This window comes from Microcebus murinus, chromosome 25, assembly GCF_040939455.1.
Source record: "Microcebus murinus isolate Inina chromosome 25, M.murinus_Inina_mat1.0, whole genome shotgun sequence".
NCBI lineage: Eukaryota > Metazoa > Chordata > Mammalia > Primates > Cheirogaleidae > Microcebus > Microcebus murinus.
In genome coordinates this window covers 1-231952 of record NC_134128.1, presented here as the reverse complement: position 1 = coordinate 231952, position 231952 = coordinate 1, and the positions used below count along the sequence as shown (strand labels likewise).

Genomic DNA, 231952 nt, shown 5'->3' with positions numbered 1-231952 from the left:
AGAATTTTCTGTCTTCTTTGGAGAATTTTCTGTTCATTTCCATTACCTATTTCTTGATGGGGTTGTTTGATTTTTTTTTCTTGTTAATTCTTTTGAGTTCTAGACCAACTCTTGTTATTAGACCTTTGTCAGAAGTGTAGAGAGCAAATATTGTCTCCCATTCTGTGGGTTGTCTATTTGCTCTAATGATGATTTCCTTGGCTGTTCAGAAGCTTTTCAATTTGATCAGATCCCATTTGTTTATTTTTGGTGCTGCGGTGATCACCTTGGGGGTCTTCCTCAAGAATTCTTTGCCTAAGCCAATGTCTGATAGGGTTTTCCCAACATCTTCTTCTAGGATTCTTAAGGTTTCATGCCTTAGATTTAAATCTGTTATCCATCTTGAGTGAATTTTTGTGAGAGGTGAGACATCGGGAATCCTGATTCATTCTTTTGTATGTAGCTATCCAGTTTTCCCAGCACCATTTATTGAAGAGAGATTCTTTTCCCCATTGCATATTTTTGTCTGCTTTATCAAAGATTAGGTTACCATATGCAGATGGTTTCATCTCTGGAATCTCAGTTCTATTCCAAATATCGATGCTTCTGTTCTTGTGCCAGTACCAGGCTGATTAACTCCGTGAGACTCTGTCTCAAAAAAAAAAAAAAAGAATGGACACAAACTTCTAAAAGGCTTATATGTGGCCCCTTTTATTGATTAACATTACAAGACCTTAATTATTTGTTCTCGAATCTGATATTCAAATTATCCTTGTGGCTAAAGCCTTTGCATAGTAGCTGATAGAAAAAGAAGAGTTTACCACCATAATAGATAAGAAGGAATGGGAGTACTGCTGAAATTCCAAGTAGCCCCTCTGATGAGTTCAAAGAATAGATCTAAATTTCTGACCCTATGACCCTAAAAGATATTATGTAAAAATAAAACTCCATCATGCTAGCACTTTGGGAAACATGGGTGAAAGGATTGCTTGAGGCCAGGAGTTTGATGTGGCAGTGAGCTATGATGATGCCACTGCCCTTTAGCCTGGGAAACAAAGTGAGAGCCTGTCAAAAAAAAAAAAAAAAAAAAAAAAAAAAAAAAAAAAAAAGAAGAAGAAGAAGAAAGAGAAAGGAAGGAAAAGAAAAGTCAATCTATCCATTGCATTTTCTACCCTTTAGGTGACTGGGCGTCATCAGGGTGATATGATTTGACAAAGTTCGTGTTGCTAACAAATAAAGCACTGGGGTTCAAGCTCTGAGTTTTCCAAATAAAGCATATCCCCATACCAACCATACTGTGCCACCTCTGAGAGTATATATATCCCACAGAGGAGAGCTGTGGAGGCCATTCTTGGATAGACAGAGTCAATGAGTGGAGATCATGGAGTCTCTGCTTTCCAGTCAGTCTAGAGGCATATGGAGCCATTAAAACTGCTGTGAGGAAAATATCATGTCATAGGGAAACAGAAATGTCTGCTATAGACAGATAAAATTTAGGAAAAGAAATGAAACCTCTCTTCCTCTTACAGTGCTTTCTGGTAAGATACTGATCTCATTGATTCACAGATTAAGATACATCCTTTAATGTAAGCATCATCAAGAAGTCACTCTTTGGAACTTTCCAAAATTTTTAGGATATATCATACTTAGGAAGATGATCACTAATGTGAAGACACCAGCCCTACAGAATAACAAACACAAAACAGAAACCCACTTGTCTCCATTGTGGAAATCAAAATCAACTTTTATGAAATCCACTAAATTCACACAAGAAGTAAAATATAACCATACTGATATATGCAATTTTAATCTTATTTTTAATATTGTTTTAAAATTTTTTATTTTAGCATATTATGGGGGTACAAGTGTTTAGGTTACATATATTGCCCATACCCCCTCCCCACTCAAGTAAGAGCTTCAAGCATGTCCATCCCCCAAATGTTGCACAACTTACTCATTGTGGTTGTATATACCCATCCCCTCTTCCCCCCTCCCACCCTCACAACACCCGATAAATGTTACTCCTATAAGTCCACTTAGGTGTTGATCTGTTAATACCAATTTGCTGGTGAGTACATGTGGTGCTGGTTTTTCCATTCTTGAGATACTTCCCATAGTAGAATGGATTCCAGCTGTATCCAGGAATAGACAAGAGGTGCTATATCACCATTGTTTCTTAAGGCTGAGTAGTATTCCATAGTATACAGATACCACATTTTATTAATCCACTCATGAATTGATGGGCACTTGGGTTGTTTCCACAGCTTTGCAATTGTGAATTGTGCTGCTATAAACATTCAAGTGCAGGTGTCTTTTTCATAAAGTGACTTTTGATCTCTTGGGTAGATGCCCACTAGTGGAATTGCTGGATCAAATGGTAGATCTACATGTATCACTTTAAGGTATCTCCATATTGCTTTCCACAGTGGTTGAACTAGTTTGCAGTCCCACCAGCACTGTAGGAGTGTTCCTCTCTCTCCGCATCCACGCCAGCATTTGTTGTTTGGGGACTTTTTGATAAAGGCCATTCTCACTGGAGTTAAGTGATATCTCATTGTGGTTTTTATTTCCATTTCTCTGATGATTAGAGATGTTGAACATTTTTCATATGTTTACTGGCCATTATTCTGTCTTCCTTTGAAAAGTTTCTGTTTATGTTCTTTGCCCATTTTTTGATAGGGTTGTTTGATTTTTATCTTGCTAATTTCCTGAGTTCCAAATAGATTCTAGTTATCAGCCCATTATCGGATGTGTAGCTTGCAAAAATTTTTCCCATTCTGTAGGTTGTCTGTGTGCTCTCTTGACAGTTTCTTTGGCTGTGCAGAAGCTTTTTTATTTGATCGGGTCCCGTTTGTTTATTTTTGTTGCTGTTTTGATTGCCTTTGGGGTCTTCCTTATAAATTTTTTGCCTAAGCCAATGTCAAGAAGAGTATTTCCAACATTTTCCTCTAGAATTCTAATAGTTTCACAATTAAGGTTCAAGTCTGTTACCCAGTGTGAGTTGATTTTTGTGAGAGGTGAAAGGTGTGGGTCTTTTTCCAGTCTTCTACATGTGGCTATCCAGTTTTCCCAGCACAATTTGTTGAATAAGGATTCTTTTCCCCAGTGTATGTCTTTGTCTGCTTTGTAGAAGATTAGTTGGCTATATGAGTATGGTTTAATATCTGGGTTCTCTGTTCTGTTCCACTGGTCAATGTCCCTGTTCTTGTGCCAATTCAAAGCTGTTTTAATTACTATAGCCTTGTAGTATAGTTTGAAGTCTGATAAATTGATACTTCCTATTTTGTTTTTGTTGCCTAGGATTGATTTTGCTATACGGGGTCTTCTCTGGTTCCATACGAAGCGTAAAATTATTTTTTCTATATCTGTGAAAAATGATGATGGTTTTGATATGGATTGCGTTGACTCTGTATGTCACTTTGGGTAGTATAGACATTTTAACAATGTTGATTCTGCCGACCCACGAGCATGGTATATTCTTCAATCTGTTTACGTCCTCTGCTATATCCTTCTTCAGTGTTTCATAATTCTCCCTGTAGAGGTCTTTTACCTCCTTAGTTAAATATATTCCAAGGTACTTTATTTTCTTTGTTGCTATTTTGAAGGGAATTGAGTCTTTAATTTGGATCTCACTTTTACTATTGTTGGCGTATATGAATGCCTCTGATTTCTGTGTATTGATTTTGTATCCTGAGACTTTACCAAATTCATTTATCAGATCAAGGAGTCTCGTGGTTGAATTCTTGGGGTGTTCTAGGTATAATATCATGTCATCAGCAAAGAGTGAGAGTTTGATCTCTTCTGCTCCCTTTTGGATGCCTTTAATTCTTCTGATTGCTGTAGCAAAGACTTCCAGCACTCTGTTGAACAGAAGTGGAGATAGTGGGCAACTTTGCCTTGTTCCAGTTCTAAGTGGGAATGCTTTAAAATTTTCCCCATTCAGTATGATATTGGCTGTGGATTTGTCATGTATGACTTGTATTATTTTTAGGTAAGCCCCATCTATGCCTATTTTGTTGAGCGTTCTTATCATAAAAGGGTGTTGAATTTTGTCAAATGCTTTCTCTGCATCTATTGAGAGGATCATATGGTCTTTGTTTTAGCTACTGTTTATATGGTGAATTACATTTATAGATTTGCATATGTTGAACCATCCCTGAATCCCTGGGATGAATCCCACTTGGTTGTGATTAATTATTTTCTTGACAAGCACCTGGATTCGATTGGCTAGGATTTTGTTCAGAATTTTTGCATCTATATTCATAAGGGATATTGGCCTGTAGTTTTCTTTTTTTGTTGCATCCTCTCCTGGTTTTGGTATCAGGGTTATGTTCGCTTCATAAAATGTGTTGGGGAAGTTTCCATCCTTCTCGATGTTTTGGAATAATTTCTGAAGCATAGGCACCAGTTCTTCTTTGTAGGTGTGGTAAAATTCAGGGGCGAAACCATCTGGTCCAGGACATTTCTTTTTAGGAATGTTTTTTATTGCTGTTTCAATTTCAGTATTTGATTTTGGTCTGTTCAGGAATTCTATTTCTTCCTGGTTGAGCCTAGGAAGGCTGTGTGTTTCTAAGAAATTGTCTGTTTCCTCCACATTTTCCAGTTTGTGTGCATAGAGGTTTTTGTAGTATTCATGAATTATATCTTGTATCTCCATGGCATCAGTTGTCACTTCTTCTTTATTGTTCCTGATGGAGCTTATTAGAGATTTTTCTTTTCTGCTTTTCGTTAGTCTAGCCAATGGTGTGTCAATTTTGTTTATTTTGTCAAAAAACCTACTTTTTGTTTTATTAATCTTCCATATAGTTTCCTTGTTGTCAATTTCTTTTAGTTCTGATTTTATCTTAATGATTGCACTTCTTCTTCTGGGTTTGGGGTTGGTCTGTTCTTCTTTTTCCAGCTCTTTGAGGTGATTCATTAGGTTGTCTATTTGTGATCTTTTCAACTTTTGGATATGGGCATTTATGGAAATAAACTTTCCTCTCAGGACTGCTTTAGCTGAGTCCCACAGGTTTTGGTAACTTGCGTCACCTTTGTCATTTAGTTCAAAGAATCTTCTGATTTCCATCTTGATTTCCTCGTTTATGAAGTGATCATTCAGCAGAAGGTTGTTTACTTTCGATGACTTTGTGTGGAAGTGAGGACTCCTGTTAGGATCGATTTCTATGTTTATTCCATTGTGGTCTGAAAAGATACATGGTATAATTTCTATTTTTTTAATTGTTTGAGACGTGCTTTGTGTCCTAGAATATGGTCAATCTTGGAGAATGACCCATGAGCTGATGAGAAGAACATATATTCAGTGGTTTGGGGGTATAATGTCCTGTAGATGTCAGTCAGGCCCATTTGTTCTAGGGTTCTGTTTAAGTCCATTATTTCTTTGTTGATTTTCTGTTTGGAGGATCTGTCCTGTGCTGTCAGTGGGGTGTTGAATTCTCCAACCATTAAGGTATTGTTGTTTATCCATTTGTTTAGATCCAGTAGAGTTTGATTTATGAATCTGGGGGCACCAAGGTTGGGTGCATATATGTTTAGAATTGTTATCTCTTTTTGTTGAACTGTACCCTTCACCATTATATAGTGACCTTCTTTGTCTTTTATTACTTTTGTTGATTTAAAACTAAGTTATCTGTAATCAGCACCGCCACGCCAGCTTTCTTTCAGCTTCCGTTTGCTTGAAATATTGTTCCCCATCCCTTTACCTTTAGTCTAATTGCACCCTTGCAGGTTAGATGTGTTTCCTGAAGACAGCATATACTTGGCTTGTGTTTTTTTTATCCATTCATCCAGCCTATGTCCCCTGAGTGGGGAGTTCAAGCCATTCACATTTATTGAGATAAATGACAGGTGGGGAAGATTTCTGTTCATTATGTTGGGTTGAACTTTGTTGCTTTGTTTTCTCTCATGAGCCATTGTAGTATCTGGGCTTTGATCTTTAGCTTTGAGTAAATTTACATTCGTGAGTGTTTATTGTGATGATCCATGGGTAACACTGTTTTGAGTACTTCTTGAAGGGCTGGTCTTGTCTTGGTGAATTCCCTCAGTCTTTGCTTATCTGAGAATGTCTTGATTTCTCCTTCATATACAAAACTTAGTTTTGCAGGGAATAAGATTCTAGGCTGGGCATTGTTTTGTTTCAGGAGTGTGAGAGTGGGGCCCCAGTCTCTCCTTGCTTGTAGAGTCTCAGTAGAGAAGTCTGGTGTTATTTGAATTGGCTTTCCCTTGTATGTTACTTGCTTCTTTCATCTTACAGCCCTTAGAAGGGCCTCTTTAGTTGATATTTTTGTCAGTCTGATGACTGCATGCTGTGACGTCTTCCTGTTTATATTGAATTTCCCAGGGGTCCTCTGAGCTTCTTGAACTTGTATATCGAGATTTTTAGCAAGGCCTGGGAAATTTTTCTCTATTATATCTTCAAATAGCTTGTCCAACCGTTGAGTGTTGTCTTCTTCCCCTTCTGGTAACCCTATGACCCTCACATTAGGTTTCTTCACATAATCCCACATCTCTTGTAGGCTTTTCTCTTTTCTCTTGTTTCTCTGCTCTATCTCTGTCACTGATTTATTTAATTGGAGGGTGTTATCTTCAATCTCTGAGATTCTTTCTTTTGTTTGGTCTACCCTGTTCTTGAGGCTTTCCACTGTATTTTGGTAGTTCCCTGAATTGATTCTTCATTTCCAGGAGTTCGGTTAAACTTTTCTTCATTGTATCAATTTCTTTAGTGAATTTTTGTTCCAGGTCCTGGAGGCTTTTTGTGGTTTCTTTGTGTTGGTTATTGAGTTGTTCTTGCAGGTCATTGAATTTTCTTTTGATCCACATTCGAAATTCCTCTTCTGTCATTTTGGTTGCCTGATTTTGGTTGGTGTCCTATTCCAAAGGTATGGTGCTCCTCTTTCAGGATGTGGTTTCCGTTTGGTTCTTCATATTTTCAGAGGCCTTTGCTGATTTTTTCCCATGTCGATCAGTGTTTATTTTTTTCTTTAAGTTTTTGTTTGGGTATTCACACGCCTTGTTTAGTTTCTGAGACAGTAGGTGGTGTCTGTCGGTGAGATTCAACCACTCCCTCTATGGTGAGTCAGTGGGTGCTGTGAAAAGGGTGTGCAGAATGTCCTCCCTGTCACTAGGTGGCGCTTGCTTGGAGGAACAGGCTATGCTGTTGTTTTTGTGTCCTGTTATCAGCTCTTGTTCCTGTAGGGAGGCACTCTAGTGCCTCAGGTGGTGGGTGGGGCCCTAGGATTTCCAGGTGTGTCCTTTTCTCCCCCCAGTGAGGGCTGGTCTAGAGGTGAGTCTGGGCGGAGCTAGGTTGGGTAAGCCTGCCCTCAAGCACCACCAATGCTGTTAGCAGGGGTCAAAGTTCTGTTCTCTGATTTCCGGAAAAGCTGTCAGGGAGGGGCTTGAATGGACCCACTCAGTCAGAAAGTCTGCATGTGGGGGTGGGGCTGTCTGAGGCCCACAGTCTGGAGCAGGCCTCACTTCTCTCCACCTTCCCCAATTCTGTAGCTACTCCTTTGCCTCTGCCAGCAGGCTAGACCTCATGCCACTGGGCCTGCCCTGGCTGTAATGCCAGCCAGGAAGTTCCCTGCACAGGAACGCCGCCTGGGCTGGGCACACAGCCTCCCTTTGGGAGGAGGGTTGCCCTCTAGGATGTTGATCTACTCTTGAAGGCACACACATCTCAGTAGGCTGTTCGTGTATATCCTTTCTGTGCCCTGGGCAATGCAAGACCTGGGTGCTCGGGATCTGGTCTGCAGGTCTGACCTCTGGGCCCAGAGTTCAAACTATATCCCCACCAGGGAGAGGAGTGCCAGTCCCAATTTACCCATGGGGAGCCCAAGCTGGGTCTATGTCTCTCAGCCTCAGGGTCTGCCCCATTCTCCTGGGATCACTGTGCCAGTAGCACCTGGGGGGGCTGGGAGACAGGGAATTCACCATCTGAGTTCCCCTCAGTCAGCTGAAGGGCCCCAAAAGGGAAGGTCCCATTCCCTGGAGGTGCCTCTGGTTGGTGGCTATATTGTCTCTCTCAGCATCCAAGGATAGGGTTGGGGGAGGGGATAATGAGTCAATACGGCGCCTGCCACACAGCTCAGGTCTGTGCACAGGGAAGTGCCCTGCGGGAGTTGGGAGCCTGGTGCTGCATCTGTTACAGGCTTACTGCTCACTGGGGGTGGCCGTCTCTGGGCTGGCAGCTGCAGGTCTCTCCACCTGCTGGGGAGCCTACCAGCAGTCTGAGATGCAAGGGTGAGAAATTTAACCACTCCACCTACCCTTGCCACTGGTCTCCAGGTTGCTCTGGAGGTCTCTGCATCCAGTTCTCCTCCACAACCTCCTCTTGTGTAGTCTCCCGTGGTCTCAGGTACCCCTCTTTCCAACTCTCATCCAATGTATGCTTGTCTTCTTGCTTCTCTCTTCTAATTTCTGCTAGAAGCTGTCTTTTCTGCAGAGACACTTTGTCTGGTGTTTTCTCATCTGCCATCTTGATTCCATCTCCTGCAATTTTAATCTTAGAACAGAATGCATGATACTCCTTATCATCTTAGATACTGTCAACAGAAAGTATTTGGTGGATAAACAACCTCCATGAGTTTTTTTGCAGAAATGAACCAATGTGTGGGGGGATGATAAATAATGAGGATTGAGGATCTGATAAATGACTGAAAAAAAATACACTTCCTGGTTACTCAATACAAGCATTCATTTAAAGGGTATATTTGTATACCTAGGTGGAAAGTGGAAGCAGCTTTAAAAAAAATGCTGTGAGCCCTGGTTATGCCAACTTGGGATGTACAATGATAAGCATGAGCACCACCACTATCCAAAAATATGAATACCTAGCTAGAGATCTGGATCAGGCATAGTAGAAAAGAAAAACTTCCCACAGATACAAGAATGTGAACATGATTGGCTTGTCAATGGAAAAGAACCCCAAAACACTGCAAAATAATGTAAAGAGTCTTATTCTGAGCCCAATGTCTGTGACCATGGCCCAGAGAGCTACATCCAAGAAGCCTTGAGCAAGCGGTACCATTGTGGTGGGTCAGGTTATAGTTTGGCTTCATACATTTTAGGGAGACAGGAATTACATGTAAAACCAAAAATCAATACGCAGAAGGGGTACATTAGTCTGGCCTGAAAAGGCAGGACATCTGGAAGTGTTGGGGGGAGGGTGAGGTATACAGGTTTACATCTGGGTTTAAAGATTCTTTGATTTGCAGTTGATGAAAGAAATAAACTTCTGCCTAAAGTCTTGGAATGTTTTCAGTTAAGATAAGGATGTCTGCTAATCACAGACAAGCCTCTGAACATTTACCCAAAACTGAAGTGCTCTGTAGTGAAGTAAAGGGTCAGCCTGCAAGATATGGGTTAAGCTTTCTCTTGCCTGGCCTTAGGCCCATCAGCCATTTGGTATCTCATTGTTACAAAAACTGACTCCATCAGGGAGAGGTGTCTGACTTCCCCTGTCCTTGTGGTCAGAAGCTCAGGTTTAAAGTTTTTCTGGGGTCCCCTGTGCCAATTAGAGGATGGGGGTCCATTCAGTCAGCTGGCAGTGGGGGGTGGGGAGCGGCTTAAGATTTTATTTCAGGCTGGGTGAAGTGGCTCACACCTGTAATCCTAGCATACTGGGAGGCCTACACGGGAGGATCGCTCAAGGTCAGGTGTTCGAAACCAGCCTGAGCAATAACGAGACCCCATCTCTAAGTAAAAAAAAAAAAATAGAAATTAATTGGCCAAGTTAAAATATATAGAAAAAATTAGCCGAGCATGGTGGTGCATGCCTGTAGTCCCAGCTACTTGGGAGGCTGAGGCAGAAGGATTGCTTGAGCCTAGGAGTTTGAGGTTGCTGTGAGCTAAGCTGATGCCACAGCACTCTAGCCGGGCAACAGAGCGAGACTCAGTCTCAAAAAAAATCAAAATTTATTTCAGTTCGTAGACTCCAGAAATGGTGTTTACCCAGGAAACATATATGGAGTTCATGAAAAGCTTTCATTCAGTTGGTCCAGGCCCTGAAGTTGTCTTCCTACTCCCATTCCTCTCCTCCCCTGCCCTCCCCTGGATCCAGAGCCAGGGAAGAAAGGCCCAAGAGGAGAGGCACGTGGGGGAGGTACCTCTCCCAGAAAGAGGCTCACCAGGCCCCATGTAACCTTGCCACCACCACCAATTTTCCCAAGGAGGAGATGCCAAGGAAGTCTTGCTTCTGACCCTTGGGATTGCTTGCAGGCTGGGATGGGGTATGAGCTCCCAGCCCAGAGGATACCCCTAGCCTAGCCACCCAGATGGACATGCCCAGCTGGAGACCTTCCACCACCCCTCCTCTCCTCGCCTCCTTCACCCCCACAGGGCCCTGCCCCCCCAGCACACTGAATGAGCATGTGGGCTCACCCTTTGCCACCTGGGACTTCTCTCTCCCACAGAACCGGTTTCAACTGCGACCCCCACCCTGTGGGCTGCCACTTATAAGCCTGGGCCAGGGCTAGGGCACAGTGCATGGGGGAGGGGAGGGAGTGTAGGCCAGTCCCTTGGGATGTGAGTGATAGGGGGTGCTAAAAAATCAGTCCCCTCCATCTCCTACCTAAGGAAAACCCCCAAGCCCTTGGAGAACTGCCACCGCCGCTACCATGGGGGCTGGGATCTTACTTTGAGTCCTCTTCTGGCCCAGTCCAAGTGGGCAGGGCTACTAAACAGATCCCCTTGGGAGGGATGCAGGAAGGTCCTAGGCCTGGCCAAGGGTGGATTGGACCCCAACCACCCTGGGATGTGGACTTGTTAAAAATTATAATTAGATATTTGATTAGAGGTTAATTTAGGTAATTTCACTAATCAATGTACATTGAAGAGTTTCATAATACATTTGTGAGGGTAACAACTGAAAGAGAATTTTAAAGCTGACAAAATAGGAGAGGAAAGGTATAGGAAATTTCAAAACCCTGTAAGCAAGTCTTTCCTGAAATGGAAAAAAACAAGCAAACAAGCAAACAATAACTCTGGTACCCTGGATAAAAGTCTGCTAATTATAGAAAGTACCCTGAGAAGGTTCACCTGTGTGTGATGAGTGACATTCAGAAAAATGAGGCCTGAACTCTATGAAAGACACCTGCACTCGAATGTTTATAGCACCACAATTCACAATTGCAAAGGTGTGGAAACAACCTAACTGCCCATCAATACATGAGTGGATTAATAAAATGTGGTACATGTATGCCATGGAGTGTTGGGGACTGACATTATACTTTCTTGGTTTAAGAATTAAATTTAGTGAGTAATGTACATGCCCTGCACAGAACATTTAAGAGTAATGTGCTCCAGACAAGGTTGGTGCCTAGAGGCATAACAATAGGCCTGAGTTTCTGCATTGAGGCAAGAGCTGCCCAGCCCCAGGATAAGTCAAGGCCTGGAGGCCACACAATAAGCAAATTGTTCCTTTGATTGCTGCTTAGCCCCATAAGATGGCTGGTTAGTCAATGATGGATAAGATTCCTTAGGGAAGAACAACCCAAGACAGGTACAGCCACAGGGGATTGGCCTAAGAGGAACTAGGGATGAAAAATGCCCCCTGTGGCTGCCTTGCCAAACCTTGCTAATCTTGGTCTGTGATCTATGCCTGGTGCCTTGAGCAACTTCCTGGAAACCTTGAGTCAGGGGACATCTGTGCCCTTAAGCTACGTGTTCCAGAATGTATGGCCATTGCTGCAGTGCCTGGGTGGTCACATACAAGGAAGTAAGTTCAATTTTTTAGGGTATAAAAATAAAACTACTGGTGCGTTTGGCACTGCAGTCTTGTACCATCTGTGTGTGTGTGTGTGTGTGTGTGTGTGTGTGTGTGTGTGTGTGTGTGTCTTTTTTTGTTCTGTGTTCATCCCCCATCCTGAAAACAGGCCATGGCAAGTGGTACAGTGAGCAGGGTCTTGAACCCTGAATGGAGTCTGCATCATTTTGGGACAGGAAGACCAAGCAGGCGCCCCTTTGGCTATTGGTAAGTGGCATCCAACAGGGGACTCTCGGGGAAAAAAATGGGAGCCAAGAGGGCACCCCTTTGGCTAATGGTCACCTAACAGGGGACTCTTGGGAAAAATGGGAAATACCCCCGCTGCCACAGAGTAGGAATACAGAAAGTTAATTCAGGGTTGTAAAACTCTGTGGGGGCCTGGAATACTGATCTCCACCCTTTTATTTTTAGTCTATATGCATCCTTGCAGGTTAGATGTGTTTCCTGAAGACAGCATATACTTGGCTTGTATTTTCATATCCCTCAGCCAGCCTATGTGTCTTGAGTGGAGAGTTTAAGCCATTCACATTTATTGAGAGAACTGATAGGTAAGATAGGTTACTGTTCATTCTGTTGGGTTGGATGTTGTTGCTTTGATTTCTCTCTTCAGCCATTGTAATATCTGGCCTTTAATCTTTGTTTTTTGGTTGTTTTTATATTCATGAGTTTTTATTATGGTGTTCCATGCATAACACTGTTTTGAGTACTTCTTGTAGGGCTGGTCTTGTCTTGGTGAATTCTCTGAGACTTTGCTTATCTGAGAATGTCTTTATTTCTCCTTCATATACGAAGCTTAGTTTTGCAGGGAATAAGATTCTAGGCTGGGCTTGTTTTGTTTCAGAAGAGTGTGAATGGGGCTCTGGTCTCTCCTTGCTTATAAAGTCTCATTAGAGAAGTCTGGTGTTATTTGAATTGGCTTTCCCTTGTATGTTACTTGCTTCTCTCATCTTACAGCTCTTAGAAGGGCCTCTTTAGTTGATATTTTTGTCAGTCTGATGACTGCATGCTGTGACGTCTTCCTGTTTGTATTGAATCTCCCAGGGGTCCTCTGAGCTTCTTGAACTTGTATATCGAGATTTTTAGCAAGGCCTGGGAAGTTTTCCTCTATCATATCTTCAAATAGCTTGTCAAACCGTTGAGTGTTGTCTTCTTCCCCTTCTGGTAACCCTATAACCCTCACATTAGGTTTCTTTTTTTTTTTTTTTTAAAGTTTTTTTTTTTTTTTAAAGTTTTTTTTTTTTTTTTTATTTTGGCATATTATGGGAGTACAGATTTTAAGGTTTCAATAAATGCCCATTTCCCCCCTCCCCCCAAAAGTCTGAGTCTCCATCATGACCATCCCCCAGATGGTGCACATCTCACTCATTATGTATGTATATACCCGCCCCCCTCCCCCCTCCCCAATACCCTATTACTGTAGCACCTGTGTGCCCACTTAGGTGCTACTCAGTTAATACCAGTTTGCTGGAGAATATATCTGGTGCTTGTTTTTCCATTCTTGGGATACTTCACTTAGTAGTATGGGTTCCAGCTCTAACCAGGAAAATATAAGATGTGCTATATCACCGTTGTTTCTTAGAGCTGAATAGTACTCCATGGTATACATATACCACATTTTATTAATCCATTCTTGGATTGATGGGCACTTGGGCTGTTTCCACAGCCTTGCAATTATGAATTGTGCTGCTATAAACATTCGAGTGCAGGTGTCTTTTTTGTAGAGTGTCACTGGATCATTTGGGTAGATGCCCAGCAATGGGATTGCTGGATCAAATGGTATATTCACTTGTATCGCTTTAAGGTATCTCCATATTGCTTTCCACAGAGGTTGAACTAGTTTGCAGTTCCACCAGCAGTGTAGGAGTGTTCCTCTCTCTCCACAACCACGCCAGCATTTGTTATTTGGAGACTTTTTGATAAAGGCCATTCTCACTACATTAGGTTTCTTCACATAATCCCACATCTCTTGTAGGCTTTTCTCTTGTTTCTCTGCTCTATCTCTGTGAGTGATTTATTTAATTGGCGGGTGTTATCATCAATCTCTGATATTTTTTCTTCTGTTTGATCTACCCTGTTCTTGAGACTTTCCACTGTATTTTGTAGTTCCCTGAATTGATTCTTCAATCCAAGAGTTCGGTTAAACTTTTCTTCATTGTATCAATTTATTTATTTTTTATTTCAGGCTATGATGGGGGTACAGATTTTAAGGTTTCAATAAATGGCCTTTCCCCCCTTCCCCCCAACAATTCTGAGTCTCCAGCATTACCATTCCCCAGACGGTGCACATTTCACTCGTTATGTATGTATATGCCCACCCGCCGCCCCCTTGCTCAAAACCCTATTACTGTAGTGCTTATGGGTATACTTAGCTGCTGCTCAGTTAATACCAGTTTGCTGGTGAGTATATGTGGTTCTTGTTTTTCCATTCTTGGGATACTTCACTTTGTAGTATGGGTTCCAGCTCTAACCAGGAAAATATAAGATGTGCTATATCACCGTTGTTTCTTAGAGCTGAATAGTACTCCATGGTATACATATACCACATTTTATTAATCCATTCTTGGATTGATGGGCATTTGGGCTGCTTCCACAGTCTTGCAACTATGACTTGGGCTGCTATAAACATTAGAGTGCAGGTGTCTTTTTTGTACAATATCAAGAGGAAAATGTTGGAAATACTCTCCTAGACATCGGCCTAGGCAAAGAGTTTATGAAGAAGTCCCCAAAGGCAATCACAGCAGCAATAAAAATAAGTAAATGGGACATGATTACACTAAAAAGTTTCTGCACAGCCAAAGGAACAGTCATGAGCGTAAACAGACAACCTACAGAGTGGGAGAAAATTTTGGCATCCTACGCATCCAATAAGGGGTTGATAACTAGAATATACTTAGAAGTCACAAAAATCAGCAATAAAAAATCAAATAGCCCTTTTAAAAAAAATGGGCAAAGGACTTGAACAGAAACTTTTCTAAAGAAGAAGAATGGCCAACAAACATATGAAAAAATTCTCAACATCTCTAATCATCAGGGAAATGCAAATCAAACCACAAGATATCACTTAACTCCAGTGAGAATGGCCTTTATCAAAAAGAATCCGAACAACAAATGCTGGCGTGGATGCGGAGAGAGAGGAACACTCCTACACTGCTGGTGGGACTGCAAACTAGTTCAACCTCTGTGGAAAGCAATTTGGAGACACGTTAAAGCGATGCTTGTGAATCTACCATTGCATCAATTTCTTTAGTGAATTTTTGTTCCAGGTCCTGGAGGCTTTTTGTGGTTCTTTGTGTTGGTTATGGTGTTGTTCTTGCAGGTCATTGAATTTTCTTATGATCTACATTCGAAATTCCTCTTCAGTCATTTTTGTTGCCTTATTTTGGTTGCTGTCTACTTCCAAGGGTCTAGTGCTCCTCTTTGGGGCTGTGGTTTCCGTTTGGTTCTTCCTATTTCCAGAGTTCCTTTGCTGAAATCTTCTCATGTCAATCAATTGTTGCTTCTTTCCTTTAGAAGGAAAGGAATTGTTGCTTCTTTCCTTTCCTCTTTCCTTTTTTTTTTTTTTTGTTTGGGTATTCACAGGCCTTATATAGTTTCTGAGCCGGTAAGTGGTGTCTGTGGATGAGATTCAACCACTTCCTGTATGTTGAGTCAGTAGGTGCCATGAAAAGGGTGTGCAGAATGTCCTCCCTGTCAGTAGGTGGCGCTTGCTTGGAGGGACAGGCTACGCTGTTGTTTTTGTGTCCTGTAACCAGCTCTTGTTCCTCTAGAGAGGCACTCTAGTGCCTCAGGTGGTGGGTGGGGCCCTAGGACTTCCAAGTGTGTCCTTTTCTCCCCCTGCCCCGCCCATGAGGGCTCGTCTAGGAGTGAGTCTGGGCAGAGCTGGATTGGGCAATCCTGCCCTCAGGCACCACCAATGCTGTTAGCAGGGGTCAAAATTCTGTTCTCTGCTTTCCAGAAAAGCTGTCAGGGAGGGGCTGGAATGGCCTCTCTCAGTCAGAAAGTCTGCGTGTGGGGATGGGGCTGTCTAAGACCCGCAGTCTGGAGCAGGCCTCACTTCTTTCCACCCTCCTAATGCCACAGCTACTCCTGGGCCTCTGCCAGCAGGCCAGACTTTATGCCTTTCTTGGCTGTGATGCCAGCCGAGAGGTTCCCTTTGCAGGAACGCCACCTGGACTGGGCACACAGCCTTTCTTTGGGAGGAGGGTTGCTGTCTAGGATGCTGATCTGCCCCTGAGGGCACACACACCTCAGTAGGCTGTTTGAGTATATCCCTTCTGTGGTCCAGTCAATGGGATACCTGGGTGCTTGGGATTTGGTCAGCAGGTCTGACCTCTGGGCCCCAGAGTTCAACTATATCCCACCAGAGAGAGGAGTGCCAATTCCAATTCACCCACGTGGAGCCCAAGCTACGTCTATGTCTCTCTGCCTCGGGGTCTGCCCTGTTCTTCTGGGATCACCATGACAGCACACGTGGGAGAGCTGGCAGGGAGGTAGCTCACTGTATCAGATCCCCTCAGTCAGCTATAGGGCTCCAAAAGGGAAGTTCCCATTCCCTGGAGGTGCCTCCTGCTGGTGGCTATATTGTCTCTCTCGGCAGCAGTGGATAGGGTTGGGGCATGGGAGAAGGAGGAAATATGGTGCCTGCTGCAGGGCTTGGGTATGTGCACAGTAAGTGCCCTGCAGGAGTTGGGAGCCTGGTGCCTCATCCGCTATAGGCTTACTGCTCGCTGGTGGTGGCCATTTCTGGGTTGGTGTCCACAGATCTCTCCACCCTCTGGGGAGCCCACCAGCAGTCCTTGATGCAAGGGAGGGGGAGTTAAGGACTAGGCTACCCTTGCCGCTGGTCTCTGGGCCTCTCTCGAGGTCAGCTTCCAGTTGTGCTCCTCAACCTCCTCTTGTGGAGTCTCCTGTGGTCTCAGGTCTCAGGTCTCTTTCCAACCCTCATCTGATGTATGCTCATTTTCTTGCTTCTTCTAATTTCTGCTAGAATCTGTCTTTTCTGCAGAGACACTCTGGCGGTGTTTCACATCCGCCATCTGCTGTATCTTTATAAGCATTTGAAAATAAAGTCTGAAAATCCCTAATAAAATTGGTCATAATGAATATATAAACATATAAACAATATGAAAATTTATATTTGTTACACACAAATGTGTTCAATTTATTAATAAATTGATTATCATTTAAGAAGATATAACCATTCTTAACTCTTTCTTCAAAAGCAATTATATGGCTTAAAAATGTTTCAAAATTACAATTGATATACAATTATTATAAAACACACTTCACCAGTCCAAACTATATTCTAGCCCAAAATAACTAATTGTACAGGTCATAATGAGAAATATTAGCCTTATTCTTTATAAAAACTTATTAGTTACTTTCAAAATCTATATCATGTATGTAAATATTACATATTCAAATGGAATGGTGCCACTAAATTTTTTATGTCGATATAAAAACACAATATACAAAAGTAGCATCAAATTTTCTGAAGAAAGTAAAATATAACAATGGAAAACTGTTTTCTTGTCTTCTTTACTAATGTGTTACTCTACTTCCAAGTGCTCACTTGTAATTAAAAGTTTCTTAAAGATTTTTGACACCATTTTTATCTCTTTCCCTTGACTATCTCATATAATGCTTAGTCTTTTAAGAGGAGAAATAAAAATATATTTAGCTATGTATGCACAGATATATAGTCATATAAAATTTACTAAGAACATCTGTAATATAATGGAAAGTTAGGTAGGTGAGCATTGGAAGGGTTAGAGGAGTGATCAGTACCAACATTTGGAGGAGGTCTTTTTGAGAGATAATTTTGATTACATTTTATCTTTTTCTTATTTTTTATAAATTTTATTTACAAATATTTCAAGCTTAAAGAGAAGAGGAAGTAGTATAATGAACATCTAGATAGTTTTCATCTTTATTTACCAAAGCTTATATTCTGATATATACATACATATGCATATGTATACACATATATGGAAGTGCCTGTGCACGTGTGTGTGTGTGTGTATGTACAAACGCTGAATCAAAGGTGAGATATACGCAATTTTGACCATTTGGCCTTGTGATGAATGGAAGCCAATAGATACAGAATCTAAGAAAACAGAACTCTCTCCCTCTCTCTCTCTCTCTCTCTCACCATGAAAGATATAGTAAAAGCCTCTTTCCCACTCCTATCCTCCAGCTATCTAATTCTCGTTTCTCTATTCACAGGTATCCACTATTAGTAGGTCTTTTGTGTATCACATCCTTGCAAATCTCTCTAGATTCTGCATTGAGAAATTTCTTATCATCACCTCCCCACTTTTTGTGTGTGTGATGGGGGCCTTGCTGTGTCATCCAGAGTGCAACGACTATTCACAGGCACAAATCAGAGCTCAATACAGCCCTGAATGCCAGCCCTCAAGTGATCCTCCTGTCAGCTTCCCAAGTAGCTGGGATTCCCACACCCAGCTAACCATCCCAATTTTAAATTGCTGCATATTATTTCACAGTATAGATTCATGAGTGTTGGGAAGTGACATTATACCTTCCTGGTTTAAGAATTAAATTTAGTAATGTACAGGCTCTGCCCAGAGTGTTTGAGAGTAATGTGTTCCGGACAGGGTCCCTGTGACAAACAAGGTTGTTGCCAAGAGGCATAACAGATTACCTGAGCTGCAAGTAAGCAAGAGCTGCTCAGCCCCATGGCAGTGGGGTTCTGGAGGCCACACTATAAACACATTGTATCTGTGATTGTTGCTTAGCCCCATAAGATGGCTACTTAGCCAATGACGGGTAAGACCCCTCAAGAGAGGGGTGATGTAAGCCATGCACAGCCACAGGGGATCAGCCTAAGAGGAACTGGGGATGAAAAATACCCCCTGTGGCTGCCTTGCTCATCCTTGCTAATATTGGTCTGTGATCTATGCCTGGCACCTACAGCCTGGAAACCTTGAGTCAGGTGACATCTGTGTTCTTAAGGCTACGAGTTCTGGAATTTATGCCATTGCTGTAATGCCTGGGTGGTTAAGTACAGGGAATTAACTTTAATTTTTTAGAGTATAAAATAAAACTGACTGGTGCATTGGACACTTGAGTCATGTAATCATCTTTATGTGTGTCGGCATTTTTTTGTGTGTGTCCTGTGTTCATCCTCTGTCCTGTACGTGGGCCACAGCACGTGAAAACTAAAAATAAAATCCTAAGCCCCACAACTAACAATGGAAATCCTCTTTGCCAAGGGGACCTCAGGAAAACCTTAAAAACAACACTCTTGGCCATGATGAGATGAGAGGTCAGACATACTTTGGTATACCCCCAATTGGTGGTTTAGACAAAAGAACAGACCAGCATTAATGGTAAAAATAGGCATCATAAGAGTGACAGAATGGACTCTTGTGGCAATAAGATACCAAATTATAAACAAGATCTAAGGCCCTGCCAGACAAGGGTAAGGCGTGCACCCTTGCACGTAAAGCATAAACTGTGTTCTGCCACAAGGTTTTTCTTTTTCTCCAGCAGCTAAACAAAGGCTGGCCTCAAGATAAGCAATATTGAAACAACTGCAGCTCATCCACCACCGGATGGTAACTGAACCCACACCTCTGTTCCACAAGCCATAACTGCAGCTTTGCCTGTATTGAGAGTGATCTTAGCAACTTCTCCTGGTTAGGGTCCACTAACCACGGACTGGCTCTGGCTGGTTTGCAGAAGCTGCTCAATTGAGCACTTCTGTGTGCCTCCTTTACCTTTTGATGTGTAGGGCCTGGTTGGAATGCATTTAAATGTTAAGTCTTTACCCCAAAGTAAACATGGGCTGTATGTAACATATATATTTATCTAACCTGCACGTGTGTAACTCCACCTTGTGAATATTCATAGCTCCTCCTGTAACCTGTTGAATGTGGGTTTAGTCAACCTCTATTTGGCATAAAGCTCCTACCCTAATCCATCCTTTGAACTGCCTGCCTCTAGTTTTAGACAGAGACCCACTTCTCAGCCTGCAGGTTGTAAACTTTTATAAGAAATAAAGTCTCATGGCTTGAGGCACGCAGGGCCAGAGCAGCTCGGATGTGGTGAATAATAGCTTTTCAAGTCTCCAATAAAAAAGACCTCCAATAAAACTACATTGCAAAAAAACAGGAAAGAAACAGATTGGGAAGAGTGAAAAGGTTGAAGAGGCAGAGCCGGAATAATTTGTGATGGAAAAGTACTGAATTGATGTGTAGTAAATGGGAAAGTGGAGTTTTTCCTGCAGTGGAAAGGATTTGCAGACGCTAGCAATACTTGGGAACCTGAGGAAAATTCAAATTGTTCAGAGTTAATTGAGGCATTTCTTAATTCTCAAAAGGCTGGTAAAGAAAAAGGGTGGTACAAAAAGAAAATATTTTTCTGACAGTGAATGTGCTGATAGCAAATCAAAGAAGAAAAGAGATGCTGCTGACAAACCAAGAGGATTTGCCATATGTCTTGATCCTGAAAGAATGATCTGTGGCACAGACAGAGTGGAGGAGTCATGTTCCTCATGGAATGGAAAGATTCACGTGAGGCAGATTTGGTGCTGGGAAAAGAGGCAAATGTGAAGTGTCTTGAAGTTGTGATTGCTTTTTATGAAAAGAGACTAACTTGGCATTCTTGCCCAGATGATGAAGCTCAATTGTCATGGCCCAGTTATAGGATGGGGGATGACACAAAGAACACATACATAAGACACAGACAGAATTGGCTGCAGTCCCGGAAGAATAAAGGACACAGAGACAATATATGGTTTTGGACTGCAGCCAATTCTGTGTCTTATATATGTGTTCTATGTGTCATCCCCCATCCTATAACTGGACCATGACAAGGGCACAGCAAGCAGGGTGCAATCTACAAACTCTTGGTAAAAAGTAGGGCTATTTAGTATGCCTTGAGGAAGTATCCGCCACTGATATTTTTTAGTGGGCAGCCATTATTATATTTAAGTATAGTAAAAGCAAAACGTTTATAATTTGAGGGCTGTAGGAGGATAGTAAAGAAGCAATCTTTAAGATTTATAACGATTGAAGACTATCTAGCTGCAATTATGGAAGACAGGGGCAGACCAGGCTGTAAATGACCCATGGGTTGGATATATTTATTAATCTCTTGAAGATTTGTGATAAATTGCTATTTTTTTAGAATTTTAATAACAAAAACAGGAGAATTTTAAGGAAAAGTAGACGCTTTAATATGTCTAGCATTAAGTTGTTTAGCCACTAGTATTTTTAATGCCTTGAGCATTGTTTTTGTCAGAGGCAACTGCTCAACTCACACAGGTTTATCTGTGTTCCATCGGAGTGGAAGAGCTCGAGGGATTTTGAGAGTTTTGGCAATTAGTTTAAAGAAGTGAATTTTTTTGAAGGCTGATTAGGATTAAATCCCATCGTTAATATTATATTTTTAACATTAGGGGAAAGATGAGGACTAGTCATAATAGCTCTAAATTGATGTAGTAAATTTTGCCCCATAGCTTTATAGCAATGTCAGTGATATAAAACTGTAAAGAAGCTCTTTGGCCTTTTGGCCCCCCACAGTTAAAAGTATTATTGCTACGATAGACATATTGAGTTTTTCTTACTCCAGAAAGAACAATGGGGACTAAAACTTTTGGCCAGTTGGGAGGCCATTGAGCAAGACTGATAGTAGAAACATCTGCTACAGTATCTACTAGGTCATTAAAAGAATGGCTAGCAATAATAAGGTTAAGGACAGGGAGGGAGTCTTGAATAAGAGTTTTTTAAAACATTTTTGTTTTTGTGCTGTTAAAACCTCTTTTGTGGCTGGCATTTTTTTGTAGAAAAAGGAGCAAAGGGCAAACATAAAAGTTGAAATATATGAGTCTCAGTAAAAATTTGAGTTGTATGAGAGACAGAAACTATGATTTGAATTTTTTAGTATAATTAGGATCAATAACTCTCCAATGCATAAATATGCCTTTAAGTACACAGCTGCTCTTGCCAATTACTAATCTAACCTTCCCTTTGGTAAGAGGCCCATAAACTTGAGTAGATAATCTGTGAACTCTACTTGTGGGGTTAACCTGTAAGTTTTAATAACAGCGAGATCTGCTGCTGCATTCTCTGAGGTGGCAATAGCTCCAGCTAATAAGGTGGCATGATAAGCATCCCCGCCAGCACCTGAACAGGCTCTGACGTACTCGTCTAGTGAGGCGCTCCTAGCCTTTACAGGACGCCATAGCTTTTGGCAGTCTGGATTGGCATTTTTTACAGCTTAAGACTGGATAAAAAGAGAAGCCACCTCAGTAGAGCTGACTTTTTTGTACAGTACCCTTTAGACAAGACAGAAATCAGTATATGGCTCAGTGGGACCCTGCATAGTTTTTGTAAAAGAAGGCGACAAAGTAGCAGATGTTTTGATTTTTTCTAAGCCCTGAAAATATCAGTTTAGTTTGAGATAAGGCTGGATCTCCCACCACAGCCTGTGCTTTTAAGGTGGCATACTGGCCTGACCCCATGAGCTCATTCTCAGTGGCCCCAAGGGGCTTCTGCTGAGCATTGAGGTGTGATTGTATTTTTGCTCTCTCAACCCACTAACTTCACAATTACAGCCATTGTGGACTTTTTAAGACCATTGTTTCTAAATGCTCAGTCTAACGGGAATAAGACATTTCCACTAGAAAAAAGCATCAATCACCCCAAAAACAGGAGACTGTGGGCAATGTGCCTGAATGGCTCATTTTAACTCTTTTAAAAATTTTTACTGCAAAGCTTGGTAAGCAACATTCACTTCGCCCTGGAGATAATTAGGATCCTGGCTGGGGCCAAACTCTTGTCGAGTAATGGAGAAAACCAAAGGTTGAGGAAAAGTGAAAGTGGTGCTGGTTTTAGGAACCAGTGGGAGATTGTCAGTAAATTCAGGAGGGGGCAGAAAATCATCACTGGGCCTCTGGGTAATTATATGAAACTCAAATGAATGCCCTGCCAGCAGCGCCAAGGTTTGAGCTAGGTAAGCCTCAAGGGGGTTGGGCAGTGGCTGATCTGCCGCTGCTGCCAAATTATTTTTTTTTTGGAAGAGAGATAAATTCCTGACTGCAGAGGTGATTTAAGGGAATCTTCTGGAGGCTCTTCATCTGGTAGTTCCTCCTCCATGTCTCTAGGTATTAAAAGAGATGAGGAATGTGGGGGCGGGTTCTTCCTCTGCATTTTCATCTGAATCAGATTTATCTGAACTAGTTATCTCTGAATCTCTCTGTAAAAGGCATAAAGTTTGGGTAATTGCACTACAAACAGTCTAGATTTTAACTTTGATAGTGTCTCTACGCTGATGAGCAAGATGAAAAGCTTCAAGCACATGTTGTCAGCTATGAAAATTTAACTCTACTTGAAGCTGACACTGAAACTAGCAACAGTGCTGTTGCACTAAAGTAAATAATTGTTTTAATGTATTTTCTTTTATTTTAACCCCCACTGAATTTAATAATCCTTGAATTAACTTCCTGTAATCCTGCTCTGTGGCAGAGGGTGTATTTCCCATTTTTCCCAAGTTCAGGGTATAAGACCCTGCTCAGTATGGGGTTTAAGATCTCTGCCCCAGGTTCAAGACCCTGCTTGTTGTGCCACTTTTAGTGGCCCAGTTATAGAATGGGGGATGACACACAGAACACATACATAAGACACAGACAGAATTGGCTGCCGTCTAAAACCGTCTCTTGTCTCTGTGTCCTTTATTATTATGGGACTGCAGTCAATTCTGTCTGTCTGTGTCTTATGTATATGTTCTGTGTGTCATCCCCCATCCTATAACTGGGCCATGACACTCAATAATTGTTTGCATTGCTTTACATGTATGTTTTCTCAGGCATCAGTTGTGCTTCTTGGTGAACATCTCGGTGGGTGTCAGGGCTCTCAGAGATGCCAGCAGCAGAGTATGTTGGCTTTGGGCCTCCCTGGATTCTCAAGAGGGGCGAAACTGGTTAAACGAGTTTGACTGACAAAGGAAATGTGACTAAAAATAGTACATTTTCAGTTTCAGTGAAAGGTGAAACTGACAATTTTAATTTTCTTAACAATGGCTAAACCATCAACTCTATGTTTGTGGTGTTCTTTCTGTGTAAAAGAGAAGCATTGAGGCAAAGACTCAAAATATTGACTGTGGGAGGGAAGTTGGCTTCTTTCACTTTAACAAACCTCATTCTCTTATTCTTTCAAGTGTCCAAAGTATTTTGGGGATGTTAAAAGTTTATTAAGGTGTCATATGTCAGCAGGTTATAGGTCACCAGTTAATGCATTTTCTACAATAAATAAATTAATGACACTAATAGTTCTATATAGATTACTTTAAACTGTTATAAAAAATGGAGTAAATTTAAAAGAGCATTATATCTAGATACACTTTAAGTACTCGGCATGAACTTTGATATTATTAAATTGTACTCATTTACATTTTTCTTTTACATTTAGCATGTTTCTAAGACTTTCTTTTAACTTGCAATTACTCCCCTAGAGTGGTGGCGATACCCAACTGTCCCCAGTGTCAGGCTCCTTTCCCACGCTGTGTGCCTAAGAAGGAAGCTGCCCTCTACCCAGGGATAAAAATTCTCTCCATCTCCCTCTGTGCCCCTGGCACCTGCAGCAGTGTTGGGTCGCAGTCGCCACTCCATAAACATCTGCTGAGTCAGTGACGGTTCACCTGCTGTTTTATAAATGACCTGAAAGATCCCTCCAAACAGCATGTCATGCTGACCTGGTATGACCCCATTTCATAAACTAGCATTAACCAGTCTCTGAGAAATCAAGGCATTTTTTTAAGCCACATCCCCTCTTGTGTTGCCAGTTTCCTTCCCTGGAAAGAAGAGCTGTAATCCTTCAGTGGCTTAGATTGTTACAACTACAACAAGATGAATTATTGAGTGTTTAATGTGACAGTGTGACACTGACAAATGTAACATCTCTTGTTTTCTTGGCTATGGGACATCCAGAAGGGGTGAAAAGGGTGCAGTTGGCTGGTTCCCAGAGACTGTTATAAAACATTGCATCAGAAGTTTATGGTCACTACAACCAAAACATTATTTGAAATACCCTAAACCAAAGGACTTATTACAAGATACCTTCTTATGTGTCTATTGAATTAATGTGTAAACAAATTGATTCTTTTGAACCCACTGAATGAAACATCTGAGCAGGGAAAATGAGAACAGACACCTGTGAAATTGTATAGTGGTGAGCTCATGGATCAACACAAATGAAGATAAACTTTATGAACCTGCAACACAAGTCAAATGAGAAAGGACGGGGTCCCGGTGCCCTGCACGAGCCAGGACACTGCAAATGGACAAGGACCAGAAGGTGCCACACTGCGACACATATGGGAGAAGCGGTGCTAACATCACACATGCTCAAGAACAGCCCGACGACTGTGTATGCACCAAATGGGGCATGACAGCCCCACATGCGCCCAAATGGCCGCCATAGGTGCTGCCCATGCTCGAAAATTGTTGTCCACTGCTGCACATGGGTGAAAATGGCCCCCGCTAGCGCCATACATGCGAAAAAGGGACACTGCTGCCATGCATGCATCAAAATGGCAAACACCAGCACCATGTATGCCCTAAAATTGCCATCCACCTGCACGCATGCTCGAAAATGGCTGCCGCCAGCAACAAAAATGGCTCCTGCCAATGCACATGCACCAAAATGGCCAGTGCGGCTGTGAAAATGGCGCCTGCTGCTGCGCATGCGCAAAATGGTCACCACCAGCTCTGCCCATGTGCGAAAAATGGTCACCCACTAACATGCATGCATCAAAACGGCCGCCACAAGCAAGGCGCACGCCCTAAAATGGCCGTCCACCTCTGCACATGCTCCAAAATGGGCGCCACCTGTGCCACACATATGAGAAAAGGGACACTGCTGCTGCGATGCGCCAAAATGGCCACCTACTGACACATATGCCATTTTGTTTGCTCCACCACCAGCAAAGCAAATGGCTCCCACCCATGCGCATGTGCCATAATAGCTGCTGCGGCAGCGAAAATGGACCCCACCACCGCACATGTGCAAAATGGCAGCCGCCAGTGCCATGCATGCGAAAAAAGGGAGCACTGCTGCCACGCATGCACCAAAATGTCCACTCATGGCCACACATGCATGAAAATAGCTGTTGCCAGCAACAAAAATGGCTCTCACCAATGCGCATGCACAAAATGGCCATGCAAGGGACACGGTGGCACTTAAATGTCCTACACCAGCACTGCACATGCTCTAAAATGGCCACCCACTGTGGTGCATGCGCCAAGGTGGCCACTGCCAGCATCACACATGCAAAAAAGTGGGACACCACTGCCACACATGCGTCAAAATGGCCTCCCATGGCTACACATGCACGAAAATGGCCACTGCCAGCAAAAAATGGCCCCTGCTGATGCGCATGCACAAAATGGCTGCACAAGCATCCACCTGCTCCAAAATCGCTGCAGCCAGCACTGCCCGTGTGTGAAAAATGGTCACCCACTGCCACGCATACGTCAAAATGGCAGCCACCAGTACTGCGCATGCCCTAAAATAGACGCTCACTTCTGCTCATGATCCAAAGTGGCCACTGCCAGAGCAATGCATGTAAGTACTGGGACACTGCTTCCACGCATGCACCAAAATGGCCATGGCCAGCAATGTATGCTCCAAAATGGTCGCCCACAGCTGTGCATGGGCCAAAATGGCCACCACCAGCGCTGCACATGCAAAAAGAGGGACATCAATGCCGCACATGTGCCAAAATGGCAGCCCACTGCCACACATGCGTGAAAATGGCCACTGCCAGCACCAAAAAAGCCTCCTGCTGCTGCACATGTGCCAAAATAGCCACTGCAGCTGCCAAAATGACTGCCACAATGCCGAAAATGTCCCCCATGGCTGTACATGTGCCAAAATAGTCACTTCAGCTGCGAAAATAACCCCTACCTCAGCAATGATTCAAAATGGCAGCCACCGCACATGCACAAAAACGGTCATCAGAGTCCAGCAAATGGCCTCTGGAACACTGAAAATGGCTCCCACTGCCTCCCATGGGCCAAAAGGGTCACTGCAGCTGCCAAAATGGCTGCTAAGCATCCAAAAGAGGCCCCCCTGCCGCACATGTTCCAAAATGGCCATTGCAGCCCTGAAAATGACTATTGTAAGTCCATAAATGAGCCCCAGCGCTACACATGCGCCAAAATGGCCACCAGAGGCACCAAAAGTGTTGCCACAACTCCAAAAATATTCCCCATGGCTATGCCTGTGCCAAAATGGCCATTCCAGCTGCCAAAATGGCTGCTGAAACTCTGAAAATAACTCCCATGTGCCAAAATGGCCTCCACAGCTCCGAAAATGGGCCCGTGGCCACGCATGCACCAAAATGGCCACCAGAACTCTGAAATTGTAACCCACGGCCGTACAATCACAGAAATAGCCAAAGCAGACACACATGCACCAAAATTGCCACTGAAACTGCCAAAATGTCCACTGCAACTCTGAAAATGTACCCCGCACCCACGCATGCATCAAAATGACCACCGCCAACACGCATGCACCAACATGCCCATAGTAGCTTCAAAAATGGCCCCTGATGCCGCACGTGCACAAAAATAGCAGTTGCAGCCCTATAAATTGCCGCTAGAGCAATGAAACAAGCGCCAGCCACCATGTATGCACCTAAATGGGCACCATAGCTCCGAAAATGGCCCCCATCACGGCCCATGAGCCAAAGGGCCACCGAATCTCCAAAAATCACCGCTGCTGCTGTGCATGTACCAAAATGGCTGCCTAAGAAGTGAAAATGGCCACCGCTGCTGCGCATGTGCCAAAATGATCATCACTGCCATGAAAATGGCTGCATCAGCTCCAAAAATGGCTCTGACCACCACGCATGCACAAAAATGGCTGCCCAATGTGTATAAGTCATCGTGGGGCCAAAGTGGGCTCTGTGAATTAGGCTGGTGCTGCTGGGGCCTCCCTGAAGTTTAGCGTTAAGGTTTGGTTGGGATTAGGGTTAGGGTAAAGGTCTGGGTCTGGATCTGGGTCAGGATCAGGAGTTGGGGATGGGGTCAGGGGTAGAGGTAAGGGTATGAGAAGGGTTAGGGTTAGGGTTTATGATTAGAGTAAGGGGTTGGGTTGGGGTTAAGGTTAGGCATTGGGGTTCGGGATAGAAGGGTTGGGGTATGGTTGGGGATGGGGTTGGGGTTGAGCTTGGGGCTCAGAGTTAGGGTTAGGGGTAGACATAGGGTTAGGGTTAGAGTTCAGCTTGAGATAGTGTTTGTGGTCAGTGTTACACTTAAGTTTAGGTTTAAAGCTAGGCTAGGGCTAGGGTTAGGACTTTGGTTAGGATTAGGGGTTAAGGTTAGCAATCTGTTAAGTAATAGGGGTAAAGGTTAGGGTTATGGTTAGTGTTAGGCTTAGGATTATGGCTAGGGCTAAGTAGGGGATTAGTGTTAGCGTTAAGAGTGAAGGTTAGTGTTAAGGGTAGGAATAGGTTTACAGTTTAAGTTTAGGGTTAGGATTAGGGTTAGGGTTCAGGTTTTGAGTTAAATTTAGGGTTTGAATTATGGATAGGGATATGGATATGTCTAAACTTAGTGTCAGGTTTAATGGGAAAGTTTGGGTTTGCATTAGATTTAGGGTTAGAGTTATGGTTAGTGTTATGCATAGAGGTAAGTTGTAGGGGTTGAAATTTGGGAACTAACAGGCTTAGGGTTTAGGCATAGGTTTCACGTTTAGGGTTCAGATTAGGTGTTTTGGATAGTGTGAACGCTGTGTTTTGGTTAGTTTTAGTGTAGCTTTTAGGTTTAGCATTACAGTTTGTTTTACTGTTACAGTTAGCATTTAGCATTTGGTTTAGGTTTAGGATAAGGTTTAGGGTTAAGTTTAGAGTTAAGGGTTATTGTTAGAGTTAAGGGTTATCTTTAGGCCTATGGTTTGGTGTTAGGTTTAGGGTAAATGTTAGGGTTAAGATTTAGTTTCTGGTTATTGTGAGTGTCTAGCATTAGCTTTAATTGTAGAGTTTATTGTTAGCGTTATGGTTAGGGTTATGGATGGTGTTAGCGTTCAGATTAGCATTAGATTGGGTTATGGTTATGGTTTAGGGTTGGGTTCGGGTTAGCGTCAGGGTCAGGGTCAGGGTCAGGGTTGCATAATGAACTTATTTGTAACGAACTATATGTTTGTTTTGCGAATTTGACTGGAAATTGTAAACACTCCTTAGGTTCTCAGAGATAAGGAAGTTTGTAATCAACACACATTGTCCCTTTCTTGTGTAACTCACTATAAGTATTTACTTTTGGAAGTTACTTATGAAATAACTTATTGTAAGTTATTCCTTTTTTCTAGGAAATTCTACCCACTGTTTCAGTTATTAGAGAAAAGCTACTTTGTTATCTATGCAATTTCACTCCTCTACATGTAGGTCACTGTAAATATTTTCATTTGGTACTTTTTTCTGAAAGTATATACTGTTACTTTTGTGCGATTCACAGGAATCTGGAAAAAATTTGGCTCTCAGCGAAAAGCTAGTGTATATTCAATGTACTTCCAGGATAGTGTTATGGTTAGGTTTAAAGTTTCAGCTTATGTTCAGTGTTATGGATTTGCACCAGGGTTAGGATTAGGGTTAGAGTTTCTGTTTAGGGTTATGGTTAGGATTTCTGACTAGATTTCGGGATAGGATTAGGGTAAGGGTTTGCATGAAGTGTTAGTGTTAGGGTTAGTGCTAAGTCTAGGGCTAGAGTTAAGGTTAGGCTTAGGGTTAGTTTTGGGTTAGGGTTTAGGTTAAGATTTTGTTTAGCAGTAGAGGTATGATTAGGCTTTGGGTTAGGGATAGGGTTAAGGTTAGGGTAAGGAGTATGGGTAGTGTTTGGCGTATGTGTAAGGTATAGCGGTTTGAATAGGGGTATTTGTAGGTGTAGAGTTTAGAGTTAGGGTAGGGTTTAATTCATGCATGTTAGTTGGTGACCATTTTTCGCACATGGGCAGAGCTGGTGGTGACCATTTTGCGCATGTGCAGCAGCAGGCCATTTTCACAGCCGCACTGGCCATTTTGGTGCATGTGCATTGGCAGGAGCCATTTTTGTTGCTGGCGGCAGCCATTTTCGAGCATGCGTGCAGGTGGATGGCAATTTTAGGGCATGCATGGTGCTGGTGTTTGCCATTTTGATGCATGCATGGCAGCAGTGTCCCTTTTTCGCATGTATGGCGCTAGCGGGGGCCATTTTCACCCATGTGCAGCAGTGGACAACAATTTTCGAGCATGGGCAGCACCTATGGCGGCCATTTGGGCGCATGTGGGGCGGTCACGCCCCTTTTGGTGCATACACAGTCGTTGGGCTGTTCTTGAGCATGTGTGATGTTAGCACCGCTTCTCCCATATGTGTCGTTAGCATTAAGGATAGAAATTACTGTTCGTTTAAGTTGCGGTTTAGGGTTAAGGTTTTGGTTAGGTTTAAGGTTAAGAGATAACGTCTGGTGTTGGGTTAGTGTTAGGATTAGGGTTAGTGTTCAGTGTTAGGGTTAGTGTTTCGGTTGTGGGTAAGGCAGAGAGGTAGGAATATGGGTTTTTGTAGGTGTAGGGTTTATTGTTAGTTTAAAGTTAGTGTTATGGTTAGGGTTAAGGGTAGGGTTTTCTTTCGGTTTAGTGTTAAGTTTAGGGTTAGGGTTGCATTGTGGCTGTGATTAGGGTTTGGGTTGCTATTGTGGTTGAGATACGAGAGGGTGTTAGGGTTTGGTTTAGATTAGGATAAGGGTTTCTGTAAAGATTAGTGTTAAGAATTAAGGTTTGGCATCGGGGTTATTGTCAGGATTAGGCATAGTATTTAGTTTTAGCGTTAGTGTCAGGGTCTGGGTCAGGAACATGGTGCGGGTTAGGCTTGCATATGGAACATATGTAGAGAGTACTTTATGTGTGTTTTGTGAATGTTCCTGTAAATTATATACATCGGTTCAGTTTTCACAAATAAGCATATTGTACATCAGCGCACATTTTCACTTCTTTTTGTAAGTCTTCTTGTATTTACTTTTGAAACTTAATTATGAAGTAACTTATTCATGTTTTCTTGGAAATTCTACCCACTGTTTCATTTATCAGAGAAAAACAAGTTTGTTCTCAATGCAAATTCCTGCTTCTTTTTGTTTATCATTGTAAATGTTTGCATTTGGGTTAGGGTTTTGTTTGGAATTAGGGTTTCGGGTTAGGATTAAGTTTAGGGTTTTGTCCTAGGGTTAGTGTTAGGGTTTGGTTTGCATATTGAACTTCTTTAGACAGTACTTTATGTGTGTTGTGAGTATTTTACTGGAAACTACAAACACTGCTTTAGAACTCATATAAAACAAGGTTATAATCAATGCACCTTGTCCCTTCCTTGTGTAAGTAACCACAAATATTTTTCTTTGGAATATGATTAAACAACTTATGGTATCTCATGCGTGTTCTCTAGGTAACTCTACATACTGCTGCAGTTCTCAGAGAAAACTTATTCTGTAATCAAGGCACTTTCTTGCTTCTTTGGGTAAGTAACCTATATATTTACCTTAAGAAGTATTTTATGAAATAACTTTATATTTTATGTTTATTTTCTTGAAAACCCTACACACAACTTAGTTGCCAGAGTAAAGCAAGTTTGTTATAAATGCAGTTTCTCACTTCTTTGTTTATGTTACCCTAATGTTTGCATTTATAACATCTGTGAAAGTATATATTGTTACTTAAGTGTGATTCACAGGAAACTAGAAACACTGTTTCACTTTCAAAGAAAAGCAAACGTATACTCAATGTACTTCTAGGATAGTGTTAGGGTTACAGGTTGTTAGGTTTCCTCTTACGGCTAGATTCAGGATTTCACGCTAGGGTTAGGGTTTTCTGGTAAAGATTAGGGTTAGTGTTAGAATTTCTGGCTGCGGTTAGGGTTTTGAGATAGGATTACTATTAGGGTTAGGGTTGCATATGGAACTTCTTTAGAAAGAACTTTATGTTTGTTCTGCCTATCAGATTGTAAACTATAAACACTGTTTCCTTGCTCAGAGATAAGCAAGTTTGTAATAAATTCCCACTGTGTCGTATTCATCTAAGTCATTGTAAATATTTACATTTGTAGGTTATTGATTAAATAAATCCTTCGACATTATTCACGTTTTCTAGGAAATTCAACCGACTGCTTCATTTCTCAGAATAAAGCAACTCTGTTATCAATGCAATTTCTCACTTCTTTTGTAAGTCACCCTAAATATTTGCTTTTGTATCTTCTTTATGAAAGTATATACTGTTACTTATATGCGATTCACTTTCAGAAAAAATCAAGCATAGATTCAGTGTACTTCTAGGCTAGTGTTAGGGTTATAGTTAGGGTTTCAGCTTAGGGTTGGGGTTAGGTATTCTGTAAGTGTATATATAAGAAAAGGAAGTGTGTAATTAGAGCACTTTGTAACTTCTTTGTGTTAGTCACTGTAATTATTTACCTATGGAATTTTTTTTATATAATAACTTATTATACCTGATGCGGGTTTTCTATGAAACTGTACACACTCCTTCATTTCTCAGAGAAAGGCAACTGTGTTATCAATGTAATTTCTCACATCTTTGTGTATTTCACTGTAAATGTTGCATTTCGGTCTTCTTATGAAAGTATTTACTGTTACTTATGTGTGATTCACAGTAAACTAAAGAGACTGTTTAACTTTCAGAGATCAGCAAGCATATATTCAATGCTCTGTTATGATACAGTTAGCATTAGAGTTTCGGCTTTAGGTTAGGGTTAGCGTTTTGGGCTATGGTTAAGGTTAGAATTTCGTGTTAGGGTTAGAGTTAGGGTTAATGTTTCGGGCTAGTGATACGATTAGTGGTTTGCTTTAGGACAGGGCTAAGATTAGCTTTAAGGTTTTTGAGCTAGGGTTCGGGATCGGGTTAGTGTTAGTTAGGGTTGCTTATGGGACTTCTTTAGAAAATACATTAGTTTTGTTGTACGAATGTCACATGAAACCATGAACTGTTGCTCCGTTGTCAGGGATAAGCTAGTTTTTATTCAATGCACATTGTCACTTATTTTATAACTAACTCTATATAAGTATTTTTGGAATAGCTTCATGATCAAACTCTTTGTAACTCTGGCTTCTCTTTTAGGAAATTCTACACACTTCTTACGCTCTAAGAAAAAAGGAAGTGTGTCATTAACGCACATTCTAACTTCTTCATGTCAGTCATCTTTGAAGTTAATGTAATAACTTAATGTACGTTATGCTGATTTTCTATGAAACTGTACACATTGCCTCATTTCTCAGAGAAAAGCAACTGTGTTATCAACGCAATTTCTCACTCTTTGGGTAAGTCACTCTAAATGTTTGCTTTTGGAAATTCCTTTGCAGGTATACGCTGTTACTTCTGTGTGATTCACAGGAAGCTAGAAACACTGTTTTAGTTTCAGAGAAAAGGAAGCATATATTCCATGCACTTGACACCAGGTGAGTGTCGGCGCTAGGTTTTCATCTTGTTAGGGTTAGGGTTATGGTTAGTGTTAGGGGTTAGGGTTAGAGTTAGGGTTAGTGTTAGGGTTAGGGGTTAGGGTTCGGGTAAGGATTAGCGTTAGGGTTCGGGTTCTGGTTAGGGCTCGGGTTAGGGTTCGGGTTAGGGTTCGGGTTAGGGATATGGTTAGGGTTAGGGTTAAGGGTTAGGGTTAGGGTTAAGGGTTAGGGTTAAGGGTTAGGGTTAAGGTTAGGGTTTGGGTCAGGGTTAGGGTAATGGTTAGGGTTAGGGTCAGGGTCAGGGTCAGTCTCAGGGTCAGGGTCTTGATCTGGGTCAGGGTCAAGGTTAGGGTCAGAGTCAGGGTCATGTTCAGGTTCCGGGTCAGCATTTCAGTCAAGGTCAGGGTGAAGGTCAGGGTTAGGGTAGGGTCAGGGTCAGGGTTAGGGTCAGGGCGATTGCTATGTATTATTTTCCTTTTATAGTCAGTTCTCTTGGGTGAGTTCTTAGGACACTAATCAACAAGCTTCATTCTTGTAACATACCCAGAACATCCCGCTCATGGGATGGGCACAAGACACAGGCTGAGACTCTCTTACTATCTAGTCCCTCTGGACCCAGTTATTGGTCCAGACTGAGCGTGAGCCCTGAGTGGGGGCAGTCAGAGTCTTTCCCCAGGATTCCTTTAACTGCAATCAGCAGGGTAAGGGGATTTTTTCATCTCATTGGTTTTGAGCTGTGAGAACATGATAACAGAATTTCTGGCATCTGTTTTCCCCCCCTGTATGGTGCAAAATCCTGTTTTCTATTGGAGAGTTTGAAGCCATGCAGAGATTAGTGAAAATGAGAGATAGGTTGAGAAAGAGAGAGAGAGACAGAGAGCAAGAGAAGAAGAGAAGAGACTACAAGAGAGGCAAGGAGAGGGGAAGAGAGAAGAGTGTAGAGTAGAGGAGTACTTGGTGGCATCCAGATTCTGGTTTCAATATCCAAGATCCTGGAAACTGCATGAGTTATTATAGCTCCTTCATTCTGTGACAAAGCCAAATATCCTTCCTGTAAAATCTTTTTTTTAATGCTTAATTTAGTGTAAGTTTTTATTGCTTAGTTTAGTATAAGTTTTTATGCTTAATTTAGTATAAGTATAATCTAGCACTTGTGACCAAAGTGTTCTAATATACTCCCTCTTTTTCTTTGCTCTGGATCTGTGTAATATTATAAACATTCAATGTTTTCATTAATATCAAGAATCCCTGGTGTTTTTTTTTTTACATTACCATGCTTTAACAAGTATAATTAATTTTTTTCTTTATGTATGCATTGGAAATACCCAGGAAAAAAGAGTAAATCTCCAAGAGGTGGCTTTGAGTTCAGGTTTACATATTATCTTCACATGCAACAAAGAAAGAATGGGTGCTGTGGGGGGGTCAGTAGTGGGGAGAGAACCAGGAAAAGCAAGGTGAGCGAGGGTAACATTTGTTGTCCAGACTTAAGTGGTGCCTTGTCCATTGATAAGAATCTCTCATGATTTAGTCATCCTTCTCTTCCTGGTACGAGAGCGCGACACCTTTACAAATGGAGGTAGGTTTCCTTTATAGACGTAAATTTCCCTTACAAAAAGGTAACTTCGATCCTGTTTTGAGAGCTTCTCCTGTGTCTGTAGTTTCTTAAAATAATCAGCTCAAAATAATCGTTATGCTGGGTTGGGCATGGTGGCTCATGCTTGAAATCTCAACACTTTGGGAGGCCCAGACATTAGGCTCCCTTGAGGCCAGGAGTTCAAGACTAGCCTGGGCAATATAGCAAGAACCTGCCCGTACAATAAAAAAAATTATTTGGGTGTGGTGGTGCATGCCTGTAGTCCCAGCTACTTGGGAGGCTGAGGATCACTCCAGCCTGGGAGCTCAAGGTGGCAGTGAGTTGTGATCATGACAATGTACTCAGCCTGGGTGACTGTACAAGACCCTGTCTCAAAAAAGAGAGGTATATTTTGGGGTGGTCTATTGTGGTCTTCTACAGTCATATTTCGGGGTGGCATAGTCTGGTCTCCTACGTTGTCTTTGAAAGGGACTGTATCATTATGCACTCTACCAGCAACGGGTGAGAGCTCCTGTGTTTGCCTCCAGCAATGGCTTGTGATGTTTGTAGAGTTTAGCAGTTTTAAAAGGTGTGCCATGCTCATTGTTTTTGCAATGTGCTGTTCCCTAATGACATTTGAAGTTGGAAGTCCTTTTGCATGACCCTTGGCCATCTGTGTGTCTTCGTTGAGGTGTCTGTGCAGATCTGTACTGTTTTTTAATTGGTTTCTTTGTCTTCTTTTTGGCTTTTAAATGTTCTTAGTATATTTTTAATATAAATTCTTCTGTAGATATGTATTTTCCAAATATTTCCTATAAGCCTGATGCTCGTGCTTATACTTTCTGAACTTGGTCTTTCACAGAGTATACAGTTTTAATGCTATAACATCCATGAAATTATTTTTTTTACTGTGGATCAGCTTTTGGTATGTTAAAAGTCATCACCAATTCCAAGGTCATCTTGGATTTTCTCTAGAATCTTTATAGTTTTGCATTTTAAGTCTGAGGACTATTTGGAGTGAATTTTTTGTGGAAGCTGTAAACTTAATGTCTACACTTATTTCATCACATAGATTCCATTTAATTATTCCGTGCCTCCCCACATTTCTAAAAGACACAGGGTGACTAGCACCACCCACTTTGCAATTCCAGACACTGGTACTTCACCATCACCTGGGATGGGACTGGTTCCACAGCGTGGCCAGGAGGGGGCGCTCGAAGCCTGTGAGCGGAGGGCTGCCTCGAGGTGTAGAACTGGCTGTGTCCACACACCCACGGGAGACGCACAGGCAGGGCGCTGTGTGGAACTGGCTGTGTCCACACAGCCACGGCAGACAGGCAGGCAGGGCGCTGCGTGGAACTGGCTGTGTCCATGCACCCAGGGGAGAAGGGCAGGCAGGGAGGGGTGTGGAACTGGCTGTGTCCACGCACCCACGGTAGATGGGCAGGCAGGGCGCTGCGTGGAACTGGCTGTGTCCATGCACCCAGGGGAGAAGGGCAGGCAGGGAGGGGTGTGGAACTGGCTGTGTCCACGCACCCACGGTAGATGGGCAGGCAGGGAGCTGTGTGGAAATGGCTGTGTCCACAAACCCGCGGGAGACGGGCAGCCAGTTCCACACAGAGCCCTGCCTGCCCGTTTCCCGTGGGTGTGTGAACAGAGCCACATCCACGCAGCACCCTGCCTGCCCCTCTCCCTTGGGTGTGTGGACACAGCATGTTCCACACATCACCCTGTCTGTTCGTTTCCCGTTGGTGTGTGGACACAGCCAGTTCCTCACAGCACCGTGCCTGCCCATCTCCTGTGGTTGTGTGGACACAGCCAGTTCCACACAGTGCCCTGCCCATCTCCCGTGCGTTCGTGGACACAGCCAGTTCCACACAGCACCCATCCCGTCGCCCGTGAGTGTGTGGACAGAGCCAGTTCCACACAGTGCCCTGCCTGGCCATCTCCTGTGTGTGCTTGGACACAGCCAGTTCCACATAGCACCCTGCCTGCCCATCTCCCGTGGTTGTGTGGACACAGCCACTTCCAAACAGTGCCCAGCCTGTCTCCTGTGGGTGTGTGGACACAGCCTTTTCCACACAGCGACATGCCTGCCTGTCTCCCGTGGGTGTGTGGACACAGCCAGTTCCACACAGCGCCCTGCCTGCTCCTCTCCCGTGGGTGTGGACACAGCCAGTTCTACACAATGTCCAGCTGGAGCATCTCCTGTAGGTGTGTGGACAGAGCCAGTTCCACACAGCCCCCTGCCTGCCTGTCTCCCGTGGGTTGTGGACACAGCCAGTTCCACACAGCGCCCTTCCTTGCCCGTCTTCCATGGGTGTGTGGACGCAGCCAGTCCCACACAGCGGCCTGGCCAGTTCCTGTGGTGTGTGGACACAGCCAGTTCCACACAGCGCCCTCCCTGCCGGTCTCCCGTGGGACTTGGACAGAGCCAGTTCAACACAGCGCCCCACCAGCCCGTCTCCCGTGGGTGTGTGGACACAGTCAGTTCAACACAGCGCCCTGCCTGCCTGTCTCCCATGGAACTCGCTGTGTACACCCACCTACGGTATACCGGCAGACAGGACGCTATGTGGAACTGGCTGGGTCCACGCACCGACGGGAGACAGACAGGCAAGGCGCTGTGTGGAATTGGCTGTGTCCACTCACCCACGGGAGACAGGCAGCTTGCTGTGTGGAACTGGCTCTGTACACACACCGATGGAAGACGCCAGGGCGCTGTGTGGAATTGGCTGTGTCCACAAACCCACGGGAGATGGGCAGGCAGGATGCTGTGTGGAATTGGCTGTGTCCACACACCCACGGGAGATAGGCGTGGACAAGGTAGTCTGTGGACAAGCCAGTTCCACAAAGCACCCTGCCTGCCAGTCTCCCGTGGATGCGTGGACACAACCAGTTCCACACAGCGCCCTGCCCATCTCCCTTGAGTGTGTGGACACAGCCAGTTCCACACAGCATCTTGCCTGCTCGTCTCCCGTGGGTGTGTGGACACAGCCAGTTCCACACTGCGCCTTGCCTTCCTGTCTCCCGTAGTTGTGTGGTAACAGCCAGTTCCACACAGCGCCCTGCCTGCCCGTCTCCTGAGGGTGTGAGGACACGGCCAGTTCTGCACAGCGCCCTGCCTACCCGTCTCCAGTGGGCGTGTGGACACAGCCAGTGCCACACAGCACCCTGCGTGCCTGTATCAGGTGGGTGTGTGGACACAGCCAGTGCCACACAGCGTCCTGCCTGCCCAAAACTTGTGGGTGTGTGGAGTCAGCCAGTTCCACACAGCGCCCTGCCTGCCCATCTCCCTTGGGAGTGTGGACACAGGCATTATCATACAGTGCCGTGCCTATCTCCCGTGGTGTGTGGACACAGCCAGTTCCACAGAGCACCCTGCCTGACCCTCTCCCGTGGGTGCGTGGATACAGCCAGTTCCACACAACGTCCTGCGCGTGTCCCGTGTGTGCATGGAAACAGCCAGTTCCACACAGCGCCCATAATTCCCTTCTCCCATTGGTGCGTGGACACAGCCAGTTCCAGACAGCAGCCTGCCCTTCTCCCGTGGGTGCGTGGACACAGCCAGTTCCAGACAGCAGCCTGCCCTTCTCCCGTGGGTGCGTGGACACAGCCAGTTCCAGACAGCAGCCTGCCCTTCTCCCGTGGGTGCGTGGACACAGCCAGTTCCAGACAGCAGCCTGCCCTTCTCCCGTGGGTGCGTGGACACAGCCAGTTCCAGACAGCAGCCTGCCCTTCTCCCGTGGGTGCGTGGACACAGCCAGTTCCACCTAGCACACTGCCTGCCCGTATTCCGTGGGTGTGTGGAGACAGCCAGTTCCACACAGCACCCTGCCTGCCTGTCTCCCATGGGTGTGTGGACACTACCAGTTCCACAGAACGAAAAGCCTGCCCGTCTCGCGTGGATGTGTGGACACAGTCAGTTCCACACAACACCCTGCCTGCCTACCTCACGTGGGTGCTTGGACACAGCCAGTTCCACACAGCGCCCTGCCTGCCCATCTCCCATGGGTGTGTGGACTCTACCAGTTCCACACAGCGTCCTGCTCATCTCTCTTGGGTGTGAGGACACAGCCAGTTTCACACAGCACCCTGCCTGCCCGTCTCCCGTGAGTGCATGGACACAGCCACTTCCACACAGCGAAATGCCTGCCCGTCTGCCTTGGGTGTGTGGACACAGCCAGTTCCACACAACACCCTGCCAGCCCATCTCTCGTGGGTGTGTGGACACTGCCATTCCCACAAAGCACAATGCCCGTCTCCCGTGGTGTGTGGACACAGCCAGTTCCACACAGCACCCTGCCTGCCCGTCTCCCATGGTGTGTGGACACAGCCAGTTCCACCCAGCGCCCTGCCTGCCCATCTCCCATGGGTGCATGGACACAGCCAGTTCCACACAGAGCGCTGCCTGCTGGGCTCCCGTGGCTGCGTGGACACTGCCAGTTCAACACAGTGCCGTGCCTTCCCATCTCTCGAGGGTGCATGGACACAGCCATTTCCACACAGCGGCCTGCCTGCCCGTATCCCATGGTTGCGTGGACACAGCCAGTTGCACTCAGTGCCCTGCCTGCCCGTCTTCTGAGGTTGCATGGACACAACCAGTTTCACACAGTGCCCTGCCTGCCCGTCTGCCGTGAGTGCATGGACAAGCCAGTTCCACACAGCGCCCTCTCCTGCCAGTCTCCCGTGGGTTCGTGGACACAACCAGTTCCACACAGTGCCCTGCGCATCTCCCATGGGTGTGTGGACACAGCCAGTTCCACATAGCGCCCTGCCCTTCCCCCTTGAGTGTGTGGACACAGCCAGTTCTATACAGCATCTTGCCTGCCCTTCTCCCATGGGTGTGTGGACACAGCCAGTTCCACACAGCGCCCTGCCTGCCCGACTCCCATAGCTGTGTGGACACAGCCTGTGACACACAGCATCCTGCCTGACCGTATCCTGTGGGGGTGTGGAGACAGCCAGTTCCACACAGCGCCCTGCCTGCCCGTCTCCCTTTGGAGTGTGGACACAGGCAGTATCACACAGCGCCGTGGCTGTCTCCCATGGTGTCTGGACACAGCCAGTTGCACACAGCTCCCTGCCTGCCCATCCTCCATGGGTGTGTGGACACAGCCACTTCCACACAGCACCCTGCCTGCCCATCTCCCGTGGGTGAGTGGACACAGCCAGTTCCACACAGCGCCCTGCCTGCCCATCTCCCGTGGGTGAGTGGACACAGCCAGTTCCACACAGCGCTCTGCCTGTACATCTCCCGTGGGTGTGTGGACACAGCCAATTCCACACAGAATCCTTCCTGCTCGTCTCCCATGAGTGTGTGGACACAGCCAGTTCCACACAGTGCCTGCCTGCTGGTATCCCGTGGGTGTGTGGACATAGCTAGTTCCACACACTGACCTGCCTTCCTGTCTCCCGTGGGTGTTTGGACACAGCCAGTCCCATACAGCGCCCTGCCTGCCTGTCTCCCGTGGGTATGTGGAAACTGCCAGTTCCACACAGCACCCTGCCCACCCTTTTCCTGTGGGTGTGTGGACCCTGCCAGTCCCACTCAGCACCCTGTCCGCCTTCCGTGGTGTATGGACACAGCCAGTTCCACACAGCGCCCTGCCCATCTCTTGTGGTGTGTGGACACAGCCAGTTCCACACAGCGCCCTGCCTGCCGGTCTCCCATGGGTGCTTGGACACAGCCAGTTCCACACAGCGCCCTGGGCATCTCCTGTGGGTGTGTTGACAAAGCCAGTTCCACACAGAGCCCTGTCTGTCCCCAATGCATGGGTGGACACAGCTAGTTCCACACAGCACCCATACTGCCGGTCTCCCGTGGGTGCGTGGACACTGCCAGTTCCACACGGTGCTCTGCCTACCCTTCTCCCGTGGGTGTGTGGACACAGCCAGTTCCACACAGCGCTCTGCCTGCACATCTCACATGGGTGTGTAGACACAGCCATTTCCACACAGAATCCTGCCTGATCGTCTCCCGTGAGTGTTGGACACAGCCGGTTCCACACAGCGCCCTGCCTGCCCGTATCCCGTGGCTGTGTGGACACAGGCAGTCCCACACAGCGCCCTGCCTGCCTGTCTCCCATGGGTTTGTGGACACAGCCAGTTCCACACAGCACCCTTCCCATCCTTCTCCTGTGGGTGTTTGGACACTGCCAGTCCCACTCAGTGCCCTGCCCATCTCCCGTGATGTGTGGACACAGCCAGTTCCACACAGCGCCCTGCCTGCCCTTGTCCCGTAGGTGTGTGGACACTGTCAGTCCTACATGGTGCCCTGCCCGTCTCTCGTGGGTTTGTGGACACAGCCAGTTCCACACAGCACCCTGCCTGCCGGTCTCCCATGTGTGCTTGGACACAGCCAGTTCCACACAGCGCCTTGGGCATCTCCTGTGGGTGTGTTGACAAAGCCAGTTCCACACAACGCCCTGTCGGTCTCCAGTGCGTGTGTGGACACAGCTAATTCCACAAAGTGCCCATACTACCCTTCTCCCGTGGGTGCGTGAACACAGTCAGTTTCACACAGGACCCTGCCCGTCTCCCGTGGGTGCGTGGACACAGCCCGTTCCACACAGCCCTGCCTGCCTGTCTCCCGTGGGTGTGTGACAAAGCCACTTCCACACAGCGCCCTGTCCATCTGTAGAGGGTGTGTGGACATAGCCAATTCTACACAGCGCCCTTATATCAGTCTACCGTGGGTGTGTGGACACAGCTAGTTCCACACAGCCCCCTACCTGCTCGTCTCCCATGGGTGCGTGGACACATCCAGGACTACACAGCACACTGCCTGCCCATCTCCCGTGGTCTGTGGACACAACTAGTTCCACACAGCCCTGGCTGCCTGTCACCCGTGGGTGCGTGGACACAGCCAGTTCCACACAGCGCCCTGCCCATCCTCCTTCAGTGTGTGGACACAGCCAGTTCCACACAGTATCCTGCCTGCTCATCTCCTGTGGGAGTGTGGACATGGCTAGTTCCACACAGCGACCTGAATGCCCGTCTCCCGTGGGTGTGTGTACATAGCCAGTTTCACACAGCACTGGGCCCGTCTCCCGTGGTGTGTGGACACAGCCAGTTCCACACAGCACCCTGCCTGCCGGTCTCCCGTGGGTGCGAGGACACAGCCACTGCCACACCGCACCCTGGGCGTGTCCTGTGTGTGCTTGGACACAGTCAGATTCACACAGCGCTCTGTCTGCCCGTCTGCCATGGTGTATGGACACAGCCAGTACCACACAGTGCCCTGCCTGCCCATCTCTCGTGCGTGTGTGGGCACAGCCAGTTCCACACAGCGTCCTGCCTGCCCATCTCCCGTGGGTTTGTGTACACAGCCAGTTCCATACGGGGCCCTGCCTGCTAGTCTCCCGTGGGTGTGTGGACACAGCCAGTTCCACCAGCGCCCACTGGTCTCCCATGTGTGTGTGGACATAGCCAAATCCACACAGCCTCCTGCCTGTCTCCCGTTGGTGTGTGGACACAGCCATTTCCACACAGCTCCCTGCCTGCCCGTCTCCGGTGGGTGTGTGGATACAGCCAGTTCCACACAGCCCCCTACCCGTCCCCCTTGGGTGTGTGGACACAGGCAGCTCCACACATCGCCCTGCCTGCCTGTCTCCCTTGGTTGTTGGACACAGCCAGTTCCAGACAGCGCCCCGCCTACCCGTCTCCCAGGGGTGTGTGGACACACCGAGTTCCACACAGCGGCCTGCCTGCCCATCTCCCGTGGGTGTGAGGACTCAGCCAGTTCCACACAGCATCCTGCTTGCCCGTCTCCAGTGGATGCGTGGACACAGCCAGTTCCAGACAGCCCCCTTCCTACCCATCTCCCGTGGGTGTGTGGACACACCGAGTTCCACACAGCCCCCTACCTGCTCGTCTCCCATGGGTGCGTGGACACATCCAGGACTACACAGCACACTGCCTGCCCATCTCCCGTGGTCTGTGGACACAACTAGTTCCACACAGCCCTGGCTGCCTGTCACCCGTGGGTGTGTGGACACAGCCAGTTCCTCACAGCGTCCTGCCTGCCCGTCTCCCGTGGGTGTTTGGACACAGCCAGTTCCACACGGTGCCCTGCCTGCTATTCTCCTGTGGGAGTGTGGACACAGCCAGTCCCACACAGCACCCTGCCTGCCGTCTCCCGTGCGTGTGTGGACACAGCCAGTTCCACACAGCGCCCTGCCCTACCTGTCTACCGTAGGTGTGTGGACAGAGCCAGTTCCACACAGCGCCCTGGTGGTCTCCTGTGGGTGTGTGGACAGAGCCAAATCCACACAGTGTCCTGCCCGTCTCCCGTGGGTGTGTGGAAACACCAATTTTACACAGCGCAGGCCCCGTTTCCCATGGTTGTGGTCACAGACAGTTCCACACATCTCCCTGCCTGCTGATCTCCCGTGGGTGCGAAGACACAGCCACTGCCACACAGTGCCCTGGGCATTTCCCATGGTGCGTGGACACAGTGAGTTCCGCACAGCCCCGTGGCCATCCCCCGTGGCTGTGTGGACACAGCCAGCTCCACACATCGCCCTGCCTGCCTGTCTCCCATGGGTGTGTGGACACAGCCAGTTCCACGCTGCGCCCTGGCTGCCCCTCTCCCGTGGGTGTGGACTCAGCCAGTTTCACACAGTGCCCTGCCTGCACAACTCCCGTCAGTGTGTGGACAGAGCCAGTGCCATACAGAGCCCTGCCAGTCTCCCATGGGTGTGTGGACACAGCCAGTTCCACACCGCCTTCTTCTTGCCCGTCTCCCATGGTTGTGTGGACACAGCCAGTTCCACAAAGCATCCTGCCTACCCGTCTCCCGTGGGTGCGTGGACACAGCCTGTGCCACACAGTGCCCTGCCTTCCAGTCTCCCATGGGTGCGTGGACATAGCTAGTTCCACACAGTGCCCTGCCCTTCCTGTCTCCCGTAGGTGTGTGGACATAGCTAGTTCCACACAGTGCCCTGCCCTTCCTGTCTCCCATGGGTGTATGGACAGAGCCAATTCCACACAGCATCCTGCCCGTCTCCCGTTGGTGTGTGGAAACAGCCAGTTTTACACAGTGCCGGGTCCGTCTCCCGTGGTGTGTGGACACAGCCATTTCCACACAGCTCCCTGCCTGCCCATCTCCAGTGGGTGTGTGGACACAGCCATTTCCACACAGTGCCCTGCCTGCCCATCTCCCGTGCGTATGTATCACAGCCAGTTCCACACAGCGCCCTACGCATCCCCCGTGGGTGTGTGGACACAGCCAGCTCCACACATCACCCTGCCTGCCCATCTCCAGTGGGTGTGTGGACACAGCCAGTTCCAGACAGTGCCCCGCCTACCGTCTCCCATGGGTGCGTGGACACACCGAGTTCCAAACAGCGGCCTGCCTGCCCGTCTCCCGTGGGTGTGTGGACACAGCCAATTCCACACAGCGCCTGCCTGCCCATCCCCGTGGGTGCGTGGACACAGCCAGTTCCAGACAGCGCCCTGCCTACCCGTCTCCCATGAGTGCGTGGACACACCAAGTTCCATACAGTGGCCTGCCTGCCTGTCTCCCGTGGGTGCGTGGACACAGCCAGTTCCACACAGCGCACTGCCAATCTCCCGTGGATGCAAAGACACAGCCAGTTCCATACACCGCCCGGCCTGCCCGTATCCCATGGGTATGTGGACACAGCCAGTTCCATACAGCGTCCTGCCTGCCTGTCTCTGGCTGGTGTGTGGATACAGCCAGTTTGACACAGCGCCCTGCCTGCCTGTCTCCTGTGGTTGTGTTGACACAGCCAGTTCCACATAGCACCCTGCCCGTCTCCCATGAATGTGTGGACACAGCCATTGGATCTTGGCACTGTGTGGAATTGGCTCTGTCCACAAACCCACGGAAGACGGGTAGACAGGATGCTGTTTGGAACTGTCTGTGTCAACACACCCATGGGTGACAGGTAGGGCGCTGTGTGGAACTGGCTGTGTCAACATACCCAAGGGAGACGGGCAGGCAGGGTGCTGTGTGGAACTGGCTGTGTCCACACATCCATGGGAGAAAGGCAGGCAGGGCGCTGGGTGGAACTGGCTGTGTCCATCCACCCACCGGAGATGGGCATGCAGGGCACTGTGTGGAAATGGCTGTGTCCATGCACCCACCGCAGATGGGCAGGCAAGGCGCTGTGTAGAACTGGCTGAGTCCACACACCCACGGGAGAAAGGCAGGGTGCGGTGTGTAACTGGCTGTGTCCACACACCCATGGGAGTCAGGCAGGCAGGATGCTGTGTGGAACTGGCTGTGTCCACACACTCACAGGAAACGGGGAGGCAGGGCGCTGCGTGGAACTGCCTGTGTCCTCACACCCATGGGAGATGGACAGGCTGAGTGCTGTTTGGTACTGGCTGTGTCCACACATCCACGGGGGAAGGGCAGGCAGGGTGCTGTCTGGAACTCGGTGTGTCCACGCACCCATGGGAGACGGTAGGCGGGGCGCTGTCTGGAACTGGCTGTGTCCACACATCCACGGGGGAAGGGCAGGCAGGGCGATGTGTGGAGCTGGCTGTGTCCACACACCCACAGGGGATGCATAGGGGGCTGTGTGGAACTGGCTGTGTCCACACACTCACAGGAAATGGGCAGGCAGGAAGCTGCGTGGAACTGCCTGTGTCCTCACACCCATGGGAGATGGGAAGGCTGAGTGCTGTTTGGTACTGGCTGTGTCCACACATCCACGGGGGAAGGGCAGGCAGGGCACTGTGTGGAACAGGCTACGTCCAAACACCCACTGGTGACAGGCAGGCAGGGCACTGTGAGGAACTGGCTGTGTCCACACACCCACGGGCCTCGGAGAAGTAGGGTGCTGTGTGGAACTGGCTGTGTCCACACACCCAAGGGACATGGCACGGCATGTGTGAAACTGGCTGTGTCCATCCCCATGGGAGATAGGCAGGTCGCTGTGTGGAACTGGCTGAGTTCACACACCCATGGGAGATGGGCAGGGTGCTGGGTGGAGTGGCTGTGTCCACGCACCCATGGCAGACGAGAAGGCAGGGCGTTGTGTGGAACTGGCAGTGTCCACGACCCATGGGAGACCAGCAGGCAGCACGCTGTGTTGAACTGCCTGTGTCCACACACCCACGGGACACTGGCAGACAGGGTGCTGTGTGGAACTGCCTGTGTCCACACACCCACGGGGGCGGAATGGGTGAACTGTGTAACTAGCTGTGCGGAATGGGTGAACTGTGTAACTAGCTGTGTCAACGTGACCACAGGAGATGCCCAGGGCACTGTGTGGAACTGGCTGTGACCACGCACCCATGGGAGATGGGCAGGCAGGGCACTGTGTGGAACTGGCTGTGTCCACACACCCACGAGAGACGAGCAGGGCACCATGTGGGACTGACAGTGTCCACACACCTACTGGACACTGGCAGGCAGGGCGCTGAGTGGAACTGGCTGTGTCCACACACTCAAGTGGGACAGGCAAGGAGCTGTTTGGAACTGGCTGTGTCCCTGCACCCACTGGAGGTGGGCAGGCAGGGTGCTGTGTGGAACTAGCTGTGTCCACGACCCAAGGGAGACCAGTAGGCAGCGTGCTGTGTGGAACTGGCTGTATCCACGCACCCACGGGACACCAGCAGGCAGGGCACTGTGTGGAACTGCCTGTGTCTATACACCACGGGAGATGGGCAGGGCGCTGAGTGGGACTGGCAGTGTCTACGCACCCAAGGGAGACGGGTGTGCAGGGCACTGTGGGGAACTGGCTGTGTCCACAAACCATGGGAGATGGGCAGGGTGCTGGGTGGAACTGGCTGTGTCCACGCACCCACGGGAGACGGGCAGGCAGGGCGCTGTGTGGAACTGGCTGTGTCTACACACCCACGAGAGATGGGCAGGGCACCATGTGGGACTGACAGTGTCCACACCCCTACGGGACACCGGCAGGCAGGGCGCTGTGTGGAACTGGCTGTGTCCATACACCTCGGGAGACAGGCAGGGCGCTGAGTGGGACAGGCAGTGTCCACACACTAAAAGGAGAAGGGTGGGCAGGGTGCTGTGTGGAACTGGCTGTGTCCACACCCACGGAACCGGCAGGCAGGGCGCTGTGTCGAACTGGCTGAGTCCACACGCCCACTAGAGATGGGCAGGCAGGGCGCTGTGTGGAACTGGCTGTGTCCACACACCCACGGGGGCGGGCTGGGTGCTCTGTGGAACTGGCTGTGTCCACGCACCCACGGGAGATGGGCAGGAAGTGCGCTGTGTGGAACTGGCTGTGTCCACGCACCCACGGGAAATGGATAGAAGGCCACTGTGTGTAACTGGCTGTGTCCACACACCACGGGAGACGGGCAGGGCGCTGTGTGTGACAGGCAGTGTCCACACACCAATGGGAGACGTGCAGGCAGGGCGCTGTGTCAAACTTGCTGTGTCCACACACCCACGGGAGATGGTTGTGGCGCTGTGTGGAACTGGCTGTGTCCACCGAGCCACAGGAGACGGGCAGGCAGGACGCTGTGTAGAACTGGCTGTGTCCACACAACCACGGGGGATGGGCAGGGCGCTGTGTGGAACTGGCTTCGTCCACACACCCATGGGGGACGGGCAGGGCACTGTGTGGAACTGGCTGGGTCCACGCACCCACGGGAGATGAGCAGGCAGGATGCTGTGTGGAACTGGCTGTGTCAACACACCCAGGGGGACAGGCAGGGCGCTGTGTGCAACTGGCTGTGTCCACGCACTCATGGGAGACGGGCTGACAGGGTGCTGTTTGGTACTGGCTGTATCTACACATCCACAGGAGACAGGTAGGCAGGGCGCTGTGTGGAACTGGCTGAGTCCAGACTCCCAGGGTAGACGGTCAGGCATGATACTCTTTTGTACTGACTGTGTCAACACACTCATGGGGGGACAGTCAGGGCACTGTGTGGAACTGGCTGTGTCCATACACCCATGGGAGACGGGCAGGAAGGGCGCTGTATGGCTGTGACCGCACACCCCCGGGAGATGGGCAAGACACTGAGTGGAACTGGATATGTCCAGCAACCACGGGAGATGGGCAGGCAGAGCTCTGCATGGAACTGGCTGTGTCCACACACCCAGGGGAGATGGGATGGCAGGGTGTTGTATGGAACTGGCTTTGTCCATGCACCCACGGGAGACCAGTAGGCAGTGCGTTGTGTGGACTGGCTGTGTCCACACAACCACGGGAGACGGGCACGTTGCTGTGAGGAACTGGCTGTGTCCACTCACCAACAGGAGACGGGCAGGCAGGGTGCTGTGTGGAACTGGCTTTCTCCACACACCCACGGGAGATGGGAGGGGCCCTATGTGGAAATGGCTGTGTCCACACAGCCACCTGAGACGGGCAGGCAGGGTGCTGTGTGCTACTGGCTGTGTCCACACACCCATGGGAGATGGGAAAGCAGGGTGCTGTATGGAACTGGCTCTGTCCATGCACCCACGGGAGACCGGTAGGCAGTGCGCTGTGTGGACTGGCTGTGTCCACACACCCACGGGAGATGGGCAGGTTGCTGTGTGGAACTGGCTCTGTCCACACACCCACGGGGGACAGGCTGGGCACTGTGTAGAACTGGCTGTATCCACACAACCACGGGAGATGGCCAGGCAGAGCGCTGTGTGGAACTGGCTGTGTGACACCAACATGGGGAATGGGCAGGGCGCTGTGTGGAACTGGCTGGGTCCACCCACCCACGGGAGACAAGCTGGGCACTGTGTGGAACTTGCTGTGTCCACACACCCATGGAAAATGGGGAAGCAGGGTGCTTTGTGGAACTGGCTTTGTCCACACACCCATGGGAGATGGGCAGGCAGGGCGCCGTGTGGAACTGGCTGTGTCCACACACCCATGGAAGTCGGGCAGGGTGCTGTGTGGAACTAGGTCTGTACACACACCCACGGAAGATGGGCAGGGCTCTGTATGGAACTGACTGTGTCCAAAAACCCACAGGAGTCGGGCAGGCAGTGCGCTGGGTGGAACTGGCTGTGTCCACCCACGCATGAGAGACGGGCAGGCAGGGCACTGTGTAGAACTGGCTGTGTCCACGCACCCTCGGGAGATGGGCTTGGCGCTGTGTGGAACTGGCTGTGTCCACACATCCACCTGAGACGGGCCGGTAGGGCGCTGTGTGGAACTGGCTGTGACCACACACACACAGGAGACGGGCAGGGCGCTGTGTGCAACTGGCTGTGTCCACACACCCACGGGAGACGGGCAGGCAGGGCGCTGTGTGGAACTGACTGTGTCAACGCACCCACGGGAGACCGGTAGGCAGTGCGCAGTGTGGAACCTGCTCTGTCCACATATCCATGGGAGACGGGTAGGGAGCTCTATGGAACGGGCTGTGTCCAGACTCCCAGGGGAGACGGTAAGGCAGGAAACTGTTTTGTACTGGCTGTGTCAACACACCCATCGGGGACGGTCAGGGAGCTGTGTGGAACTGGCTGGGTCCACCCACCCACGAGAGAAGGTCAGGCAGAATGCCGTGTGGAACTGGCTGTGTCCACACACCCATGGAAGACGGGCAGGGTGCTGTGTGGAACTAGGTCTGTACACACACCCACGGAAGATGGACAGGGTGCTGTATGGAACTGGCTGTGTCCAAAAACCCACGGGAGTCGGGCAGGCAGTGCACTGTGTGGAACTGGCTGTGACCACACACCCACGGGAGATGGGCAGTGTGCTGGGTGGAACTAGGTCTGTACACACACCCACAGAAGATGGGCAGGGCGTTCTATGGAAGTGGCTGTGTCCACAAACCCACAGGATATGGGCGGGGCGCTGTGTGGAACTGGCTGTGTCCACACACCACAGGAGACGGGTAGGCATGGCTCTGTGTGGAACTGGCAGTGTCCACGCACCCATGGGAGACTGGCCAGCAGTGCGCTGTGTGGAACTAGCTGTGTCCACACACCCACAGGAGGTGGGCAGGGTGCTGTGTGGAACTGGCTCTGTACATACACCAACGGAAGAGAAGCAGGGCGCTGTGTGGAACTGGCTGTGTCCATACACCCACGGGAGAGGGGCAGGCAGGTCACACTGTGGAACTGACCATGTTTACACACCAACGGGAGACGGGCAGGCAGGGTGCTGTGTGGAACTGGTTAGTCCACACACCCATGGGTGACGGTCGGGCAGCATGCTGTGTGGAACTGGCTGTGTCAACACACCCATGGGCGATGGGTGGGTCGCAGTGTGGAACTGGCTGTGTCCACACACCCATGTTAGACAGGCCGGCAGGGCCCTGTGTGGAACTGGCTGTGTCCACGTACCCATGGGAGACGGGCAGGGAGGGTGCTGTGTGGCACTGGCTGTGCCCACGAACCCTTGGGGGATGATAAGGCAGGGCACTGTGTGGAACAGGCTGTGTACACGCACCCACAGGAGATGGGCAGGCAGGGCGCTGTGTGGAACTGGCTGTGTCCACAGACCCATGGGAGATGTGCAGGAAGTTGTGTGGAACTGGCTTTGTCCCCAAATCCACGGGAGACGGGGAGGCAGGGTGCTGTGTGGAACTATGTCCCCACACCCATGGCAAATGGACAGGTAAGGCGCTGTGTGGAACTGGCTGTGGCCACACACCAACGGGAGATGGATAAGCAGGGTGCTGTGTGGAACTGGCTGTGTCCACACACCCATGGTAGACAGGCCGGCAGGGCCCTGTGTGGAACTGGCTGTGTCCACGTACGCCTGGGGGAAGAGCATGTAGGGCGATGTCTGGAACTGGCTGTGTCTACGCAGCCACGGGCGACAGGCAGGGCGATGTGTGGAACTGGCTCTGTCCACATACCCACGGGAGACTGGCACGGCGTGTGTGGAACTGGCTGTGTCTACAGACCAACGGGAGATGGGCAGGTAGGACGCTGTGTGGAACCGGCTGTGTCCACACACCTATGGGGGATGGGCAGGCAGGGCGCTGTGTGGAACTGGCTATGTAAACACACCCACGAGAGATGGGCAGGGCGCTGGGTGGATCTGGCTGTGTATACACACCCTCGGGAGACAGGCAGGCAAGGTGCTGTGTGGAATTTGCTGGGTCCACACAACCATGAGAGATGGGCAGGCAGGTCCCTGTGTGGAACTCACTGTGTCCACCCACCCACGGGAGACAGGCAGGCAGGGTGCGTTGTGGAACTGGCTGTATCCACTCACCCAACGGAGCTGGGCAGGCACAGCGCTGTGTGGAACTGGCTGTGTCCACTCACCCACGAAAGACGGGCAGGCATGGCGCTGTGTGGAACTGGATGTGTCCACTCACTCACAGGAGACGGGCAGGTAGGGCGCTGTTTGGAACTGGCTGTGTCCACTCACCAACGGGAGACTGGCAGGCATGGTACTGTGTGGAACTGGCTGTGTCCACTCACCACGGGAGATGGGCAGGCAGGGCGCTGTGTGGAACTGGTTGTTTCTACTCACCCACAGGAGACGGGCCGGCAGGGCACATTGTGGAACTGGCTGTGTCCACTCACCCACTGGAGACGGTTAGGCAGGGCGCTGTGTGGAACTGGCTGTGTCCACACACCCACGGGAGAAGGCCAGTCAGGGAGCTGTGTTGAACTGGTTGTGTCCACTCACCCACGGGAGAAGGCCAGTAAGGGCGCTGTGTTGAACTGGTTGTGTCCACTCACCCACGGGAGACGGGCAGGCAGGGCGCTGTGTGGAACTGGCTGTGTCGACCCACACACGGGAGACGGACAGGCAGGGCGCAGTGTGGAACTGGCTGTGTCCACACACCCACGGGAGACTGGCAGGCAGTGCGTTGTGTAGAACTGGCTGTGTCAACACACCCATGGGAGATGGGCATGCTGGGTGCTGTGTGGAACTGGCTGTGTCCAGTCACCCATGGGAGACGGGCAGGTAGGGCGCTGTGTGGAACTGGCTGTGTCCACACAACCACAAGAGACAGGGAAGCAGAGCGCTGTGTTGAACTGGCTGTGTCCACACACGGGAGACGGGCAGGCAGGGCGCTGTGTTGAAGTGGCTGTGTCCACTCACCCATGGGAGACGGGCAGGCAGGGTTCAGTGTGGAACTGGCTGTGTCCACACACCCACGGGAGATGGGCAGTCACGGCTCTGTGTGGAACTGGCTGTGTCCACACAACCACGGGAGACGGGCAGGCAGGGCGCTGTGTGCAACTGGCTGTGTCCACACACCCACGAGAGATGGGCAGTCACGGCCATGTGTGGAACTGGCTGTGTCCACACAACCACAGGAGACGGGCAGGCAGGGCGCGGTGTGGATCTGGTTGTCTCCACACACTCAAGGGAGACTGGCAGGCATGGCACTGTGTGGAACTGGCTGTGTCCACTCACCCACGGGAGACGGGCAGGCTGGGCGCTGGGTAGAACTGGCTGTGTCCACACACCCATGGGAGACGAGCAGGCTGGGTTCGGTGTGGAACTTGCTGTATCCACAACCCACGGGAGTTGGGCAGGCAGGGCGCTGTGTGGAACAGGCTGTGTCCACTCAACATGGGAGATGGGCAGGCAGGGCGCTGTGTGAAACAGGCTGTGTCCACTCACCCACGGGAGACAGGCAGGCAGGGCACTGTGTTTATCTGGCTGTGTCCACTCACCCACGGGAGACGGGCAGGCAGGGCTCGGTGTGGAACTGGCTGTGTCCACTTATTCACAGGAGACGGACAGGCAGGGCGCTGCGTGGAACTGGCTGTGTCCACTCACCCACGGGAGACGGGCAGGCAGGGTGCTGTGTGGAACTGGCTGTGTCCACTCACCCAAGGGAGACGGGCAGGTAGGGCGCTGTGTGGAACTGGCTGTGTCCACTCACCCATGGGAGACAGGCAGGCAGGGCGCTGTGTGGAACTGGCTGTGTCCACTCACCCATGGGAGACGGGCAGGCAGGGTGCTGTGTGGAACTGGCTGTGTCCACTCACCCAAGGGAGACGGGCAGGTAGGGCGCTGTGTGGAACTGGCTGTGTCCACTCACCCATGGGAGACGGGCAGGCAGGGCGCTGTGTGGAACTGGCTGTGTCCACTCACCCAAGGGAGACCGGCAGGCAGGACACTGTGTGGAACTGGCTGTGTCCACTCACCAGCGGAGCCCACCGGACCCGGCCAGCGAACTCAACAGGCCCGGCCTGGCCCGGCCCGGCGCGGGTCAGCACCCACGCGGGGCCTGGGGCGGGAGGAGGCGGCGGGAAAGTGCAGAGAGGCTCGGCTTCTTGAGCGGGGCAGGGGCGCCCTCCGCCATCTATGGCCACACCACCCTGAACGAGCCCGATCTCCTCTGATCTTGGAAGCTAAGCAGGGTCGGGCCTGGTTAGTACTTGGATGTGAGACCGCCTGGGAATACCGGGTGCCATAGGCTTTCTTCTTTTTTTTTTTTGGCTCTTGTTCTGTCCCCTTTCTGGGAGCCCGGTGGCGGCCCGGGGTGGGGGTCACCCCCACCCTCAGCGCCCGCCACGGTGCCTGGCGCCCCAGCCCACACCGTGGGGCCTCCTCTTGTCCCAAGCCGCAACACCGCCGTCACGCGGCAGCATGCGTGCCATCTGGACTGTCAGGTCTCAGACCAAAGGTCTGCTCTGTGGGAACCGACACGCTGGAGGAAACCTTGAGAGTCTGAGAGGGGAGGGAGTTCCAGAAGAAGGCCAGGATGTCATTTTGAGGGAGTATGTGACCAGAACTCGTCCCGTTGCTTTTGGGGTTCTATGGGCTACCCGTAGGAATCTTTGGTGGTGGCACCGGATGTTGGGGGATCCGGAGTCACACCCAGACCTGCTCCACAGGCCTCCTTTTACTTTTCTCTTCGGATACATTTTTTTAAAAAAGTGTCTCTTATCTCTATTATTGCATTTTCTTTTCTCTCTCTTTTCAAGCAGATGATGGGAGTACAAGTATTAAGGTGACATGTGTTGCCCGTGCCCCCCTCCCCCCTGTGTTCTTATTCATTTACCTCTCATGTTGTTCCAGCGTATTGTGGGGGTACCAATGTTAAGATCGGGTACGTTGCCCTCTCCCAGCCTCCCCCGTCGGGTCAGAGCTTCAAGTGCGCCCATCCCCCAGTCGGTGCGCACCCACCCCATTCCTAATGGAGGTGTATGCCCATCCCCTCCCCCCACCCGCCCGACACCCACCCGATGAAGGTGATTCCTCTGTGTCCACTTAGGTGTCCATCGGTTCGTACCAATTTGCCGGTGAGCGCGAGCACATGGTGCTCGTGTGTCCATTCTTGGGATACTTGGCTTACTGGAACGGGTTCCAGCTCTGGCCAGGAGAACACGAGAGGCGCCCTCTCACCACTGTTCCTCATAGCTGAATAGCACTCCGTGGTGTCCACACGCCACATTTTATTTACGCACTCATGGGTCAATGGGCACTCGGGTCGCTTCCACGTCTTTGCGATTGTGACTTGTGCCCTGACTCTAACCCTAACCCTTACCCAGCCCGGCTCCTCCTCGGCCTGTGCCTGACTGACTCCTTCCCGCCCGGCCTGTCACCTGTCACCGTCCTCTGCCCCTGCCTGACACGCTCCCCCCCACCCGGGCCGTCACCATCCTCGGCCCCTGCCTGACGGGGCTCCTCCGTCACCTGGGCCTTCCAAGGGCTTGGTGTGGACGCTGGTTCCAGGACGCCCTCCCAAGAACCCGGTAGCAGGGCGGCCGCAGTGTCTCGTGCAACCCAACCATCCGCCGCAGTTGCTAAGTGGCCTGCGGGGGACCTGCTCCCGCTGTGCTGCGGGGGCCCAGCCTGGTGTCTTCTCAGAGGCCCCTCGGCTGCCGCTCCCCGCAAGGGGAGAGCCCCTGAGGTGGGGACCGCCTCCTGATGGGGACTACACCCAGCTCTCCACATTGGATTCCGGGGCTCTCTGTCCTGCCAGAAGGCCCAGCTGGCCTTCGGGTCCTTAGAGTGGCAAAAACATCCAAAAACTGAGATTGAGGGTCTGGTGGGTGTCTGGACTTTTGTGCTGGGCACCCCAGGGAGGCCTGGGGGCTGACTGGACAACGCGGTCTGCTGGGCTGGGGGGTTTGGAGGAGCAACTGATGCCCTTTGGACTTTGGGTAGCAAGTGTCTGAGGTGTCTCTGAGCCCTGCGCCATGTCAGGGGTGGGGGGGGAAGAGGAGGAGGAGGAGGAAGAGGAGGTGGGAGGGGCCGTGGCCTGCAGTCCTGTTCCTGGGGTGGCAAGGCATGTGGCTTCTTCCACAGGCTGCTTGGCCTGGGCTCCCTGCACCCGAGTCTTTGGAGGACTGGCCCTGTGCTTGCCAACACTTCCTGCAGGGACCCAGAGCTGGGCGGTTGCGTCTCTCAGCCCTGGGTCGGGCAGAGCCCCAGCGGGCCATGCCCACAACCTCTCTCAGCACGGGTCCCCCAGAAGGCTCCTTTGGGACCAGGATTCTCCTGCGGGTGACTTCTTAAAGTCTGGCCCCTGGATGGAGGGGCACCAGGAGTAGAGGAGCCGGAAGCGGAAGGCGGTGCCCATGCGAGGGGACATTTTCAGGCCAAGTCCCAGCCTCAGCCTGATCCTCCTGGGAACCCCGGGGTGTACATCACACCCCCTGGTTGTCCCGCTCTGAGACAAGGAGCCGGGCTTCGCATTCCCACTGCAGCCAGTCGTGGGCTGAGGACACCTGGGGCCTTGGGAACTCCCTGGCTTCTCTTTGGATTACCATTTGGAGCTGCTTGGGAATTGTGGCGCCACACACACCCGAGTGCAGGTGTCTTCTGCACAGACTGTGGGCCTCGCTCTTCTGAATGCCACTGGCTCGCCACCCACCCACGGGTGAACCTGGTCAGGGTACTTTCTCTAAGGAGCAGACTCTGATCCGGGCGGGCTACCGGTGTTTCTGTTTGCTCGTTTCTTTCTTCCATTTCGGGAAAGGCTTCCTTACTGGGTGTGGAAATCTCCTATGCCTTTCCTCGCCTATTCTGTCAGCTTTCAAATTCTCTTTCAGTTGCCACCCTCACAGATGGATCAGGAAACTCTATCCGGTGCATTCATTAGTGAAAACACCTCAATGAAGTTCGAATCCAATATCTAATTGCGGATTATTAGCGAGTCCACACGCCAGGGTGGTGGTGGGGTCCAATCCAGCCCCCGGCCAGGCCCAGGCCCCTTGGACTGGGCCACAGGAGGACACAGAGGAGGGTCCCGGCCCCCACGGTAGCGGTGCCGGCAGTTCTCCAAGGGCTTGGTCGTTTTCCAGAGATAGGAGATGGAGGGGACTGATTTCTTCAGCGCCCCAAAAACCACGCCACCCCACGCCACCCCACCCCACTCATGGGACACATCCCAAGAGAGAGACGCCCCATACATTCACTCCCTTCCCCCATGCGCTGTGCCCCAGCCCTGGCCCTGGGGAATAGGCGGCAGCCCACCCACAGGGCTGGGGACCCAGCTGAAAGGGGTTGTGGGGGAGGGCGGCCCCTGGCTGGGGTCAAAGGGCGAGTGCCCCGAGCATGCGCAGTCAGCAGCGGCGAAGTGCTGGGGGAGGGGGGAGGGGGGTGGGGAGGTGAAGGAGGCCAGTCAAGGAGAGGAGGGGGGCGGGAAGGTCTCCACCTTGGCGAGTCCAGCCGTGGAGGCGCATCTTGTGTGAGTGAGTGTGTGTGTGTGTGTGTGTGTGTGTATAGAGAGACAGCCCCCCACCCAGGCCCACCTTTCCCTGCCCGCCCCGCCCCGCCGGTCACCCCAGTACCGCGGAGCCCGCCAGACCTGGCCGGCGAACTCAACAGACCTGGCCAGGCGCGGGTCAACGCCTGTGCGGGGCCTGGGGCGGGAGGAGGCGGCGGGGAAGCGCAGAGAGGCTCGGCTTCTCGAGCGGGGCAGGGGCGCCCTCCGCCGTCTAGGGCCACACCACCCTGAACGCGCCCGATTTCATCTCATCTCGCAAGCTAAGCAGGGTCGGGCCTGGTTAGTACTTGGATAGGAGACCGCCTGGGAATACCGGGTGCCATAGGCTTTTCTTTTTTTTGCCTCTTGTTCTGTCCCCTTTCTGAGAGCACGGCGGCGGGACGGGGTGGGGGTCACCCCCACCCTCAGCGCCTGCCTTGGTGCCTGGCGCCCCAGCCCGCACCGTGGGGCCTCCTCTTGTCCCAAGCCACAACACCACGGACACGTGGCACCATGCGTGGCATCTGGACTCTCAGGTCTCAGACCAAAGGTCTGCTCTGTGGGAACCGACACGCTGGAGGAAACCTTGAGAGTCTGAGAGGGGAGGGAGTTCCAGAAGAAGGCCAGGATGTCATTTTGAGGGAGTATGTGACCAGAACTCGTCCCGTTGCTTTTGGGGTTCTATGGGCTACCCGTAGGAATCTTTGGTGGTGGCACCGGATGTTGGGGGATCCGGAGTCACACCCAGACCTGCTCCACAGGCCTCCTTTTACTTTTCTCTTCGGATTCATTATTTTTAAAAAGTGTCTCTTATCTCTATTATTGCATTTTCTTTTCTCTCTCTTTTCAAGCAGATGATGGGAGTAAAGTATTAAGGTGACATGTGTTGCCCATGTCCCCCTCCCCCCTGTGTTCTTATTCATTTACCTCTCATGTTGTTCCAGCGTATTGTGGGGGTACCAATGTTAAGGTCGGGTACGTTGCCCTCTCCCAGCCTCCCCCGTCGGGTCAGAGCTTCAAGTGCGCCCATCCCCCAGTGGGTGCGCACCCACCCCATTCCTAATGGATGTGTATGCCCATCCCCTCCCCCCACCTGCCTGACACCCACCCGATGAAGGTGATTCCTCTGTGTCCACTTAGGTGTCCATCAGTCCGTACCAATTTGCTGGTGAGCGTGCTCACGTGGTGCTCGTGTGTCCATTCTTGGGATACTTGGCTTACTGGAACGGGTTCCAGCTCTGGCCAGGAGAACCACGAGAGGTGCCCTCTCACCGCTGTTCCTCATAGCCGAACAGCACTCCGTGGTGACCAAGCGCCACATTTTATTTACACACTCGTGGATCGATGGGCACTCGGGTCTCTTCCAGGTCTTTGTGATTGTGAGTTGTGCCCTGACTTAAACCCTAACCCTTACCCAGCCTGTCTCCTCCTCACTGGCTCCTTCCCTTCTGGCCTGTCACCGTCCTCTGCCCCTGCCTGACATGCTCCTCCCCGCCCGGCCCGTCACCTCGGCCCCTGCCTGACCGGGCTCCTCCGTCGCCTGGGCCTCCCAAGGGCTTGGTGTGGATGCTGGTTCCAGGATGCCCTCCCAGGAACACGGTAGCAGGGCGGCCACAGCGTCTCACGCGCAACCCAACCCAAACCAACCCAACCCAACTGTCCCCGGTCGCTAAGTGGCGTGAGGGGGGATGTGCTCCCGCTTTGCTGCGGGGGCCCAGCCCCTCAGCTGCCGCTCCCCGCAAGGGGAGAGCCATGGAGGTGGGGACCGCCTCCTCATGGGGACGTACACCCAGCTCTCCACGTCGGATTCCGGTGCTCTCTGTCCTGCCCGAAGGCCCAGCTGGCCTGCGGGTCCCTAGAGTGGCAAAAACATCCGAAAAGTGAGATTGAGAGTCTGGTGGGTGGCTGCACTTTTGTGCTGGGCACCCCAGGGGGGCCCGGGGGCTGGTTGAACAACGCGGTCTGCTGGGCGGGGGCTTCGGAGGAGCCACTGATGCCCTTTGGACTTTGGGTAGCAGGGTCTGAGGTGTCTCTGAGCCCTGTGCCATGTCAGGGAGGAGGAGGAGGTGGGAGGGGCCCTGCAGTCGTGTTCCCGGGTGGCAGGGCATGTGGCTGCTTCCACAGGCTGCTTGGCCTGGGCTCCCTGCCCCTGGGCCTTTGGAGGACTGGCCCTGTGCTTGCCAACACTTCCTGCAGGGACCTAGAGCTGGAAGATTGCATCTCCCAGCCCTGGGTCGGGCAGAGCCCCAGCGGGCCATGCCCACAACCTCTCTCAGCACGGGTCCCCCAGAAGGCTCCTTTGGGACCAGGATTCTCCTGCGGGTGACTTTTTAAGGTCTGGCCCCTGGATGGAGGGGCACGGGGAGTAGAGGAGCAGGAAGCGGAATGGGGTGCCCATGCGAGGGGACACTTTCAGGCCAAGTCCCAGCTTCAGCCTCATCCTCCTGGGAACCCCCGGAGTGGACATCACACCTCCTGGTTGTCCCGCTCTGAGACAAGGAGCCGGGCTTCGCATTCCCACAGCAGCCAGTCGTGGGCTGAGGACACCTGGGGCGTTGGGAACTCCCTGGCTTCTCTTTGTACTAACATCTGGCGCTGCTTGTGAATTGTACCGCCACACATACCCGAGTGCAGGTGTCTTCTGCACAGACTGCGGGCCTCGCTTTTCTGAATGCTGCTAGCTCGCCACCCACCCACGGGAGAACCTGGTCAGGGTACTTTCTTTCAGGGGAAGACTCTGATCCGGGCGGGCTACCGGCGTTTCTGTTTGCTCGTTTCTTTCTTCCATTTCGGGAAAGTCTTCCTTACTGGGTGTGGAAATCTCCTATGCCTTTCCTCGCCTATTCTGTCAGCTTTAAAATTCTCTTTCAGTTGCCACCCTCACAGATGGAGTAGGAAACTCTTTCCGGTGCATTCATTAGTGAAATGGCCTCAATGAAACTCGAATCCAATATCTAATCACCGACTTTTAGCGAGTCCACACGCCAGGGTGGTTGGGGTCCAATCCAGCCCCGGCCAGGCCCAGGCCCCTTGGACTGGGCCACAGGAGGACACAGAGCAGGGTCCCGGCCCCCATGGTAGCAGTGCCGGCAGTTCTCCAAGGGCTTGGTCAGAGGTAGGAGATGGAGGGGACTGATTTCTTCAGCGCCCCACAAACCACGCCACCCCACCCCACCCCACCCCAGCCATGGGACACATCCCGAGAGAGAGAGAGACGCCCCTACACTCGCTCCCCTCCCGCATGCCCTGTGCTCCAGCCCTGGCCCGGGGGAATAGGTGGCAGCCCACCCACAGGGCGGGGGGCCCAGCTGAAAGGGGTTGTGGGGGAGGGCGGCCCCTGGCTGGGGTCAAAGGGCGAGTGCCCCGGGCGCGTGCGCAGTGAGCCCTGCAGCGGTGCGCTGGGGGTGGGGGCGGGTAGGTGAAGGAGGCGAGGCGAGGAGAGGAGGGGGGCTGGAAGGTCTCCACCTTGGCGGGTCCAGCTGTGGAGGCGCATCGTGTATGAGTGTGTGTGTGTGTGTGTGTGTGTGTGTATGTAGAGACAGCCCCCCACCCCGGCCCGCCTCTCTCTGCCTGCTCCGCCCCGCCCCGCTTGTCACCCCCATTCCCCGGAGCCCGCCGGACCCCGCCGGCGCGGGTTAGCGCGGGCTAGGGGCCTGAGGCGGGAGGAGGCGGCTGGGAGGCGCAGAGACGCTCGGCCTCTTGAGCGGGGCAGGGGCGCCCTCCGCCGTCTAGGGCCACACCACCCTGAATGCGCCCGATCTCGTCTGGTCTCGGAAGCTAAGCAGCGTCGGGCCTGGTTAGTACTTGGATGGGAGACCACTTGGGAATACCGGGTGCAGTAGGCTTCTTCTTTTTTTTTTGCCTCTTGTTCTGTCCCCTTTCTGGGAGCACAGCGGCGGCCCTGGGTGGGGGTTACCCCCACCCTCAGTGCCCTCCGTGGTGCCTGGCTCCCCAGCCTGCACCTTCGGGCCTCTTCTTGTCCCAAGCCGTGACACCGCCGCCACGCGGCTGCATGGGTGTCATCTGGACTGTCAGGTCTCAGACCAAAAGGTCTGGTCTCTGGGAACCGACACGCTGGAGGAAACCTTGAGAGTCTGAGAGGGGCGGGAGTTGCAGAAGAAGGCCAGGATGTCATTTTGAGGGAGTATGTGACCAGAACTCATCCCGTTGCCTTTGGGGTTCTATGGGCTCCACGTAGGAATCTTTGGTGAGGGCACCGGATATTGGGGGATCCGGAGTCACACCCAGACCTGCTCCTCAGGCCTCCTTTTACTTTTCTCTTCGGATTCATGTGTGTGGGTGTGCCAAAATATAGAGAAAAATGACAGAAAGAGGCTCACTTGAGACGTCACTTCTCTGCGCTGCAAGCTAGAGCTGACGAGGAAACCCCCTCTGAAGACCCCAGTGGATTTGGGGAGCATCTTCGATCGGAGAGAGGCACCAACGGTCCAGGACGCCATTCTTGTCCCATGAGAAAAGTGTTTGAGGCTCAGCGAAAAGACAGGAGGCTACGCTGTCAAACGGGAGCGGTTGGTTATTTTCAGCTCTGTAGAAAATCATATTGTGACAATATTGTGACAATGTGACGTTGTGAAAATCATATAGTGACAATATTATGAGATATTGTGACATGTTGTGAAAATCATATTGTGACAATATTGTGACATTATGACATGTGAAAATCATATTGTGACAATATTGTGACATGTTGTGAAAACCATATTGTGACAATATTTTGACATTATTGTGACATATTGTGAAAATCATATTGTGACAATATTGTGAAATGTTGTGAAACCCATATTGTGACAATATTGTGACATGTTGTGAAAAACATATGACAATATTGTGACATGTGAAAATCATGTGACAATATTGTGACAAACAAGTGACAATATTGTGATAATATGACAAACGTGACAATATTGTGACAATATTGTGACAAACATGTGACAATATTGTGTGACAATATTGTGACAATATTGTCACATGTGAAAATCATATTGTCACAATATTTTGACATGTGAAAATGATGTGACAATATTATGACATGTGAAAATCATGTAACAATATTGTGACAAATATGTGACAAACGTGACAAACATGAGACAATATTGTGACAAAATTGTGACAATATTGTGACAAATATGTGACAATTTGGTGACAATATTGTGACAAAATTGTGACAATATTGTGACAAACATGTGACAATATTGTGACATGTGACAATTTGGTGAAAATATTTTGACAACATGTGACAATTTGGTGACAATAATGTGACATGTGACAATATGGTGACAAAATTCTGACAAATATGTGACAATATGGTGACAACATGAGACAATATGGTGACAAACGTGACAATATTGTGACAACATGTGACAATTTGGTGACAATAATGTGAAAACATGTGACAATTTGGTGACAATATTGTGACAACATGTGACAATTTGGTGACAATAATGTGACATTTGACAATTTGGTGACAACATGATGACAATTTGGTGACAATATGTGACAATTTGGTGACAATATGGTGACAACATATGACAATTTGGTGACAATTTGGTGACAACATGGTGACAACATATGACAATTTGGTGACAATTTGGTGACAACATGGTGACAATTTGGTGACAATATGGTGACAACAGGTGACAATTTGGTGACAATAATGTGACATTTGACAATTTGGTGACAACATGATGACAATTTGGTGACAATATGTGACAATTTGGTGACAATATGGTGACAACATATGACAATTTGGTGACAATTTGGTGACAACATGGTGACAACATATGACAATTTGGTGACAATTTGGTGACAACATGTGACAATTTGGTGACAATATGGTAACAACAGGTGACAACAGGTGACAATTTGTTGACAATATGGTGACAACAGGTGACAACATGGTGACAACATGTGACAATATGGTGACAACATGTGACAATTTGGTGACAATATGGTGACAACATGTGACAATTAAGTGACAATTTGGTGACAACAGGTGACAATATGGTGACAATATGGTGACAACAGGTGACAACAGGTGACAATATGGTGACAATATGGTGACAACAGGTGACAAATTGTGACAATATGGTGACAACAGGTGACAATATGGTGACAATATGGTGACAACATGTGACAATTTGGATACAATTTGGTGACAACAGGTGACAATATGGTGACAATTTGGTGACAATATGGTAACAACATGCGACAATTTGGTGACAATATGGTGACAACAGGTGACAATTTGGTGACAATATGGTGACAACATGGTGACAATATGGTGACAACATGCGACAATTTGGTGACAACAGATGACAACAGGTGACAATTTGGTGACAACAGGTGACAATATGGTTACAAAATGGTGACAATATCGTGACGTGACAACATGTGACAATATGGTGACAAAATGTGATAATTTGGTTACAATTTGGTGACAACAGGTGACAATATGGTGACAAAATGGTGACAATATCGTGACAACATGTGACAATATGGTGACAAAATGTGACAATTTGGTTACAATTTGGTGACAACAGGTGACAATATGGTGACAATATGGTGACAACAGGTGACAATATGGTGACAAAATGATGACAATATCGTGACAACATGTGACAATAGGGTGACAACATGTGACAATTTGGTTACAATTTGGTGACAACAGGTGAAAATATGGTGACAATATGGTGACAACATGTGACAATATGGTGACAACATGTGACAATTTGGTTACAATTTGGTGACAACAGGTGACAAATTGGTGACAACATGGTGACAACAGGTGACAATTTGGTGACAATATGGTGACAACATGTGACAATAGGGTGACAACATGTGACAATTTGGTTACAATTTGGCGACAACAGGTGACAATATGGTGACAATATGGTGACAACAGGTGACAATTTGGTGACATGTGACAATTTGGTGACAACAGGTGACAACATGGTGACAGCATGTAACAATTTGGTGACAATATGGTGACACCATGCGACAATTTGGTGAGAATTTGGTGACAACAGGTGACAATATGGTGACAATTTGGTGACAACAGGTGACAATTTGGTGACAATTTGGTGACATGTGACAATTTGGTGACAATATGGTGACAACATGGTGACAATTTGGTGACAATCTGGTGACAACATGGTGACAATTTGGTGACAACATGTGACGATTTGGTGACAATTTGGTTTCATTGTCACTGTCACTGTCATTGTCACTGTCATTGTCACTGTCGATGTCATTGTCACTGCCATTGTCATTATTGATGTCATTGTCACTGTGGATGTTATTGTCATTGTCACTGTTGTCATTGCAACTGTCATTGTCACTGTAGATGTCATTCTCATTGTCACTGTTGTCATTGTCACTGTCGATGTCATTGTCACTGTTGATGTCATTGTCACTGTCGATGTCATTGTCACTGTTGATGTCATTGTCACTGTCGATGTCATTGTCACTGTTGTCATTGTCACTGTTGATGTCATTGTCACTGTCATTGTGATTGTCACTGTTGATGTCATTGTCACTGTCGATGTCATTGTCACTGTCATTATCACTGTCGATGTCATTGTCACTGTCGATGTCATTGTCACTGTCACTGTCACTGTAGATGTCATTGTCACTGTTGATATCAATGTTACTGTCCATGTCATTGTCATTGTCACTGTTGATATTGTCACTGTCGATGTCATTGTAACTGTTGATGTAATTGTAACTGTCGATGTCATTGTCACTGTTGTCGATGTCACTGCTGATGTCATTGTTACTGTTGTCATTGTCACTGTCGATGTCACTGTCGATGTCATTGTCACTGTCATTGTCACTGTAGATGTCATTGCCACTGTCATTGTCACTGTTGATGTCATTGTCACTGTCATTGTCACTGTCATTGAGATTGTCACTGTTGATGTTATTGTCACTGCCGATGTCATTGTCACGGTCATTGTCATTGTCACTGTCGATGTCATTGTCACTGTCAATGTCACTGTCACGGTCATTGTTGCTGTGGATGTCATTATCACTGTTGATGTCATTGTCACTGTCATTGTCACTGTCGATGTCATTGTGACTGTGGTTGTCATTGTCACTGCCGATGTCATTGTCACTTTTGTCATTGTCACTGTCGATGTCACTGCCGATGTCATTGTCACTGTTGTCATTGTCATTGTCAATGTCACTGTCGATGTCATGGTCACTGTCCATGTCATTGTCAATGTCATTGTCACCGTGGATGTCATTGCCACTGTCATTGTCACTGTCGATGTCATTGTCACTGTCATTGTCACTGTTGATGTAATTGTCACTGTCATTGTCACTGTCATCGTCACTGTCATTGTGATTGTCACTGTCGATGTTATTGTCACTGCCAATGTCATTGTCACTGTCATTGTCATTGTCACTGTCGATGTCATTGTTACTGTTGATGTTATTGTCACTGTCGATGTCATTTGTTCTGTCACAATTTGGAGAGCGCGGCGGGGGTCCAGGGGGGTGACACCAACCCTAGGCACCCACCACCGTGCCTGGCACCCCACCCCGCTCCGTCGGGCCTCCTATTGCCCCCAGCCGCAGCACCGCTGCAACGCGGAAGCAGGCGTGGCATCTGGACTGTCGGGTCTCAGACCAAGGGTCTGGTCTGTGGGAACCAACACGCTGGAGGAAACCTTGAGAGTCCGAGAGGGGAGGGAGTTGCAGAAGAAAACCAGGATGTCATTTTGAGGGAGTATGTGGCCAGAACTCGTCCCGTTGATTTTGGTGTTCTATGGGCTACACGTAGGAATCTTTGATGGTGGCACCGGATGTTGGGGGATGCACAGTCACACCCAGACGTGCTCGACAGGCCTCCTTTTACTGTTGTTTTTGGAGTCATTTAAAAAAAAAAAAAAAAATGCCTCTTGGCCGGGCGTGCTGGCTCACGCCTGTAATCCTAGCACTCTGGAAGGCCGAGGTGGGCGGATTGCTCGAGGTCAGGAGTTCGAAACCAGCCTGAGCAAGAGCGAGACCCAATCTCCACTATAAATAGAAAGAAATTAATTGGCCAACTAATATATATATACAAAAAAAAAATTAGCCAGGCATGGTGGCGCATGCCTGTAGTCCCAGCTACTTGGGAGGCTGAGGCAGCAGGATTGCTTGAGCCCAGGAGATTGAGGTTGCTGTGAGCTAGGCTGACGCCATGGCACTCACTCTAGCCAGGGCAACAAAGCGAGACTCTGTCTCCAAAAAAAAAAAAAAAATGCCTCTTACCTTGATTATTGCATTTTCTTTTCTCTCTCTTTTCAAGCAGATTATGGGAGTACAAGTGTTAAGGTTCCATGTATTGCCCGTGCCCCCCTCCCCCCTGTTGTCTTATCCATTTATCTCTCATGCTTTAGCAGCGTATGGTGGGGGTCCCAATGTTAAGGTCAGGTACATTGCCCTCTCCCCGCCTCCCCCCTCTGGTCAGAGCTTCAAGTGCGCCCATCCCCCAGTCGGTGCGCACCCACCCCATTCCTAATGGGTGTGTATGCCCATCCCATCCCCCCACCCGCCCGACCCCCACCCGATGAAGGTGATTCCTCTACGTCCACTCAGGTGTCCATGGGTTCCTACCAATTTGCCGGTGAGCACGCACACGTGGTGCTCCTGTGTCCATTCTTGGGATACTTGGCTTACTGGAACGGGTTCCAGCTCCGGCCAGGAGAACACGGGAGGCGCCCTCTCACCGCCGTTTCTCATAGCCGAATAGCACTCCGTGGTGTCCACGCGCCACATTTTATTAATGCACTCTTGGATGGATGGGCACTCGGGTCGCTTCCACATCTTTGCAATTGTGAATTGTGCCGCCACAGACACCCGAGCGCAGTTGTCTTCTGCGTAGGCTGCGGGACTGGCTCTTCTGAATGCCGCTAGCTCGTGACCCACGGGTGAATCTGGTCAGGGTACTTGCTCTAAGGAGCAAACTCTGATCCGGGCGAGCTACCGGTGTCTCTGTTTGCTTGTTTCTCTCTTCCGTTTCGGGAAAGGCTTCCTTGCTGGGTGTGGAAATCTCCTATGCCTTTCCTCGCCTCTTCTGTCAGCTTTAAAATTCTCTTTCAGTTGCCACCCTCACAAACGTCTTAGGAACATCTTTACGGTGCCTTCCTTAGTGAAATGACCCTCAATGAAGCTGGAACCAAATCTCTAATCGCCCAGTTTTAGCAAGTCCACACCCCAGGGTGGTTGGGGTCCAATCCAGCCCCGGCCAGGCCCAGGCCCCTTGGACTGGGCCACAGGAGGACACAGAGTAGGGTCCCGGCCCCCACGGTAGCGGTGTCAGCAGTTCTGCAACGGCTTGGGGGGTTTCCAGAGGTAGGAGATGGAGGGGACTGATTTCTTCAGCGCCCCGCAAAACACCCCACCCATGGCACACATCCTGAAAGATGCCCCTACACTCGCTCCCCTCCCCTATGCGCTGTGCCCCAGCCCTGGTCCGGGGCGGATAGGCGGCAGCCCACACGCAGGGCGGGGGCGGAGCTGAAAGGGGTTGTGCGGGAGGGCGGCCCCTGGGGCCAAAGGCGACCGCCCGCACATGCGCAGTCAGCAGCGGCGCACTGGGGTTGGGGGCGGGTAGGTGAGAGAGGCGAGGCCAGGAGAGGGGGGCGGCTGGAGGTCTCCACCTTGGCGGGTCCAGCCGTGGAGGCTGGAGGCGCATCTGGTGTGTGTGAGTGTGTGAGTGTGTGTGTGTGTGTGTGTGTGTTGTGTGTGTGTGAAGACAGCCCCCCACCCCGCCGAGCCCACCATGCCCGGCACCCCAGTCCCGTGGAGACCTCGGGACCGGGCCAGCGAACTCAACAAGCCCGGGCCGGCCCCGAGTGGGTCAGCGCCAGCGCGGGGCCTGGGGCGGGAGGAGGCGCGGGGAAGCGCAGAGACGCTCAGCTTCTTGAGCGGGGCTGGGGCGCCCTCCGCTGTCTACGGCCACACCACCCTGAACGCCCCCCCCCCCCAGATCTCGTCTGATCTCGGAAGCTAAGCAGGGTCGGGCCTGGTTAGTACTTGGATGGAAGACCGCCTGGGAATCCCGGGTGCCACAGGCTTTTTTTTCATTTTTTTTGCCTCTTGTTCTGTCCCCATTCGGAGAGCGCGGCGGCAGTCGGGGGGGGGGGGTCACCCCCACCCTCAGCGCCCGCCGCGGTGCCTGGCCCCCCAGCCCGCTCCGTGGGGCCTCCTCTTGTCCCAAGCCGCAGCACCGCCGCCACGCGGCAGCAGGCGTGGCACCTGGACTGTCCGGTCTCAGACCGAGGGTCTGGTCTGTGGGAACCGACACGCTGGAGGAAACCTTCAGATTCTGAGAGGGGAGGGAGTTGCAGAAGAAGGCCGGGATGGCATTTTGAAGGAGTTGTGACCAGAACTCGTCCCGTTGATTTTGGCGTTCTATGGGCTACACGTAGGAATCTTTGGTGGTGGCACCGGATGTTGGGGGATGCACAGTCACACCCAGACGTGCTGGACAGGCCTCCTTTTACTTTTCTTTTCGGAGTCATTTTTTTTTTAAAAAAATGCCTCCTGGCCAGGCGTGCTGGCTCACACCTGTAATCCTAGCACTCTGGAAGGCCGAGGAGGGCGGATTGCTCGAGGTCAGGAGTTCGAAACCAGCCTGAGCAAGAGCGAGACCCCATCTCTACTATAAACAGAAAGAAATTAATTGGCCAACTAATATATATATATATATATATATATATATATATATACATATATACAAAAAAAAAATTAGCCGGGCATGGTGGCGCATGCCTGTAGTCCCAGCTACTTGGGAGGCTGAGGCAGCAGGATTGCTTGAGCCCAGGAGATTGAGGTTGCTGTGAGCTAGGCTGACGCCATGGCACTCACTCTAGCCAGGGCAACAAAGGGAGACTCTGTTTCCTAAAAAAAAAAAAAAAAATGCCTCTTACCTTGATTATTGCATTTTCTTTTCTCTCTCTTTTCAAGCAGATTATGGGAGTACAAGTGTTAAGGTTCCATGTATTGCCCGTGCCCCCCTCCCCCCTGTTGTCTTATCCATTTATCTCTCATGCTTTAGCAGCATATGGTGGGGGTCCCAATGTTAAGGTCAGGTACATTGCCCTCTCCCCGCCACCCCCCTCTGGTCAGAGCTTCAAGTGCATCCATCCCCCAGTCGGTGCCCACCCACCCCCTCCCTAATGGATGTGTATGCCCACCCCCTCCCCACGCCCGCCCGACACCCACCCGATGAAGGTGATTCCTCTGTGTCCACCTAGGTGTCCATCCGTTCCTACCAATTTGCAGGTGAGCGCGCGCACGTGGTGCTCGTGTGTCCATGCTTGGGATACGTGGCCTAAGGGAACGGGTTCCAGCTCTGGGCAGGAGAGCACGAGAGGTGCCCTCTCACCGCTGCTCCTCACAGCCGGGTAGCACTCCGTGGTGTCCACACGCCACATGTTATTAATGCACTCCTGGATGGATGGGCACTCAGGTCGCTTCCACATCTTTGCGATTGTGAATTGTGCCCTAACTGTCACCCTACCCCTTACCCAGCCCGACTCCTCTGCCAATGCCTGACCCGCTCCTCCCCCGCCCCCGCCTGTCACCGTCACCCACACCGTCACCGTCACCGTCCTCTGCCCCTGCCTGACAGGCTCCTCCCCGCCCAGCCCAACACCCGGGCCACTGCCTGACTCGCTCCTCCCCGGCCAGGCCCGTCACTGTCCTGGGCCCCTGCCTGACACGCTCCTCCCCGCCCGTCAGTCACCGTCCTCGGCCCCTGGCTGACCGGCTCCTCTGTCGCCTGGGCCTTCCAGGGGCTTGGTGTGGAAGCTGCTTCCAGGAAGCCCACCAGGAACCCGGCAGCAGGGCAGCCGCAGCAGTCTGGCACAGGCATCCCTAAGTCGCCTGCCTGCCGGGGACGTGCCCCACTGTGCCACGGGGGCCCAGCCTGGTGTCTTCCCTGAGGCCCTGGGGCTGCCGCTCCCCGCAAGGGGAGAGCCTCGGAGGTGGGGACCACCTCCTGATGGGGACGTCCACGCAGCTCTCCACGTCCGATTCCGGGGCTCTCTGTCCTGCCCGAAGGCCCAGCTGGCCTGTGGGTCCTTAGAGTGGCAGAAACATCCTCAAACTGATATTGCGAATCCAGTGGTTGTCTGCACTTTTGTGCTGGGCACCCCAGGGTGGCCCAGGGGCTGGCTGGACAACGCGGTCTGCTCGGGGGCTTTGGAGGAGCAACCGATGCCCTTTGGACTTTGGTGGCAGCGTCTTAGGTGTCTCTGAGCCCTGAACCATGTCGGGGAGGAGGTGGGAGGGGCCGCGACCTGCAGTCGTGTTCCCGGGGTGGCGCGGCATGTGGCTTCTTCCACAGGCTGCCTGGCCTGGGCTCCCTGCACCTGGGCCTTTGGAGGACTGGCCCTGTTCTTGCCAACGCTTCCTGCAGGGACCCAGAGCTGGGAGGTTGCGTCTCCAGCCCTGGGCCGGGCAGAGCCCCAGCGGGCCATGCCCACAACCTCTCTCAGCACGGGTCCCCCAGAAGGCTCCTTTGGGACCAGGATTCTCCTGCGGGTGACTTCTTAAAGTCTGGCCCCTGGATGGAGGGGCACCAGGAGTAGAGGAGCCGGAAGCGGAAGGGGGTGCCCATGCGAGGGGACATTTTCAGGCCGAGTCCCAGCCTCAGCCTGATCCTCCTGGGAACCCCGGGGTGTACATCACACCCCCTGGTTGTCCCGCTCTGAGACAAGGAGCCGGGCTTCGCATTCCCACAGCAGCCAGTCGTGGGCTGAGGACACCTGGGGCCTTGGGAACTCCCTGGCTTCTCTTTGGATTACCATTTGGAGCTGCTTGGGAATCCTGCCGCCACACACACCCGAGTGCAGGTGTCTTCTGCACAGACTGCGGGCCTCGCGCTTCTGAATGCCACTGGCTCGCCACCCACCCACGGGTGAACCTGGTCAGGGTGCTTTCTCTAAGGAGCAGACTCTGATCCGGGCGGGCTACCGGTGTCTCTGTTTGCTCGTTTCTTTCTTCCATTTCGGGAAAGTCTTCCTTACTGGGTGTGGAAATCTCCTATGCCTTTCCTCGCCTATTCTGTCAGCTTTAAAATTCTCTTTCAGTTGCCACCCTCACAGATGGATTAGGAAACTCTTTTCGGTGCCTTCATTAGTGAAATGACCTCAAGGAAGCTCGAATCCAATATCTAATCGCCGGCTTTTAGCAAGTCCACACCCGAGGGTGGTTGGGGTCCAATCCAGCCCCGGGCCAGGCCCAGGCCCCTTGGACTGGGCCACAGGAGGACACAGAGCAAGGTCCCGGCCCCCACGGGAGCGGTGCCGGCAGTTCTCCAAGGGCTTGGGGGTTTTCCAGAGGTAGGAGATGGAGGGGACTGATTTCTTCAGCGCCCCCCAAACCACCCCGCCCCGCCCCACCCCAGCCATGGGACACATCCCGAGAGACGCCCCTACACTCGCTCCCCTCCCCCATGCGCTGTGCCCCAGCCCTGGCCCTGGGGAATAGGCGGCAGCCCACCCACAGGGCGGGGGCGCAGCTGACAGGGGTTGTGCGGGAGGGCGGCCCCTGGCTGGGGTCAAAGGGTGAGCACGCGTGCGCAGTCAGCGGCCGCGCGCTGGGGGTGGGGGCGGGTAGGTGAAGGAGGCGAGGTGAGGAGAGGAGGGGGGCTGGAAGGTCTCCACCTTGGCGGGTCCAGCCGTGGAGGCGCATCGTGTGTGTGTGTGTGTGTGTGTGTGTGTGTGTGTGTGTGTGTGTGTGTGTAGACAGCCCCCCATCCCACCCCGCCCCGCCCCGTCCCTCACCTCAGTCCTCCGGAGTCCGCCCGACCGGGCCGGCGAACTCCACAGGCCCGGCGCGGGTCAGCGCTATCGCGGGGAAGCGCGGTGAGGCTGGCCTCTTGAGCGGGGCAGGGGCGCCCTCCGCGGTCTACGGCCACACCACCCCGAACGCGCCCCATCTCGTCTGCTCTCAGAAGCTAAGCAGCGTCGGGCCTGGTTAGTACTTGGATGGGAGACCGCCTGGGAATCCCGGGTGCCCTAGGCTTTTTTTTTTTTTTTTTTTTGCCTGTTGCTCTGTCCCCTTGCTGGGAGCCAGGCGGCGGGGCGGCCGTCGGGCGGATCACCCCCACCCTCAGCGCCCGCCGCGGTGCCTGCCGCCCCAGCCCGCACCGTGGGGCCTCCTCTTGTCCCAAGCCGGGACACCGCCGCCACGGGGCAGCATGCGTGCCATCTGGACTGTCAGGTCTCAGACCAAAGGTCTGGTCTGTGGGAACCGACACGCTGGAGGAAACCTCGAGAGTCTGAGAGGGGAGGGAGTTCCGGAAGGATTCCAGGATGTCACTTTGAGCGAGTATGTGACCAGAACTCGTCCCGTTGCTTTTGGGGTTCTATGGGCTACACGCAGGAATCTCTGGTGGTGGCACTGGAGGTTGGGGGAACCGGAGTCACACCCAGACCTGCTCGACAGGCCTCCTTTTACTTTTCTTTTCGGATTCATTTTCTTAGAAAGTGTCTCTTATCTCTATGATTGCATTTTCTTTTCTCTCTCTTTTCAAGCAGATGATGGGAGTACAAGTATTGAGGTGACATGTGTTGCCCGTGCCCCCCTCCCCCCTGTCTCCTTATTTATTTCTCATTTTCTCCCAGTGTATTGTGGGGGTACCAATGTTCAGGTCGGGTGCATTGCTCTTTCCCCGCCTCCCCCCTCGGGTCAGAGCTTCAAGTGCGCCCATCCCCCAGTCGGTGCGCACCCACCCCCTCCCTAATGCATGTGTATGCCCACCCCCTCCCCACGCCCGCCCGACACCCACCCGATGAAGGTGATTCCTCGCTGTCCACTTAGGTGTCCATCCGTTCGTACCAATTTGCCGGTGAGCGCGCGCACGTGGTGCTCGTGTGTCCGTTCTTGGGATACCTGGCCTACTGGAACGGGTTCCAGCTCTGGCCAGGAGAACACGAGAGGCGCGCTCTCACCGCTGCTCCTCACAGCCGAATGGCACTCCGTGGTGTCCACGCGCCGCATGTTATTAATGCACTCCTGGATGGATGGGCACTCGGGTCGCTTCCACATCTTTGCGATTGTGAATTGTGCCCTAACTGTCACCCTACCCCTTACCCAGCCCGTCTCCTCTGCCCCTGCCTGACGCGCTCCTCCCCCGCCAGGCCCGTCACTGTCCTTGGCCCCTGCCCCTGCCTGACCGGCCCCTTCCCGCCCCGGCCCGTCACCGTCACCGTCACCGTCACCGTCCTCTGCCCCTGCCTGACAGGCTCGTCCCCGCCCGGCCCACCACCTGGGCCACTGCCTGACTCGCTCCGCTCCTCCCCGGCCAGGCCCGTCACTGTCCTGGGCCCCTGCCTGACCGGCTCCTTCCCGCCCGGCCTGTCACCGTCCTCTGCCCCTGCCTGACACGCTCCTCCCCGCCCGTCACCGTCCTCGGCCCCTGCCTGACCGGCTCCTCCGTCGCCTGGGCCTTCCAGGGGCTTGGTGTGGACGCTGCTTCCAGGAAGCCCTCCAGGAACCCGGCAGCAGGGCGGCCGCAGCAGTCTGGCGCAGGCATCGCTAAGTCCCCTGCCGGGGACGGGGACGTGCCCCGCTGTGCCGCGGGGGGCCCAGCCTGGTGTCTTCCCTGAGGCCCTGGGGCTGCCGCTCCCCGCAAGGGGAGAGCCTCGGAGGTGGGGACCGCCTCCTGATGGGGACGTCCACGCAGCTCTCCACGTCGGATTCCGGGGCTCTCTGTCCTGCCTGAAGGCCCAGCTGGCCTGCGGGTCCTTAGAGTGGCAGAAACATCCTCAAACTGATATTGCGAGTCCGGTGGTTGTCTGCACTTTTGTGCTGGGCACCCCAGGGAGGCCCAGGGGCTGGCTGGACAACGCGGTCTGCTCGGGTGCTTTGGAGGAGCAACCGATGCCCTTTGGACTTTGGTAGCAGCGTCTCAGGTGTCTCTGAGCCCTGCGCCATGTCGGGGAGGAGGCGGGAGGGGCCGCGACCTGCAGTCGTGTTCCCGGGGTGGCACGGCATGTGGCTTCTTCCACAGGCTGCTTGGCCTGGGCTCCCTGCACCTGGGCCTTTGGGGGACTGGCCCTGTGCTTGCCAACGCTTCCTGCAGGGACCCGGAGCTGGGAGGTGGCATCTCCCAGCCCTGGGCCGGGCAGAGCCCCAGCGGGCCATGCCCACACCCTCTCTCAGCACGGGTCCCCCAGAAGGCTCCTTTGGGACCAGGATTCTCCTGCGGGTGACTTCTTAAAGTCTGGCCCCTGGATGGAGGGGCACCGGGAGTAGAGGAGCCGGAAGCGGAAGGGGGTGCCCATGCGAGGGGACATTTTCAGGCCAAGTACCAGCTTCAGCCTGATCCTCCTGGGAACCCCGGGGTGTACGTCCCACCTCCTGGTTGTCCCGCTCTGAGACAAGGAGCCGGGCTTCGCATTCCCCCAGCAGCCAGTCGTGGGCTGAGGACACCTGGGGCCTTGGGAACTCCCTGGCTTCTCTTTGGATTACCATTTGGAGCTGCTTGGGAATCCTGCCGCCACACACACCCGAGTGCAGGTGTCTTCTGCACGGACTGGGGGCCTCGCGCTTCTGAATGCCACTGGCTCGCCACCCACCCACGGGTGAACCTGGTCAGGGTGCTTTCTCTAAGGAGCAGACTCTGATCCGGGCGGGCTACCGGTGTCTCTGTTTGCTCGTTTCTTTCTTCCATTTCGGGAAAGTCTTCCTTACTGGGTGTGGAAATCTCCTATGCCTTTCCTCGCCTATTCTGTCAGCTTTAAAATTCTCTTTCAGTTGCCACCCTCACAGATGGATTAGGAAACTCTTTTCGGTGCCTTCATTAGTGAAATGACCTCAAGGAAGCTCGAATCCAATATCTAATCGCCGGCTTTTAGCAAGTCCACACCCGAGGGTGGTTGGGGTCCAATCCAGCCCCGGGCCAGGCCCAGGCCCCTTGGACTGGGCCACAGGAGGACACAGAGCAGGGTCCCGGCCCCCACGGGAGCGGTGCCGGCAGTTCTCCAAGGGCTTGGGGGTTTTCCAGAGGTAGGAGATGGAGGGGACTGATTTCTTCAGCGCCCCCCAAACCACCCCGCCCCGCCCCACCCCAGCCATGGGACACATCCCGAGAGACGCCCCTACACTCGCTCCCCTCCCCCATGCGCTGTGCCCCAGCCCTGGCCCTGGGGAATAGGCGGCAGCCCACCCACAGGGCGGGGGCGCAGCTGACAGGGGTTGTGCGGGAGGGCGGCCCCTGGCTGGGGTCAAAGGGTGAGCGCGCGTGCGCAGTCAGCGGCCGCGCGCTGGGGGTGGGGGCGGGTAGGTGAAGGAGGCGAGGTGAGGAGAGGAGGGGGGCTGGAAGGTCTCCACCTTGGCGGGTCCAGCCGTGGAGGCGCATCGTGTCTGTGTGTGTGTGTGTGTGTGTGTAGACAGCCCCCCATCCCACCCCGCCCCGCCACGTCCCTCACCTCAGTCCTCCGGAGTCCGCCCGACCGGGCCGGCGAACTCCACAGGCCCGGCGCGGGTCAGCGCTATCGCGGGGAAGCGCGGTGAGGCTGGCCTCTTGAGCGGGGCAGGGGCGCCCTCCGCGGTCTACGGCCACACCACCCCGAACGCGCCCCATCTCGTCTGCTCTCAGAAGCTAAGCAGCGTCGGGCCTGGTTAGTACTTGGATGGGAGACCGCCTGGGAATCCCGGGTGCCCTAGGCTTTTTTTTTTTTTTTTTGCCTGTTGCTCTGTCCCCTTGCTGGGAGCGCGGCGGCGGGGCGGCCGTCCGGCGGATCACCCCCACCCTCAGCGCCCGCCGCGGTGCCTGCCGCCCCAGCCCGCACCGTGGGGCCTCCTCTTGTCCCAAGCGGGGACACCGCCGCCACGGGGCAGCATGCGTGCCATCTGGACTGTCAGGTCTCAGACCAAAGGTCTGGTCTGTGGGAACCGACACGCTGGAGGAAACCTCGAGAGTCTGAGAGGGGAGGGAGTTCCGGAAGGATTCCAGGATGTCACTTTGAGCGAGTATGTGACCAGAACTCGTCCCGTTGCTTTTGGGGTTCTATGGGCTACACGCAGGAATCTCTGGTGGTGGCACTGGAGGTTGGGGGAACCGGAGTCACACCCAGACCTGCTCGACAGGCCTCCTTTTACTTTTCTTTTCGGATTCATTTTCTTAGAAAGTGTCTCTTATCTCTATGATTGCATTTTCTTTTCTCTCTCTTTTCAAGCAGATGATGGGAGTACAAGTATTGAGGTGACATGTGTTGCCCGTGCCCCCCTCCCCCCTGTCTCCTTATTTATTTCTCATTTTCTCCCAGCGTATTGTGGGGGTACCAATGTTCAGGTCGGGTGCATTGCTCTTTCCCCGCCTCCCCCCTCGGGTCAGAGCTTCAAGTGCGCCCATCCCCCAGTCGGTGCGCACCCACCCCCTCCCTAATGCATGTGTATGCCCACCCCCTCCCCACGCCCGCCCGACACCCACCCGATGAAGGTGATTCCTCGCTGTCCACTTAGGTGTCCATCCGTTCGTACCAATTTGCCGGTGAGCGCGCGCACGTGGTGCTCGTGTGTCCGTTCTTGGGATACCTGGCCTACTGGAACGGGTTCCAGCTCTGGCCAGGAGAACACGAGAGGCGCCCTCTCACCGCTGCTCCTCATAGCCGAATGGCACTCCGTGGTGTCCACGCGCCGCATGTTATTAATGCACTCCTGGATGGATGGGCACTCGGGTCGCTTCCACATCTTTGCGATTGTGAATTGTGCCCTAACTGTCACCCTACCCCTTACCCAGCCCGTCTCCTCTGCCCCTGCCTGACGCGCTCCTCCCCCGCCAGGCCCGTCACTGTCCTTGGCCCCTGCCCCTGCCTGACCGGCCCCTTCCCGCCCCGTCACCGTCACCGTCCTCTGCCCCTGCCTGACAGGCTCGTCCCCGCCCGGCCCACCACCTGGGCCACTGCCTGACTCGCTCCGCTCCTCCCCGGCCAGGCCCGTCACTGTCCTGGGCCCCTGCCTGACCGGCTCCTTCCCGCCCGGCCTGTCACCGTCCTCGGCCCCTGCCTGACACGCTCCTCCCCGCCCGTCACCGTCCTCGGCCCCTGCCTGACCGGCTCCTCCGTCGCCTGGGCCTTCCAGGGGCTTGGTGTGGACGCTGCTTCCAGGAAGCCCTCCAGGAACCCGGCAGCAGGGCGGCCGCAGCAGTCTGGCGCAGGCATCGCTAAGTCCCCTGCCGGGGACGGGGACGTGCCCCGCTGTGCCGCGGGGGGCCCAGCCTGGTGTCTTCCCTGAGGCCCTGGGGCTGCCGCTCCCCGCAAGGGGAGAGCCTCGGAGGTGGGGACCGCCTCCTGATGGGGACGTCCACGCAGCTCTCCACGTCGGATTCCGGGGCTCTCTGTCCTGCCTGAAGGCCCAGCTGGCCTGCGGGTCCTTAGAGTGGCAGAAACATCCTCAAACTGATATTGCGAGTCCGGTGGTTGTCTGCACTTTTGTGCTGGGCACCCCAGGGAGGCCCAGGGGCTGGCTGGACAACGCGGTCTGCTCGGGTGCTTTGGAGGAGCAACCGATGCCCTTTGGACTTTGGTAGCAGCGTCTCAGGTGTCTCTGAGCCCTGCGCCATGTCGGGGAGGAGGCGGGAGGGGCCGCGACCTGCAGTCGTGTTCCCGGGGTGGCACGGCATGTGGCTTCTTCCACAGGCTGCTTGGCCTGGGCTCCCTGCACCTGGGCCTTTGGGGGACTGGCCCTGTGCTTGCCAACGCTTCCTGCAGGGACCCGGAGCTGGGAGGTGGCATCTCCCAGCCCTGGGCCGGGCAGAACCCCAGCGGGCCATGCCCACAACCTCTCTCAGCACGGGTCCCCCAGAAGGCTCCTTTGGGACCAGGATTCTCCTGCGGGTGACTTCTTAAAGTCTGGCCCCTGGATGGAGGGGCTCCGGGAGTAGAGGAGCCGGAAGCGGAAGGGGGTGCCCATGCGAGGGGACATTTTCAGGCCAAGTACCAGCTTCAGCCTGATCCTCCTGGGAACCCCGGGGTGTACGTCCCACCTCCTGGTTGTCCCCCTCTGAGACAAGGAGCCGGGCTTCGCATTCCCCCAGCAGCCAGTCGTGGGCTGAGGACACCTGGGGCCTTGGGAACTCCCTGGCTTCTCTTTGGATTACCATTTGGAGCTGCTTGGGAATCCTGCCGCCACACACACCCGAGTGCAGGTGTCTTCTGCACGGACTGCGGGCCTCGCGCTTCTGAATGCCACTGGCTCGCCACCCACCCACGGGTGAACCTGGTCAGGGTGCTTTCTCTAAGGAGCAGACTCTGATCCGGGCGGGCTACCGGTGTCTCTGTTTGCTCGTTTCTTTCTTCCATTTCGGGAAAGTCTTCCTTACTGGGTGTGGAAATCTCCTATGCCTTTCCTCGCCTATTCTGTCAGCTTTAAAATTCTCTTTCAGTTGCCACCCTCACAGATGGATTAGGAAACTCTTTTCGGTGCCTTCATTAGTGAAATGACCTCAAGGAAGCTCGAATCCAATATCTAATCGCCGGCTTTTAGCAAGTCCACACCCGAGGGTGGTTGGGGTCCAATCCAGCCCCGGGCCAGGCCCAGGCCCCTTGGACTGGGCCACAGGAGGACACAGAGCAGGGTCCCGGCCCCCACGGGAGCGGTGCCGGCAGTTCTCCAAGGGCTTGGGGGTTTTCCAGAGGTAGGAGATGGAGGGGACTGATTTCTTCAGCGCCCCCCAAACCACCCCGCCCCGCCCCACCCCAGCCATGGGACACATCCCGAGAGACGCCCCTACACTCGCTCCCCTCCCCCATGCGCTGTGCCCCAGCCCTGGCCCTGGGGAATAGGCGGCAGCCCACCCACAGGGCGGGGGCGCAGCTGACAGGGGTTGTGCGGGAGGGCGGCCCCTGGCTGGGGTCAAAGGGTGAGCGCGCGTGCGCAGTCAGCGGCCGCGCGCTGGGGGTGGGGGCGGGTAGGTGAAGGAGGCGAGGTGAGGAGAGGAGGGGGGCTGGAAGGTCTCCACCTTGGCGGGTCCAGCCGTGGAGGCGCATCGTGTCTGTGTGTGTGTGTGTGTGTGTGTAGACAGCCCCCCATCCCACCCCGCCCCGCCACGTCCCTCACCTCAGTCCTCCGGAGTCCGCCCGACCGGGCCGGCGAACTCCACAGGCCCGGCGCGGGTCAGCGCTATCGCGGGGAAGCGCGGTGAGGCTGGCCTCTTGAGCGGGGCAGGGGCGCCCTCCGCGGTCTACGGCCACACCACCCCGAACGCGCCCCATCTCGTCTGCTCTCAGAAGCTAAGCAGCGTCGGGCCTGGTTAGTACTTGGATGGGAGACCGCCTGGGAATCCCGGGTGCCCTAGGCTTTTTTTTTTTTTTTTTTGCCTGTTGCTCTGTCCCCTTGCTGGGAGCGCGGCGGCGGGGCGGCCGTCCGGCGGATCACCCCCACCCTCAGCGCCCGCCGCGGTGCCTGCCGCCCCAGCCCGCACCGTGGGGCCTCCTCTTGTCCCAAGCCGGGACACCGCCGCCACGGGGCAGCATGCGTGCCATCTGGACTGTCAGGTCTCAGACCAAAGGTCTGGTCTGTGGGAACCGACACGCTGGAGGAAACCTCGAGAGTCTGAGAGGGGAGGGAGTTCCGGAAGGATTCCAGGATGTCACTTTGAGCGAGTATGTGACCAGAACTCGTCCCGTTGCTTTTGGGGTTCTATGGGCTACACGCAGGAATCTCTGGTGGTGGCACTGGAGGTTGGGGGAACCGGAGTCACACCCAGACCTGCTCGACAGGCCTCCTTTTACTTTTCTTTTCGGATTCATTTTCTTAGAAAGTGTCTCTTATCTCTATGATTGCATTTTCTTTTCTCTCTCTTTTCAAGCAGATGATGGGAGTACAAGTATTGAGGTGACATGTGTTGCCCGTGCCCCCCTCCCCCCTGTCTCCTTATTTATTTCTCATTTTCTCCCAGCGTATTGTGGGGGTACCAATGTTCAGGTCGGGTGCATTGCTCTTTCCCCGCCTCCCCCCTCGGGTCAGAGCTTCAAGTGCGCCCATCCCCCAGTCGGTGCGCACCCACCCCCTCCCTAATGCATGTGTATGCCCACCCCCTCCCCACGCCCGCCCGACACCCACCCGATGAAGGTGATTCCTCGCTGTCCACTTAGGTGTCCATCCGTTCGTACCAATTTGCCGGTGAGCGCGCGCACGTGGTGCTCGTGTGTCCGTTCTTGGGATACCTGGCCTACTGGAACGGGTTCCAGCTCTGGCCAGGAGAACACGAGAGGCGCCCTCTCACCGCTGCTCCTCATAGCCGAATGGCACTCCGTGGTGTCCACGCGCCGCATGTTATTAATGCACTCCTGGATGGATGGGCACTCGGGTCGCTTCCACATCTTTGCGATTGTGAATTGTGCCCTAACTGTCACCCTACCCCTTACCCAGCCCGTCTCCTCTGCCCCTGCCTGACGCGCTCCTCCCCCGCCAGGCCCGTCACTGTCCTTGGCCCCTGCCCCTGCCTGACCGGCCCCTTCCCGCCCCGTCACCGTCACCGTCCTCTGCCCCTGCCTGACAGGCTCGTCCCCGCCCGGCCCACCACCTGGGCCACTGCCTGACTCGCTCCGCTCCTCCCCGGCCAGGCCCGTCACTGTCCTGGGCCCCTGCCTGACCGGCTCCTTCCCGCCCGGCCTGTCACCGTCCTCTGCCCCTGCCTGACACGCTCCTCCCCGCCCGTCACCGTCCTCGGCCCCTGCCTGACCGGCTCCTCCGTCGCCTGGGCCTTCCAGGGGCTTGGTGTGGACGCTGCTTCCAGGAAGCCCTCCAGGAACCCGGCAGCAGGGCGGCCGCAGCAGTCTGGCGCAGGCATCGCTAAGTCCCCTGCCGGGGACGGGGACGTGCCCCGCTGTGCCGCGGGGGGCCCAGCCTGGTGTCTTCCCTGAGGCCCTGGGGCTGCCGCTCCCCGCAAGGGGAGAGCCTCGGAGGTGGGGACCGCCTCCTGATGGGGACGTCCACGCAGCTCTCCACGTCGGATTCCGGGGCTCTCTGTCCTGCCTGAAGGCCCAGCTGGCCTGCGGGTCCTTAGAGTGGCAGAAACATCCTCAAACTGATATTGCGAGTCCGGTGGTTGTCTGCACTTTTGTGCTGGGCACCCCAGGGAGGCCCAGGGGCTGGCTGGACAACGCGGTCTGCTCGGGTGCTTTGGAGGAGCAACCGATGCCCTTTGGACTTTGGTAGCAGCGTCTCAGGTGTCTCTGAGCCCTGCGCCATGTCGGGGAGGAGGCGGGAGGGGCGGCGACCTGCAGTCGTGCTCCCGGGGTGGCACGGCATGTGGCTTCTTCCACAGGCTGCTTGGCCTGGGCTCCCTGCACCTGGGCCTTTGGGGGACTGGCCCTGTGCTTGCCAACGCTTCCTGCAGGGACCCGGAGCTGGGAGGTGGCATCTCCCAGCCCTGGGCCGGGCAGAGCCCCAGCGGGCCATGCCCACACCCTCTCTCAGCACGGGTCCCCCAGAAGGCTCCTTTGGGACCAGGATTCTCCTGCGGGTGACTTCTTAAAGTCTGGCCCCTGGATGGAGGGGCACCGGGAGTAGAGGAGCCGGAAGCGGAAGGGGGTGCCCATGCGAGGGGACATTTTCAGGCCAAGTACCAGCTTCAGCCTGATCCTCCTGGGAACCCCGGGGTGTACGTCCCACCTCCTGGTTGTCCCGCTCTGAGACAAGGAGCCGGGCTTCGCATTTCCCCAGCAGCCAGTCGTGGGCTGAGGACACCTGGGGCCTTGGGAACTCCCTGGCTTCTCTTTGGATTACCATTTGGAGCTGCTTGGGAATCCTGCCGCCACACACACCCGAGTGCAGGTGTCTTCTGCACGGACTGGGGGCCTCGCGCTTCTGAATGCCACTGGCTCGCCACCCACCCACGGGTGAACCTGGTCAGGGTGCTTTCTCTAAGGAGCAGACTCTGATCCGGGCGGGCTACCGGTGTCTCTGTTTGCTCGTTTCTTTCTTCCATTTCGGGAAAGTCTTCCTTACTGGGTGTGGAAATCTCCTATGCCTTTCCTCGCCTATTCTGTCAGCTTTAAAATTCTCTTTCAGTTGCCACCCTCACAGATGGATTAGGAAACTCTTTTCGGTGCCTTCATTAGTGAAATGACCTCAAGGAAGCTCGAATCCAATATCTAATCGCCGGCTTTTAGCAAGTCCACACCCGAGGGTGGTTGGGGTCCAATCCAGCCCCGGGCCAGGCCCAGGCCCCTTGGACTGGGCCACAGGAGGACACAGAGCAGGGTCCCGGCCCCCACGGGAGCGGTGCCGGCAGTTCTCCAAGGGCTTGGGGGTTTTCCAGAGGTAGGAGATGGAGGGGACTGATTTCTTCAGCGCCCCCCAAACCACCCCGCCCCGCCCCACCCCAGCCATGGGACACATCCCGAGAGACGCCCCTACACTCGCTCCCCTCCCCCATGCGCTGTGCCCCAGCCCTGGCCCTGGGGAATAGGCGGCAGCCCACCCACAGGGCGGGGGCGCAGCTGACAGGGGTTGTGCGGGAGGGCGGCCCCTGGCTGGGGTCAAAGGGTGAGCGCGCGTGCGCAGTCAGCGGCCGCGCGCTGGGGGTGGGGGCGGGTAGGTGAAGGAGGCGAGGTGAGGAGAGGAGGGGGGCTGGAAGGTCTCCACCTTGGCGGGTCCAGCCGTGGAGGCGCATCGTGTCTGTGTGTGTGTGTGTGTGTGTGTAGACAGCCCCCCATCCCACCCCGCCCCGCCACGTCCCTCACCTCAGTCCTCCGGAGTCCGCCCGACCGGGCCGGCGAACTCCACAGGCCCGGCGCGGGTCAGCGCTATCGCGGGGAAGCGCGGTGAGGCTGGCCTCTTGAGCGGGGCAGGGGCGCCCTCCGCGGTCTACGGCCACACCACCCCGAACGCGCCCCATCTCGTCTGCTCTCAGAAGCTAAGCAGCGTCGGGCCTGGTTAGTACTTGGATGGGAGACCGCCTGGGAATCCCGGGTGCCCTAGGCTTTTTTTTTTTTTTTTTTGCCTGTTGCTCTGTCCCCTTGCTGGGAGCGCGGCGGCGGGGCGGCCGTCCGGCGGATCACCCCCACCCTCAGCGCCCGCCGCGGTGCCTGCCGCCCCAGCCCGCACCGTGGGGCCTCCTCTTGTCCCAAGCCGGGACACCGCCGCCACGGGGCAGCATGCGTGCCATCTGGACTGTCAGGTCTCAGACCAAAGGTCTGGTCTGTGGGAACCGACACGCTGGAGGAAACCTCGAGAGTCTGAGAGGGGAGGGAGTTCCGGAAGGATTCCAGGATGTCACTTTGAGCGAGTATGTGACCAGAACTCGTCCCGTTGCTTTTGGGGTTCTATGGGCTACACGCAGGAATCTCTGGTGGTGGCACTGGAGGTTGGGGGAACCGGAGTCACACCCAGACCTGCTCGACAGGCCTCCTTTTACTTTTCTTTTCGGATTCATTTTCTTAGAAAGTGTCTCTTATCTCTATGATTGCATTTTCTTTTCTCTCTCTTTTCAAGCAGATGATGGGAGTACAAGTATTGAGGTGACATGTGTTGCCCGTGCCCCCCTCCCCCCTGTCTCCTTATTTATTTCTCATTTTCTCCCAGCGTATTGTGGGGGTACCAATGTTCAGGTCGGGTGCATTGCTCTTTCCCCGCCTCCCCCCTCGGGTCAGAGCTTCAAGTGCGCCCATCCCCCAGTCGGTGCGCACCCACCCCCTCCCTAATGCATGTGTATGCCCACCCCCTCCCCACGCCCGCCCGACACCCACCCGATGAAGGTGATTCCTCGCTGTCCACTTAGGTGTCCATCCGTTCGTACCAATTTGCCGGTGAGCGCGCGCACGTGGTGCTCGTGTGTCCGTTCTTGGGATACCTGGCCTACTGGAACGGGTTCCAGCTCTGGCCAGGAGAACACGAGAGGCGCCCTCTCACCGCTGCTCCTCATAGCCGAATGGCACTCCGTGGTGTCCACGCGCCGCATGTTATTAATGCACTCCTGGATGGATGGGCACTCGGGTCGCTTCCACATCTTTGCGATTGTGAATTGTGCCCTAACTGTCACCCTACCCCTTACCCAGCCCGTCTCCTCTGCCCCTGCCTGACGCGCTCCTCCCCCGCCAGGCCCGTCACTGTCCTTGGCCCCTGCCCCTGCCTGACCGGCCCCTTCCCGCCCCGTCACCGTCACCGTCCTCTGCCCCTGCCTGACAGGCTCGTCCCCGCCCGGCCCACCACCTGGGCCACTGCCTGACTCGCTCCGCTCCTCCCCGGCCAGGCCCGTCACTGTCCTGGGCCCCTGCCTGACCGGCTCCTTCCCGCCCGGCCTGTCACCGTCCTCGGCCCCTGCCTGACACGCTCCTCCCCGCCCGTCACCGTCCTCGGCCCCTGCCTGACCGGCTCCTCCGTCGCCTGGGCCTTCCAGGGGCTTGGTGTGGACGCTGCTTCCAGGAAGCCCTCCAGGAACCCGGCAGCAGGGCGGCCGCAGCAGTCTGGCGCAGGCATCGCTAAGTCCCCTGCCGGGGACGGGGACGTGCCCCGCTGTGCCGCGGGGGGCCCAGCCTGGTGTCTTCCCTGAGGCCCTGGGGCTGCCGCTCCCCGCAAGGGGAGAGCCTCGGAGGTGGGGACCGCCTCCTGATGGGGACGTCCACGCAGCTCTCCACGTCGGATTCCGGGGCTCTCTGTCCTGCCTGAAGGCCCAGCTGGCCTGCGGGTCCTTAGAGTGGCAGAAACATCCTCAAACTGATATTGCGAGTCCGGTGGTTGTCTGCACTTTTGTGCTGGGCACCCCAGGGAGGCCCAGGGGCTGGCTGGACAACGCGGTCTGCTCGGGTGCTTTGGAGGAGCAACCGATGCCCTTTGGACTTTGGTAGCAGCGTCTCAGGTGTCTCTGAGCCCTGCGCCATGTCGGGGAGGAGGCGGGAGGGGCCGCGACCTGCAGTCGTGTTCCCGGGGTGGCACGGCATGTGGCTTCTTCCACAGGCTGCTTGGCCTGGGCTCCCTGCACCTGGGCCTTTGGGGGACTGGCCCTGTGCTTGCCAACGCTTCCTGCAGGGACCCGGAGCTGGGAGGTGGCATCTCCCAGCCCTGGGCCGGGCAGAACCCCAGCGGGCCATGCCCACAACCTCTCTCAGCACGGGTCCCCCAGAAGGCTCCTTTGGGACCAGGATTCTCCTGCGGGTGACTTCTTAAAGTCTGGCCCCTGGATGGAGGGGCTCCGGGAGTAGAGGAGCCGGAAGCGGAAGGGGGTGCCCATGCGAGGGGACATTTTCAGGCCAAGTACCAGCTTCAGCCTGATCCTCCTGGGAACCCCGGGGTGTACGTCCCACCTCCTGGTTGTCCCCCTCTGAGACAAGGAGCCGGGCTTCGCATTCCCCCAGCAGCCAGTCGTGGGCTGAGGACACCTGGGGCCTTGGGAACTCCCTGGCTTCTCTTTGGATTACCATTTGGAGCTGCTTGGGAATCCTGCCGCCACACACACCCGAGTGCAGGTGTCTTCTGCACGGACTGCGGGCCTCGCGCTTCTGAATGCCACTGGCTCGCCACCCACCCACGGGTGAACCTGGTCAGGGTGCTTTCTCTAAGGAGCAGACTCTGATCCGGGCGGGCTACCGGTGTCTCTGTTTGCTCGTTTCTTTCTTCCATTTCGGGAAAGTCTTCCTTACTGGGTGTGGAAATCTCCTATGCCTTTCCTCGCCTATTCTGTCAGCTTTAAAATTCTCTTTCAGTTGCCACCCTCACAGATGGATTAGGAAACTCTTTTCGGTGCCTTCATTAGTGAAATGACCTCAAGGAAGCTCGAATCCAATATCTAATCGCCGGCTTTTAGCAAGTCCACACCCGAGGGTGGTTGGGGTCCAATCCAGCCCCGGGCCAGGCCCAGGCCCCTTGGACTGGGCCACAGGAGGACACAGAGCAGGGTCCCGGCCCCCACGGGAGCGGTGCCGGCAGTTCTCCAAGGGCTTGGGGGTTTTCCAGAGGTAGGAGATGGAGGGGACTGATTTCTTCAGCGCCCCCCAAACCACCCCGCCCCGCCCCACCCCAGCCATGGGACACATCCCGAGAGACGCCCCTACACTCGCTCCCCTCCCCCATGCGCTGTGCCCCAGCCCTGGCCCTGGGGAATAGGCGGCAGCCCACCCACAGGGCGGGGGCGCAGCTGACAGGGGTTGTGCGGGAGGGCGGCCCCTGGCTGGGGTCAAAGGGTGAGCGCGCGTGCGCAGTCAGCGGCCGCGCGCTGGGGGTGGGGGCGGGTAGGTGAAGGAGGCGAGGTGAGGAGAGGAGGGGGGCTGGAAGGTCTCCACCTTGGCGGGTCCAGCCGTGGAGGCGCATCGTGTCTGTGTGTGTGTGTGTGTGTGTGTAGACAGCCCCCCATCCCACCCCGCCCCGCCACGTCCCTCACCTCAGTCCTCCGGAGTCCGCCCGACCGGGCCGGCGAACTCCACAGGCCCGGCGCGGGTCAGCGCTATCGCGGGGAAGCGCGGTGAGGCTGGCCTCTTGAGCGGGGCAGGGGCGCCCTCCGCGGTCTACGGCCACACCACCCCGAACGCGCCCCATCTCGTCTGCTCTCAGAAGCTAAGCAGCGTCGGGCCTGGTTAGTACTTGGATGGGAGACCGCCTGGGAATCCCGGGTGCCCTAGGCTTTTTTTTTTTTTTTTTTGCCTGTTGCTCTGTCCCCTTGCTGGGAGCGCGGCGGCGGGGCGGCCGTCCGGCGGATCACCCCCACCCTCAGCGCCCGCCGCGGTGCCTGCCGCCCCAGCCCGCACCGTGGGGCCTCCTCTTGTCCCAAGCCGGGACACCGCCGCCACGGGGCAGCATGCGTGCCATCTGGACTGTCAGGTCTCAGACCAAAGGTCTGGTCTGTGGGAACCGACACGCTGGAGGAAACCTCGAGAGTCTGAGAGGGGAGGGAGTTCCGGAAGGATTCCAGGATGTCACTTTGAGCGAGTATGTGACCAGAACTCGTCCCGTTGCTTTTGGGGTTCTATGGGCTACACGCAGGAATCTCTGGTGGTGGCACTGGAGGTTGGGGGAACCGGAGTCACACCCAGACCTGCTCGACAGGCCTCCTTTTACTTTTCTTTTCGGATTCATTTTCTTAGAAAGTGTCTCTTATCTCTATGATTGCATTTTCTTTTCTCTCTCTTTTCAAGCAGATGATGGGAGTACAAGTATTGAGGTGACATGTGTTGCCCGTGCCCCCCTCCCCCCTGTCTCCTTATTTATTTCTCATTTTCTCCCAGCGTATTGTGGGGGTACCAATGTTCAGGTCGGGTGCATTGCTCTTTCCCCGCCTCCCCCCTCGGGTCAGAGCTTCAAGTGCGCCCATCCCCCAGTCGGTGCGCACCCACCCCCTCCCTAATGCATGTGTATGCCCACCCCCTCCCCACGCCCGCCCGACACCCACCCGATGAAGGTGATTCCTCGCTGTCCACTTAGGTGTCCATCCGTTCGTACCAATTTGCCGGTGAGCGCGCGCACGTGGTGCTCGTGTGTCCGTTCTTGGGATACCTGGCCTACTGGAACGGGTTCCAGCTCTGGCCAGGAGAACACGAGAGGCGCCCTCTCACCGCTGCTCCTCATAGCCGAATGGCACTCCGTGGTGTCCACGCGCCGCATGTTATTAATGCACTCCTGGATGGATGGGCACTCGGGTCGCTTCCACATCTTTGCGATTGTGAATTGTGCCCTAACTGTCACCCTACCCCTTACCCAGCCCGTCTCCTCTGCCCCTGCCTGACGCGCTCCTCCCCCGCCAGGCCCGTCACTGTCCTTGGCCCCTGCCCCTGCCTGACCGGCCCCTTCCCGCCCCGTCACCGTCACCGTCCTCTGCCCCTGCCTGACAGGCTCGTCCCCGCCCGGCCCACCACCTGGGCCACTGCCTGACTCGCTCCGCTCCTCCCCGGCCAGGCCCGTCACTGTCCTGGGCCCCTGCCTGACCGGCTCCTTCCCGCCCGGCCTGTCACCGTCCTCTGCCCCTGCCTGACACGCTCCTCCCCGCCCGTCACCGTCCTCGGCCCCTGCCTGACCGGCTCCTCCGTCGCCTGGGCCTTCCAGGGGCTTGGTGTGGACGCTGCTTCCAGGAAGCCCTCCAGGAACCCGGCAGCAGGGCGGCCGCAGCAGTCTGGCGCAGGCATCGCTAAGTCCCCTGCCGGGGACGGGGACGTGCCCCGCTGTGCCGCGGGGGGCCCAGCCTGGTGTCTTCCCTGAGGCCCTGGGGCTGCCGCTCCCCGCAAGGGGAGAGCCTCGGAGGTGGGGACCGCCTCCTGATGGGGACGTCCACGCAGCTCTCCACGTCGGATTCCGGGGCTCTCTGTCCTGCCTGAAGGCCCAGCTGGCCTGCGGGTCCTTAGAGTGGCAGAAACATCCTCAAACTGATATTGCGAGTCCGGTGGTTGTCTGCACTTTTGTGCTGGGCAGCCCAGGGAGGCCCAGGGGCTGGCTGGACAACGCGGTCTGCTCGGGTGCTTTGGAGGAGCAACCGATGCCCTTTGGACTTTGGTAGCAGCGTCTCAGGTGTCTCTGAGCCCTGCGCCATGTCGGGGAGGAGGCGGGAGGGTCCGCGACCTGCAGTCGTGTTCCCGGGGTGGCACGGCATGTGGCTTCTTCCACAGGCTGCTTGGCCTGGGCTCCCTGCACCTGGGCCTTTGGGGGACTGGCCCTGTGCTTGCCAACGCTTCCTGCAGGGACCCGGAGCTGGGAGGTGGCATCTCCCAGCCCTGGGCCGGGCAGAGCCCCAGCGGGCCATGCCCACACCCTCTCTCAGCACGGGTCCCCCAGAAGGCTCCTTTGGGACCAGGATTCTCCTGCGGGTGACTTCTTAAAGTCTGGCCCCTGGATGGAGGGGCACCGGGAGTAGAGGAGCCGGAAGCGGAAGGGGGTGCCCATGCGAGGGGACATTTTCAGGCCAAGTACCAGCTTCAGCCTGATCCTCCTGGGAACCCCGGGGTGTACGTCCCACCTCCTGGTTGTCCCGCTCTGAGACAAGGAGCCGGGCTTCGCATTCCCCCAGCAGCCAGTCGTGGGCTGAGGACACCTGGGGCCTTGGGAACTCCCTGGCTTCTCTTTGGATTACCATTTGGAGCTGCTTGGGAATCCTGCCGCCACACACACCCGAGTGCAGGTGTCTTCTGCACGGACTGGGGGCCTCGCGCTTCTGAATGCCACTGGCTCGCCACCCACCCACGGGTGAACCTGGTCAGGGTGCTTTCTCTAAGGAGCAGACTCTGATCCGGGCGGGCTACCGGTGTCTCTGTTTGCTCGTTTCTTTCTTCCATTTCGGGAAAGTCTTCCTTACTGGGTGTGGAAATCTCCTATGCCTTTCCTCGCCTATTCTGTCAGCTTTAAAATTCTCTTTCAGTTGCCACCCTCACAGATGGATTAGGAAACTCTTTTCGGTGCCTTCATTAGTGAAATGACCTCAAGGAAGCTCGAATCCAATATCTAATCGCCGGCTTTTAGCAAGTCCACACCCGAGGGTGGTTGGGGTCCAATCCAGCCCCGGGCCAGGCCCAGGCCCCTTGGACTGGGCCACAGGAGGACACAGAGCAGGGTCCCGGCCCCCACGGGAGCGGTGCCGGCAGTTCTCCAAGGGCTTGGGGGTTTTCCAGAGGTAGGAGATGGAGGGGACTGATTTCTTCAGCGCCCCCCAAACCACCCCGCCCCGCCCCACCCCAGCCATGGGACACATCCCGAGAGACGCCCCTACACTCGCTCCCCTCCCCCATGCGCTGTGCCCCAGCCCTGGCCCTGGGGAATAGGCGGCAGCCCACCCACAGGGCGGGGGCGCAGCTGACAGGGGTTGTGCGGGAGGGCGGCCCCTGGCTGGGGTCAAAGGGTGAGCGCGCGTGCGCAGTCAGCGGCCGCGCGCTGGGGGTGGGGGCGGGTAGGTGAAGGAGGCGAGGTGAGGAGAGGAGGGGGGCTGGAAGGTCTCCACCTTGGCGGGTCCAGCCGTGGAGGCGCATCGTGTCTGTGTGTGTGTGTGTGTGTGTGTAGACAGCCCCCCATCCCACCCCGCCCCGCCACGTCCCTCACCTCAGTCCTCCGGAGTCCGCCCGACCGGGCCGGCGAACTCCACAGGCCCGGCGCGGGTCAGCGCTATCGCGGGGAAGCGCGGTGAGGCTGGCCTCTTGAGCGGGGCAGGGGCGCCCTCCGCGGTCTACGGCCACACCACCCCGAACGCGCCCCATCTCGTCTGCTCTCAGAAGCTAAGCAGCGTCGGGCCTGGTTAGTACTTGGATGGGAGACCGCCTGGGAATCCCGGGTGCCCTAGGCTTTTTTTTTTTTTTTTTTGCCTGTTGCTCTGTCCCCTTGCTGGGAGCGCGGCGGCGGGGCGGCCGTCCGGCGGATCACCCCCACCCTCAGCGCCCGCCGCGGTGCCTGCCGCCCCAGCCCGCACCGTGGGGCCTCCTCTTGTCCCAAGCCGGGACACCGCCGCCACGGGGCAGCATGCGTGCCATCTGGACTGTCAGGTCTCAGACCAAAGGTCTGGTCTGTGGGAACCGACACGCTGGAGGAAACCTCGAGAGTCTGAGAGGGGAGGGAGTTCCGGAAGGATTCCAGGATGTCACTTTGAGCGAGTATGTGACCAGAACTCGTCCCGTTGCTTTTGGGGTTCTATGGGCTACACGCAGGAATCTCTGGTGGTGGCACTGGAGGTTGGGGGAACCGGAGTCACACCCAGACCTGCTCGACAGGCCTCCTTTTACTTTTCTTTTCGGATTCATTTTCTTAGAAAGTGTCTCTTATCTCTATGATTGCATTTTCTTTTCTCTCTCTTTTCAAGCAGATGATGGGAGTACAAGTATTGAGGTGACATGTGTTGCCCGTGCCCCCCTCCCCCCTGTCTCCTTATTTATTTCTCATTTTCTCCCAGCGTATTGTGGGGGTACCAATGTTCAGGTCGGGTGCATTGCTCTTTCCCCGCCTCCCCCCTCGGGTCAGAGCTTCAAGTGCGCCCATCCCCCAGTCGGTGCGCACCCACCCCCTCCCTAATGCATGTGTATGCCCACCCCCTCCCCACGCCCGCCCGACACCCACCCGATGAAGGTGATTCCTCGCTGTCCACTTAGGTGTCCATCCGTTCGTACCAATTTGCCGGTGAGCGCGCGCACGTGGTGCTCGTGTGTCCGTTCTTGGGATACCTGGCCTACTGGAACGGGTTCCAGCTCTGGCCAGGAGAACACGAGAGGCGCCCTCTCACCGCTGCTCCTCATAGCCGAATGGCACTCCGTGGTGTCCACGCGCCGCATGTTATTAATGCACTCCTGGATGGATGGGCACTCGGGTCGCTTCCACATCTTTGCGATTGTGAATTGTGCCCTAACTGTCACCCTACCCCTTACCCAGCCCGTCTCCTCTGCCCCTGCCTGACGCGCTCCTCCCCCGCCAGGCCCGTCACTGTCCTTGGCCCCTGCCCCTGCCTGACCGGCCCCTTCCCGCCCCGTCACCGTCACCGTCCTCTGCCCCTGCCTGACAGGCTCGTCCCCGCCCGGCCCACCACCTGGGCCACTGCCTGACTCGCTCCGCTCCTCCCCGGCCAGGCCCGTCACTGTCCTGGGCCCCTGCCTGACCGGCTCCTTCCCGCCCGGCCTGTCACCGTCCTCGGCCCCTGCCTGACACGCTCCTCCCCGCCCGTCACCGTCCTCGGCCCCTGCCTGACCGGCTCCTCCGTCGCCTGGGCCTTCCAGGGGCTTGGTGTGGACGCTGCTTCCAGGAAGCCCTCCAGGAACCCGGCAGCAGGGCGGCCGCAGCAGTCTGGCGCAGGCATCGCTAAGTCCCCTGCCGGGGACGGGGACGTGCCCCGCTGTGCCGCGGGGGGCCCAGCCTGGTGTCTTCCCTGAGGCCCTGGGGCTGCCGCTCCCCGCAAGGGGAGAGCCTCGGAGGTGGGGACCGCCTCCTGATGGGGACGTCCACGCAGCTCTCCACGTCGGATTCCGGGGCTCTCTGTCCTGCCTGAAGGCCCAGCTGGCCTGCGGGTCCTTAGAGTGGCAGAAACATCCTCAAACTGATATTGCGAGTCCGGTGGTTGTCTGCACTTTTGTGCTGGGCACCCCAGGGAGGCCCAGGGGCTGGCTGGACAACGCGGTCTGCTCGGGTGCTTTGGAGGAGCAACCGATGCCCTTTGGACTTTGGTAGCAGCGTCTCAGGTGTCTCTGAGCCCTGCGCCATGTCGGGGAGGAGGCGGGAGGGGCCGCGACCTGCAGTCGTGTTCCCGGGGTGGCACGGCATGTGGCTTCTTCCACAGGCTGCTTGGCCTGGGCTCCCTGCACCTGGGCCTTTGGGGGACTGGCCCTGTGCTTGCCAACGCTTCCTGCAGGGACCCGGAGCTGGGAGGTGGCATCTCCCAGCCCTGGGCCGGGCAGAACCCCAGCGGGCCATGCCCACAACCTCTCTCAGCACGGGTCCCCCAGAAGGCTCCTTTGGGACCAGGATTCTCCTGCGGGTGACTTCTTAAAGTCTGGCCCCTGGATGGAGGGGCTCCGGGAGTAGAGGAGCCGGAAGCGGAAGGGGGTGCCCATGCGAGGGGACATTTTCAGGCCAAGTACCAGCTTCAGCCTGATCCTCCTGGGAACCCCGGGGTGTACGTCCCACCTCCTGGTTGTCCCCCTCTGAGACAAGGAGCCGGGCTTCGCATTCCCCCAGCAGCCAGTCGTGGGCTGAGGACACCTGGGGCCTTGGGAACTCCCTGGCTTCTCTTTGGATTACCATTTGGAGCTGCTTGGGAATCCTGCCGCCACACACACCCGAGTGCAGGTGTCTTCTGCACGGACTGCGGGCCTCGCGCTTCTGAATGCCACTGGCTCGCCACCCACCCACGGGTGAACCTGGTCAGGGTGCTTTCTCTAAGGAGCAGACTCTGATCCGGGCGGGCTACCGGTGTCTCTGTTTGCTCGTTTCTTTCTTCCATTTCGGGAAAGTCTTCCTTACTGGGTGTGGAAATCTCCTATGCCTTTCCTCGCCTATTCTGTCAGCTTTAAAATTCTCTTTCAGTTGCCACCCTCACAGATGGATTAGGAAACTCTTTTCGGTGCCTTCATTAGTGAAATGACCTCAAGGAAGCTCGAATCCAATATCTAATCGCCGGCTTTTAGCAAGTCCACACCCGAGGGTGGTTGGGGTCCAATCCAGCCCCGGGCCAGGCCCAGGCCCCTTGGACTGGGCCACAGGAGGACACAGAGCAGGGTCCCGGCCCCCACGGGAGCGGTGCCGGCAGTTCTCCAAGGGCTTGGGGGTTTTCCAGAGGTAGGAGATGGAGGGGACTGATTTCTTCAGCGCCCCCCAAACCACCCCGCCCCGCCCCACCCCAGCCATGGGACACATCCCGAGAGACGCCCCTACACTCGCTCCCCTCCCCCATGCGCTGTGCCCCAGCCCTGGCCCTGGGGAATAGGCGGCAGCCCACCCACAGGGCGGGGGCGCAGCTGACAGGGGTTGTGCGGGAGGGCGGCCCCTGGCTTGGGTCAAAGGGTGAGCGCGCGTGCGCAGTCAGCGGCCGCGCGCTGGGGGTGGGGGCGGGTAGGTGAAGGAGGCGAGGTGAGGAGAGGAGGGGGGCTGGAAGGTCTCCACCTTGGCGGGTCCAGCCGTGGAGGCGCATCGTGTCTGTGTGTGTGTGTGTGTGTGTGTAGACAGCCCCCCATCCCACCCCGCCCCGCCACGTCCCTCACCTCAGTCCTCCGGAGTCCGCCCGACCGGGCCGGCGAACTCCACAGGCCCGGCGCGGGTCAGCGCTATCGCGGGGAAGCGCGGTGAGGCTGGCCTCTTGAGCGGGGCAGGGGCGCCCTCCGCGGTCTACGGCCACACCACCCCGAACGCGCCCCATCTCGTCTGCTCTCAGAAGCTAAGCAGCGTCGGGCCTGGTTAGTACTTGGATGGGAGACCGCCTGGGAATCCCGGGTGCCCTAGGCTTTTTTTTTTTTTTTTTTGCCTGTTGCTCTGTCCCCTTGCTGGGAGCGCGGCGGCGGGGCGGCCGTCCGGCGGATCACCCCCACCCTCAGCGCCCGCCGCGGTGCCTGCCGCCCCAGCCCGCACCGTGGGGCCTCCTCTTGTCCCAAGCCGGGACACCGCCGCCACGGGGCAGCATGCGTGCCATCTGGACTGTCAGGTCTCAGACCAAAGGTCTGGTCTGTGGGAACCGACACGCTGGAGGAAACCTCGAGAGTCTGAGAGGGGAGGGAGTTCCGGAAGGATTCCAGGATGTCACTTTGAGCGAGTATGTGACCAGAACTCGTCCCGTTGCTTTTGGGGTTCTATGGGCTACACGCAGGAATCTCTGGTGGTGGCACTGGAGGTTGGGGGAACCGGAGTCACACCCAGACCTGCTCGACAGGCCTCCTTTTACTTTTCTTTTCGGATTCATTTTCTTAGAAAGTGTCTCTTATCTCTATGATTGCATTTTCTTTTCTCTCTCTTTTCAAGCAGATGATGGGAGTACAAGTATTGAGGTGACATGTGTTGCCCGTGCCCCCCTCCCCCCTGTCTCCTTATTTATTTCTCATTTTCTCCCAGCGTATTGTGGGGGTACCAATGTTCAGGTCGGGTGCATTGCTCTTTCCCCGCCTCCCCCCTCGGGTCAGAGCTTCAAGTGCGCCCATCCCCCAGTCGGTGCGCACCCACCCCCTCCCTAATGCATGTGTATGCCCACCCCCTCCCCACGCCCGCCCGACACCCACCCGATGAAGGTGATTCCTCGCTGTCCACTTAGGTGTCCATCCGTTCGTACCAATTTGCCGGTGAGCGCGCGCACGTGGTGCTCGTGTGTCCGTTCTTGGGATACCTGGCCTACTGGAACGGGTTCCAGCTCTGGCCAGGAGAACACGAGAGGCGCCCTCTCACCGCTGCTCCTCATAGCCGAATGGCACTCCGTGGTGTCCACGCGCCGCATGTTATTAATGCACTCCTGGATGGATGGGCACTCGGGTCGCTTCCACATCTTTGCGATTGTGAATTGTGCCCTAACTGTCACCCTACCCCTTACCCAGCCCGTCTCCTCTGCCCCTGCCTGACGCGCTCCTCCCCCGCCAGGCCCGTCACTGTCCTTGGCCCCTGCCCCTGCCTGACCGGCCCCTTCCCGCCCCGTCACCGTCACCGTCCTCTGCCCCTGCCTGACAGGCTCGTCCCCGCCCGGCCCACCACCTGGGCCACTGCCTGACTCGCTCCGCTCCTCCCCGGCCAGGCCCGTCACTGTCCTGGGCCCCTGCCTGACCGGCTCCTTCCCGCCCGGCCTGTCACCGTCCTCGGCCCCTGCCTGACACGCTCCTCCCCGCCCGTCACCGTCCTCGGCCCCTGCCTGACCGGCTCCTCCGTCGCCTGGGCCTTCCAGGGGCTTGGTGTGGACGCTGCTTCCAGGAAGCCCTCCAGGAACCCGGCAGCAGGGCGGCCGCAGCAGTCTGGCGCAGGCATCGCTAAGTCCCCTGCCGGGGACGGGGACGTGCCCCGCTGTGCCGCGGGGGGCCCAGCCTGGTGTCTTCCCTGAGGCCCTGGGGCTGCCGCTCCCCGCAAGGGGAGAGCCTCGGAGGTGGGGACCGCCTCCTGATGGGGACGTCCACGCAGCTCTCCACGTCGGATTCCGGGGCTCTCTGTCCTGCCTGAAGGCCCAGCTGGCCTGCGGGTCCTTAGAGTGGCAGAAACATCCTCAAACTGATATTGCGAGTCCGGTGGTTGTCTGCACTTTTGTGCTGGGCACCCCAGGGAGGCCCAGGGGCTGGCTGGACAACGCGGTCTGCTCGGGTGCTTTGGAGGAGCAACCGATGCCCTTTGGACTTTGGTAGCAGCGTCTCAGGTGTCTCTGAGCCCTGCGCCATGTCGGGGAGGAGGCGGGAGGGGCCGCGACCTGCAGTCGTGTTCCCGGGGTGGCACGGCATGTGGCTTCTTCCACAGGCTGCTTGGCCTGGGCTCCCTGCACCTGGGCCTTTGGGGGACTGGCCCTGTGCTTGCCAACGCTTCCTGCAGGGACCCGGAGCTGGGAGGTGGCATCTCCCAGCCCTGGGCCGGGCAGAGCCCCAGCGGGCCATGCCCACACCCTCTCTCAGCACGGGTCCCCCAGAAGGCTCCTTTGGGACCAGGATTCTCCTGCGGGTGACTTCTTAAAGTCTGGCCCCTGGATGGAGGGGCACCGGGAGTAGAGGAGCCGGAAGCGGAAGGGGGTGCCCATGCGAGGGGACATTTTCAGGCCAAGTACCAGCTTCAGCCTGATCCTCCTGGGAACCCCGGGGTGTACGTCCCACCTCCTGGTTGTCCCGCTCTGAGACAAGGAGCCGGGCTTCGCATTCCCCCAGCAGCCAGTCGTGGGCTGAGGACACCTGGGGCCTTGGGAACTCCCTGGCTTCTCTTTGGATTACCATTTGGAGCTGCTTGGGAATCCTGCCGCCACACACACCCGAGTGCAGGTGTCTTCTGCACGGACTGGGGGCCTCGCGCTTCTGAATGCCACTGGCTCGCCACCCACCCACGGGTGAACCTGGTCAGGGTGCTTTCTCTAAGGAGCAGACTCTGATCCGGGCGGGCTACCGGTGTCTCTGTTTGCTCGTTTCTTTCTTCCATTTCGGGAAAGTCTTCCTTACTGGGTGTGGAAATCTCCTATGCCTTTCCTCGCCTATTCTGTCAGCTTTAAAATTCTCTTTCAGTTGCCACCCTCACAGATGGATTAGGAAACTCTTTTCGGTGCCTTCATTAGTGAAATGACCTCAAGGAAGCTCGAATCCAATATCTAATCGCCGGCTTTTAGCAAGTCCACACCCGAGGGTGGTTGGGGTCCAATCCAGCCCCGGGCCAGGCCCAGGCCCCTTGGACTGGGCCACAGGAGGACACAGAGCAGGGTCCCGGCCCCCACGGGAGCGGTGCCGGCAGTTCTCCAAGGGCTTGGGGGTTTTCCAGAGGTAGGAGATGGAGGGGACTGATTTCTTCAGCGCCCCCCAAACCACCCCGCCCCGCCCCACCCCAGCCATGGGACACATCCCGAGAGACGCCCCTACACTCGCTCCCCTCCCCCATGCGCTGTGCCCCAGCCCTGGCCCTGGGGAATAGGCGGCAGCCCACCCACAGGGCGGGGGCGCAGCTGACAGGGGTTGTGCGGGAGGGCGGCCCCTGGCTGGGGTCAAAGGGTGAGCGCGCGTGCGCAGTCAGCGGCCGCGCGCTGGGGGTGGGGGCGGGTAGGTGAAGGAGGCGAGGTGAGGAGAGGAGGGGGGCTGGAAGGTCTCCACCTTGGCGGGTCCAGCCGTGGAGGCGCATCGTGTCTGTGTGTGTGTGTGTGTGTGTGTAGACAGCCCCCCATCCCACCCCGCCCCGCCACGTCCCTCACCTCAGTCCTCCGGAGTCCGCCCGACCGGGCCGGCGAACTCCACAGGCCCGGCGCGGGTCAGCGCTATCGCGGGGAAGCGCGGTGAGGCTGGCCTCTTGAGCGGGGCAGGGGCGCCCTCCGCGGTCTACGGCCACACCACCCCGAACGCGCCCCATCTCGTCTGCTCTCAGAAGCTAAGCAGCGTCGGGCCTGGTTAGTACTTGGATGGGAGACCGCCTGGGAATCCCGGGTGCCCTAGGCTTTTTTTTTTTTTTTGCCTGTTGCTCTGTCCCCTTGCTGGGAGCGCGGCGGCGGGGCGGCCGTCCGGCGGATCACCCCCACCCTCAGCGCCCGCCGCGGTGCCTGCCGCCCCAGCCCGCACCGTGGGGCCTCCTCTTGTCCCAAGCGGGGACACCGCCGCCACGGGGCAGCATGCGTGCCATCTGGACTGTCAGGTCTCAGACCAAAGGTCTGGTCTGTGGGAACCGACACGCTGGAGGAAACCTCGAGAGTCTGAGAGGGGAGGGAGTTCCGGAAGGATTCCAGGATGTCACTTTGAGCGAGTATGTGACCAGAACTCGTCCCGTTGCTTTTGGGGTTCTATGGGCTACACGCAGGAATCTCTGGTGGTGGCACTGGAGGTTGGGGGATCCGGAGTCACACCCAGACCTGCTCGACAGGCCTCCTTTTACTTTTCTTTTCGGATTCATTTTCTTAGAAAGTGTCTCTTATCTCTATGATTGCATTTTCTTTTCTCTCTCTTTTCAAGCAGATGATGGGAGTACAAGTATTGAGGTGACATGTGTTGCCCGTGCCCCCCTCCCCCCTGTCTCCTTATTTATTTCTCATTTTCTCCCAGCGTATTGTGGGGGTACCAATGTTCAGGTCGGGTGCATTGCTCTTTCCCCGCCTCCCCCCTCTGGTCAGAGCTTCAAGTGCGCCCATCCCCCAGTCGGTGCGCACCCACCCCCTCCCTAATGCATGTGTATGCCCACCCCCTCCCCACGCCCGCCCGACACCCACCCGATGAAGGTGATTCCTCGCTGTCCACTTAGGTGTCCATCCGTTCGTACCAATTTGCCGGTGAGCGCGCGCACGTGGTGCTCGTGTGTCCGTTCTTGGGATACCTGGCCTACTGGAACGGGTTCCAGCTCTGGCCAGGAGAACACGAGAGGCGCGCTCTCACCGCTGCTCCTCACAGCCGAATGGCACTCCGTGGTGTCCACGCGCCGCATGTTATTAATGCACTCCTGGATGGATGGGCACTCGGGTCGCTTCCACATCTTTGCGATTGTGAATTGTGCCCTAACTGTCACCCTACCCCTTACCCAGCCCGTCTCCTCTGCCCCTGCCTGACGCGCTCCTCCCCCGCCAGGCCCGTCACTGTCCTCGGCCCCTGCCCCTGCCTGACCGGCCCCTTCCCGCCCCGGCCCGTCACCGTCACCGTCACCGTCACCGTCCTCTGCCCCTGCCTGACAGGCTCGTCCCCGCCCGGCCCACCACCTGGGCCACTGCCTGACTCGCTCCGCTCCTCCCCGGCCAGGCCCGTCACTGTCCTGGGCCCCTGCCTGACCGGCTCCTTCCCGCCCGGCCTGTCACCGTCCTCTGCCCCTGCCTGACACGCTCCTCCCCGCCCGTCACCGTCCTCGGCCCCTGCCTGACCGGCTCCTCCGTCGCCTGGGCCTTCCAGGGGCTTGGTGTGGACGCTGCTTCCAGGAAGCCCTCCAGGAACCCGGCAGCAGGGCGGCCGCAGCAGTCTGGCGCAGGCATCGCTAAGTCCCCTGCCGGGGACGGGGACGTGCCCCGCTGTGCCGCGGGGGGCCCAGCCTGGTGTCTTCCCTGAGGCCCTGGGGCTGCCGCTCCCCGCAAGGGGAGAGCCTCGGAGGTGGGGACCGCCTCCTGATGGGGACGTCCACGCAGCTCTCCACGTCGGATTCCGGGGCTCTCTGTCCTGCCTGAAGGCCCAGCTGGCCTGCGGGTCCTTAGAGTGGCAGAAACATCCTCAAACTGATATTGCGAGTCCGGTGGTTGTCTGCACTTTTGTGCTGGGCACCCCAGGGAGGCCCAGGGGCTGGCTGGACAACGCGGTCTGCTCGGGTGCTTTGGAGGAGCAACCGATGCCCTTTGGACTTTGGTAGCAGCGTCTCAGGTGTCTCTGAGCCCTGCGCCATGTCGGGGAGGAGGCGGGAGGGGCCGCGACCTGCAGTCGTGTTCCCGGGGTGGCACGGCATGTGGCTTCTTCCACAGGCTGCTTGGCCTGGGCTCCCTGCACCTGGGCCTTTGGGGGACTGGCCCTGTGCTTGCCAACGCTTCCTGCAGGGACCCGGAGCTGGGAGGTGGCATCTCCCAGCCCTGGGCCGGGCAGAGCCCCAGCGGGCCATGCCCACACCCTCTCTCAGCACGGGTCCCCCAGAAGGCTCCTTTGGGACCAGGATTCTCCTGCGGGTGACTTCTTAAAGTCTGGCCCCTGGATGGAGGGGCACCGGGAGTAGAGGAGCCGGAAGCGGAAGGGGGTGCCCATGCGAGGGGACATTTTCAGGCCAAGTACCAGCTTCAGCCTGATCCTCCTGGGAACCCCGGGGTGTACGTCCCACCTCCTGGTTGTCCCGCTCTGAGACAAGGAGCCGGGCTTCGCATTCCCCCAGCAGCCAGTCGTGGGCTGAGGACACCTGGGGCCTTGGGAACTCCCTGGCTTCTCTTTGGATTACCATTTGGAGCTGCTTGGGAATCCTGCCGCCACACACACCCGAGTGCAGGTGTCTTCTGCACGGACTGGGGGCCTCGCGCTTCTGAATGCCACTGGCTCGCCACCCACCCACGGGTGAACCTGGTCAGGGTGCTTTCTCTAAGGAGCAGACTCTGATCCGGGCGGGCTACCGGTGTCTCTGTTTGCTCGTTTCTTTCTTCCATTTCGGGAAAGTCTTCCTTACTGGGTGTGGAAATCTCCTATGCCTTTCCTCGCCTATTCTGTCAGCTTTAAAATTCTCTTTCAGTTGCCACCCTCACAGATGGATTAGGAAACTCTTTTCGGTGCCTTCATTAGTGAAATGACCTCAAGGAAGCTCGAATCCAATATCTAATCGCCGGCTTTTAGCAAGTCCACACCCGAGGGTGGTTGGGGTCCAATCCAGCCCCGGGCCAGGCCCAGGCCCCTTGGACTGGGCCACAGGAGGACACAGAGCAGGGTCCCGGCCCCCACGGGAGCGGTGCCGGCAGTTCTCCAAGGGCTTGGGGGTTTTCCAGAGGTAGGAGATGGAGGGGACTGATTTCTTCAGCGCCCCCCAAACCACCCCGCCCCGCCCCACCCCAGCCATGGGACACATCCCGAGAGACGCCCCTACACTCGCTCCCCTCCCCCATGCGCTGTGCCCCAGCCCTGGCCCTGGGGAATAGGCGGCAGCCCACCCACAGGGCGGGGGCGCAGCTGACAGGGGTTGTGCGGGAGGGCGGCCCCTGGCTGGGGTCAAAGGGTGAGCGCGCGTGCGCAGTCAGCGGCCGCGCGCTGGGGGTGGGGGCGGGTAGGTGAAGGAGGCGAGGTGAGGAGAGGAGGGGGGCTGGAAGGTCTCCACCTTGGCGGGTCCAGCCGTGGAGGCGCATCGTGTCTGTGTGTGTGTGTGTGTGTGTGTAGACAGCCCCCCATCCCACCCCGCCCCGCCACGTCCCTCACCTCAGTCCTCCGGAGTCCGCCCGACCGGGCCGGCGAACTCCACAGGCCCGGCGCGGGTCAGCGCTATCGCGGGGAAGCGCGGTGAGGCTGGCCTCTTGAGCGGGGCAGGGGCGCCCTCCGCGGTCTACGGCCACACCACCCCGAACGCGCCCCATCTCGTCTGCTCTCAGAAGCTAAGCAGCGTCGGGCCTGGTTAGTACTTGGATGGGAGACCGCCTGGGAATCCCGGGTGCCCTAGGCTTTTTTTTTTTTTTTTTTGCCTGTTGCTCTGTCCCCTTGCTGGGAGCGCGGCGGCGGGGCGGCCGTCCGGCGGATCACCCCCACCCTCAGCGCCCGCCGCGGTGCCTGCCGCCCCAGCCCGCACCGTGGGGCCTCCTCTTGTCCCAAGCCGGGACACCGCCGCCACGGGGCAGCATGCGTGCCATCTGGACTGTCAGGTCTCAGACCAAAGGTCTGGTCTGTGGGAACCGACACGCTGGAGGAAACCTCGAGAGTCTGAGAGGGGAGGGAGTTCCGGAAGGATTCCAGGATGTCACTTTGAGCGAGTATGTGACCAGAACTCGTCCCGTTGCTTTTGGGGTTCTATGGGCTACACGCAGGAATCTCTGGTGGTGGCACTGGAGGTTGGGGGAACCGGAGTCACACCCAGACCTGCTCGACAGGCCTCCTTTTACTTTTCTTTTCGGATTCATTTTCTTAGAAAGTGTCTCTTATCTCTATGATTGCATTTTCTTTTCTCTCTCTTTTCAAGCAGATGATGGGAGTACAAGTATTGAGGTGACATGTGTTGCCCGTGCCCCCCTCCCCCCTGTCTCCTTATTTATTTCTCATTTTCTCCCAGCGTATTGTGGGGGTACCAATGTTCAGGTCGGGTGCATTGCTCTTTCCCCGCCTCCCCCCTCGGGTCAGAGCTTCAAGTGCGCCCATCCCCCAGTCGGTGCGCACCCACCCCCTCCCTAATGCATGTGTATGCCCACCCCCTCCCCACGCCCGCCCGACACCCACCCGATGAAGGTGATTCCTCGCTGTCCACTTAGGTGTCCATCCGTTCGTACCAATTTGCCGGTGAGCGCGCGCACGTGGTGCTCGTGTGTCCGTTCTTGGGATACCTGGCCTACTGGAACGGGTTCCAGCTCTGGCCAGGAGAACACGAGAGGCGCCCTCTCACCGCTGCTCCTCATAGCCGAATGGCACTCCGTGGTGTCCACGCGCCGCATGTTATTAATGCACTCCTGGATGGATGGGCACTCGGGTCGCTTCCACATCTTTGCGATTGTGAATTGTGCCCTAACTGTCACCCTACCCCTTACCCAGCCCGTCTCCTCTGCCCCTGCCTGACGCGCTCCTCCCCCGCCAGGCCCGTCACTGTCCTTGGCCCCTGCCCCTGCCTGACCGGCCCCTTCCCGCCCCGTCACCGTCACCGTCCTCTGCCCCTGCCTGACAGGCTCGTCCCCGCCCGGCCCACCACCTGGGCCACTGCCTGACTCGCTCCGCTCCTCCCCGGCCAGGCCCGTCACTGTCCTGGGCCCCTGCCTGACCGGCTCCTTCCCGCCCGGCCTGTCACCGTCCTCTGCCCCTGCCTGACACGCTCCTCCCCGCCCGTCACCGTCCTCGGCCCCTGCCTGACCGGCTCCTCCGTCGCCTGGGCCTTCCAGGGGCTTGGTGTGGACGCTGCTTCCAGGAAGCCCTCCAGGAACCCGGCAGCAGGGCGGCCGCAGCAGTCTGGCGCAGGCATCGCTAAGTCCCCTGCCGGGGACGGGGACGTGCCCCGCTGTGCCGCGGGGGGCCCAGCCTGGTGTCTTCCCTGAGGCCCTGGGGCTGCCGCTCCCCGCAAGGGGAGAGCCTCGGAGGTGGGGACCGCCTCCTGATGGGGACGTCCACGCAGCTCTCCACGTCGGATTCCGGGGCTCTCTGTCCTGCCTGAAGGCCCAGCTGGCCTGCGGGTCCTTAGAGTGGCAGAAACATCCTCAAACTGATATTGCGAGTCCGGTGGTTGTCTGCACTTTTGTGCTGGGCAGCCCAGGGAGGCCCAGGGGCTGGCTGGACAACGCGGTCTGCTCGGGTGCTTTGGAGGAGCAACCGATGCCCTTTGGACTTTGGTAGCAGCGTCTCAGGTGTCTCTGAGCCCTGCGCCATGTCGGGGAGGAGGCGGGAGGGGCGGCGACCTGCAGTCGTGCTCCCGGGGTGGCACGGCATGTGGCTTCTTCCACAGGCTGCTTGGCCTGGGCTCCCTGCACCTGGGCCTTTGGGGGACTGGCCCTGTGCTTGCCAACGCTTCCTGCAGGGACCCGGAGCTGGGAGGTGGCATCTCCCAGCCCTGGGCCGGGCAGAGCCCCAGCGGGCCATGCCCACACCCTCTCTCAGCACGGGTCCCCCAGAAGGCTCCTTTGGGACCAGGATTCTCCTGCGGGTGACTTCTTAAAGTCTGGCCCCTGGATGGAGGGGCACCGGGAGTAGAGGAGCCGGAAGCGGAAGGGGGTGCCCATGCGAGGGGACATTTTCAGGCCAAGTACCAGCTTCAGCCTGATCCTCCTGGGAACCCCGGGGTGTACGTCCCACCTCCTGGTTGTCCCGCTCTGAGACAAGGAGCCGGGCTTCGCATTCCCCCAGCAGCCAGTCGTGGGCTGAGGACACCTGGGGCCTTGGGAACTCCCTGGCTTCTCTTTGGATTACCATTTGGAGCTGCTTGGGAATCCTGCCGCCACACACACCCGAGTGCAGGTGTCTTCTGCACAGACTGGGGGCCTCGCGCTTCTGAATGCCACTGGCTCGCCACCCACCCACGGGTGAACCTGGTCAGGGTGCTTTCTCTAAGGAGCAGACTCTGATCCGGGCGGGCTACCGGTGTCTCTGTTTGCTCGTTTCTTTCTTCCATTTCGGGAAAGTCTTCCTTACTGGGTGTGGAAATCTCCTATGCCTTTCCTCGCCTATTCTGTCAGCTTTAAAATTCTCTTTCAGTTGCCACCCTCACAGATGGATTAGGAAACTCTTTTCGGTGCCTTCATTAGTGAAATGACCTCAAGGAAGCTCGAATCCAATATCTAATCGCCGGCTTTTAGCAAGTCCACACCCGAGGGTGGTTGGGGTCCAATCCAGCCCCGGGCCAGGCCCAGGCCCCTTGGACTGGGCCACAGGAGGACACAGAGCAGGGTCCCGGCCCCCACGGGAGCGGTGCCGGCAGTTCTCCAAGGGCTTGGGGGTTTTCCAGAGGTAGGAGATGGAGGGGACTGATTTCTTCAGCGCCCCCCAAACCACCCCGCCCCGCCCCACCCCAGCCATGGGACACATCCCGAGAGACGCCCCTACACTCGCTCCCCTCCCCCATGCGCTGTGCCCCAGCCCTGGCCCTGGGGAATAGGCGGCAGCCCACCCACAGGGCGGGGGCGCAGCTGACAGGGGTTGTGCGGGAGGGCGGCCCCTGGCTGGGGTCAAAGGGTGAGCGCGCGTGCGCAGTCAGCGGCCGCGCGCTGGGGGTGGGGGCGGGTAGGTGAAGGAGGCGAGGTGAGGAGAGGAGGGGGGCTGGAAGGTCTCCACCTTGGCGGGTCCAGCCGTGGAGGCGCATCGTGTCTGTGTGTGTGTGTGTGTGTGTGTAGACAGCCCCCCATCCCACCCCGCCCCGCCACGTCCCTCACCTCAGTCCTCCGGAGTCCGCCCGACCGGGCCGGCGAACTCCACAGGCCCGGCGCAGGTCAGCGCTATCGCGGGGAAGCGCGGTGAGGCTGGCCTCTTGAGCGGGGCAGGGGCGCCCTCCGCGGTCTACGGCCACACCACCCCGAACGCGCCCCATCTCGTCTGCTCTCAGAAGCTAAGCAGCGTCGGGCCTGGTTAGTACTTGGATGGGAGACCGCCTGGGAATCCCGGGTGCCCTAGGCTTTTTTTTTTTTTTTTTTGCCTGTTGCTCTGTCCCCTTGCTGGGAGCGCGGCGGCGGGGCGGCCGTCCGGCGGATCACCCCCACCCTCAGCGCCCGCCGCGGTGCCTGCCGCCCCAGCCCGCACCGTGGGGCCTCCTCTTGTCCCAAGCCGGGACACCGCCGCCACGGGGCAGCATGCGTGCCATCTGGACTGTCAGGTCTCAGACCAAAGGTCTGGTCTGTGGGAACCGACACGCTGGAGGAAACCTCGAGAGTCTGAGAGGGGAGGGAGTTCCGGAAGGATTCCAGGATGTCACTTTGAGCGAGTATGTGACCAGAACTCGTCCCGTTGCTTTTGGGGTTCTATGGGCTACACGCAGGAATCTCTGGTGGTGGCACTGGAGGTTGGGGGAACCGGAGTCACACCCAGACCTGCTCGACAGGCCTCCTTTTACTTTTCTTTTCGGATTCATTTTCTTAGAAAGTGTCTCTTATCTCTATGATTGCATTTTCTTTTCTCTCTCTTTTCAAGCAGATGATGGGAGTACAAGTATTGAGGTGACATGTGTTGCCCGTGCCCCCCTCCCCCCTGTCTCCTTATTTATTTCTCATTTTCTCCCAGCGTATTGTGGGGGTACCAATGTTCAGGTCGGGTGCATTGCTCTTTCCCCGCCTCCCCCCTCGGGTCAGAGCTTCAAGTGCGCCCATCCCCCAGTCGGTGCGCACCCACCCCCTCCCTAATGCATGTGTATGCCCACCCCCTCCCCACGCCCGCCCGACACCCACCCGATGAAGGTGATTCCTCGCTGTCCACTTAGGTGTCCATCCGTTCGTACCAATTTGCCGGTGAGCGCGCGCACGTGGTGCTCGTGTGTCCGTTCTTGGGATACCTGGCCTACTGGAACGGGTTCCAGCTCTGGCCAGGAGAACACGAGAGGCGCCCTCTCACCGCTGCTCCTCATAGCCGAATGGCACTCCGTGGTGTCCACGCGCCGCATGTTATTAATGCACTCCTGGATGGATGGGCACTCGGGTCGCTTCCACATCTTTGCGATTGTGAATTGTGCCCTAACTGTCACCCTACCCCTTACCCAGCCCGTCTCCTCTGCCCCTGCCTGACGCGCTCCTCCCCCGCCAGGCCCGTCACTGTCCTTGGCCCCTGCCCCTGCCTGACCGGCCCCTTCCCGCCCCGTCACCGTCACCGTCCTCTGCCCCTGCCTGACAGGCTCGTCCCCGCCCGGCCCACCACCTGGGCCACTGCCTGACTCGCTCCGCTCCTCCCCGGCCAGGCCCGTCACTGTCCTGGGCCCCTGCCTGACCGGCTCCTTCCCTCCCGGCCTGTCACCGTCCTCTGCCCCTGCCTGACACGCTCCTCCCCGCCCGTCACCGTCCTCGGCCCCTGCCTGACCGGCTCCTCCGTCGCCTGGGCCTTCCAGGGGCTTGGTGTGGACGCTGCTTCCAGGAAGCCCTCCAGGAACCCGGCAGCAGGGCGGCCGCAGCAGTCTGGCGCAGGCATCGCTAAGTCCCCTGCCGGGGACGGGGACGTGCCCCGCTGTGCCGCGGGGGGCCCAGCCTGGTGTCTTCCCTGAGGCCCTGGGGCTGCCGCTCCCCGCAAGGGGAGAGCCTCGGAGGTGGGGACCGCCTCCTGATGGGGACGTCCACGCAGCTCTCCACGTCGGATTCCGGGGCTCTCTGTCCTGCCTGAAGGCCCAGCTGGCCTGCGGGTCCTTAGAGTGGCAGAAACATCCTCAAACTGATATTGCGAGTCCGGTGGTTGTCTGCACTTTTGTGCTGGGCAGCCCAGGGAGGCCCAGGGGCTGGCTGGACAACGCGGTCTGCTCGGGTGCTTTGGAGGAGCAACCGATGCCCTTTGGACTTTGGTAGCAGCGTCTCAGGTGTCTCTGAGCCCTGCGCCATGTCGGGGAGGAGGCGGGAGGGGCCGCGACCTGCAGTCGTGTTCCCGGGGTGGCACGGCATGTGGCTTCTTCCACAGGCTGCTTGGCCTGGGCTCCCTGCACCTGGGCCTTTGGGGGACTGGCCCTGTGCTTGCCAACGCTTCCTGCAGGGACCCGGAGCTGGGAGGTGGCATCTCCCAGCCCTGGGCCGGGCAGAACCCCAGCGGGCCATGCCCACAACCTCTCTCAGCACGGGTCCCCCAGAAGGCTCCTTTGGGACCAGGATTCTCCTGCGGGTGACTTCTTAAAGTCTGGCCCCTGGATGGAGGGGCTCCGGGAGTAGAGGAGCCGGAAGCGGAAGGGGGTGCCCATGCGAGGGGACATTTTCAGGCCAAGTACCAGCTTCAGCCTGATCCTCCTGGGAACCCCGGGGTGTACGTCCCACCTCCTGGTTGTCCCCCTCTGAGACAAGGAGCCGGGCTTCGCATTCCCCCAGCAGCCAGTCGTGGGCTTAGGACACCTGGGGCCTTGGGAACTCCCTGGCTTCTCTTTGGATTACCATTTGGAGCTGCTTGGGAATCCTGCCGCCACACACACCCGAGTGCAGGTGTCTTCTGCACGGACTGCGGGCCTCGCGCTTCTGAATGCCACTGGCTCGCCACCCACCCACGGGTGAACCTGGTCAGGGTGCTTTCTCTAAGGAGCAGACTCTGATCCGGGCGGGCTACCGGTGTCTCTGTTTGCTCGTTTCTTTCTTCCATTTCGGGAAAGTCTTCCTTACTGGGTGTGGAAATCTCCTATGCCTTTCCTCGCCTATTCTGTCAGCTTTAAAATTCTCTTTCAGTTGCCACCCTCACAGATGGATTAGGAAACTCTTTTCGGTGCCTTCATTAGTGAAATGACCTCAAGGAAGCTCGAATCCAATATCTAATCGCCGGCTTTTAGCAAGTCCACACCCGAGGGTGGTTGGGGTCCAATCCAGCCCCGGGCCAGGCCCAGGCCCCTTGGACTGGGCCACAGGAGGACACAGAGCAGGGTCCCGGCCCCCACGGGAGCGGTGCCGGCAGTTCTCCAAGGGCTTGGGGGTTTTCCAGAGGTAGGAGATGGAGGGGACTGATTTCTTCAGCGCCCCCCAAACCACCCCGCCCCGCCCCACCCCAGCCATGGGACACATCCCGAGAGACGCCCCTACACTCGCTCCCCTCCCCCATGCGCTGTGCCCCAGCCCTGGCCCTGGGGAATAGGCGGCAGCCCACCCACAGGGCGGGGGCGCAGCTGACAGGGGTTGTGCGGGAGGGCGGCCCCTGGCTGGGGTCAAAGGGTGAGCGCGCGTGCGCAGTCAGCGGCCGCGCGCTGGGGGTGGGGGCGGGTAGGTGAAGGAGGCGAGGTGAGGAGAGGAGGGGGGCTGGAAGGTCTCCACCTTGGCGGGTCCAGCCGTGGAGGCGCATCGTGTCTGTGTGTGTGTGTGTGTGTGTGTAGACAGCCCCCCATCCCACCCCGCCCCGCCACGTCCCTCACCTCAGTCCTCCGGAGTCCGCCCGACCGGGCCGGCGAACTCCACAGGCCCGGCGCGGGTCAGCGCTATCGCGGGGAAGCGCGGTGAGGCTGGCCTCTTGAGCGGGGCAGGGGCGCCCTCCGCGGTCTACGGCCACACCACCCCGAACGCGCCCCATCTCGTCTGCTCTCAGAAGCTAAGCAGCGTCGGGCCTGGTTAGTACTTGGATGGGAGACCGCCTGGGAATCCCGGGTGCCCTAGGCTTTTTTTTTTTTTTTTTTGCCTGTTGCTCTGTCCCCTTGCTGGGAGCGCGGCGGCGGGGCGGCCGTCCGGCGGATCACCCCCACCCTCAGCGCCCGCCGCGGTGCCTGCCGCCCCAGCCCGCACCGTGGGGCCTCCTCTTGTCCCAAGCCGGGACACCGCCGCCACGGGGCAGCATGCGTGCCATCTGGACTGTCAGGTCTCAGACCAAAGGTCTGGTCTGTGGGAACCGACACGCTGGAGGAAACCTCGAGAGTCTGAGAGGGGAGGGAGTTCCGGAAGGATTCCAGGATGTCACTTTGAGCGAGTATGTGACCAGAACTCGTCCCGTTGCTTTTGGGGTTCTATGGGCTACACGCAGGAATCTCTGGTGGTGGCACTGGAGGTTGGGGGAACCGGAGTCACACCCAGACCTGCTCGACAGGCCTCCTTTTACTTTTCTTTTCGGATTCATTTTCTTAGAAAGTGTCTCTTATCTCTATGATTGCATTTTCTTTTCTCTCTCTTTTCAAGCAGATGATGGGAGTACAAGTATTGAGGTGACATGTGTTGCCCGTGCCCCCCTCCCCCCTGTCTCCTTATTTATTTCTCATTTTCTCCCAGCGTATTGTGGGGGTACCAATGTTCAGGTCGGGTGCATTGCTCTTTCCCCGCCTCCCCCCTCGGGTCAGAGCTTCAAGTGCGCCCATCCCCCAGTCGGTGCGCACCCACCCCCTCCCTAATGCATGTGTATGCCCACCCCCTCCCCACGCCCGCCCGACACCCACCCGATGAAGGTGATTCCTCGCTGTCCACTTAGGTGTCCATCCGTTCGTACCAATTTGCCGGTGAGCGCGCGCACGTGGTGCTCGTGTGTCCGTTCTTGGGATACCTGGCCTACTGGAACGGGTTCCAGCTCTGGCCAGGAGAACACGAGAGGCGCCCTCTCACCGCTGCTCCTCATAGCCGAATGGCACTCCGTGGTGTCCACGCGCCGCATGTTATTAATGCACTCCTGGATGGATGGGCACTCGGGTCGCTTCCACATCTTTGCGATTGTGAATTGTGCCCTAACTGTCACCCTACCCCTTACCCAGCCCGTCTCCTCTGCCCCTGCCTGACGCGCTCCTCCCCCGCCAGGCCCGTCACTGTCCTTGGCCCCTGCCCCTGCCTGACCGGCCCCTTCCCGCCCCGTCACCGTCACCGTCCTCTGCCCCTGCCTGACAGGCTCGTCCCCGCCCGGCCCACCACCTGGGCCACTGCCTGACTCGCTCCGCTCCTCCCCGGCCAGGCCCGTCACTGTCCTGGGCCCCTGCCTGACCGGCTCCTTCCCGCCCGGCCTGTCACCGTCCTCGGCCCCTGCCTGACACGCTGCTCCCCGCCCGTCACCGTCCTCGGCCCCTGCCTGACCGGCTCCTCCGTCGCCTGGGCCTTCCAGGGGCTTGGTGTGGACGCTGCTTCCAGGAAGCCCTCCAGGAACCCGGCAGCAGGGCGGCCGCAGCAGTCTGGCGCAGGCATCGCTAAGTCCCCTGCCGGGGACGGGGACGTGCCCCGCTGTGCCGCGGGGGGCCCAGCCTGGTGTCTTCCCTGAGGCCCTGGGGCTGCCGCTCCCCGCAAGGGGAGAGCCTCGGAGGTGGGGACCGCCTCCTGATGGGGACGTCCACGCAGCTCTCCACGTCGGATTCCGGGGCTCTCTGTCCTGCCTGAAGGCCCAGCTGGCCTGCGGGTCCTTAGAGTGGCAGAAACATCCTCAAACTGATATTGCGAGTCCGGTGGTTGTCTGCACTTTTGTGCTGGGCACCCCAGGGAGGCCCAGGGGCTGGCTGGACAACGCGGTCTGCTCGGGTGCTTTGGAGGAGCAACCGATGCCCTTTGGACTTTGGTAGCAGCGTCTCAGGTGTCTCTGAGCCCTGCGCCATGTCGGGGAGGAGGCGGGAGGGGCCGCGACCTGCAGTCGTGTTCCCGGGGTGGCATGGCATGTGGCTTCTTCCACAGGCTGCTTGGCCTGGGCTCCCTGCACCTGGGCCTTTGGGGGACTGGCCCTGTGCTTGCCAACGCTTCCTGCAGGGACCCGGAGCTGGGAGGTGGCATCTCCCAGCCCTGGGCCGGGCAGAACCCCAGCGGGCCATGCCCACAACCTCTCTCAGCACGGGTCCCCCAGAAGGCTCCTTTGGGACCAGGATTCTCCTGCGGGTGACTTCTTAAAGTCTGGCCCCTGGATGGAGGGGCTCCGGGAGTAGAGGAGCCGGAAGCGGAAGGGGGTGCCCATGCGAGGGGACATTTTCAGGCCAAGTACCAGCTTCAGCCTGATCCTCCTGGGAACCCCGGGGTGTACGTCCCACCTCCTGGTTGTCCCCCTCTGAGACAAGGAGCCGGGCTTCGCATTCCCCCAGCAGCCAGTCGTGGGCTGAGGACACCTGGGGCCTTGGGAACTCCCTGGCTTCTCTTTGGATTACCATTTGGAGCTGCTTGGGAATCCTGCCGCCACACACACCCGAGTGCAGGTGTCTTCTGCACGGACTGCGGGCCTCGCGCTTCTGAATGCCACTGGCTCGCCACCCACCCACGGGTGAACCTGGTCAGGGTGCTTTCTCTAAGGAGCAGACTCTGATCCGGGCGGGCTACCGGTGTCTCTGTTTGCTCGTTTCTTTCTTCCATTTCGGGAAAGTCTTCCTTACTGGGTGTGGAAATCTCCTATGCCTTTCCTCGCCTATTCTGTCAGCTTTAAAATTCTCTTTCAGTTGCCACCCTCACAGATGGATTAGGAAACTCTTTTCGGTGCCTTCATTAGTGAAATGACCTCAAGGAAGCTCGAATCCAATATCTAATCGCCGGCTTTTAGCAAGTCCACACCCGAGGGTGGTTGGGGTCCAATCCAGCCCCGGGCCAGGCCCAGGCCCCTTGGACTGGGCCACAGGAGGACACAGAGCAGGGTCCCGGCCCCCACGGGAGCGGTGCCGGCAGTTCTCCAAGGGCTTGGGGGTTTTCCAGAGGTAGGAGATGGAGGGGACTGATTTCTTCAGCGCCCCCCAAACCACCCCGCCCCGCCCCACCCCAGCCATGGGACACATCCCGAGAGACGCCCCTACACTCGCTCCCCTCCCCCATGCGCTGTGTCCCAGCCCTGGCCCTGGGGAATAGGCGGCAGCCCACCCACAGGGCGGGGGCGCAGCTGACAGGGGTTGTGTGGGAGGCCGGCCCCTGGCTGGGGTCAAAGGGTGAGCGCGCGTGCGCAGTCAGCGGCCGCGCGCTGGGGGTGGGGGCGGGTAGGTGAAGGAGGCGAGGTGAGGAGAGGAGGGGGGCTGGAAGGTCTCCACCTTGGCGGGTCCAGCCGTGGAGGCGCATCGTGTCTGTGTGTGTGTGTGTGTGTGTGTAGACAGCCCCCCATCCCACCCCGCCCCGCCACGTCCCTCACCTCAGTCCTCCGGAGTCCGCCCGACCGGGCCGGCGAACTCCACAGGCCCGGCGCGGGTCAGCGCTATCGCGGGGAAGCGCGGTGAGGCTGGCCTCTTGAGCGGGGCAGGGGCGCCCTCCGCGGTCTACGGCCACACCACCCCGAACGCGCCCCATCTCGTCTGCTCTCAGAAGCTAAGCAGCGTCGGGCCTGGTTAGTACTTGGATGGGAGACCGCCTGGGAATCCCGGGTGCCCTAGGCTTTTTTTTTTTTTTTGCCTGTTGCTCTGTCCCCTTGCTGGGAGCGCGGCGGCGGGGCGGCCGTCCGGCGGATCACCCCCACCCTCAGCGCCCGCCGCGGTGCCTGCCGCCCCAGCCCGCACCGTGGGGCCTCCTCTTGTCCCAAGCGGGGACACCGCCGCCACGGGGCAGCATGCGTGCCATCTGGACTGTCAGGTCTCAGACCAAAGGTCTGGTCTGTGGGAACCGACACGCTGGAGGAAACCTCGAGAGTCTGAGAGGGGAGGGAGTTCCGGAAGGATTCCAGGATGTCACTTTGAGCGAGTATGTGACCAGAACTCGTCCCGTTGCTTTTGGGGTTCTATGGGCTACACGCAGGAATCTCTGGTGGTGGCACTGGAGGTTGGGGGATCCGGAGTCACACCCAGACCTGCTCGACAGGCCTCCTTTTACTTTTCTTTTCGGATTCATTTTCTTAGAAAGTGTCTCTTATCTCTATGATTGCATTTTCTTTTCTCTCTCTTTTCAAGCAGATGATGGGAGTACAAGTATTGAGGTGACATGTGTTGCCCGTGCCCCCCTCCCCCCTGTCTCCTTATTTATTTCTCATTTTCTCCCAGCGTATTGTGGGGGTACCAATGTTCAGGTCGGGTGCATTGCTCTTTCCCCGCCTCCCCCCTCTGGTCAGAGCTTCAAGTGCGCCCATCCCCCAGTCGGTGCGCACCCACCCCCTCCCTAATGCATGTGTATGCCCACCCCCTCCCCACGCCCGCCCGACACCCACCCGATGAAGGTGATTCCTCGCTGTCCACTTAGGTGTCCATCCGTTCGTACCAATTTGCCGGTGAGCGCGCGCACGTGGTGCTCGTGTGTCCGTTCTTGGGATACCTGGCCTACTGGAACGGGTTCCAGCTCTGGCCAGGAGAACACGAGAGGCGCGCTCTCACCGCTGCTCCTCACAGCCGAATGGCACTCCGTGGTGTCCACGCGCCGCATGTTATTAATGCACTCCTGGATGGATGGGCACTCGGGTCGCTTCCACATCTTTGCGATTGTGAATTGTGCCCTAACTGTCACCCTACCCCTTACCCAGCCCGTCTCCTCTGCCCCTGCCTGACGCGCTCCTCCCCCGCCAGGCCCGTCACTGTCCTCGGCCCCTGCCCCTGCCTGACCGGCCCCTTCCCGCCCCGGCCCGTCACCGTCACCGTCACCGTCACCGTCCTCTGCCCCTGCCTGACAGGCTCGTCCCCGCCCGGCCCACCACCTGGGCCACTGCCTGACTCGCTCCGCTCCTCCCCGGCCAGGCCCGTCACTGTCCTGGGCCCCTGCCTGACCGGCTCCTTCCCGCCCGGCCTGTCACCGTCCTCTGCCCCTGCCTGACACGCTCCTCCCCGCCCGTCACCGTCCTCGGCCCCTGCCTGACCGGCTCCTCCGTCGCCTGGGCCTTCCAGGGGCTTGGTGTGGACGCTGCTTCCAGGAAGCCCTCCAGGAACCCGGCAGCAGGGCGGCCGCAGCAGTCTGGCGCAGGCATCGCTAAGTCCCCTGCCGGGGACGGGGACGTGCCCCGCTGTGCCGCGGGGGGCCCAGCCTGGTGTCTTCCCTGAGGCCCTGGGGCTGCCGCTCCCCGCAAGGGGAGAGCCTCGGAGGTGGGGACCGCCTCCTGATGGGGACGTCCACGCAGCTCTCCACGTCGGATTCCGGGGCTCTCTGTCCTGCCTGAAGGCCCAGCTGGCCTGCGGGTCCTTAGAGTGGCAGAAACATCCTCAAACTGATATTGCGAGTCCGGTGGTTGTCTGCACTTTTGTGCTGGGCAGCCCAGGGAGGCCCAGGGGCTGGCTGGACAACGCGGTCTGCTCGGGTGCTTTGGAGGAGCAACCGATGCCCTTTGGACTTTGGTAGCAGCGTCTCAGGTGTCTCTGAGCCCTGCGCCATGTCGGGGAGGAGGCGGGAGGGGCCGCGACCTGCAGTCGTGTTCCCGGGGTGGCACGGCATGTGGCTTCTTCCACAGGCTGCTTGGCCTGGGCTCCCTGCACCTGGGCCTTTGGGGGACTGGCCCTGTGCTTGCCAACGCTTCCTGCAGGGACCCGGAGCTGGGAGGTGGCATCTCCCAGCCCTGGGCCGGGCAGAACCCCAGCGGGCCATGCCCACAACCTCTCTCAGCACGGGTCCCCCAGAAGGCTCCTTTGGGACCAGGATTCTCCTGCGGGTGACTTCTTAAAGTCTGGCCCCTGGATGGAGGGGCTCCGGGAGTAGAGGAGCCGGAAGCGGAAGGGGGTGCCCATGCGAGGGGACATTTTCAGGCCAAGTACCAGCTTCAGCCTGATCCTCCTGGGAACCCCGGGGTGTACGTCCCACCTCCTGGTTGTCCCCCTCTGAGACAAGGAGCCGGGCTTCGCATTCCCCCAGCAGCCAGTCGTGGGCTTAGGACACCTGGGGCCTTGGGAACTCCCTGGCTTCTCTTTGGATTACCATTTGGAGCTGCTTGGGAATCCTGCCGCCACACACACCCGAGTGCAGGTGTCTTCTGCACGGACTGCGGGCCTCGCGCTTCTGAATGCCACTGGCTCGCCACCCACCCACGGGTGAACCTGGTCAGGGTGCTTTCTCTAAGGAGCAGACTCTGATCCGGGCGGGCTACCGGTGTCTCTGTTTGCTCGTTTCTTTCTTCCATTTCGGGAAAGTCTTCCTTACTGGGTGTGGAAATCTCCTATGCCTTTCCTCGCCTATTCTGTCAGCTTTAAAATTCTCTTTCAGTTGCCACCCTCACAGATGGATTAGGAAACTCTTTTCGGTGCCTTCATTAGTGAAATGACCTCAAGGAAGCTCGAATCCAATATCTAATCGCCGGCTTTTAGCAAGTCCACACCCGAGGGTGGTTGGGGTCCAATCCAGCCCCGGGCCAGGCCCAGGCCCCTTGGACTGGGCCACAGGAGGACACAGAGCAGGGTCCCGGCCCCCACGGGAGCGGTGCCGGCAGTTCTCCAAGGGCTTGGGGGTTTTCCAGAGGTAGGAGATGGAGGGGACTGATTTCTTCAGCGCCCCCCAAACCACCCCGCCCCGCCCCACCCCAGCCATGGGACACATCCCGAGAGACGCCCCTACACTCGCTCCCCTCCCCCATGCGCTGTGCCCCAGCCCTGGCCCTGGGGAATAGGCGGCAGCCCACCCACAGGGCGGGGGCGCAGCTGACAGGGGTTGTGCGGGAGGGCGGCCCCTGGCTGGGGTCAAAGGGTGAGCGCGCGTGCGCAGTCAGCGGCCGCGCGCTGGGGGTGGGGGCGGGTAGGTGAAGGAGGCGAGGTGAGGAGAGGAGGGGGGCTGGAAGGTCTCCACCTTGGCGGGTCCAGCCGTGGAGGCGCATCGTGTCTGTGTGTGTGTGTGTGTGTGTGTAGACAGCCCCCCATCCCACCCCGCCCCGCCACGTCCCTCACCTCAGTCCTCCGGAGTCCGCCCGACCGGGCCGGCGAACTCCACAGGCCCGGCGCGGGTCAGCGCTATCGCGGGGAAGCGCGGTGAGGCTGGCCTCTTGAGCGGGGCAGGGGCGCCCTCCGCGGTCTACGGCCACACCACCCCGAACGCGCCCCATCTCGTCTGCTCTCAGAAGCTAAGCAGCGTCGGGCCTGGTTAGTACTTGGATGGGAGACCGCCTGGGAATCCCGGGTGCCCTAGGCTTTTTTTTTTTTTTTTTTGCCTGTTGCTCTGTCCCCTTGCTGGGAGCGCGGCGGCGGGGCGGCCGTCCGGCGGATCACCCCCACCCTCAGCGCCCGCCGCGGTGCCTGCCGCCCCAGCCCGCACCGTGGGGCCTCCTCTTGTCCCAAGCCGGGACACCGCCGCCACGGGGCAGCATGCGTGCCATCTGGACTGTCAGGTCTCAGACCAAAGGTCTGGTCTGTGGGAACCGACACGCTGGAGGAAACCTCGAGAGTCTGAGAGGGGAGGGAGTTCCGGAAGGATTCCAGGATGTCACTTTGAGCGAGTATGTGACCAGAACTCGTCCCGTTGCTTTTGGGGTTCTATGGGCTACACGCAGGAATCTCTGGTGGTGGCACTGGAGGTTGGGGGAACCGGAGTCACACCCAGACCTGCTCGACAGGCCTCCTTTTACTTTTCTTTTCGGATTCATTTTCTTAGAAAGTGTCTCTTATCTCTATGATTGCATTTTCTTTTCTCTCTCTTTTCAAGCAGATGATGGGAGTACAAGTATTGAGGTGACATGTGTTGCCCGTGCCCCCCTCCCCCCTGTCTCCTTATTTATTTCTCATTTTCTCCCAGCGTATTGTGGGGGTACCAATGTTCAGGTCGGGTGCATTGCTCTTTCCCCGCCTCCCCCCTCGGGTCAGAGCTTCAAGTGCGCCCATCCCCCAGTCGGTGCGCACCCACCCCCTCCCTAATGCATGTGTATGCCCACCCCCTCCCCACGCCCGCCCGACACCCACCCGATGAAGGTGATTCCTCGCTGTCCACTTAGGTGTCCATCCGTTCGTACCAATTTGCCGGTGAGCGCGCGCACGTGGTGCTCGTGTGTCCGTTCTTGGGATACCTGGCCTACTGGAACGGGTTCCAGCTCTGGCCAGGAGAACACGAGAGGCGCCCTCTCACCGCTGCTCCTCATAGCCGAATGGCACTCCGTGGTGTCCACGCGCCGCATGTTATTAATGCACTCCTGGATGGATGGGCACTCGGGTCGCTTCCACATCTTTGCGATTGTGAATTGTGCCCTAACTGTCACCCTACCCCTTACCCAGCCCGTCTCCTCTGCCCCTGCCTGACGCGCTCCTCCCCCGCCAGGCCCGTCACTGTCCTTGGCCCCTGCCCCTGCCTGACCGGCCCCTTCCCGCCCCGTCACCGTCACCGTCCTCTGCCCCTGCCTGACAGGCTCGTCCCCGCCCGGCCCACCACCTGGGCCACTGCCTGACTCGCTCCGCTCCTCCCCGGCCAGGCCCGTCACTGTCCTGGGCCCCTGCCTGACCGGCTCCTTCCCGCCCGGCCTGTCACAGTCCTCGGCCCCTGCCTGACACGCTGCTCCCCGCCCGTCACCGTCCTCGGCCCCTGCCTGACCGGCTCCTCCGTCGCCTGGGCCTTCCAGGGGCTTGGTGTGGACGCTGCTTCCAGGAAGCCCTCCAGGAACCCGGCAGCAGGGCGGCCGCAGCAGTCTGGCGCAGGCATCGCTAAGTCCCCTGCCGGGGACGGGGACGTGCCCCGCTGTGCCGCGGGGGGCCCAGCCTGGTGTCTTCCCTGAGGCCCTGGGGCTGCCGCTCCCCGCAAGGGGAGAGCCTCGGAGGTGGGGACCGCCTCCTGATGGGGACGTCCACGCAGCTCTCCACGTCGGATTCCGGGGCTCTCTGTCCTGCCTGAAGGCCCAGCTGGCCTGCGGGTCCTTAGAGTGGCAGAAACATCCTCAAACTGATATTGCGAGTCCGGTGGTTGTCTGCACTTTTGTGCTGGGCACCCCAGGGAGGCCCAGGGGCTGGCTGGACAACGCGGTCTGCTCGGGTGCTTTGGAGGAGCAACCGATGCCCTTTGGACTTTGGTAGCAGCGTCTCAGGTGTCTCTGAGCCCTGCGCCATGTCGGGGAGGAGGCGGGAGGGGCCGCGACCTGCAGTCGTGTTCCCGGGGTGGCACGGCATGTGGCTTCTTCCACAGGCTGCTTGGCCTGGGCTCCCTGCACCTGGGCCTTTGGGGGACTGGCCCTGTGCTTGCCAACGCTTCCTGCAGGGACCCGGAGCTGGGAGGTGGCATCTCCCAGCCCTGGGCCGGGCAGAACCCCAGCGGGCCATGCCCACAACCTCTCTCAGCACGGGTCCCCCAGAAGGCTCCTTTGGGACCAGGATTCTCCTGCGGGTGACTTCTTAAAGTCTGGCCCCTGGATGGAGGGGCTCCGGGAGTAGAGGAGCCGGAAGCGGAAGGGGGTGCCCATGCGAGGGGACATTTTCAGGCCAAGTACCAGCTTCAGCCTGATCCTCCTGGGAACCCCGGGGTGTACGTCCCACCTCCTGGTTGTCCCCCTCTGAGACAAGGAGCCGGGCTTCGCATTCCCCCAGCAGCCAGTCGTGGGCTTAGGACACCTGGGGCCTTGGGAACTCCCTGGCTTCTCTTTGGATTACCATTTGGAGCTGCTTGGGAATCCTGCCGCCACACACACCCGAGTGCAGGTGTCTTCTGCACGGACTGCGGGCCTCGCGCTTCTGAATGCCACTGGCTCGCCACCCACCCACGGGTGAACCTGGTCAGGGTGCTTTCTCTAAGGAGCAGACTCTGATCCGGGCGGGCTACCGGTGTCTCTGTTTGCTCGTTTCTTTCTTCCATTTTGGGAAAGTCTTCCTTACTGGGTGTGGAAATCTCCTATGCCTTTCCTCGCCTATTCTGTCAGCTTTAAAATTCTCTTTCAGTTGCCACCCTCACAGATGGATTAGGAAACTCTTTTCGGTGCCTTCATTAGTGAAATGACCTCAAGGAAGCTCGAATCCAATATCTAATCGCCGGCTTTTAGCAAGTCCACACCCGAGGGTGGTTGGGGTCCAATCCAGCCCCGGGCCAGGCCCAGGCCCCTTGGACTGGGCCACAGGAGGACACAGAGCAGGGTCCCGGCCCCCACGGGAGCGGTGCCGGCAGTTCTCCAAGGGCTTGGGGGTTTTCCAGAGGTAGGAGATGGAGGGGACTGATTTCTTCAGCGCCCCCCAAACCACCCCGCCCCGCCCCACCCCAGCCATGGGACACATCCCGAGAGACGCCCCTACACTCGCTCCCCTCCCCCATGCGCTGTGCCCCAGCCCTGGCCCTGGGGAATAGGCGGCAGCCCACCCACAGGGCGGGGGCGCAGCTGACAGGGGTTGTGCGGGAGGGCGGCCCCTGGCTGGGGTCAAAGGGTGAGCGCGCGTGCGCAGTCAGCGGCCGCGCGCTGGGGGTGGGGGCGGGTAGGTGAAGGAGGCGAGGTGAGGAGAGGAGGGGGGCTGGAAGGTCTCCACCTTGGCGGGTCCAGCCGTGGAGGCGCATCGTGTCTGTGTGTGTGTGTGTGTGTGTGTAGACAGCCCCCCATCCCACCCCGCCCCGCCACGTCCCTCACCTCAGTCCTCCGGAGTCCGCCCGACCGGGCCGGCGAACTCCACAGGCCCGGCGCGGGTCAGCGCTATCGCGGGGAAGCGCGGTGAGGCTGGCCTCTTGAGCGGGGCAGGGGCGCCCTCCGCGGTCTACGGCCACACCACCCCGAACGCGCCCCATCTCGTCTGCTCTCAGAAGCTAAGCAGCGTCGGGCCTGGTTAGTACTTGGATGGGAGACCGCCTGGGAATCCCGGGTGCCCTAGGCTTTTTTTTTTTTTTTTTTGCCTGTTGCTCTGTCCCCTTGCTGGGAGCGCGGCGGCGGGGCGGCCGTCCGGCGGATCACCCCCACCCTCAGCGCCCGCCGCGGTGCCTGCCGCCCCAGCCCGCACCGTGGGGCCTCCTCTTGTCCCAAGCCGGGACACCGCCGCCACGGGGCAGCATGCGTGCCATCTGGACTGTCAGGTCTCAGACCAAAGGTCTGGTCTGTGGGAACCGACACGCTGGAGGAAACCTCGAGAGTCTGAGAGGGGAGGGAGTTCCGGAAGGATTCCAGGATGTCACTTTGAGCGAGTATGTGACCAGAACTCGTCCCGTTGCTTTTGGGGTTCTATGGGCTACACGCAGGAATCTCTGGTGGTGGCACTGGAGGTTGGGGGAACCGGAGTCACACCCAGACCTGCTCGACAGGCCTCCTTTTACTTTTCTTTTCGGATTCATTTTCTTAGAAAGTGTCTCTTATCTCTATGATTGCATTTTCTTTTCTCTCTCTTTTCAAGCAGATGATGGGAGTACAAGTATTGAGGTGACATGTGTTGCCCGTGCCCCCCTCCCCCCTGTCTCCTTATTTATTTCTCATTTTCTCCCAGCGTATTGTGGGGGTACCAATGTTCAGGTCGGGTGCATTGCTCTTTCCCCGCCTCCCCCCTCGGGTCAGAGCTTCAAGTGCGCCCATCCCCCAGTCGGTGCGCACCCACCCCCTCCCTAATGCATGTGTATGCCCACCCCCTCCCCACGCCCGCCCGACACCCACCCGATGAAGGTGATTCCTCGCTGTCCACTTAGGTGTCCATCCGTTCGTACCAATTTGCCGGTGAGCGCGCGCACGTGGTGCTCGTGTGTCCGTTCTTGGGATACCTGGCCTACTGGAACGGGTTCCAGCTCTGGCCAGGAGAACACGAGAGGCGCCCTCTCACCGCTGCTCCTCATAGCCGAATGGCACTCCGTGGTGTCCACGCGCCGCATGTTATTAATGCACTCCTGGATGGATGGGCACTCGGGTCGCTTCCACATCTTTGCGATTGTGAATTGTGCCCTAACTGTCACCCTACCCCTTACCCAGCCCGTCTCCTCTGCCCCTGCCTGACGCGCTCCTCCCCCGCCAGGCCCGTCACTGTCCTTGGCCCCTGCCCCTGCCTGACCGGCCCCTTCCCGCCCCGTCACCGTCACCGTCCTCTGCCCCTGCCTGACAGGCTCGTCCCCGCCCGGCCCACCACCTGGGCCACTGCCTGACTCGCTCCGCTCCTCCCCGGCCAGGCCCGTCACTGTCCTGGGCCCCTGCCTGACCGGCTCCTTCCCGCCCGGCCTGTCACCGTCCTCGGCCCCTGCCTGACACGCTCCTCCCCGCCCGTCACCGTCCTCGGCCCCTGCCTGACCGGCTCCTCCGTCGCCTGGGCCTTCCAGGGGCTTGGTGTGGACGCTGCTTCCAGGAAGCCCTCCAGGAACCCGGCAGCAGGGCGGCCGCAGCAGTCTGGCGCAGGCATCGCTAAGTCCCCTGCCGGGGACGGGGACGTGCCCCGCTGTGCCGCGGGGGGCCCAGCCTGGTGTCTTCCCTGAGGCCCTGGGGCTGCCGCTCCCCGCAAGGGGAGAGCCTCGGAGGTGGGGACCGCCTCCTGATGGGGACGTCCACGCAGCTCTCCACGTCGGATTCCGGGGCTCTCTGTCCTGCCTGAAGGCCCAGCTGGCCTGCGGGTCCTTAGAGTGGCAGAAACATCCTCAAACTGATATTGCGAGTCCGGTGGTTGTCTGCACTTTTGTGCTGGGCACCCCAGGGAGGCCCAGGGGCTGGCTGGACAACGCGGTCTGCTCGGGTGCTTTGGAGGAGCAACCGATGCCCTTTGGACTTTGGTAGCAGCGTCTCAGGTGTCTCTGAGCCCTGCGCCATGTCGGGGAGGAGGCGGGAGGGGCCGCGACCTGCAGTCGTGTTCCCGGGGTGGCACGGCATGTGGCTTCTTCCACAGGCTGCTTGGCCTGGGCTCCCTGCACCTGGGCCTTTGGGGGACTGGCCCTGTGCTTGCCAACGCTTCCTGCAGGGACCCGGAGCTGGGAGGTGGCATCTCCCAGCCCTGGGCCGGGCAGAACCCCAGCGGGCCATGCCCACAACCTCTCTCAGCACGGGTCCCCCAGAAGGCTCCTTTGGGACCAGGATTCTCCTGCGGGTGACTTCTTAAAGTCTGGCCCCTGGATGGAGGGGCTCCGGGAGTAGAGGAGCCGGAAGCGGAAGGGGGTGCCCATGCGAGGGGACATTTTCAGGCCAAGTACCAGCTTCAGCCTGATCCTCCTGGGAACCCCGGGGTGTACGTCCCACCTCCTGGTTGTCCCCCTCTGAGACAAGGAGCCGGGCTTCGCATTCCCCCAGCAGCCAGTCGTGGGCTGAGGACACCTGGGGCCTTGGGAACTCCCTGGCTTCTCTTTGGATTACCATTTGGAGCTGCTTGGGAATCCTGCCGCCACACACACCCGAGTGCAGGTGTCTTCTGCACGGACTGCGGGCCTCGCGCTTCTGAATGCCACTGGCTCGCCACCCACCCACGGGTGAACCTGGTCAGGGTGCTTTCTCTAAGGAGCAGACTCTGATCCGGGCGGGCTACCGGTGTCTCTGTTTGCTCGTTTCTTTCTTCCATTTCGGGAAAGTCTTCCTTACTGGGTGTGGAAATCTCCTATGCCTTTCCTCGCCTATTCTGTCAGCTTTAAAATTCTCTTTCAGTTGCCACCCTCACAGATGGATTAGGAAACTCTTTTCGGTGCCTTCATTAGTGAAATGACCTCAAGGAAGCTCGAATCCAATATCTAATCGCCGGCTTTTAGCAAGTCCACACCCGAGGGTGGTTGGGGTCCAATCCAGCCCCGGGCCAGGCCCAGGCCCCTTGGACTGGGCCACAGGAGGACACAGAGCAGGGTCCCGGCCCCCACGGGAGCGGTGCCGGCAGTTCTCCAAGGGCTTGGGGGTTTTCCAGAGGTAGGAGATGGAGGGGACTGATTTCTTCAGCGCCCCCCAAACCACCCCGCCCCGCCCCACCCCAGCCATGGGACACATCCCGAGAGACGCCCCTACACTCGCTCCCCTCCCCCATGCGCTGTGTCCCAGCCCTGGCCCTGGGGAATAGGCGGCAGCCCACCCACAGGGCGGGGGCGCAGCTGACAGGGGTTGTGTGGGAGGCCGGCCCCTGGCTGGGGTCAAAGGGTGAGCGCGCGTGCGCAGTCAGCGGCCGCGCGCTGGGGGTGGGGGCGGGTAGGTGAAGGAGGCGAGGTGAGGAGAGGAGGGGGGCTGGAAGGTCTCCACCTTGGCGGGTCCAGCCGTGGAGGCGCATCGTGTCTGTGTGTGTGTGTGTGTGTGTGTAGACAGCCCCCCATCCCACCCCGCCCCGCCACGTCCCTCACCTCAGTCCTCCGGAGTCCGCCCGACCGGGCCGGCGAACTCCACAGGCCCGGCGCGGGTCAGCGCTATCGCGGGGAAGCGCGGTGAGGCTGGCCTCTTGAGCGGGGCAGGGGCGCCCTCCGCGGTCTACGGCCACACCACCCCGAACGCGCCCCATCTCGTCTGCTCTCAGAAGCTAAGCAGCGTCGGGCCTGGTTAGTACTTGGATGGGAGACCGCCTGGGAATCCCGGGTGCCCTAGGCTTTTTTTTTTTTTTTGCCTGTTGCTCTGTCCCCTTGCTGGGAGCGCGGCGGCGGGGCGGCCGTCCGGCGGATCACCCCCACCCTCAGCGCCCGCCGCGGTGCCTGCCGCCCCAGCCCGCACCGTGGGGCCTCCTCTTGTCCCAAGCGGGGACACCGCCGCCACGGGGCAGCATGCGTGCCATCTGGACTGTCAGGTCTCAGACCAAAGGTCTGGTCTGTGGGAACCGACACGCTGGAGGAAACCTCGAGAGTCTGAGAGGGGAGGGAGTTCCGGAAGGATTCCAGGATGTCACTTTGAGCGAGTATGTGACCAGAACTCGTCCCGTTGCTTTTGGGGTTCTATGGGCTACACGCAGGAATCTCTGGTGGTGGCACTGGAGGTTGGGGGATCCGGAGTCACACCCAGACCTGCTCGACAGGCCTCCTTTTACTTTTCTTTTCGGATTCATTTTCTTAGAAAGTGTCTCTTATCTCTATGATTGCATTTTCTTTTCTCTCTCTTTTCAAGCAGATGATGGGAGTACAAGTATTGAGGTGACATGTGTTGCCCGTGCCCCCCTCCCCCCTGTCTCCTTATTTATTTCTCATTTTCTCCCAGCGTATTGTGGGGGTACCAATGTTCAGGTCGGGTGCATTGCTCTTTCCCCGCCTCCCCCCTCTGGTCAGAGCTTCAAGTGCGCCCATCCCCCAGTCGGTGCGCACCCACCCCCTCCCTAATGCATGTGTATGCCCACCCCCTCCCCACGCCCGCCCGACACCCACCCGATGAAGGTGATTCCTCGCTGTCCACTTAGGTGTCCATCCGTTCGTACCAATTTGCCGGTGAGCGCGCGCACGTGGTGCTCGTGTGTCCGTTCTTGGGATACCTGGCCTACTGGAACGGGTTCCAGCTCTGGCCAGGAGAACACGAGAGGCGCGCTCTCACCGCTGCTCCTCACAGCCGAATGGCACTCCGTGGTGTCCACGCGCCGCATGTTATTAATGCACTCCTGGATGGATGGGCACTCGGGTCGCTTCCACATCTTTGCGATTGTGAATTGTGCCCTAACTGTCACCCTACCCCTTACCCAGCCCGTCTCCTCTGCCCCTGCCTGACGCGCTCCTCCCCCGCCAGGCCCGTCACTGTCCTCGGCCCCTGCCCCTGCCTGACCGGCCCCTTCCCGCCCCGGCCCGTCACCGTCACCGTCACCGTCACCGTCCTCTGCCCCTGCCTGACAGGCTCGTCCCCGCCCGGCCCACCACCTGGGCCACTGCCTGACTCGCTCCGCTCCTCCCCGGCCAGGCCCGTCACTGTCCTGGGCCCCTGCCTGACCGGCTCCTTCCCGCCCGGCCTGTCACCGTCCTCTGCCCCTGCCTGACACGCTCCTCCCCGCCCGTCACCGTCCTCGGCCCCTGCCTGACCGGCTCCTCCGTCGCCTGGGCCTTCCAGGGGCTTGGTGTGGACGCTGCTTCCAGGAAGCCCTCCAGGAACCCGGCAGCAGGGCGGCCGCAGCAGTCTGGCGCAGGCATCGCTAAGTCCCCTGCCGGGGACGGGGACGTGCCCCGCTGTGCCGCGGGGGGCCCAGCCTGGTGTCTTCCCTGAGGCCCTGGGGCTGCCGCTCCCCGCAAGGGGAGAGCCTCGGAGGTGGGGACCGCCTCCTGATGGGGACGTCCACGCAGCTCTCCACGTCGGATTCCGGGGCTCTCTGTCCTGCCTGAAGGCCCAGCTGGCCTGCGGGTCCTTAGAGTGGCAGAAACATCCTCAAACTGATATTGCGAGTCCGGTGGTTGTCTGCACTTTTGTGCTGGGCAGCCCAGGGAGGCCCAGGGGCTGGCTGGACAACGCGGTCTGCTCGGGTGCTTTGGAGGAGCAACCGATGCCCTTTGGACTTTGGTAGCAGCGTCTCAGGTGTCTCTGAGCCCTGCGCCATGTCGGGGAGGAGGCGGGAGGGGCCGCGACCTGCAGTCGTGTTCCCGGGGTGGCACGGCATGTGGCTTCTTCCACAGGCTGCTTGGCCTGGGCTCCCTGCACCTGGGCCTTTGGGGGACTGGCCCTGTGCTTGCCAACGCTTCCTGCAGGGACCCGGAGCTGGGAGGTGGCATCTCCCAGCCCTGGGCCGGGCAGAACCCCAGCGGGCCATGCCCACAACCTCTCTCAGCACGGGTCCCCCAGAAGGCTCCTTTGGGACCAGGATTCTCCTGCGGGTGACTTCTTAAAGTCTGGCCCCTGGATGGAGGGGCTCCGGGAGTAGAGGAGCCGGAAGCGGAAGGGGGTGCCCATGCGAGGGGACATTTTCAGGCCAAGTACCAGCTTCAGCCTGATCCTCCTGGGAACCCCGGGGTGTACGTCCCACCTCCTGGTTGTCCCCCTCTGAGACAAGGAGCCGGGCTTCGCATTCCCCCAGCAGCCAGTCGTGGGCTTAGGACACCTGGGGCCTTGGGAACTCCCTGGCTTCTCTTTGGATTACCATTTGGAGCTGCTTGGGAATCCTGCCGCCACACACACCCGAGTGCAGGTGTCTTCTGCACGGACTGCGGGCCTCGCGCTTCTGAATGCCACTGGCTCGCCACCCACCCACGGGTGAACCTGGTCAGGGTGCTTTCTCTAAGGAGCAGACTCTGATCCGGGCGGGCTACCGGTGTCTCTGTTTGCTCGTTTCTTTCTTCCATTTCGGGAAAGTCTTCCTTACTGGGTGTGGAAATCTCCTATGCCTTTCCTCGCCTATTCTGTCAGCTTTAAAATTCTCTTTCAGTTGCCACCCTCACAGATGGATTAGGAAACTCTTTTCGGTGCCTTCATTAGTGAAATGACCTCAAGGAAGCTCGAATCCAATATCTAATCGCCGGCTTTTAGCAAGTCCACACCCGAGGGTGGTTGGGGTCCAATCCAGCCCCGGGCCAGGCCCAGGCCCCTTGGACTGGGCCACAGGAGGACACAGAGCAGGGTCCCGGCCCCCACGGGAGCGGTGCCGGCAGTTCTCCAAGGGCTTGGGGGTTTTCCAGAGGTAGGAGATGGAGGGGACTGATTTCTTCAGCGCCCCCCAAACCACCCCGCCCCGCCCCACCCCAGCCATGGGACACATCCCGAGAGACGCCCCTACACTCGCTCCCCTCCCCCATGCGCTGTGCCCCAGCCCTGGCCCTGGGGAATAGGCGGCAGCCCACCCACAGGGCGGGGGCGCAGCTGACAGGGGTTGTGCGGGAGGGCGGCCCCTGGCTGGGGTCAAAGGGTGAGCGCGCGTGCGCAGTCAGCGGCCGCGCGCTGGGGGTGGGGGCGGGTAGGTGAAGGAGGCGAGGTGAGGAGAGGAGGGGGGCTGGAAGGTCTCCACCTTGGCGGGTCCAGCCGTGGAGGCGCATCGTGTCTGTGTGTGTGTGTGTGTGTGTGTAGACAGCCCCCCATCCCACCCCGCCCCGCCACGTCCCTCACCTCAGTCCTCCGGAGTCCGCCCGACCGGGCCGGCGAACTCCACAGGCCCGGCGCGGGTCAGCGCTATCGCGGGGAAGCGCGGTGAGGCTGGCCTCTTGAGCGGGGCAGGGGCGCCCTCCGCGGTCTACGGCCACACCACCCCGAACGCGCCCCATCTCGTCTGCTCTCAGAAGCTAAGCAGCGTCGGGCCTGGTTAGTACTTGGATGGGAGACCGCCTGGGAATCCCGGGTGCCCTAGGCTTTTTTTTTTTTTTTTTTGCCTGTTGCTCTGTCCCCTTGCTGGGAGCGCGGCGGCGGGGCGGCCGTCCGGCGGATCACCCCCACCCTCAGCGCCCGCCGCGGTGCCTGCCGCCCCAGCCCGCACCGTGGGGCCTCCTCTTGTCCCAAGCCGGGACACCGCCGCCACGGGGCAGCATGCGTGCCATCTGGACTGTCAGGTCTCAGACCAAAGGTCTGGTCTGTGGGAACCGACACGCTGGAGGAAACCTCGAGAGTCTGAGAGGGGAGGGAGTTCCGGAAGGATTCCAGGATGTCACTTTGAGCGAGTATGTGACCAGAACTCGTCCCGTTGCTTTTGGGGTTCTATGGGCTACACGCAGGAATCTCTGGTGGTGGCACTGGAGGTTGGGGGAACCGGAGTCACACCCAGACCTGCTCGACAGGCCTCCTTTTACTTTTCTTTTCGGATTCATTTTCTTAGAAAGTGTCTCTTATCTCTATGATTGCATTTTCTTTTCTCTCTCTTTTCAAGCAGATGATGGGAGTACAAGTATTGAGGTGACATGTGTTGCCCGTGCCCCCCTCCCCCCTGTCTCCTTATTTATTTCTCATTTTCTCCCAGCGTATTGTGGGGGTACCAATGTTCAGGTCGGGTGCATTGCTCTTTCCCCGCCTCCCCCCTCGGGTCAGAGCTTCAAGTGCGCCCATCCCCCAGTCGGTGCGCACCCACCCCCTCCCTAATGCATGTGTATGCCCACCCCCTCCCCACGCCCGCCCGACACCCACCCGATGAAGGTGATTCCTCGCTGTCCACTTAGGTGTCCATCCGTTCGTACCAATTTGCCGGTGAGCGCGCGCACGTGGTGCTCGTGTGTCCGTTCTTGGGATACCTGGCCTACTGGAACGGGTTCCAGCTCTGGCCAGGAGAACACGAGAGGCGCCCTCTCACCGCTGCTCCTCACAGCCGAATGGCACTCCGTGGTGTCCACGCGCCGCATGTTATTAATGCACTCCTGGATGGATGGGCACTCGGGTCGCTTCCACATCTTTGCGATTGTGAATTGTGCCCTAACTGTCACCCTACCCCTTACCCAGCCCGTCTCCTCTGCCCCTGCCTGACGCGCTCCTCCCCCGCCAGGCCCGTCACTGTCCTTGGCCCCTGCCCCTGCCTGACCGGCCCCTTCCCGCCCCGTCACCGTCACCGTCCTCTGCCCCTGCCTGACAGGCTCGTCCCCGCCCGGCCCACCACCTGGGCCACTGCCTGACTCGCTCCGCTCCTCCCCGGCCAGGCCCGTCACTGTCCTGGGCCCCTGCCTGACCGGCTCCTTCCCGCCCGGCCTGTCACCGTCCTCGGCCCCTGCCTGACACGCTGCTCCCCGCCCGTCACCGTCCTCGGCCCCTGCCTGACCGGCTCCTCCGTCGCCTGGGCCTTCCAGGGGCTTGGTGTGGACGCTGCTTCCAGGAAGCCCTCCAGGAACCCGGCAGCAGGGCGGCCGCAGCAGTCTGGCGCAGGCATCGCTAAGTCCCCTGCCGGGGACGGGGACGTGCCCCGCTGTGCCGCGGGGGGCCCAGCCTGGTGTCTTCCCTGAGGCCCTGGGGCTGCCGCTCCCCGCAAGGGGAGAGCCTCGGAGGTGGGGACCGCCTCCTGATGGGGACGTCCACGCAGCTCTCCACGTCGGATTCCGGGGCTCTCTGTCCTGCCTGAAGGCCCAGCTGGCCTGCGGGTCCTTAGAGTGGCAGAAACATCCTCAAACTGATATTGCGAGTCCGGTGGTTGTCTGCACTTTTGTGCTGGGCACCCCAGGGAGGCCCAGGGGCTGGCTGGACAACGCGGTCTGCTCGGGTGCTTTGGAGGAGCAACCGATGCCCTTTGGACTTTGGTAGCAGCGTCTCAGGTGTCTCTGAGCCCTGCGCCATGTCGGGGAGGAGGCGGGAGGGGCCGCGACCTGCAGTCGTGTTCCCGGGGTGGCACGGCATGTGGCTTCTTCCACAGGCTGCTTGGCCTGGGCTCCCTGCACCTGGGCCTTTGGGGGACTGGCCCTGTGCTTGCCAACGCTTCCTGCAGGGACCCGGAGCTGGGAGGTGGCATCTCCCAGCCCTGGGCCGGGCAGAGCCCCAGCGGGCCATGCCCACACCCTCTCTCAGCACGGGTCCCCCAGAAGGCTCCTTTGGGACCAGGATTCTCCTGCGGGTGACTTCTTAAAGTCTGGCCCCTGGATGGAGGGGCACCGGGAGTAGAGGAGCCGGAAGCGGAAGGGGGTGCCCATGCGAGGGGACATTTTCAGGCCAAGTACCAGCTTCAGCCTGATCCTCCTGGGAACCCCGGGGTGTACGTCCCACCTCCTGCTTGTCCCGCTCTGAGACAAGGAGCCGGGCTTCGCATTCCCCCAGCAGCCAGTCGTGGGCTGAGGACACCTGGGGCCTTGGGAACTCCCTGGCTTCTCTTTGGATTACCATTTGGAGCTGCTTGGGAATCCTGCCGCCACACACACCCGAGTGCAGGTGTCTTCTGCACGGACTGGGGGCCTCGCGCTTCTGAATGCCACTGGCTCGCCACCCACCCACGGGTGAACCTGGTCAGGGTGCTTTCTCTAAGGAGCAGACTCTGATCCGGGCGGGCTACCGGTGTCTCTGTTTGCTCGTTTCTTTCTTCCATTTCGGGAAAGTCTTCCTTACTGGGTGTGGAAATCTCCTATGCCTTTCCTCGCCTATTCTGTCAGCTTTAAAATTCTCTTTCAGTTGCCACCCTCACAGATGGATTAGGAAACTCTTTTCGGTGCCTTCATTAGTGAAATGACCTCAAGGAAGCTCGAATCCAATATCTAATCGCCGGCTTTTAGCAAGTCCACACCCGAGGGTGGTTGGGGTCCAATCCAGCCCCGGGCCAGGCCCAGGCCCCTTGGACTGGGCCACAGGAGGACACAGAGCAGGGTCCCGGCCCCCACGGGAGCGGTGCCGGCAGTTCTCCAAGGGCTTGGGGGTTTTCCAGAGGTAGGAGATGGAGGGGACTGATTTCTTCAGCGCCCCCCAAACCACCCCGCCCCGCCCCACCCCAGCCATGGGACACATCCCGAGAGACGCCCCTACACTCGCTCCCCTCCCCCATGCGCTGTGCCCCAGCCCTGGCCCTGGGGAATAGGCGGCAGCCCACCCACAGGGCGGGGGCGCAGCTGACAGGGGTTGTGCGGGAGGGCGGCCCCTGGCTGGGGTCAAAGGGTGAGCGCGCGTGCGCAGTCAGCGGCCGCGCGCTGGGGGTGGGGGCGGGTAGGTGAAGGAGGCGAGGTGAGGAGAGGAGGGGGGCTGGAAGGTCTCCACCTTGGCGGGTCCAGCCGTGGAGGCGCATCGTGTCTGTGTGTGTGTGTGTGTAGACAGCCCCCCATCCCACCCCGCCCCGCCACGTCCCTCACCTCAGTCCTCCGGAGTCCGCCCGACCGGGCCGGCGAACTCCACAGGCCCGGCGCGGGTCAGCGCTATCGCGGGGAAGCGCGGTGAGGCTGGCCTCTTGAGCGGGGCAGGGGCGCCCTCCGCGGTCTACGGCCACACCACCCCGAACGCGCCCCATCTCGTCTGCTCTCAGAAGCTAAGCAGCGTCGGGCCTGGTTAGTACTTGGATAGGAGACCGCCTGGGAATCCCGGGTGCCCTAGGCTTTTTTTTTTTTTTTTTTGCCTGTTGCTCTGTCCCCTTGCTGGGAGCGCGGCGGCGGGGCGGCCGTCCGGCGGATCACCCCCACCCTCAGCGCCCGCCGCGGTGCCTGCCGCCCCAGCCCGCACCGTGGGGCCTCCTCTTGTCCCAAGCGGGGACACCGCCGCCACGGGGCAGCATGCGTGCCATCTGGACTGTCAGGTCTCAGACCAAAGGTCTGGTCTGTGGGAACCGACACGCTGGAGGAAACCTCGAGAGTCTGAGAGGGGAGGGAGTTCCGGAAGGATTCCAGGATGTCACTTTGAGCGAGTATGTGACCAGAACTCGTCCCGTTGCTTTTGGGGTTCTATGGGCTACAGGCAGGAATCTCTGGTGGTGGCACTGGAGGTTGGGGGATCCGGAGTCACACCCAGACCTGCTCGACAGGCCTCCTTTTACTTTTCTTTTCGGATTCATTTTCTTAGAAAGTGTCTCTTATCTCTATGATTGCATTTTCTTTTCTCTCTCTTTTCAAGCAGATGATGGGAGTACAAGTATTGAGGTGACATGTGTTGCCCGTGCCCCCCTCCCCCCTGTCTCCTTATTTATTTCTCATTTTCTCCCAGCGTATTGTGGGGGTACCAATGTTCAGGTCGGGTGCATTGCTCTTTCCCCGCCTCCCCCCTCTGGTCAGAGCTTCAAGTGCGCCCATCCCCCAGTCGGTGCGCACCCACCCCCTCCCTAATGCATGTGTATGCCCACCCCCTCCCCACGCCCGCCCGACACCCACCCGATGAAGGTGATTCCTCGCTGTCCACTTAGGTGTCCATCCGTTCGTACCAATTTGCCGGTGAGCGCGCGCACGTGGTGCTCGTGTGTCCGTTCTTGGGATACCTGGCCTACTGGAACGGGTTCCAGCTCTGGCCAGGAGAACACGAGAGGCGCGCTCTCACCGCTGCTCCTCACAGCCGAATGGCACTCCGTGGTGTCCACGCGCCGCATGTTATTAATGCACTCCTGGATGGATGGGCACTCGGGTCGCTTCCACATCTTTGCGATTGTGAATTGTGCCCTAACTGTCACCCTACCCCTTACCCAGCCCGTCTCCTCTGCCCCTGCCTGACGCGCTCCTCCCCCGCCAGGCCCGTCACTGTCCTCGGCCCCTGCCCCTGCCTGACCGGCCCCTTCCCGCCCCGGCCCGTCACCGTCACCGTCACCGTCCTCTGCCCCTGCCTGACAGGCTCGTCCCCGCCCGGCCCACCACCTGGGCCACTGCCTGACTCGCTCCGCTCCTCCCCGGCCAGGCCCGTCACTGTCCTGGGCCCCTGCCTGACCGGCTCCTTCCCGCCCGGCCTGTCACCGTCCTCTGCCCCTGCCTGACACGCTCCTCCCCGCCCGTCACCGTCCTCGGCCCCTGCCTGACCGGCTCCTCCGTCGCCTGGGCCTTCCAGGGGCTTGGTGTGGACGCTGCTTCCAGGAAGCCCTCCAGGAACCCGGCAGCAGGGCGGCCGCAGCAGTCTGGCGCAGGCATCGCTAAGTCCCCTGCCGGGGACGGGGACGTGCCCCGCTGTGCCGCGGGGGGCCCAGCCTGGTGTCTTCCCTGAGGCCCTGGGGCTGCCGCTCCCCGCAAGGGGAGAGCCTCGGAGGTGGGGACCGCCTCCTGATGGGGACGTCCACGCAGCTCTCCACGTCGGATTCCGGGGCTCTCTGTCCTGCCTGAAGGCCCAGCTGGCCTGCGGGTCCTTAGAGTGGCAGAAACATCCTCAAACTGATATTGCGAGTCCGGTGGTTGTCTGCACTTTTGTGCTGGGCACCCCAGGGAGGCCCAGGGGCTGGCTGGACAACGCGGTCTGCTCGGGTGCTTTGGAGGAGCAACCGATGCCCTTTGGACTTTGGTAGCAGCGTCTCAGGTGTCTCTGAGCCCTGCGCCATGTCGGGGAGGAGGCGGGAGGGGCCGCGACCTGCAGTCGTGTTCCCGGGGTGGCACGGCATGTGGCTTCTTCCACAGGCTGCTTGGCCTGGGCTCCCTGCACCTGGGCCTTTGGGGGACTGGCCCTGTGCTTGCCAACGCTTCCTGCAGGGACCCGGAGCTGGGAGGTGGCATCTCCCAGCCCTGGGCCGGGCAGAGCCCCAGCGGGCCATGCCCACACCCTCTCTCAGCACGGGTCCCCCAGAAGGCTCCTTTGGGACCAGGATTCTCCTGCGGGTGACTTCTTAAAGTCTGGCCCCTGGATGGAGGGGCACCGGGAGTAGAGGAGCCGGAAGCGGAAGGGGGTGCCCATGCGAGGGGACATTTTCAGGCCAAGTACCAGCTTCAGCCTGATCCTCCTGGGAACCCCGGGGTGTACGTCCCACCTCCTGCTTGTCCCGCTCTGAGACAAGGAGCCGGGCTTCGCATTCCCCCAGCAGCCAGTCGTGGGCTGAGGACACCTGGGGCCTTGGGAACTCCCTGGCTTCTCTTTGGATTACCATTTGGAGCTGCTTGGGAATCCTGCCGCCACACACACCCGAGTGCAGGTGTCTTCTGCACGGACTGGGGGCCTCGCGCTTCTGAATGCCACTGGCTCGCCACCCACCCACGGGTGAACCTGGTCAGGGTGCTTTCTCTAAGGAGCAGACTCTGATCCGGGCGGGCTACCGGTGTCTCTGTTTGCTCGTTTCTTTCTTCCATTTCGGGAAAGTCTTCCTTACTGGGTGTGGAAATCTCCTATGCCTTTCCTCGCCTATTCTGTCAGCTTTAAAATTCTCTTTCAGTTGCCACCCTCACAGATGGATTAGGAAACTCTTTTCGGTGCCTTCATTAGTGAAATGACCTCAAGGAAGCTCGAATCCAATATCTAATCGCCGGCTTTTAGCAAGTCCACACCCGAGGGTGGTTGGGGTCCAATCCAGCCCCGGGCCAGGCCCAGGCCCCTTGGACTGGGCCACAGGAGGACACAGAGCAGGGTCCCGGCCCCCACGGGAGCGGTGCCGGCAGTTCTCCAAGGGCTTGGGGGTTTTCCAGAGGTAGGAGATGGAGGGGACTGATTTCTTCAGCGCCCCCCAAACCACCCCGCCCCGCCCCACCCCAGCCATGGGACACATCCCGAGAGACGCCCCTACACTCGCTCCCCTCCCCCATGCGCTGTGCCCCAGCCCTGGCCCTGGGGAATAGGCGGCAGCCCACCCACAGGGCGGGGGCGCAGCTGACAGGGGTTGTGCGGGAGGGCGGCCCCTGGCTGGGGTCAAAGGGTGAGCGCGCGTGCGCAGTCAGCGGCCGCGCGCTGGGGGTGGGGGCGGGTAGGTGAAGGAGGCGAGGTGAGGAGAGGAGGGGGGCTGGAAGGTCTCCACCTTGGCGGGTCCAGCCGTGGAGGCGCATCGTGTCTGTGTGTGTGTGTGTGTGTGTGTAGACAGCCCCCCATCCCACCCCGCCCCGCCACGTCCCTCACCTCAGTCCTCCGGAGTCCGCCCGACCGGGCCGGCGAACTCCACAGGCCCGGCGCGGGTCAGCGCTATCGCGGGGAAGCGCGGTGAGGCTGGCCTCTTGAGCGGGGCAGGGGCGCCCTCCGCGGTCTACGGCCACACCACCCCGAACGCGCCCCATCTCGTCTGCTCTCAGAAGCTAAGCAGCGTCGGGCCTGGTTAGTACTTGGATGGGAGACCGCCTGGGAATCCCGGGTGCCCTAGGCTTTTTTTTTTTTTTTTGCCTGTTGCTCTGTCCCCTTGCTGGGAGCGCGGCGGCGGGGCGGCCGTCCGGCGGATCACCCCCACCCTCAGCGCCCGCCGCGGTGCCTGCCGCCCCAGCCCGCACCGTGGGGCCTCCTCTTGTCCCAAGCCGGGACACCGCCGCCACGGGGCAGCATGCGTGCCATCTGGACTGTCAGGTCTCAGACCAAAGGTCTGGTCTGTGGGAACCGACACGCTGGAGGAAACCTCGAGAGTCTGAGAGGGGAGGGAGTTCCGGAAGGATTCCAGGATGTCACTTTGAGCGAGTATGTGACCAGAACTCGTCCCGTTGCTTTTGGGGTTCTATGGGCTACAGGCAGGAATCTCTGGTGGTGGCACTGGAGGTTGGGGGATCCGGAGTCACACCCAGACCTGCTCGACAGGCCTCCTTTTACTTTTCTTTTCGGATTCATTTTCTTAGAAAGTGTCTCTTATCTCTATGATTGCATTTTCTTTTCTCTCTCTTTTCAAGCAGATGATGGGAGTACAAGTATTGAGGTGACATGTGTTGCCCGTGCCCCCCTCCCCCCTGTCTCCTTATTTATTTCTCATTTTCTCCCAGCGTATTGTGGGGGTACCAATGTTCAGGTCGGGTGCATTGCTCTTTCCCCGCCTCCCCCCTCGGGTCAGAGCTTCAAGTGCGCCCATCCCCCAGTCGGTGCGCACCCACCCCCTCCCTAATGCATGTGTATGCCCACCCCCTCCCCACGCCCGCCCGACACCCACCCGATGAAGGTGATTCCTCGCTGTCCACTTAGGTGTCCATCCGTTCGTACCAATTTGCCGGTGAGCGCGCGCACGTGGTGCTCGTGTGTCCGTTCTTGGGATACCTGGCCTACTGGAACGGGTTCCAGCTCTGGCCAGGAGAACACGAGAGGCGCGCTCTCACCGCTGCTCCTCACAGCCGAATGGCACTCCGTGGTGTCCACGCGCCGCATGTTATTAATGCACTCCTGGATGGATGGGCACTCGGGTCGCTTCCACATCTTTGCGATTGTGAATTGTGCCCTAACTGTCACCCTACCCCTTACCCAGCCCGTCTCCTCTGCCCCTGCCTGACGCGCTCCTCCCCCGCCAGGCCCGTCACTGTCCTCGGCCCCTGCCCCTGCCTGACCGGCCCCTTCCCGCCCCGGCCCGTCACCGTCACCGTCACCGTCCTCTGCCCCTGCCTGACAGGCTCGTCCCCGCCCGGCCCACCACCTGGGCCACTGCCTGACTCGCTCCGCTCCTCCCCGGCCAGGCCCGTCACTGTCCTGGGCCCCTGCCTGACCGGCTCCTTCCCGCCCGGCCTGTCACCGTCCTCTGCCCCTGCCTGACACGCTCCTCCCCGCCCGTCACCGTCCTCGGCCCCTGCCTGACCGGCTCCTCCGTCGCCTGGGCCTTCCAGGGGCTTGGTGTGGACGCTGCTTCCAGGAAGCCCTCCAGGAACCCGGCAGCAGGGCGGCCGCAGCAGTCTGGCGCAGGCATCGCTAAGTCCCCTGCCGGGGACGGGGACGTGCCCCGCTGTGCCGCGGGGGGCCCAGCCTGGTGTCTTCCCTGAGGCCCTGGGGCTGCCGCTCCCCGCAAGGGGAGAGCCTCGGAGGTGGGGACCGCCTCCTGATGGGGACGTCCACGCAGCTCTCCACGTCGGATTCCGGGGCTCTCTGTCCTGCCTGAAGGCCCAGCTGGCCTGCGGGTCCTTAGAGTGGCAGAAACATCCTCAAACTGATATTGCGAGTCCGGTGGTTGTCTGCACTTTTGTGCTGGGCACCCCAGGGAGGCCCAGGGGCTGGCTGGACAACGCGGTCTGCTCGGGTGCTTTGGAGGAGCAACCGATGCCCTTTGGACTTTGGTAGCAGCGTCTCAGGTGTCTCTGAGCCCTGCGCCATGTCGGGGAGGAGGCGGGAGGGTCCGCGACCTGCAGTCGTGTTCCCGGGGTGGCACGGCATGTGGCTTCTTCCACAGGCTGCTTGGCCTGGGCTCCCTGCACCTGGGCCTTTGGGGGACTGGCCCTGTGCTTGCCAACGCTTCCTGCAGGGACCCGGAGCTGGGAGGTGGCATCTCCCAGCCCTGGGCCGGGCAGAGCCCCAGCGGGCCATGCCCACACCCTCTCTCAGCACGGGTCCCCCAGAAGGCTCCTTTGGGACCAGGATTCTCCTGCGGGTGACTTCTTAAAGTCTGGCCCCTGGATGGAGGGGCACCGGGAGTAGAGGAGCCGGAAGCGGAAGGGGGTGCCCATGCGAGGGGACATTTTCAGGCCAAGTACCAGCTTCAGCCTGATCCTCCTGGGAACCCCGGGGTGTACGTCCCACCTCCTGGTTGTCCCGCTCTGAGACAAGGAGCCGGGCTTCGCATTCCCCCAGCAGCCAGTCGTGGGCTGAGGACACCTGGGGCCTTGGGAACTCCCTGGCTTCTCTTTGGATTACCATTTGGAGCTGCTTGGGAATCCTGCCGCCACACACACCCGAGTGCAGGTGTCTTCTGCACGGACTGGGGGCCTCGCGCTTCTGAATGCCACTGGCTCGCCACCCACCCACGGGTGAACCTGGTCAGGGTGCTTTCTCTAAGGAGCAGACTCTGATCCGGGCGGGCTACCGGTGTCTCTGTTTGCTCGTTTCTTTCTTCCATTTCGGGAAAGTCTTCCTTACTGGGTGTGGAAATCTCCTATGCCTTTCCTCGCCTATTCTGTCAGCTTTAAAATTCTCTTTCAGTTGCCACCCTCACAGATGGATTAGGAAACTCTTTTCGGTGCCTTCATTAGTGAAATGACCTCAAGGAAGCTCGAATCCAATATCTAATCGCCGGCTTTTAGCAAGTCCACACCCGAGGGTGGTTGGGGTCCAATCCAGCCCCGGGCCAGGCCCAGGCCCCTTGGACTGGGCCACAGGAGGACACAGAGCAGGGTCCCGGCCCCCACGGGAGCGGTGCCGGCAGTTCTCCAAGGGCTTGGGGGTTTTCCAGAGGTAGGAGATGGAGGGGACTGATTTCTTCAGCGCCCCCCAAACCACCCCGCCCCGCCCCACCCCAGCCATGGGACACATCCCGAGAGACGCCCCTACACTCGCTCCCCTCCCCCATGCGCTGTGCCCCAGCCCTGGCCCTGGGGAATAGGCGGCAGCCCACCCACAGGGCGGGGGCGCAGCTGACAGGGGTTGTGCGGGAGGGCGGCCCCTGGCTGGGGTCAAAGGGTGAGCGCGCGTGCGCAGTCAGCGGCCGCGCGCTGGGGGTGGGGGCGGGTAGGTGAAGGAGGCGAGGTGAGGAGAGGAGGGGGGCTGGAAGGTCTCCACCTTGGCGGGTCCAGCCGTGGAGGCGCATCGTGTCTGTGTGTGTGTGTGTGTGTGTGTAGACAGCCCCCCATCCCACCCCGCCCCGCCACGTCCCTCACCTCAGTCCTCCGGAGTCCGCCCGACCGGGCCGGCGAACTCCACAGGCCCGGCGCGGGTCAGCGCTATCGCGGGGAAGCGCGGTGAGGCTGGCCTCTTGAGCGGGGCAGGGGCGCCCTCCGCGGTCTACGGCCACACCACCCCGAACGCGCCCCATCTCGTCTGCTCTCAGAAGCTAAGCAGCGTCGGGCCTGGTTAGTACTTGGATAGGAGACCGCCTGGGAATCCCGGGTGCCCTAGGCTTTTTTTTTTTTTTTTTGCCTGTTGCTCTGTCCCCTTGCTGGGAGCGCAGCGGCGGGGCGGCCGTCCGGCGGATCACCCCCACCCTCAGCGCCCGCCGCGGTGCCTGCCGCCCCAGCCCGCACCGTGGGGCCTCCTCTTGTCCCAAGCGGGGACACCGCCGCCACGGGGCAGCATGCGTGCCATCTGGACTGTCAGGTCTCAGACCAAAGGTCTGGTCTGTGGGAACCGACACGCTGGAGGAAACCTCGAGAGTCTGAGAGGGGAGGGAGTTCCGGAAGGATTCCAGGATGTCACTTTGAGCGAGTATGTGACCAGAACTCGTCCCGTTGCTTTTGGGGTTCTATGGGCTACACGCAGGAATCTCTGGTGGTGGCACTGGAGGTTGGGGGATCCGGAGTCACACCCAGACCTGCTCGACAGGCCTCCTTTTACTTTTCTTTTCGGATTCATTTTCTTAGAAAGTGTCTCTTATCTCTATGATTGCATTTTCTTTTCTCTCTCTTTTCAAGCAGATGATGGGAGTACAAGTATTGAGGTGACATGTGTTGCCCGTGCCCCCCTCCCCCCTGTCTCCTTATTTATTTCTCATTTTCTCCCAGCGTATTGTGGGGGTACCAATGTTCAGGTCGGGTGCATTGCTCTTTCCCCGCCTCCCCCCTCGGGTCAGAGCTTCAAGTGCGCCCATCCCCCAGTCGGTGCGCACCCACCCCCTCCCTAATGCATGTGTATGCCCACCCCCTCCCCACGCCCGCCCGACACCCACCCGATGAAGGTGATTCCTCGCTGTCCACTTAGGTGTCCATCCGTTCGTACCAATTTGCCGGTGAGCGCGCGCACGTGGTGCTCGTGTGTCCGTTCTTGGGATACCTGGCCTACTGGAACGGGTTCCAGCTCTGGCCAGGAGAACACGAGAGGCGCGCTCTCACCGCTGCTCCTCACAGCCGAATGGCACTCCGTGGTGTCCACGCGCCGCATGTTATTAATGCACTCCTGGATGGATGGGCACTCGGGTCGCTTCCACATCTTTGCGATTGTGAATTGTGCCCTAACTGTCACCCTACCCCTTACCCAGCCCGTCTCCTCTGCCCCTGCCTGACGCGCTCCTCCCCCGCCAGGCCCGTCACTGTCCTCGGCCCCTGCCCCTGCCTGACCGGCCCCTTCCCGCCCCGGCCCGTCACCGTCACCGTCACCGTCCTCTGCCCCTGCCTGACAGGCTCGTCCCCGCCCGGCCCACCACCTGGGCCACTGCCTGACTCGCTCCGCTCCTCCCCGGCCAGGCCCGTCACTGTCCTGGGCCCCTGCCTGACCGGCTCCTTCCCGCCCGGCCTGTCACCGTCCTCTGCCCCTGCCTGACACGCTCCTCCCCGCCCGTCACCGTCCTCGGCCCCTGCCTGACCGGCTCCTCCGTCGCCTGGGCCTTCCAGGGGCTTGGTGTGGACGCTGCTTCCAGGAAGCCCTCCAGGAACCCGGCAGCAGGGCGGCCGCAGCAGTCTGGCGCAGGCATCGCTAAGTCCCCTGCCGGGGACGGGGACGTGCCCCGCTGTGCCGCGGGGGGCCCAGCCTGGTGTCTTCCCTGAGGCCCTGGGGCTGCCGCTCCCCGCAAGGGGAGAGCCTCGGAGGTGGGGACCGCCTCCTGATGGGGACGTCCACGCAGCTCTCCACGTCGGATTCCGGGGCTCTCTGTCCTGCCTGAAGGCCCAGCTGGCCTGCGGGTCCTTAGAGTGGCAGAAACATCCTCAAACTGATATTGCGAGTCCGGTGGTTGTCTGCACTTTTGTGCTGGGCACCCCAGGGAGGCCCAGGGGCTGGCTGGACAACGCGGTCTGCTCGGGTGCTTTGGAGGAGCAACCGATGCCCTTTGGACTTTGGTAGCAGCGTCTCAGGTGTCTCTGAGCCCTGCGCCATGTCGGGGAGGAGGCGGGAGGGTCCGCGACCTGCAGTCGTGTTCCCGGGGTGGCACGGCATGTGGCTTCTTCCACAGGCTGCTTGGCCTGGGCTCCCTGCACCTGGGCCTTTGGGGGACTGGCCCTGTGCTTGCCAACGCTTCCTGCAGGGACCCGGAGCTGGGAGGTGGCATCTCCCAGCCCTGGGCCGGGCAGAGCCCCAGCGGGCCATGCCCACACCCTCTCTCAGCACGGGTCCCCCAGAAGGCTCCTTTGGGACCAGGATTCTCCTGCGGGTGACTTCTTAAAGTCTGGCCCCTGGATGGAGGGGCACCGGGAGTAGAGGAGCCGGAAGCGGAAGGGGGTGCCCATGCGAGGGGACATTTTCAGGCCAAGTACCAGCTTCAGCCTGATCCTCCTGGGAACCCCGGGGTGTACGTCCCACCTCCTGGTTGTCCCGCTCTGAGACAAGGAGCCGGGCTTCGCATTCCCCCAGCAGCCAGTCGTGGGCTGAGGACACCTGGGGCCTTGGGAACTCCCTGGCTTCTCTTTGGATTACCATTTGGAGCTGCTTGGGAATCCTGCCGCCACACACACCCGAGTGCAGGTGTCTTCTGCACGGACTGGGGGCCTCGCGCTTCTGAATGCCACTGGCTCGCCACCCACCCACGGGTGAACCTGGTCAGGGTGCTTTCTCTAAGGAGCAGACTCTGATCCGGGCGGGCTACCGGTGTCTCTGTTTGCTCGTTTCTTTCTTCCATTTCGGGAAAGTCTTCCTTACTGGGTGTGGAAATCTCCTATGCCTTTCCTCGCCTATTCTGTCAGCTTTAAAATTCTCTTTCAGTTGCCACCCTCACAGATGGATTAGGAAACTCTTTTCGGTGCCTTCATTAGTGAAATGACCTCAAGGAAGCTCGAATCCAATATCTAATCGCCGGCTTTTAGCAAGTCCACACCCGAGGGTGGTTGGGGTCCAATCCAGCCCCGGGCCAGGCCCAGGCCCCTTGGACTGGGCCACAGGAGGACACAGAGCAGGGTCCCGGCCCCCACGGGAGCGGTGCCGGCAGTTCTCCAAGGGCTTGGGGGTTTTCCAGAGGTAGGAGATGGAGGGGACTGATTTCTTCAGCGCCCCCCAAACCACCCCGCCCCGCCCCACCCCAGCCATGGGACACATCCCGAGAGACGCCCCTACACTCGCTCCCCTCCCCCATGCGCTGTGCCCCAGCCCTGGCCCTGGGGAATAGGCGGCAGCCCACCCACAGGGCGGGGGCGCAGCTGACAGGGGTTGTGCGGGAGGGCGGCCCCTGGCTGGGGTCAAAGGGTGAGCGCGCGTGCGCAGTCAGCGGCCGCGCGCTGGGGGTGGGGGCGGGTAGGTGAAGGAGGCGAGGTGAGGAGAGGAGGGGGGCTGGAAGGTCTCCACCTTGGCGGGTCCAGCCGTGGAGGCGCATCGTGTCTGTGTGTGTGTGTGTGTGTGTGTAGACAGCCCCCCATCCCACCCCGCCCCGCCACGTCCCTCACCTCAGTCCTCCGGAGTCCGCCCGACCGGGCCGGCGAACTCCACAGGCCCGGCGCGGGTCAGCGCTATCGCGGGGAAGCGCGGTGAGGCTGGCCTCTTGAGCGGGGCAGGGGCGCCCTCCGCGGTCTACGGCCACACCACCCCGAACGCGCCCCATCTCGTCTGCTCTCAGAAGCTAAGCAGCGTCGGGCCTGGTTAGTACTTGGATGGGAGACCGCCTGGGAATCCCGGGTGCCCTAGGCTTTTTTTTTTTTTTTTTGCCTGTTGCTCTGTCCCCTTGCTGGGAGCGCGGCGGCGGGGCGGCCGTCCGGCGGATCACCCCCACCCTCAGCGCCCGCCGCGGTGCCTGCCGCCCCAGCCCGCACCGTGGGGCCTCCTCTTGTCCCAAGCGGGGACACCGCCGCCACGGGGCAGCATGCGTGCCATCTGGACTGTCAGGTCTCAGACCAAAGGTCTGGTCTGTGGGAACCGACACGCTGGAGGAAACCTCGAGAGTCTGAGAGGGGAGGGAGTTCCGGAAGGATTCCAGGATGTCACTTTGAGCGAGTATGTGACCAGAACTCGTCCCGTTGCTTTTGGGGTTCTATGGGCTACAGGCAGGAATCTCTGGTGGTGGCACTGGAGGTTGGGGGATCCGGAGTCACACCCAGACCTGCTCGACAGGCCTCCTTTTACTTTTCTTTTCGGATTCATTTTCTTAGAAAGTGTCTCTTATCTCTATGATTGCATTTTCTTTTCTCTCTCTTTTCAAGCAGATGATGGGAGTACAAGTATTGAGGTGACATGTGTTGCCCGTGCCCCCCTCCCCCCTGTCTCCTTATTTATTTCTCATTTTCTCCCAGCGTATTGTGGGGGTACCAATGTTCAGGTCGGGTGCATTGCTCTTTCCCCGCCTCCCCCCTCTGGTCAGAGCTTCAAGTGCGCCCATCCCCCAGTCGGTGCGCACCCACCCCCTCCCTAATGCATGTGTATGCCCACCCCCTCCCCACGCCCGCCCGACACCCACCCGATGAAGGTGATTCCTCGCTGTCCACTTAGGTGTCCATCCGTTCGTACCAATTTGCCGGTGAGCGCGCGCACGTGGTGCTCGTGTGTCCGTTCTTGGGATACCTGGCCTACTGGAACGGGTTCCAGCTCTGGCCAGGAGAACACGAGAGGCGCGCTCTCACCGCTGCTCCTCACAGCCGAATGGCACTCCGTGGTGTCCACGCGCCGCATGTTATTAATGCACTCCTGGATGGATGGGCACTCGGGTCGCTTCCACATCTTTGCGATTGTGAATTGTGCCCTAACTGTCACCCTACCCCTTACCCAGCCCGTCTCCTCTGCCCCTGCCTGACGCGCTCCTCCCCCGCCAGGCCCGTCACTGTCCTCGGCCCCTGCCCCTGCCTGACCGGCCCCTTCCCGCCCCGGCCCGTCACCGTCACCGTCACCGTCACCGTCCTCTGCCCCTGCCTGACAGGCTCGTCCCCGCCCGGCCCACCACCTGGGCCACTGCCTGACTCGCTCCGCTCCTCCCCGGCCAGGCCCGTCACTGTCCTGGGCCCCTGCCTGACCGGCTCCTTCCCGCCCGGCCTGTCACCGTCCTCGGCCCCTGCCTGACACGCTCCTCCCCGCCCGTCACCGTCCTCGGCCCCTGCCTGACCGGCTCCTCCGTCGCCTGGGCCTTCCAGGGGCTTGGTGTGGACGCTGCTTCCAGGAAGCCCTCCAGGAACCCGGCAGCAGGGCGGCCGCAGCAGTCTGGCGCAGGCATCGCTAAGTCCCCTGCCGGGGACGGGGACGTGCCCCGCTGTGCCGCGGGGGGCCCAGCCTGGTGTCTTCCCTGAGGCCCTGGGGCTGCCGCTCCCCGCAAGGGGAGAGCCTCGGAGGTGGGGACCGCCTCCTGATGGGGACGTCCACGCAGCTCTCCACGTCGGATTCCGGGGCTCTCTGTCCTGCCTGAAGGCCCAGCTGGCCTGCGGGTCCTTAGAGTGGCAGAAACATCCTCAAACTGATATTGCGAGTCCGGTGGTTGTCTGCACTTTTGTGCTGGGCACCCCAGGGAGGCCCAGGGGCTGGCTGGACAACGCGGTCTGCTCGGGTGCTTTGGAGGAGCAACCGATGCCCTTTGGACTTTGGTAGCAGCGTCTCAGGTGTCTCTGAGCCCTGCGCCATGTCGGGGAGGAGGCGGGAGGGGCCGCGACCTGCAGTCGTGTTCCCGGGGTGGCACGGCATGTGGCTTCTTCCACAGGCTGCTTGGCCTGGGCTCCCTGCACCTGGGCCTTTGGGGGACTGGCCCTGTGCTTGCCAACGCTTCCTGCAGGGACCCGGAGCTGGGAGGTGGCATCTCCCAGCCCTGGGCCGGGCAGAGCCCCAGCGGGCCATGCCCACACCCTCTCTCAGCACGGGTCCCCCAGAAGGCTCCTTTGGGACCAGGATTCTCCTGCGGGTGACTTCTTAAAGTCTGGCCCCTGGATGGAGGGGCACCGGGAGTAGAGGAGCCGGAAGCGGAAGGGGGTGCCCATGCGAGGGGACATTTTCAGGCCAAGTACCAGCTTCAGCCTGATCCTCCTGGGAACCCCGGGGTGTACGTCCCACCTCCTGGTTGTCCCGCTCTGAGACAAGGAGCCGGGCTTCGCATTCCCCCAGCAGCCAGTCGTGGGCTGAGGACACCTGGGGCCTTGGGAACTCCCTGGCTTCTCTTTGGATTACCATTTGGAGCTGCTTGGGAATCCTGCCGCCACACACACCCGAGTGCAGGTGTCTTCTGCACGGACTGGGGGCCTCGCGCTTCTGAATGCCACTGGCTCGCCACCCACCCACGGGTGAACCTGGTCAGGGTGCTTTCTCTAAGGAGCAGACTCTGATCCGGGCGGGCTACCGGTGTCTCTGTTTGCTCGTTTCTTTCTTCCATTTCGGGAAAGTCTTCCTTACTGGGTGTGGAAATCTCCTATGCCTTTCCTCGCCTATTCTGTCAGCTTTAAAATTCTCTTTCAGTTGCCACCCTCACAGATGGATTAGGAAACTCTTTTCGGTGCCTTCATTAGTGAAATGACCTCAAGGAAGCTCGAATCCAATATCTAATCGCCGGCTTTTAGCAAGTCCACACCCGAGGGTGGTTGGGGTCCAATCCAGCCCCGGGCCAGGCCCAGGCCCCTTGGACTGGGCCACAGGAGGACACAGAGCAGGGTCCCGGCCCCCACGGGAGCGGTGCCGGCAGTTCTCCAAGGGCTTGGGGGTTTTCCAGAGGTAGGAGATGGAGGGGACTGATTTCTTCAGCGCCCCCCAAACCACCCCGCCCCGCCCCACCCCAGCCATGGGACACATCCCGAGAGACGCCCCTACACTCGCTCCCCTCCCCCATGCGCTGTGCCCCAGCCCTGGCCCTGGGGAATAGGCGGCAGCCCACCCACAGGGCGGGGGCGCAGCTGACAGGGGTTGTGCGGGAGGGCGGCCCCTGGCTGGGGTCAAAGGGTGAGCGCGCGTGCGCAGTCAGCGGCCGCGCGCTGGGGGTGGGGGCGGGTAGGTGAAGGAGGCGAGGTGAGGAGAGGAGGGGGGCTGGAAGGTCTCCACCTTGGCGGGTCCAGCCGTGGAGGCGCATCGTGTCTGTGTGTGTGTGTGTGTGTGTGTAGACAGCCCCCCATCCCACCCCGCCCCGCCACGTCCCTCACCTCAGTCCTCCGGAGTCCGCCCGACCGGGCCGGCGAACTCCACAGGCCCGGCGCGGGTCAGCGCTATCGCGGGGAAGCGCGGTGAGGCTGGCCTCTTGAGCGGGGCAGGGGCGCCCTCCGCGGTCTACGGCCACACCACCCCGAACGCGCCCCATCTCGTCTGCTCTCAGAAGCTAAGCAGCGTCGGGCCTGGTTAGTACTTGGATGGGAGACCGCCTGGGAATCCCGGGTGCCCTAGGCTTTTTTTTTTTTTTTTGCCTGTTGCTCTGTCCCCTTGCTGGGAGCGCGGCGGCGGGGCGGCCGTCCGGCGGATCACCCCCACCCTCAGCGCCCGCCGCGGTGCCTGCCGCCCCAGCCCGCACCGTGGGGCCTCCTCTTGTCCCAAGCCGGGACACCGCCGCCACGGGGCAGCATGCGTGCCATCTGGACTGTCAGGTCTCAGACCAAAGGTCTGGTCTGTGGGAACCGACACGCTGGAGGAAACCTCGAGAGTCTGAGAGGGGAGGGAGTTCCGGAAGGATTCCAGGATGTCACTTTGAGCGAGTATGTGACCAGAACTCGTCCCGTTGCTTTTGGGGTTCTATGGGCTACACGCAGGAATCTCTGGTGGTGGCACTGGAGGTTAGGGGATCCGGAGTCACACCCAGACCTGCTCGACAGGCCTCCTTTTACTTTTCTTTTCGGATTCATTTTCTTAGAAAGTGTCTCTTATCTCTATGATTGCATTTTCTTTTCTCTCTCTTTTCAAGCAGATGATGGGAGTACAAGTATTGAGGTGACATGTGTTGCCCGTGCCCCCCTCCCCCCTGTCTCCTTATTTATTTCTCATTTTCTCCCAGCGTATTGTGGGGGTACCAATGTTCAGGTCGGGTGCATTGCTCTTTCCCGCCTCCCCCCTCGGGTCAGAGCTTCAAGTGCGCCCATCCCCCAGTCGGTGCGCACCCACCCCCTCCCTAATGCATGTGTATGCCCACCCCCTCCCCACGCCCGCCCGACACCCACCCGATGAAGGTGATTCCTCGCTGTCCACTTAGGTGTCCATCCGTTCGTACCAATTTGCCGGTGAGCGCGCGCACGTGGTGCTCGTGTGTCCGTTCTTGGGATACCTGGCCTACTGGAACGGGTTCCAGCTCTGGCCAGGAGAACACGAGAGGCGCGCTCTCACCGCTGCTCCTCACAGCCGAATGGCACTCCGTGGTGTCCACGCGCCGCATGTTATTAATGCACTCCTGGATGGATGGGCACTCGGGTCGCTTCCACATCTTTGCGATTGTGAATTGTGCCCTAACTGTCACCCTACCCCTTACCCAGCCCGTCTCCTCTGCCCCTGCCTGACGCGCTCCTCCCCCGCCAGGCCCGTCACTGTCCTCGGCCCCTGCCCCTGCCTGACCGGCCCCTTCCCGCCCCGGCCCGTCACCGTCACCGTCACCGTCACCGTCCTCTGCCCCTGCCTGACAGGCTCGTCCCCGCCCGGCCCACCACCTGGGCCACTGCCTGACTCGCTCCGCTCCTCCCCGGCCAGGCCCGTCACTGTCCTGGGCCCCTGCCTGACCGGCTCCTTCCCGCCCGGCCTGTCACCGTCCTCGGCCCCTGCCTGACACGCTCCTCCCCGCCCGTCACCGTCCTCGGCCCCTGCCTGACCGGCTCCTCCGTCGCCTGGGCCTTCCAGGGGCTTGGTGTGGACGCTGCTTCCAGGAAGCCCTCCAGGAACCCGGCAGCAGGGCGGCCGCAGCAGTCTGGCGCAGGCATCGCTAAGTCCCCTGCCGGGGACGGGGACGTGCCCCGCTGTGCCGCGGGGGGCCCAGCCTGGTGTCTTCCCTGAGGCCCTGGGGCTGCCGCTCCCCGCAAGGGGAGAGCCTCGGAGGTGGGGACCGCCTCCTGATGGGGACGTCCACGCAGCTCTCCACGTCGGATTCCGGGGCTCTCTGTCCTGCCTGAAGGCCCAGCTGGCCTGCGGGTCCTTAGAGTGGCAGAAACATCCTCAAACTGATATTGCGAGTCCGGTGGTTGTCTGCACTTTTGTGCTGGGCACCCCAGGGAGGCCCAGGGGCTGGCTGGACAACGCGGTCTGCTCGGGTGCTTTGGAGGAGCAACCGATGCCCTTTGGACTTTGGTAGCAGCGTCTCAGGTGTCTCTGAGCCCTGCGCCATGTCGGGGAGGAGGCGGGAGGGGCCGCGACCTGCAGTCGTGTTCCCGGGGTGGCACGGCATGTGGCTTCTTCCACAGGCTGCTTGGCCTGGGCTCCCTGCACCTGGGCCTTTGGGGGACTGGCCCTGTGCTTGCCAACGCTTCCTGCAGGGACCCGGAGCTGGGAGGTGGCATCTCCCAGCCCTGGGCCGGGCAGAACCCCAGCGGGCCATGCCCACAACCTCTCTCAGCACGGGTCCCCCAGAAGGCTCCTTTGGGACCAGGATTCTCCTGCGGGTGACTTCTTAAAGTCTGGCCCCTGGATGGAGGGGCTCCGGGAGTAGAGGAGCCGGAAGCGGAAGGGGGTGCCCATGCGAGGGGACATTTTCAGGCCAAGTACCAGCTTCAGCCTGATCCTCCTGGGAACCCCGGGGTGTACGTTCCACCTCCTGGTTGTCCCCCTCTGAGACAAGGAGCCGGGCTTCGCATTCCCACAGCAGCCAGTCGTGGGCTGAGGACACCTGGGGCCTTGGGAACTCCCTGGCTTCTCTTTGGATTACCATTTGGAGCTGCTTGGGAATCCTGCCGCCACACACACCCGAGTGCAGGTGTCTTCTGCACGGACTGCGGGCCTCGCGCTTCTGAATGCCACTGGCTCGCCACCCACCCACGGGTGAACCTGGTCAGGGTGCTTTCTCTAAGGAGCAGACTCTGATCCGGGCGGGCTACCGGTGTCTCTGTTTGCTCGTTTCTTTCTTCCATTTCGGGAAAGTCTTCCTTACTGGGTGTGGAAATCTCCTATGCCTTTCCTCGCCTATTCTGTCAGCTTTAAAATTCTCTTTCAGTTGCCACCCTCACAGATGGATTAGGAAACTCTTTTCAGTGCCTTCATTAGTGAAATGACCTCAAGGAAGCTCGAATCCAATATCTAATCGCCGGCTTTTAGCAAGTCCACACCCGAGGGTGGTTGGGGTCCAATCCAGCCCCGGGCCAGGCCCAGGCCCCTTGGACTGGGCCACAGGAGGACACAGAGCAGGGTCCCGGCCCCCACGGGAGCGGTGCCGGCAGTTCTCCAAGGGCTTGGGGGTTTTCCAGAGGTAGGAGATGGAGGGGACTGATTTCTTCAGCGCCCCCCAAACCACCCCGCCCCGCCCCACCCCAGCCATGGGACACATCCCGAGAGACGCCCCTACACTCGCTCCCCTCCCCCATGCGCTGTGCCCCAGCCCTGGCCCTGGGGAATAGGCGGCAGCCCACCCACAGGGCGGGGGCGCAGCTGACAGGGGTTGTGCGGGAGGGCGGCCCCTGGCTGGGGTCAAAGGGTGAGCGCGCGTGCGCAGTCAGCGGCCGCGCGCTGGGGGTGGGGGCGGGTAGGTGAAGGAGGCGAGGTGAGGAGAGGAGGGGGGCTGGAAGGTCTCCACCTTGGCGGGTCCAGCCGTGGAGGCGCATCGTGTCTGTGTGTGTGTGTGTGTGTGTGTAGACAGCCCCCCATCCCACCCCGCCCCGCCACGTCCCTCACCTCAGTCCTCCGGAGTCCGCCCGACCGGGCCGGCGAACTCCACAGGCCCGGCGCGGGTCAGCGCTATCGCGGGGAAGCGCGGTGAGGCTGGCCTCTTGAGCGGGGCAGGGGCGCCCTCCGCGGTCTACGGCCACACCACCCCGAACGCGCCCCATCTCGTCTGCTCTCAGAAGCTAAGCAGCGTCGGGCCTGGTTAGTACTTGGATGGGAGACCGCCTGGGAATCCCGGGTGCCCTAGGCTTTTTTTTTTTTTTTGCCTGTTGCTCTGTCCCCTTGCTGGGAGCGCGGCGGCGGGGCGGCCGTCCGGCGGATCACCCCCACCCTCAGCGCCCGCCGCGGTGCCTGCCGCCCCAGCCCGCACCGTGGGGCCTCCTCTTGTCCCAAGCGGGGACACCGCCGCCACGGGGCAGCATGCGTGCCATCTGGACTGTCAGGTCTCAGACCAAAGGTCTGGTCTGTGGGAACCGACACGCTGGAGGAAACCTCGAGAGTCTGAGAGGGGAGGGAGTTCCGGAAGGATTCCAGGATGTCACTTTGAGCGAGTATGTGACCAGAACTCGTCCCGTTGCTTTTGGGGTTCTATGGGCTACACGCAGGAATCTCTGGTGGTGGCACTGGAGGTTGGGGGATCCGGAGTCACACCCAGACCTGCTCGACAGGCCTCCTTTTACTTTTCTTTTCGGATTCATTTTCTTAGAAAGTGTCTCTTATCTCTATGATTGCATTTTCTTTTCTCTCTCTTTTCAAGCAGATGATGGGAGTACAAGTATTGAGGTGACATGTGTTGCCCGTGCCCCCCTCCCCCCTGTCTCCTTATTTATTTCTCATTTTCTCCCAGCGTATTGTGGGGGTACCAATGTTCAGGTCGGGTGCATTGCTCTTTCCCCGCCTCCCCCCTCGGGTCAGAGCTTCAAGTGCGCCCATCCCCCAGTCGGTGCGCACCCACCCCCTCCCTAATGCATGTGTATGCCCACCCCCTCCCCACGCCCGCCCGACACCCACCCGATGAAGGTGATTCCTCGCTGTCCACTTAGGTGTCCATCCGTTCGTACCAATTTGCCGGTGAGCGCGCGCACGTGGTGCTCGTGTGTCCGTTCTTGGGATACCTGGCCTACTGGAACGGGTTCCAGCTCTGGCCAGGAGAACACGAGAGGCGCGCTCTCACCGCTGCTCCTCACAGCCGAATGGCACTCCGTGGTGTCCACGCGCCGCATGTTATTAATGCACTCCTGGATGGATGGGCACTCGGGTCGCTTCCACATCTTTGCGATTGTGAATTGTGCCCTAACTGTCACCCTACCCCTTACCCAGCCCGTCTCCTCTGCCCCTGCCTGACGCGCTCCTCCCCCGCCAGGCCCGTCACTGTCCTCGGCCCCTGCCCCTGCCTGACCGGCCCCTTCCCGCCCCGGCCCGTCACCGTCACCGTCACCGTCACCGTCCTCTGCCCCTGCCTGACAGGCTCGTCCCCGCCCGGCCCACCACCTGGGCCACTGCCTGACTCGCTCCGCTCCTCCCCGGCCAGGCCCGTCACTGTCCTGGGCCCCTGCCTGACCGGCTCCTTCCCGCCCGGCCTGTCACCGTCCTCTGCCCCTGCCTGACACGCTCCTCCCCGCCCGTCACCGTCCTCGGCCCCTGCCTGACCGGCTCCTCCGTCGCCTGGGCCTTCCAGGGGCTTGGTGTGGACGCTGCTTCCAGGAAGCCCTCCAGGAACCCGGCAGCAGGGCGGCCGCAGCAGTCTGGCGCAGGCATCGCTAAGTCCCCTGCCGGGGACGGGGACGTGCCCCGCTGTGCCGCGGGGGGCCCAGCCTGGTGTCTTCCCTGAGGCCCTGGGGCTGCCGCTCCCCGCAAGGGGAGAGCCTCGGAGGTGGGGACCGCCTCCTGATGGGGACGTCCACGCAGCTCTCCACGTCGGATTCCGGGGCTCTCTGTCCTGCCTGAAGGCCCAGCTGGCCTGCGGGTCCTTAGAGTGGCAGAAACATCCTCAAACTGATATTGCGAGTCCGGTGGTTGTCTGCACTTTTGTGCTGGGCACCCCAGGGAGGCCCAGGGGCTGGCTGGACAACGCGGTCTGCTCGGGTGCTTTGGAGGAGCAACCGATGCCCTTTGGACTTTGGTAGCAGCGTCTCAGGTGTCTCTGAGCCCTGCGCCATGTCGGGGAGGAGGCGGGAGGGGCCGCGACCTGCAGTCGTGTTCCCGGGGTGGCACGGCATGTGGCTTCTTCCACAGGCTGCTTGGCCTGGGCTCCCTGCACCTGGGCCTTTGGGGGACTGGCCCTGTGCTTGCCAACGCTTCCTGCAGGGACCCGGAGCTGGGAGGTGGCATCTCCCAGCCCTGGGCCGGGCAGAGCCCCAGCGGGCCATGCCCACACCCTCTCTCAGCACGGGTCCTCCAGAAGGCTCCTTTGGGACCAGGATTCTCCTGCGGGTGACTTCTTAAAGTCTGGCCCCTGGATGGAGGGGCACCGGGAGTAGAGGAGCCGGAAGCGGAAGGGGGTGCCCATGCGAGGGGACATTTTCAGGCCAAGTACCAGCTTCAGCCTGATCCTCCTGGGAACCCCGGGGTGTACGTCCCACCTCCTGGTTGTCCCGCTCTGAGACAAGGAGCCGGGCTTCGCATTCCCCCAGCAGCCAGTCGTGGGCTGAGGACACCTGGGGCCTTGGGAACTCCCTGGCTTCTCTTTGGATTACCATTTGGAGCTGCTTGGGAATCCTGCCGCCACACACACCCGAGTGCAGGTGTCTTCTGCACGGACTGGGGGCCTCGCGCTTCTGAATGCCACTGGCTCGCCACCCACCCACGGGTGAACCTGGTCAGGGTGCTTTCTCTAAGGAGCAGACTCTGATCCGGGCGGGCTACCGGTGTCTCTGTTTGCTCGTTTCTTTCTTCCATTTCGGGAAAGTCTTCCTTACTGGGTGTGGAAATCTCCTATGCCTTTCCTCGCCTATTCTGTCAGCTTTAAAATTCTCTTTCAGTTGCCACCCTCACAGATGGATTAGGAAACTCTTTTCGGTGCCTTCATTAGTGAAATGACCTCAAGGAAGCTCGAATCCAATATCTAATCGCCGGCTTTTAGCAAGTCCACACCCGAGGGTGGTTGGGGTCCAATCCAGCCCCGGGCCAGGCCCAGGCCCCTTGGACTGGGCCACAGGAGGACACAGAGCAGGGTCCCGGCCCCCACGGGAGCGGTGCCGGCAGTTCTCCAAGGGCTTGGGGGTTTTCCAGAGGTAGGAGATGGAGGGGACTGATTTCTTCAGCGCCCCCCAAACCACCCCGCCCCGCCCCACCCCAGCCATGGGACACATCCCGAGAGACGCCCCTACACTCGCTCCCCTCCCCCATGCGCTGTGCCCCAGCCCTGGCCCTGGGGAATAGGCGGCAGCCCACCCACAGGGCGGGGGCGCAGCTGACAGGGGTTGTGCGGGAGGGCGGCCCCTGGCTGGGGTCAAAGGGTGAGCGCGCGTGCGCAGTCAGCGGCCGCGCGCTGGGGGTGGGGGCGGGTAGGTGAAGGAGGCGAGGTGAGGAGAGGAGGGGGGCTGGAAGGTCTCCACCTTGGCGGGTCCAGCCGTGGAGGCGCATCGTGTCTGTGTGTGTGTGTGTGTGCGTGTAGACAGCCCCCCATCCCACCCCGCCCCGCCACGTCCCTCACCTCAGTCCTCCGGAGTCCGCCCGACCGGGCCGGCGAACTCCACAGGCCCGGCGCGGGTCAGCGCTATCGCGGGGAAGCGCGGTGAGGCTGGCCTCTTGAGCGGGGCAGGGGCGCCCTCCGCGGTCTACGGCCACACCACCCCGAACGCGCCCCATCTCGTCTGCTCTCAGAAGCTAAGCAGCGTCGGGCCTGGTTAGTACTTGGATAGGAGACCGCCTGGGAATCCCGGGTGCCCTAGGCTTTTTTTTTTTTTTTTTGCCTGTTGCTCTGTCCCCTTGCTGGGAGCGCAGCGGCGGGGCGGCCGTCCGGCGGATCACCCCCACCCTCAGCGCCCGCCGCGGTGCCTGCCGCCCCAGCCCGCACCGTGGGGCCTCCTCTTGTCCCAAGCGGGGACACCGCCGCCACGGGGCAGCATGCGTGCCATCTGGACTGTCAGGTCTCAGACCAAAGGTCTGGTCTGTGGGAACCGACACGCTGGAGGAAACCTCGAGAGTCTGAGAGGGGAGGGAGTTCCGGAAGGATTCCAGGATGTCACTTTGAGCGAGTATGTGACCAGAACTCGTCCCGTTGCTTTTGGGGTTCTATGGGCTACACGCAGGAATCTCTGGTGGTGGCACTGGAGGTTGGGGGATCCGGAGTCACACCCAGACCTGATCGACAGGCCTCCTTTTACTTTTCTTTTCGGATTCATTTTCTTAGAAAGTGTCTCTTATCTCTATGATTGCATTTTCTTTTCTCTCTCTTTTCAAGCAGATGATGGGAGTACAAGTATTGAGGTGACATGTGTTGCCCGTGCCCCCCTCCCCCCTGTCTCCTTATTTATTTCTCATTTTCTCCCAGCGTATTGTGGGGGTACCAATGTTCAGGTCGGGTGCATTGCTCTTTCCCCGCCTCCCCCCTCGGGTCAGAGCTTCAAGTGCGCCCATCCCCCAGTCGGTGCGCACCCACCCCCTCCCTAATGCATGTGTATGCCCACCCCCTCCCCACGCCCGCCCGACACCCACCCGATGAAGGTGATTCCTCGCTGTCCACTTAGGTGTCCATCCGTTCGTACCAATTTGCCGGTGAGCGCGCGCACGTGGTGCTCGTGTGTCCGTTCTTGGGATACCTGGCCTACTGGAACGGGTTCCAGCTCTGGCCAGGAGAACACGAGAGGCGCGCTCTCACCGCTGCTCCTCACAGCCGAATGGCACTCCGTGGTGTCCACGCGCCGCATGTTATTAATGCACTCCTGGATGGATGGGCACTCGGGTCGCTTCCACATCTTTGCGATTGTGAATTGTGCCCTAACTGTCACCCTACCCCTTACCCAGCCCGTCTCCTCTGCCCCTGCCTGACGCGCTCCTCCCCCGCCAGGCCCGTCACTGTCCTCGGCCCCTGCCCCTGCCTGACCGGCCCCTTCCCGCCCCGGCCCGTCACCGTCACCGTCACCGTCACCGTCCTCTGCCCCTGCCTGACAGGCTCGTCCCCGCCCGGCCCACCACCTGGGCCACTGCCTGACTCGCTCCGCTCCTCCCCGGCCAGGCCCGTCACTGTCCTGGGCCCCTGCCTGACCGGCTCCTTCCCGCCCGGCCTGTCACCGTCCTCTGCCCCTGCCTGACACGCTCCTCCCCGCCCGTCACCGTCCTCGGCCCCTGCCTGACCGGCTCCTCCGTCGCCTGGGCCTTCCAGGGGCTTGGTGTGGACGCTGCTTCCAGGAAGCCCTCCAGGAACCCGGCAGCAGGGCGGCCGCAGCAGTCTGGCGCAGGCATCGCTAAGTCCCCTGCCGGGGACGGGGACGTGCCCCGCTGTGCCGCGGGGGGCCCAGCCTGGTGTCTTCCCTGAGGCCCTGGGGCTGCCGCTCCCCGCAAGGGGAGAGCCTCGGAGGTGGGGACCGCCTCCTGATGGGGACGTCCACGCAGCTCTCCACGTCGGATTCCGGGGCTCTCTGTCCTGCCTGAAGGCCCAGCTGGCCTGCGGGTCCTTAGAGTGGCAGAAACATCCTCAAACTGATATTGCGAGTCCGGTGGTTGTCTGCACTTTTGTGCTGGGCACCCCAGGGAGGCCCAGGGGCTGGCTGGACAACGCGGTCTGCTCGGGTGCTTTGGAGGAGCAACCGATGCCCTTTGGACTTTGGTAGCAGCGTCTCAGGTGTCTCTGAGCCCTGCGCCATGTCGGGGAGGAGGCGGGAGGGGCCGCGACCTGCAGTCGTGTTCCCGGGGTGGCACGGCATGTGGCTTCTTCCACAGGCTGCTTGGCCTGGGCTCCCTGCACCTGGGCCTTTGGGGGACTGGCCCTGTGCTTGCCAACGCTTCCTGCAGGGACCCGGAGCTGGGAGGTGGCATCTCCCAGCCCTGGGCCGGGCAGAACCCCAGCGGGCCATGCCCACAACCTCTCTCAGCACGGGTCCCCCAGAAGGCTCCTTTGGGACCAGGATTCTCCTGCGGGTGACTTCTTAAAGTCTGGCCCCTGGATGGAGGGGCTCCGGGAGTAGAGGAGCCGGAAGCGGAAGGGGGTGCCCATGCGAGGGGACATTTTCAGGCCAAGTACCAGCTTCAGCCTGATCCTCCTGGGAACCCCGGGGTGTACGTCCCACCTCCTGGTTGTCCCCCTCTGAGACAAGGAGCCGGGCTTCGCATTCCCCCAGCAGCCAGTCGTGGGCTGAGGACACCTGGGGCCTTGGGAACTCCCTGGCTTCTCTTTGGATTACCATTTGGAGCTGCTTGGGAATCCTGCCGCCACACACACCCGAGTGCAGGTGTCTTCTGCACGGACTGCGGGCCTCGCGCTTCTGAATGCCACTGGCTCGCCACCCACCCACGGGTGAACCTGGTCAGGGTGCTTTCTCTAAGGAGCAGACTCTGATCCGGGCGGGCTACCGGTGTCTCTGTTTGCTCGTTTCTTTCTTCCATTTCGGGAAAGTCTTCCTTACTGGGTGTGGAAATCTCCTATGCCTTTCCTCGCCTATTCTGTCAGCTTTAAAATTCTCTTTCAGTTGCCACCCTCACAGATGGATTAGGAAACTCTTTTCGGTGCCTTCATTAGTGAAATGACCTCAAGGAAGCTCGAATCCAATATCTAATCGCCGGCTTTTAGCAAGTCCACACCCGAGGGTGGTTGGGGTCCAATCCAGCCCCGGGCCAGGCCAAGGCCCCTTGGACTGGGCCACAGGAGGACACAGAGCAGGGTCCCGGCCCCCACGGGAGCGGTGCCGGCAGTTCTCCAAGGGCTTGGGGGTTTTCCAGAGGTAGGAGATGGAGGGGACTGATTTCTTCAGCGCCCCCCAAACCACCCCGCCCCGCCCCACCCCAGCCATGGGACACATCCCGAGAGACGCCCCTACACTCGCTCCCCTCCCCCATGCGCTGTGCCCCAGCCCTGGCCCTGGGGAATAGGCGGCAGCCCACCCACAGGGCGGGGGCGCAGCTGACAGGGGTTGTGCGGGAGGGCGGCCCCTGGCTGGGGTCAAAGGGTGAGCGCGCGTGCGCAGTCAGCGGCCGCGCGCTGGGGGTGGGGGCGGGTAGGTGAAGGAGGCGAGGTGAGGAGAGGAGGGGGGCTGGAAGGTCTCCACCTTGGCGGGTCCAGCCGTGGAGGCGCATCGTGTCTGTGTGTGTGTGTGTGTGTGTGTAGACAGCCCCCCATCCCACCCCGCCCCGCCACGTCCCTCACCTCAGTCCTCCGGAGTCCGCCCGACCGGGCCGGCGAACTCCACAGGCCCGGCGCGGGTCAGCGCTATCGCGGGGAAGCGCGGTGAGGCTGGCCTCTTGAGCGGGGCAGGGGCGCCCTCCGCGGTCTACGGCCACACCACCCCGAACGCGCCCCATCTCGTCTGCTCTCAGAAGCTAAGCAGCGTCGGGCCTGGTTAGTACTTGGATGGGAGACCGCCTGGGAATCCCGGGTGCCCTAGGCTTTTTTTTTTTTTTTTTTGCCTGTTGCTCTGTCCCCTTGCTGGGAGCGCGGCGGCGGGGCGGCCGTCCGGCGGATCACCCCCACCCTCAGCGCCCGCCGCGGTGCCTGCCGCCCCAGCCCGCACCGTGGGGCCTCCTCTTGTCCCAAGCCGGGACACCGCCGCCACGGGGCAGCATGCGTGCCATCTGGACTGTCAGGTCTCAGACCAAAGGTCTGGTCTGTGGGAACCGACACGCTGGAGGAAACCTCGAGAGTCTGAGAGGGGAGGGAGTTCCGGAAGGATTCCAGGATGTCACTTTGAGCGAGTATGTGACCAGAACTCGTCCCGTTGCTTTTGGGGTTCTATGGGCTACACGCAGGAATCTCTGGTGGTGGCACTGGAGGTTGGGGGAACCGGAGTCACACCCAGACCTGCTCGACAGGCCTCCTTTTACTTTTCTTTTCGGATTCATTTTCTTAGAAAGTGTCTCTTATCTCTATGATTGCATTTTCTTTTCTCTCTCTTTTCAAGCAGATGATGGGAGTACAAGTATTGAGGTGACATGTGTTGCCCGTGCCCCCCTCCCCCCTGTCTCCTTATTTATTTCTCATTTTCTCCCAGCGTATTGTGGGGGTACCAATGTTCAGGTCGGGTGCATTGCTCTTTCCCCGCCTCCCCCCTCGGGTCAGAGCTTCAAGTGCGCCCATCCCCCAGTCGGTGCGCACCCACCCCCTCCCTAATGCATGTGTATGCCCACCCCCTCCCCACGCCCGCCCGACACCCACCCGATGAAGGTGATTCCTCGCTGTCCACTTAGGTGTCCATCCGTTCGTACCAATTTGCCGGTGAGCGCGCGCACGTGGTGCTCGTGTGTCCGTTCTTGGGATACCTGGCCTACTGGAACGGGTTCCAGCTCTGGCCAGGAGAACACGAGAGGCGCCCTCTCACCGCTGCTCCTCATAGCCGAATGGCACTCCGTGGTGTCCACGCGCCGCATGTTATTAATGCACTCCTGGATGGATGGGCACTCGGGTCGCTTCCACATCTTTGCGATTGTGAATTGTGCCCTAACTGTCACCCTACCCCTTACCCAGCCCGTCTCCTCTGCCCCTGCCTGACGCGCTCCTCCCCCGCCAGGCCCGTCACTGTCCTTGGCCCCTGCCCCTGCCTGACCGGCCCCTTCCCGCCCCGTCACCGTCACCGTCCTCTGCCCCTGCCTGACAGGCTCGTCCCCGCCCGGCCCACCACCTGGGCCACTGCCTGACTCGCTCCGCTCCTCCCCGGCCAGGCCCGTCACTGTCCTGGGCCCCTGCCTGACCGGCTCCTTCCCGCCCGGCCTGTCACCGTCCTCTGCCCCTGCCTGACACGCTCCTCCCCGCCCGTCACCGTCCTCGGCCCCTGCCTGACCGGCTCCTCCGTCGCCTGGGCCTTCCAGGGGCTTGGTGTGGACGCTGCTTCCAGGAAGCCCTCCAGGAACCCGGCAGCAGGGCGGCCGCAGCAGTCTGGCGCAGGCATCGCTAAGTCCCCTGCCGGGGACGGGGACGTGCCCCGCTGTGCCGCGGGGGGCCCAGCCTGGTGTCTTCCCTGAGGCCCTGGGGCTGCCGCTCCCCGCAAGGGGAGAGCCTCGGAGGTGGGGACCGCCTCCTGATGGGGACGTCCACGCAGCTCTCCACGTCGGATTCCGGGGCTCTCTGTCCTGCCTGAAGGCCCAGCTGGCCTGCGGGTCCTTAGAGTGGCAGAAACATCCTCAAACTGATATTGCGAGTCCGGTGGTTGTCTGCACTTTTGTGCTGGGCACCCCAGGGAGGCCCAGGGGCTGGCTGGACAACGCGGTCTGCTCGGGTGCTTTGGAGGAGCAACCGATGCCCTTTGGACTTTGGTAGCAGCGTCTCAGGTGTCTCTGAGCCCTGCGCCATGTCGGGGAGGAGGCGGGAGGGGCGGCGACCTGCAGTCGTGCTCCCGGGGTGGCACGGCATGTGGCTTCTTCCACAGGCTGCTTGGCCTGGGCTCCCTGCACCTGGGCCTTTGGGGGACTGGCCCTGTGCTTGCCAACGCTTCCTGCAGGGACCCGGAGCTGGGAGGTGGCATCTCCCAGCCCTGGGCCGGGCAGAGCCCCAGCGGGCCATGCCCACACCCTCTCTCAGCACGGGTCCCCCAGAAGGCTCCTTTGGGACCAGGATTCTCCTGCGGGTGACTTCTTAAAGTCTGGCCCCTGGATGGAGGGGCACCGGGAGTAGAGGAGCCGGAAGCGGAAGGGGGTGCCCATGCGAGGGGACATTTTCAGGCCAAGTACCAGCTTCAGCCTGATCCTCCTGGGAACCCCGGGGTGTACGTCCCACCTCCTGGTTGTCCCGCTCTGAGACAAGGAGCCGGGCTTCGCATTCCCCCAGCAGCCAGTCGTGGGCTGAGGACACCTGGGGCCTTGGGAACTCCCTGGCTTCTCTTTGGATTACCATTTGGAGCTGCTTGGGAATCCTGCCGCCACACACACCCGAGTGCAGGTGTCTTCTGCACAGACTGGGGGCCTCGCGCTTCTGAATGCCACTGGCTCGCCACCCACCCACGGGTGAACCTGGTCAGGGTGCTTTCTCTAAGGAGCAGACTCTGATCCGGGCGGGCTACCGGTGTCTCTGTTTGCTCGTTTCTTTCTTCCATTTCGGGAAAGTCTTCCTTACTGGGTGTGGAAATCTCCTATGCCTTTCCTCGCCTATTCTGTCAGCTTTAAAATTCTCTTTCAGTTGCCACCCTCACAGATGGATTAGGAAACTCTTTTCGGTGCCTTCATTAGTGAAATGACCTCAAGGAAGCTCGAATCCAATATCTAATCGCCGGCTTTTAGCAAGTCCACACCCGAGGGTGGTTGGGGTCCAATCCAGCCCCGGGCCAGGCCCAGGCCCCTTGGACTGGGCCACAGGAGGACACAGAGCAGGGTCCCGGCCCCCACGGGAGCGGTGCCGGCAGTTCTCCAAGGGCTTGGGGGTTTTCCAGAGGTAGGAGATGGAGGGGACTGATTTCTTCAGCGCCCCCCAAACCACCCCGCCCCGCCCCACCCCAGCCATGGGACACATCCCGAGAGACGCCCCTACACTCGCTCCCCTCCCCCATGCGCTGTGCCCCAGCCCTGGCCCTGGGGAATAGGCGGCAGCCCACCCACAGGGCGGGGGCGCAGCTGACAGGGGTTGTGCGGGAGGGCGGCCCCTGGCTGGGGTCAAAGGGTGAGCGCGCGTGCGCAGTCAGCGGCCGCGCGCTGGGGGTGGGGGCGGGTAGGTGAAGGAGGCGAGGTGAGGAGAGGAGGGGGGCTGGAAGGTCTCCACCTTGGCGGGTCCAGCCGTGGAGGCGCATCGTGTCTGTGTGTGTGTGTGTGTGTGTGTAGACAGCCCCCCATCCCACCCCGCCCCGCCACGTCCCTCACCTCAGTCCTCCGGAGTCCGCCCGACCGGGCCGGCGAACTCCACAGGCCCGGCGCAGGTCAGCGCTATCGCGGGGAAGCGCGGTGAGGCTGGCCTCTTGAGCGGGGCAGGGGCGCCCTCCGCGGTCTACGGCCACACCACCCCGAACGCGCCCCATCTCGTCTGCTCTCAGAAGCTAAGCAGCGTCGGGCCTGGTTAGTACTTGGATGGGAGACCGCCTGGGAATCCCGGGTGCCCTAGGCTTTTTTTTTTTTTTTTTTGCCTGTTGCTCTGTCCCCTTGCTGGGAGCGCGGCGGCGGGGCGGCCGTCCGGCGGATCACCCCCACCCTCAGCGCCCGCCGCGGTGCCTGCCGCCCCAGCCCGCACCGTGGGGCCTCCTCTTGTCCCAAGCCGGGACACCGCCGCCACGGGGCAGCATGCGTGCCATCTGGACTGTCAGGTCTCAGACCAAAGGTCTGGTCTGTGGGAACCGACACGCTGGAGGAAACCTCGAGAGTCTGAGAGGGGAGGGAGTTCCGGAAGGATTCCAGGATGTCACTTTGAGCGAGTATGTGACCAGAACTCGTCCCGTTGCTTTTGGGGTTCTATGGGCTACACGCAGGAATCTCTGGTGGTGGCACTGGAGGTTGGGGGAACCGGAGTCACACCCAGACCTGCTCGACAGGCCTCCTTTTACTTTTCTTTTCGGATTCATTTTCTTAGAAAGTGTCTCTTATCTCTATGATTGCATTTTCTTTTCTCTCTCTTTTCAAGCAGATGATGGGAGTACAAGTATTGAGGTGACATGTGTTGCCCGTGCCCCCCTCCCCCCTGTCTCCTTATTTATTTCTCATTTTCTCCCAGCGTATTGTGGGGGTACCAATGTTCAGGTCGGGTGCATTGCTCTTTCCCCGCCTCCCCCCTCGGGTCAGAGCTTCAAGTGCGCCCATCCCCCAGTCGGTGCGCACCCACCCCCTCCCTAATGCATGTGTATGCCCACCCCCTCCCCACGCCCGCCCGACACCCACCCGATGAAGGTGATTCCTCGCTGTCCACTTAGGTGTCCATCCGTTCGTACCAATTTGCCGGTGAGCGCGCGCACGTGGTGCTCGTGTGTCCGTTCTTGGGATACCTGGCCTACTGGAACGGGTTCCAGCTCTGGCCAGGAGAACACGAGAGGCGCCCTCTCACCGCTGCTCCTCATAGCCGAATGGCACTCCGTGGTGTCCACGCGCCGCATGTTATTAATGCACTCCTGGATGGATGGGCACTCGGGTCGCTTCCACATCTTTGCGATTGTGAATTGTGCCCTAACTGTCACCCTACCCCTTACCCAGCCCGTCTCCTCTGCCCCTGCCTGACGCGCTCCTCCCCCGCCAGGCCCGTCACTGTCCTTGGCCCCTGCCCCTGCCTGACCGGCCCCTTCCCGCCCCGTCACCGTCACCGTCCTCTGCCCCTGCCTGACAGGCTCGTCCCCGCCCGGCCCACCACCTGGGCCACTGCCTGACTCGCTCCGCTCCTCCCCGGCCAGGCCCGTCACTGTCCTGGGCCCCTGCCTGACCGGCTCCTTCCCTCCCGGCCTGTCACCGTCCTCTGCCCCTGCCTGACACGCTCCTCCCCGCCCGTCACCGTCCTCGGCCCCTGCCTGACCGGCTCCTCCGTCGCCTGGGCCTTCCAGGGGCTTGGTGTGGACGCTGCTTCCAGGAAGCCCTCCAGGAACCCGGCAGCAGGGCGGCCGCAGCAGTCTGGCGCAGGCATCGCTAAGTCCCCTGCCGGGGACGGGGACGTGCCCCGCTGTGCCGCGGGGGGCCCAGCCTGGTGTCTTCCCTGAGGCCCTGGGGCTGCCGCTCCCCGCAAGGGGAGAGCCTCGGAGGTGGGGACCGCCTCCTGATGGGGACGTCCACGCAGCTCTCCACGTCGGATTCCGGGGCTCTCTGTCCTGCCTGAAGGCCCAGCTGGCCTGCGGGTCCTTAGAGTGGCAGAAACATCCTCAAACTGATATTGCGAGTCCGGTGGTTGTCTGCACTTTTGTGCTGGGCAGCCCAGGGAGGCCCAGGGGCTGGCTGGACAACGCGGTCTGCTCGGGTGCTTTGGAGGAGCAACCGATGCCCTTTGGACTTTGGTAGCAGCGTCTCAGGTGTCTCTGAGCCCTGCGCCATGTCGGGGAGGAGGCGGGAGGGGCCGCGACCTGCAGTCGTGTTCCCGGGGTGGCACGGCATGTGGCTTCTTCCACAGGCTGCTTGGCCTGGGCTCCCTGCACCTGGGCCTTTGGGGGACTGGCCCTGTGCTTGCCAACGCTTCCTGCAGGGACCCGGAGCTGGGAGGTGGCATCTCCCAGCCCTGGGCCGGGCAGAACCCCAGCGGGCCATGCCCACAACCTCTCTCAGCACGGGTCCCCCAGAAGGCTCCTTTGGGACCAGGATTCTCCTGCGGGTGACTTCTTAAAGTCTGGCCCCTGGATGGAGGGGCTCCGGGAGTAGAGGAGCCGGAAGCGGAAGGGGGTGCCCATGCGAGGGGACATTTTCAGGCCAAGTACCAGCTTCAGCCTGATCCTCCTGGGAACCCCGGGGTGTACGTCCCACCTCCTGGTTGTCCCCCTCTGAGACAAGGAGCCGGGCTTCGCATTCCCCCAGCAGCCAGTCGTGGGCTTAGGACACCTGGGGCCTTGGGAACTCCCTGGCTTCTCTTTGGATTACCATTTGGAGCTGCTTGGGAATCCTGCCGCCACACACACCCGAGTGCAGGTGTCTTCTGCACGGACTGCGGGCCTCGCGCTTCTGAATGCCACTGGCTCGCCACCCACCCACGGGTGAACCTGGTCAGGGTGCTTTCTCTAAGGAGCAGACTCTGATCCGGGCGGGCTACCGGTGTCTCTGTTTGCTCGTTTCTTTCTTCCATTTTGGGAAAGTCTTCCTTACTGGGTGTGGAAATCTCCTATGCCTTTCCTCGCCTATTCTGTCAGCTTTAAAATTCTCTTTCAGTTGCCACCCTCACAGATGGATTAGGAAACTCTTTTCGGTGCCTTCATTAGTGAAATGACCTCAAGGAAGCTCGAATCCAATATCTAATCGCCGGCTTTTAGCAAGTCCACACCCGAGGGTGGTTGGGGTCCAATCCAGCCCCGGGCCAGGCCCAGGCCCCTTGGACTGGGCCACAGGAGGACACAGAGCAGGGTCCCGGCCCCCACGGGAGCGGTGCCGGCAGTTCTCCAAGGGCTTGGGGGTTTTCCAGAGGTAGGAGATGGAGGGGACTGATTTCTTCAGCGCCCCCCAAACCACCCCGCCCCGCCCCACCCCAGCCATGGGACACATCCCGAGAGACGCCCCTACACTCGCTCCCCTCCCCCATGCGCTGTGCCCCAGCCCTGGCCCTGGGGAATAGGCGGCAGCCCACCCACAGGGCGGGGGCGCAGCTGACAGGGGTTGTGCGGGAGGGCGGCCCCTGGCTGGGGTCAAAGGGTGAGCGCGCGTGCGCAGTCAGCGGCCGCGCGCTGGGGGTGGGGGCGGGTAGGTGAAGGAGGCGAGGTGAGGAGAGGAGGGGGGCTGGAAGGTCTCCACCTTGGCGGGTCCAGCCGTGGAGGCGCATCGTGTCTGTGTGTGTGTGTGTGTGTGTGTAGACAGCCCCCCATCCCACCCCGCCCCGCCACGTCCCTCACCTCAGTCCTCCGGAGTCCGCCCGACCGGGCCGGCGAACTCCACAGGCCCGGCGCGGGTCAGCGCTATCGCGGGGAAGCGCGGTGAGGCTGGCCTCTTGAGCGGGGCAGGGGCGCCCTCCGCGGTCTACGGCCACACCACCCCGAACGCGCCCCATCTCGTCTGCTCTCAGAAGCTAAGCAGCGTCGGGCCTGGTTAGTACTTGGATGGGAGACCGCCTGGGAATCCCGGGTGCCCTAGGCTTTTTTTTTTTTTTTTTTGCCTGTTGCTCTGTCCCCTTGCTGGGAGCGCGGCGGCGGGGCGGCCGTCCGGCGGATCACCCCCACCCTCAGCGCCCGCCGCGGTGCCTGCCGCCCCAGCCCGCACCGTGGGGCCTCCTCTTGTCCCAAGCCGGGACACCGCCGCCACGGGGCAGCATGCGTGCCATCTGGACTGTCAGGTCTCAGACCAAAGGTCTGGTCTGTGGGAACCGACACGCTGGAGGAAACCTCGAGAGTCTGAGAGGGGAGGGAGTTCCGGAAGGATTCCAGGATGTCACTTTGAGCGAGTATGTGACCAGAACTCGTCCCGTTGCTTTTGGGGTTCTATGGGCTACACGCAGGAATCTCTGGTGGTGGCACTGGAGGTTGGGGGAACCGGAGTCACACCCAGACCTGCTCGACAGGCCTCCTTTTACTTTTCTTTTCGGATTCATTTTCTTAGAAAGTGTCTCTTATCTCTATGATTGCATTTTCTTTTCTCTCTCTTTTCAAGCAGATGATGGGAGTACAAGTATTGAGGTGACATGTGTTGCCCGTGCCCCCCTCCCCCCTGTCTCCTTATTTATTTCTCATTTTCTCCCAGCGTATTGTGGGGGTACCAATGTTCAGGTCGGGTGCATTGCTCTTTCCCCGCCTCCCCCCTCGGGTCAGAGCTTCAAGTGCGCCCATCCCCCAGTCGGTGCGCACCCACCCCCTCCCTAATGCATGTGTATGCCCACCCCCTCCCCACGCCCGCCCGACACCCACCCGATGAAGGTGATTCCTCGCTGTCCACTTAGGTGTCCATCCGTTCGTACCAATTTGCCGGTGAGCGCGCGCACGTGGTGCTCGTGTGTCCGTTCTTGGGATACCTGGCCTACTGGAACGGGTTCCAGCTCTGGCCAGGAGAACACGAGAGGCGCCCTCTCACCGCTGCTCCTCATAGCCGAATGGCACTCCGTGGTGTCCACGCGCCGCATGTTATTAATGCACTCCTGGATGGATGGGCACTCGGGTCGCTTCCACATCTTTGCGATTGTGAATTGTGCCCTAACTGTCACCCTACCCCTTACCCAGCCCGTCTCCTCTGCCCCTGCCTGACGCGCTCCTCCCCCGCCAGGCCCGTCACTGTCCTTGGCCCCTGCCCCTGCCTGACCGGCCCCTTCCCGCCCCGTCACCGTCACCGTCCTCTGCCCCTGCCTGACAGGCTCGTCCCCGCCCGGCCCACCACCTGGGCCACTGCCTGACTCGCTCCGCTCCTCCCCGGCCAGGCCCGTCACTGTCCTGGGCCCCTGCCTGACCGGCTCCTTCCCGCCCGGCCTGTCACCGTCCTCGGCCCCTGCCTGACACGCTCCTCCCCGCCCGTCACCGTCCTCGGCCCCTGCCTGACCGGCTCCTCCGTCGCCTGGGCCTTCCAGGGGCTTGGTGTGGACGCTGCTTCCAGGAAGCCCTCCAGGAACCCGGCAGCAGGGCGGCCGCAGCAGTCTGGCGCAGGCATCGCTAAGTCCCCTGCCGGGGACGGGGACGTGCCCCGCTGTGCCGCGGGGGGCCCAGCCTGGTGTCTTCCCTGAGGCCCTGGGGCTGCCGCTCCCCGCAAGGGGAGAGCCTCGGAGGTGGGGACCGCCTCCTGATGGGGACGTCCACGCAGCTCTCCACGTCGGATTCCGGGGCTCTCTGTCCTGCCTGAAGGCCCAGCTGGCCTGCGGGTCCTTAGAGTGGCAGAAACATCCTCAAACTGATATTGCGAGTCCGGTGGTTGTCTGCACTTTTGTGCTGGGCACCCCAGGGAGGCCCAGGGGCTGGCTGGACAACGCGGTCTGCTCGGGTGCTTTGGAGGAGCAACCGATGCCCTTTGGACTTTGGTAGCAGCGTCTCAGGTGTCTCTGAGCCCTGCGCCATGTCGGGGAGGAGGCGGGAGGGGCCGCGACCTGCAGTCGTGTTCCCGGGGTGGCATGGCATGTGGCTTCTTCCACAGGCTGCTTGGCCTGGGCTCCCTGCACCTGGGCCTTTGGGGGACTGGCCCTGTGCTTGCCAACGCTTCCTGCAGGGACCCGGAGCTGGGAGGTGGCATCTCCCAGCCCTGGGCCGGGCAGAACCCCAGCGGGCCATGCCCACAACCTCTCTCAGCACGGGTCCCCCAGAAGGCTCCTTTGGGACCAGGATTCTCCTGCGGGTGACTTCTTAAAGTCTGGCCCCTGGATGGAGGGGCTCCGGGAGTAGAGGAGCCGGAAGCGGAAGGGGGTGCCCATGCGAGGGGACATTTTCAGGCCAAGTACCAGCTTCAGCCTGATCCTCCTGGGAACCCCGGGGTGTACGTCCCACCTCCTGGTTGTCCCCCTCTGAGACAAGGAGCCGGGCTTCGCATTCCCCCAGCAGCCAGTCGTGGGCTGAGGACACCTGGGGCCTTGGGAACTCCCTGGCTTCTCTTTGGATTACCATTTGGAGCTGCTTGGGAATCCTGCCGCCACACACACCCGAGTGCAGGTGTCTTCTGCACGGACTGCGGGCCTCGCGCTTCTGAATGCCACTGGCTCGCCACCCACCCACGGGTGAACCTGGTCAGGGTGCTTTCTCTAAGGAGCAGACTCTGATCCGGGCGGGCTACCGGTGTCTCTGTTTGCTCGTTTCTTTCTTCCATTTCGGGAAAGTCTTCCTTACTGGGTGTGGAAATCTCCTATGCCTTTCCTCGCCTATTCTGTCAGCTTTAAAATTCTCTTTCAGTTGCCACCCTCACAGATGGATTAGGAAACTCTTTTCGGTGCCTTCATTAGTGAAATGACCTCAAGGAAGCTCGAATCCAATATCTAATCGCCGGCTTTTAGCAAGTCCACACCCGAGGGTGGTTGGGGTCCAATCCAGCCCCGGGCCAGGCCCAGGCCCCTTGGACTGGGCCACAGGAGGACACAGAGCAGGGTCCCGGCCCCCACGGGAGCGGTGCCGGCAGTTCTCCAAGGGCTTGGGGGTTTTCCAGAGGTAGGAGATGGAGGGGACTGATTTCTTCAGCGCCCCCCAAACCACCCCGCCCCGCCCCACCCCAGCCATGGGACACATCCCGAGAGACGCCCCTACACTCGCTCCCCTCCCCCATGCGCTGTGTCCCAGCCCTGGCCCTGGGGAATAGGCGGCAGCCCACCCACAGGGCGGGGGCGCAGCTGACAGGGGTTGTGTGGGAGGCCGGCCCCTGGCTGGGGTCAAAGGGTGAGCGCGCGTGCGCAGTCAGCGGCCGCGCGCTGGGGGTGGGGGCGGGTAGGTGAAGGAGGCGAGGTGAGGAGAGGAGGGGGGCTGGAAGGTCTCCACCTTGGCGGGTCCAGCCGTGGAGGCGCATCGTGTCTGTGTGTGTGTGTGTGTGTGTGTAGACAGCCCCCCATCCCACCCCGCCCCGCCACGTCCCTCACCTCAGTCCTCCGGAGTCCGCCCGACCGGGCCGGCGAACTCCACAGGCCCGGCGCGGGTCAGCGCTATCGCGGGGAAGCGCGGTGAGGCTGGCCTCTTGAGCGGGGCAGGGGCGCCCTCCGCGGTCTACGGCCACACCACCCCGAACGCGCCCCATCTCGTCTGCTCTCAGAAGCTAAGCAGCGTCGGGCCTGGTTAGTACTTGGATGGGAGACCGCCTGGGAATCCCGGGTGCCCTAGGCTTTTTTTTTTTTTTTGCCTGTTGCTCTGTCCCCTTGCTGGGAGCGCGGCGGCGGGGCGGCCGTCCGGCGGATCACCCCCACCCTCAGCGCCCGCCGCGGTGCCTGCCGCCCCAGCCCGCACCGTGGGGCCTCCTCTTGTCCCAAGCGGGGACACCGCCGCCACGGGGCAGCATGCGTGCCATCTGGACTGTCAGGTCTCAGACCAAAGGTCTGGTCTGTGGGAACCGACACGCTGGAGGAAACCTCGAGAGTCTGAGAGGGGAGGGAGTTCCGGAAGGATTCCAGGATGTCACTTTGAGCGAGTATGTGACCAGAACTCGTCCCGTTGCTTTTGGGGTTCTATGGGCTACACGCAGGAATCTCTGGTGGTGGCACTGGAGGTTGGGGGATCCGGAGTCACACCCAGACCTGCTCGACAGGCCTCCTTTTACTTTTCTTTTCGGATTCATTTTCTTAGAAAGTGTCTCTTATCTCTATGATTGCATTTTCTTTTCTCTCTCTTTTCAAGCAGATGATGGGAGTACAAGTATTGAGGTGACATGTGTTGCCCGTGCCCCCCTCCCCCCTGTCTCCTTATTTATTTCTCATTTTCTCCCAGCGTATTGTGGGGGTACCAATGTTCAGGTCGGGTGCATTGCTCTTTCCCCGCCTCCCCCCTCTGGTCAGAGCTTCAAGTGCGCCCATCCCCCAGTCGGTGCGCACCCACCCCCTCCCTAATGCATGTGTATGCCCACCCCCTCCCCACGCCCGCCCGACACCCACCCGATGAAGGTGATTCCTCGCTGTCCACTTAGGTGTCCATCCGTTCGTACCAATTTGCCGGTGAGCGCGCGCACGTGGTGCTCGTGTGTCCGTTCTTGGGATACCTGGCCTACTGGAACGGGTTCCAGCTCTGGCCAGGAGAACACGAGAGGCGCGCTCTCACCGCTGCTCCTCACAGCCGAATGGCACTCCGTGGTGTCCACGCGCCGCATGTTATTAATGCACTCCTGGATGGATGGGCACTCGGGTCGCTTCCACATCTTTGCGATTGTGAATTGTGCCCTAACTGTCACCCTACCCCTTACCCAGCCCGTCTCCTCTGCCCCTGCCTGACGCGCTCCTCCCCCGCCAGGCCCGTCACTGTCCTCGGCCCCTGCCCCTGCCTGACCGGCCCCTTCCCGCCCCGGCCCGTCACCGTCACCGTCACCGTCACCGTCCTCTGCCCCTGCCTGACAGGCTCGTCCCCGCCCGGCCCACCACCTGGGCCACTGCCTGACTCGCTCCGCTCCTCCCCGGCCAGGCCCGTCACTGTCCTGGGCCCCTGCCTGACCGGCTCCTTCCCGCCCGGCCTGTCACCGTCCTCTGCCCCTGCCTGACACGCTCCTCCCCGCCCGTCACCGTCCTCGGCCCCTGCCTGACCGGCTCCTCCGTCGCCTGGGCCTTCCAGGGGCTTGGTGTGGACGCTGCTTCCAGGAAGCCCTCCAGGAACCCGGCAGCAGGGCGGCCGCAGCAGTCTGGCGCAGGCATCGCTAAGTCCCCTGCCGGGGACGGGGACGTGCCCCGCTGTGCCGCGGGGGGCCCAGCCTGGTGTCTTCCCTGAGGCCCTGGGGCTGCCGCTCCCCGCAAGGGGAGAGCCTCGGAGGTGGGGACCGCCTCCTGATGGGGACGTCCACGCAGCTCTCCACGTCGGATTCCGGGGCTCTCTGTCCTGCCTGAAGGCCCAGCTGGCCTGCGGGTCCTTAGAGTGGCAGAAACATCCTCAAACTGATATTGCGAGTCCGGTGGTTGTCTGCACTTTTGTGCTGGGCAGCCCAGGGAGGCCCAGGGGCTGGCTGGACAACGCGGTCTGCTCGGGTGCTTTGGAGGAGCAACCGATGCCCTTTGGACTTTGGTAGCAGCGTCTCAGGTGTCTCTGAGCCCTGCGCCATGTCGGGGAGGAGGCGGGAGGGGCCGCGACCTGCAGTCGTGTTCCCGGGGTGGCACGGCATGTGGCTTCTTCCACAGGCTGCTTGGCCTGGGCTCCCTGCACCTGGGCCTTTGGGGGACTGGCCCTGTGCTTGCCAACGCTTCCTGCAGGGACCCGGAGCTGGGAGGTGGCATCTCCCAGCCCTGGGCCGGGCAGAACCCCAGCGGGCCATGCCCACAACCTCTCTCAGCACGGGTCCCCCAGAAGGCTCCTTTGGGACCAGGATTCTCCTGCGGGTGACTTCTTAAAGTCTGGCCCCTGGATGGAGGGGCTCCGGGAGTAGAGGAGCCGGAAGCGGAAGGGGGTGCCCATGCGAGGGGACATTTTCAGGCCAAGTACCAGCTTCAGCCTGATCCTCCTGGGAACCCCGGGGTGTACGTCCCACCTCCTGGTTGTCCCCCTCTGAGACAAGGAGCCGGGCTTCGCATTCCCCCAGCAGCCAGTCGTGGGCTTAGGACACCTGGGGCCTTGGGAACTCCCTGGCTTCTCTTTGGATTACCATTTGGAGCTGCTTGGGAATCCTGCCGCCACACACACCCGAGTGCAGGTGTCTTCTGCACGGACTGCGGGCCTCGCGCTTCTGAATGCCACTGGCTCGCCACCCACCCACGGGTGAACCTGGTCAGGGTGCTTTCTCTAAGGAGCAGACTCTGATCCGGGCGGGCTACCGGTGTCTCTGTTTGCTCGTTTCTTTCTTCCATTTCGGGAAAGTCTTCCTTACTGGGTGTGGAAATCTCCTATGCCTTTCCTCGCCTATTCTGTCAGCTTTAAAATTCTCTTTCAGTTGCCACCCTCACAGATGGATTAGGAAACTCTTTTCGGTGCCTTCATTAGTGAAATGACCTCAAGGAAGCTCGAATCCAATATCTAATCGCCGGCTTTTAGCAAGTCCACACCCGAGGGTGGTTGGGGTCCAATCCAGCCCCGGGCCAGGCCCAGGCCCCTTGGACTGGGCCACAGGAGGACACAGAGCAGGGTCCCGGCCCCCACGGGAGCGGTGCCGGCAGTTCTCCAAGGGCTTGGGGGTTTTCCAGAGGTAGGAGATGGAGGGGACTGATTTCTTCAGCGCCCCCCAAACCACCCCGCCCCGCCCCACCCCAGCCATGGGACACATCCCGAGAGACGCCCCTACACTCGCTCCCCTCCCCCATGCGCTGTGCCCCAGCCCTGGCCCTGGGGAATAGGCGGCAGCCCACCCACAGGGCGGGGGCGCAGCTGACAGGGGTTGTGCGGGAGGGCGGCCCCTGGCTGGGGTCAAAGGGTGAGCGCGCGTGCGCAGTCAGCGGCCGCGCGCTGGGGGTGGGGGCGGGTAGGTGAAGGAGGCGAGGTGAGGAGAGGAGGGGGGCTGGAAGGTCTCCACCTTGGCGGGTCCAGCCGTGGAGGCGCATCGTGTCTGTGTGTGTGTGTGTGTGTGTGTAGACAGCCCCCCATCCCACCCCGCCCCGCCACGTCCCTCACCTCAGTCCTCCGGAGTCCGCCCGACCGGGCCGGCGAACTCCACAGGCCCGGCGCGGGTCAGCGCTATCGCGGGGAAGCGCGGTGAGGCTGGCCTCTTGAGCGGGGCAGGGGCGCCCTCCGCGGTCTACGGCCACACCACCCCGAACGCGCCCCATCTCGTCTGCTCTCAGAAGCTAAGCAGCGTCGGGCCTGGTTAGTACTTGGATGGGAGACCGCCTGGGAATCCCGGGTGCCCTAGGCTTTTTTTTTTTTTTTTTTGCCTGTTGCTCTGTCCCCTTGCTGGGAGCGCGGCGGCGGGGCGGCCGTCCGGCGGATCACCCCCACCCTCAGCGCCCGCCGCGGTGCCTGCCGCCCCAGCCCGCACCGTGGGGCCTCCTCTTGTCCCAAGCCGGGACACCGCCGCCACGGGGCAGCATGCGTGCCATCTGGACTGTCAGGTCTCAGACCAAAGGTCTGGTCTGTGGGAACCGACACGCTGGAGGAAACCTCGAGAGTCTGAGAGGGGAGGGAGTTCCGGAAGGATTCCAGGATGTCACTTTGAGCGAGTATGTGACCAGAACTCGTCCCGTTGCTTTTGGGGTTCTATGGGCTACACGCAGGAATCTCTGGTGGTGGCACTGGAGGTTGGGGGAACCGGAGTCACACCCAGACCTGCTCGACAGGCCTCCTTTTACTTTTCTTTTCGGATTCATTTTCTTAGAAAGTGTCTCTTATCTCTATGATTGCATTTTCTTTTCTCTCTCTTTTCAAGCAGATGATGGGAGTACAAGTATTGAGGTGACATGTGTTGCCCGTGCCCCCCTCCCCCCTGTCTCCTTATTTATTTCTCATTTTCTCCCAGCGTATTGTGGGGGTACCAATGTTCAGGTCGGGTGCATTGCTCTTTCCCCGCCTCCCCCCTCGGGTCAGAGCTTCAAGTGCGCCCATCCCCCAGTCGGTGCGCACCCACCCCCTCCCTAATGCATGTGTATGCCCACCCCCTCCCCACGCCCGCCCGACACCCACCCGATGAAGGTGATTCCTCGCTGTCCACTTAGGTGTCCATCCGTTCGTACCAATTTGCCGGTGAGCGCGCGCACGTGGTGCTCGTGTGTCCGTTCTTGGGATACCTGGCCTACTGGAACGGGTTCCAGCTCTGGCCAGGAGAACACGAGAGGCGCCCTCTCACCGCTGCTCCTCATAGCCGAATGGCACTCCGTGGTGTCCACGCGCCGCATGTTATTAATGCACTCCTGGATGGATGGGCACTCGGGTCGCTTCCACATCTTTGCGATTGTGAATTGTGCCCTAACTGTCACCCTACCCCTTACCCAGCCCGTCTCCTCTGCCCCTGCCTGACGCGCTCCTCCCCCGCCAGGCCCGTCACTGTCCTTGGCCCCTGCCCCTGCCTGACCGGCCCCTTCCCGCCCCGTCACCGTCACCGTCCTCTGCCCCTGCCTGACAGGCTCGTCCCCGCCCGGCCCACCACCTGGGCCACTGCCTGACTCGCTCCGCTCCTCCCCGGCCAGGCCCGTCACTGTCCTGGGCCCCTGCCTGACCGGCTCCTTCCCGCCCGGCCTGTCACCGTCCTCGGCCCCTGCCTGACACGCTGCTCCCCGCCCGTCACCGTCCTCGGCCCCTGCCTGACCGGCTCCTCCGTCGCCTGGGCCTTCCAGGGGCTTGGTGTGGACGCTGCTTCCAGGAAGCCCTCCAGGAACCCGGCAGCAGGGCGGCCGCAGCAGTCTGGCGCAGGCATCGCTAAGTCCCCTGCCGGGGACGGGGACGTGCCCCGCTGTGCCGCGGGGGGCCCAGCCTGGTGTCTTCCCTGAGGCCCTGGGGCTGCCGCTCCCCGCAAGGGGAGAGCCTCGGAGGTGGGGACCGCCTCCTGATGGGGACGTCCACGCAGCTCTCCACGTCGGATTCCGGGGCTCTCTGTCCTGCCTGAAGGCCCAGCTGGCCTGCGGGTCCTTAGAGTGGCAGAAACATCCTCAAACTGATATTGCGAGTCCGGTGGTTGTCTGCACTTTTGTGCTGGGCACCCCAGGGAGGCCCAGGGGCTGGCTGGACAACGCGGTCTGCTCGGGTGCTTTGGAGGAGCAACCGATGCCCTTTGGACTTTGGTAGCAGCGTCTCAGGTGTCTCTGAGCCCTGCGCCATGTCGGGGAGGAGGCGGGAGGGGCCGCGACCTGCAGTCGTGTTCCCGGGGTGGCACGGCATGTGGCTTCTTCCACAGGCTGCTTGGCCTGGGCTCCCTGCACCTGGGCCTTTGGGGGACTGGCCCTGTGCTTGCCAACGCTTCCTGCAGGGACCCGGAGCTGGGAGGTGGCATCTCCCAGCCCTGGGCCGGGCAGAACCCCAGCGGGCCATGCCCACAACCTCTCTCAGCACGGGTCCCCCAGAAGGCTCCTTTGGGACCAGGATTCTCCTGCGGGTGACTTCTTAAAGTCTGGCCCCTGGATGGAGGGGCTCCGGGAGTAGAGGAGCCGGAAGCGGAAGGGGGTGCCCATGCGAGGGGACATTTTCAGGCCAAGTACCAGCTTCAGCCTGATCCTCCTGGGAACCCCGGGGTGTACGTCCCACCTCCTGGTTGTCCCCCTCTGAGACAAGGAGCCGGGCTTCGCATTCCCCCAGCAGCCAGTCGTGGGCTGAGGACACCTGGGGCCTTGGGAACTCCCTGGCTTCTCTTTGGATTACCATTTGGAGCTGCTTGGGAATCCTGCCGCCACACACACCCGAGTGCAGGTGTCTTCTGCACGGACTGCGGGCCTCGCGCTTCTGAATGCCACTGGCTCGCCACCCACCCACGGGTGAACCTGGTCAGGGTGCTTTCTCTAAGGAGCAGACTCTGATCCGGGCGGGCTACCGGTGTCTCTGTTTGCTCGTTTCTTTCTTCCATTTTGGGAAAGTCTTCCTTACTGGGTGTGGAAATCTCCTATGCCTTTCCTCGCCTATTCTGTCAGCTTTAAAATTCTCTTTCAGTTGCCACCCTCACAGATGGATTAGGAAACTCTTTTCGGTGCCTTCATTAGTGAAATGACCTCAAGGAAGCTCGAATCCAATATCTAATCGCCGGCTTTTAGCAAGTCCACACCCGAGGGTGGTTGGGGTCCAATCCAGCCCCGGGCCAGGCCCAGGCCCCTTGGACTGGGCCACAGGAGGACACAGAGCAGGGTCCCGGCCCCCACGGGAGCGGTGCCGGCAGTTCTCCAAGGGCTTGGGGGTTTTCCAGAGGTAGGAGATGGAGGGGACTGATTTCTTCAGCGCCCCCCAAACCACCCCGCCCCGCCCCACCCCAGCCATGGGACACATCCCGAGAGACGCCCCTACACTCGCTCCCCTCCCCCATGCGCTGTGCCCCAGCCCTGGCCCTGGGGAATAGGCGGCAGCCCACCCACAGGGCGGGGGCGCAGCTGACAGGGGTTGTGCGGGAGGGCGGCCCCTGGCTGGGGTCAAAGGGTGAGCGCGCGTGCGCAGTCAGCGGCCGCGCGCTGGGGGTGGGGGCGGGTAGGTGAAGGAGGCGAGGTGAGGAGAGGAGGGGGGCTGGAAGGTCTCCACCTTGGCGGGTCCAGCCGTGGAGGCGCATCGTGTCTGTGTGTGTGTGTGTGTGTGTGTAGACAGCCCCCCATCCCACCCCGCCCCGCCACGTCCCTCACCTCAGTCCTCCGGAGTCCGCCCGACCGGGCCGGCGAACTCCACAGGCCCGGCGCGGGTCAGCGCTATCGCGGGGAAGCGCGGTGAGGCTGGCCTCTTGAGCGGGGCAGGGGCGCCCTCCGCGGTCTACGGCCACACCACCCCGAACGCGCCCCATCTCGTCTGCTCTCAGAAGCTAAGCAGCGTCGGGCCTGGTTAGTACTTGGATGGGAGACCGCCTGGGAATCCCGGGTGCCCTAGGCTTTTTTTTTTTTTTTTTTGCCTGTTGCTCTGTCCCCTTGCTGGGAGCGCGGCGGCGGGGCGGCCGTCCGGCGGATCACCCCCACCCTCAGCGCCCGCCGCGGTGCCTGCCGCCCCAGCCCGCACCGTGGGGCCTCCTCTTGTCCCAAGCCGGGACACCGCCGCCACGGGGCAGCATGCGTGCCATCTGGACTGTCAGGTCTCAGACCAAAGGTCTGGTCTGTGGGAACCGACACGCTGGAGGAAACCTCGAGAGTCTGAGAGGGGAGGGAGTTCCGGAAGGATTCCAGGATGTCACTTTGAGCGAGTATGTGACCAGAACTCGTCCCGTTGCTTTTGGGGTTCTATGGGCTACACGCAGGAATCTCTGGTGGTGGCACTGGAGGTTGGGGGAACCGGAGTCACACCCAGACCTGCTCGACAGGCCTCCTTTTACTTTTCTTTTCGGATTCATTTTCTTAGAAAGTGTCTCTTATCTCTATGATTGCATTTTCTTTTCTCTCTCTTTTCAAGCAGATGATGGGAGTACAAGTATTGAGGTGACATGTGTTGCCCGTGCCCCCCTCACCCCTGTCTCCTTATTTATTTCTCATTTTCTCCCAGCGTATTGTGGGGGTACCAATGTTCAGGTCGGGTGCATTGCTCTTTCCCCGCCTCCCCCCTCGGGTCAGAGCTTCAAGTGCGCCCATCCCCCAGTCGGTGCGCACCCACCCCCTCCCTAATGCATGTGTATGCCCACCCCCTCCCCACGCCCGCCCGACACCCACCCGATGAAGGTGATTCCTCGCTGTCCACTTAGGTGTCCATCCGTTCGTACCAATTTGCCGGTGAGCGCGCGCACGTGGTGCTCGTGTGTCCGTTCTTGGGATACCTGGCCTACTGGAACGGGTTCCAGCTCTGGCCAGGAGAACACGAGAGGCGCCCTCTCACCGCTGCTCCTCATAGCCGAATGGCACTCCGTGGTGTCCACGCGCCGCATGTTATTAATGCACTCCTGGATGGATGGGCACTCGGGTCGCTTCCACATCTTTGCGATTGTGAATTGTGCCCTAACTGTCACCCTACCCCTTACCCAGCCCGTCTCCTCTGCCCCTGCCTGACGCGCTCCTCCCCCGCCAGGCCCGTCACTGTCCTCGGCCCCTGCCCCTGCCTGACCGGCCCCTTCCCGCCCCGGCCCGTCACCGTCACCGTCACCGTCACCGTCCTCTGCCCCTGCCTGACAGGCTCGTCCCCGCCCGGCCCACCACCTGGGCCACTGCCTGACTCGCTCCGCTCCTCCCCGGCCAGGCCCGTCACTGTCCTGGGCCCCTGCCTGACCGGCTCCTTCCCGCCCGGCCTGTCACCGTCCTCTGCCCCTGCCTGACACGCTCCTCCCCGCCCGTCACCGTCCTCGGCCCCTGCCTGACCGGCTCCTCCGTCGCCTGGGCCTTCCAGGGGCTTGGTGTGGACGCTGCTTCCAGGAAGCCCTCCAGGAACCCGGCAGCAGGGCGGCCGCAGCAGTCTGGCGCAGGCATCGCTAAGTCCCCTGCCGGGGACGGGGACGTGCCCCGCTGTGCCGCGGGGGGCCCAGCCTGGTGTCTTCCCTGAGGCCCTGGGGCTGCCGCTCCCCGCAAGGGGAGAGCCTCGGAGGTGGGGACCGCCTCCTGATGGGGACGTCCACGCAGCTCTCCACGTCGGATTCCGGGGCTCTCTGTCCTGCCTGAAGGCCCAGCTGGCCTGCGGGTCCTTAGAGTGGCAGAAACATCCTCAAACTGATATTGCGAGTCCGGTGGTTGTCTGCACTTTTGTGCTGGGCAGCCCAGGGAGGCCCAGGGGCTGGCTGGACAACGCGGTCTGCTCGGGTGCTTTGGAGGAGCAACCGATGCCCTTTGGACTTTGGTAGCAGCGTCTCAGGTGTCTCTGAGCCCTGCGCCATGTCGGGGAGGAGGCGGGAGGGGCCGCGACCTGCAGTCGTGTTCCCGGGGTGGCACGGCATGTGGCTTCTTCCACAGGCTGCTTGGCCTGGGCTCCCTGCACCTGGGCCTTTGGGGGACTGGCCCTGTGCTTGCCAACGCTTCCTGCAGGGACCCGGAGCTGGGAGGTGGCATCTCCCAGCCCTGGGCCGGGCAGAACCCCAGCGGGCCATGCCCACAACCTCTCTCAGCACGGGTCCCCCAGAAGGCTCCTTTGGGACCAGGATTCTCCTGCGGGTGACTTCTTAAAGTCTGGCCCCTGGATGGAGGGGCTCCGGGAGTAGAGGAGCCGGAAGCGGAAGGGGGTGCCCATGCGAGGGGACATTTTCAGGCCAAGTACCAGCTTCAGCCTGATCCTCCTGGGAACCCCGGGGTGTACGTCCCACCTCCTGGTTGTCCCCCTCTGAGACAAGGAGCCGGGCTTCGCATTCCCCCAGCAGCCAGTCGTGGGCTTAGGACACCTGGGGCCTTGGGAACTCCCTGGCTTCTCTTTGGATTACCATTTGGAGCTGCTTGGGAATCCTGCCGCCACACACACCCGAGTGCAGGTGTCTTCTGCACGGACTGCGGGCCTCGCGCTTCTGAATGCCACTGGCTCGCCACCCACCCACGGGTGAACCTGGTCAGGGTGCTTTCTCTAAGGAGCAGACTCTGATCCGGGCGGGCTACCGGTGTCTCTGTTTGCTCGTTTCTTTCTTCCATTTCGGGAAAGTCTTCCTTACTGGGTGTGGAAATCTCCTATGCCTTTCCTCGCCTATTCTGTCAGCTTTAAAATTCTCTTTCAGTTGCCACCCTCACAGATGGATTAGGAAACTCTTTTCGGTGCCTTCATTAGTGAAATGACCTCAAGGAAGCTCGAATCCAATATCTAATCGCCGGCTTTTAGCAAGTCCACACCCGAGGGTGGTTGGGGTCCAATCCAGCCCCGGGCCAGGCCCAGGCCCCTTGGACTGGGCCACAGGAGGACACAGAGCAGGGTCCCGGCCCCCACGGGAGCGGTGCCGGCAGTTCTCCAAGGGCTTGGGGGTTTTCCAGAGGTAGGAGATGGAGGGGACTGATTTCTTCAGCGCCCCCCAAACCACCCCGCCCCGCCCCACCCCAGCCATGGGACACATCCCGAGAGACGCCCCTACACTCGCTCCCCTCCCCCATGCGCTGTGCCCCAGCCCTGGCCCTGGGGAATAGGCGGCAGCCCACCCACAGGGCGGGGGCGCAGCTGACAGGGGTTGTGCGGGAGGGCGGCCCCTGGCTGGGGTCAAAGGGTGAGCGCGCGTGCGCAGTCAGCGGCCGCGCGCTGGGGGTGGGGGCGGGTAGGTGAAGGAGGCGAGGTGAGGAGAGGAGGGGGGCTGGAAGGTCTCCACCTTGGCGGGTCCAGCCGTGGAGGCGCATCGTGTCTGTGTGTGTGTGTGTGTGTGTGTAGACAGCCCCCCATCCCACCCCGCCCCGCCACGTCCCTCACCTCAGTCCTCCGGAGTCCGCCCGACCGGGCCGGCGAACTCCACAGGCCCGGCGCGGGTCAGCGCTATCGCGGGGAAGCGCGGTGAGGCTGGCCTCTTGAGCGGGGCAGGGGCGCCCTCCGCGGTCTACGGCCACACCACCCCGAACGCGCCCCATCTCGTCTGCTCTCAGAAGCTAAGCAGCGTCGGGCCTGGTTAGTACTTGGATGGGAGACCGCCTGGGAATCCCGGGTGCCCTAGGCTTTTTTTTTTTTTTTTTTGCCTGTTGCTCTGTCCCCTTGCTGGGAGCGCGGCGGCGGGGCGGCCGTCCGGCGGATCACCCCCACCCTCAGCGCCCGCCGCGGTGCCTGCCGCCCCAGCCCGCACCGTGGGGCCTCCTCTTGTCCCAAGCCGGGACACCGCCGCCACGGGGCAGCATGCGTGCCATCTGGACTGTCAGGTCTCAGACCAAAGGTCTGGTCTGTGGGAACCGACACGCTGGAGGAAACCTCGAGAGTCTGAGAGGGGAGGGAGTTCCGGAAGGATTCCAGGATGTCACTTTGAGCGAGTATGTGACCAGAACTCGTCCCGTTGCTTTTGGGGTTCTATGGGCTACACGCAGGAATCTCTGGTGGTGGCACTGGAGGTTGGGGGAACCGGAGTCACACCCAGACCTGCTCGACAGGCCTCCTTTTACTTTTCTTTTCGGATTCATTTTCTTAGAAAGTGTCTCTTATCTCTATGATTGCATTTTCTTTTCTCTCTCTTTTCAAGCAGATGATGGGAGTACAAGTATTGAGGTGACATGTGTTGCCCGTGCCCCCCTCCCCCCTGTCTCCTTATTTATTTCTCATTTTCTCCCAGCGTATTGTGGGGGTACCAATGTTCAGGTCGGGTGCATTGCTCTTTCCCCGCCTCCCCCCTCGGGTCAGAGCTTCAAGTGCGCCCATCCCCCAGTCGGTGCGCACCCACCCCCTCCCTAATGCATGTGTATGCCCACCCCCTCCCCACGCCCGCCCGACACCCACCCGATGAAGGTGATTCCTCGCTGTCCACTTAGGTGTCCATCCGTTCGTACCAATTTGCCGGTGAGCGCGCGCACGTGGTGCTCGTGTGTCCGTTCTTGGGATACCTGGCCTACTGGAACGGGTTCCAGCTCTGGCCAGGAGAACACGAGAGGCGCCCTCTCACCGCTGCTCCTCATAGCCGAATGGCACTCCGTGGTGTCCACGCGCCGCATGTTATTAATGCACTCCTGGATGGATGGGCACTCGGGTCGCTTCCACATCTTTGCGATTGTGAATTGTGCCCTAACTGTCACCCTACCCCTTACCCAGCCCGTCTCCTCTGCCCCTGCCTGACGCGCTCCTCCCCCGCCAGGCCCGTCACTGTCCTTGGCCCCTGCCCCTGCCTGACCGGCCCCTTCCCGCCCCGTCACCGTCACCGTCCTCTGCCCCTGCCTGACAGGCTCGTCCCCGCCCGGCCCACCACCTGGGCCACTGCCTGACTCGCTCCGCTCCTCCCCGGCCAGGCCCGTCACTGTCCTGGGCCCCTGCCTGACCGGCTCCTTCCCGCCCGGCCTGTCACCGTCCTCGGCCCCTGCCTGACACGCTGCTCCCCGCCCGTCACCGTCCTCGGCCCCTGCCTGACCGGCTCCTCCGTCGCCTGGGCCTTCCAGGGGCTTGGTGTGGACGCTGCTTCCAGGAAGCCCTCCAGGAACCCGGCAGCAGGGCGGCCGCAGCAGTCTGGCGCAGGCATCGCTAAGTCCCCTGCCGGGGACGGGGACGTGCCCCGCTGTGCCGCGGGGGGCCCAGCCTGGTGTCTTCCCTGAGGCCCTGGGGCTGCCGCTCCCCGCAAGGGGAGAGCCTCGGAGGTGGGGACCGCCTCCTGATGGGGACGTCCACGCAGCTCTCCACGTCGGATTCCGGGGCTCTCTGTCCTGCCTGAAGGCCCAGCTGGCCTGCGGGTCCTTAGAGTGGCAGAAACATCCTCAAACTGATATTGCGAGTCCGGTGGTTGTCTGCACTTTTGTGCTGGGCACCCCAGGGAGGCCCAGGGGCTGGCTGGACAACGCGGTCTGCTCGGGTGCTTTGGAGGAGCAACCGATGCCCTTTGGACTTTGGTAGCAGCGTCTCAGGTGTCTCTGAGCCCTGCGCCATGTCGGGGAGGAGGCGGGAGGGGCCGCGACCTGCAGTCGTGTTCCCGGGGTGGCACGGCATGTGGCTTCTTCCACAGGCTGCTTGGCCTGGGCTCCCTGCACCTGGGCCTTTGGGGGACTGGCCCTGTGCTTGCCAACGCTTCCTGCAGGGACCCGGAGCTGGGAGGTGGCATCTCCCAGCCCTGGGCCGGGCAGAGCCCCAGCGGGCCATGCCCACACCCTCTCTCAGCACGGGTCCCCCAGAAGGCTCCTTTGGGACCAGGATTCTCCTGCGGGTGACTTCTTAAAGTCTGGCCCCTGGATGGAGGGGCACCGGGAGTAGAGGAGCCGGAAGCGGAAGGGGGTGCCCATGCGAGGGGACATTTTCAGGCCAAGTACCAGCTTCAGCCTGATCCTCCTGGGAACCCCGGGGTGTACGTCCCACCTCCTGCTTGTCCCGCTCTGAGACAAGGAGCCGGGCTTCGCATTCCCCCAGCAGCCAGTCGTGGGCTGAGGACACCTGGGGCCTTGGGAACTCCCTGGCTTCTCTTTGGATTACCATTTGGAGCTGCTTGGGAATCCTGCCGCCACACACACCCGAGTGCAGGTGTCTTCTGCACGGACTGGGGGCCTCGCGCTTCTGAATGCCACTGGCTCGCCACCCACCCACGGGTGAACCTGGTCAGGGTGCTTTCTCTAAGGAGCAGACTCTGATCCGGGCGGGCTACCGGTGTCTCTGTTTGCTCGTTTCTTTCTTCCATTTCGGGAAAGTCTTCCTTACTGGGTGTGGAAATCTCCTATGCCTTTCCTCGCCTATTCTGTCAGCTTTAAAATTCTCTTTCAGTTGCCACCCTCACAGATGGATTAGGAAACTCTTTTCGGTGCCTTCATTAGTGAAATGACCTCAAGGAAGCTCGAATCCAATATCTAATCGCCGGCTTTTAGCAAGTCCACACCCGAGGGTGGTTGGGGTCCAATCCAGCCCCGGGCCAGGCCCAGGCCCCTTGGACTGGGCCACAGGAGGACACAGAGCAGGGTCCCGGCCCCCACGGGAGCGGTGCCGGCAGTTCTCCAAGGGCTTGGGGGTTTTCCAGAGGTAGGAGATGGAGGGGACTGATTTCTTCAGCGCCCCCCAAACCACCCCGCCCCGCCCCACCCCAGCCATGGGACACATCCCGAGAGACGCCCCTACACTCGCTCCCCTCCCCCATGCGCTGTGCCCCAGCCCTGGCCCTGGGGAATAGGCGGCAGCCCACCCACAGGGCGGGGGCGCAGCTGACAGGGGTTGTGCGGGAGGGCGGCCCCTGGCTGGGGTCAAAGGGTGAGCGCGCGTGCGCAGTCAGCGGCCGCGCGCTGGGGGTGGGGGCGGGTAGGTGAAGGAGGCGAGGTGAGGAGAGGAGGGGGGCTGGAAGGTCTCCACCTTGGCGGGTCCAGCCGTGGAGGCGCATCGTGTCTGTGTGTGTGTGTGTGTAGACAGCCCCCCATCCCACCCCGCCCCGCCACGTCCCTCACCTCAGTCCTCCGGAGTCCGCCCGACCGGGCCGGCGAACTCCACAGGCCCGGCGCGGGTCAGCGCTATCGCGGGGAAGCGCGGTGAGGCTGGCCTCTTGAGCGGGGCAGGGGCGCCCTCCGCGGTCTACGGCCACACCACCCCGAACGCGCCCCATCTCGTCTGCTCTCAGAAGCTAAGCAGCGTCGGGCCTGGTTAGTACTTGGATAGGAGACCGCCTGGGAATCCCGGGTGCCCTAGGCTTTTTTTTTTTTTTTTTTGCCTGTTGCTCTGTCCCCTTGCTGGGAGCGCGGCGGCGGGGCGGCCGTCCGGCGGATCACCCCCACCCTCAGCGCCCGCCGCGGTGCCTGCCGCCCCAGCCCGCACCGTGGGGCCTCCTCTTGTCCCAAGCGGGGACACCGCCGCCACGGGGCAGCATGCGTGCCATCTGGACTGTCAGGTCTCAGACCAAAGGTCTGGTCTGTGGGAACCGACACGCTGGAGGAAACCTCGAGAGTCTGAGAGGGGAGGGAGTTCCGGAAGGATTCCAGGATGTCACTTTGAGCGAGTATGTGACCAGAACTCGTCCCGTTGCTTTTGGGGTTCTATGGGCTACAGGCAGGAATCTCTGGTGGTGGCACTGGAGGTTGGGGGATCCGGAGTCACACCCAGACCTGCTCGACAGGCCTCCTTTTACTTTTCTTTTCGGATTCATTTTCTTAGAAAGTGTCTCTTATCTCTATGATTGCATTTTCTTTTCTCTCTCTTTTCAAGCAGATGATGGGAGTACAAGTATTGAGGTGACATGTGTTGCCCGTGCCCCCCTCCCCCCTGTCTCCTTATTTATTTCTCATTTTCTCCCAGCGTATTGTGGGGGTACCAATGTTCAGGTCGGGTGCATTGCTCTTTCCCCGCCTCCCCCCTCTGGTCAGAGCTTCAAGTGCGCCCATCCCCCAGTCGGTGCGCACCCACCCCCTCCCTAATGCATGTGTATGCCCACCCCCTCCCCACGCCCGCCCGACACCCACCCGATGAAGGTGATTCCTCGCTGTCCACTTAGGTGTCCATCCGTTCGTACCAATTTGCCGGTGAGCGCGCGCACGTGGTGCTCGTGTGTCCGTTCTTGGGATACCTGGCCTACTGGAACGGGTTCCAGCTCTGGCCAGGAGAACACGAGAGGCGCGCTCTCACCGCTGCTCCTCACAGCCGAATGGCACTCCGTGGTGTCCACGCGCCGCATGTTATTAATGCACTCCTGGATGGATGGGCACTCGGGTCGCTTCCACATCTTTGCGATTGTGAATTGTGCCCTAACTGTCACCCTACCCCTTACCCAGCCCGTCTCCTCTGCCCCTGCCTGACGCGCTCCTCCCCCGCCAGGCCCGTCACTGTCCTCGGCCCCTGCCCCTGCCTGACCGGCCCCTTCCCGCCCCGGCCCGTCACCGTCACCGTCACCGTCCTCTGCCCCTGCCTGACAGGCTCGTCCCCGCCCGGCCCACCACCTGGGCCACTGCCTGACTCGCTCCGCTCCTCCCCGGCCAGGCCCGTCACTGTCCTGGGCCCCTGCCTGACCGGCTCCTTCCCGCCCGGCCTGTCACCGTCCTCTGCCCCTGCCTGACACGCTCCTCCCCGCCCGTCACCGTCCTCGGCCCCTGCCTGACCGGCTCCTCCGTCGCCTGGGCCTTCCAGGGGCTTGGTGTGGACGCTGCTTCCAGGAAGCCCTCCAGGAACCCGGCAGCAGGGCGGCCGCAGCAGTCTGGCGCAGGCATCGCTAAGTCCCCTGCCGGGGACGGGGACGTGCCCCGCTGTGCCGCGGGGGGCCCAGCCTGGTGTCTTCCCTGAGGCCCTGGGGCTGCCGCTCCCCGCAAGGGGAGAGCCTCGGAGGTGGGGACCGCCTCCTGATGGGGACGTCCACGCAGCTCTCCACGTCGGATTCCGGGGCTCTCTGTCCTGCCTGAAGGCCCAGCTGGCCTGCGGGTCCTTAGAGTGGCAGAAACATCCTCAAACTGATATTGCGAGTCCGGTGGTTGTCTGCACTTTTGTGCTGGGCACCCCAGGGAGGCCCAGGGGCTGGCTGGACAACGCGGTCTGCTCGGGTGCTTTGGAGGAGCAACCGATGCCCTTTGGACTTTGGTAGCAGCGTCTCAGGTGTCTCTGAGCCCTGCGCCATGTCGGGGAGGAGGCGGGAGGGGCCGCGACCTGCAGTCGTGTTCCCGGGGTGGCACGGCATGTGGCTTCTTCCACAGGCTGCTTGGCCTGGGCTCCCTGCACCTGGGCCTTTGGGGGACTGGCCCTGTGCTTGCCAACGCTTCCTGCAGGGACCCGGAGCTGGGAGGTGGCATCTCCCAGCCCTGGGCCGGGCAGAGCCCCAGCGGGCCATGCCCACACCCTCTCTCAGCACGGGTCCCCCAGAAGGCTCCTTTGGGACCAGGATTCTCCTGCGGGTGACTTCTTAAAGTCTGGCCCCTGGATGGAGGGGCACCGGGAGTAGAGGAGCCGGAAGCGGAAGGGGGTGCCCATGCGAGGGGACATTTTCAGGCCAAGTACCAGCTTCAGCCTGATCCTCCTGGGAACCCCGGGGTGTACGTCCCACCTCCTGGTTGTCCCGCTCTGAGACAAGGAGCCGGGCTTCGCATTCCCCCAGCAGCCAGTCGTGGGCTGAGGACACCTGGGGCCTTGGGAACTCCCTGGCTTCTCTTTGGATTACCATTTGGAGCTGCTTGGGAATCCTGCCGCCACACACACCCGAGTGCAGGTGTCTTCTGCACGGACTGGGGGCCTCGCGCTTCTGAATGCCACTGGCTCGCCACCCACCCACGGGTGAACCTGGTCAGGGTGCTTTCTCTAAGGAGCAGACTCTGATCCGGGCGGGCTACCGGTGTCTCTGTTTGCTCGTTTCTTTCTTCCATTTCGGGAAAGTCTTCCTTACTGGGTGTGGAAATCTCCTATGCCTTTCCTCGCCTATTCTGTCAGCTTTAAAATTCTCTTTCAGTTGCCACCCTCACAGATGGATTAGGAAACTCTTTTCGGTGCCTTCATTAGTGAAATGACCTCAAGGAAGCTCGAATCCAATATCTAATCGCCGGCTTTTAGCAAGTCCACACCCGAGGGTGGTTGGGGTCCAATCCAGCCCCGGGCCAGGCCCAGGCCCCTTGGACTGGGCCACAGGAGGACACAGAGCAGGGTCCCGGCCCCCACGGGAGCGGTGCCGGCAGTTCTCCAAGGGCTTGGGGGTTTTCCAGAGGTAGGAGATGGAGGGGACTGATTTCTTCAGCGCCCCCCAAACCACCCCGCCCCGCCCCACCCCAGCCATGGGACACATCCCGAGAGACGCCCCTACACTCGCTCCCCTCCCCCATGCGCTGTGCCCCAGCCCTGGCCCTGGGGAATAGGCGGCAGCCCACCCACAGGGCGGGGGCGCAGCTGACAGGGGTTGTGCGGGAGGGCGGCCCCTGGCTGGGGTCAAAGGGTGAGCGCGCGTGCGCAGTCAGCGGCCGCGCGCTGGGGGTGGGGGCGGGTAGGTGAAGGAGGCGAGGTGAGGAGAGGAGGGGGGCTGGAAGGTCTCCACCTTGGCGGGTCCAGCCGTGGAGGCGCATCGTGTCTGTGTGTGTGTGTGTGTGTGTGTAGACAGCCCCCCATCCCACCCCGCCCCGCCACGTCCCTCACCTCAGTCCTCCGGAGTCCGCCCGACCGGGCCGGCGAACTCCACAGGCCCGGCGCGGGTCAGCGCTATCGCGGGGAAGCGCGGTGAGGCTGGCCTCTTGAGCGGGGCAGGGGCGCCCTCCGCGGTCTACGGCCACACCACCCCGAACGCGCCCCATCTCGTCTGCTCTCAGAAGCTAAGCAGCGTCGGGCCTGGTTAGTACTTGGATGGGAGACCGCCTGGGAATCCCGGGTGCCCTAGGCTTTTTTTTTTTTTTTTTGCCTGTTGCTCTGTCCCCTTGCTGGGAGCGCAGCGGCGGGGCGGCCGTCCGGCGGATCACCCCCACCCTCAGCGCCCGCCGCGGTGCCTGCCGCCCCAGCCCGCACCGTGGGGCCTCCTCTTGTCCCAAGCGGGGACACCGCCGCCACAGGGCAGCATGCGTGCCATCTGGACTGTCAGGTCTCAGACCAAAGGTCTGGTCTGTGGGAACCGACACGCTGGAGGAAACCTCGAGAGTCTGAGAGGGGAGGGAGTTCCGGAAGGATTCCAGGATGTCACTTTGAGCGAGTATGTGACCAGAACTCGTCCCGTTGCTTTTGGGGTTCTATGGGCTACACGCAGGAATCTCTGGTGGTGGCACTGGAGGTTGGGGGATCCGGAGTCACACCCAGACCTGCTCGACAGGCCTCCTTTTACTTTTCTTTTCGGATTCATTTTCTTAGAAAGTGTCTCTTATCTCTATGATTGCATTTTCTTTTCTCTCTCTTTTCAAGCAGATGATGGGAGTACAAGTATTGAGGTGACATGTGTTGCCCGTGCCCCCCTCCCCCCTGTCTCCTTATTTATTTCTCATTTTCTCCCAGCGTATTGTGGGGGTACCAATGTTCAGGTCGGGTGCATTGCTCTTTCCCCGCCTCCCCCCTCGGGTCAGAGCTTCAAGTGCGCCCATCCCCCAGTCGGTGCGCACCCACCCCCTCCCTAATGCATGTGTATGCCCACCCCCTCCCCACGCCCGCCCGACACCCACCCGATGAAGGTGATTCCTCGCTGTCCACTTAGGTGTCCATCCGTTCGTACCAATTTGCCGGTGAGCGCGCGCACGTGGTGCTCGTGTGTCCGTTCTTGGGATACCTGGCCTACTGGAACGGGTTCCAGCTCTGGCCAGGAGAACACGAGAGGCGCGCTCTCACCGCTGCTCCTCACAGCCGAATGGCACTCCGTGGTGTCCACGCGCCGCATGTTATTAATGCACTCCTGGATGGATGGGCACTCGGGTCGCTTCCACATCTTTGCGATTGTGAATTGTGCCCTAACTGTCACCCTACCCCTTACCCAGCCCGTCTCCTCTGCCCCTGCCTGACGCGCTCCTCCCCCGCCAGGCCCGTCACTGTCCTCGGCCCCTGCCCCTGCCTGACCGGCCCCTTCCCGCCCCGGCCCGTCACCGTCACCGTCACCGTCCTCTGCCCCTGCCTGACAGGCTCGTCCCCGCCCGGCCCACCACCTGGGCCACTGCCTGACTCGCTCCGCTCCTCCCCGGCCAGGCCCGTCACTGTCCTGGGCCCCTGCCTGACCGGCTCCTTCCCGCCCGGCCTGTCACCGTCCTCTGCCCCTGCCTGACACGCTCCTCCCCGCCCGTCACCGTCCTCGGCCCCTGCCTGACCGGCTCCTCCGTCGCCTGGGCCTTCCAGGGGCTTGGTGTGGACGCTGCTTCCAGGAAGCCCTCCAGGAACCCGGCAGCAGGGCGGCCGCAGCAGTCTGGCGCAGGCATCGCTAAGTCCCCTGCCGGGGACGGGGACGTGCCCCGCTGTGCCGCGGGGGGCCCAGCCTGGTGTCTTCCCTGAGGCCCTGGGGCTGCCGCTCCCCGCAAGGGGAGAGCCTCGGAGGTGGGGACCGCCTCCTGATGGGGACGTCCACGCAGCTCTCCACGTCGGATTCCGGGGCTCTCTGTCCTGCCTGAAGGCCCAGCTGGCCTGCGGGTCCTTAGAGTGGCAGAAACATCCTCAAACTGATATTGCGAGTCCGGTGGTTGTCTGCACTTTTGTGCTGGGCACCCCAGGGAGGCCCAGGGGCTGGCTGGACAACGCGGTCTGCTCGGGTGCTTTGGAGGAGCAACCGATGCCCTTTGGACTTTGGTAGCAGCGTCTCAGGTGTCTCTGAGCCCTGCGCCATGTCGGGGAGGAGGCGGGAGGGTCCGCGACCTGCAGTCGTGTTCCCGGGGTGGCACGGCATGTGGCTTCTTCCACAGGCTGCTTGGCCTGGGCTCCCTGCACCTGGGCCTTTGGGGGACTGGCCCTGTGCTTGCCAACGCTTCCTGCAGGGACCCGGAGCTGGGAGGTGGCATCTCCCAGCCCTGGGCCGGGCAGAGCCCCAGCGGGCCATGCCCACACCCTCTCTCAGCACGGGTCCCCCAGAAGGCTCCTTTGGGACCAGGATTCTCCTGCGGGTGACTTCTTAAAGTCTGGCCCCTGGATGGAGGGGCACCGGGAGTAGAGGAGCCGGAAGCGGAAGGGGGTGCCCATGCGAGGGGACATTTTCAGGCCAAGTACCAGCTTCAGCCTGATCCTCCTGGGAACCCCGGGGTGTACGTCCCACCTCCTGGTTGTCCCGCTCTGAGACAAGGAGCCGGGCTTCGCATTCCCCCAGCAGCCAGTCGTGGGCTGAGGACACCTGGGGCCTTGGGAACTCCCTGGCTTCTCTTTGGATTACCATTTGGAGCTGCTTGGGAATCCTGCCGCCACACACACCCGAGTGCAGGTGTCTTCTGCACGGACTGGGGGCCTCGCGCTTCTGAATGCCACTGGCTCGCCACCCACCCACGGGTGAACCTGGTCAGGGTGCTTTCTCTAAGGAGCAGACTCTGATCCGGGCGGGCTACCGGTGTCTCTGTTTGCTCGTTTCTTTCTTCCATTTCGGGAAAGTCTTCCTTACTGGGTGTGGAAATCTCCTATGCCTTTCCTCGCCTATTCTGTCAGCTTTAAAATTCTCTTTCAGTTGCCACCCTCACAGATGGATTAGGAAACTCTTTTCGGTGCCTTCATTAGTGAAATGACCTCAAGGAAGCTCGAATCCAATATCTAATCGCCGGCTTTTAGCAAGTCCACACCCGAGGGTGGTTGGGGTCCAATCCAGCCCCGGGCCAGGCCCAGGCCCCTTGGACTGGGCCACAGGAGGACACAGAGCAGGGTCCCGGCCCCCACGGGAGCGGTGCCGGCAGTTCTCCAAGGGCTTGGGGGTTTTCCAGAGGTAGGAGATGGAGGGGACTGATTTCTTCAGCGCCCCCCAAACCACCCCGCCCCGCCCCACCCCAGCCATGGGACACATCCCGAGAGACGCCCCTACACTCGCTCCCCTCCCCCATGCGCTGTGCCCCAGCCCTGGCCCTGGGGAATAGGCGGCAGCCCACCCACAGGGCGGGGGCGCAGCTGACAGGGGTTGTGCGGGAGGGCGGCCCCTGGCTGGGGTCAAAGGGTGAGCGCGCGTGCGCAGTCAGCGGCCGCGCGCTGGGGGTGGGGGCGGGTAGGTGAAGGAGGCGAGGTGAGGAGAGGAGGGGGGCTGGAAGGTCTCCACCTTGGCGGGTCCAGCCGTGGAGGCGCATCGTGTCTGTGTGTGTGTGTGTGTGTGTGTAGACAGCCCCCCATCCCACCCCGCCCCGCCACGTCCCTCACCTCAGTCCTCCGGAGTCCGCCCGACCGGGCCGGCGAACTCCACAGGCCCGGCGCGGGTCAGCGCTATCGCGGGGAAGCGCGGTGAGGCTGGCCTCTTGAGCGGGGCAGGGGCGCCCTCCGCGGTCTACGGCCACACCACCCCGAACGCGCCCCATCTCGTCTGCTCTCAGAAGCTAAGCAGCGTCGGGCCTGGTTAGTACTTGGATAGGAGACCGCCTGGGAATCCCGGGTGCCCTAGGCTTTTTTTTTTTTTTTTTTGCCTGTTGCTCTGTCCCCTTGCTGGGAGCGCGGCGGCGGGGCGGCCGTCCGGCGGATCACCCCCACCCTCAGCGCCCGCCGCGGTGCCTGCCGCCCCAGCCCGCACCGTGGGGCCTCCTCTTGTCCCAAGCGGGGACACCGCCGCCACGGGGCAGCATGCGTGCCATCTGGACTGTCAGGTCTCAGACCAAAGGTCTGGTCTGTGGGAACCGACACGCTGGAGGAAACCTCGAGAGTCTGAGAGGGGAGGGAGTTCCGGAAGGATTCCAGGATGTCACTTTGAGCGAGTATGTGACCAGAACTCGTCCCGTTGCTTTTGGGGTTCTATGGGCTACACGCAGGAATCTCTGGTGGTGGCACTGGAGGTTGGGGGATCCGGAGTCACACCCAGACCTGCTCGACAGGCCTCCTTTTACTTTTCTTTTCGGATTCATTTTCTTAGAAAGTGTCTCTTATCTCTATGATTGCATTTTCTTTTCTCTCTCTTTTCAAGCAGATGATGGGAGTACAAGTATTGAGGTGACATGTGTTGCCCGTGCCCCCCTCCCCCCTGTCTCCTTATTTATTTCTCATTTTCTCCCAGCGTATTGTGGGGGTACCAATGTTCAGGTCGGGTGCATTGCTCTTTCCCCGCCTCCCCCCTCGGGTCAGAGCTTCAAGTGCGCCCATCCCCCAGTCGGTGCGCACCCACCCCCTCCCTAATGCATGTGTATGCCCACCCCCTCCCCACGCCCGCCCGACACCCACCCGATGAAGGTGATTCCTCGCTGTCCACTTAGGTGTCCATCCGTTCGTACCAATTTGCCGGTGAGCGCGCGCACGTGGTGCTCGTGTGTCCGTTCTTGGGATACCTGGCCTACTGGAACGGGTTCCAGCTCTGGCCAGGAGAACACGAGAGGCGCGCTCTCACCGCTGCTCCTCACAGCCGAATGGCACTCCGTGGTGTCCACGCGCCGCATGTTATTAATGCACTCCTGGATGGATGGGCACTCGGGTCGCTTCCACATCTTTGCGATTGTGAATTGTGCCCTAACTGTCACCCTACCCCTTACCCAGCCCGTCTCCTCTGCCCCTGCCTGACGCGCTCCTCCCCCGCCAGGCCCGTCACTGTCCTCGGCCCCTGCCCCTGCCTGACCGGCCCCTTCCCGCCCCGGCCCGTCACCGTCACCGTCACCGTCCTCTGCCCCTGCCTGACAGGCTCGTCCCCGCCCGGCCCACCACCTGGGCCACTGCCTGACTCGCTCCGCTCCTCCCCGGCCAGGCCCGTCACTGTCCTGGGCCCCTGCCTGACCGGCTCCTTCCCGCCCGGCCTGTCACCGTCCTCTGCCCCTGCCTGACACGCTCCTCCCCGCCCGTCACCGTCCTCGGCCCCTGCCTGACCGGCTCCTCCGTCGCCTGGGCCTTCCAGGGGCTTGGTGTGGACGCTGCTTCCAGGAAGCCCTCCAGGAACCCGGCAGCAGGGCGGCCGCAGCAGTCTGGCGCAGGCATCGCTAAGTCCCCTGCCGGGGACGGGGACGTGCCCCGCTGTGCCGCGGGGGGCCCAGCCTGGTGTCTTCCCTGAGGCCCTGGGGCTGCCGCTCCCCGCAAGGGGAGAGCCTCGGAGGTGGGGACCGCCTCCTGATGGGGACGTCCACGCAGCTCTCCACGTCGGATTCCGGGGCTCTCTGTCCTGCCTGAAGGCCCAGCTGGCCTGCGGGTCCTTAGAGTGGCAGAAACATCCTCAAACTGATATTGCGAGTCCGGTGGTTGTCTGCACTTTTGTGCTGGGCACCCCAGGGAGGCCCAGGGGCTGGCTGGACAACGCGGTCTGCTCGGGTGCTTTGGAGGAGCAACCGATGCCCTTTGGACTTTGGTAGCAGCGTCTCAGGTGTCTCTGAGCCCTGCGCCATGTCGGGGAGGAGGCGGGAGGGTCCGCGACCTGCAGTCGTGTTCCGGGGTGGCACGGCATGTGGCTTCTTCCACAGGCTGCTTGGCCTGGGCTCCCTGCACCTGGGCCTTTGGGGGACTGGCCCTGTGCTTGCCAACGCTTCCTGCAGGGACCCGGAGCTGGGAGGTGGCATCTCCCAGCCCTGGGCCGGGCAGAGCCCCAGCGGGCCATGCCCACACCCTCTCTCAGCACGGGTCCCCCAGAAGGCTCCTTTGGGACCAGGATTCTCCTGCGGGTGACTTCTTAAAGTCTGGCCCCTGGATGGAGGGGCACCGGGAGTAGAGGAGCCGGAAGCGGAAGGGGGTGCCCATGCGAGGGGACATTTTCAGGCCAAGTACCAGCTTCAGCCTGATCCTCCTGGGAACCCCGGGGTGTACGTCCCACCTCCTGGTTGTCCCGCTCTGAGACAAGGAGCCGGGCTTCGCATTCCCCCAGCAGCCAGTCGTGGGCTGAGGACACCTGGGGCCTTGGGAACTCCCTGGCTTCTCTTTGGATTACCATTTGGAGCTGCTTGGGAATCCTGCCGCCACACACACCCGAGTGCAGGTGTCTTCTGCACGGACTGGGGGCCTCGCGCTTCTGAATGCCACTGGCTCGCCACCCACCCACGGGTGAACCTGGTCAGGGTGCTTTCTCTAAGGAGCAGACTCTGATCCGGGCGGGCTACCGGTGTCTCTGTTTGCTCGTTTCTTTCTTCCATTTCGGGAAAGTCTTCCTTACTGGGTGTGGAAATCTCCTATGCCTTTCCTCGCCTATTCTGTCAGCTTTAAAATTCTCTTTCAGTTGCCACCCTCACAGATGGATTAGGAAACTCTTTTCGGTGCCTTCATTAGTGAAATGACCTCAAGGAAGCTCGAATCCAATATCTAATCGCCGGCTTTTAGCAAGTCCACACCCGAGGGTGGTTGGGGTCCAATCCAGCCCCGGGCCAGGCCCAGGCCCCTTGGACTGGGCCACAGGAGGACACAGAGCAGGGTCCCGGCCCCCACGGGAGCGGTGCCGGCAGTTCTCCAAGGGCTTGGGGGTTTTCCAGAGGTAGGAGATGGAGGGGACTGATTTCTTCAGCGCCCCCCAAACCACCCCGCCCCGCCCCACCCCAGCCATGGGACACATCCCGAGAGACGCCCCTACACTCGCTCCCCTCCCCCATGCGCTGTGCCCCAGCCCTGGCCCTGGGGAATAGGCGGCAGCCCACCCACAGGGCGGGGGCGCAGCTGACAGGGGTTGTGCGGGAGGGCGGCCCCTGGCTGGGGTCAAAGGGTGAGCGCGCGTGCGCAGTCAGCGGCCGCGCGCTGGGGGTGGGGGCGGGTAGGTGAAGGAGGCGAGGTGAGGAGAGGAGGGGGGCTGGAAGGTCTCCACCTTGGCGGGTCCAGCCGTGGAGGCGCATCGTGTCTGTGTGTGTGTGTGTGTGTGTGTAGACAGCCCCCCATCCCACCCCGCCCCGCCACGTCCCTCACCTCAGTCCTCCGGAGTCCGCCCGACCGGGCCGGCGAACTCCACAGGCCCGGCGCGGGTCAGCGCTATCGCGGGGAAGCGCGGTGAGGCTGGCCTCTTGAGCGGGGCAGGGGCGCCCTCCGCGGTCTACGGCCACACCACCCCGAACGCGCCCCATCTCGTCTGCTCTCAGAAGCTAAGCAGCGTCGGGCCTGGTTAGTACTTGGATAGGAGACCGCCTGGGAATCCCGGGTGCCCTAGGCTTTTTTTTTTTTTTTTTGCCTGTTGCTCTGTCCCCTTGCTGGGAGCGCAGCGGCGGGGCGGCCGTCCGGCGGATCACCCCCACCCTCAGCGCCCGCCGCGGTGCCTGCCGCCCCAGCCCGCACCGTGGGGCCTCCTCTTGTCCCAAGCGGGGACACCGCCGCCACGGGGCAGCATGCGTGCCATCTGGACTGTCAGGTCTCAGACCAAAGGTCTGGTCTGTGGGAACCGACACGCTGGAGGAAACCTCGAGAGTCTGAGAGGGGAGGGAGTTCCGGAAGGATTCCAGGATGTCACTTTGAGCGAGTATGTGACCAGAACTCGTCCCGTTGCTTTTGGGGTTCTATGGGCTACACGCAGGAATCTCTGGTGGTGGCACTGGAGGTTGGGGGATCCGGAGTCACACCCAGACCTGCTCGACAGGCCTCCTTTTACTTTTCTTTTCGGATTCATTTTCTTAGAAAGTGTCTCTTATCTCTATGATTGCATTTTCTTTTCTCTCTCTTTTCAAGCAGATGATGGGAGTACAAGTATTGAGGTGACATGTGTTGCCCGTGCCCCCCTCCCCCCTGTCTCCTTATTTATTTCTCATTTTCTCCCAGCGTATTGTGGGGGTACCAATGTTCAGGTCGGGTGCATTGCTCTTTCCCCGCCTCCCCCCTCGGGTCAGAGCTTCAAGTGCGCCCATCCCCCAGTCGGTGCGCACCCACCCCCTCCCTAATGCATGTGTATGCCCACCCCCTCCCCACGCCCGCCCGACACCCACCCGATGAAGGTGATTCCTCGCTGTCCACTTAGGTGTCCATCCGTTCGTACCAATTTGCCGGTGAGCGCGCGCACGTGGTGCTCGTGTGTCCGTTCTTGGGATACCTGGCCTACTGGAACGGGTTCCAGCTCTGGCCAGGAGAACACGAGAGGCGCGCTCTCACCGCTGCTCCTCACAGCCGAATGGCACTCCGTGGTGTCCACGCGCCGCATGTTATTAATGCACTCCTGGATGGATGGGCACTCGGGTCGCTTCCACATCTTTGCGATTGTGAATTGTGCCCTAACTGTCACCCTACCCCTTACCCAGCCCGTCTCCTCTGCCCCTGCCTGACGCGCTCCTCCCCCGCCAGGCCCGTCACTGTCCTCGGCCCCTGCCCCTGCCTGACCGGCCCCTTCCCGCCCCGGCCCGTCACCGTCACCGTCACCGTCCTCTGCCCCTGCCTGACAGGCTCGTCCCCGCCCGGCCCACCACCTGGGCCACTGCCTGACTCGCTCCGCTCCTCCCCGGCCAGGCCCGTCACTGTCCTGGGCCCCTGCCTGACCGGCTCCTTCCCGCCCGGCCTGTCACCGTCCTCTGCCCCTGCCTGACACGCTCCTCCCCGCCCGTCACCGTCCTCGGCCCCTGCCTGACCGGCTCCTCCGTCGCCTGGGCCTTCCAGGGGCTTGGTGTGGACGCTGCTTCCAGGAAGCCCTCCAGGAACCCGGCAGCAGGGCGGCCGCAGCAGTCTGGCGCAGGCATCGCTAAGTCCCCTGCCGGGGACGGGGACGTGCCCCGCTGTGCCGCGGGGGGCCCAGCCTGGTGTCTTCCCTGAGGCCCTGGGGCTGCCGCTCCCCGCAAGGGGAGAGCCTCGGAGGTGGGGACCGCCTCCTGATGGGGACGTCCACGCAGCTCTCCACGTCGGATTCCGGGGCTCTCTGTCCTGCCTGAAGGCCCAGCTGGCCTGCGGGTCCTTAGAGTGGCAGAAACATCCTCAAACTGATATTGCGAGTCCGGTGGTTGTCTGCACTTTTGTGCTGGGCACCCCAGGGAGGCCCAGGGGCTGGCTGGACAACGCGGTCTGCTCGGGTGCTTTGGAGGAGCAACCGATGCCCTTTGGACTTTGGTAGCAGCGTCTCAGGTGTCTCTGAGCCCTGCGCCATGTCGGGGAGGAGGCGGGAGGGGCCGCGACCTGCAGTCGTGTTCCCGGGGTGGCACGGCATGTGGCTTCTTCCACAGGCTGCTTGGCCTGGGCTCCCTGCACCTGGGCCTTTGGGGGACTGGCCCTGTGCTTGCCAACGCTTCCTGCAGGGACCCGGAGCTGGGAGGTGGCATCTCCCAGCCCTGGGCCGGGCAGAGCCCCAGCGGGCCATGCCCACACCCTCTCTCAGCACGGGTCCCCCAGAAGGCTCCTTTGGGACCAGGATTCTCCTGCGGGTGACTTCTTAAAGTCTGGCCCCTGGATGGAGGGGCACCGGGAGTAGAGGAGCCGGAAGCGGAAGGGGGTGCCCATGCGAGGGGACATTTTCAGGCCAAGTACCAGCTTCAGCCTGATCCTCCTGGGAACCCCGGGGTGTACGTCCCACCTCCTGGTTGTCCCGCTCTGAGACAAGGAGCCGGGCTTCGCATTCCCCCAGCAGCCAGTCGTGGGCTGAGGACACCTGGGGCCTTGGGAACTCCCTGGCTTCTCTTTGGATTACCATTTGGAGCTGCTTGGGAATCCTGCCGCCACACACACCCGAGTGCAGGTGTCTTCTGCACGGACTGGGGGCCTCGCGCTTCTGAATGCCACTGGCTCGCCACCCACCCACGGGTGAACCTGGTCAGGGTGCTTTCTCTAAGGAGCAGACTCTGATCCGGGCGGGCTACCGGTGTCTCTGTTTGCTCGTTTCTTTCTTCCATTTCGGGAAAGTCTTCCTTACTGGGTGTGGAAATCTCCTATGCCTTTCCTCGCCTATTCTGTCAGCTTTAAAATTCTCTTTCAGTTGCCACCCTCACAGATGGATTAGGAAACTCTTTTCGGTGCCTTCATTAGTGAAATGACCTCAAGGAAGCTCGAATCCAATATCTAATCGCCGGCTTTTAGCAAGTCCACACCCGAGGGTGGTTGGGGTCCAATCCAGCCCCGGGCCAGGCCCAGGCCCCTTGGACTGGGCCACAGGAGGACACAGAGCAGGGTCCCGGCCCCCACGGGAGCGGTGCCGGCAGTTCTCCAAGGGCTTGGGGGTTTTCCAGAGGTAGGAGATGGAGGGGACTGATTTCTTCAGCGCCCCCCAAACCACCCCGCCCCGCCCCACCCCAGCCATGGGACACATCCCGAGAGACGCCCCTACACTCGCTCCCCTCCCCCATGCGCTGTGCCCCAGCCCTGGCCCTGGGGAATAGGCGGCAGCCCACCCACAGGGCGGGGGCGCAGCTGACAGGGGTTGTGCGGGAGGGCGGCCCCTGGCTGGGGTCAAAGGGTGAGCGCGCGTGCGCAGTCAGCGGCCGCGCGCTGGGGGTGGGGGCGGGTAGGTGAAGGAGGCGAGGTGAGGAGAGGAGGGGGGCTGGAAGGTCTCCACCTTGGCGGGTCCAGCCGTGGAGGCGCATCGTGTCTGTGTGTGTGTGTGTGTGTGTGTAGACAGCCCCCCATCCCACCCCGCCCCGCCACGTCCCTCACCTCAGTCCTCCGGAGTCCGCCCGACCGGGCCGGCGAACTCCACAGGCCCGGCGCGGGTCAGCGCTATCGCGGGGAAGCGCGGTGAGGCTGGCCTCTTGAGCGGGGCAGGGGCGCCCTCCGCGGTCTACGGCCACACCACCCCGAACGCGCCCCATCTCGTCTGCTCTCAGAAGCTAAGCAGCGTCGGGCCTGGTTAGTACTTGGATGGGAGACCGCCTGGGAATCCCGGGTGCCCTAGGCTTTTTTTTTTTTTTTTTGCCTGTTGCTCTGTCCCCTTGCTGGGAGCGCGGCGGCGGGGCGGCCGTCCGGCGGATCACCCCCACCCTCAGCGCCCGCCGCGGTGCCTGCCGCCCCAGCCCGCACCGTGGGGCCTCCTCTTGTCCCAAGCGGGGACACCGCCGCCACGGGGCAGCATGCGTGCCATCTGGACTGTCAGGTCTCAGACCAAAGGTCTGGTCTGTGGGAACCGACACGCTGGAGGAAACCTCGAGAGTCTGAGAGGGGAGGGAGTTCCGGAAGGATTCCAGGATGTCACTTTGAGCGAGTATGTGACCAGAACTCGTCCCGTTGCTTTTGGGGTTCTATGGGCTACAGGCAGGAATCTCTGGTGGTGGCACTGGAGGTTGGGGGATCCGGAGTCACACCCAGACCTGCTCGACAGGCCTCCTTTTACTTTTCTTTTCGGATTCATTTTCTTAGAAAGTGTCTCTTATCTCTATGATTGCATTTTCTTTTCTCTCTCTTTTCAAGCAGATGATGGGAGTACAAGTATTGAGGTGACATGTGTTGCCCGTGCCCCCCTCCCCCCTGTCTCCTTATTTATTTCTCATTTTCTCCCAGCGTATTGTGGGGGTACCAATGTTCAGGTCGGGTGCATTGCTCTTTCCCCGCCTCCCCCCTCTGGTCAGAGCTTCAAGTGCGCCCATCCCCCAGTCGGTGCGCACCCACCCCCTCCCTAATGCATGTGTATGCCCACCCCCTCCCCACGCCCGCCCGACACCCACCCGATGAAGGTGATTCCTCGCTGTCCACTTAGGTGTCCATCCGTTCGTACCAATTTGCCGGTGAGCGCGCGCACGTGGTGCTCGTGTGTCCGTTCTTGGGATACCTGGCCTACTGGAACGGGTTCCAGCTCTGGCCAGGAGAACACGAGAGGCGCGCTCTCACCGCTGCTCCTCACAGCCGAATGGCACTCCGTGGTGTCCACGCGCCGCATGTTATTAATGCACTCCTGGATGGATGGGCACTCGGGTCGCTTCCACATCTTTGCGATTGTGAATTGTGCCCTAACTGTCACCCTACCCCTTACCCAGCCCGTCTCCTCTGCCCCTGCCTGACGCGCTCCTCCCCCGCCAGGCCCGTCACTGTCCTCGGCCCCTGCCCCTGCCTGACCGGCCCCTTCCCGCCCCGGCCCGTCACCGTCACCGTCACCGTCACCGTCCTCTGCCCCTGCCTGACAGGCTCGTCCCCGCCCGGCCCACCACCTGGGCCACTGCCTGACTCGCTCCGCTCCTCCCCGGCCAGGCCCGTCACTGTCCTGGGCCCCTGCCTGACCGGCTCCTTCCCGCCCGGCCTGTCACCGTCCTCTGCCCCTGCCTGACACGCTCCTCCCCGCCCGTCACCGTCCTCGGCCCCTGCCTGACCGGCTCCTCCGTCGCCTGGGCCTTCCAGGGGCTTGGTGTGGACGCTGCTTCCAGGAAGCCCTCCAGGAACCCGGCAGCAGGGCGGCCGCAGCAGTCTGGCGCAGGCATCGCTAAGTCCCCTGCCGGGGACGGGGACGTGCCCCGCTGTGCCGCGGGGGGCCCAGCCTGGTGTCTTCCCTGAGGCCCTGGGGCTGCCGCTCCCCGCAAGGGGAGAGCCTCGGAGGTGGGGACCGCCTCCTGATGGGGACGTCCACGCAGCTCTCCACGTCGGATTCCGGGGCTCTCTGTCCTGCCTGAAGGCCCAGCTGGCCTGCGGGTCCTTAGAGTGGCAGAAACATCCTCAAACTGATATTGCGAGTCCGGTGGTTGTCTGCACTTTTGTGCTGGGCACCCCAGGGAGGCCCAGGGGCTGGCTGGACAACGCGGTCTGCTCGGGTGCTTTGGAGGAGCAACCGATGCCCTTTGGACTTTGGTAGCAGCGTCTCAGGTGTCTCTGAGCCCTGCGCCATGTCGGGGAGGAGGCGGGAGGGGCCGCGACCTGCAGTCGTGTTCCCGGGGTGGCACGGCATGTGGCTTCTTCCACAGGCTGCTTGGCCTGGGCTCCCTGCACCTGGGCCTTTGGGGGACTGGCCCTGTGCTTGCCAACGCTTCCTGCAGGGACCCGGAGCTGGGAGGTGGCATCTCCCAGCCCTGGGCCGGGCAGAGCCCCAGCGGGCCATGCCCACACCCTCTCTCAGCACGGGTCCCCCAGAAGGCTCCTTTGGGACCAGGATTCTCCTGCGGGTGACTTCTTAAAGTCTGGCCCCTGGATGGAGGGGCACCGGGAGTAGAGGAGCCGGAAGCGGAAGGGGGTGCCCATGCGAGGGGACATTTTCAGGCCAAGTACCAGCTTCAGCCTGATCCTCCTGGGAACCCCGGGGTGTACGTCCCACCTCCTGGTTGTCCCGCTCTGAGACAAGGAGCCGGGCTTCGCATTCCCCCAGCAGCCAGTCGTGGGCTGAGGACACCTGGGGCCTTGGGAACTCCCTGGCTTCTCTTTGGATTACCATTTGGAGCTGCTTGGGAATCCTGCCGCCACACACACCCGAGTGCAGGTGTCTTCTGCACGGACTGGGGGCCTCGCGCTTCTGAATGCCACTGGCTCGCCACCCACCCACGGGTGAACCTGGTCAGGGTGCTTTCTCTAAGGAGCAGACTCTGATCCGGGCGGGCTACCGGTGTCTCTGTTTGCTCGTTTCTTTCTTCCATTTCGGGAAAGTCTTCCTTACTGGGTGTGGAAATCTCCTATGCCTTTCCTCGCCTATTCTGTCAGCTTTAAAATTCTCTTTCAGTTGCCACCCTCACAGATGGATTAGGAAACTCTTTTCGGTGCCTTCATTAGTGAAATGACCTCAAGGAAGCTCGAATCCAATATCTAATCGCCGGCTTTTAGCAAGTCCACACCCGAGGGTGGTTGGGGTCCAATCCAGCCCCGGGCCAGGCCCAGGCCCCTTGGACTGGGCCACAGGAGGACACAGAGCAGGGTCCCGGCCCCCACGGGAGCGGTGCCGGCAGTTCTCCAAGGGCTTGGGGGTTTTCCAGAGGTAGGAGATGGAGGGGACTGATTTCTTCAGCGCCCCCCAAACCACCCCGCCCCGCCCCACCCCAGCCATGGGACACATCCCGAGAGACGCCCCTACACTCGCTCCCCTCCCCCATGCGCTGTGCCCCAGCCCTGGCCCTGGGGAATAGGCGGCAGCCCACCCACAGGGCGGGGGCGCAGCTGACAGGGGTTGTGCGGGAGGGCGGCCCCTGGCTGGGGTCAAAGGGTGAGCGCGCGTGCGCAGTCAGCGGCCGCGCGCTGGGGGTGGGGGCGGGTAGGTGAAGGAGGCGAGGTGAGGAGAGGAGGGGGGCTGGAAGGTCTCCACCTTGGCGGGTCCAGCCGTGGAGGCGCATCGTGTCTGTGTGTGTGTGTGTGTGTGTGTAGACAGCCCCCCATCCCACCCCGCCCCGCCACGTCCCTCACCTCAGTCCTCCGGAGTCCGCCCGACCGGGCCGGCGAACTCCACAGGCCCGGCGCGGGTCAGCGCTATCGCGGGGAAGCGCGGTGAGGCTGGCCTCTTGAGCGGGGCAGGGGCGCCCTCCGCGGTCTACGGCCACACCACCCCGAACGCGCCCCATCTCGTCTGCTCTCAGAAGCTAAGCAGCGTCGGGCCTGGTTAGTACTTGGATGGGAGACCGCCTGGGAATCCCGGGTGCCCTAGGCTTTTTTTTTTTTTTTTGCCTGTTGCTCTGTCCCCTTGCTGGGAGCGCGGCGGCGGGGCGGCCGTCCGGCGGATCACCCCCACCCTCAGCGCCCGCCGCGGTGCCTGCCGCCCCAGCCCGCACCGTGGGGCCTCCTCTTGTCCCAAGCCGGGACACCGCCGCCACGGGGCAGCATGCGTGCCATCTGGACTGTCAGGTCTCAGACCAAAGGTCTGGTCTGTGGGAACCGACACGCTGGAGGAAACCTCGAGAGTCTGAGAGGGGAGGGAGTTCCGGAAGGATTCCAGGATGTCACTTTGAGCGAGTATGTGACCAGAACTCGTCCCGTTGCTTTTGGGGTTCTATGGGCTACACGCAGGAATCTCTGGTGGTGGCACTGGAGGTTAGGGGATCCGGAGTCACACCCAGACCTGCTCGACAGGCCTCCTTTTACTTTTCTTTTCGGATTCATTTTCTTAGAAAGTGTCTCTTATCTCTATGATTGCATTTTCTTTTCTCTCTCTTTTCAAGCAGATGATGGGAGTACAAGTATTGAGGTGACATGTGTTGCCCGTGCCCCCCTCCCCCCTGTCTCCTTATTTATTTCTCATTTTCTCCCAGCGTATTGTGGGGGTACCAATGTTCAGGTCGGGTGCATTGCTCTTTCCCGCCTCCCCCCTCGGGTCAGAGCTTCAAGTGCGCCCATCCCCCAGTCGGTGCGCACCCACCCCCTCCCTAATGCATGTGTATGCCCACCCCCTCCCCACGCCCGCCCGACACCCACCCGATGAAGGTGATTCCTCGCTGTCCACTTAGGTGTCCATCCGTTCGTACCAATTTGCCGGTGAGCGCGCGCACGTGGTGCTCGTGTGTCCGTTCTTGGGATACCTGGCCTACTGGAACGGGTTCCAGCTCTGGCCAGGAGAACACGAGAGGCGCGCTCTCACCGCTGCTCCTCACAGCCGAATGGCACTCCGTGGTGTCCACGCGCCGCATGTTATTAATGCACTCCTGGATGGATGGGCACTCGGGTCGCTTCCACATCTTTGCGATTGTGAATTGTGCCCTAACTGTCACCCTACCCCTTACCCAGCCCGTCTCCTCTGCCCCTGCCTGACGCGCTCCTCCCCCGCCAGGCCCGTCACTGTCCTCGGCCCCTGCCCCTGCCTGACCGGCCCCTTCCCGCCCCGGCCCGTCACCGTCACCGTCACCGTCACCGTCCTCTGCCCCTGCCTGACAGGCTCGTCCCCGCCCGGCCCACCACCTGGGCCACTGCCTGACTCGCTCCGCTCCTCCCCGGCCAGGCCCGTCACTGTCCTGGGCCCCTGCCTGACCGGCTCCTTCCCGCCCGGCCTGTCACCGTCCTCGGCCCCTGCCTGACACGCTCCTCCCCGCCCGTCACCGTCCTCGGCCCCTGCCTGACCGGCTCCTCCGTCGCCTGGGCCTTCCAGGGGCTTGGTGTGGACGCTGCTTCCAGGAAGCCCTCCAGGAACCCGGCAGCAGGGCGGCCGCAGCAGTCTGGCGCAGGCATCGCTAAGTCCCCTGCCGGGGACGGGGACGTGCCCCGCTGTGCCGCGGGGGGCCCAGCCTGGTGTCTTCCCTGAGGCCCTGGGGCTGCCGCTCCCCGCAAGGGGAGAGCCTCGGAGGTGGGGACCGCCTCCTGATGGGGACGTCCACGCAGCTCTCCACGTCGGATTCCGGGGCTCTCTGTCCTGCCTGAAGGCCCAGCTGGCCTGCGGGTCCTTAGAGTGGCAGAAACATCCTCAAACTGATATTGCGAGTCCGGTGGTTGTCTGCACTTTTGTGCTGGGCACCCCAGGGAGGCCCAGGGGCTGGCTGGACAACGCGGTCTGCTCGGGTGCTTTGGAGGAGCAACCGATGCCCTTTGGACTTTGGTAGCAGCGTCTCAGGTGTCTCTGAGCCCTGCGCCATGTCGGGGAGGAGGCGGGAGGGGCCGCGACCTGCAGTCGTGTTCCCGGGGTGGCACGGCATGTGGCTTCTTCCACAGGCTGCTTGGCCTGGGCTCCCTGCACCTGGGCCTTTGGGGGACTGGCCCTGTGCTTGCCAACGCTTCCTGCAGGGACCCGGAGCTGGGAGGTGGCATCTCCCAGCCCTGGGCCGGGCAGAACCCCAGCGGGCCATGCCCACAACCTCTCTCAGCACGGGTCCCCCAGAAGGCTCCTTTGGGACCAGGATTCTCCTGCGGGTGACTTCTTAAAGTCTGGCCCCTGGATGGAGGGGCTCCGGGAGTAGAGGAGCCGGAAGCGGAAGGGGGTGCCCATGCGAGGGGACATTTTCAGGCCAAGTACCAGCTTCAGCCTGATCCTCCTGGGAACCCCGGGGTGTACGTCCCACCTCCTGGTTGTCCCCCTCTGAGACAAGGAGCCGGGCTTCGCATTCCCCCAGCAGCCAGTCGTGGGCTGAGGACACCTGGGGCCTTGGGAACTCCCTGGCTTCTCTTTGGATTACCATTTGGAGCTGCTTGGGAATCCTGCCGCCACACACACCCGAGTGCAGGTGTCTTCTGCACGGACTGCGGGCCTCGCGCTTCTGAATGCCACTGGCTCGCCACCCACCCACGGGTGAACCTGGTCAGGGTGCTTTCTCTAAGGAGCAGACTCTGATCCGGGCGGGCTACCGGTGTCTCTGTTTGCTCGTTTCTTTCTTCCATTTCGGGAAAGTCTTCCTTACTGGGTGTGGAAATCTCCTATGCCTTTCCTCGCCTATTCTGTCAGCTTTAAAATTCTCTTTCAGTTGCCACCCTCACAGATGGATTAGGAAACTCTTTTCGGTGCCTTCATTAGTGAAATGACCTCAAGGAAGCTCGAATCCAATATCTAATCGCCGGCTTTTAGCAAGTCCACACCCGAGGGTGGTTGGGGTCCAATCCAGCCCCGGGCCAGGCCCAGGCCCCTTGGACTGGGCCACAGGAGGACACAGAGCAGGGTCCCGGCCCCCACGGGAGCGGTGCCGGCAGTTCTCCAAGGGCTTGGGGGTTTTCCAGAGGTAGGAGATGGAGGGGACTGATTTCTTCAGCGCCCCCCAAACCACCCCGCCCCGCCCCACCCCAGCCATGGGACACATCCCGAGAGACGCCCCTACACTCGCTCCCCTCCCCCATGCGCTGTGTCCCAGCCCTGGCCCTGGGGAATAGGCGGCAGCCCACCCACAGGGCGGGGGCGCAGCTGACAGGGGTTGTGTGGGAGGCCGGCCCCTGGCTGGGGTCAAAGGGTGAGCGCGCGTGCGCAGTCAGCGGCCGCGCGCTGGGGGTGGGGGCGGGTAGGTGAAGGAGGCGAGGTGAGGAGAGGAGGGGGGCTGGAAGGTCTCCACCTTGGCGGGTCCAGCCGTGGAGGCGCATCGTGTCTGTGTGTGTGTGTGTGTGTGTGTAGACAGCCCCCCATCCCACCCCGCCCCGCCACGTCCCTCACCTCAGTCCTCCGGAGTCCGCCCGACCGGGCCGGCGAACTCCACAGGCCCGGCGCGGGTCAGCGCTATCGCGGGGAAGCGCGGTGAGGCTGGCCTCTTGAGCGGGGCAGGGGCGCCCTCCGCGGTCTACGGCCACACCACCCCGAACGCGCCCCATCTCGTCTGCTCTCAGAAGCTAAGCAGCGTCGGGCCTGGTTAGTACTTGGATGGGAGACCGCCTGGGAATCCCGGGTGCCCTAGGCTTTTTTTTTTTTTTTGCCTGTTGCTCTGTCCCCTTGCTGGGAGCGCGGCGGCGGGGCGGCCGTCCGGCGGATCACCCCCACCCTCAGCGCCCGCCGCGGTGCCTGCCGCCCCAGCCCGCACCGTGGGGCCTCCTCTTGTCCCAAGCGGGGACACCGCCGCCACGGGGCAGCATGCGTGCCATCTGGACTGTCAGGTCTCAGACCAAAGGTCTGGTCTGTGGGAACCGACACGCTGGAGGAAACCTCGAGAGTCTGAGAGGGGAGGGAGTTCCGGAAGGATTCCAGGATGTCACTTTGAGCGAGTATGTGACCAGAACTCGTCCCGTTGCTTTTGGGGTTCTATGGGCTACACGCAGGAATCTCTGGTGGTGGCACTGGAGGTTGGGGGATCCGGAGTCACACCCAGACCTGCTCGACAGGCCTCCTTTTACTTTTCTTTTCGGATTCATTTTCTTAGAAAGTGTCTCTTATCTCTATGATTGCATTTTCTTTTCTCTCTCTTTTCAAGCAGATGATGGGAGTACAAGTATTGAGGTGACATGTGTTGCCCGTGCCCCCCTCCCCCCTGTCTCCTTATTTATTTCTCATTTTCTCCCAGCGTATTGTGGGGGTACCAATGTTCAGGTCGGGTGCATTGCTCTTTCCCCGCCTCCCCCCTCTGGTCAGAGCTTCAAGTGCGCCCATCCCCCAGTCGGTGCGCACCCACCCCCTCCCTAATGCATGTGTATGCCCACCCCCTCCCCACGCCCGCCCGACACCCACCCGATGAAGGTGATTCCTCGCTGTCCACTTAGGTGTCCATCCGTTCGTACCAATTTGCCGGTGAGCGCGCGCACGTGGTGCTCGTGTGTCCGTTCTTGGGATACCTGGCCTACTGGAACGGGTTCCAGCTCTGGCCAGGAGAACACGAGAGGCGCGCTCTCACCGCTGCTCCTCACAGCCGAATGGCACTCCGTGGTGTCCACGCGCCGCATGTTATTAATGCACTCCTGGATGGATGGGCACTCGGGTCGCTTCCACATCTTTGCGATTGTGAATTGTGCCCTAACTGTCACCCTACCCCTTACCCAGCCCGTCTCCTCTGCCCCTGCCTGACGCGCTCCTCCCCCGCCAGGCCCGTCACTGTCCTCGGCCCCTGCCCCTGCCTGACCGGCCCCTTCCCGCCCCGGCCCGTCACCGTCACCGTCACCGTCACCGTCCTCTGCCCCTGCCTGACAGGCTCGTCCCCGCCCGGCCCACCACCTGGGCCACTGCCTGACTCGCTCCGCTCCTCCCCGGCCAGGCCCGTCACTGTCCTGGGCCCCTGCCTGACCGGCTCCTTCCCGCCCGGCCTGTCACCGTCCTCTGCCCCTGCCTGACACGCTCCTCCCCGCCCGTCACCGTCCTCGGCCCCTGCCTGACCGGCTCCTCCGTCGCCTGGGCCTTCCAGGGGCTTGGTGTGGACGCTGCTTCCAGGAAGCCCTCCAGGAACCCGGCAGCAGGGCGGCCGCAGCAGTCTGGCGCAGGCATCGCTAAGTCCCCTGCCGGGGACGGGGACGTGCCCCGCTGTGCCGCGGGGGGCCCAGCCTGGTGTCTTCCCTGAGGCCCTGGGGCTGCCGCTCCCCGCAAGGGGAGAGCCTCGGAGGTGGGGACCGCCTCCTGATGGGGACGTCCACGCAGCTCTCCACGTCGGATTCCGGGGCTCTCTGTCCTGCCTGAAGGCCCAGCTGGCCTGCGGGTCCTTAGAGTGGCAGAAACATCCTCAAACTGATATTGCGAGTCCGGTGGTTGTCTGCACTTTTGTGCTGGGCAGCCCAGGGAGGCCCAGGGGCTGGCTGGACAACGCGGTCTGCTCGGGTGCTTTGGAGGAGCAACCGATGCCCTTTGGACTTTGGTAGCAGCGTCTCAGGTGTCTCTGAGCCCTGCGCCATGTCGGGGAGGAGGCGGGAGGGGCCGCGACCTGCAGTCGTGTTCCCGGGGTGGCACGGCATGTGGCTTCTTCCACAGGCTGCTTGGCCTGGGCTCCCTGCACCTGGGCCTTTGGGGGACTGGCCCTGTGCTTGCCAACGCTTCCTGCAGGGACCCGGAGCTGGGAGGTGGCATCTCCCAGCCCTGGGCCGGGCAGAACCCCAGCGGGCCATGCCCACAACCTCTCTCAGCACGGGTCCCCCAGAAGGCTCCTTTGGGACCAGGATTCTCCTGCGGGTGACTTCTTAAAGTCTGGCCCCTGGATGGAGGGGCTCCGGGAGTAGAGGAGCCGGAAGCGGAAGGGGGTGCCCATGCGAGGGGACATTTTCAGGCCAAGTACCAGCTTCAGCCTGATCCTCCTGGGAACCCCGGGGTGTACGTCCCACCTCCTGGTTGTCCCCCTCTGAGACAAGGAGCCGGGCTTCGCATTCCCCCAGCAGCCAGTCGTGGGCTTAGGACACCTGGGGCCTTGGGAACTCCCTGGCTTCTCTTTGGATTACCATTTGGAGCTGCTTGGGAATCCTGCCGCCACACACACCCGAGTGCAGGTGTCTTCTGCACGGACTGCGGGCCTCGCGCTTCTGAATGCCACTGGCTCGCCACCCACCCACGGGTGAACCTGGTCAGGGTGCTTTCTCTAAGGAGCAGACTCTGATCCGGGCGGGCTACCGGTGTCTCTGTTTGCTCGTTTCTTTCTTCCATTTCGGGAAAGTCTTCCTTACTGGGTGTGGAAATCTCCTATGCCTTTCCTCGCCTATTCTGTCAGCTTTAAAATTCTCTTTCAGTTGCCACCCTCACAGATGGATTAGGAAACTCTTTTCGGTGCCTTCATTAGTGAAATGACCTCAAGGAAGCTCGAATCCAATATCTAATCGCCGGCTTTTAGCAAGTCCACACCCGAGGGTGGTTGGGGTCCAATCCAGCCCCGGGCCAGGCCCAGGCCCCTTGGACTGGGCCACAGGAGGACACAGAGCAGGGTCCCGGCCCCCACGGGAGCGGTGCCGGCAGTTCTCCAAGGGCTTGGGGGTTTTCCAGAGGTAGGAGATGGAGGGGACTGATTTCTTCAGCGCCCCCCAAACCACCCCGCCCCGCCCCACCCCAGCCATGGGACACATCCCGAGAGACGCCCCTACACTCGCTCCCCTCCCCCATGCGCTGTGCCCCAGCCCTGGCCCTGGGGAATAGGCGGCAGCCCACCCACAGGGCGGGGGCGCAGCTGACAGGGGTTGTGCGGGAGGGCGGCCCCTGGCTGGGGTCAAAGGGTGAGCGCGCGTGCGCAGTCAGCGGCCGCGCGCTGGGGGTGGGGGCGGGTAGGTGAAGGAGGCGAGGTGAGGAGAGGAGGGGGGCTGGAAGGTCTCCACCTTGGCGGGTCCAGCCGTGGAGGCGCATCGTGTCTGTGTGTGTGTGTGTGTGTGTGTAGACAGCCCCCCATCCCACCCCGCCCCGCCACGTCCCTCACCTCAGTCCTCCGGAGTCCGCCCGACCGGGCCGGCGAACTCCACAGGCCCGGCGCGGGTCAGCGCTATCGCGGGGAAGCGCGGTGAGGCTGGCCTCTTGAGCGGGGCAGGGGCGCCCTCCGCGGTCTACGGCCACACCACCCCGAACGCGCCCCATCTCGTCTGCTCTCAGAAGCTAAGCAGCGTCGGGCCTGGTTAGTACTTGGATGGGAGACCGCCTGGGAATCCCGGGTGCCCTAGGCTTTTTTTTTTTTTTTTTTGCCTGTTGCTCTGTCCCCTTGCTGGGAGCGCGGCGGCGGGGCGGCCGTCCGGCGGATCACCCCCACCCTCAGCGCCCGCCGCGGTGCCTGCCGCCCCAGCCCGCACCGTGGGGCCTCCTCTTGTCCCAAGCCGGGACACCGCCGCCACGGGGCAGCATGCGTGCCATCTGGACTGTCAGGTCTCAGACCAAAGGTCTGGTCTGTGGGAACCGACACGCTGGAGGAAACCTCGAGAGTCTGAGAGGGGAGGGAGTTCCGGAAGGATTCCAGGATGTCACTTTGAGCGAGTATGTGACCAGAACTCGTCCCGTTGCTTTTGGGGTTCTATGGGCTACACGCAGGAATCTCTGGTGGTGGCACTGGAGGTTGGGGGAACCGGAGTCACACCCAGACCTGCTCGACAGGCCTCCTTTTACTTTTCTTTTCGGATTCATTTTCTTAGAAAGTGTCTCTTATCTCTATGATTGCATTTTCTTTTCTCTCTCTTTTCAAGCAGATGATGGGAGTACAAGTATTGAGGTGACATGTGTTGCCCGTGCCCCCCTCCCCCCTGTCTCCTTATTTATTTCTCATTTTCTCCCAGCGTATTGTGGGGGTACCAATGTTCAGGTCGGGTGCATTGCTCTTTCCCCGCCTCCCCCCTCGGGTCAGAGCTTCAAGTGCGCCCATCCCCCAGTCGGTGCGCACCCACCCCCTCCCTAATGCATGTGTATGCCCACCCCCTCCCCACGCCCGCCCGACACCCACCCGATGAAGGTGATTCCTCGCTGTCCACTTAGGTGTCCATCCGTTCGTACCAATTTGCCGGTGAGCGCGCGCACGTGGTGCTCGTGTGTCCGTTCTTGGGATACCTGGCCTACTGGAACGGGTTCCAGCTCTGGCCAGGAGAACACGAGAGGCGCCCTCTCACCGCTGCTCCTCATAGCCGAATGGCACTCCGTGGTGTCCACGCGCCGCATGTTATTAATGCACTCCTGGATGGATGGGCACTCGGGTCGCTTCCACATCTTTGCGATTGTGAATTGTGCCCTAACTGTCACCCTACCCCTTACCCAGCCCGTCTCCTCTGCCCCTGCCTGACGCGCTCCTCCCCCGCCAGGCCCGTCACTGTCCTTGGCCCCTGCCCCTGCCTGACCGGCCCCTTCCCGCCCCGTCACCGTCACCGTCCTCTGCCCCTGCCTGACAGGCTCGTCCCCGCCCGGCCCACCACCTGGGCCACTGCCTGACTCGCTCCGCTCCTCCCCGGCCAGGCCCGTCACTGTCCTGGGCCCCTGCCTGACCGGCTCCTTCCCGCCCGGCCTGTCACCGTCCTCGGCCCCTGCCTGACACGCTGCTCCCCGCCCGTCACCGTCCTCGGCCCCTGCCTGACCGGCTCCTCCGTCGCCTGGGCCTTCCAGGGGCTTGGTGTGGACGCTGCTTCCAGGAAGCCCTCCAGGAACCCGGCAGCAGGGCGGCCGCAGCAGTCTGGCGCAGGCATCGCTAAGTCCCCTGCCGGGGACGGGGACGTGCCCCGCTGTGCCGCGGGGGGCCCAGCCTGGTGTCTTCCCTGAGGCCCTGGGGCTGCCGCTCCCCGCAAGGGGAGAGCCTCGGAGGTGGGGACCGCCTCCTGATGGGGACGTCCACGCAGCTCTCCACGTCGGATTCCGGGGCTCTCTGTCCTGCCTGAAGGCCCAGCTGGCCTGCGGGTCCTTAGAGTGGCAGAAACATCCTCAAACTGATATTGCGAGTCCGGTGGTTGTCTGCACTTTTGTGCTGGGCACCCCAGGGAGGCCCAGGGGCTGGCTGGACAACGCGGTCTGCTCGGGTGCTTTGGAGGAGCAACCGATGCCCTTTGGACTTTGGTAGCAGCGTCTCAGGTGTCTCTGAGCCCTGCGCCATGTCGGGGAGGAGGCGGGAGGGGCCGCGACCTGCAGTCGTGTTCCCGGGGTGGCACGGCATGTGGCTTCTTCCACAGGCTGCTTGGCCTGGGCTCCCTGCACCTGGGCCTTTGGGGGACTGGCCCTGTGCTTGCCAACGCTTCCTGCAGGGACCCGGAGCTGGGAGGTGGCATCTCCCAGCCCTGGGCCGGGCAGAGCCCCAGCGGGCCATGCCCACACCCTCTCTCAGCACGGGTCCCCCAGAAGGCTCCTTTGGGACCAGGATTCTCCTGCGGGTGACTTCTTAAAGTCTGGCCCCTGGATGGAGGGGCACCGGGAGTAGAGGAGCCGGAAGCGGAAGGGGGTGCCCATGCGAGGGGACATTTTCAGGCCAAGTACCAGCTTCAGCCTGATCCTCCTGGGAACCCCGGGGTGTACGTCCCACCTCCTGCTTGTCCCGCTCTGAGACAAGGAGCCGGGCTTCGCATTCCCCCAGCAGCCAGTCGTGGGCTGAGGACACCTGGGGCCTTGGGAACTCCCTGGCTTCTCTTTGGATTACCATTTGGAGCTGCTTGGGAATCCTGCCGCCACACACACCCGAGTGCAGGTGTCTTCTGCACGGACTGGGGGCCTCGCGCTTCTGAATGCCACTGGCTCGCCACCCACCCACGGGTGAACCTGGTCAGGGTGCTTTCTCTAAGGAGCAGACTCTGATCCGGGCGGGCTACCGGTGTCTCTGTTTGCTCGTTTCTTTCTTCCATTTCGGGAAAGTCTTCCTTACTGGGTGTGGAAATCTCCTATGCCTTTCCTCGCCTATTCTGTCAGCTTTAAAATTCTCTTTCAGTTGCCACCCTCACAGATGGATTAGGAAACTCTTTTCGGTGCCTTCATTAGTGAAATGACCTCAAGGAAGCTCGAATCCAATATCTAATCGCCGGCTTTTAGCAAGTCCACACCCGAGGGTGGTTGGGGTCCAATCCAGCCCCGGGCCAGGCCCAGGCCCCTTGGACTGGGCCACAGGAGGACACAGAGCAGGGTCCCGGCCCCCACGGGAGCGGTGCCGGCAGTTCTCCAAGGGCTTGGGGGTTTTCCAGAGGTAGGAGATGGAGGGGACTGATTTCTTCAGCGCCCCCCAAACCACCCCGCCCCGCCCCACCCCAGCCATGGGACACATCCCGAGAGACGCCCCTACACTCGCTCCCCTCCCCCATGCGCTGTGCCCCAGCCCTGGCCCTGGGGAATAGGCGGCAGCCCACCCACAGGGCGGGGGCGCAGCTGACAGGGGTTGTGCGGGAGGGCGGCCCCTGGCTGGGGTCAAAGGGTGAGCGCGCGTGCGCAGTCAGCGGCCGCGCGCTGGGGGTGGGGGCGGGTAGGTGAAGGAGGCGAGGTGAGGAGAGGAGGGGGGCTGGAAGGTCTCCACCTTGGCGGGTCCAGCCGTGGAGGCGCATCGTGTCTGTGTGTGTGTGTGTGTAGACAGCCCCCCATCCCACCCCGCCCCGCCACGTCCCTCACCTCAGTCCTCCGGAGTCCGCCCGACCGGGCCGGCGAACTCCACAGGCCCGGCGCGGGTCAGCGCTATCGCGGGGAAGCGCGGTGAGGCTGGCCTCTTGAGCGGGGCAGGGGCGCCCTCCGCGGTCTACGGCCACACCACCCCGAACGCGCCCCATCTCGTCTGCTCTCAGAAGCTAAGCAGCGTCGGGCCTGGTTAGTACTTGGATAGGAGACCGCCTGGGAATCCCGGGTGCCCTAGGCTTTTTTTTTTTTTTTTTTGCCTGTTGCTCTGTCCCCTTGCTGGGAGCGCGGCGGCGGGGCGGCCGTCCGGCGGATCACCCCCACCCTCAGCGCCCGCCGCGGTGCCTGCCGCCCCAGCCCGCACCGTGGGGCCTCCTCTTGTCCCAAGCGGGGACACCGCCGCCACGGGGCAGCATGCGTGCCATCTGGACTGTCAGGTCTCAGACCAAAGGTCTGGTCTGTGGGAACCGACACGCTGGAGGAAACCTCGAGAGTCTGAGAGGGGAGGGAGTTCCGGAAGGATTCCAGGATGTCACTTTGAGCGAGTATGTGACCAGAACTCGTCCCGTTGCTTTTGGGGTTCTATGGGCTACAGGCAGGAATCTCTGGTGGTGGCACTGGAGGTTGGGGGATCCGGAGTCACACCCAGACCTGCTCGACAGGCCTCCTTTTACTTTTCTTTTCGGATTCATTTTCTTAGAAAGTGTCTCTTATCTCTATGATTGCATTTTCTTTTCTCTCTCTTTTCAAGCAGATGATGGGAGTACAAGTATTGAGGTGACATGTGTTGCCCGTGCCCCCCTCCCCCCTGTCTCCTTATTTATTTCTCATTTTCTCCCAGCGTATTGTGGGGGTACCAATGTTCAGGTCGGGTGCATTGCTCTTTCCCCGCCTCCCCCCTCTGGTCAGAGCTTCAAGTGCGCCCATCCCCCAGTCGGTGCGCACCCACCCCCTCCCTAATGCATGTGTATGCCCACCCCCTCCCCACGCCCGCCCGACACCCACCCGATGAAGGTGATTCCTCGCTGTCCACTTAGGTGTCCATCCGTTCGTACCAATTTGCCGGTGAGCGCGCGCACGTGGTGCTCGTGTGTCCGTTCTTGGGATACCTGGCCTACTGGAACGGGTTCCAGCTCTGGCCAGGAGAACACGAGAGGCGCGCTCTCACCGCTGCTCCTCACAGCCGAATGGCACTCCGTGGTGTCCACGCGCCGCATGTTATTAATGCACTCCTGGATGGATGGGCACTCGGGTCGCTTCCACATCTTTGCGATTGTGAATTGTGCCCTAACTGTCACCCTACCCCTTACCCAGCCCGTCTCCTCTGCCCCTGCCTGACGCGCTCCTCCCCCGCCAGGCCCGTCACTGTCCTCGGCCCCTGCCCCTGCCTGACCGGCCCCTTCCCGCCCCGGCCCGTCACCGTCACCGTCACCGTCCTCTGCCCCTGCCTGACAGGCTCGTCCCCGCCCGGCCCACCACCTGGGCCACTGCCTGACTCGCTCCGCTCCTCCCCGGCCAGGCCCGTCACTGTCCTGGGCCCCTGCCTGACCGGCTCCTTCCCGCCCGGCCTGTCACCGTCCTCTGCCCCTGCCTGACACGCTCCTCCCCGCCCGTCACCGTCCTCGGCCCCTGCCTGACCGGCTCCTCCGTCGCCTGGGCCTTCCAGGGGCTTGGTGTGGACGCTGCTTCCAGGAAGCCCTCCAGGAACCCGGCAGCAGGGCGGCCGCAGCAGTCTGGCGCAGGCATCGCTAAGTCCCCTGCCGGGGACGGGGACGTGCCCCGCTGTGCCGCGGGGGGCCCAGCCTGGTGTCTTCCCTGAGGCCCTGGGGCTGCCGCTCCCCGCAAGGGGAGAGCCTCGGAGGTGGGGACCGCCTCCTGATGGGGACGTCCACGCAGCTCTCCACGTCGGATTCCGGGGCTCTCTGTCCTGCCTGAAGGCCCAGCTGGCCTGCGGGTCCTTAGAGTGGCAGAAACATCCTCAAACTGATATTGCGAGTCCGGTGGTTGTCTGCACTTTTGTGCTGGGCAGCCCAGGGAGGCCCAGGGGCTGGCTGGACAACGCGGTCTGCTCGGGTGCTTTGGAGGAGCAACCGATGCCCTTTGGACTTTGGTAGCAGCGTCTCAGGTGTCTCTGAGCCCTGCGCCATGTCGGGGAGGAGGCGGGAGGGGCCGCGACCTGCAGTCGTGTTCCCGGGGTGGCACGGCATGTGGCTTCTTCCACAGGCTGCTTGGCCTGGGCTCCCTGCACCTGGGCCTTTGGGGGACTGGCCCTGTGCTTGCCAACGCTTCCTGCAGGGACCCGGAGCTGGGAGGTGGCATCTCCCAGCCCTGGGCCGGGCAGAACCCCAGCGGGCCATGCCCACAACCTCTCTCAGCACGGGTCCCCCAGAAGGCTCCTTTGGGACCAGGATTCTCCTGCGGGTGACTTCTTAAAGTCTGGCCCCTGGATGGAGGGGCTCCGGGAGTAGAGGAGCCGGAAGCGGAAGGGGGTGCCCATGCGAGGGGACATTTTCAGGCCAAGTACCAGCTTCAGCCTGATCCTCCTGGGAACCCCGGGGTGTACGTCCCACCTCCTGGTTGTCCCCCTCTGAGACAAGGAGCCGGGCTTCGCATTCCCCCAGCAGCCAGTCGTGGGCTTAGGACACCTGGGGCCTTGGGAACTCCCTGGCTTCTCTTTGGATTACCATTTGGAGCTGCTTGGGAATCCTGCCGCCACACACACCCGAGTGCAGGTGTCTTCTGCACGGACTGCGGGCCTCGCGCTTCTGAATGCCACTGGCTCGCCACCCACCCACGGGTGAACCTGGTCAGGGTGCTTTCTCTAAGGAGCAGACTCTGATCCGGGCGGGCTACCGGTGTCTCTGTTTGCTCGTTTCTTTCTTCCATTTCGGGAAAGTCTTCCTTACTGGGTGTGGAAATCTCCTATGCCTTTCCTCGCCTATTCTGTCAGCTTTAAAATTCTCTTTCAGTTGCCACCCTCACAGATGGATTAGGAAACTCTTTTCGGTGCCTTCATTAGTGAAATGACCTCAAGGAAGCTCGAATCCAATATCTAATCGCCGGCTTTTAGCAAGTCCACACCCGAGGGTGGTTGGGGTCCAATCCAGCCCCGGGCCAGGCCCAGGCCCCTTGGACTGGGCCACAGGAGGACACAGAGCAGGGTCCCGGCCCCCACGGGAGCGGTGCCGGCAGTTCTCCAAGGGCTTGGGGGTTTTCCAGAGGTAGGAGATGGAGGGGACTGATTTCTTCAGCGCCCCCCAAACCACCCCGCCCCGCCCCACCCCAGCCATGGGACACATCCCGAGAGACGCCCCTACACTCGCTCCCCTCCCCCATGCGCTGTGCCCCAGCCCTGGCCCTGGGGAATAGGCGGCAGCCCACCCACAGGGCGGGGGCGCAGCTGACAGGGGTTGTGCGGGAGGGCGGCCCCTGGCTGGGGTCAAAGGGTGAGCGCGCGTGCGCAGTCAGCGGCCGCGCGCTGGGGGTGGGGGCGGGTAGGTGAAGGAGGCGAGGTGAGGAGAGGAGGGGGGCTGGAAGGTCTCCACCTTGGCGGGTCCAGCCGTGGAGGCGCATCGTGTCTGTGTGTGTGTGTGTGTGTGTGTAGACAGCCCCCCATCCCACCCCGCCCCGCCACGTCCCTCACCTCAGTCCTCCGGAGTCCGCCCGACCGGGCCGGCGAACTCCACAGGCCCGGCGCGGGTCAGCGCTATCGCGGGGAAGCGCGGTGAGGCTGGCCTCTTGAGCGGGGCAGGGGCGCCCTCCGCGGTCTACGGCCACACCACCCCGAACGCGCCCCATCTCGTCTGCTCTCAGAAGCTAAGCAGCGTCGGGCCTGGTTAGTACTTGGATGGGAGACCGCCTGGGAATCCCGGGTGCCCTAGGCTTTTTTTTTTTTTTTTTTGCCTGTTGCTCTGTCCCCTTGCTGGGAGCGCGGCGGCGGGGCGGCCGTCCGGCGGATCACCCCCACCCTCAGCGCCCGCCGCGGTGCCTGCCGCCCCAGCCCGCACCGTGGGGCCTCCTCTTGTCCCAAGCCGGGACACCGCCGCCACGGGGCAGCATGCGTGCCATCTGGACTGTCAGGTCTCAGACCAAAGGTCTGGTCTGTGGGAACCGACACGCTGGAGGAAACCTCGAGAGTCTGAGAGGGGAGGGAGTTCCGGAAGGATTCCAGGATGTCACTTTGAGCGAGTATGTGACCAGAACTCGTCCCGTTGCTTTTGGGGTTCTATGGGCTACACGCAGGAATCTCTGGTGGTGGCACTGGAGGTTGGGGGAACCGGAGTCACACCCAGACCTGCTCGACAGGCCTCCTTTTACTTTTCTTTTCGGATTCATTTTCTTAGAAAGTGTCTCTTATCTCTATGATTGCATTTTCTTTTCTCTCTCTTTTCAAGCAGATGATGGGAGTACAAGTATTGAGGTGACATGTGTTGCCCGTGCCCCCCTCCCCCCTGTCTCCTTATTTATTTCTCATTTTCTCCCAGCGTATTGTGGGGGTACCAATGTTCAGGTCGGGTGCATTGCTCTTTCCCCGCCTCCCCCCTCGGGTCAGAGCTTCAAGTGCGCCCATCCCCCAGTCGGTGCGCACCCACCCCCTCCCTAATGCATGTGTATGCCCACCCCCTCCCCACGCCCGCCCGACACCCACCCGATGAAGGTGATTCCTCGCTGTCCACTTAGGTGTCCATCCGTTCGTACCAATTTGCCGGTGAGCGCGCGCACGTGGTGCTCGTGTGTCCGTTCTTGGGATACCTGGCCTACTGGAACGGGTTCCAGCTCTGGCCAGGAGAACACGAGAGGCGCCCTCTCACCGCTGCTCCTCACAGCCGAATGGCACTCCGTGGTGTCCACGCGCCGCATGTTATTAATGCACTCCTGGATGGATGGGCACTCGGGTCGCTTCCACATCTTTGCGATTGTGAATTGTGCCCTAACTGTCACCCTACCCCTTACCCAGCCCGTCTCCTCTGCCCCTGCCTGACGCGCTCCTCCCCCGCCAGGCCCGTCACTGTCCTTGGCCCCTGCCCCTGCCTGACCGGCCCCTTCCCGCCCCGTCACCGTCACCGTCCTCTGCCCCTGCCTGACAGGCTCGTCCCCGCCCGGCCCACCACCTGGGCCACTGCCTGACTCGCTCCGCTCCTCCCCGGCCAGGCCCGTCACTGTCCTGGGCCCCTGCCTGACCGGCTCCTTCCCGCCCGGCCTGTCACCGTCCTCGGCCCCTGCCTGACACGCTGCTCCCCGCCCGTCACCGTCCTCGGCCCCTGCCTGACCGGCTCCTCCGTCGCCTGGGCCTTCCAGGGGCTTGGTGTGGACGCTGCTTCCAGGAAGCCCTCCAGGAACCCGGCAGCAGGGCGGCCGCAGCAGTCTGGCGCAGGCATCGCTAAGTCCCCTGCCGGGGACGGGGACGTGCCCCGCTGTGCCGCGGGGGGCCCAGCCTGGTGTCTTCCCTGAGGCCCTGGGGCTGCCGCTCCCCGCAAGGGGAGAGCCTCGGAGGTGGGGACCGCCTCCTGATGGGGACGTCCACGCAGCTCTCCACGTCGGATTCCGGGGCTCTCTGTCCTGCCTGAAGGCCCAGCTGGCCTGCGGGTCCTTAGAGTGGCAGAAACATCCTCAAACTGATATTGCGAGTCCGGTGGTTGTCTGCACTTTTGTGCTGGGCACCCCAGGGAGGCCCAGGGGCTGGCTGGACAACGCGGTCTGCTCGGGTGCTTTGGAGGAGCAACCGATGCCCTTTGGACTTTGGTAGCAGCGTCTCAGGTGTCTCTGAGCCCTGCGCCATGTCGGGGAGGAGGCGGGAGGGGCCGCGACCTGCAGTCGTGTTCCCGGGGTGGCACGGCATGTGGCTTCTTCCACAGGCTGCTTGGCCTGGGCTCCCTGCACCTGGGCCTTTGGGGGACTGGCCCTGTGCTTGCCAACGCTTCCTGCAGGGACCCGGAGCTGGGAGGTGGCATCTCCCAGCCCTGGGCCGGGCAGAGCCCCAGCGGGCCATGCCCACACCCTCTCTCAGCACGGGTCCCCCAGAAGGCTCCTTTGGGACCAGGATTCTCCTGCGGGTGACTTCTTAAAGTCTGGCCCCTGGATGGAGGGGCACCGGGAGTAGAGGAGCCGGAAGCGGAAGGGGGTGCCCATGCGAGGGGACATTTTCAGGCCAAGTACCAGCTTCAGCCTGATCCTCCTGGGAACCCCGGGGTGTACGTCCCACCTCCTGCTTGTCCCGCTCTGAGACAAGGAGCCGGGCTTCGCATTCCCCCAGCAGCCAGTCGTGGGCTGAGGACACCTGGGGCCTTGGGAACTCCCTGGCTTCTCTTTGGATTACCATTTGGAGCTGCTTGGGAATCCTGCCGCCACACACACCCGAGTGCAGGTGTCTTCTGCACGGACTGGGGGCCTCGCGCTTCTGAATGCCACTGGCTCGCCACCCACCCACGGGTGAACCTGGTCAGGGTGCTTTCTCTAAGGAGCAGACTCTGATCCGGGCGGGCTACCGGTGTCTCTGTTTGCTCGTTTCTTTCTTCCATTTCGGGAAAGTCTTCCTTACTGGGTGTGGAAATCTCCTATGCCTTTCCTCGCCTATTCTGTCAGCTTTAAAATTCTCTTTCAGTTGCCACCCTCACAGATGGATTAGGAAACTCTTTTCGGTGCCTTCATTAGTGAAATGACCTCAAGGAAGCTCGAATCCAATATCTAATCGCCGGCTTTTAGCAAGTCCACACCCGAGGGTGGTTGGGGTCCAATCCAGCCCCGGGCCAGGCCCAGGCCCCTTGGACTGGGCCACAGGAGGACACAGAGCAGGGTCCCGGCCCCCACGGGAGCGGTGCCGGCAGTTCTCCAAGGGCTTGGGGGTTTTCCAGAGGTAGGAGATGGAGGGGACTGATTTCTTCAGCGCCCCCCAAACCACCCCGCCCCGCCCCACCCCAGCCATGGGACACATCCCGAGAGACGCCCCTACACTCGCTCCCCTCCCCCATGCGCTGTGCCCCAGCCCTGGCCCTGGGGAATAGGCGGCAGCCCACCCACAGGGCGGGGGCGCAGCTGACAGGGGTTGTGCGGGAGGGCGGCCCCTGGCTGGGGTCAAAGGGTGAGCGCGCGTGCGCAGTCAGCGGCCGCGCGCTGGGGGTGGGGGCGGGTAGGTGAAGGAGGCGAGGTGAGGAGAGGAGGGGGGCTGGAAGGTCTCCACCTTGGCGGGTCCAGCCGTGGAGGCGCATCGTGTCTGTGTGTGTGTGTGTGTAGACAGCCCCCCATCCCACCCCGCCCCGCCACGTCCCTCACCTCAGTCCTCCGGAGTCCGCCCGACCGGGCCGGCGAACTCCACAGGCCCGGCGCGGGTCAGCGCTATCGCGGGGAAGCGCGGTGAGGCTGGCCTCTTGAGCGGGGCAGGGGCGCCCTCCGCGGTCTACGGCCACACCACCCCGAACGCGCCCCATCTCGTCTGCTCTCAGAAGCTAAGCAGCGTCGGGCCTGGTTAGTACTTGGATAGGAGACCGCCTGGGAATCCCGGGTGCCCTAGGCTTTTTTTTTTTTTTTTTTGCCTGTTGCTCTGTCCCCTTGCTGGGAGCGCGGCGGCGGGGCGGCCGTCCGGCGGATCACCCCCACCCTCAGCGCCCGCCGCGGTGCCTGCCGCCCCAGCCCGCACCGTGGGGCCTCCTCTTGTCCCAAGCGGGGACACCGCCGCCACGGGGCAGCATGCGTGCCATCTGGACTGTCAGGTCTCAGACCAAAGGTCTGGTCTGTGGGAACCGACACGCTGGAGGAAACCTCGAGAGTCTGAGAGGGGAGGGAGTTCCGGAAGGATTCCAGGATGTCACTTTGAGCGAGTATGTGACCAGAACTCGTCCCGTTGCTTTTGGGGTTCTATGGGCTACAGGCAGGAATCTCTGGTGGTGGCACTGGAGGTTGGGGGATCCGGAGTCACACCCAGACCTGCTCGACAGGCCTCCTTTTACTTTTCTTTTCGGATTCATTTTCTTAGAAAGTGTCTCTTATCTCTATGATTGCATTTTCTTTTCTCTCTCTTTTCAAGCAGATGATGGGAGTACAAGTATTGAGGTGACATGTGTTGCCCGTGCCCCCCTCCCCCCTGTCTCCTTATTTATTTCTCATTTTCTCCCAGCGTATTGTGGGGGTACCAATGTTCAGGTCGGGTGCATTGCTCTTTCCCCGCCTCCCCCCTCTGGTCAGAGCTTCAAGTGCGCCCATCCCCCAGTCGGTGCGCACCCACCCCCTCCCTAATGCATGTGTATGCCCACCCCCTCCCCACGCCCGCCCGACACCCACCCGATGAAGGTGATTCCTCGCTGTCCACTTAGGTGTCCATCCGTTCGTACCAATTTGCCGGTGAGCGCGCGCACGTGGTGCTCGTGTGTCCGTTCTTGGGATACCTGGCCTACTGGAACGGGTTCCAGCTCTGGCCAGGAGAACACGAGAGGCGCGCTCTCACCGCTGCTCCTCACAGCCGAATGGCACTCCGTGGTGTCCACGCGCCGCATGTTATTAATGCACTCCTGGATGGATGGGCACTCGGGTCGCTTCCACATCTTTGCGATTGTGAATTGTGCCCTAACTGTCACCCTACCCCTTACCCAGCCCGTCTCCTCTGCCCCTGCCTGACGCGCTCCTCCCCCGCCAGGCCCGTCACTGTCCTCGGCCCCTGCCCCTGCCTGACCGGCCCCTTCCCGCCCCGGCCCGTCACCGTCACCGTCACCGTCCTCTGCCCCTGCCTGACAGGCTCGTCCCCGCCCGGCCCACCACCTGGGCCACTGCCTGACTCGCTCCGCTCCTCCCCGGCCAGGCCCGTCACTGTCCTGGGCCCCTGCCTGACCGGCTCCTTCCCGCCCGGCCTGTCACCGTCCTCTGCCCCTGCCTGACACGCTCCTCCCCGCCCGTCACCGTCCTCGGCCCCTGCCTGACCGGCTCCTCCGTCGCCTGGGCCTTCCAGGGGCTTGGTGTGGACGCTGCTTCCAGGAAGCCCTCCAGGAACCCGGCAGCAGGGCGGCCGCAGCAGTCTGGCGCAGGCATCGCTAAGTCCCCTGCCGGGGACGGGGACGTGCCCCGCTGTGCCGCGGGGGGCCCAGCCTGGTGTCTTCCCTGAGGCCCTGGGGCTGCCGCTCCCCGCAAGGGGAGAGCCTCGGAGGTGGGGACCGCCTCCTGATGGGGACGTCCACGCAGCTCTCCACGTCGGATTCCGGGGCTCTCTGTCCTGCCTGAAGGCCCAGCTGGCCTGCGGGTCCTTAGAGTGGCAGAAACATCCTCAAACTGATATTGCGAGTCCGGTGGTTGTCTGCACTTTTGTGCTGGGCACCCCAGGGAGGCCCAGGGGCTGGCTGGACAACGCGGTCTGCTCGGGTGCTTTGGAGGAGCAACCGATGCCCTTTGGACTTTGGTAGCAGCGTCTCAGGTGTCTCTGAGCCCTGCGCCATGTCGGGGAGGAGGCGGGAGGGGCCGCGACCTGCAGTCGTGTTCCCGGGGTGGCACGGCATGTGGCTTCTTCCACAGGCTGCTTGGCCTGGGCTCCCTGCACCTGGGCCTTTGGGGGACTGGCCCTGTGCTTGCCAACGCTTCCTGCAGGGACCCGGAGCTGGGAGGTGGCATCTCCCAGCCCTGGGCCGGGCAGAGCCCCAGCGGGCCATGCCCACACCCTCTCTCAGCACGGGTCCCCCAGAAGGCTCCTTTGGGACCAGGATTCTCCTGCGGGTGACTTCTTAAAGTCTGGCCCCTGGATGGAGGGGCACCGGGAGTAGAGGAGCCGGAAGCGGAAGGGGGTGCCCATGCGAGGGGACATTTTCAGGCCAAGTACCAGCTTCAGCCTGATCCTCCTGGGAACCCCGGGGTGTACGTCCCACCTCCTGCTTGTCCCGCTCTGAGACAAGGAGCCGGGCTTCGCATTCCCCCAGCAGCCAGTCGTGGGCTGAGGACACCTGGGGCCTTGGGAACTCCCTGGCTTCTCTTTGGATTACCATTTGGAGCTGCTTGGGAATCCTGCCGCCACACACACCCGAGTGCAGGTGTCTTCTGCACGGACTGGGGGCCTCGCGCTTCTGAATGCCACTGGCTCGCCACCCACCCACGGGTGAACCTGGTCAGGGTGCTTTCTCTAAGGAGCAGACTCTGATCCGGGCGGGCTACCGGTGTCTCTGTTTGCTCGTTTCTTTCTTCCATTTCGGGAAAGTCTTCCTTACTGGGTGTGGAAATCTCCTATGCCTTTCCTCGCCTATTCTGTCAGCTTTAAAATTCTCTTTCAGTTGCCACCCTCACAGATGGATTAGGAAACTCTTTTCGGTGCCTTCATTAGTGAAATGACCTCAAGGAAGCTCGAATCCAATATCTAATCGCCGGCTTTTAGCAAGTCCACACCCGAGGGTGGTTGGGGTCCAATCCAGCCCCGGGCCAGGCCCAGGCCCCTTGGACTGGGCCACAGGAGGACACAGAGCAGGGTCCCGGCCCCCACGGGAGCGGTGCCGGCAGTTCTCCAAGGGCTTGGGGGTTTTCCAGAGGTAGGAGATGGAGGGGACTGATTTCTTCAGCGCCCCCCAAACCACCCCGCCCCGCCCCACCCCAGCCATGGGACACATCCCGAGAGACGCCCCTACACTCGCTCCCCTCCCCCATGCGCTGTGCCCCAGCCCTGGCCCTGGGGAATAGGCGGCAGCCCACCCACAGGGCGGGGGCGCAGCTGACAGGGGTTGTGCGGGAGGGCGGCCCCTGGCTGGGGTCAAAGGGTGAGCGCGCGTGCGCAGTCAGCGGCCGCGCGCTGGGGGTGGGGGCGGGTAGGTGAAGGAGGCGAGGTGAGGAGAGGAGGGGGGCTGGAAGGTCTCCACCTTGGCGGGTCCAGCCGTGGAGGCGCATCGTGTCTGTGTGTGTGTGTGTGTGTGTGTAGACAGCCCCCCATCCCACCCCGCCCCGCCACGTCCCTCACCTCAGTCCTCCGGAGTCCGCCCGACCGGGCCGGCGAACTCCACAGGCCCGGCGCGGGTCAGCGCTATCGCGGGGAAGCGCGGTGAGGCTGGCCTCTTGAGCGGGGCAGGGGCGCCCTCCGCGGTCTACGGCCACACCACCCCGAACGCGCCCCATCTCGTCTGCTCTCAGAAGCTAAGCAGCGTCGGGCCTGGTTAGTACTTGGATGGGAGACCGCCTGGGAATCCCGGGTGCCCTAGGCTTTTTTTTTTTTTTTTGCCTGTTGCTCTGTCCCCTTGCTGGGAGCGCGGCGGCGGGGCGGCCGTCCGGCGGATCACCCCCACCCTCAGCGCCCGCCGCGGTGCCTGCCGCCCCAGCCCGCACCGTGGGGCCTCCTCTTGTCCCAAGCCGGGACACCGCCGCCACGGGGCAGCATGCGTGCCATCTGGACTGTCAGGTCTCAGACCAAAGGTCTGGTCTGTGGGAACCGACACGCTGGAGGAAACCTCGAGAGTCTGAGAGGGGAGGGAGTTCCGGAAGGATTCCAGGATGTCACTTTGAGCGAGTATGTGACCAGAACTCGTCCCGTTGCTTTTGGGGTTCTATGGGCTACAGGCAGGAATCTCTGGTGGTGGCACTGGAGGTTGGGGGATCCGGAGTCACACCCAGACCTGCTCGACAGGCCTCCTTTTACTTTTCTTTTCGGATTCATTTTCTTAGAAAGTGTCTCTTATCTCTATGATTGCATTTTCTTTTCTCTCTCTTTTCAAGCAGATGATGGGAGTACAAGTATTGAGGTGACATGTGTTGCCCGTGCCCCCCTCCCCCCTGTCTCCTTATTTATTTCTCATTTTCTCCCAGCGTATTGTGGGGGTACCAATGTTCAGGTCGGGTGCATTGCTCTTTCCCCGCCTCCCCCCTCGGGTCAGAGCTTCAAGTGCGCCCATCCCCCAGTCGGTGCGCACCCACCCCCTCCCTAATGCATGTGTATGCCCACCCCCTCCCCACGCCCGCCCGACACCCACCCGATGAAGGTGATTCCTCGCTGTCCACTTAGGTGTCCATCCGTTCGTACCAATTTGCCGGTGAGCGCGCGCACGTGGTGCTCGTGTGTCCGTTCTTGGGATACCTGGCCTACTGGAACGGGTTCCAGCTCTGGCCAGGAGAACACGAGAGGCGCGCTCTCACCGCTGCTCCTCACAGCCGAATGGCACTCCGTGGTGTCCACGCGCCGCATGTTATTAATGCACTCCTGGATGGATGGGCACTCGGGTCGCTTCCACATCTTTGCGATTGTGAATTGTGCCCTAACTGTCACCCTACCCCTTACCCAGCCCGTCTCCTCTGCCCCTGCCTGACGCGCTCCTCCCCCGCCAGGCCCGTCACTGTCCTCGGCCCCTGCCCCTGCCTGACCGGCCCCTTCCCGCCCCGGCCCGTCACCGTCACCGTCACCGTCCTCTGCCCCTGCCTGACAGGCTCGTCCCCGCCCGGCCCACCACCTGGGCCACTGCCTGACTCGCTCCGCTCCTCCCCGGCCAGGCCCGTCACTGTCCTGGGCCCCTGCCTGACCGGCTCCTTCCCGCCCGGCCTGTCACCGTCCTCTGCCCCTGCCTGACACGCTCCTCCCCGCCCGTCACCGTCCTCGGCCCCTGCCTGACCGGCTCCTCCGTCGCCTGGGCCTTCCAGGGGCTTGGTGTGGACGCTGCTTCCAGGAAGCCCTCCAGGAACCCGGCAGCAGGGCGGCCGCAGCAGTCTGGCGCAGGCATCGCTAAGTCCCCTGCCGGGGACGGGGACGTGCCCCGCTGTGCCGCGGGGGGCCCAGCCTGGTGTCTTCCCTGAGGCCCTGGGGCTGCCGCTCCCCGCAAGGGGAGAGCCTCGGAGGTGGGGACCGCCTCCTGATGGGGACGTCCACGCAGCTCTCCACGTCGGATTCCGGGGCTCTCTGTCCTGCCTGAAGGCCCAGCTGGCCTGCGGGTCCTTAGAGTGGCAGAAACATCCTCAAACTGATATTGCGAGTCCGGTGGTTGTCTGCACTTTTGTGCTGGGCACCCCAGGGAGGCCCAGGGGCTGGCTGGACAACGCGGTCTGCTCGGGTGCTTTGGAGGAGCAACCGATGCCCTTTGGACTTTGGTAGCAGCGTCTCAGGTGTCTCTGAGCCCTGCGCCATGTCGGGGAGGAGGCGGGAGGGTCCGCGACCTGCAGTCGTGTTCCCGGGGTGGCACGGCATGTGGCTTCTTCCACAGGCTGCTTGGCCTGGGCTCCCTGCACCTGGGCCTTTGGGGGACTGGCCCTGTGCTTGCCAACGCTTCCTGCAGGGACCCGGAGCTGGGAGGTGGCATCTCCCAGCCCTGGGCCGGGCAGAGCCCCAGCGGGCCATGCCCACACCCTCTCTCAGCACGGGTCCCCCAGAAGGCTCCTTTGGGACCAGGATTCTCCTGCGGGTGACTTCTTAAAGTCTGGCCCCTGGATGGAGGGGCACCGGGAGTAGAGGAGCCGGAAGCGGAAGGGGGTGCCCATGCGAGGGGACATTTTCAGGCCAAGTACCAGCTTCAGCCTGATCCTCCTGGGAACCCCGGGGTGTACGTCCCACCTCCTGGTTGTCCCGCTCTGAGACAAGGAGCCGGGCTTCGCATTCCCCCAGCAGCCAGTCGTGGGCTGAGGACACCTGGGGCCTTGGGAACTCCCTGGCTTCTCTTTGGATTACCATTTGGAGCTGCTTGGGAATCCTGCCGCCACACACACCCGAGTGCAGGTGTCTTCTGCACGGACTGGGGGCCTCGCGCTTCTGAATGCCACTGGCTCGCCACCCACCCACGGGTGAACCTGGTCAGGGTGCTTTCTCTAAGGAGCAGACTCTGATCCGGGCGGGCTACCGGTGTCTCTGTTTGCTCGTTTCTTTCTTCCATTTCGGGAAAGTCTTCCTTACTGGGTGTGGAAATCTCCTATGCCTTTCCTCGCCTATTCTGTCAGCTTTAAAATTCTCTTTCAGTTGCCACCCTCACAGATGGATTAGGAAACTCTTTTCGGTGCCTTCATTAGTGAAATGACCTCAAGGAAGCTCGAATCCAATATCTAATCGCCGGCTTTTAGCAAGTCCACACCCGAGGGTGGTTGGGGTCCAATCCAGCCCCGGGCCAGGCCCAGGCCCCTTGGACTGGGCCACAGGAGGACACAGAGCAGGGTCCCGGCCCCCACGGGAGCGGTGCCGGCAGTTCTCCAAGGGCTTGGGGGTTTTCCAGAGGTAGGAGATGGAGGGGACTGATTTCTTCAGCGCCCCCCAAACCACCCCGCCCCGCCCCACCCCAGCCATGGGACACATCCCGAGAGACGCCCCTACACTCGCTCCCCTCCCCCATGCGCTGTGCCCCAGCCCTGGCCCTGGGGAATAGGCGGCAGCCCACCCACAGGGCGGGGGCGCAGCTGACAGGGGTTGTGCGGGAGGGCGGCCCCTGGCTGGGGTCAAAGGGTGAGCGCGCGTGCGCAGTCAGCGGCCGCGCGCTGGGGGTGGGGGCGGGTAGGTGAAGGAGGCGAGGTGAGGAGAGGAGGGGGGCTGGAAGGTCTCCACCTTGGCGGGTCCAGCCGTGGAGGCGCATCGTGTCTGTGTGTGTGTGTGTGTGTGTGTAGACAGCCCCCCATCCCACCCCGCCCCGCCACGTCCCTCACCTCAGTCCTCCGGAGTCCGCCCGACCGGGCCGGCGAACTCCACAGGCCCGGCGCGGGTCAGCGCTATCGCGGGGAAGCGCGGTGAGGCTGGCCTCTTGAGCGGGGCAGGGGCGCCCTCCGCGGTCTACGGCCACACCACCCCGAACGCGCCCCATCTCGTCTGCTCTCAGAAGCTAAGCAGCGTCGGGCCTGGTTAGTACTTGGATAGGAGACCGCCTGGGAATCCCGGGTGCCCTAGGCTTTTTTTTTTTTTTTTTGCCTGTTGCTCTGTCCCCTTGCTGGGAGCGCAGCGGCGGGGCGGCCGTCCGGCGGATCACCCCCACCCTCAGCGCCCGCCGCGGTGCCTGCCGCCCCAGCCCGCACCGTGGGGCCTCCTCTTGTCCCAAGCGGGGACACCGCCGCCACGGGGCAGCATGCGTGCCATCTGGACTGTCAGGTCTCAGACCAAAGGTCTGGTCTGTGGGAACCGACACGCTGGAGGAAACCTCGAGAGTCTGAGAGGGGAGGGAGTTCCGGAAGGATTCCAGGATGTCACTTTGAGCGAGTATGTGACCAGAACTCGTCCCGTTGCTTTTGGGGTTCTATGGGCTACACGCAGGAATCTCTGGTGGTGGCACTGGAGGTTGGGGGATCCGGAGTCACACCCAGACCTGCTCGACAGGCCTCCTTTTACTTTTCTTTTCGGATTCATTTTCTTAGAAAGTGTCTCTTATCTCTATGATTGCATTTTCTTTTCTCTCTCTTTTCAAGCAGATGATGGGAGTACAAGTATTGAGGTGACATGTGTTGCCCGTGCCCCCCTCCCCCCTGTCTCCTTATTTATTTCTCATTTTCTCCCAGCGTATTGTGGGGGTACCAATGTTCAGGTCGGGTGCATTGCTCTTTCCCCGCCTCCCCCCTCGGGTCAGAGCTTCAAGTGCGCCCATCCCCCAGTCGGTGCGCACCCACCCCCTCCCTAATGCATGTGTATGCCCACCCCCTCCCCACGCCCGCCCGACACCCACCCGATGAAGGTGATTCCTCGCTGTCCACTTAGGTGTCCATCCGTTCGTACCAATTTGCCGGTGAGCGCGCGCACGTGGTGCTCGTGTGTCCGTTCTTGGGATACCTGGCCTACTGGAACGGGTTCCAGCTCTGGCCAGGAGAACACGAGAGGCGCGCTCTCACCGCTGCTCCTCACAGCCGAATGGCACTCCGTGGTGTCCACGCGCCGCATGTTATTAATGCACTCCTGGATGGATGGGCACTCGGGTCGCTTCCACATCTTTGCGATTGTGAATTGTGCCCTAACTGTCACCCTACCCCTTACCCAGCCCGTCTCCTCTGCCCCTGCCTGACGCGCTCCTCCCCCGCCAGGCCCGTCACTGTCCTCGGCCCCTGCCCCTGCCTGACCGGCCCCTTCCCGCCCCGGCCCGTCACCGTCACCGTCACCGTCCTCTGCCCCTGCCTGACAGGCTCGTCCCCGCCCGGCCCACCACCTGGGCCACTGCCTGACTCGCTCCGCTCCTCCCCGGCCAGGCCCGTCACTGTCCTGGGCCCCTGCCTGACCGGCTCCTTCCCGCCCGGCCTGTCACCGTCCTCTGCCCCTGCCTGACACGCTCCTCCCCGCCCGTCACCGTCCTCGGCCCCTGCCTGACCGGCTCCTCCGTCGCCTGGGCCTTCCAGGGGCTTGGTGTGGACGCTGCTTCCAGGAAGCCCTCCAGGAACCCGGCAGCAGGGCGGCCGCAGCAGTCTGGCGCAGGCATCGCTAAGTCCCCTGCCGGGGACGGGGACGTGCCCCGCTGTGCCGCGGGGGGCCCAGCCTGGTGTCTTCCCTGAGGCCCTGGGGCTGCCGCTCCCCGCAAGGGGAGAGCCTCGGAGGTGGGGACCGCCTCCTGATGGGGACGTCCACGCAGCTCTCCACGTCGGATTCCGGGGCTCTCTGTCCTGCCTGAAGGCCCAGCTGGCCTGCGGGTCCTTAGAGTGGCAGAAACATCCTCAAACTGATATTGCGAGTCCGGTGGTTGTCTGCACTTTTGTGCTGGGCACCCCAGGGAGGCCCAGGGGCTGGCTGGACAACGCGGTCTGCTCGGGTGCTTTGGAGGAGCAACCGATGCCCTTTGGACTTTGGTAGCAGCGTCTCAGGTGTCTCTGAGCCCTGCGCCATGTCGGGGAGGAGGCGGGAGGGTCCGCGACCTGCAGTCGTGTTCCCGGGGTGGCACGGCATGTGGCTTCTTCCACAGGCTGCTTGGCCTGGGCTCCCTGCACCTGGGCCTTTGGGGGACTGGCCCTGTGCTTGCCAACGCTTCCTGCAGGGACCCGGAGCTGGGAGGTGGCATCTCCCAGCCCTGGGCCGGGCAGAGCCCCAGCGGGCCATGCCCACACCCTCTCTCAGCACGGGTCCCCCAGAAGGCTCCTTTGGGACCAGGATTCTCCTGCGGGTGACTTCTTAAAGTCTGGCCCCTGGATGGAGGGGCACCGGGAGTAGAGGAGCCGGAAGCGGAAGGGGGTGCCCATGCGAGGGGACATTTTCAGGCCAAGTACCAGCTTCAGCCTGATCCTCCTGGGAACCCCGGGGTGTACGTCCCACCTCCTGGTTGTCCCGCTCTGAGACAAGGAGCCGGGCTTCGCATTCCCCCAGCAGCCAGTCGTGGGCTGAGGACACCTGGGGCCTTGGGAACTCCCTGGCTTCTCTTTGGATTACCATTTGGAGCTGCTTGGGAATCCTGCCGCCACACACACCCGAGTGCAGGTGTCTTCTGCACGGACTGGGGGCCTCGCGCTTCTGAATGCCACTGGCTCGCCACCCACCCACGGGTGAACCTGGTCAGGGTGCTTTCTCTAAGGAGCAGACTCTGATCCGGGCGGGCTACCGGTGTCTCTGTTTGCTCGTTTCTTTCTTCCATTTCGGGAAAGTCTTCCTTACTGGGTGTGGAAATCTCCTATGCCTTTCCTCGCCTATTCTGTCAGCTTTAAAATTCTCTTTCAGTTGCCACCCTCACAGATGGATTAGGAAACTCTTTTCGGTGCCTTCATTAGTGAAATGACCTCAAGGAAGCTCGAATCCAATATCTAATCGCCGGCTTTTAGCAAGTCCACACCCGAGGGTGGTTGGGGTCCAATCCAGCCCCGGGCCAGGCCCAGGCCCCTTGGACTGGGCCACAGGAGGACACAGAGCAGGGTCCCGGCCCCCACGGGAGCGGTGCCGGCAGTTCTCCAAGGGCTTGGGGGTTTTCCAGAGGTAGGAGATGGAGGGGACTGATTTCTTCAGCGCCCCCCAAACCACCCCGCCCCGCCCCACCCCAGCCATGGGACACATCCCGAGAGACGCCCCTACACTCGCTCCCCTCCCCCATGCGCTGTGCCCCAGCCCTGGCCCTGGGGAATAGGCGGCAGCCCACCCACAGGGCGGGGGCGCAGCTGACAGGGGTTGTGCGGGAGGGCGGCCCCTGGCTGGGGTCAAAGGGTGAGCGCGCGTGCGCAGTCAGCGGCCGCGCGCTGGGGGTGGGGGCGGGTAGGTGAAGGAGGCGAGGTGAGGAGAGGAGGGGGGCTGGAAGGTCTCCACCTTGGCGGGTCCAGCCGTGGAGGCGCATCGTGTCTGTGTGTGTGTGTGTGTGTGTGTAGACAGCCCCCCATCCCACCCCGCCCCGCCACGTCCCTCACCTCAGTCCTCCGGAGTCCGCCCGACCGGGCCGGCGAACTCCACAGGCCCGGCGCGGGTCAGCGCTATCGCGGGGAAGCGCGGTGAGGCTGGCCTCTTGAGCGGGGCAGGGGCGCCCTCCGCGGTCTACGGCCACACCACCCCGAACGCGCCCCATCTCGTCTGCTCTCAGAAGCTAAGCAGCGTCGGGCCTGGTTAGTACTTGGATGGGAGACCGCCTGGGAATCCCGGGTGCCCTAGGCTTTTTTTTTTTTTTTTTGCCTGTTGCTCTGTCCCCTTGCTGGGAGCGCGGCGGCGGGGCGGCCGTCCGGCGGATCACCCCCACCCTCAGCGCCCGCCGCGGTGCCTGCCGCCCCAGCCCGCACCGTGGGGCCTCCTCTTGTCCCAAGCGGGGACACCGCCGCCACGGGGCAGCATGCGTGCCATCTGGACTGTCAGGTCTCAGACCAAAGGTCTGGTCTGTGGGAACCGACACGCTGGAGGAAACCTCGAGAGTCTGAGAGGGGAGGGAGTTCCGGAAGGATTCCAGGATGTCACTTTGAGCGAGTATGTGACCAGAACTCGTCCCGTTGCTTTTGGGGTTCTATGGGCTACAGGCAGGAATCTCTGGTGGTGGCACTGGAGGTTGGGGGATCCGGAGTCACACCCAGACCTGCTCGACAGGCCTCCTTTTACTTTTCTTTTCGGATTCATTTTCTTAGAAAGTGTCTCTTATCTCTATGATTGCATTTTCTTTTCTCTCTCTTTTCAAGCAGATGATGGGAGTACAAGTATTGAGGTGACATGTGTTGCCCGTGCCCCCCTCCCCCCTGTCTCCTTATTTATTTCTCATTTTCTCCCAGCGTATTGTGGGGGTACCAATGTTCAGGTCGGGTGCATTGCTCTTTCCCCGCCTCCCCCCTCTGGTCAGAGCTTCAAGTGCGCCCATCCCCCAGTCGGTGCGCACCCACCCCCTCCCTAATGCATGTGTATGCCCACCCCCTCCCCACGCCCGCCCGACACCCACCCGATGAAGGTGATTCCTCGCTGTCCACTTAGGTGTCCATCCGTTCGTACCAATTTGCCGGTGAGCGCGCGCACGTGGTGCTCGTGTGTCCGTTCTTGGGATACCTGGCCTACTGGAACGGGTTCCAGCTCTGGCCAGGAGAACACGAGAGGCGCGCTCTCACCGCTGCTCCTCACAGCCGAATGGCACTCCGTGGTGTCCACGCGCCGCATGTTATTAATGCACTCCTGGATGGATGGGCACTCGGGTCGCTTCCACATCTTTGCGATTGTGAATTGTGCCCTAACTGTCACCCTACCCCTTACCCAGCCCGTCTCCTCTGCCCCTGCCTGACGCGCTCCTCCCCCGCCAGGCCCGTCACTGTCCTCGGCCCCTGCCCCTGCCTGACCGGCCCCTTCCCGCCCCGGCCCGTCACCGTCACCGTCACCGTCACCGTCCTCTGCCCCTGCCTGACAGGCTCGTCCCCGCCCGGCCCACCACCTGGGCCACTGCCTGACTCGCTCCGCTCCTCCCCGGCCAGGCCCGTCACTGTCCTGGGCCCCTGCCTGACCGGCTCCTTCCCGCCCGGCCTGTCACCGTCCTCGGCCCCTGCCTGACACGCTCCTCCCCGCCCGTCACCGTCCTCGGCCCCTGCCTGACCGGCTCCTCCGTCGCCTGGGCCTTCCAGGGGCTTGGTGTGGACGCTGCTTCCAGGAAGCCCTCCAGGAACCCGGCAGCAGGGCGGCCGCAGCAGTCTGGCGCAGGCATCGCTAAGTCCCCTGCCGGGGACGGGGACGTGCCCCGCTGTGCCGCGGGGGGCCCAGCCTGGTGTCTTCCCTGAGGCCCTGGGGCTGCCGCTCCCCGCAAGGGGAGAGCCTCGGAGGTGGGGACCGCCTCCTGATGGGGACGTCCACGCAGCTCTCCACGTCGGATTCCGGGGCTCTCTGTCCTGCCTGAAGGCCCAGCTGGCCTGCGGGTCCTTAGAGTGGCAGAAACATCCTCAAACTGATATTGCGAGTCCGGTGGTTGTCTGCACTTTTGTGCTGGGCACCCCAGGGAGGCCCAGGGGCTGGCTGGACAACGCGGTCTGCTCGGGTGCTTTGGAGGAGCAACCGATGCCCTTTGGACTTTGGTAGCAGCGTCTCAGGTGTCTCTGAGCCCTGCGCCATGTCGGGGAGGAGGCGGGAGGGGCCGCGACCTGCAGTCGTGTTCCCGGGGTGGCACGGCATGTGGCTTCTTCCACAGGCTGCTTGGCCTGGGCTCCCTGCACCTGGGCCTTTGGGGGACTGGCCCTGTGCTTGCCAACGCTTCCTGCAGGGACCCGGAGCTGGGAGGTGGCATCTCCCAGCCCTGGGCCGGGCAGAGCCCCAGCGGGCCATGCCCACACCCTCTCTCAGCACGGGTCCCCCAGAAGGCTCCTTTGGGACCAGGATTCTCCTGCGGGTGACTTCTTAAAGTCTGGCCCCTGGATGGAGGGGCACCGGGAGTAGAGGAGCCGGAAGCGGAAGGGGGTGCCCATGCGAGGGGACATTTTCAGGCCAAGTACCAGCTTCAGCCTGATCCTCCTGGGAACCCCGGGGTGTACGTCCCACCTCCTGGTTGTCCCGCTCTGAGACAAGGAGCCGGGCTTCGCATTCCCCCAGCAGCCAGTCGTGGGCTGAGGACACCTGGGGCCTTGGGAACTCCCTGGCTTCTCTTTGGATTACCATTTGGAGCTGCTTGGGAATCCTGCCGCCACACACACCCGAGTGCAGGTGTCTTCTGCACGGACTGGGGGCCTCGCGCTTCTGAATGCCACTGGCTCGCCACCCACCCACGGGTGAACCTGGTCAGGGTGCTTTCTCTAAGGAGCAGACTCTGATCCGGGCGGGCTACCGGTGTCTCTGTTTGCTCGTTTCTTTCTTCCATTTCGGGAAAGTCTTCCTTACTGGGTGTGGAAATCTCCTATGCCTTTCCTCGCCTATTCTGTCAGCTTTAAAATTCTCTTTCAGTTGCCACCCTCACAGATGGATTAGGAAACTCTTTTCGGTGCCTTCATTAGTGAAATGACCTCAAGGAAGCTCGAATCCAATATCTAATCGCCGGCTTTTAGCAAGTCCACACCCGAGGGTGGTTGGGGTCCAATCCAGCCCCGGGCCAGGCCCAGGCCCCTTGGACTGGGCCACAGGAGGACACAGAGCAGGGTCCCGGCCCCCACGGGAGCGGTGCCGGCAGTTCTCCAAGGGCTTGGGGGTTTTCCAGAGGTAGGAGATGGAGGGGACTGATTTCTTCAGCGCCCCCCAAACCACCCCGCCCCGCCCCACCCCAGCCATGGGACACATCCCGAGAGACGCCCCTACACTCGCTCCCCTCCCCCATGCGCTGTGCCCCAGCCCTGGCCCTGGGGAATAGGCGGCAGCCCACCCACAGGGCGGGGGCGCAGCTGACAGGGGTTGTGCGGGAGGGCGGCCCCTGGCTGGGGTCAAAGGGTGAGCGCGCGTGCGCAGTCAGCGGCCGCGCGCTGGGGGTGGGGGCGGGTAGGTGAAGGAGGCGAGGTGAGGAGAGGAGGGGGGCTGGAAGGTCTCCACCTTGGCGGGTCCAGCCGTGGAGGCGCATCGTGTCTGTGTGTGTGTGTGTGTGTGTGTAGACAGCCCCCCATCCCACCCCGCCCCGCCACGTCCCTCACCTCAGTCCTCCGGAGTCCGCCCGACCGGGCCGGCGAACTCCACAGGCCCGGCGCGGGTCAGCGCTATCGCGGGGAAGCGCGGTGAGGCTGGCCTCTTGAGCGGGGCAGGGGCGCCCTCCGCGGTCTACGGCCACACCACCCCGAACGCGCCCCATCTCGTCTGCTCTCAGAAGCTAAGCAGCGTCGGGCCTGGTTAGTACTTGGATGGGAGACCGCCTGGGAATCCCGGGTGCCCTAGGCTTTTTTTTTTTTTTTTGCCTGTTGCTCTGTCCCCTTGCTGGGAGCGCGGCGGCGGGGCGGCCGTCCGGCGGATCACCCCCACCCTCAGCGCCCGCCGCGGTGCCTGCCGCCCCAGCCCGCACCGTGGGGCCTCCTCTTGTCCCAAGCCGGGACACCGCCGCCACGGGGCAGCATGCGTGCCATCTGGACTGTCAGGTCTCAGACCAAAGGTCTGGTCTGTGGGAACCGACACGCTGGAGGAAACCTCGAGAGTCTGAGAGGGGAGGGAGTTCCGGAAGGATTCCAGGATGTCACTTTGAGCGAGTATGTGACCAGAACTCGTCCCGTTGCTTTTGGGGTTCTATGGGCTACACGCAGGAATCTCTGGTGGTGGCACTGGAGGTTAGGGGATCCGGAGTCACACCCAGACCTGCTCGACAGGCCTCCTTTTACTTTTCTTTTCGGATTCATTTTCTTAGAAAGTGTCTCTTATCTCTATGATTGCATTTTCTTTTCTCTCTCTTTT

At 60.0% G+C, this 231952-nt stretch overlaps 50 pseudogenes; all 50 read left to right on the top strand.

Moving 5' to 3' along the window:
• Positions 1–19121: 19121 nt before the first annotated feature.
• On the top strand, positions 19122–22895 carry LOC105881704 (chromobox protein homolog 3 pseudogene; annotated as a pseudogene).
• A 30048-nt stretch (positions 22896–52943) lies between these two features.
• Positions 52944–53062, top strand: LOC142864450 (uncharacterized; annotated as a pseudogene).
• Positions 53063–56529: 3467 nt separating this feature from the next.
• Positions 56530–56648, top strand: LOC142864475 (uncharacterized; annotated as a pseudogene).
• Positions 56649–60025: 3377 nt separating this feature from the next.
• On the top strand, positions 60026–60144 carry LOC142864441 (uncharacterized; annotated as a pseudogene).
• A 7112-nt stretch (positions 60145–67256) lies between these two features.
• LOC142864479 (uncharacterized) lies at positions 67257–67383 on the top strand (annotated as a pseudogene).
• Positions 67384–71222: 3839 nt separating this feature from the next.
• LOC142864519 (uncharacterized) lies at positions 71223–71341 on the top strand (annotated as a pseudogene).
• Positions 71342–74873: 3532 nt separating this feature from the next.
• LOC142864518 (uncharacterized) lies at positions 74874–74992 on the top strand (annotated as a pseudogene).
• Positions 74993–78504: 3512 nt separating this feature from the next.
• On the top strand, positions 78505–78623 carry LOC142864517 (uncharacterized; annotated as a pseudogene).
• Positions 78624–82136: 3513 nt separating this feature from the next.
• On the top strand, positions 82137–82255 carry LOC142864516 (uncharacterized; annotated as a pseudogene).
• A 3513-nt stretch (positions 82256–85768) lies between these two features.
• LOC142864515 (uncharacterized) lies at positions 85769–85887 on the top strand (annotated as a pseudogene).
• Positions 85888–89400: 3513 nt separating this feature from the next.
• LOC142864514 (uncharacterized) lies at positions 89401–89519 on the top strand (annotated as a pseudogene).
• A 3513-nt stretch (positions 89520–93032) lies between these two features.
• On the top strand, positions 93033–93151 carry LOC142864513 (uncharacterized; annotated as a pseudogene).
• Positions 93152–96664: 3513 nt separating this feature from the next.
• On the top strand, positions 96665–96783 carry LOC142864512 (uncharacterized; annotated as a pseudogene).
• Positions 96784–100310: 3527 nt separating this feature from the next.
• Positions 100311–100429, top strand: LOC142864511 (uncharacterized; annotated as a pseudogene).
• A 3513-nt stretch (positions 100430–103942) lies between these two features.
• On the top strand, positions 103943–104061 carry LOC142864509 (uncharacterized; annotated as a pseudogene).
• A 3513-nt stretch (positions 104062–107574) lies between these two features.
• On the top strand, positions 107575–107693 carry LOC142864508 (uncharacterized; annotated as a pseudogene).
• A 3513-nt stretch (positions 107694–111206) lies between these two features.
• On the top strand, positions 111207–111325 carry LOC142864507 (uncharacterized; annotated as a pseudogene).
• A 3527-nt stretch (positions 111326–114852) lies between these two features.
• On the top strand, positions 114853–114971 carry LOC142864506 (uncharacterized; annotated as a pseudogene).
• A 3513-nt stretch (positions 114972–118484) lies between these two features.
• LOC142864505 (uncharacterized) lies at positions 118485–118603 on the top strand (annotated as a pseudogene).
• A 3513-nt stretch (positions 118604–122116) lies between these two features.
• LOC142864504 (uncharacterized) lies at positions 122117–122235 on the top strand (annotated as a pseudogene).
• Positions 122236–125762: 3527 nt separating this feature from the next.
• LOC142864503 (uncharacterized) lies at positions 125763–125881 on the top strand (annotated as a pseudogene).
• Positions 125882–129388: 3507 nt separating this feature from the next.
• Positions 129389–129507, top strand: LOC142864609 (uncharacterized; annotated as a pseudogene).
• A 3524-nt stretch (positions 129508–133031) lies between these two features.
• Positions 133032–133150, top strand: LOC142864502 (uncharacterized; annotated as a pseudogene).
• A 3522-nt stretch (positions 133151–136672) lies between these two features.
• On the top strand, positions 136673–136791 carry LOC142864608 (uncharacterized; annotated as a pseudogene).
• A 3523-nt stretch (positions 136792–140314) lies between these two features.
• LOC142864501 (uncharacterized) lies at positions 140315–140433 on the top strand (annotated as a pseudogene).
• A 3529-nt stretch (positions 140434–143962) lies between these two features.
• Positions 143963–144081, top strand: LOC142864500 (uncharacterized; annotated as a pseudogene).
• Positions 144082–147608: 3527 nt separating this feature from the next.
• On the top strand, positions 147609–147727 carry LOC142864498 (uncharacterized; annotated as a pseudogene).
• Positions 147728–151254: 3527 nt separating this feature from the next.
• LOC142864607 (uncharacterized) lies at positions 151255–151373 on the top strand (annotated as a pseudogene).
• A 3529-nt stretch (positions 151374–154902) lies between these two features.
• LOC142864497 (uncharacterized) lies at positions 154903–155021 on the top strand (annotated as a pseudogene).
• A 3513-nt stretch (positions 155022–158534) lies between these two features.
• On the top strand, positions 158535–158653 carry LOC142864496 (uncharacterized; annotated as a pseudogene).
• A 3513-nt stretch (positions 158654–162166) lies between these two features.
• LOC142864495 (uncharacterized) lies at positions 162167–162285 on the top strand (annotated as a pseudogene).
• A 3513-nt stretch (positions 162286–165798) lies between these two features.
• LOC142864494 (uncharacterized) lies at positions 165799–165917 on the top strand (annotated as a pseudogene).
• A 3527-nt stretch (positions 165918–169444) lies between these two features.
• LOC142864493 (uncharacterized) lies at positions 169445–169563 on the top strand (annotated as a pseudogene).
• A 3513-nt stretch (positions 169564–173076) lies between these two features.
• On the top strand, positions 173077–173195 carry LOC142864492 (uncharacterized; annotated as a pseudogene).
• A 3530-nt stretch (positions 173196–176725) lies between these two features.
• LOC142864491 (uncharacterized) lies at positions 176726–176844 on the top strand (annotated as a pseudogene).
• Positions 176845–180351: 3507 nt separating this feature from the next.
• Positions 180352–180470, top strand: LOC142864606 (uncharacterized; annotated as a pseudogene).
• A 3524-nt stretch (positions 180471–183994) lies between these two features.
• Positions 183995–184113, top strand: LOC142864490 (uncharacterized; annotated as a pseudogene).
• A 3523-nt stretch (positions 184114–187636) lies between these two features.
• LOC142864605 (uncharacterized) lies at positions 187637–187755 on the top strand (annotated as a pseudogene).
• Positions 187756–191278: 3523 nt separating this feature from the next.
• LOC142864604 (uncharacterized) lies at positions 191279–191397 on the top strand (annotated as a pseudogene).
• A 3523-nt stretch (positions 191398–194920) lies between these two features.
• On the top strand, positions 194921–195039 carry LOC142864489 (uncharacterized; annotated as a pseudogene).
• Positions 195040–198568: 3529 nt separating this feature from the next.
• LOC142864487 (uncharacterized) lies at positions 198569–198687 on the top strand (annotated as a pseudogene).
• A 3527-nt stretch (positions 198688–202214) lies between these two features.
• Positions 202215–202333, top strand: LOC142864486 (uncharacterized; annotated as a pseudogene).
• Positions 202334–205860: 3527 nt separating this feature from the next.
• LOC142864485 (uncharacterized) lies at positions 205861–205979 on the top strand (annotated as a pseudogene).
• Positions 205980–209486: 3507 nt separating this feature from the next.
• LOC142864603 (uncharacterized) lies at positions 209487–209605 on the top strand (annotated as a pseudogene).
• A 3524-nt stretch (positions 209606–213129) lies between these two features.
• LOC142864484 (uncharacterized) lies at positions 213130–213248 on the top strand (annotated as a pseudogene).
• Positions 213249–216755: 3507 nt separating this feature from the next.
• Positions 216756–216874, top strand: LOC142864602 (uncharacterized; annotated as a pseudogene).
• A 3524-nt stretch (positions 216875–220398) lies between these two features.
• Positions 220399–220517, top strand: LOC142864483 (uncharacterized; annotated as a pseudogene).
• Positions 220518–224039: 3522 nt separating this feature from the next.
• On the top strand, positions 224040–224158 carry LOC142864601 (uncharacterized; annotated as a pseudogene).
• Positions 224159–227681: 3523 nt separating this feature from the next.
• Positions 227682–227800, top strand: LOC142864481 (uncharacterized; annotated as a pseudogene).
• Positions 227801–231329: 3529 nt separating this feature from the next.
• LOC142864480 (uncharacterized) lies at positions 231330–231448 on the top strand (annotated as a pseudogene).
• The last annotated feature ends 504 nt before the right edge of the window (positions 231449–231952 follow it).